General features: G+C 44.7%; 1 long non-coding RNA gene and 1 pseudogene across 1 annotated transcript; both read right to left on the minus strand.

Moving 5' to 3' along the window:
- Positions 1-2,937: 2,937 nt before the first annotated feature.
- Positions 2,938-198,475, minus strand: LOC138294100 (uncharacterized). The gene is made up of 3 exons (XR_011203184.1): positions 198,221-198,475; positions 54,573-54,926; positions 2,938-3,701 (listed from the first exon to the last, which is right to left on the minus strand). It is a non-coding gene; the product is annotated as an uncharacterized lncRNA (long non-coding RNA).
- Positions 31,259-32,340, minus strand: LOC138293790 (hsp90 co-chaperone Cdc37-like; annotated as a pseudogene).
- Positions 198,476-288,358: the final 89,883 nt, after the last annotated feature.

The raw sequence follows: 288,358 nt of genomic DNA on the forward strand, positions 1-288,358 counted from the left end.
TATCAATCTTAACCTAATTAAGGTATTTAAGAGTCACCTTTGATTTCAAGAATGTGATCACCTGATTATACTTCCGCATCACTTTCAGAGGCAGAGCTTTCATCTGTGGATGACTCATAGGTTCTTTTTCAGGCTCTCAACAGCACTTTTGCATTCACCCTTAGTTCACTTGGAATAACAATCTCAATCAAGGTATTCAAATCTACCCATAAGACCTTTGATCTTTTTACAAATTGATCGACCTTCTTGTACCATTCCACTGGGTTTTCCCTCAACTTTGGGAAATCATTAGTGAAGGATGCAAGATCACTCCCACTTCAGGGCATATGAACATAGCCCCTACATTCCCATCTATTTAATTCACTCCACTTTCGAATATAGCCAAGTAATTCTCTGAGCTGTAAAGCCATTCCAGATGGTCTCTTGTTAGAAAGGTCTCGATCATTGAAGCTTAAGTGATAGGTTCTCTGTGACGCCTTGGAATTATTCAAATCAGCTTCATATTTCTGAGCTCATCCAGCCAATCTCTCATGTACTTGTCCTGCATGCCTTGTGATGTATTTACACATGAAAAAGAGCGCATCCTCTTGGTAGGTATCTAATTGAGACATGACAAGAGTTCCAAGTATCATTTTGTCTAGCTCCAGTTTCAATTGAGCCACATCTACTGCCTTTTCTTTCTGTTGGGTTTGATATATCTTTCCACTGACTCCAGAGCCTTTAGTCTCATTTGAAAAATCTATACCCTTGAGCCAATCATCTAATTCCTGGGCATTAAGACCTAGTTGTTCTGCTGGGGTATTAATTATTACCTCTCCTCTAGAGGTAATAGTATTTACATTATCTGGTGTATTCATAATGGACATTGCAGAGTTTGGCAAATTCAAAGGTATTCCTGTCCTAGGAGTATTGTAGTTGGTGTTTGGAACAGTATTTGGTTTGGGCATGACAAAGGGTGAGGGTCCCTGAGGAAACCTTGCATTTGGGGAACATTTCATTTGAAAGTCTTCTCATTGTCAAACTCCCTAAACTGCTGTTACACCCCTTTCTGCAGGAACAGTCGGTGTATGAGTAGCACTCCCTGTCATACCTGGTCCAAACAAAGGAACTACAGGACCAATTGTAACTGGAACAGTCAGTGCGTCTGGGGTAGCTAAGGCATTTGGACTTTGAGGAACTGTCATCCCTAAACTCTCACCTGTCTGATTTGAATTTAGATCTACAGGTGCTATAGGTACATCAAACTTTTCATTCCTAATTGCATGATTTGTTTCTTCTATTTGGGTCATATTAGATGAGGTGGGCAATTCAACGGCTCATTTAAAAAATCCTCATCTGGATCTCTAGCACTATCGCTGGTCTCACCTCTTTTCTCAATGCCTTTTATCCCTCCCTTCCTTTTTTTTCGTTTAGTTTTCCCTTCTTCTTCATTCATCAAGGCAGGGTATAATCTAGCTCCCTCAATCACATCTGTCCTCCAGGTCTTTTGTTGTTCATCCCATCTAGCACATGAACAAGTGTGTATTGCTTTCTTAACCTTTCCCCCATATCTCTCTTTCTGTTTATAATGAGCTATATGTTCCCTCAAGCGTTAAATGCTTCATATTGTGTGGGTCTAGGAGGCAGTTTCATGTCATACAACACCTGTCTCAAATGTTCAATGATTCTCAAATTATATGTTACATTGCGTGGAAATGCAAGTGCACCCTCTTTCTCAGTGGTCTTATGCCATTGTTCGAGCCAAATACACGTATGAAGACCTATATTTATTGCCATATGACCTGGCATACCCTCGGGAGGTGCCTCTTCTCCTCCTCTAACAGGTATAGTCACTTCTCCTTTCATCAAACTTCGCAATGCTTTAACGAATTTCATTTTCAACCAAATATGCAGTTTTCACAATGACTTTTCATTTACAAACCAGGAAATTATTCCTTAGCCACAATCCTCTGTTCAACGTTCACTGCCAATACCAGCGTGTCTCTCTATGACATAGTCCACCAATACCGTGGCTTTACACCAACCGACCAATACCATTGCTGCACTCTCTGATGTCAACCTCAATCCTTGCAGTGGCTCACCCTCCTTCACTATTTTCCTCTCTCTCAACTATTTACGCGCAAAAACAAATGCAAGCAATTTCAACAACTAACTTTGTCTTGTCCTCTAAACGGTTCAGGGTATTCAATAACTCAAGAAATGGTTTCGGAGTAACTCTTTACAACCTACTCTCACATGCATTCGCATGAAGCCTCAACCAGCGGGGTCTCAGTTGGATTGATACAGTTTCCTCCTGTGCACTGAGATTCACTATATCAACCTCTCACAATCACGCAAAAGAAAGTCCCTTTCCAACAGTACTGTCAACAACGTCTCATGACTAGTACCACAACACAGCAGACAAGAATAACACAGTGTATTCTACACTTTTAAATAACATCCTGCGATCTTAGGCTACAACGGACCCGATAACCACTTCAACTTCTTTGCAACAAGTGCCACATTCGCACAACAACTCAAAATATCTCTGTAAAACACTTCACAATAACCACAAAACATCGCAAGCTAAGCATAAGCAATCACAATGCGCAACCCTATTGATACTCACACATCCGCTGCTACAACTTGTTCTGGAACTGCTGGAACTCCATCAATTCACTGAACGAACCATGGGCTTAGAATGTCGGGCTGGGTTTAGGCAATTTCTTAATGGAACACCCTAACTCCCTCACTTCCCTGACGGAACCATCCTCTGCTACTATCCCAATGGATCGTTTTGGCCCGTCTCTAATAAATCCTTAGGTGGTGGGTCTTATTCCATCGAAAGGAAATATGTAAGGAGCTAACTCTCAACCTGATCCACATTAATTTACAGTGTAGCCAATTTGGCCACACAATAAAGACCGCAATTGGAAATAAAGTTAGGGATTTTTATAACAACTTAAAAGGCAGGTTAATAAACAAATCTCAAAAATATGCTGTAGAGATACAGAATAACAACAGGATAACCAAGCCTGCTGAAGAAGTTTAGGCAAAATAATATAAGACAAACCAAGAGTTCAGTTACAACAATGTTAGCATTAAGATTTGGTGTTCAAAGAACAATCGTCGATTCTCTCTCTTAAACATGAGTAATGTCTAAAGTCATTTAGATCAGAACCTAAATTAATCAGGACTTTTAAGTCAAAGGAAAATCTCAAAATTTTGGGAAAGCTATGGCAAATAGATGAAAAATATGTGTAGATATATAGGAAAAATGTGAAGTGTCAGCATTTCAGAAGGTCGGTCAAGAGTCTTCTAGACAGAGTTAAGTGTAAGCCCAAGCCACACTCAGCAAAGCACAGGGACAAGGTCTATACTTCTCAAAGTCTAAAGGGACAGTGTCCAAAATCAATCTGAGAGAACACTAGTTAATATCACACAAATCTATTAGGTAGCACCCATCATCATGCCATTGGGAGCTCCATTGTCTTTTCCAGTCTTGCTTGTAAGTTGCAACATTTACAGTCTTTCCCACATTAGTCCTGAGAACGATATCCACCTTGATCTTCTGGACATCGCTGGTACCAGTTTCTGAATAAGGGACTGCCGGCTCACATTCAGTTTCTCCTTGTTCTTCCATCAAGGTCTCTTTCCCAAGCTCTCCCTTACTAACACAATAGTACATCTGTTACCAAACTAGCATTTTCATGTGAAAGCACCTGCAAAGAAAAGATATGCATCAAGAATGGAAAACAGTTTCTCAAGTTCAAAGAAATACAGGCCTAGTTTGATCAACTTAAAGTGCAATTCACTAATGCACATTTAATTTTGTGTTATTCATGCACATTTTAATTTCAAATAAATGTACACATCAGTTACAAGTAAAGCTTCCTGTTTCAGTTAGAATAAATGCAATACATCTTTTTAAGACACAAACATAAGTGCAACTAGGAACTACATTTTTGCATTGAACTGTAAAACATTAGTGTACACGTCTACAGAGATTCTTCTAGTTTCTAAGGCAAATACATTTCATTAATTTAAGGCTGGGTTCTAATTCATTTCAAGTGATTACATTTCATTTAATAAGGTAAAGGCACATAGTGAATATGATTTCTTAGTTCTACAGTGAATGCACTTTATTACTGAATTAAAGTGCAGCACTTTACATTAATAATGTTAGAACCGACGTTTTGATAGCGCTAAATTTTACACTGCACCACCTCTAAGGCTGACGTCTCTCAAAAATGGTATCACAGTTGTGCAAACATTAAGTCCTGTTGTTGGTGGAAGCTTCCAGGTGAATTACCGAGTTGGGAATTCCACCAAACAACTATCATTTGGAAACCTGCAAAGGCACTGTGTAGTATCACTTTGGGTGACAATTTGTCTTACATCTCTGAAATAATGTTTCATATTCTTCAGTTCAGTTGTTACTTAACCAGAAGCTATGACATAGGAGCTGACATGTTATAGCAGTGGTTCCCAACCTGTGGTCCGCGGACCCCCAGGGGTCCGTGACACATTCCCAGGGGGTCCACAGGCCTGGGCGGCAGGATGGCACTTCTCCTGCTGGGGCCTCTGACAAACACGTGCGTGTGTGTTTTATATTTATAACTTCCTTTGTTGGCAGTTTTAAAAGCACTGCAACATTCCATGTACATCCAGCAGCTTTACAACAAAAATAAAAGCGTGAAGATAACTTAGTGATTAATGTACCTGCTGGAGAGATGGGAGTTTTGTGCCCTGGCAGTTTTGACTCAAAGGTAGCACAGATGGTTAAAATGCCTGCTGCAAAGAATGTGTATTATGCATAGAACAGCATTTTATATGCATAGCACAGTGGGTTTTTGTTTTTGTCACAGATTCTTTTGTTACAGTGCAATGCATAAGTTACAATTGTAATATAGCACAGTGAGCTATGAACTGCCATTAAAAAGCTCCAGGCATACTGCATGGCACAAATTAGAAAGTTTTTTTTCTCAGTCTTTCATTTTCTTTATGCTACTAAAAAAAGTTTCCTTGCATACACATACTTTCTTATTATTAAAGTCAATGCTAACCATTGCGTTGTGTTATGATTCCTGAGTTTGTGCTTCTCCATACCAAGCACTCTTAGAAAACGCCTACCAGTGTGGATGACATGTGAATCCTACACCTTGTAGTACCCTGTAAAGTGCTCAGATGCCCTACACTGGTATGACAGGTGCTATAAAACAAATTAATTATATGTGACAGAGAGGCTAGGGAGAGATGAGAGGCCCTCATGGTTTTACTTCCTTTCCCCACCACATATTTATTTCAAAAAGCTAAAAAAAAAAAAAAGAAATTGCTTTGAAAATATAGAATCTGACCTGAGGATTCAACTTTCTTAAATAAAACCGAACATTGAAAAGTTAGTTCCCAAGATGCAGTGCCAACCTTCCCATTAAAATTTAAAAATGTTTGCATATGTTTTAAATATATAAAGATTATGGCCCTCATTATGAACACGGCGGGGGCTGGCGGTCTAAACACTGACTGCCAGCCCGTCGAGGACCCCGCCGGCCCAATAAAGAACATTCCGCTGGGCCAGCAGGTGGAAACAGTGTTTCTGTCAGCCGGCCCAGCGGAATGCTGGGCCTGGACATTTCCGACGGGTCCACATGGAGCCGGCGGCAATGCAGCAGTGCGGCGGGTGCAGCAGCACCCGTTACCCATGTCACTGCCCGTAAATCGGGCAGTGACATGCGCGAAGGGGCTGTGCAAGGGGGCCCCTGCACTGCCCATGCCAAGTGCATGGGCAGTGAAGGGGCCCTCAGGGGTGTGCCGAGGCGGGGTAAACCGCCAGGGAAAGGCTGGTGGAAGTTGCCTCATTATCCGGCGGCCAGTGCTGCCCTGTCGGATATGTAACTCCACCATCGCCAGGCTGCCTGGCGGTGGAAGCCTGGCAGTGGTGGAGTTACGCCAGTGGCGGTTTTGCCACGAATATTATATGGCGGTCCAGACCGCCATGTTCATAATGACCGCGTATATCTTTACTAATTAGAGTATTTGTTTAGTGTGTACTTGTTTGTGTATTTTTGTGAATTACTGTTTTAATGTTTGAAATTCAAATTGTACAAATTGCTTGGGGGTCCCCAGCTTCCAATAATGATTCAGTGGGGGTCCTCAGGAGTCAAAAGGTTGGGAACCACTGTGTTATAGGATTAAGAGTGGAATGAACTGCTGGTCTTGCCCAACCTTCCTTGGAAAGTGCCTTCTGTGACTCATAGTCGCCGTGCTGCTCTGGGCAGCACCAGCTTCCACCTGGACTAGAAGAGCTTCAGGTTTATTTCCTAGTTACATAAACTAAGTAAACAAGCTTTGGCAAAGCCAATAGGTCTCACTTATGAGAGAGCTTTTTGACATTGTTAATTTCTTTTTGCCACGTTGTACAGCAGTGCAGCTGGCTGAATGTTGGGGGGAAAGCACTATGATGCATCCAGAACTGACTACGAGGGGGAGTGGTACGTTTTCTTAGTATGGGATTATAATCTGTATTCACAAAAAAAGTTTAAATATTTTACATCTGAACATAAATTTTGCACTGCATGAAGACAGCATCAAAAAGGCAATGCATTGCAGGGAGAGCTGAGCCGTCTGCATCTTTGTAGCATCTTGAAATCAACAGGTGTAACTTTTGGGAGCTTTTTTCAGGTGTGACAGGAAGAAACAAGCAACAATGGGGGAGGTGGGGAGTGACAAGGAAGGCAACAATGGGGGAGGTGTAGGAAAGAATCAACAAGCAACATTGCAGGAGGAAGGTGTGGTGTTAAGGCAACCAACAATGTGGGAAGTGGGGAAAGGGGTAAAATAAAAAGCAGAAAAGTACCTCTGAAAGTGGCAAACAGTGTAAGTACACTGGGCAAGGGTAGCAGTTCTTGGGCCATGCTCCAGGGTAGGGGCATACACATGAGGAGGATGTGAAGCTGGCACTCGCTGACCAAAGGGAAACAAGGAAATGAGAGTGACGATGAAGCTAACAAGTGGTAAGCAAGACCTAAAGCGTAGGGTGTGGGGTAGGAAGGGAGGGAGTGGGTTAACTGTCAAAGAGGCAAATGTGCCCACCAAACAAACTAAAGGGGATAAAACAACCGACAGTGCTCCGTAAACTTTTGAGGCCACTTGGGTGAGGTAGGAGAGTGTTTAAGAAAGGGGTGAGGATGTGTACTGCACACAGTACTTTACCACGCTGGTAAGTATTTTTTTTTCTTATTCTTTTTGTTATTTTTTTTTCAAAATGTGATTTCATGGTTTAGAGATGGGTAGAGTAAAGTGAGGTAAGGGTGACTTTATGGTTCAGGGGTAAGTAAAGATAAAAGGAGGTGGGGGTGACTTGAGGGTTTATGAGTGGGTAGAGGTAAAGGGAGGGGAGGGTAAATTGTGGTCTCAGGAGGAATGGGTAGAGGTGAAGGGAAGGGAGGGTGATGTGGGAGTTCAGGGGTGAGTGGAGGTAATGGGAGGTGAGGGCCACTTAAGGGTACAGGGGTGGAGAGAGTTAAAGAGAGGTGAGAATGACTTCAGGGTTCTGGGGTGGGTAAAGGTAGAGGAGGCGAGGACACCTTGAGGGTTTGAGTGTATGTAGAGGTAAGGGGACGCAAGGGTAATTTTAAGATTCGGGTGGGTAGAGGTAAAAGGAGGTAAGGGTGATTTTAAGGTTGGGGGCTAGAGATAAAGGGAGGTAAGGCTGACTTTACAAGTAAAGGGAAGTAAAGGTGAATTTAGGGTTTGGGGTAGGTAGAGGTAAAGAGAAGTAAGGGTACTTTAGGGTTGAGGGGTGAGTAGAGGTAAAGGAAGGTGAGGGTGACTTGAGGGCTCAGGGATGGGTAGATGTAAAGGGAGATTGGGGTGACTTGAGGGCTCAGGGGTGGGTAGAGGTACAGGGAAGAGAGAGTGACTTAAAGGTTCAGGGTGGGTGGAGGTAAAGGGAGGTGAGGGTTACTTGAGGGTTCAGAGGCAGGTAGAGGTAAAGGGAGCTAAGTGTGATTTCAGGCTTAAGCGTGGGTAAGGGGTAAAGGTGAAACATAAACCCTTTGAAAACCCTGCATATTTGATGATGACTAAAACATCCTCTGAATTCTAGAAGTGGTAACCAACAAATAAGTATATGTGACACCACGGCAAACATTCATTCAGAAAAACACATACACTATGGGAACATTCTTGAATGAAGAAAGTATGTTTACAGTTTCATCATCAAAAAAAGTGAATTGCAGCTCAAATGTATGTTCCGGAATCTGGTCACATTCCACAAAGTTCTGTTTTTGGTAGTTTGCGTTGAGCTCTTTAAAATACCAGGAAGCACGATCGTCAACTGTGATGGTTTCAAGTTTCAAGCACAAAAAAAGACAAGCAGCACAACCGAACGCAAACGGAGAGGAAGAACAATAATCAAGAAATCAGGTTTTGCTCAGGCTGTCGAAGTGAGTGAAGTGTAGGCGACATGAGCTGACACGCGCTCACCAATGAGAAGGAAGAAAATCAGATTGACAGTGAAGCCAACTAATGGTGAGTAATAGGAGGGCTAAACACCACTTTTTAGAGTTTTTTTTTTTTTTTAAACAATAGATTGTTAACAGTGACACACGTGAGTCAGCCAGGCGAGACCTAAAATGGATCTCCAATATCTTTTCTGAAAATCAAGGGTCTGACTTCCTGATTGGTTTTCCTGCATCTTTCACAAAGTAGTGCACAGCCAGACTTCAACAAGCATCCTCCATATATGCACTGCAAAATGTTCTGATGACACCAGCTTGTTCATTACACACATGCCTCTCACCTTCACTGTGAACGTGCAGATTTACAGTGGTAGTTGAAATAAGACCTCATTTATGTTGTGGTAGTTACACACACCAACATTTCACAGTGACGTGACTTTCAGGAAAACTGCCCACAAACTCTGTGACGTAAATGCCCAGAAAAATTCAGTTAAGATATAAAACCTGAATTTTGACCATCTTGCTTTTACTTCACATAGGAGATGGGGATTAAATAACAGACATCCGTGATTGTTCCTAGCCCGAAATGCCACCAATTTTTGTGTAATGATCAGAAAATGGCTTGTGCCAACATGGGCAAGAAGCACATCGTCGTTCTGGAACAAAACATTTTCCAAGAAGATGTAACAAAATGTATTTGCAAGACAAACAGCCTTATTTGGAGCTTGCAGAATGAGATACTCTGTCACTAATGTGGCAGATGTCCAGTGTGTCATATTACAAGTGCACTATAGCCTAGGATACTTGTAATAAGAGGATGGGAAATCTGCCATATTTTGGTGGAGTATGCCATCCACCAAACTCCAGATATTGTTGTGCTCATAAGAGAAAGGCAGTCAGAGAGAAAATGTTTATTTTAAAAGGGCAATTAACTAATTTGTATTAAGTTTGTTGTGGTGTTTTAAAGAGTAATATCATTTTAGATAGTATCATGTTGTGTAGCGTGATCTGATATGGTGCCATCCTGAGATATGCCAAGTGGCAGAGCGTGCAGCAAGGATGAGGGGGGCAGGATTAGAGAATGTGGTAGGGCTGCAATGCAGAGGTTGTAGGTTAGGAGAGCAAGTGCCTTTTAAGGCATTTGTAAAGTGTAGTGAGGGGCTTAATGTGTAGGACCAGGGCAGTGACATGTTTCTCCTGACAACAATGACTGAACCACTAAAGAGAAGGGGGGGGGGAAATATTATAGATGGTTTATGATACAGCCTCCCTCTTTCATTGATTAATTTCTTTATTCAAAAACACACCCCTCTTAGACACCATTACACATACACACACCTTCAAAGAAATGTAGTAGTCAATGTATAATAACCATGGGACCCCAGTTATGAGGAAATCCATAAACCCCAGATGGGGCTCTTGGATTAGCTGAAACGTGTCGACCAGAATATGAAAACAGGGGATAATAACCATGGGCGTTGATTGACCAAAATACCAGGGGTAGCGGAAGCAACATCACATACCCTTTGACCCTAATGACATCACAGAAAGTGGCATCATATAATCCTTGACCCTGATTTTTCTAGGAAGGCCTGTCACATGACCCTAACATCACAACAATTTAATTTCCATAATAGCTGCAGTATCAATATAACAGCATAACACAGACAAATGTGTATTCATATACCACCTATTTTATGGTGCCCTCTTGGGCTTTGAAAGCTCTGGGGTCTAAAGTTTGCACTGAATTGTAGTGAGCAAGAAAGTAAATAAGCTAGACCTCTTCCAGTGTGCTTCTCTCCCAGTGGAAAAACAAAAGGAAAATAATGTGGACAAATATTGCATTTGAAAGCACAATATTAAAATAAATTTGCTAAAACGCCATAGGGCTCAGTGGCACTCATGAAATATTCAAATCCCTTCATGGTGTGCCCAGCCAAATGAAACCTGACATTCTCCATGAGTTAAATCTATTTTTTCAAAGTGTGCCCCAAATTCCATGGGTGCCCTCTTATATCAGAAATGGCATACAACATGCAGATGCCAGAATTGTGCAATTTATGCCATCCATATACCACAGGTGACTCTTATGCCAACAATTATGTCAGTATGTTAGAGTCAATACTTTGTCATGGTTGCCACCCTCCCATATGGTGTCCACCTTTATACCAAGAATTACCTTCACTGTGCTGGTACCAGCTTTCTGCCACTGATTTCCACACACCAAGATTTTGTTCAAGTATGCCAGTATTTTTCCCTGGTACCCTATATGCCACGAATTACCTCTAGTATGCCAGTACCAGTATTTTACCATTAGTGCCTTGTATGTCAAGAATGACTTCTAGTCTGCCAGTGAACGAATGAATGAATGAGTTATTAATATAACCCAGGAGCTGTCTAATGCATGTCCCGGCACTACGTAGACGTATAAAAGAATAGCGAAAGAGTGCAGGTTGATGACGATGACTGGAATAAACAGGGTGTCAACTGTTTTTAAAAGTCTGTCCATTGGGGAAAACACGCATTTTGATTACAAGAGTGTTCCACAGTCTAGGGGCGCAGAAGGAAAAGGATTAGCCACCCAAGTGTACTGGTCGCACTGTGGATACTACCAGCAATGGCTGAGAGATCTTGCAGGTGATATGCTCTGATTCTATTCCTCAAATAAATGGAGCTTCTGTTAGGAAATGCCCTGAAAGTTATAGGAAGACATTTAAAATGAATAAGCTGTTGACCTGGAAGCCAAGGTTTCTCAGGTGACCCGAGATGGATTGCTGTCCTAAATAGGAGCTCACTCTGGCTCAACCAGACGTATTCAGCATGAGGAGCAGGCCTTATGATGAAGCCTGCCACCCACGGGATTGAAGTTCAGCATCCTTAAAGAGAAGGACCCTGATTTAATAGTTGGAATAACTGCATACCAGAAGTAAATAAAGCTAACCTGTGAGTATCATACACTTTGGCCCATATTTAAGAAAATGTGGTGCATCAGTGCCCCCCCTCCCACTGGCACCTAATGAAGCCTGGTTATACTATGGCGGTCGTTAGCACAATAGCGTCAACATTTTTTATGCTATTTTGGGACCTTGCTAGACTAGAATAAAAAAAAATTGACGTTAGTGCAGCAAAGTGCAAGGAGGCCCAAATTTTACTATGGGACCGTCATTTTAACGCCTCCTCTGAGCAGGCGTTAAAAATGACGCCAAAAATGGCACAGTGTAATCTTTTAAATTTCAGTGCGCCATTTTTGCGGGCTTTCTAGCACCGGAATGCCCCCTTGCATTCATTATGCCTGGCGCAGGCATAATGTGGTCAAGCGGTTACAAAGTGGCGCAATGCACTCATTGCGCCACTTTATGAATATGGCACAGCAGAAAAGTCACTTTAGCGCCGCCTTAGAGTAAAAAAAATGACACTATGCCAGCACTAAGGTGGCTCTAGGGGCTCTTAAATATGCCCCTTTGTGTTTCCTCAATTTTGAGAACAACTACTCTATAGAAACACCAGACACTATACAACATTGTTTTTAAACAAAGCCTTCTCTGATGTTCTTGAATTCACATTTCAGCCCTGTCAGAAGTTCACACCACATATCTCAATGCTTCTGATTGCACAAACCTCAACATGCCACATCGCAGGGACTCTGCAAACCAGGTTCTCTTATCTAACACTGGCATACTCCTTTTCATAACAGATACCGAAATGCAGGATAAGAATAATTCGGTATTACAAAGGAGGAATTACAAAATGGAGCCAAGACGATTTCATCTTCCATTTAGCACTTTAATGGATGCCTGGTGTTGTCCTATGGACCATAAAGCCTCTAGGCCCTGAAGTTACAGTTCCCTCGAGAAGTCTATCCAGCATGTCCTGGTGCAGCTGCCTGTAAGCAGAGGTATCCTTCCAGTAGCTATATGCGTAGATGTGCAGCCGGGTTACTGGGATGGTATAACAACGAGAAAGTTAATTTTGGCACTTTGTGTGAGTCTTCCTTCCTTAGCCATGGACACCTCAGTAGCGACGGTTGGTTACACTGAACCAAGCTCCAAGTTTAAATTTACATTGTCCCCGTGAGTTGCAGAAATATCGTTGAGCCACCTAAGTCAACTACTTTTCATTTCAGCTTGAGGCCAAGTGTTTCCGGAGAGTGGAGGATCAGTACCTAAAGTGAACTGACTTTTTGCTCAGGTAAAACAAGTGATCAAATCTACAAACCATAACTTTTAAAGGAAACTAGTGTCTTTTAATATGTCATGTCCCTTGAAGAATGGAGAAGGCTAGAGCCCACACAATAGCAGCTCCTGACTTGCCACTCACTGCCCATAACCAGAGTTAAGGCCAAGTCTTTGGCAAATTTTTATTCTATATAATGTCCAGAACCGAGTTTTATGGCTTTCTTCCTTGTGCAAACTCATTAGGCCTTTCAAAATGTGAACACAAAGCTTGTTAATTTGGGAGGTAGGCCAACACTAGCCTAGGAACAGGGAAGGGAAGCAGTTCCCGAATTTGGACCTTGGAAGCCAAGAATTGGCCTGCAGTGAGGGACTATCCTTATTGGTCAGTCTTCAATAGAACTTAGAAAGCCAAGTGGGAAGGAGAAGTAAAGTAATCCCTACAAAGGACCACGCCTAAATGGAAGGGTCAAAAGTGTTGCAAAAGGTCTAGAAGGGACACCCATGGATGACAGGCAACATATGTTCACCACTGGCAACGGAACCACCTGAATCAATTCACGATACATGAGAAATGACACCACTGGTGGTCACCTTCATGACATTGGACGAATTTGTCTAGAGACACAAGACAGGGGACACTCATGTTGGAGGGACTGCAAGTGGGAATGCCCAGAGGATAGATCCCACCAAGTTGGAGTGGATGATGGACTTCAACCTGTGGGGCCAGGACACCCCCATTACCTGAGGAATGTTTGTATATGTAAAACTTGTAACACTTGAGCGACAGACATAGCATGAATTGGGGGTGGCGGTCAGTTCAAAGACCGTGGCACAGTAAGGTAGGGAGGGATGAGAGTTGGGAAGGTGGCTGTAAGTTAGCAATGTTACTAAGACATTCTGACGATAATTAGGAGATCACACAACAATGGAGAGGATAGCAGGGCTGGGGTAGAAAACACCAACAACTGTAGTGCATACACCTAAATTGCTAACATGGAACGTTGATGGACTGGGGAATAAAATTAAGCAGGCCTAGTGACTAAAGCTCTAATGAGGTATTTCTCAGGAGTAGTGCATCTACAGGAAACACACATTAAAGGTATCAACAGAGCTATAATATGTTGAGGAAAATACACCATAGTCAGTCATTTTGGGTACACCATGGGCTGCAAGGGGATACTAATGCTACTTGAGAAGGCAATGGCCTTTCATTTGACCACAATTTGAACAGAGACACCAGGAAGATACACTGCAGTGTTAGGAGATTGGAAAGAGGAGACAACGGGAGTCATCAACGTTTACAAACCACCAAGGTTACAAACTGACACACTACAATATTTGCATCATAACAAAATTGCCACAGGCTACAACTATTTTGGAAGGAGACTCTAATATGGCATTACAAACGCAGTAAGATAGAGACCAGATGAGACAGACACACCAACACCACACAGGGAAGCTAGAATGCTTTATACGCATGGTGGGAATGGGAGTCATCTAGAGAACAACATATGGCATGCGTAAAGATTAATCCTACTAATCTGGGCACACAACATCTACTCCTGCATAGATTCATTTTCACTCCACTCACAACACTTGTTAGATTTACAGAGGCGGAATACAAAGCAAGGGTAATATCAGATCACTCCCCATTAAGCATTACAGTAGAAACTCTGGAACCAAGAGGGAGTGGAGAGTGGCCACATGTTGATTAACAAACCATGTGAAGTAGAACATTTACATAAAACCACAGCAGTCTAATTTAAGGAAAATACAGATTCAGTGTAGAAGGCATCGACCCTATAACAGGCTTATAGAGCTACAATATGAGGGTGATATTATCAGGAGAAGTGGGGGGCAAAGAAAGAGAGACAAAGCCTGATCAGAATTAGAGAGGGAATTACTGGACCTAGAGGTGGAATATGCCCAAATGCCTACAGAGGCTACCAAAACACACATAGTCCTAAAAATGGAAGAATACTACTCGATAGCAATAAACAAAGTCAAACAGGCATACCTAGACCAAGAAGGGTGAATATAGGAAGTTGCAAATAAGGTGGGGAAACTACTGGCATGGCTCAATCATAGGGATCAAGGTAAGAACCATGTCAGAGAGATCATAGGCCCGAATGGATAAAAAATTACAGCAGTGAGGCCACAGCAGCAGTTATGACAGATTACATGCAGGAGTTATATGCATGGAAACTGTACCTTCACAAGCAAGGCCTGCAAGAATTTATCAGGGATTGCGAATGCAGACAGCTAGAGGAACACAGAGCCCTAGAGCAAGAAGAGGACAGAGCAGGAAATACAGCTTGCACTCTTGCAGTTCACATCTTGGAAAACCCAGGGCCCAAACGACCTCCCTGCGGAATTAATGAAGAAAATGTCAGACCAGATCATTAAGCCACTATACAAGCTAAACCTTGAGGCAGCCCAAAGAGGTGAACTACCCAGAGACTTTTCATTGCAACAGTGATAACTATCCGCAAAGCAGGGAAACTCGCAGATAGATGGGATTCCTATCAACCAATATTGCTTCTTATTTCAGACACCAAAATACTGGCCAAGGCCTTGGGGAAGGCTAAGGGGAGTGATCCTAGACCTGGCCCACTCGGATCAAAATGGGTTTATGTCCAACAGATCTACTAAACTGAATGTCTGCTCACTATATAACAACATAGCTGCAGCAAAGGAGGTGACTGTTCCATTAATGGTAGTCTCAGTAGATGCCAACAAAGCCTTTGACTCAGTGTAAGGGCCCATCCTATTCGTAATTCTGGGTAAAATGGGTAGTGGGAGTAAATTCCGGACCTGGTCAAATTGTTCTAAACAAACCCCATGGTATGACTCAAAAGTCAATAGGTAGCAATTCCCTATACAGAGAGGCCTAAGGCAGGGATACCGGCTGTCTTCAATGCTGTTCACTTTGGCAATAGAGGACCTGGTGAAATGGATCAGGGTTGATCCCCAGATATTGGGCTGGCGATGGGAAACCACGTGGGAAGAGCAGATATCTCGGTAAGCAGATGATGTCCTGCTGTATCTGGCAGAGCCAGAGTTATCCCTGACAAGAATTGAGGTATATTGGGAGCACTCAGGACTGAGAATAAACCTGATCTCCCTGATGGACAGTTGGGAAGTAATGAGCTGCTCCCACTATGCCATTAAAAGTTGTAAACTGACACTTTACTGTTACTCCAGGGAACTGAGTACAATGTGAAACACTGGAGAGCACTGTCACTTATGCGATGGGCAGTGATATTCAACATGATTGCATTACCAAGATTCACATATGTATTGCAGATTAGTCTATAAGCTCTCTTAGACACGCTCTTCCAGACAATAAACTGGCTACTGAGAAACCTATTATGGTTAGATCGCTCACCATGCATAGCTGTATCCTCCCTCAAATGCCCCACATGAGAAGGAGGCATAGCATTGACAAACATTTACAAATATTCTGAAGCTATACAGTTTAGCATACTAAATGCCTGGGCATGTGTGCAGCTTGATGACCCAGAATTCAGGCTAGATCAAGTGACACGGGGGAAGAAAGACTACCTTCATGTACTATATGGTGCCAATATACCGAAAACACCCTGCCAGCGACTGAAACTATGATAGCCACCCGGTGTACACAGACTAGAAAAATGGGATGGGGCAAGAAGTGGCTGGTCAAGAAACTGGGCCTGTGACAAGACTATTGGAATTTAAAAATGGGACGATATAGGCTTGTCTAGACTGAATGAGATCTGGGATGTGAACAGCTTTTTGCCCTTCAACTACCTCTGGACGGCATATGACATGTCGCCCTCACATATATTTAAATATCTCCAAATACACCATGCATTACAAGCAACAATCCCACCGGGAGAGGAGATCAAGAAACACTCCTTCCTGGAAAGTAGATTGTTGGACAGGCCCATGACCAAGAAGGCAATCTCCATCACATACAACATACTGATGAGACACACCAAAGGCAAAATAAAACAGTTAGGGTTATGCTGGAAAACAGATATAGAAGAACTAGCTGAGAAAGACTGGAGGAACGCAGTGCAATTCCTGAGAGAGGTGGTACCACCAATTTCAAATATTGCGCAGAGTATATGACACTAGGGTCCTCCTGCATAAAATAGGCAGATCAAATTATGAGATGTGCCTTTGTGCCTGTGGACAGAGGGGTACCTACCTCCACATACTATGGGATTGCTCAACATTTTAGATGTTCTGGGGGGGAGTAACCCAAAGATTAGAAGATACCACAGGAATATTTATATAGAGGCTAAGCACCCCTAGTGCTGCTCAGAGAATCAGACGCAGCCTCATATTAGGAAGCCGCTATTGAATTTTGGATTCATGTAGGCAACAAGAGAAGTCTCACTCAAAAGGGCTAATGGCGCAATCTTGACACTGAGTAATAGCGAGTGGGAGATGAATGTCTGGTATATTAGGGAGAAAATGTCATACAAGGGTAGAGGATGACCCAAGAAATATGAAAAATATGGAATGGAGGGGCCTTTGAGGGCTAGAGGCACAAAGGGCAGGAAAATGAGAGAAAGAGGCCGGAGTCAGGCAAGAGCTTGACCTCCTTTGGGACAAACCCGGAACCATCATCTGGACTCGGAGCCAAAGATGAATGCTCGGAAAACACAAAGACTTTGCCTCACCACACTGTACTACAATTGAATGATCAGACCCTATGTGAAAGGGAAGAGGTAGACGGGAAGGAAGGGCAGATAATGTCGCCATTGTTCCCTTGTTTGACAATTTTATGTTTAATGCAAAACCAGTAAAGCATCATATTGCAAAAAATCCAAGAGAGAGGACAGTGTGTTTTGAGAAGACATCTATTCTGAGAGCTGGATAAGCATCACCCTAACCCACATGAAGCACAGAGCAACAGGATGACCACGGAATAGGGTACACAGTGCACACACATTAGATCAGATTGGAACCTTTTTGCAGAGGCAGAAATGACTTACAATAACACATGCTGCCACTTCTTCGAAGCAATAGCACAGGCCAAGCACGGGGCATAAGCTAGCCACTGTCACCAAATGAAGAAAAAATTAAAGTCCTCTAATGATGTTGGGACAGGTGACATTCTCTCTCTGTTTGTATAAGCATTTATGTAGCACAGATCTAGGTATAAATCAATGGTGCACTGTACAGCAGAAGGAGGTAGCTTGGGCATGTAAGACTTGCACACAAATGGGAGGTTTTGCTTAGTTGTTGTTTTTGTGGTGTAAGCAGTCCAAGCGGTTACTTCTTTATGAGAATATCTCTGCTAATCATCTGTTACTTCCTGATTACTTCCTACTATGAGTGGTGCAGAGCCCATGGGTGCCTGTTTACAGCACTTCCCTTGAAGTCACTCCTTGTTGTATCCTGGTTGATTGCTACTAGTAAATTGTAATGAAGTGGTTTCATGTGGTATTTTCTGTGGGTGGGATTTCCTCTGGGTGGGACTTCCTATTGTTTCTCCACTAGTGCAGGCTTTTGCTCTTTACAATTATCCATCTAGTTTGCCTTCCTATGGGTGGGGCTACCTGTGAAAAGTTACTTCCTGCTTAATGCTTCTAGTAAGTGGTGCTGGATTAGGACTGAATCTTCACAGTTAATCGTGTGGCAAGAACTTCCTGTGAATCGGACCCCCTGTTGTTTCCCAAATGGATGCATCTATTGAGTGGTACTCAACTGGCTGTCACGGGGGCTAGTTGGCTGAGCTCGAGATAACACTGGATAACATGGTGTATGAACGGGTTTGGAATGAGACTGTACAACAAGGGGATGTGGCCTCTCTGCAAAGAAAGAACTTTCTGAAGGAGGGGTAAACCAATACAAGTAACTACCTGAGAACTAGAAAGAAAGGAACAACATAGCTGATGACCGGGACCAGTAAGAAGCAGTTGTGAATGAAACTGAAAAGTCAGCAAAGGGAAAACTTTAAGATAACACTAAAACAACCACAAAGGGATACATGTGAAACAGCAATAGACAAAGTATCATAAATTGTCATTTTTATGCCTCATGCATAGAGATTACTCAGTGAGATGAAAAGAGCTTACAAGAAACCAAGGATCAAACTAATCATACAGAGTTTAGGGAGTTACCAAGCAGCTCCTGTGGCGAAAGAGTACTGCTTGGTTCTCTCTGCCAAAGGCACATGCCTTGTAAGCTAAGTGACACCCTTGGAAGCAATAACAATCCATATCCCAATATAAACACAGGACAACAGCGAACAGAAGAAAGAACACCAAAAACAGCACAGGGAAATGCAGGGCTGGTATCAAGGTCTGGTTCAGGACTCCAATACACAGAACATAAGGTAAAGAGAACACAGAAACAGGAGCTGGGCTCAGAAAAGCAGGAAAGGAATAAAGGTCACGTTCAGAACTGGAAGAAACAGGACATATATTAAGGGGTTACATGTAATTGGACAGATCAGGAAAAGTGCAGACAAGACTAGGAAAAATAACAAACATGAAACATAGAGTCAGGAAATAAAAGAAAGAAATGGAATCATAAAGCAAATCAGGAAACGCAGCTGCAGGGATGCAATAGAGCACAAGGAGACTCAACAACTAAGTCAGTACTGAGCCGCTGCACTCTATGCTCACATGGCTAAAATAGCTGGAGGCTCAGGTGCAACTTTTAGTGATGTGCCCTCTTTGGCTTCCTTGTTGGTTACTTTTAGTGAGTAGTACAAGCTTGGGATTGTCCTTTTATGGTCACTGGGGTTGGACTTGGTTGTTTACTTCAAGTTAGTGCTGCTAAGTATTTGCTCTTTATGTTCCTTCCTGCAGCAAAAACCTTTGAGGGTATGAAGTTTATTGGATTGGACTTCCTGTTGATTGCTTCTGCTTTGTATTGGTGGCTCAGCATTGTACTTTTAGTGCTGTCTCTATGGGTAGGATATCCGGTTTGTTTGCCACTAGTGAATGGGCAGGATATATTATAGATGGGTCACCTCGTTGCTTCCTTTTAGAGATTACTCCTGACTTGTAGTTCTTTCTGAGGATGGGACTTTGTGTTGGTTTCTGTTTAGGCGTTCAACGTAGAGTGTATGTGCTGAAAGGTTGGACTGATGCATGTTGCAAGGGGAGCTCTATGTGCTTATGCCAGGTGCAAGGTGTGTCCTCGAGCAGAGCCTCAGCTGTTTGGGATGTACATGGTAAGGGAGCTAGGTTTAAGGTGTGTACTTGTATTCTGGTTTATCGTACCTGTATCAGAATACCTTACAAATGGGGCATGGCTTGGCGCCAAAAGGAGATGGCCGCCTTTATCGGAGCTCTGTGACGGCGGTGGGAGGCAAACCAACTGGTTCGTTTTTGCTGTATTGTTTCTCAAAATTTGAAATGATAAACGTTAAGGGAACACTTTTAGAATAATATGGTTCACTTTGGAATATTTTTAAAGACTATATTATGTCATAACTTCAAAAAATAAATGGGGGCCGCTTGAGGCTTTGATTGCGGCAGCCATTTTGTTTTTATTTTTATCTCAAATTCTTTTTTCCGTTTCTTATTCTTCTCTTTTTATCAGAGCCTGAGATGTTTTTCCATAGATTAAAATAATGTTTTAGTTCCTTTCTACTGCTTAATTCCTAATTCTAGTGGGAATATTTGCAACATTATATTTGTATTTTGTTACTGGGTTACCTCATATTTTTACAGAACTTCATATATTGCTTATGGGCAGAACTAGAAATCTTCAGTTGAATAACAGTAAAGTACAAAGCACTAAAAATTTCAAAACTATTGCTTTGTCTAATTCATTTTCCATCTTGTCAAGTATGGAGAACACAGGAATTATCAACCATGATGCTACTCCTTCTGTGGTTAATAAAGTTTCTTCCAAACTTCCAGTTACAACATCTACATCTACCAATAAAAGAGCCAAGAAGGACCCTCTGTCTCCTATTAAAGCAGTGGATACAATATCCATGGAATTACTTCTTGAGGAAATAAGAGCTCTTAAACCTTATATGGAGGATACAAATAAACAATTGCAAACTTTGGATGACAAATGAACACATGCGGAGAACAGTGTTTCTCATATTGAATGTCAGATGGGAGTGCTTGAATATTCAGTGGCTCCTTTTCAGTCTTTACAACTTGAAGTTGCTATGTTGAATAAACATGCTGAAGATATAGAAAATCGGACTCGAAGAAATAACCTTCATATTTACGGATTACCTGAAGGAATTGAAGGATCAGATTCACCTTCCTTTTTTCAATCATTTTTACCTAAAATTCTAGATCTGCCTACTTCTCTAGTTTTAAATATACAAAGAGCGCATAGACTTGGACATTCGTCACACATGGCATCGACATCAAAGAAACCAAGAGGAATAATCCTTTATTGTTTGGAGTACTTAGATCTGCTTAGAGTTCTTAGAGCAGCAAAATCTAAAGGTCGGGTTATGTGATCAGGCTACAATCTTTTCTTTGCACAAGATTATGCCAAGTCGACAGCAGACAAGTGAAAGAAATTTCTGGATATGCGTCCAGCACTTACATCTCTTATTGCACGTTATGGTCTTTTTCATCCATGTTTATTCAAGGTCACTTACAATAACAAGACCACGATGTATGAAGAGCCAGCATTGTTACCATTTTGTTATTTACTCATGTAGAGGTGAAAAAACTGATATCTCCAAAGTAACAGAGACTTGACGGATTTAGTTTTCTTAAATATTTAAATGTACTCATTTTGATTTATGTAATGTTACGAACTACCTATTTTCTACGGGAATAGATTTTTCCTATTTTCTTCTGTTTTTAGATTTTAATTCATTAAAGTACCCGTTCTCTGTGGTAACAATTTGTGTGGCCTGGTCTTTCTTCCCTCTCGTGTCTGCAGTTGTGGAGTTAAGGTTACGTTGTCTTCCTTTTGTGGTTTCACCACCCTCATTTTGTTTTGTCTTATACGTATGGTTCCATTACTTGTTATCTTTATTTGTATTTTTATTATTTCTTCTTATAATATACTATGTTATTCTCTCTTCTCCTTCTACTCTATTTCTGTGTTTTCCTCTTATTCCTGTCTCGTTTGTTTTTTCTCTCTTTTCTTATGTCCTTTTTATTCTCAATTTCTTCTGTACATCATTATGTTTCTTTCGGTTCACTTTCTTAAAATATATAGTGGATTTATTTTTAGAATTTTGTGGTTATATTTTAAAGTTTACTTGTTAGATGACTATTAGATTTCTTTCTTGGAATGTTAAAGGTTTAGCTTCTCCAATAAAAAAGCCAAAGAGTTTTAACGCATATTCTAAAATTGAAAGCTGATGTTGCCCTATTACCAGAAACTCATATTTCAGATATTGAAGCAGCTAAACTTAAAAGACAATGGGTAGGTCATGTTTTTTCATCCCCTGAAACAGGGAAAAAATGGAGCAATTATATTGTGTCATAAGGCATTAAATGTTTCTGTCATATCTCATGACTTTGATGTTATGGGTAGATGGGTTATTGTTTGATTGACTATTAACAAATTCCTTTACTATATTTAAAATGTATGCTCCTACACAGCCTGATAAATCTTTTTGGAATGAAATATTGGTAAAGTTAATGAACATTTCTGATGAATATTTATTTTTCGGAGGAGACTGTAATATGATTATGGACCCTTTTATAGATCAGAAGTCTAACTCTAGATTCATACCTTCTGCTATATTCCCACAATTTACATCTACTACTAAACAAAGAGCATTTACAGATGTTTGGAGATTAAGTAATCCCACATTACTGGAATATTCCTTTTACTCCCCTGCATATTCTTCACAATCTAGGACTGACTATTTATTTGTTTCCCAACATCTTGTTCAACATGTTTTAGGTTCGGAAATTGGCTCTATATTAATTTCCGATCATGCACCAGTGAGTATGGATCTTGATCTTATACCACATAATCAACCGAACAAAAGATGGAAATTTAATAATTCCTTACTTCTTGATCCTAATTTTGCTTAATTTTTTGGTAAATTTGCTGCACAATTCTTTTTGGATAATGATACCCCTCAAATATCAGATCAAATTATTTGAGATGCATTCAAGGCTGCTTCTAGGGATTTTATTATTTCCTATGTAGCCAATAAAAAGAAAATTGCTACTAAAAAATTACTTCAATCCATGGACTGTATTAAGCAATTAGAAAATGTACAATACTTGTCTAAGTCTAGAAATTGTCTTAATAATTTACTTCATGCTAAATTTACTTTTAATGAGAATTCAACAGATATTGCTAATTCCTATCTTCTTAAATCTAGCACTAAGTATTATGGTGGACCTGGTGTATGTTACTGATCCAGAGTGCTCAGTCCCTCTCTTATTACAGCTAATCGACGATTTCGGTAGGGTGTTGGAGCTCCATATAAATCAACGGAAGACTGTACTGTTCCCTGTGGCGGGTCTGTCGTCCGTGGCTGTATCTGAGCTGCCACAAATGGATCTAGAGTGGGAGACTGAGTAGTTTCAGTATCTGGGTGTGCAGGTGACACACTACCCTCACCTACAATATGCCTTAAATATGGGTAGGGTGATGGATAGTCTCCGTGCCTCTGTCCACTTTTGGAACTTCCTCCTACTGTCAGTTATGGGCAGAGTTGCGCTCTGCAAGACGATTCTTCTCCTGAGATGCCCATACATGTTACAGAACTCTTTTTGTGAAATGCCAACCCCTCTTTTTCAGCAGCTCGATAAACTACTTCTGTCTCTGGTATGGGCGGGTAAGAGGCCCAGGGTACGCTTGGATGTGCTGAAGCTGGACCAAGTCGACGGTGGTCTGTGCCTCCCCGATTTGTTCCTCTACTATGCGGAATGCTGGCTGCAATATGCGTCTCTGTAGTGCGACAATGGCTCTAATTGGGAGAAAGAGCTGCTGGAGGGCTCAGTTTGCTTGTCGCGTTTACTGAGCTTGTTGATGGGCAGCTCTAGGTTGCCACTGCGGACCCCCTTCCTGGTCGCACAGGTATCGCAAGTCTGGGAGCAGCCCGTTGTGAAGGTGTTAAGCTGGGCGCCGTATGCGCGCTTACTTCCGCTTTGTGTGCTGCGCCCCTTCGCCCATGTTGCAGAAACGCTAGACTTTGGAAAATGGCGAGACGGCGGCTGTAATGCTGCTGGTGATATTTACCAGAACAATACATTTGAAGTGCAGGCCCTCTTTGGCATTGACCGGGATACGTTTTTGCACTATGCAGGCCTTTCGCGGACGGCACGTGAGGTTTGGAGCTCTTTTCCTACAGAGCCGACTGAATCCCACCTTGCAGCTACCCTTATTGACCCTGGTGGTGTCTGAGGTCTCATCTTCCGATTCTATAAGGCCCTAAAACAGGACAGACAGATAAGCATGGCAGGGGTTAGGGATAGTTGAGATGCTGTTCTGGATGGTCCGCTTACGGATGGTGAAGGAAGCGACCAGCAATGCGAGATTTAAATTGATACACTTGTATTATGTCCACCGGGCTTACCTGACACCACACCTCCTACATAGGATATTCCCAGCACGCCCAGATAGATGTGCTCGCTGTGGTGGGGCTTTCGCTAATTTCTACCATATGACATGGGTATGTAGTAAGATTCAACCCTTTTGGACCCAAATAGGGAGAACGTTGAGGGAAGTGTAGGCGATTGACGTGGGGGTGTCCAGGAAGCACTGCCTATTGTGTCTGATCCCCTGCCCTACAAAAGGTCGTAAAATTAATTACAGATTTGCTCATTTGTGACTCATCCTTGCCAAACAACGCATTGCGATACACTGGACAAGCTCGTTCCCCCCGCATGATGATTGGTTAGCTGATCTTGTTGAATGGGCGACTGCTGAGGAGTGTCGGCTTCGTAGAGTGCGTACAGATGAGTTTGCTGAGCGAGACCTGGAGAGATGGAGAAGTATGATTGATTCCCTATTAGGGGACTCTGATGAGTTAGTGGGGGACTCTTCGGAGGAGACTTCTGTTTGTTGAGCCTGGGTGATACCATTTTATGACTGACGTACCTTTGCGTGGATTGTTTGTTCGGAGCTATTTGGGGGCAGGTTTGCCCTCGCCCCCCCACACCACCCTTCCCCCCCTTTTTTTCTCCGCTGATGGGCTGTTGCTGGAGGGTAGATGCCCGTCCCCCGCATGCCTGTATGGTAGCAACTGTATGTGATGCTCGGAGGTGTTGTGGGGCTGGATGGTTTCTCCGTGGTGTGTTTTATAGGTGGGGTGGGTCTAGCCCAGGTTTGTCCATACCCTTCTGACTCGGAAATTCACACTACCTCAGTGACAGTATTGCACACTGGGTTGTCCTTGACGCGACGTCCATGTTGCAGGTCATGTGGTGCTTGGTAAGATAGCATACCGTAGTTCAGTTGATGCTTGTCTGGTTGCAATTGTTTTTTGCAGGCACATCGATTGGTCTAATCTTCTGTCTTCTGTATGGGTATTGCTTCGGGCGTTACCACAGTTCTTGTTGAGGTCATGTTATGGACACTATGATTGTCAATTTGGTCTGGAATGCTGAGATGCTACTATGTATCATATGAACAGTGCAGTTTTTGTGTTGTTATTGTAAAAGCAATAAATAAAGTTTAAAAAAAAAAAAAGTATTATGGTGGGCAAACTTTCTTAAAATTGAAAAGGAGAGAACAAAGATATAATCTATTTATAATACTTCTAATTTCTTGTTACATAAAAATGAGGCAATTTTAGATGAATTTGTTAATTTTTTTAACCAATTATACACTCTTGAATCTTTCCCTTTGCATGAACTTATTAATCAATATTTGTCCTCTATTAGTCCACCTGTACTTCCCCCTGTTGAATTCTCTTCCTGGACAATGACATCTCTTTTGAGGAAATTCTCAAAGCATTAAATCTTATTAAGAAAAATAAAGCTCCAGGACCGGATGGTTTTACTATAGAATTTTATTTGCATTTCTCTCAAATATTAGTGCCAAAATTATTTCAACTATTTACATATTTCATCATAATTAACGCATCTGGAGGTTCTTTTCAAAATCCTTTAATATGTCTCATACCAGAAGACAACAAGGATCCAAAGTTTTGTAAGAATTATAGACCAATTTCTCTAGTCACTTTAGATTACAACATTTTCACAAAACTTTAGCTCTACGACTGGAATCGCTTCTCCCTAGATTATTTGGTAAGGAACAATCTGGATTTATTAAAGGGCGTCTATTGTCTGACAATAGAAGATTATTGTTTAATATTGTAAAAAAATCTGTTGTTTACAAAGATTCTCTCTCAGCAATTGCTTTGGATGCTGAAAAAGCCTTTGACCGAGTTAATTGGCTTTTTATGTTCTCGACGCTTTTGTGGTTTGGTTTTGGCACTAAATTCATAAAATGAATTTCATTATTATATTCCTCTCCTAAAGCAGCCATTTTTCTAAATGGTCTCCTATCTCCCTCCTTTTCTCTTTATAGAGGAGTTTGCCAGGGATGTCCGTTATCACCGCTTTTGTTTGTTCTTGCTTTGAAGCCTTTTTTAATGAAACTTAGAGTTAACCCAAATTAATATTGCTTTCAATATGGGAAAAATCAAGTTACAATTTCTGATGATATTTTACTTTTTATATCAAAACCGCAATCTTCACTTCCTCCTTTTTTATTGGAAGTAGAAAGTTTTGCTTCTATTTCAATATATAAATTGAATAAGGATACATGTGAAATGCTCCCCTTAAATACATTTTGTTTTCCTGAAGATTTTAAATCATCGACTTTTCACAGGAACAAAGATAAAATGAAATACTTAGGCCTTTGGTTTAAACCCTCTTTTAAAGATACAATCTCCTGTAATATTTTGCAATTATTTTCTGCTCTTAATTCTCTTATATCTGAATGGAATCCTTTATATTTATCCTGGTGGGGTAGATTAGATTCTATTAAACTGATGTTACTTCCTATCATTCTCTTTTATTTATCAAACATCTCAATAAATATCCCAGGTCAATATTTTAAGAAGATGAACTCCATTTTACTTTTATTCTTATGGAACAATAAAAAACCCTGAATGTCCCTTTAAAAATTAATGGAACCAAAACTTTTTGGAGGAGTTAATTTTCCAGATTTTTGTTCATACCATCTGGCTTTCTCTCTTAAGCAAGCATCCCTTTTATTGAATGAGGATGACTCTAATACATTGCCATTATGGGTTGCTGTTGAAAAATCTTTTTTTTTTCCCTTTTCATTTCAGGAGGTTTTAACTCCAACATATAGACACGCGCCTATTTCTTTTCCTATTTTGAAAAATTCCTGCAGAATTCTACAGCCATTTTTGCTTCAGATAATGGAAGTAAAATGCAATCTGTGCATTCATCAATTTGGTATAATAAATATATTAAGATAAATAATAGAACTATTTACTGGAAAGTGCGGCAGTTGAAGGGCTTAAGATGGTTACACTAAATATTTGAAAATGAGACACCGCTCTCTTTTGTACAAGCACATCTTTTTTCTTTTCCATCCTCTTTTGTTAGAAAATGTGACGCTTTAATACAAGCTGTTGATAGCTCATATCAATATTTTCCAACTCAGCAATTTTCTACTTTCAACCTTCTTCAATTAAAAATCTTCTATTTCAGTCCTCATCAGCTTCCAGTATTTATCAAGTGATTACTGCGCCTTCTGAAGAAAGATTTAAATCCACAATAGAATTGGAGTGGGAGAAAGATTTGGATACATAATTTTCACCTTTTTTATAATAAGGTGTGGATTAAAATATGAAAATCCTCACGAGCAGCTAATGCAATTTAAACTTTATTCTTTACATATAATAGATTATTAATAACACCAACATCTTTACATAAAATAGACCCTTACAATTCGTCCTCTTGTTGGCACTGTAATAAACCATGCTCAGATCTTAAACATATGTTATTTGAATATCCTTTTATATTTCAGTTTTCGGTTAAAGTATGGAATCAAATAAATATTATATTTGATACACAAAGCTCCTTAAGTTTTACAAACATATTTTTAGGTAGTCTTGCAGAGGAATGGTCTCACTATCAAAAAAGAAATATATTATTTTTAGATTTATTACTAGCTGTTGCTTTTCAACAAATCACTAAATGTCGGAAGGATTCCTCTAAGTTATCCTTTAAAGCTTGGTGGTATGGTGTGTGTTATAACCATAGACTAGATAGAGCCTATGTCTGCCCTCTATCGCTTGCTATTAAACGAGAACTGATATGGATACCTGTTACAAATTATCTCAACTCTTTGGAACATTCTTCATGTAATGATTTTCCCAGAATTGAGGAGGTCTCTAAGCCTCCATGAACTCATTTTTACAATCACATTTTATGTACTTATCCATATTTGTATTATTCTCTATTTATGCATACAGTTTATATATATTTCCTTTACACTATATTTATGTTAGTTGTATTTTTCAAGAAAATATTGTTTCATGTAATTGAATTGTTATTGTATTGATTATTCATATTCTCATTTGTATTTATATAATTTGACTAATGTATTTACTATCAATCAATTTTTCGTTTTAAAACTTAAAAAAGAACCCCTTACAAATATTAGTGAAAGTGCATGCCCTAGAATTGCACATTACTCTAGATCCCTACAACATTTTGTTTTTTTCTGGTTTACATATTGGTTTCACCTCTGACGCTAGATAATTTTTTTATTCCATTCGGATGGGAAGCCTGAAAGTTTACTTTAAACTCTAAGCTGAAGACACACATCAAAATGCATTATGTCTTATAGCTTCAGATGTTGGCAGCTTTATGTGCCTCCATTCATCCAATCACACAGCAGCTAAAAGACACCATAACACCTTTGTTGACCTTTTTCTTGCAGTGGTCGAACAACAAGACTAAGTTCTAAAAGAACTGGTTGCAGTGGGACACTACAGTACACTATTTGGGCATGAAACTTGTCCAAGATTTATTTTTAAAAAGGTATTTAATTGAGTATAAAAAAGAATTGTGCTCTTTTTTAACGTTACATATTGGGAATTCTAACTCGTTGAAAGACACTGTTATGCAATGGATGCAGTAAATCTTGGTTGGTCATTGCCATTATTTGAACCCACTTTGGTAATATAAAGGGCCCTAGTATTTCAGCAGAGATGTTCTGACTAATCCAACATTGGGCCTCTCTACTGCTTCTGTCCTGATGTGTAAGGCAGGATCTGTCTATCAAGGAATCTCCTCTTTTGCACAGTCCTGCTGGCTTGCTTCCTCTGAATGAATGAAAGTGCGTCCAGTGTAGCTGCCTGCATGTCCTGAATCGATCCTAGTTCAGTAAAGGTGCCTCCAGTATATCTCTTGCCCTTCATCCCCACAGGTGTTTCTTGCTGTCCTAATTCCGTCAATGCACTGCCCTTTCCGATAGAATTCCATCCTTGGAAAAAGCATTGACGGCCAGCGAGCCTTCAGGTATGCACTGCCATGTGTAGACAGATACAGCCATCCCACAAGTACCCAGATGTATATACAACAAGCCTATCAAAGCATTGGTTCTGAGCACTGGCTGCATTCCTAGCCTTCAAACACCAACAGTGTTCTGTAGGTATGGATGAGCATTGAGGTTTCACTAAGATGGTCGTTGGGTGCCTGCTGTACTTCTGGACCAACTGATGTGGAAGCCTGGAGACTGTGGTAAGCCGTAGCCTTAGAGACTTATGACAACTGATGAGTTAACCCAATTACAAAATGCCTTATTTAAGCAACTGAGCACTCTGAATAAAAGATATGTCCTTCTGTTGCCAAAAGGCATATATTTGACTAAACAGCATAGACAGTGTTGTTTCCCTTTATCTCATGCTGTCGCTTGTCTCTCTTCAGCTTAAACTATTTGAGTTCAGAACTCAAAGACTGTTAACTCTGCTTTAACCGGTTTTCTCCCTTGTATGTGTTTTACAGCCTTCTGTGTTTATATGTAATTAACGAGCTTTTAAAAGTAAATCTGGGACACGTTTAATGTTCTGAATATTGTACTGCGGTGTCCCGCTGCTATCACTTCCTTCAAAACTTGGCCTTACCGTTCTCCACTTCACTTAACAGGTCAACGAAGGCGTTATGGAGTCCTTCAGCTCCTGTGTGATTGCCTGACAGGAGCCAGGCCGGGTCACGCAGAGACAATTTATTCTCTAAACACGAACATAGGAACATGTACGCACACCTAGGGCCCCGCCAGGGACATGCGTCTCTGGCTCAGCTTGTGAGCAGCTTAAAGCAAATCACAAGGGACACCAGCAGAATTTCTAGAACAGAACCTGTTGACCTCTGAGGCAGTGCAGTCACAAGTCTCACGGGCAGGTTTAGCCAGACAAACTGACCACACAGTGAGGCTCGGGACTCGGGAGCCCTCTTTTGCGGATCACTTATTGGTAGTTGCATGTGTGATTTGCAAAGGAAGTTGCGGAGTTTCAGTTTTGTAACCATCTTGCTCCTCTGCAACATACCAGACCAGTCAAGGCATGACACACGATGTTCCATTACTATAGCGACACCACAAGTTTACTAAGGGTATCATTCGCAGTGCCCACGTAAAAGGGTGTATCAGGTGTATCAGACAAGGAAATGTCAGACAGCTCATGCATGGGTTTATGTCTCTGTATGTCTTATTATGAATATGTCTGTATGTCTTCATTACAAGGTCTGGATTTAGTAATGTGGCACATTTTGTTCCTTACTATGCTGCAGCAAACGTTGTAACGCTGCTACTTTTCATACACAAATTACAACAGTTCTTGCCAAGTCTGTCAGGAAAGGAGCTGTGTGTGTGGGAAGCCTAAACAGGGCTCGCAGTCCCACTTCAGAGGCAGACTCCGATTTGCGTCTGATTCATAATAAGCAGGGCACATGGAATAGGAGCATAGTGTCTGAAATACGGAAAAGGTTACAAAATGGAATAAACAGCGCGGTCAGCACCATTTTGGGCCAAATGTGGAACTGCGGAGAGGAAGCCTAAAGCGTTTGGGATATTACTGCACCACATTTAGATGGAATAGACATTTGCTTCGTTTTCTATTAAAAATCGCTGATTCAGACTCTCTAGACGTATTGCAGAGGTACCTCGCCATTTTTACAAATATAAATTGCCGTGTTGCTGCTTTTACATGTTTATAAATGATGGTGCGGAGGGAGTGTGCGGCTCTCTTGTGAAACCTGCTGACGGCACACAATTAGTGGATGCAATGAACAATATAGAAGATAAAGTATTCCAAAAGGCGCTAATGAGACGAACGATGGGCCGGTTACATGGCGCTTTATATTTATTTCAGACACAAATAAAGTGCCATAAAGCCAGATGGGTTGTCTGAGTCACGTGTCTTGAGCTCTTCACAGGAAAACTACCAGGTACTCAATTTATTACTTAGACTCATGTATCGTGATATCATCGCAAGTCCGTAATAGTAATTTAAACTATTAATAACAATAAATCACCGAAAGGAGAAGTACTTAGTGTAAAAAAAGAAGGGTGGCACTTGCCTCCAAAAATAAAGATGGTCCTCATCTACTTTTGATACAGCAATATGCATATCAGGCTTGATATGCTCTCCATGGGATCCGTCGAGCCCAAACTGTCAGGCCAGGTTATCGCTGGACCAGAAACAAGCATCCTGGTACCGGTTACGGGGAATCATTCCTCATCAGCCAAGCTAGCTTAAAACCGATGGCAGATAGAGCACGGGACCCATGTCTGGGCGTAGCTTTCCCACTTAGGGCAACAAATGCAAAAAGAACAGATGATGGGTGGAATGCTGAACAATGTCAAACATTCATCCCCAGTCACAGATCTGGGCCTAAATCCATCATTTTTTAGCGTGCCAAGTTCCGGAGGAAGTGACTTGTAAACGTCTTCTGGATCCAGACCCCCAGGTCCAAGCCTCTTTTTCCGTTCCTCCTCTTCATACTCCTTGACAGCCTTCTCTATTTGGACCTTGGTGCGGCCTCGCGTCCGCTTTTCGAAGGATTCCAGTTCATCATTAAAGGCTTCCATATACTGCTGATGTGCAGTCTTTATCTTAGTGAAGAACTGGCAGAAGCAGGCCGTAAATTCACTTCCAGGTTCTTAGCCCGTTCCAAGATGACTTGCTTAACGATGGTTTGGTGGGCCACCTCTTCCATTAATGTGTTTTTCTCCTCCACTTTCAGGTCAGTGCACCAGATCACCAGGTAATTGGTGGTCTTTTCACACACCTAGTGGGGGTTATCTGAGAGATACATCTGGCTGTCTTCCCAGCGTCAAAGCATTCCAAAATGTTTTAGCTGCTTCTGATACTTCTCCATAAAGGTCTTATATTTTTGTTCTTTTTCTTCTTAAGTCTCTTCATGGACTTCTGGCTTCTTGTTAATTGCACTTTTGCTGAAGCCATCCTTGCTCAGTGTGTCCACGTTCCAGGGCATGGTCTTTACCTTTTTCTGTAGCTCATTGGCCTTTTTCTCCCAGTTCCATTTGTCCTTCTTCAGCTGTGGTAGCACAGGCTGAAGTTTCAGCAGCTCGTTCTTTGCGCTGTCTATGCCTTGCAGCTCTAGCTCATTGATCTTCTTTTGACAATCTGCAAGTTTCTTCCAACATTCTGCCAAGCCCTTTTCATGTTCTTCCTTTTCCTTCTGGACCTGCTCCATGTGTTCTACGTGGGCTTGGTGTCTCCAGCAAAACAGGCTGGGCCTGTCGATGTTGGGGTGCGTGTCGTCCTCATCATCAGACACCTCAATCTTGTCCCAGACGCTGTAATCCACCATCCTGTAGGCTTTTCCTCCGGCACTCTGCTTGTACTGACTCTGATGTGCCTCGACGATCTAGCTCAATGCAGTGTGTGGAGTCCCGATGCAGCTGGGCCAGATAACTACAGCCCCACAATTACACCCCTCCAGAAAACTCTTCTGGAAACCCCCTTCCAGTTCAACACACAGCAAAACCCAATGGAACCAGTTTCATGGTACCACACCTTATCAGCCAGGCTAGCTTGAATCCAGTGGCATAGCGAGCACAGGACTCATGTCTGGGCATACCCTTTCCACTTAGGGTGACAAATGCAAATAGAACAGATTATTAACGGAATGTTGAACAATGTCAAACATTCACCCTCAGTCACCGATCTGGGCCTGAATCAATCATTTTTTTGCTTGCCACGCTATTCCAGTTTAGACTCGGCAATATGCAAATCAGTCTTGGCCCTGCTTCCCATGGGAACAGACCAGCCCGAACTGCCAGGCCACATCCTCCCTGAACTGAAAACAAGCATCCTGAGACGGTTTCAGGGTATCACCCTATATCAGCCGGGCTAGCTTGAACCCAGTCGCATAACAAGCACAGACCAATGTCAGGGTATATTGAAGTTGTCAGAAAAAATTGTAGTCGTCCAAATGTTTCTAAAGTTATTACATCTGAACTTTGTATGATAAGGCTTTTGTGGACTCACACGCTGGAGATGGCATTGAGTGATGCATGGATGAATTATTGTCACCTGTTGCTCAAGGATACATTGCTGTTGTGCTCCTTTTAGATCTATCAGTGGTCTTTGACTCCTTGGACCACGCTCTCCTCCACAGGAAACTACGCATAAGAAGTACGACCAGGAGAAATTCCATCACTTGGATCAAGGATTTCCCAGCAAGAAGAGCACAACAAGTCAAAGTAAACTTGATAAAGTATCTGTGTGGCTCTCCATAGGTCACTGCTGTTACCAGGTCATTTCTAATGTCCAGGAACCCTCTCCTCTCTTTTGGAAACTATCAGACAGAGGTTACAATCCCATGCGAACAGTACAATTATCTATCGTTCTTTGGTCATTCAAGCCAGTAATATGGATCTAGAGCAGGCTTCGCCAACAAGTATCTCGTGGGCTACCAGTAGCTCTCCAACTACCTATGAGTAGCTCTCCTGTGTACAGCTCACGTCACTAAATTAGAAGCTTTTGCTTAGTGAAATTAATGTATACATCCCAGTATTGAAAAGTGCGCATTTGAGATGAACAAGTGTGTATTTTCAAAACTCAAAAAAGAGAAAAACAGATTTACAAAATATTTTTAAAGCAGATATTTGAATGAAAAATCATGTCACCTTGATGACACAGTCATTTCAGCAAGTGCGGTCATGTACTACCCATGTAGAGACATTCCAAATTGAACAAGCTGTTATACATTACTTCTGGCAACTCTACATGATTCACTGAGGTGATCACTGCTGGTAATCCTGCGTGGGGTGGCCACTAATGTAATCTTGTCCGATACAGTCACTAGTAGAACACTAATATTAGTAGTTCAGGATGCTTTCCACTTATTGGCGACACCCTCCACCGGGTCACCCTCCCGGATCCCACAAACTCAGACCACACCAATTTCTCTTTTATGGAAGAATTGAGGCAGCAGTTTATTAGGCAATTTTTCAACTTACAAGCGATCCTTCAACCACCATTTCCTTCTTTATTTCGACAAGCCTGTGCCCTCCTCACCATTGCCACAAGCACTGTGCCCTACATTCATTTCTGGCTAGTCTGTCCAGGTGAGCTATCCCCTTGGGTGTAACCATTCACACAAATTCTGGGCAAGTGTCTGCTTCCAGCCCAAACGGGTAACCTTTCACTCCCAGTGCAACCACACATTTCCTTCCGGGTAAGCATCTGCTTCCAACCCAGAAGGAGACCTTCACTTCCAGCATAACCAAACCTTTTTCAACCTTTTCTTTTCTGGGCAAGCATCTGCTTTCACTTCCGGTGCAACTATTCATTTCGTTCAGGGTAAGCATCTGTTTCCAACCTATGAATGAACTGATATCCTGGGTGAACGTTTACATCGTTCCTTGCCAGATGACCCAGTCACCTGTACACCAACATTTTCCGGGAAACAGGCTCTGCCCTTGACTGTTTCCTTCTGGTTCAACCCACAAGGCCCTTGAAGGTAGCCTGCCATTATGCTCTGGGTCCTGACTGTCACCATTTTGTGGCCTGTTCCCCTCAGGCAACATGCCATTTTTCCTTAGGATCACATTGTAAGTACTGGCATGCCTTGCTGGGAGCAGAAGCTCCCAGCAAAGCCCCTGCCATTGTGCACCTCAATTCTTTCAATCTACCAACAACCTCTTGGATTCAAAGTCACCCTTATGTTCCTTAGAAATACATCCACCCCAATGTCCGACAGGTGTACTCCATCCGGACCTTAATAGTCTGGTTGCTGCAAATTAATTAAACTATACTTAATCCCACCTATGCCAGCCCCCAACAGGAATTTGGACATGATGCTGTTTAGTCTCCCCCTTAGGAGCCCCTATCCAGGAACTCCTCTGAAAGATCTCTGACCATACCACCCTGTGGCATCCATGGTCCTGGCCAAGCCAGTGAGGGATTCCGTCACAATCTGAAACAAGTCACCCCTACCCATGGCTGGGAGGTAATTCTCACCCAAGTGGATGACAAAAACATCTGGGTTTCTTGCTCAGGTCTGGCATGCCCGAATGACATCTTCCAGTTCCCTTAACTGCAACCCCTGCTTTCCAAACCATTCTACCCTTGTGCACCGAAACAGGTATACTGGATTCCCCCCATTGTTGCCAGCTCTTCTGCTGGCCTGGATATGTAAGAGTGTCCGATGACCCACACAGTTTTGTATTCTGTGGAGGAGAAAACACAAACACAAAAAGGGGGGTGAAGAATGAGCCCACAGTAATTTCCTTATTACATTTATCAAGCATGTCATTTTAGCATACATAATTGTGCCACCATCAACATAAAGTCCCTCCCTGGACCTGCATCCTAGTTGCCCATTCCTATTCCTTTACAGTTGTTTGGGTGCATATATAACAGCAACCTATCAGATCCCTATCTCCTTTTTTTTTCATTTCATTTGCTTACACTACTTCCTGGAAGACCATTGTGGCTGCCACAGTTCGAAATGACTGTATGGTAAAGAGGTGCCCTTGGAGTCCCACTATAGCTACTGCTGACGCCAACACCTTTTTAAACTGATATATTGTCAAAGGTGTCCCATCTGTTTGAGTAAGATTGCCAGACCCGGAAGGCCACGTTGTTCAGGGACAAGTGCATATCCTTAACCAAAAGGGCCCTGCTGCTTTTGTCTCTGTTAGAAATGAGTCTCTAGTTGGCAGTGACTTGCACCCTGTCCAAATAGAGACCCTCACTTCAGTCATGGTAAGGGAGTCACACAGCTAAGATAACCTCTGCTCACCCCCTTAGTAATGTGGCACGAGCAGTCTGGCTTATCCCAGAGGCAAAGTGCAAAGTATCTGTTCACAGAGAGACAGTAACACAATGAAAACACTACATACGGAATCCACACCAGTTTAGAAAAATAGAAAATATTTATATAAGTCAAACAAGACCAAAAGGACAAAAATCCAACATACACAAGTCAAGATATCACTTTAAAAAGGTTTAAGCAAGTCTTAATCCATAGGAATCAATGCACGTATCTCTTTAGCACCAAGTACCTGGGATGCGTCAAAAACAAAGACAATGTGGTCCACAGGGGAGGTGAGGTGCTGAAAAAGCAAAGCGATGCATCGGTTCCTTAATGCGCAGGATAGACGATGCACAGGCTTCCTACTGGCTGGGGAGGCGATGTGTTGATTCTTTCCTCACAGGAAAGGTGGTGCATAGATTTCCAGACATGCAGCCTCGCTTTCTTACTGCTGTACAGGGTCAACGAAAAATTGGCACCCAGGGACGATGTGTGGACATCCAGACATGCTGTGTTGTTGGGATTGCCGGGAAACAGGCTCTACGCTGATTCTGAAGGTACAAGACAGGCGCTACGTTAATTTTCCAGCCACGGGGCAGGTGCTGCGTCGATTCTTCATCCGAAAGACAGGTGCTGCACCGATTCTTCCAGCGCGGTCGTTTATGCCTGGATTTTCTCCTTCAGATCACCTGCCTGCACTTCCAAGGACTCTGGGACTGGAGTTGGCACCACTTGGTGAGTGAGGACTCTCATTATTAGAGCCCTGGTGCTGACAGATTAATTCCTGATGTATCTGAGACTTCTAATAGGAGGCAAGCTCAGTCCAAGCCCTTGGAGAACCTTTGGAAGCAGGATGTAGAAAGCAAAGTCCGGTCCTTTCACTTCCGGGACAGAAGCAGTAAGCAGCAGGCCAGCACAGCAAAGCAACTGGTAGAGTGGCAGTGCCTCCTACAGCATCTAGCTCTTCTTCCTGGCAGAAGGATTCCAAAGTTGTAGTCTCAGAGGTCCAGTACTTAGACTCATTTCTGTCTTTGAAGCAGGCAAACTTCAAAGGAAAGTCTTTGTAGTGCACAAGACCCTGCCTTTCCTGCCCTGGCCCCAGACACACTCCATGGGGTTGGAGACTGCTTTGGGTATGGCAATATCAGCTCCCTTTGTGTGACTTTCCAGAGTGAATTCACAAACAGCGCAACTGTCATCCTGACTCAGATGTGTATTCCAAAGCCAGGCAGAGGCACAGATTGGTTAAGCAAGAAAATGCCCACTTTCTCTAATATGGCAAACGTATAATTTAAAAACCAACCTCACCAAAATATGTATTTTTAAATTGTGAGTTCAGAGACTCCAAACTCCAGATCTCTATCTGCTCCTAATGGAAAATTACAATTATAAGATATTTCAAGGCAATCCCCATGTTAACCTATGGGAGAGATAGGGCTTGCAATAGTGAAAAACGAATGTAGCAGTATTTCACAATGAGGACATGTAAAACATACCAGTCCTACCTTTTACATAAACTGTACCCTGCCCATGGGGCTGCCTTTGCCCTACCTTAGGGGTGACTTACCTGTATTAAAAGGGAAGGTTTGGACCTGGAAAGTGGGTCTACTAGCCAGGGCGAACTAGCAGTTAAAACTGCACAGACATGTTTACTGTTAAACCTGCCATCCTTGGTATGGTCTCCCTTGTCTTTTTTTGCCTCTGCTTCCTATGTTTTGACTGTGTGCTGGAATTTGTTTTTGCTGGTTTTGGTACTCTGAGCACCTTACCACTGTTGACCAATGCTAAAATGCAAGTGCTCCCTGTGTAAATTGTATGTGTAATTGACTTTTCCATTATTGGTATATTTGATTTACTAGTAAGTCCCTAGTAAAGTGCACTAGAGGTGCCCAGGGCCTGTAAATCAAATGCTACTAGTGTGCCTGCAGCACTAGTTGTGCCACCCACATGAGTAGCCCTGTAAACAGGGCTCAGACCTGCCACTGTAGTGTCTGTGTGTGCAGTTTTAAACTGCCAATTCGACCTGGCAAGTGTACCCATTGGCCCCGCCCAAACCTTCCCCTTTGTACATTTAAGGCAACCCTACCATAGGCCCCAGGTAGCCCCATAGGCTGGGTGCAGTGTATGTTAACGGTAGGGCGTGTAGTGATGTGTTTTACATGTCCCGACAGTGAAATACTGCCAAATTAGTTTTTCACTGTTTCAACGCCTATCTCTCACAATATCGTTTAAGTGCAGTTTCCCATTGGGAGCTGATAGAGATATGGATTGTTTTTTAGATTGCCTGTTTGGGAATGCCACTTTTGGAAAGTGGGCATTTTCTTGCTTAAACCATTCTTTAACTCTGCCTGCTTGTGTATTCCCTGTCTGTATCAGACTTGGGCTGTATGTGAATCTCCACCAGAGGGAGCTGAGGTGTAGCCTGCATATCCTGATGGGTCATCTGGGATAGAGTGGAGGGAGGAGCTGACACTTACACCTGAATGGGCTGTGCCTGCCCTCACACAATGCAGTCTCCAACCCCAGGTATGTGTCTGGAACCAGGCCTGGGCAAATCAGGATCTTGTGAACAACAGAAAGTTTCCTTTGAAGTTTGCCTACTTTAAAGGCAGACAGGGGTATAAGTAGTGGACCCAAAACCCCAGACTTTTAGAATACTTTGGCAACCAAGAGGAACCTCTGCCAAGGAGACCAGCTGGAGAAGGAGTACTGCCTCTTTGCTGCGTGTGTGCTTTGCTGGGTTGGCCTGCAGTTGCTGCTTCTGCTTTAGAGAGGACAAAGACTGGACGTTGCTGTTTATCCTGCTTGTGAAGTTTCTCTAAGGACTTGGACTGAGCCTGATCCCTGTTCTGTAGTTTCAGGGTCATCAAAGACTTCCTCTGTCAGCATCTGGACTCGCTGCTGAGACTCCTACCCTGCCAAGTGGTGCCTAATCCAGTCCCTGGACCTTTGGAAGGAGAAGCTGGTAAAAAAAACAAGAAGAACCAAGTACACCGACTTTGGATGACTCTGGACTGACGGTGCTGCCGGATCCCACGACGCCTGCTAGATTGCGACGATCCTGCAGGCCCGATGCTTCCGCAGCCTCGCTGAAGTCCACGACTCCGTGAGTCCTGAAGTGCTGTGTCACCAACGTCCGTGACACCCGACTTCGCTGCACCATGCTGTGACTGCCGGATATCAACCCCAGGGGAAGTGTGCGGATCCCACACTCTGCACCAAGGCTGCCTCACCCCCACAGCTCCGCAACAAGGACCCAATGCCTCGCACCGATGTCTACACTCCGGAGCACCGGAACCGACACCACACCGGATCCAACAACGCCTTGATCCCCGACTCTGTGCACTGGCTTGTTTCCTTATTTTCACATGGTACTGTACCTGCAGTCAGTACGAGTCCATAACCGACGTAATTGGCATCACATTGTTAGGAGAGAATCCGTCACGATGCTGTGATATCACCAATTCAAAGCATTTGTGTTTCTATGCGCTATATTGAAGTTTAATCTTTAAATATTCATAACTTTGCTTGCATATGTTGGATTTTTGTCGTGTTGGTCTTGTTTTACTCAGATAAATATTGGTTATTGTTCTAACCTGGTGTTGAGTCCTTTTGTGGTGTTTTCACTGTGCTACTGTGTGTGATTGTATGAATACTTCACACATTACCTCTGAGATAAGCCTGACTGCTTGTGTCAAGCTACCAAAGGAGTGAGCAGGGGTTATCCTAGATGTGTATCTCCCTTACCCTGAATAGAGTGAGGGTCCCTGCTTGGACAGAGTACATACTGACTGCCAATCAGAGACCCCATTTCTAACATTTACACTGCTGCTCATGTGGGTGCCACAATCAGTGCTGCAGGCCCACTAGTAGCCTTTGATGTACAGGCCCTGGACACACATAATGCATGTTAATAGGGGCTTATTAGTAAATCCAATATGCCAATCATGGATACACCAATCACCAATACCATTTAGACAGGAAGCACTTGCACCTTAGCGCTGGTTAGCAGTGGTAAATTGCCCCGAGTCCTAAAGCCAGCAAAAACTAAATTCAGCACAGGATAAAAAAAAGCAGGAGGTCAGAAGACAAAAAGACTGGGGAAGCCCTGCAGAAAGGGCCATTTCCAACAGACACCTTTAGCATGGCTACCAACTTGCTAACCCTGAAAGCCCCAAAAAAGGCAAGCGAGAAAGCTGTACTAAATAGCTTAATCTTAAAGTTAGAGTGGTACACTAAGAGTACACTAAGGGCAGGTGGTCAATCATTACTTTTAGCATTGAAAATTCTACTGGTGACCTGGTATCTTGTTTATTATTTTCATGTTTGGCCCATCTGTCAAACCTTTCCTGATCACAAATCCTTTTGTGGGGTCCTCTAAACCTTTCAGCTTTGCCTTGTATGCTATTGCTGCCAGGTGCTTGGAGACCAAAGACCTGGATTTCTTTGCATCCTAGCCCAATTAACAAATGCGTTTACCCCCACCACAAGTGCTTCAAAATCCTCTTCTGTACTAGAAACCATAGGGGCAATGTCCGTAAAAGTCTCCATGCAGCGCCGGTACCGTTGCCTTGTTCCAACAGCTAGAGCTTTTTCCGTCATGCTCTGAAGTTGCTGTTCTAGTGCATTAGTTCAGAGAATTCATCCTTGAAGGGAATCATCTCTTCTACCTCCATCCACTATGCCAGAACCTTTCTCACTGCAGGCGAGACAAGAGCATGATCTGCTTGATTCTGAACCCCCGTACATGCTTCGATATTGTACTGGAGACATGTGGGCACCAGATGCCTTAACAACCCCAAAACAGCGGTGCATGATGCTGCTTGCACATTAATGGTGGAAGCAGCTGCCATGTTGTTTGACCACATGGCTGATTTCTTTTTGGTTAGGTGATCATACCAAAGCAGCACTTACACCAAAATAGAATAGAGCTTTAAAGCTGTGATATTCCCTGCCAGGCTGGACTTGCGCCAAGCAGCTGTCCATGCCCTGTTACACCACAGGGTACGCAATATTGCTCCAAAGCCTCCATGCATGGAAGCATCCGTGTACACCTGCAACTGCTCATTCGTTGTCCACTGTGATGGCCACCTTCTAACTCCATTGAAACCTTCTAGAAAAGCCAGCCACATCCGCAGGTCCTCTTTCAGCCCTGTCCCCAACCTTACAAAAAGTAATGCCTGCTGTTGCACATGTCAACCGTCTTGAAAAGATTCTCCCCACCTGAATGACCGTGGATGCAAAATTAAGTTTTCCAATCATCTCTTGTATACCTTTTAGTGTTGTTTTCTCCTTTGCTAGTACCCTCTTAATTGCTACTGCAAAATTATTTATCTTTCTAGCTGGCAGGTGTGACACGCCTTCTTTGTAATCCAGCTTAATCTCCAAAAGTAGATAAGCAAACAAAACAGGTAGTAAATGGTAGGAAATTGCACATCCGAATGGTGTCCGCAGTGGTGATTTATATTTATGAACAAAAACCGGTGCGCATGGACAGCTGCCCTACTACCTAAACACACAGTATAGTGTATAAAATACACCACATAGAATGAGAAGGAAATGACCACAGCACTCAAATAGTGTACAAATAGTGAGGTGTAAATACAATCTAATACGTAACAGAACAGTAGATGAATCATTCAAAGGTTTTCTTGATGTTCCAGTACATAATAAGGGTAAGTAAATAAATCATTCAAAGTCTTTCATGATGTTCCAGTAGGTCTTACACGCTCACCATTTGTACACTATTTGAGTGCTGTGGTCATTTCCTGTTTAATCCCCAAAAGTGTCAGTCTAGTTGTTGGGCCCTCTGTCTTCCCTGCGGCCAAAGGTACTCCAAAGGTACTCCCAATCCTTGAGAAGTTACCTCAAAGGCTGCCAATGCTTGTGCGCAGTCAGATGAGTTTTCTTTCCCCACAAACAAGAAATCATGAAGGTAATAGAGATTGTCCCCTACCAGCTGTAACCTGTTTGTGGCCCACTCCAAGAAAGAACTAAGGGCCAGATTTATCAAACCATTTTGCATTCGCAAACGGTGCGAATCGCAGAACTCGGCCGTTTGCGAATGCAAAAATGTGGTCTGCGATGCATGAAAGGCATTCGCAGGCCAAAAACACGCAAAATTAGTGAATTTTCGCATGTCGCATTTTGCGTCTCGCAATTTGTGACATGAAATACTGAATCGCTATTAGCATTTCGCAAATTGCGAGTTGGAACAGTGACTCGCAAATACAGATTTGGTATTTCACATCGGAAATTGCGAGATGCAAAATGCAACACGCAAAACCATGTCCCAATTCGATGCATCAAAAATTCGCAAATTGAGAATTTTCGCAGAATGGCCTTTTGCACATGCAAATTTCCACGGAGTGAACCCAGGTGGTAACCAGGTGCAACCTATATAAAGAGGCCCAGAATGCCTCAGACTCTTTTCCACAATGGCTGCACTCTACGTCATGGCGAGGAGAATGAGGATCCTGGCAGGTTTGAGGAGAGGGAGGAGGAGACAGGAGCGCATTTTCAGAGTGCGCATTACCCTTTTTGACCAGACTGAGGAGGAGATATATGATAAATACAGGTTGAACTCAGCCATGATACTTGACCTGATAGCTTAGCTACAACCCATACTGAAGCACACAACACATAGGACTAATAGCATACCCACTCATGTGCAGGTATTATGCTTCCTGCACCTTCTTGCCTCAGGGAGCTATCAAGGGGTCATAGCAGCAGCTGGAGGAGTATCATAGAGTGCCCTATTTAGATTTTTCAACGCATTTCTTAACGCCATGCTGAGTAGGATACACCAGTACATCAGATTCCCCCACACCCCACAGGAAATACAGCAGACAAAAATAGATTTCTACCATATAGCACTGTTCCCCCACATCTTAGGTGCCATAGATGGGACACATGTTGCAATCTGTCCACCATCGGCCACAGACTATGTGTACCGCAATCGTAAATACCAACATTCCATGAATATACAGGTGATATGCAACGCCTCCTATATCATATCTGATCTCGTGGCCAGGTACCCACGGAGCACACATGATTCGTACATCTTTCACCACAGCGGGATTCACACAAGACTGCTAGCTGGGGAGTTTGGTGAAGGATATCTACTAGGTATTGTCCCTCTGTACACTGGTGCATTGATGGCAGTGTGACGCCAGATGGCTCACTTACTCAATATACCCTCTGTTCCTTCCAGGAGACAGTGCCTACGCAGTGCGCACCTACATGATGATGCCCTACCTAAATCCTACAACACCAGCAGAACGGAGATCCAATTCAGCACACAGGGCAACCGCCAAAGTGGTGGAGCGCACATTTGGCCTACTGAAGAGTCGCTTCCGGTTGCTTCCAGTGCCCGGAGGGACACTCCAGTACAGCCCGACACGACCTGTAGAATAGTGGCCACATGTGCGATCCTGCACAATATAGCTACCACCAGAGGCATACCTCTGGAAATACCTGATCCAGACTCAGATGAGGATGATGATCCCATACCCCCCTCTACAGCCTACAACCAGCAGACAGGACCAGTGCAGCAGAGGGCAGGCAAAGGCGTGCTGAAATCACGCACAACCATTTCAGATGTAAGTAATAACAACACAACTTCACTGACATGTGTTCTGGTAGTTAGTACCTTTATTACCTTAACTTCAGGTAACATAAGTGTCACTAGCAAAAAAAAATAAACACGTGTCATAAAAGAACCATTAACAGTGTCTCACTATTGTATTCATAGTTCACTGTGAAACAAAATATGCTGTCAGTCCCCTGTGGCCATCACTGTCACTTTTTACGGCCAGGCAATCCACTCGAATGCGCAGTGGCTTCACCGGCACCTCTGGTATCTGCCTCAGTGGCAGTGCTGTGCCTGGCACTGTGACGCCTAGGATCTGTCATGGGCACTGCAAGGCTGCTGAGGCTAGATGAGTCCTCAGTCTCCCCTAGTCCAAATTCACTGGGTGTAGCAGAGCGGTTACCCAGCATAGTATCCAGTACATTTGTTATCTGGACCAGTCCCTGGGCTACATCCTGACTGCTGTGTGTTGCCTCGCCCTGTGCGGCCACAGCACGCCGTGATATGAGGACCGTAGATGTTGCTAGGCGATTGACAGATCTACAGAATCCACTAAACATCCCCATAAATCGCCTCTAATGCCTGCGGTGGCTGACTCTCTCATGCCTTATCTCTGTACAGAGTTCCTTCACTGCATTGGTCAGTTCCCGGGTGTTCCCGGCAGCTGTGATCTGTCACTCATGCAGCTTGCTAATGTTTGAGTTAAGGCACTCCAACTGCCTATGCAGCCCCCCCATGTTGGCATTGTGTGCCTGCATCTGCCTATGCATTGCCCTCATGTTCTTATTTTGCAGGCACTGCACTTTAAGCATAGAGGATTCCAGGCCACCGAAGAATGATGGGCCCTCACCCACTTCCAAGTGCTGTGTGCCTGAATACTGAGGACTCCTGCGGGGTGTTGAGTGACGCTGGGGCTGGGACTCCTGCCTTACGGTGGATATGGCTTCTAGAGGGATGGAGTGTGGCCTTCATCCCACATGTCGTTTGAGTCCTGGCTCAAATCTGGGAGAGGTACAGCCCTTGCCCTGCGTCTCATTGGCGCAATAGTCACTGACTCACTGGTGTTGAGCTTCAGCATACCCCACAACGGCACATGCTGATGCTGCTGGGCCTGTGCCATCTGCAACGACAATGTGCAGCATGTCATTTATGTATGTATCACTAAATGTTGCACAATAGTAATAAATGTACAGTTACATCATATCACTTTGTAGTGGGTGGTGTGTTCTTCTGGATGTCGCTCTACTTAATTACATTCTATGTGCAACTCTCAGCTCTGGGTTGTGGACTACCACTCCCATAAGGCATTGTTGTGCCACTTCTAAGATGTGGAATGGACTAGTTTTCACATTGCTTTGAACTAATTGCTAATTCCTAAGGGGCATTGTACATACACATATGGGGTTACATTTCATTATTGCACTTACCTTTTCTGGTGCTTGGTGTGCCGGACATGTCTATGTCAGTGACCCCACTGACAGCTTCTGGGAGTAGTGTCGACTCCACCAGGTCTTCCATGGGGGTGGAGGGTGTCTGGGTGGATGATCCGCCTCCTTTGCTCCTTGCCTCCTGTAGTCTTCTGGCCATCCTCTCCTTGGCACGGTAACGCAAGTCGTACCACCTCTTTCTAATCTCCTCCACTGGGCGCTGCGCAACCCCCACTGCGCAGATTTTGGTTTGTATGTCCGCCCAGAGTTTGCGCTTCTCACTCTCAGGGACCTGGACTGAGCTCTTCCCAAAAAGCCAGTCATGGCTCCTCACCTCCTCCTCAGTGAGCACCTCCAGTTCCTGCTCACTGAACTTCAGTTTTCTCTTCCTCTCTCCCTTCTCCTTTCCATTAGCAGAATTGGCCATGGTGCTGTGCAGTCTTGGCTTGCTCACAGACTTGCTCCCTGGGGCTGGGCTGTGTCTCTCTCACTGCTCCTTTGGGTGTGGCACCTGCAAACTGCCTAGGATGACTCACTTCCTGCTTGTGATGTCATCAGGCTGTACCAGGTGTGCGTTTTCGCAATTTGCGATTTTCAAATACCGAATCGCAAATTGTTTTGTGATTCGGTATTTGGACCTTGCAAATTGCATTAGCAATTTTTAAGAAATCGCTATTTCCGAATCGCAAATTTGTTACATTGCATTTTGTGACTCAGAAATAGCGATTTCTTAAAAATCGCTATTTGCGATTCGCAATGTTTTTTTTTCATACATCTGGCCCTAAATGCCTCAAAGTAGGTGCATGCACCTTTGGTAGTATAGTTTTCCCTTAAACTGAAACCCCAAAAAGTGGAAGCTTTCTGGATGTACTGACCAAAGCCTGAAAGCAGATTCAACATCAGCTTTAGCCATGAGGGCACTCACTGCTGCCTCATTGACTAATTCGATAGCCTCATAAAATGTAGCATAGTAGACTAAACACATGTTCTGGCTCAGCCAGTCGTTAATTGAATTCCCTTTAGGCTAAGAAAGGTGATGGATCATTCGATAATTGACTGTTTCTTTTTTGGGTCAATCCCTAATTGCGAGATCAAAAATTCTTTAGGAAAGGTTTGTCAAACGAGCCTGCTATCCTACCCAACTGTAGCTCCATTTCTTTTTTTTCTGCCACTGTATCTGGCAACTCCTCTGAGCGAAGGTTCCTAGATGACCTTCCTGACAGTGGGCCAGAGTAAGGAATTCTGAACCCTTCCTTTAAACCCCCAAAAAGTAATTCCCTCGCCTCTTCCTTCGGGTACTTGTTCAAAAGTGTTGCTAGGATGTCAAAGTGGATTGTGGATGGGCCTTTTGTTAAATACCTTCCACTCCCAGACCACATTCCTATAGATACATTTATGACTGGCCTGGAGCCAGTGTCCCCTTCCACCGCCCAGTTACGTCCCAGCCTTCCTTTGTCCCCCTCAGTACCCAGACCAGCCCGGGTTTTGCTCCCAGAGGGTGGCCTCCACTAAGGCCCATGGTCCATCCATAACCCCCGCCCCTTTGAGTGGGGGGGCCAGAACAAAGGGGGCAGAACATAAGTACCTCTTATCACAGAAAAGGTTTGAGACCCTGCTCTAGGAACTGCGCCAACCAAGACCGGATGACTTTGAATCACTTTCAGCTTAATAGGTTAAAAACAGAAGTGATTCTTTTTGGAGTGAAAGGGAAAATCGACCTTGTAAATGTCAAAATGCCAATACATATTGGAACCTTGTTGTGGTTTGCTATGCAACAAAGAAGTCGTTTTTGACTCTCAAATTAAACTTGGAACCTAGTATCCAGTGTATTTAAATCCTGCATTTACCAAGTTATCTTTTGAGTTGTTGTTGAAACTGCTGTTAATTCTTCTGTACACATCTCCCAGTTATGCACAACGGTCAGGTAAAAGTGGTTAGAAATGCTGCAGTATGCATGATCCCTGCTTTCCTAAATGAGATCACATCCAGGGCAAAGAGCGATCTTTTATGGCTTCGGGTGAAAAATAGAAATGGGAGATTATTCTTATCCGTGTTGTGAATCAGCCAAACTCTAGTCAACATCAGGCATTGATAGAGGACATGGAGGTTAAATCACATATAGGGTAATCCGCTCTCTTTTCGTAACACAAATGAATGAAATGCATTGAATAAGCTAATAGGCATATCTTTGTATATAGAGATAACAGCCTTTGTACGTGGACCATAGAGGTGTGTTTATTTGTGCAAGAGCTGGACTGTGTATGGTTATTTCCAAAGAAAAATTAATTTAAGATGTTGTCTCTATTGTAGGAGGAATGGACACACAAGTCTTATTAATTTTTGGCCCAAGGTATGTTATCGCCCTATCAACGAGAGTGACTTTCAACTATAGTCAACGTGAGAGATTAAGGAGAGCTGGAAACTATTTACACATCTTATTGCTGGACTGACCTTAGAAAGGGACACACTAGACGGCTCTGGCCGTTCTTATATGCTATTTATGTCTATACACAACAACTTTTTTGCAGGTTTCCAGGGACTGCATGTTACTGTTGAACAAGCTATATCTTAAGAACCCATTGTGTCCTCTTCCAGTGCCTGCATGCTAAACAATGCATCTGTCAACAGAGGAAGCACAGAACACAAAGAAATGAGTGTCACACCTGATGGGCCAAAAGTATCACTGACAGAAAACCGAAAACACAAATATCATGTGGACAGAATATTGTATCAAAAGTACTGAGGACCAAAATATCAAGAAGGTAAGTGTAAATAGGTAAGTATAGATTTAGTATTGTTTGCTCAATATCTATGTACCTTAAAGATATATATATTGACAAGGATCATATATGTGAAGTTATATATAATTAATTTTACTTACCTATAGAAACGTACCTTCACAATATTTTTGACCTCTATATTTTGGACACAATATTTTGTCCCACGATATTTGCGTTTTCGATATGCTGTGTGAATACTGGGCCGAAATATGCTTTAAGAATCCTGCTATTACAGGCAGGGTACTTCTTTCTATCAGCCTGATGTTCTACAAGGTTTTGCAATCATAATCCCTCCAATTCTCTGTGGATTAGTAGTTTATGGGTCTGTTTTATGGCCAGGTGAGCGGGTTTTTACAGTTGTTTCTCAGATATTAAAACATGCATTGCTTTCAGCAAAAAGAAACGCATTCAGTATCTCGTACCTTGCAAAATACTCACACAGTGTGTCTTTAGAAGTGCTAAACTGGACTGATTTGCAAGCATGGGCCACTTTTATTTACTACGGCCTATATTTTGTCCCAGTCTGACCCTGTCTTCATCAGAGAATGATCTCAACTGGCAAAATACTGAATCGTGCAGAGTAAAGCACACAGACACATCCTCCTACTAAAATGAAGTGGCCTAAACAACCAGTAGAAGACAGTTTGCATTGGATTTGCTACCAATGAATTGGGAAATTCACATGAAGAACCTTTGCCCCACACACAGGTATCAGATTCCAGGTTCTGGAACCAAGTTCCCTTATCCATGCTATTGGTCCTCAGACCTATCCTCTTGATCTTTAATTCAGACCATCATTGGAAGGAAGTAATTTAATGTGAATCAATTCTAGGAGAATGCATGGATATTGAAATTCTCATCTAAGTAGCGAATCGGTTTAGTGGAAGAGTGAGATCCTTTGACCTACTGAAAAATTGTGTGTCACTTATAGCACGAAGCTCTGACAGTCAATTTTAGCAGTAAGGTTTCAAAACAACTTAATTATTTATGAGACAGCATAGGGCTTAGAAATGGACAAGATTGCAGTGTGTCAAACTTTGCTGATTATGCAACCATTGTAAAGCACTTATCCCAGCGGAGTATGGCTTCAAAGCACTTTTTACAATGAAGAGACGGAATGAAGCAGTGTTCTAAACCCACCGTGCAGTGTGTGTTTGTGTGTGTGTAAGCAGCTGCCAAGGATGCCTTTTTTTGACAGAGATACACAGTGCGATAAGGGGGCGTCATTGCTCTGACAGCTTTCTTTCTTTCTAGCGGATCCCAGTAATCAGGCAATCTGGAATAATGAGGACAAGAACAAATTCTAAATCCAATTTTTCTCTTTGACGAAGTTGTGCGATCTGGGCCCATCCATATCTGCCTGTTTCTTTACCGGATCTGCCAAATACATTTGGAGTGCTTAATAGAATGTGTGTTTTGCTGTACTTAAAAATGTTAACTCTATTAGAAAGCTGTGGTTCATCCATATACAGTTTTATTTATCAGGCATCTCTCAATTATCACACAGTCTCATAGTGCACCAGCAATACATGACATCATTTTAGAACAGTGAAGTGGGAGATTCTGGAAATAAAATTGGGGGAATACATTTTCCCAATAGAGTGCTCTTGATAGGGTTGCCACCTTTCCAAGAGAAAAATACCACCTATTTGTTGCCATTTAAAGAGTCTGCAAAAGAGTGATACAAAATAGGACTTTAGACAAAAGTGAATGTACCCATTTGTAACATGACTTTTCTCTCTTTAGCTTAGTTATTAGTCACGGATCACTAACGCAACTCTAGAACACATTTAAAAGTGCTTTCTATTTGTATTTGATGGCTGGAGTATGTACATATAAGGACAAAAAACACTGGCTTTAGGTGATTTTGCTTATTTTTATACCAACCGGGACATCAAAATACCAGTGTTGCAGGTACAAAACTGATGAGGTAGCAGCCTTAGCTATTGAAGCAGACGCAATTTTATGTGGTTGACACCTAAAATAAAGCTATTTTTTGCTTCAAAAATCGGGAGTCTTCCGACTGAATCCAGCCTGTTGGAATGCACACAGCGGGTGTACATATGAACCATGCTCATAGGCAGGAACACCGCACAACGATCAATAAAAATTCCCACCAATCACTTCAACCATTAACAAAGCTATATAACGTTCAGGTAACACTTAAAGTTTACATGTTTACCATTTGACACCCTTTGCTTTACCACTGGGATTTAAGTGCTACATAAAAAATGGACTCGTACAATTAAATTTATACTCTGCTGAGGAAGATGCTAAAAGTGCACCTGTTCCAGCAGTTCTATAGAATGTTGCTCTTTCTCTTTGTGTTTATCAGCCTGTCTTGGCAGTCATCGGCACCTCCCTGCTGGTGTGTGCTTTGATATTATGTAGTCACGTCGCACGCAAAGACCTATAAAGACTTCTGATACATGTAGAAGGAAGTGGGCCAGCCAAGAAATTGATATGGAGAGCCAAGCCAAGGGTCCGGCTCAGATCTTACAGCCCATGCACGAGCCAAGCCCTGAAAATGTTTTTTATATAAAGGGTTGGCTTTAGAGTGGAGCGACCAGTGCGGCTGCACTGCGCGCTGACCTGGAGTGGGGCACTGACCTCAGGGGGGGCACTGTGTTTAAAGATAACTTACAATTTAAAAGTACCTTTTGCAGAGTTCCTTTTGTGTCCAGCTTTCAGGCTGCACTAAAAATGTCAATATAACTCTTGTGATCAATGTTCTGCTATAGAGCTAGTTTAGACTTACCATAAAATAGGGCAGAGGGTTAATATGCCTGCTGCAAATAACAGATCTGTATTTTACATGAATAACTGAGTGGATTAGTAAAGCAAGCCTTTACCAGCACTTTAAAATAAATGAAATGTATGCGAGGGATTTGCTGTGTAGAGATGACAGGCACTTTAGCCGGGTGGTAGGAAGGGATCCAAGTAGGAGATTGTGGGGGATGCCAAAACCATTGTCACACTGGGCACCACCAGCGCTTAAGCCAGCCCTGGTTATGTAAATCAGACATTACCTAAAATATGATATAGGCCCTCATTACGACCTTGGCGGTAAATCCTACTTACCGCTATGCTGACTGCCAACAACATACCGCCGCCGTGGCCGATATCCCCCAACCATATTACGACACACACATACCAATCCGTCACTATACAGCCACACACAAAAGTCAGCCAGCCCAAAGGTCAGTGATAAGCTGGCAGTATCCAAACCCACACTGTTACGCCAACAGAACAATGCTCACAACATTATGACCCACGAAGTGCTCAAAATACACTCAACCTAACAAAACAACACTACATTGGTCAAGTCAAACAACACACACCTGACACCTATACACACACCACACCCACACCACTATAAAACAAATACCCACATTACCCACAACCCTTTACAACTACTAACCATTGCCAACAGAGAGACAGCAAGAGCACCCACACAACCAGAGCCACATACCACCATCACCTATACACCACCAACGCACCTCACAACACACACCCCAACACATTACCCTTCACACCCTCACCCACACCACTCACACCACACTCATGGCACCACAAAGACACCCCAGGTTCTCTGAGGAGGAGCTAAGGGTCATGGTGGAGGAAATCATCTGGGTAGAGCTACAGCTATTTGGATCACAGGTGCAGCAGATACCCATTGCTAGGAAGACGGAGCTATGGCGGAGGATCGTGGACGGGGCCAATGCCGTGGGACAGCACTGCAGAACAAGGGATGACATCAGGAAGAGGTGGAACGACCTACGGGGGAAGGTATGTTCCATTGCAGCAAGACACCAACTAGCTGTACAGAGGACTGGCGGTGGACCCCTACCTTCTCCCCCACAACTAACAACATGGGAGAAGCAAGTCTTGTCAATCATGCATCCTGAGGGCCTGGCAGGAGTAGCAGGAGGAATGGACTCTGGTAAGTCAACTCTCTATTACTATCACCCCCCTACGTGCATACCATCACATAACCCACCCTCACCCTCACTCCCATCATTCCACCACCTCCCACACACCCCACCATCACAACCCACTCATCCCAATGCCAAGCCCTGCATGCAACACCAATGCATGGACACCCCTCACAGACCTGCATTTACACCTATCACCACAACATGCACACTAGAGAGAATCATCTAGCTCACCAAATAACAACTCACACAAGGAAAAGCTGCCAGGGCAAATCCAACCAAAGAGGGAAACACACCCATGCACAATATGCCACACACAGAAACAATAACACTGCATTTACCTCCCCACGGGTAACCCAGCCAATATCACAGGCGAAGAGGTGCCAGCAACATCCATATCCCCCACAGAAGAGGCCCACAGTGATGACAGCAGCTCTGGTCACCTGGATCTGGATGACCAACCAGGCCCATCTGGGACCTCCGGACAGTAGGTTACCAAGGCACACTCTTACACCACCACAGAGCCTCCCCCCACAGGAAACACCACCACAGCACCCACCGAGCGGGCCCATACCTCTGTCCCAAGGACACGCCAATCAGCAGTGTGTCCACCACTACAGGGACCCCAGGCCACCCCACTAACACAGGACAATCAGGGACCTGGGGTCAGTAGCAGTGGGCACACGGTTCAGGGGACAGAGGCACAGCACAACACGGAAGCTGCGAGGACTGCTGTGTGCCAGGGGGAGGACAGGCCCAGGGAACCGACCCTCCAGGAGGCACTCACTGCGATCCTGGGAGCATACCAACATTCCCAGGATACGCTGGGCCAATTCTGGACAAGTTGCAGGAGAACATGTGGCTGCAGGAGGGACATTACCTGGGGATCAGGGAGGACTTGAAGGACATCAGCACCACCCTGGCCTCCACTACCGGGACGCTGACACTAGCCAAACCACTGAACAGCCCTCCACCTTCGCTGCCGCTAGTGTACAGGAGGCCCCGCCACAGGACCAACAGGCCATCAGCACCCCTCCCATTGCAGAAGGAGAACCACCACGCAATGCATGCAGAAGCTGGAGACTATTGCCAAGACCCCTGCCAGGAAATAAGACTCTCCTGATTGTCACCCTTGTGTCCCACTCTGTCACCCTGTCCATCTTGACCTGCCATTGCTCCCCTTCCTATGCCCCCTTGGACACTGCATCTGTGCTACAAATACACTGGACTCTACCCTGAACTTTCCTCCATCATCAACCCAGCCCATTGCACTACCCCCTCTTCTTCAGAGCACTGCAATAAACACACGTTGATAAAATACAATTATGATGTATGTCAAATGTTCTCAAAATATATTCGTTTAACCAGGTTCAAACATTGCAATTCAACTGTACAGTAATGTTTACATTGGAAAGACCTGTAGTTGGCTGCACTGATCACACCAGGAGCAATAGTGGGGCACCAACATCTACAAAAAGAGATGCCAAAGGGTACAGTGAGTGGGCATAGAAGTAGGAATACACAGCCTGCCAGTGACAATGTCACACATCAAACAGTCAATTTTATGTGCATTAACACTGTCTTACCTGTGTCTCATATGAAAGGAAAAACATTTGGAGCCCACCCCATCCCAACAATTTACTTGTATGTTTTCAGATGTGTAATCTTCCTAGGCGCATATGTGTCTCTTATTTTTTCACAAGTGTTGTTTAAGGCCAGGTTTCATGAAGTTAGCTGAATTATGCAACATTTTACCAATGATAGGATATCTGTTGTGCAGGGCCCCTGGAATTATGCGATATCAGATGACAAAATTAGGCTGACTGGCTGACTAAATTATGATTATGCGTGCTAATGCAGTACATTTGAACCAGTGTTATTTCCCTGTTTTGTCACTGAACACCTTAACACTGTAGGGACAATGGTTCTACCTCATAAATATCAGTTTTACACCTGAATATAGCAAGCAGCAAAGGAGGCCTGCATCTGTGTGAAAAAAGGCCTGCCATTGATGGAAAACACATGTTGTAGTATTTTTTGTAACTTTTGATCCCTGTAAACTAGACACAACATTCTTGATAAAATCTGCAAATTATGCAAACGATGACGGATTATATGATGTCACAAATCCAGAACTGTGCAGAAAATGCCACAACTGCAGAATCACATAATTCTATCCACTGGCTCTGCTGTTGGATGACTATGCCTTTGTGTGCCAGTTGGTAACCTTCTATTGGATCAGCAGGGCCATTGAGGGGCGACGGGATCAATTACATCTCTCTTTGTCACAGTATGGGGGCAGGAACACATGAAACCTGCTGGGAAGACCTCAGTTTAACTATATGGTTAGCTTGTGTTTTTGTGGTAACTCTCAGTGAGGCGATAAGGTGTAAGTATATGAATGTGAGTGCATGTTTGTGCACCACTAGTTGAGGGCGATGAATATTAGCGATTGAGGTTGGCTAGGCAGTGCATCTGAGGACAGTCAACTGGAGGTACTTTGAGGGGAGAATGGATGGTTCTGTACAGCTCAGGAGAGCATCTCTCCTGCGGATAAGGAGGCCACAGAGCTCGACACGGAATTGGGGATTTCTTGCTCCTTCTGTGGTCTCTGGCAGCTTGGAGGCTTCTATCTTAAAACTGGCTTAAACCCAGTGGTGAGTGAAACTGCCACTCTACCTGATCCTGAGCGTGTGTTACCCCAGCTTTCACACACCTCTAGTGCTGCGGTGTGGACAATCAGGCCCCTTCTCTAAGAAAAAGCTTTAATTTTTACCATAACAGAAAAGGGGACCTCAGCAAGTATCAAATCTGCACTGCAGTGTTAATGGGAAGGATGTGATATTCCAGGGGATTAGGCCCTAAAGATCCCCCGATTGGATCCTGTGGTTACACAAAGGTCATGTCTCTTCCAACAACACATCCTAAATGTAACATTGAAAAACACCTACAACTATAAAAGTTATGCAATGACCACTAAAATCACACATTACAATACAGATTCAATCAATCAAGCAATCAGTGCTTTTAAATCAAAACTACTCACCCGTTAGGGTCTCAAGGCGCTGGGGGGGAGAGACAGAGTAGTGTATCCCGGTGAGGTGGTTATTGAAAAAGCCATGTCTTCAGTTCCCGCATGAAGCTGAGGAGGGAGGTGGTTTGACAGATGTGGAGAGCAAGGGCGTTCCAGGTGGTGACTGCGAGGTAGGAAAAGGAGCGTCCTCCTGTTCTGGTTTTCCTAATGTGGTGTACTTATGCGAGAGAGAGCTGGGCTGAGCGTAGGGCCCTGTGGGGTACGTGTAGGTTGAGTCGCTGGTTCAGATAGGCTGGTCCGTTGTTGTGGAGGGCTTTGTGGCGTATGTGGGCACCATTCATAGCTCAGTTATCTATCAATGACAATCTGTCAAAAAAAAATCAATATATACATTACTTGCACTCATTCATTCTCTAGTGAAGTACACAACACTCATGTCTAGCATTCCCTTCATTCTATTGGGACCACACAAATGAAACCACTGACATCTCTGTGGGACGGTCCCAAATCTCTGGACCAGTGTTCATTTGCCATGGTTCTCCCACCGCAATACCAGGCCGCCAAGGGGGCAGAGCAATGTTGTGAGACCAGGGATGTAGCCCCATACCTTAGACTGCTAGGCAAACTATGTGCCTATGCCCCCAGTTCTGTGTGAATGTTGTTGCAGAATAAAGATTGCTGCCTGCAATAACTACAAAAGCACCAATGGCTCGGCCGTATTCAGTAGAACCAGCCAGCACCATGATGAGGAGGTCATCAAGGTAATGAATGACATCCTAGAATCCCATTTCTTTGGTGAATATCCATTCCAGTGCTAAATTGGATTGCTTGAAATAAAAGCAGGGTACGGCACATCTCATTGTGTATGCACATGTCCTAATTATACATGATCTTGCACTGAAAGCCTAGAAAGTGATAATCATTCTGGTGGATGGGGAGCAGCTGGAAGAATGGCCAACTCAATGTTGGCCTTAGCAAGCAGAGCCCCAGGGATAAATTTCCTTATTTCATTAAAGAATGATCAATAGATGTATACCTAACTGAACAAACCTCTGGGTAAATAGCATTATTGACTGACATGTCTTTTAGAGCTGAGAAGTTATGAATCAATCTTAATTGTCCAGGCTCTTTTACGGCAACAATGCCCAACAGAGAACAAGCAACCCCCTCCAAAGCCAACACCACAACGGGGCCCACAATCCTCTCCATTGAGCATTCCTTGGAGTGACGGATGGGGGAAACACCAGAGACCGGAAACGTGAAATATTGAGAAAAACCTAAATAGAAAACCTGAGCTGCCTTTTCATTAGGTTATAAGTTAAGCTAATGCAGTAGCTTAATAACCTTCACTATTGTGGTAAGCAAAAGACTAGATCCATGATTTTCCAGACTCCCTCTTCGATCTTTTTAATACATTTGAACCCTGGGCGTGAGGCCAAACCACAGAAGGAAAAATGGTGTATGAACATACACGATATTCTAGTTAATTATTGCAACTGACCAACTCCAAACATCCATTCATCTCTGTCATTTGATGTCAGGATCTTCAACCTTTGCCCACCTATAAATATAGTCACGTCAACAACAGAAACCCTTGTAATCATGGTGAGCATTAAAGATGTTATTGGCATAAAACATCAGTGAACCTGGCAAGCCTCCAACATTACAGTGAAGTTAAACGTTAAAATCAAACAACCAGTTATTAACATTCTCTTCACCTTTAGGTGTTTTGTCCTCTGTTGAATCCTTCCAATCTTTCAGTTTTGCCTCCAGCTCCCTCCTCTTTGCCAGAGTCAAAAAGAAATACTTCAACAAATTCCCCTTTCTATTTTTCCCTTGACATCAGCTGGTACATCAGCAGCAAGCTTACCTAGTTTGAACAGGATGGTCTCCTAGTCCCCTATTTCCTTTACTACAGCAGCATCATTTATCCCCGAAGTATCCTCAACTTTCATAACTCTTAAGCCAGAGGCAAGTCTTTGCTCAAAAATGATGCCCCTCTCTCCCTTGCCAAGGTTTTTGGGTTTCATCCCCTTTACTTGTTCAGTGGCTGGCAGACACTTGTTTTTTTTAGATCGGCGATGTCAAAAGCCAAACCACTGGATATTGACCATGCAGATATCAATGTTACTCTGGTGGAAGACTTGTCCACACCTCAGGTAACTGAGTAAGTATTTATGTAACAGAACATAGCACCTCTAAAATGGTATCAGGGGCCTCTTTGCTACTCACCCCCGCTGCGTGACCTGTGGAGTTGGCAGTAGGTTAAGCAGAGCCTGCTTCTCACACCTATGTGAAGGCTTAATCACTCTGTTGGAGTTGGGACTTGCATTTGGTGTTGAACCCCTCACAACTCCTGGCTGACACGGGTGATACCATGGGAGACTGACCAATCGCCCCCAAAACATGTAAAAGCTCACTAGACTTAATCACCTTATTGTTTGATGGCCTACTAACAGAGGATGTTGACCCTAGAGCTACCCTGAGAAATGGGACCATCATTTGGGTTCTCTACCTTGCCCCTGTATAAGACCACACCAAAGTACTTAGCAACCTCTCCTGACCCACGGCCATCCACCCCAACTACAGGTATAGGTGAAGATACCACACTTGAGGGTCGCACTATGACATGGAGGCTCGTTTCTATACCTTTTCTACACTGGAAGTTATTCCGAATCTCCTAGGGAGCTCTGCTACCTTTGGGCTCTGATTCAGACTCGGATAACAGCTCATGCCATGCCTCCATGTCCCATAGTTCGGACAGAACTGGTTTAAGGTGTTTGGTTGGCTCAAGGTCTCAACCCTTCCTCTCCTTGACCACCAACTACCTGCAGCATCCCGCACTGTACTTAGGACCAACTGAAAAAAGTTGGGGGTAAACTAGCTGGACACAATCTAAACAAGCAGCCACCTGAAAAGGTTCCACATAACTGTACATCTGAACAAAATGATTCACAGAAGCCTGCAAGGAAATGAATGCTAAACTGCAACTCCAGGGACACACAAAAACAATTAGCATGGGGGAGAAGATCAGATCACCACCCTCTCATTAGCGTCCCCAAGCCCAAGCACCACCTGCTCACCTCATGTTCGAAATCTGTTCCTGGACCAGGACAGCTTCCTCCTCTACTCACCACCAAATCCAGGGGCGCATCCCAACAGTCACCATTTGGCTGAAGGCACAATGGAGATTATCTCAATTACAGGGGCCGAGGACCAGTAAAATAGGCCACCCGGCCCAAGAAGCGACAATTCAAACTCTGCACCACTTGGAGGAAGGTCAATGTAAGCTGTATGGGCCACACCCCACCGCAGGAGAAGCATAAGCGATACTCTTTCACACCGAGGTACCGCTGTGTCTGTTCCTGTTTGTTGTGTTCGTCAAAGAAAGGATAACCACAAGTTGCTTCAGGCCCTAAATAGCCCCCAGCCCTAACGACGACAAAAGTGGAAGAGGCGCACAAGTCGAGTCCCACACTCTCTGGTCCCATCTCGTGACATGTCTCTTGCGGTGGGAACCTGGAAAACCTGCCCATGCCCATGTTATCCTCGCAGTTCCCCTGCCTTGGGCCAAAGTTTCGAGCCAGCAGGGAAGGGGTAGGGATTCAAATAGGACACCAGGTCTACCGCCCAGCATCCCTTACTGTGGTGCTCTCTGATCATGTACTGCAAAAAGAAGGAAGCCCTGTCCTTTTGTGTTTACAGGAAGTAAAACATTTCTGTCAGAAACTCCAAGTAGAGAGTTGTCATCAGGCTATGCTACCAGACCACTCAGTAGATGGAAAAGAGTAGTTTGGAGAGAGACTAGATGAAAATTCAAAACAACATCAAAGAAGGATGTAATGTTCTTAAGCTGAAAGCTGCATGCTAATGATGGAGTCCACACATACAGCAGGGTATCTTCAGTACAGACTTTACTCCAGTTATTCATGACATCTGATTGGATACATGGACATAGATTTCATATAGGAGTCAGAACCAGGAGCCCCATTGACCGACCATACCAATTGCCACTCAAGAATACCTTCAATGAATGCATCGAAAATCCCAGGAGCCAGAGCAGGAACACAGTGTGCTAGGTTAAAATATCAAGAACAACATTTTCACAAACTGCATGACACAACTTGCACAACCAAGATAAGAGGATTAAGCAGACCATACTCTAAAGTACAACCTCACCACCCACCCCTTCAAGCACCGGAAAATAAATTCTGAACTCTGGCTCATGGCCCACAAAAGGAAATCACCATAAAGAACATAAAAAGCAGATAGAAATCAGCCAAACACTGTCGAGTACCCTCACCAGCATCCATACACAAGCTACCAACTAAACCCCGGCCACAGTCCACAAATGTGTACATGTTGCATATCAAGGCACCGTGTGAAACAAACAAAATATGTTTACATTAGCACAGGACACAAGCACATCTTTGTATGCAAACCACCTTGAGTGTGTGTGTCTTAAGCACATCAGTACAACATAAAAATACATTCTCAGGGTTGCCTACACCAAGGAAACAACTAGCATACCTCCCAGACCCATAGATTCATCGTGTATGCTTGCACCTGTGGCAATGTACACTCATAGTCAAAGTGTTTGCCTCTTGGATGGACACTCCCCGGACAGCAAGGCCCTGATATAAGAACCTTGCACCCTGACACACCTGACCTAGATATGACACCTTGCACCTATGCAACGTGCATAGTATAAATAGAACCGCTGTGCATCACATACGCTCGCACCAGCACATGCTGGAAATCTGAACTGTTAAATACTACATAAGTTGTTATAGCATCACTTCAATAGAAACTTTAAGAAGTCACAATATTTCTAACTAACACTGCACATAAACAAACATTACAAGCAAAGAAAATAATAAACACCAGTCAGCACCTGACCTGATACCTGACTTGATCGGAATCCATGTTCTGCGGAATGAATGCGCGGTTGCTATGCGGAACAGCTTTACCTCTATGACCCTCGTCCCAGTCATCACTTGTAAGCACACTTGGGTGGCCAGTCCTTATTTTTTTCTCTTCCTTCAGTTGTGTCTCCAGTCCCGCTGCTCACACAGAGGCACTGCAAAACGCCCACTGCCCTGCATTTTGGTTCCCTGACACCTTAACCCTCTCAAAGGATAGCAAGTTTCAATCTTTCAGCCCTTCATGAACTGTAAAAGGTGACTATATTTGAGAGGGGGCGGTAGTACGGGGGGAGGGGGGGTGACACAATACAGCTTAGGCAGCAAGTTCATCCCTTCAGAAGCAAATCCAGACACTCCCTTAAACAGCCCTGAATATGTGATAGAGACTCATGAGGACGAGCACTCCTTGCGGTATGCCCTTACTGTTCATTTCTTCCATTAAGCAGTGACATATTGTCAGGTCAGTGGCCAGAGGCACAGGGATAGCCCAGGATCAAACAGTTTCTGAAAACATATACACGTGGCTCTGCAGCACACTGCTAGTCGCAGCAAAGGCTATACATTTTGCACAACATATTGCATTTTCGTGAATATTCGCACATCTCTCCTCCCCCAGGTAATACCCATCCCATGTTTAACCACACGCTTGCTAGGCGCTTTTTTCTTGATACTAAACTGTTTCAGTCCTCTCGCCTTTCCCAGAGCGAAGCTGAAACTCGAATCAAGTATTTCGAACGAATACGAGCGCAAAAAATCTCCTAACGTCTGCAACAACATGGCGAGGCTTACAAACGGTTGTGTAGCTTGCCAGTCGCCACCCACAATATTTAATGCTAAACACGTTCCTTGCACACTTAAATGATGGACTTGGAATGGTAAGCTCTTTGCGACATGTGCCAGTCCTGTCCCGTGCCCTCCTTCGCACAGGCATGAACGGAACATGTGCACTTTTTCGTGGTTGTCAATTGGCTATGGACCAAACAAGCCTTCGATTGCGAGTCTTTGGTTCAAAAATAACAGAGGCGTGTTCACTAGTGCAATGTTACGACAATCAGGAAGCACATGCGGTGGGATAAATATGTATAGCATTTCCTCCTCTGCCCCCTCCTCATTTATGTCCAGTTTTAAGAACCACCAGCTGGCCAGCCAGTGCCACCTACTGGTACAAATGAAGAACCAAACGCGGGCTCAATCAAGCACATTTCCCCAGCCAAAGGGAGAGATACATCACTTCTGCGCAATGAAGGAAATGTATATAAATGCACTTCTGAAACCCATTAATTGAACATCAGGAGTGGCAGCGGAAAGAGAGTGGAGTCAGGAGGTGCGAAGTTCTGAAAAGCAATTCTGAAGGTCAAAGTATACTTTTTTTTAAAACTCTGCACTAAAGAAATTGTCAACAAGAACACGTGACAATAAATCTGTTCTGGGTTACGCAGTTAGTCACGAAGAGGATGCATTTAGGAATATTTTACAGGGTTAAGGCACCTGCTGCAGATATACTTGTGTCCCTAGCAATGTTCAGGGAATAATAATAACAGCAAGATAACTCTGGCGGTGTATGCATTGCTGAAGAGGTCCTTGTTTTGTCTAGTTTCTGTGTTTACACAATAAGTAACACAAATGGTTAAAATGCCTGCTGCAAAGCACATTATATAACATGCATCGCACAGATTTATAGTTTATGTGGATAACTCAGTAGGCTACTGCCTCTGACACAAAGATTTTTTCTTATAGCTCATAAGTTACAATTAAGGAGCTGCATGCAAACTGAAAGACATAGGTTTGAAACCATATTTTTACAATCTTTTGTTATTCAGAGTCTCTTGTGGGCAGTAATAAAGTAATATTGGTACAGCCAACCACACTCCCAGCTTTACGTGTTAAATCCTGACTTTGTGTTTCTCCATAAATGCATCCTTAACATATAATGCCTACCAGTCTGAACTATATGTGACTTCTACACTTTGTAACCTTATTTTCTTATGTAACATTTCCTTTTCATTGGTTTACACAACTGTATGATTCCTCATCTCTGTATAATGTGTGTGTGATGTAAAGTGCTGTGACACCTTAGACAGGAATGAATCGCACTACAAAAGAAATTAAATGAAAAAAAGACTAAGTGCTATTTAAGTCGTTAGTATATTTGCCTATTTAGACTTATACATCTGACATTCTTAGAGAGAATGAATATCTCTTGCCTATAGAAGTTGAAAAAAGTAAAAAAAACTGTCTCCAAATCACAGTTTCTCTTAAATACTTGTGAAGTAATAACAAGCTGTGCGCCTTTTTCCCCCCATTGTATAGCAGCTAGATGTTAGACTCCAGATAGCTAATAGCCAGGCTGATAAACAAACAAAAGAAGGGCTGATGATCTTTTAAATAAGGCCTTTTTTCAACCTAGCTGGCTGCAGCTGCAAAAGGCTGCAGCTCCAAAAGGAAAGAAGTCAACAGCAATGCTGAATTTGTCCTAGTGGTTGCAAATTACACCTGGACAAATTCAACATTTTTCACTTGCATCGGCTCAAACTCTGCTCAATAATAACTGCTGCATCTGGCTAGATCCTGTCATCTCCTGCACTCAAGGCCGGCTTTTAGCAAGGGTGAGCTAGACCTTGGCCCAGGGGGTCAATATTTTGAGGCGGTACATGGAGCTGTGGGCATTTGGTTATGCCAACAGCAGCACAATTCTCATCGTGCTCTAGCCTAGTTCTTGTCCCGCCTGTTCATTTTTGTCTGATTTGCTAGTTTCAAGTAGTTTTATTCTTTTATTTTCATACAGTGGGTGATGTTTTTAACCCCTTCCCCCCTTTAGCCCTCTTCCTTGCCCTACCTTCACCCTCTGACCCTTGCTGATACAACATCAATAAAACCATCATCTATATGGGGCAGCTTCAATCTACCTAGTATTGACTTCGATACATTTTTTCAACTCAAAAATATTTTAAGCAAACTTAAACCCCCTCATGAACTAGACCTCCCTGCCCTGTTAGGCAACCCTAAAAGAAGAGGTCATAGTGATTCCCACCTGTATAAACTTCTTGACACACACAATGGACAGGCTCTGAGATTATTCAACAGAAAATGGGAACTATCAATGGATGCTTCAAACCTTAGCGAAACAACATGGCAAAAGATCTGAAAACTCCCCTCTGAGGCCAAAATCACCCTGCTCTTGCACAATCCAGATTCTCGTCTATTCACAAAACGCACTCGACCCCAGCTAGACTACATAAACTCGGACTGAGGGACTTGATCACATTCTAGTGAGGTAGGGAGGGCCAAAGGGACCTTCAGCATATGTTTTTTAAATGCAATATGAAACTTTCACTATGGACAAAAATCCAAGATCTGACGTAGAAAATCACAAAAATTCCAATAGAGATAGACTTCTTAACAACGGCCTTAGGACTGTATGACATGCCCCTCGCGGTGGAACTTGATCCTCACACCTCCTCACTAGAAGACATCCTCCTCCCCTTATGCACCAAAATAGTTCTCTCGGACTGGAGATCCACATCCTCCAGCACCTTTGACAAATGGTGGAACTTACTATGCTCAGTTAGAGGCACTGATAATACTTTATACTTTTTAAACTCTGTGGCCCCTTAAGCCCTCAATGTCTTTGGGACACTTTTGACAAATACCTACAGAAGATCAAACTACCATAAAGTCAATGCCTGGAGTCTATCATACACCCAGCTTACTCCTGCCCAGAGTAGCGGTACCCACACTTTCTCTTTCCCCCTCCCCCCCTCTTCTTCCTCCCCGCTCCTCTTATGAGCCAATAGACGTGGCTTGCAATACACTCTGTTCAGATAGTTTGAATTGTGATTAACTAGACCCACCAATCGCTATATACAACTACCTACATATCTGTTTCTAATAAGAGAAGTTTTGCAACCATTTGTTACTACGTGCATACTGTCACCAGCGATATCATACAATGGGGGTCATTGTATCTCTCTATCCCCTAGGACACTTGGAGTGTACTGCTTTCTCTGTTTTGTTGCTTATTGGCTTTCTTTTTATTATGTATTAAATAAAAAATATCTGAAAAAAGAGACATCCACCACTGCAGCACCCTTCTTTGAATATGAGTGGTGAAAGGAAATCATATACAAATTCTATGATTTGGTGCACATCAGAAGATGTCAGGCAAAACCCTGGCCTAGGGCACAAAAAACAGGAATTCTGTCATCTTCCCTGTATACTGAACTAGACCCTCACTGAATGAGATTTCTGGTGTACTAGCTTTTTCAGTTGCTCCTGTAACCTGAATGATCTGAACGTACCCGCAGACCCAGAGCCATTTTAGGATTTAATATAGTGCCTGACAAGTTCCGTACTGGTCTTACACCTCCCATTTCCTGATTTATGTAAAGTGGTAGAGTACAGGCATGTCCCCTGTTTACTAGATGTGACTTTAATGCTGGCCTACTTTAGGAGTAGTGGGCATAACCCAACTCTTGCCTTTGGTAGAAAAGATACGAGTAGGAATGCATCCTGATCTGGAGGAACCAAGTATAATTTGTTGGTGTAACCATTCCTCACAACTGTGTTGATCCACTTGTGTGAGATACTTTCTTCCCAGATCTGTCTTGGGTGCATTATCTAAGCAACTCATTCTTAACTTCTCTACCACAATCATAAGAAAGCCCACTATAGTATTGTAGGCGAGTAGAGCTGCTTTCTTGGTCTCCAGTGATATGGGCTGAAAAAAATCACTTCCATAAGATCTGGAAAAGTGATAAAAGTATAATTATGCTCGAACCTGCCAGTAGAAGTTGTTGGTTTATCACTCAGTACCAAAGCGAGTTGAGTGCCTTGAACAACCTGTTGAATATAGTCCACATAGCTGAAGAGCATTTTGATTAAGAATTGAGATTTTGAGCATCTATCCCTTTTCATCCCCTATGCCTTCCAGTTTTCCATACATAGATTTTGGTGTACCACTCATGAAAGGCCTCCTGCCATTGGTAAGTCACAAAGCCCATGGCATGAAACATCATAGAGGAAAAATGCTTGCGGGTCCATCTACTCTAATGGTTCTGGACAATTTACTACTCCTGTAACTTTAAAGATGAGGCCTCAAACAGTGGTATAAGACTCATAGCGTTTACCCTCTTTCCAAAATAATTTGGTCATAGTATTTCTCTACAGCACTTTGGTATCGAGCTTCCGTCATAGACACCTCCTTCTGAATTCTCTGTAGTCCACCTGGCAAAGCTGATATGATTGAATCAATCCGATGATCACGTTAGGGTGACAGATTTGACATCCTCTATAATGTGCAAATGGTGTATAAAACTAGGTACTGAAATACAAGTCTTTCTACTCCAACAAGATAACTACCATGCCATGCAGCAACAGTGTGGAGCCTTATTTAATAGCTACACTGACAGCAGAATGCACATCTTGTTGCCATACACTTAGAAACCCAACATTCTAGAGGTGTCCAATGTGGTGTCTTGTGTTTTGTTGTCAGTTGACTATCCTGCATGTGAGGATGTTGTGCACCAGGTCTTGCTAGGCTCTTTAGCTCGCCCGTTCATGCACAAAGTTGAAACTATTTGCTTAACTTGGGCACTACTAGGTTTAACCCCAGAGCCACAAAGTTTTCTCTTTGCTGCGTGTGAAGGCCACCGGGTCTCCTTTATTTATCTATTACTTATTCATCTAACTGTTTTACTGATCCTTAGCCTTACAAACCCATGGATTAGGTGCTCTACTGACAAGTGTACTCACTCGTTTGTAGGCCAGATTACGCTCTCACTTATGGAAGGTTAAATATCACGCCTTTGAGAAGGTGTACCTTGTGTCTTCTTCAGTGCCTGTTTTTTTTTGTTTAGTGAACTTAACCAGAAGATACTGGAGCACTTTAATTGGGGAAGAGAGGTGCACAAATGACCACTGCGATTGTGTGTAAAAGGCTGCTTTATTGACACAGGTGCACATAAGAATAACATAACCTTGGCCTTTGTCTTACAAAACTACCACCTCACTAAACATGGAGAGAAATGTATCGCCCCTGCCCCTCTCCCCTAAACACCCTCTCTCTCCCATAAATCTTGTGATGCTATCTTCCTCGCTGTTGTTACGTCTGTACTCTTTAGAACCTCTTTCAGTTTGTAAACCTGTTAACCTCTCAATGCATAACTTTGAAACCATTGTTTAAAGCCTGTCCCATTTGGGTTTGCTCCTGTCTACCCCGCCCTTCCCAGCCTGCACTGCCCCAGTGCACAACCATGAACTTGTGAAAAACGAGGATAACGTGCCCTTCAATCGTCTGCACTTGCCTCAAGTGACGCTCTGACTACAAAAACAGTCTCCTGCATCTGTTGCCAACAGAAATGCCCACGAGACCATTCATTAACCGAGAACAAGGCCCCCACAGAAGATATAACTAGTGGGAGTGTGAGAGGGTGAAACCCGCTTATTCCTAATGACCAGACCAGCCGCCGTGTCACCAAATGCAAAATGGTGACCGGCACTTAAAATGGCTGGTTATTTATAGTGGCCCTCAAAAGTAGCCCAAATAGCACAAACATAGTCCACACAGTTCATAGACCGCACCTTTCCACAATCTCCCTGGGGTAGAGACATCCCGTGGTCGGCTCCCCTCCGTGTTGCCAAATTGGGCTATTTCCATAGAAAAGGACTACATTTTTCCCATTTGTGTGAGAAAAAACTAAATTGGTGGTTGCCTATTTTTTGACCTTTATTTATCCAGTTGTGTGCATTTTTTAAAGCTGGGGTGGCGCCTCAGTGTCAGGGCTGCAGTTGATCATCCTTGAGCTGCCTGGTTTGTTTTTGGGCAAAGTTTGTTACTGGGTATTGGGGTTACCTCCAGTGGGTATCAGATCAGGAGAGAGACACCAAGGAGGCATTGCGGGCCTATGATGAAATGATGATTGTTTTCTGTCAAAGCGTCCTGTCAGGTTGAGACAGAGGTGCATGGTGCGCATCTTGCAGCACTTCAGCGCCAGATCCAAAACGCCATGGCAGGACTTTGAACCACCATGAATGTGGATGAAATATGCATTTGTTCTGAAAAGGGAGCTGTTGTGTTCCAATGAACACCGTAGCCAATGTCGCCTTAATGTGCTAATAATTTCAACAGATAAGCATGCCAAAGCAACAGGGACATAAAGCGCTTTGTCAGGGATCACACCACATCAGTAAAGCGGGGTGAGTCAGGATTAAAAGTCACATTTTCGAACTCTACAACCTGCAATGTCTCCTCTGCATAACACATAGAATGCGATTTCTTGTGTAGCTGCCAATTCATTAGGAGAAAGATCCGGAACAACTCATCCAGAACCACCCCTGCATTGTTCACGCATGCGGAACGACGCTTGCCTGAACAACGCATGCCTTTTTCTCTGCCTTATACACGCATGTGACAAGCAATGCACATGCGTGGTTAAGGCAGAGAAAAAGGAAGAGCCTTCGGGACAGGACACTGTCAGGTAAGTGGGGCTGGGGCAGTGTTAGGGGTAGTTTTTAGGGGTGGGGGGGTGAAGGGGTTGGGGTGGTTAGGTTATTATTTTTTAAGGGGCAGAGTTTGGTACTATGATTTTTAGGGCGGGGGTGCGTAGTCGAGGTAATTTTGTATTGGGGGGGTCGGGTTTTTAGGGGTGGGGGCCAGGGTAATTTTGTATTTAGGGCGGGTGAGAGGGGTCCAGTTTTTAGAGGGGTGGGGGTCAGGGTAATTTTGTATTTGGGGGTTAGGGTAATTATGTTTTTAGGGTGGGTTTTTAGGGGTGGGAGTTGGGGTAATTTTGTATTTAGGGCAGGTGGGGGGGTTGGGGTTTTAGAGGCAGGTGGGAGTTGGGGTAATTTTGTATTTAGGGTGGGTGGGGTGGGTTGTTAGGGGTGGGGCTTGGGGATCAGGGTAATTTTGTATTGAGGGCGGGGCAGGTTTTTAGGGTTGGGGTTGGGGTAATTTTGTATTTAGGGTGGGTGGGGTCGGTTTTTAGGGGCAGGGTGAGGGTTGGGGTAATTTTGTATTCAGGGCAAGTGGGGGGATCGGGTTTATAGGGTTGGGGTTGGGGTAATTTTGTATTCAGGGCAGGTGGGGGGTCGGGTTTTTAGGGGTGGGGTGGGGGGTTGGGGTAATTTTGTGTTTAGGGCAGGTGGTGGGTGGAATATTAGGGGTGGGGGGTCAGGGTAATTTTGTATTTAGGATGGGTAGGGGGTCGGGTTTTTAGGGGCGGGGTAGGGTGTTGGTGTAATTTTTTATTCATGGCAGGTGGGGGGTTGGGTTTTTAGGGGCAGCGGTGGGGGTCAGTGTAATTTTGTTTTTAGGGGTTGGGTAGGTTTATTTTTAGGGGGTGGGGGTTAGTTTTAGGGCTCCGGGAGGGTGGAAGTATCGGGGTAGTTTTTAAAGGTGGGTGGTCGGGGTACTTCTGTTTTTAGGGGCGGGGTAATTTTGTTTTTAAGGGTTTGGGTTGTTTTACATTTGGGGTGGGGGTCGGTTTTAGGGCTCATAGTGGGTGGGGGGTATCAGGGTAGTTTTTAAGGGTGGAGGGTCGGGGTACTTCAGTTTTAGGGGTTGGATTGTTTTATTTTTGGGGGTGGGGGTCGGTTTTAGGGCTCAGGGTGGGTGAGGTGTATCAGAGTCGTTTTTAAGGGTGGTGGGGTTGGGGTAGTTCTGTTTTTAGGATGGGGGTGGCATGCAACAACCACGCATGCCGTTTCCACACATGCCTTTACAACGAAAAATCGTTGTAAAGGCATGCATGGTAAAGGCATGCGTGGAAATAACGTGGTCGTTGTTCCGACCGCGTTGTTCACGCAAGCGTGGTTGCCGCATGCGTGGTTCCATCATACAACCATTTATTAGTGCTGCTGTAGAAAAATCATTCTTTTATTGAAATGTGCTTAATGTCTTACTTAAGCGAATTCATCCAATTTTATAATCAAAACTGATCTTAGCAAGGTAGGAAAAGCGTGTCCTGCATCTTTCATTTAAGCCCCAAAAGCCACTTTAAAGTGCATGCGCTACCTGCAGCACGAGTGGCTGTGGGGCACAAGCCATTTACTTGGAGCACCCTTAGTGTCGCTTGTCTTTGTTTTTTTGTGGATGCCCCATGTGAGGTGGACACTTTCCTTGAGATGGAGCACATTCTTTCTCTCTCCTCTCCTGTGCTCCAAGGTGAGACACCCACAGATAGGGTCCGGTGAGGGACATTTCTGCATGACTCACCACTCCCAGGATATCTCCACAATATTTGCACTCAGACACACAAAAGGCACAGCTGGACCTGGAGAGAAAAGGCAGGGCAATGGCTCCTTTTTCCATTTCAAAAGGTTGAAGGCTGTTTTTCCTTGCCTTCTTGTCTGCATCTGATGTTTGTGAAATGGAGTGTTGTCCTTGATTATTTGAAAATCTTTTCCATAGCCCAGCAGTCCTCGGAACAGGTGAGTGCACTGTAATAGTCAAGTTTGCACCAGCCCAGTACTCTTCTAGAATGGAGAGGCATTGGTGACAGTTCAGTATTCTTTGACACAGACAGGGAGTCTTTCCAGGAGGAGCATTTTTGTGAATTGTCAAGTTCAGTCAGGAGTAGTCCCTTGTTTTTTCAGTAGTCACGCTATCTTCTTTGTGTTATTCAAGTTAAGTAATGTTTGCATTAAGCGTATAATTGTGATAGTCATGCATTCTTTGCAACGGAAAAGGAATGCTTACCATAGTGTAATATTGTTTGTTAGGGTCATGTTGTCTGAGTTAGTCCAGAATTAATTGCAGTTGTTGAGTACTCGTAGTGATAGCCATGTACTGTTTGTAATAGTTCAATATTCTTGGAGTAGGCCTGTACTAGTCAGGAGTCGAGCATCAATTGGAACCATGACATATTCTCCTGGCATTCAATTATTGTTTGCATTAGAGAAGTATTTAATGTGCAAAAGCTGGTTATTACTTAATCATAGTCCAAAATGATTTGTGTGGCTTGTTTGCGACAGATGTGCATTATTTGTGTCATGGTCTGGGATAATCTTTTTTTTTAAACAGCCAATCACTGGTTGCAATAGTTGTGTATTAGTCAAGACAATAGTGCCACCACTCCAGCAACTGCAGCACAGAGTTGTGATTTGGCAAGTAAGTCAAGTAACACTAGTGATTATAATCTTCCTGCGTTTTGTTTATTGTCAATTTTGACTCAGCATATACTAACACGGAGGGCTAATATCCTACTGCAAACAATATGTACAATGCATATCACAGAACTGTATTTTTTGTGAGGATAGCAGCAAGTTACTGGTTTTGTCACAGATCCTTTTGTTACTTGTGGAAGTCTGCCAACAGCACCTAGCACTGAGCTGTGGGAATGGACAGTCAGGTGCTGTGTATTTAGAAATAACACAGGTTTAAAACCACCCTCTGCCCAATCCCTTGTGTGTCCAGCAGTTTTCAAGGTCCTGATGGATTGTTATTAGTGTTTTGTCTAGTGGCAGTTTTTACTCATAAAATAGTGCAGAGGGTCATCATGCCTGCTGCATAGAACACCATGTAGGTCACAGAACTGCATTTTATGTGGATAGCTCTGGGTTACTGCTTTTGCCACAGAGGTTCTGTTGTTACTTGCAGTTTTTAAATTAAAGTCCTAATTTAGGACAGTGAGCTATGAACTGTCATCAAAGAGCTACATGCAAACTGCGTTGTATAGGTTAGAACGCAATTTTCCCCCCAGTTTTAATTATCCTAATATTGCTAAAAGGAGTTCATTTGGGCATAAATACATTCTTTTTAGTAAAGCCAACCACTGTGGTATGTTTTAAATCCTGTGTTTGTGCTTCTCCGGACCAAGCGCGCTATATACCCTGTACTAGTATGGATGACATGTGACTCCTACATCTTGTAATCCTCATTATCTCATGTAACATTCCTAGACTGATTATTCACCTATGATTAATTGTGTCTGTATAATGTGTCTGTGATGTAAAGTGCTCAAATACCCTGCAGTAGTATGAGAGTGCTATCAAACAAATGAAATGCATGTGAGAGCGGAGCTATGGAGAGGTAAGGAGCAATGTTGGAGAGCAGTAGTGAAGGAGTCTGAGGAGAAGGCAGTAATTGGGGGTCAGGGCACCAAAAAGATTATTGCACTGGGCAACCCCAGTGTTAATGCCAGCCCTGACAGAGTGAGTCAGTGATGTTTTTCACTGTGCTGACTGAGATTGATATCATATTAATGTGCTAACACGGTATAAAAAGAGGAAAGTAATTGGATTTCTAACTTCTACGTTGTGAAAAAACCTGTTTATGTTGCTAACTTACAATGCCCCGGCAATTTTACATGTTCATGTTCGGAGGCAGAAATTAATGTCTTAATTTGTTGATGGTACTGCAAGCTGCTCAGCTGCAGTGGTCAGAAGAGGTGTAAAATCATGCAGAATGTGAGGAGGTCTGCAAGTTAGCAGGAACGTTTTCATTTTTAGAGAAGGGTGTTGGAGTAATATGTCCATTGCAGAAAGCTGAAAAGCAGAGTATTGGTGCTGGCTCCCACCGAGGAGGATTCCAATGAGGTTCAGAGTGTATCACAAACACTACAGATCATGTCTGTGACTTTGTAACCAGCAAGAAAAGAAACTGAATCCTGGTTGGCTCAAGGGGAATAATGACGTCTGTGTGCGTGTGCATGTGCACATGTATGTATATATATTCATGAACTTCATTCTCTGATTTTGTGGTTTTGCTTCCGAGAAAGTGTCGCCCGAACTTTCACTCATTTTGTCAGTGAATGCCACTCATAAGTGATTGTCACTCATAAGTACACTGAAACCATGAAAATCTCACACATAAGCAACATGACAACTTGGGAGCTATGAATTGGGATTAGAGTAAAATGCAAAAGGAAAAACATTGAGCCCTACAAATTTGTCTAAAATAGAAATTACAGTAGATGTATGCTTCAAAATGCTTGTTACAGCCTATGATTGCATTATTTGAGTGTTACAACTTTGGGCTTAATGTGGGCTAGAACTGGTTCATTTTGGGCTTACTTTAGGCTGGTAGTTGAACAGTTTTTGGCTTTAGAAGGCTTAGAAAATCTGGCAACACTAGCCCCCCCTCCAAACCCCAATGAGCATCAGTTATAGTGTACAAGGACAGGTTCATTTAAAAAAAATGTTTTAGGTTAGCTGCATTGAACACCGCAGAGTGTAAGATGAGAGTATACTTTAGTAATATTTTGCTGTTATTTTACTTTACATTTATTTCGACTGTGTTATCAGTTCATTGATTTAGTTTTCATGTTCGCTAATTTGAACAGTTGTGTGACCCTGTAATGTCTTAGAATAAGTTATTTACTTCTCACTCCTAAAATATGTTCACCCCTCTAGAGCAGTGTATATGTTGAGCTGAAAAATGAATCATTCGTGGACGGGCAGCAACTAACTTGGATAAAAGGACGAAACCAGTATTGGACGGCAGGCGGCTCTGAGCCAAGCCAGCTCGGCATTGGGAGGCCAGGCAGGAAATGGTGGGCGGTGGATCTGTCATCGCCACCTCTTTCCAAGTGCCTACCCCAAAGTACCCCCACCGGCGCGGACAGACTTCGGGACGACCGCCAATGCCGCGGATCAGGTTCCCCTTACTCTCTGCCGCAGTCCGTGAAACCCGCAGTGCAGGCCTGTGGTAAGAAGCTCGTAAAACGCGGCCGAAAAACACTGTCCGCCACTGTTCTCGCCACAGGAAATGCTTCTCTTGGGCCTAACGTGACATTTTCATGACTAACTGCACTCTGGGAGCTCCGGAAGGAGAGAAAGAGGAAGTACCAAGGAGGAAGGCAATGTCAAAGCGACCTGGAGAGATGCTATATTTTACTCTCTAGTGAAATATATAAATACGGTCGAGCTGAAGAGGAAGGTCTCCGGTGTCTTTCTGACTAACAGTGAAACATCCAACTTAGTTGAGGGTGAGGGGTGTAAACACAATCCCCTGCATTGCACGGGGCCAAACTTCAGGGGCAACCGATCCTTCAGGGGACCCTTGTCTCCCTTAAGCCAATGAGTATCTATGATGTATGGGGGTCTCGGGGACCCCTCTTTACATTCTGTGGTGTGAAGGGGGCATCATTTTACGTTATGCCACTTGTTGCGGGGGTTAACCAGCAAACTCAAAAGGGGACCTAAAACGCTTTAGCCGGGGTGCTAATAGCACTGGAACAGTAAAGTGAGCATTACATGATTACATCCAGCCTCTATCAGCTATATGTCGCAATAAACCCCAAAAGTCAGATTGTTCTGTTAGTGGCATTTATACAGCCGCACTCTGCCTTTAGTACGACCTTCTCGAACTGTCTGTCCAGTGAGATGGTTTCCATTCCATGTTGTGGTTCTCCCCCAAGTCCTGGCCACCAGGCCTGCTCTTAATGTTACCAGCAAGAAGGTGGCCAACCACTAGGGTCACCACTAGTTAACAACATGTCTCAAAAGAGGTCTCAGTGATAAAACTTGCTCTGCCCCTGTCCTGGCAAGAGATGATGTAAACTGGTAGCCATTGTGATCCACCTGAGCTAGAAGTGTAGCAGTGGCTCCGATCTCCAGTAGGGTTGTTCCCCCATAATACGTGAACTGTAAGTGCCTTGTTTCCCATTTTGCAGTTAATACTGCCATATTTACAGGATTTGTAAGTGCTATTAAATTTGGTACAATGATCCAAGTGTAGTGAAGGAATATAATACTATTTGTTCAGGCTCCTTCAGTTTGGTCGCATGGTGAAGATGCAATTATAAATCAGACCTCCGTGTTTCATGACGAAGGAACAAGCAGTGCTATGGATCCTTTCAGTTATATACCACTTTGTTTCTTTCACTTGCTCAGCCCTTTATCACATGAAGAGAAAAATGTGTAAGTAGGTAGAGCAAGGGATAGAAACCCTGTAGACAACGACAGAGGATGGACAGACATATGAAGTGAGAGACCTAAAGAGACATACACATGAATGTAAAGATAGTTTATGCTGAAGTGAATGTTCATATGCAAGTGGAATTTGTTACATGTGTTCGCGCTTTACAATGATTTGGACAATGTTACTGATGTAGGGCATTCTGCTGTTGCTTTTGTTAATGTACAGCATAGGGAGGCCCCTCTGGTTGTTCGGACTGTAATTTCTTCACAGTTACATAAATGTTGTTAATTTGAGTTCAGGATTACGACAAATGCCAATAAAAATGTATGCAACAAAAGTTGTAGGATTTTTTACATGCTATGAGTCCATTTAGAGTCTGAGAAAGGGTGACCGGTGAATGCTGAAGTGTGGAGTACTGTTTAGCTTGTTAGTAAGGAATTAACTTAGTTTCCTGAAGACAGCTTCTTGTGAAGAAGGAACAAAGCACCTAGGGTAAGGAGGGTGGGGAAAGCTTCTAGAAGGTGTTACTTGCTCTGCACTTCAGGTGGGCTTGTTAGGTGCTGGGCTGGAGCACCACCACGGCAGGGGAACTTCTTGATGCTATTGTCACTTTCAGATGCAGCAGGGAGCTAGCAGATCAAGAATAGTATGGCCTGTAGCTTGACAAACTGTGGAGTACTGAAGTCAGTTCAGCTGCATGTCCAGGAAAGGATGTGTGCCTCTGAGCAACATGCAGTCATCAGCGGTCTGCTCCACAAGGCTTCTTGAGCTCTCCCTTCTCACCATCAAACACCACTTGTAGGGGTGGCTGTCATCTTGCAAGGTATGATGTGAAAGCTCACCACAAGTTCAAAGTTGCTCTTAAACGTTTGGGGAAAATCCAGTCAGTAACAAGTGCCTTCCACTGCAATAGTGTTTAGCTCAGTAGGAACCGGATTTCCAAAAGCTGTGCATTCACTCTGGTTTCCTTGGTGTTGTGAGGCACCCGATAATCTGCACTGGATTTGTGCATCAAACTTGGATTTGGGCATCAGACTTAGATAGCCTCCAAACAATTGGGGTTGTTTCTGCGATCAGCTTTTCTTGCCAGAGCTGTACACAGTATGCAGGAGATGAGCAAGCATCCCATCTCTTTGGCAAAAGTATTTCACCACGATTTTTCCCTTGACCATAGTCCTTTGTCCGTTGGGCCTCTGCTCCAGGACACAGGCTGGCCTGCTGTAACTGTTTTGATCCAGGAAACGTGGAAACAGTAAATGTTACTGTTCCATTGAGGTGGACGTGTTTCCAAAACAGACAACTCCTAGTTGACAGTAGCTAATTCAGAAAAGGTAGAAGTTGAGAGATAGCAGCCCAAAGGGAGCTACATGAAGAAAGCACTTTGTGGTTACATCTATCATTATGATGTACCCTACAGTCCTGAAGCTACATGCATTCAGCGCCCCCCAAAATGGGGTACCCTACTACGTATGCTGCTGACACAGATCTATCTCTCGCATGGGAAATGAAAGAAAGTCATAGAATAGTCTCCCTGCTTTTGGCTGCAGGTAGAAAACCAGTACCCATGATACTCCTGATTACAGATCAGCAGCTATGCATGGTTAGTCAAGCCTGACCTGCTCACAGGGACAGCAGTCACCCACGTTGAAAGGACTTCTACTGTGGGTGGACCCCAGTGTCTCTGTACTACCTACAACTCTGCTGGAGAGAAACACATACATCATGTAGATCACCTGTGAGGGAACTAATTACATGGATCACGTACACAGGAAATCATACTGGGTCTGCAGGAATGACAAAATGAGAATTATGGTGCATGAAAACTGCTAAGGACTAGCTACACTATGGTATGGAGCCAGTTGACACAGTGCATTCCAGGACTTTCCAGGCCTACGTTTGTTCCAATGATCCACCAAAATGAGCCAGGCAAGTACAAAAACATCTCTGGGCAAAACAACCTTAAGGACAAGGAACCTCCAGGGCAACTATGTTGAAGCGTAGACTTTGGCAGTGATTAATTTACTCTGTGTTTGGATTCAGGTAAAAATGTATCATTGATATCAGCATTTCCCGGTGGTGTTAAATGGCGTTTGTAGTTGTTGAGTAAATGTATGGGAGGGCTTGTAATTAGTCTTGGAGAGGAATGTTCTTGCTCCAAGGCTCTAGTTCACTCAGTGCGAGAAGTATATCCCCCAAATATAAGTGCTAGGATAGGGAATCCTCATAAATGCCTTCCACACGTCAAATGATGGACCATATAGAAATATATATATATATACAGGAAGAAAGGTTGTCTACATCATTTTACTGGTGATCCTTCAACTTACAATGAAAAATGAGAATCAGCTATTTTTTGAGCAGGGAAGTCTGAGATGAGGAGTAAAGGGCGAGGAAAGAGGGGTGAATAGGTGGATGAGGAACGTTGCTGAAGGAATACCAAAGGGAAAGAGGTTAGCAGGGATTGGAGGGAAAAATGATGAGGAAAGACGGATAAGTCAATGGAGAAGGTTAGAAATGAAGGCGATAAGTGGATAGATGAGAGGTAAATGAACGATGAGGAGCACGGATGTCAAGAGGGAGGTGAGGCTGAGAAGGCATAGGGAGGGAGAATATGATAGTTGTAGAGAGTTGGCTGCGGAGAAGAAGACTCAGAAACAAGTCCAGATATACAGTGCAGCAGACAATAAATCATAAACATGATATGGAAAGGCATCCTGCCTGTACCTTCCCCCTTCTCTCGGCCGACCTCTCCAGATGTTCAGAGCAAGCAGTTCCAGCTGTTTTTTATTCTCCTCCCCGCCGTGATGGAGAAGGAGCGATGGATATACTGTCTAAATAGAGGGAGCAGGTGTTCCATGCGCAGAGATGGATGCACAGCGTACGTGCCATGAGAGGCACTAGCACCCCACTTTTTCAGGTCCCATTTCTGAATTCCCCTGAGACTGAGGAGGAAGGCAGGTGTAAATCAGGACTGCTGAAGCCACCAGCCGCCCACCAACCTATGTTAGGCCCATCTCACATAAGCGATTGGCGAGCAGCCGAGCTGTGAGGTCTTGGGCTGTGGAGAGCCTCATCAAATTAACTGTCCACAAACCTTGATCAGCTCCCACCCCTGCCACTAAAGATGAAGCAATACTAAGTACATGCCTAAGTCTGCAATTTGTGATTCTGTAATTCGGAGGATTTTTGAATGCTACAACCCTTTTTGAAATGTAGCAAGCTCATTTCAAGATTCAGAAAAGGTTTTCCAAATCGTTAGTGGGTTTAGGAAACCATAAGGTATCGGTATTTGGAAAATGCATGTTTAGGGTATCCTATGTTATTTATTAATCTTGTGAGACTGAAATCAGGTTGCAAAACATTAAGGGGCATATTTTCAAGCCTCTATTGTCACCTTGTGTCACCCTAGCGTCATTTTTTTCTACGCTAAGGGGGCGTTATGGAGGCCCTTCTCCTGCGGCGTACTTACAAAGTGGCGCAATGCTTACATTGCACCACTTTGTAAAACTTTGCACCACAATATGCCTGTGCCAGTCATAATCTATGCAAGGGGGGCATTCCAACATAGGGAGGCCTGAAAAAGTGGAGTAGTGAAATTTACATTTCACTGCACAATTTTATCACGTAATTTTTAACGCCAGCTCAGAGCAGGCACAAAAATGATCCACTCATTTTAATCCATGGGCCTGCCTGTGCTTTGGTGCACTAGCGTGAAATCTTTGATGCTAGTGCAGCAAAGCGCCACAATAGCGTCAACAATTGTTGACGCTATTGTCTAACGAACGCCATTGCGCGTTATTGTAAATACGGCACAACAATGGTGTTGTTACATGGGGCTTGCTCAGCAGAAACTGTTTAATTTGTTACTAGGGATAGGCATTCTGTTCCTATTAGCCCAGTTAGACACATGCTCTTTTTCTTTGTGCAGAACCTTACCATATGACAAATATTAGAAACTTATGTCAGTGTCGTATAAATTTGGGTCTTGCCTATATTTGATGAGCTTTTCTCTGTTGATCATTACAGGGGCAACCCCTGACCAACCTATTCTGTGATTTAGAGACTATTATTTTTTTATGGTCAACAAACTCTTTCAGACTTTGAGCAAGGCATCTAAGGTGAATTTTTGAGATGCACATTGTTGCATTTTTAAGGTGAATTTCACTTATAACCTGAAACAGGAGTGTTTTTCTGATCACAGAAGCATGATAAGCAGCTAGTAGAAGGAAGAGCAGGTGAAAAATGTGCAATCCCTGAAAAAGGCTATTGAAACCAACAACCAGATTTTTCCTGAAAGGGGATGCAGGGTTGTGAGCTTGGTACTGTAGGTTCATATTAAAAAACTTTATTCTCTCCCTACATAGTAAACCTCTCTCCTAGAGATGATGGAACAGTGAGCACAGTGTTAACCAGCCCATCCAGTGTAATGGAAATAATTTATTTACATCGATCCTGCAACATGCGTCCCTTAACTCAAGAAAGCGTTCAATTGCATATTGGAGGAGGTGCAATTCCACCGACATGTCAATGGGCTGAAATCAACCTAACATTTAACATGCAATGACAAAGCCAATAGGTCTTGACTATGCAACTGTGTTTTAGCCATGTTGTACACTAGTGTGGCTGCTGTTCAGCATGGCTAAAAATTAGTGGCATGGATTGGGGTGAGGTAGATTGAGCGGGGTAGACTGGGGTAGAGTTGAATACGGTAGCTTGGGGTAGAGTGCAGTGGGGTAGATTGGAGTAGAGTGGAGTTGGGTTACACTTGAGGGGGTGGATTGGGGTAGCAGGTGGGGGAGACTGGACTGGGGGAGTTGAGTAGATTAGCGGGGTAGAATGGAGTGGGGTAGATGCAACTGCGGTACAGTGGGTGGAGTAAGGTAGATTGGGGTGGAGTGGGGTAGACAGGAGTTGAGTAGAGTGGGATAGATTGGAGTGGAGTGGTATAGACTGGGGTAGGATATATTGGAGTAAATAGAAATGGAGTGGGGTAGATTGGTGAAGAGTACAGCACAGTGGATTGGGGTAGACTGGAATGGGGCAGATTAGAGTGGAGTGGGCTAGTTTAGGGTACAGTGGAGTGAGATAGATAAGAGTGGGGTAGATTGCAGTATATTGAAGTGGATTGAGGTAGACTGGAGTGGAGTAGGTTGGAGTGAAGTTGGATAGAGTGGCATGCGATAGATTTTGAATGTGTGGGGTAGATTGGAGTGAGAGTGGTATGGGATAGATTGTGAAAGTGTGTGGTAGATTTGAGTGGGGTACATTGGGTTAGGGTGGGGTTGATTGGAGTAGAGTGAAGTAGATTGGATTGGACTAGATTGGGGTAGTTTGGAGTATGGCGGATTGGATAGGGTAGATTGGAGCAGGGTAGTTTGGGGTGGAGTTGGGTAGGGTAGAATGGAGTGGGGTGGAATAGGTTGGTTTTCAGGGAAGTGGAATAGATTGGGTTGTAGTAGGGATGATTGAGTGACATGTAGCAGTCTGGAGTGAAGTGAAGTGGAGTAGATTTGGTAGAGTACAGTGGGATGTGGTAGATTGGGGTAGAGTGGAGTAGGGTGAACCGGAATGAAATGGGTAGATTGGAGTGGGGTAGAGTTGAGTCGGGTAGAGAGGAGCGGAGTGGGTTGAGTGGTGTTGGATAGGTCGGAGGGGAGTCGAGATTGGTGTGAAAGGAGATGTGGAGGAGTGGAGTGAAGTGGAGGGGTGTTGATTTGGGGAGAGCAGAGTGTGGTAGAGTAGAGCAGAATAGATCAAGGGTGTTGGGTAGATTAGAGTTGATTAGAGTGGAGTGGAGTAGATTAGAGTGGAGCTAAGTGAAGTAAACTGAAGAAGAGTGAAGTGCAGTGGATTGGGATAGGTTGGAGTGGAGTACATTAGCCTGGAGTGGAGTACAATAGATTGGAGTGGAATGGGGTCGATTGGAGTGGAAAGGAATAGACTGAAGTGAAATGGAGTAGAGTGTACTGGAGAGGTGTAGATTGGAGCAGTGTCGGGTAGATTAGGGTGGCATGGGGTAGAGCCAAGTGGGGTAGATTGGATGGATTATGGTGGGGTAGATTGGAGTGAAGTGGGGTAAATTGAAGTGGAGGTAGATTGGAATGGAATATATTAGGGTAGATTGTAGCAAAGTGGAGAGGGTGGGATTGATTGGGGTACATTGGAGTGAAGTGTGATAGGTTGGAGTGGAGGGGGTAGACTGGGGTGTGGTAGATTGGAGTGGGGTAGAGTGGTGTGGAGTAAGTATTGTGGAGTTGAGAAGCATAGATAGGATTGCTGTGTTATGTCATGGAGTGAGTGGCATACATTGGAGTGGTGCGGAGTTGAGTGGCGTAGCATGTCAGAGAGTGTCTGTGAGTGAAGGTGTGTAGAGTGGAGTGGCATGTCGTAGAGTGGTATGGCATAGAGTGGAAAGGAGTGGTGTAGTGTGGAGTATGCCTGGTGTAGTAGTGCACTGCCATTACAGAAACACATTTCAATTTAAATTACCATTACATTTGCACTGACATACGGTTTTACTGCACACAAACAATAATTTGTGAAAATGTTATCACCTAGTGTGTTACTCTGTTTTGATTGTATTCAAATATTTGTTTCCATCACACTTCTGAATTACAAAAAAAGTGTGCTTCATTTGTACGAAATCTGTCATATTCTGAAACATCAGCACAGTTCATTTTTCTGTTGTGTGCTAGTAAAAAATAACATCTCTTTTAGTATTACATGGGTACTTAGCAGGATTGTCACATAAAATCTCCCACTTTGATGTCAGTGAAAGAACAAAAAGAGAGAGCCTGACATTTGACCTCTGTCTTTGGATGCACACCAAATGTGACAAGATAAGAACAAGATTTAAAGGTCTATTTACAGATAGTAAGTTAGTGGAAGAATACAATAAACAAGGTTTGGGCAATGGGAGGGACAAACTCAAGATGGACAGCCTAAAGCAACTAAAACCAGAAGATATGTGTTACAGACCACAAAGCCAATGGTAAGCAATGAGTGGAATGCATTCCTAGGTCTGTTTTATGAATGTCCCCAAGATGTATTTAGCAACCCATACAGCTGCACTGTCTGGTAGGATACAACCTGATTAGCAAACCAGACATCTGTGCTGTCTGGTAGGATATGACCTAAAACTGGAGCTAGGGATGCATCCACCAATTAGTACTGCAAAGTCTATGGAAAGCATATATATAGATGATTAATCAAGGACTACAGCTTAGTCCATTTACAAATTGTTTTTTGTAGAGGGCGGGTACAATACGGGAGATATTTTTTAAATAGTTAATCTTTATGGAGTATGTGAGATTTCAGAAAGGGTTACTGTGTCTGATTTTCGTGGGCCATGAAAACCACATTATTTTAACTGTGAAAAATAACCAAAAAATAGTACAAAATACTACTAGTACTACAAGTTGATAAACACATCGAACATGGACCTAAGAGAGAATGATCCGAATCCTTCACTACTAAATAAGTCATTCGCTAGTGTCATTTGTTGGCCTCCATCTTATTTTCTGTTGTCTGTTCTTGATTACCTGTATTGAATATGACCTCTCAATAGTGATGTCCGACATCCAAAATTAGGTGACATAGGTAAGGCAATTCTAGTAATTTAAGATGCTGCTTTCTTGATGGCATGAACATGAAGAAGTACCTTATCCCTTCTCGCAAGTGTGTTTATCCCCTTTTGCCAAGCATTTGCTTTGAAAGGTCTAACTGCAAACTATCTGAAATAAGTGTTCAAGGAAGCTAGTGTAAAAAAAGAGGATACTAAAAACGTTTCTACTTTATTGGATTAGTGTGTAAAAATCTGTCAATTTGACTATCTTGGGTATTACGAATAATATTCTCCTAAAATGAAATGGACCAAGTTGGTTGTATAAACTGAGTTAACAATGGCTCGTAGAGGAATAGTCAAGACCCGGACCAGTAAAAAAATATAGAGGATGGGCAGTATATGTTTGTGAACGAGAGTATGTAGTGTAGGCTGGTCTGTGGGGTTTGAGGACAACAGAGTGCCCAACATATATGAGAATACTGTTATTTGGCATGCGCCAACACCAACGTTGCATTATATACCATGAGTCTCAGTACAACACAACTGCCTGCCACAACAGTAACCAAGCGGCAGCAGAATCCTTTAAAAAAATACAGATTACTTAACTGCCCACGTTCCAAGAATGCAGAGACAAGCCAACTGCAACAAATCCATTGTAATTAAAGATGATGCGCCACCCTATGGGAATCCCATCATCCCATTTCTAACGGAATTAGGGTTACTGGTAAAGATACACTAAAGCCGCTGGCCTTGTGCTGTAGAATTTGGTATAATGAGGAATTAATACAAATGCTATGAACATAAGATGCCTGGGTTAAATATGTTTTTGTTATGTCAGAGACTACTAGTGCAAGAAATGCCTTTAAATTTGGTTTTATTTAGTAACATTCTCTGTTCTTTAAAGATAGAGGTCAAGTGTTTGGCAATATCTTCTGACAAATGTCTGTTTATTCTTTGAACGTGGAGACTGTTGTTTATTTTATTTTTTTACTGCAAAGTGAGATAAAAAAAAATTCTAACATATTATAACATTTAAATACCTGTAAGTGTGCTGTATAGTGTAAAAGTTTTAAATATATATCAGCAATTCAGAAAGCACAAACAAAGTACTTTTTTTTTTAATTCTGAAGGGTGATAAAACAAAAGTTTATGATAGGATCAAAATAAATCTAGGCTCTATTTCCACACATTGTTGTTTGTGCACCTTTTTATCAGTAAAACTGTGTGTTTGAGCAAATGTAGTGGCATTTCAATTAAAAATGTGCTGTCTGTAGATGACAGTGCGCTACTACACCATGCTTTGATCATATATTTGAGCCAGTGTCTCAAAAAAGATCACCAGTAACATACTACCCACTTACCATTCTCATGCTGAATGGGTATTGAGCATTTGCTATGCTTGTTCTTTGTGTGACACTTGGATTTTTCACAATCTCTATAACTTCATTGATGTGACACTGATGGCTCCCACTCAGAAAAGTGTTCCAGCACCACTGCTACTACTGCAGGAAATGTGGCTTAACCCACACAGCAAAGACTATGGCCCTTATTACGTGTGTGGCGGTCCTAAGCGATCCTGGTGGTTAAGACTGCCATATTACGAGTTTGGCCGAAGTCAAACTGCCACAGCGCCGCCATTCCCGCCGGTGCTGTCAGACCTCCGCGGCCGGCGGCGAGCACCTCCAGGCCGGCAGCATACTGAAGACCGCCAGCCATATTACGAGGCAGCAAACCGCCAAGCCTTTTGCCGTGGTCGCCCCACCAGGAAAACCCTGGCGGAAACGCACCCGGCGACAGGAATCCCCATTCCTGTCGCCGGCACACACACCCCCACACGTCCACACACTAGCAGACTCACACCCCCACTCGCCCATGCACTTCCTGACACACACCCCCACCGACCACAAGCATACATACAAACACCCCCACCCGACCGCACGCATACATACAAACTCCCCCCCTCAATTCATGCATAGACACATGCACGCACACCCATTCCGTCACACACACACACATGCTCGCACACATACATGCACACACCAAACACATGAACCTACCATCCTCCCCTCCCTTTTCGGTCAGTCCACCAACCTGTCTAGGCTGCAGAGCAGTCCACGTCGAGGTGGTCTTTCGGGGGGGGTGGATATTGGCAGTCCCACCGCAAATGCTGCGCGGCCGTGCAAGGACCGCCGTGCCAAATTACTTCTCGTAATATGGCGGGCGTGGCCATGCTGGCAGTGGAACCACCTCTCACCCACCGGTGGTCAGGCCATCGGTGTCGGATTTCTGCCTGTTTATGGGAGGAAATCCATTGGTGAGTCGTAATATGGCGGTCTTTTGGCTATCTTGGCAAAGGACCGCCAAAGTCAAAATGAACACCTATATCTTGCCTAGACAAAAAAATAGTCAAGGACAGACCGACACCAAAAGCAGCTGATAACTGATAATGTTTCATAACAGTCTTCATCTGGATAAAATCTACACTGGGAATCTGATTAATACCTCAGCACGAATGGATCTATTTGGATTCCTGATTTTATATATTAAACTTATTACCAATGCCCTTTTTAGCCAGTGTGTTGGTAAGATGGTGCTACCACCAGAAACTGATCAATCATAGGTGATACCTATAAATAACAGAGCATTGCTTCCTCTTTTCGCACCTTTCTTATGGACAACTTAAGAACTACTGATGAAACCTATAATGGAAAATTAGGTAGTTAAAGGGTTTTTACTGATAACTTTGTATGTGAATCTTTACATTATAATTCACGTCCGCTGGAAGTGTCTAATATATTGGGAAACATTGAAAGAGTCAATATTATGATTTCAGCAGCCCTAGAAACAAGTGAATTATCCAGCTTCAGTTGTTCATAGAAAAGTGTATTTGTGGCAATTGGTTCAGGTGGTCCCAGGGATTTAGGGGTCCACTTTTGTTAATGGGAATTCTGGTGCTTGGGGTCCTCAGTACTGATGAGCCCCAAACTAAGCAATACATACACTTCTTTGGCACTTGATTTTTAGGGTAGCGAACAGAGCAGTCCATGGACTGGTGTGGACTTCAAAATTCAGTGGGCACATAATAACATGTAATACATCAATATCCAGCCAGTGTTTTTGTATTAAACGGATAATACCTTTATCTCAACACACAACTTAGTGCTACACAAGGGAAACAGTACAAATGATAAAGCGGTTATGTACAAGATCTGCAATCTAGCCACAGTCCAAAGGGGAATCTATGGTGCATGTTCCCTTATCCTGGTGAACCACACACCCTGAGTCCATCAGTACTAATAGATTCTGGATCTGGATTAGAGTGAACAATAGCGAGAAAATATTACCATGCAATAGTATTTTTTTTTAAACAGCATTCTGTTGGTACATATAACAGACACATCCACTTAGAAACAACCCTTATTTCAGAAATGTTCTGTAAAAAAAACCTTTTTAAAAAAACTTTTTCTTTAAAAGTGTGTCTGAAGCTAATCAGTATTGTGAATATCAGTGTTAATAACATTCAATTGGTGCAACTTTGGTGATCGGAAAAAGATTTTTAGCTTAACCATTCTGAAATGAATATGCTGTGTACATATAAAGGTTTGTGAAAATGTGAAAAAGTAACGTTAAAATTATTAAGAAATTACGTAACCATTTTGAAATTAATATTCTGTGGACAAAGAAAGATGGTTTGCGAAACTGTGCATAGGTAACTCCAAAATCACAAAAAAAGTAATAATTAAAAAAGTATTTAAAAACACTGCTGCCAGAGGTAAGTCAGTGTTTCTACATGAGTATACATCCTCTTCCTACATTGCAGATAGTCTTAGGGCTTTAAATTGAAATATAGAAGTGAAGAAACTCACTTAGAGTGCCTCTTTGCTCCTGAAAAGTGCTGGTAGTCCCCCATTAAATGTATTGTAGCAGTGCTGAGAAGTGCAGGCACCATCCCCTTCAAACTACAGAAGTGCAGGTACTCAGTACCGAACAGCACCTGCCCATTTAAAGCACTGGGTGGGATCTGGTGTGCAGTTGGTGACGGTTCTCTGCTCATGCAGTTTTGTATCATAGGTAAGAGAACTATGGTCAGCCACGGAAGTGCATAAAAGAGTATGAGATCTATGACAGGGGCAGGGATGTGACTTAAAAGATAAAAGCATTCTGTAACTCTGTTGTAGGCAATTCACCAACGGGCAACTGAATATAAAATATAAAACACACATCATAAATGAAAAATATAAATGTAGAAAAGTTAAACTAGGCTGTGTGATACGCATTGTTCTGGTAGGAAAGCTACGTTAATCATTGTGATCACTTAAGTTGTTTGTGGCTGTAAATAGAGGATTACTTAAAAGGCTGGTTTGTGCACTTATTGCACTGAAGAATAGAGACCGGGATTTACAGTGCTATGAGGTCCCTAATTTTGACAGAAAGCGCGGTCATTATATAAATCATTGTTTTTAAAATGTATTGCACACAGTGGAAGATAGTCTGTCACAGTTTAAAATATATATTACACACAATTTGGAACAGGAAACACACATTGCGTGCGGTGTCAGGGCCGCCTGGCCGCCTCCAGGGTGGCTGCCGCCTTTAACAAGTTATCAGACCCCAAGTACCAGATGGGGGCAGTGCACCAGGGCTTCTACCATGCAGATTTACCCTCTAATCGGACAGGACTAACACCGCCTGCGAACTCAGCCACTGCCCCGGGGATTTACGGCGCTCCTGATAAGGCAACAGCTCAAATCCATGATAAATAAGGGTTTCTTCTCTCCTGGCTCATAATATAGTGATTTCTTTTTTATCAGTAAGCACAGAAACTGGCTCTCATCACCTTCAGTTAGAAATATAACTGCTCCGAACATGCTGCCCGAGGGCTGCCCAAGGAGACTTCACCGCCACTAAATCAGGGCGGAATTAACATAGCAATAAACAGCTAACTTGCATTAAAATTTAAACGCCTGCATATTGTTTTCTAAAGCTCTGGCGGAGCACGTGCTCTGCCTCACAACCGGGCACTCCTCTCCCAGGGCTTCCATCAAGCTCCTTGTGCCAACACATCTAAAGGCTGCCTCGCTCTGGCGCATAGGATGCGCGAGGTAAGACGTAGGCACTGCAACTGCAGCCACCAGTGACCCTTAATTGAAGTTTGCCACCATCGATGAGTCTTGAGCACCCACACCATGCAGCCAGTGACAGATGGGCTGAGTCGTCAAGTGAGCAGCCCAGTAGGCACAAGTTTCCCCTAATAAAGACACAGGCGGTCATTTCCTTTTGGAGGAAGTACCTGCCAAGACTCCGACCTAACCAAGACAGGCAGACACAACAAGCATTTGCAAATCAATGGGTCTCACATTTACTTGAGTTACAGCTATTGGTGTTGTAAATTCATGACTGGTCTTTTCTTGCCATATAAATTGGTCAACCCTGCATCATAATTTGGTCTTTTCGTGGCACATGATTCCACTGACCCTGCATATAATTAAAGCACTTCCATTTACCTTCTTCCTCTATCTGCAGCCAAAAATGAAAATGTTTCCCCAGGAGGTGGGGGCATCCCCCTGCTGTGCTACTCAGAATAACTGAAGCAAATCATGTTGCAGTTCCGATAAGAAGACTTTATACAATTCCAATGGTATAGTATCAGGACCGGCAACTTTCCATACCCCAAGTGAATCTAGGGCCGCCACAATCTAATCTAAAGTAATGGATGAGTCTAGTCAAGCTCATTCAACCTGCTCTTGCCTGTCTCCTGAAGATATTCCCCATGCCGAACAGTCGGCAGATCCGCCTCCTCTGAATAAAGATCTTGATAATAATCTTGGAAGGTCCTAACAATTCCTGGTGGATCTACTATTATATTACCCCTAGGGTCCTTAAGTGCTCTTATCAAACCCTTCACCTCCTTTTGTCTAATCCCCATTGCAAGTAATCTGCCAGTAGATTCCCCATACTTATAGGTTTGTGCCTTGTAAACTTGGAATTTCTATGCCATCTACACCCTAAAACCTTGATTAATTGTGGCCTTTTATTTATCTATCTGTGACTGAGTTTTAAGGGTGGCACAACCTTTTATTAGCTCCATGGTTAGCTCTTCCTCAGCCAGTACCAGTGCCCTATACATTTTCTGCATATCCCTTCTCTTCCTCTTTTGAAGATACAGAACAAAGCTCCGAGTCTCTCCCCTGATCCCCCGCCTTCAGAGCATCCCACATAACCAAGAGAGAAGTAGTGCCGCTGTTGATTGCTAAAAACTCCCTCAGCCAGCGATTTGTATGTTCAATCTAAGAATCTTCCAACAATAGTTTCCTGTCAGAAGTAAACATCCTCTACAGGGGCCTACAAAACCCTAGAAATGGAGTCTCAAGAACTAGGGGATTATGATCTGATAGCAATCAAGGAGAACTTTCTATGTCGGTTCCCACTGCCCCGGAGATAGACACAAATAAATAATCCAGCCGAACTAGCTAATTATATGGTATAGAATGGAATGTAAATCCCAGGGTCTCTTGCTCAGCCCATATATCTGTCAACCCATGATCAGCCACCAGCTGCTCCAGAGCTTGACATGTTCTTGGCTTTCGCCTTACATGCCCTTGGCCACCCAGAGTCCAACCCCTAAGTGAATATTAAGATCCCCACACATAATCAACGGTGAAGGCCATTGGGCCAGCTCACAGTTTAATGTATCAAATACCCCGGGTTCATCAGCATTAGACCTATACACTGTACCTAGAGTAAATCTAGGGGAGCCCGCTTTTCACTCTGCAATAGATCAACAACCCAACTTATCTGCTGCTAAGCGCCTGAAAATACATAGAGAGTTTTTGGCAAGGATTGCCACCCTTTGGGATAAAAACCCCTGTTCGGAGTACACTATTAACAAAAAGCCTAGATCCTTAAACATCTACCGCTTCCCCCAGGGGATATGTGTCTCCTGGATACAGACGATGTCTGGACATATAGCCTTAAGATCTAATCCAGTTCTCTGCCTTTTCTCTTTATCGTTCGACACGCAGATATTGATAGAACAACTGCAGAGCTGGCCCCCCTAAATTACATTACTTCTTACAGTCATTTTCTGTCACATACTTATCAAAATGCAGCATCCAACTCTGACTCAAAAATGCATGACCTGTTTAAGAGAAATTCTAAACTGACAGTTTTGCTCCCCATCATTTCCCACCCCTAGCCCACTGGCACTCCTCCACCCAGGTGCCCTCTTTCCATCCCTGACCGCCCACTTCCCTTCCCCCATATTGCCACACTCCTCCCCTAGCCAATCCCTGAGGGCATATGTATCATAGGGATTCATTTGTGATGGAGAGCAGACTCCCTGTCCCGAAGCCCCGTATTACACTCATTAACTTCTTTTGATTCTTCATATTGTTCTTCCACCCTCATCGCCACATTAAGAGGATCCCCCTCCTCATCCCTCTTAACAGTTTTCAGACATAGATTTTATCAGAGTTTCAACACCATACTTTTCAGCCCAAGCCACAAAGTCTCCAAGAATTCCTTGGCCTTATTTTGGAAGTAAAGAAGTAAGAGCTATCTTTAACCATGATTTTAAGTTTAGCTGGGTTCGGCAGAAATGCTTGAGCACCCTTGTCCTGAAATGCAGAAATCAGTTGACGCAAACGCCACCTCTTCTCAACCGTGATTTGGCAGTAATCCAACCTGACAAAAAACTCATATCCCTTGGCCAATTTCTTTCGATCTGGTGGAGGTAAATCATAGAGGGATTGACTTAGCCAAAAATCCCCTAGCTAGATAGGTTTAGCTCTGGGTCTGTTTCTGTCAGGTCCTGGTCTGGTCTTTTGCACAAATGGAAATCTGGGACCTCAGCCTCCCAGCTCCACTGCGGAAGCTCTTGAAAGCCTTCCTTAAACAACTCTACCACAAAGCACTGAGTATCAGAGTCCTCGACCCCTTCCAGGATACTTAGCACTCTAAGATTATTACACCTCAAACGGTTCTCAAAATCTTCAAGCTTCCATTGTGTGTGTTCGACCAGTGCTTTTAATGGACTAGGTGCTTCTTCTAAGCTAGCAGATCATCTTCCACAGAGGAGATATGATTTTCCACCTCCCCCATCCTCTCAGCAAATTCGGAACAGGATTTAGCCACTCTTTGGATATCCAGCTGCATTTTTTGACAAGCCTCTCCGATCTGGTTTCATCTCTATACACCATAATACTTTGATATATGGTTCTGAGTGAGACCTCCTCCACGATGCCCCGTTCATCTCAATCGACAGCTTGCTGCTTAATTCAATGCCACCAAGGGCCGACCCTGTTGAATAGTCACAAAGTAGATCCTTGTCCCCTCAAACTCCTCTGACTGCTTTGTCGTCTTCCCTCTTTTTCTTCCTCATTACTATACCTATGCTGGCAGACTTTGGGGATAGGTCGTCAGACCTTGGTGTTTGCTGCTCCACCCACCCCACTGCTAGACTCTTCTGAGTCTGACACTTCCTTCTCTTCATCCCCTGACCAACTTGAGATGTCTGATAAGGAAAATAACGTTTCCCCAATCTCTGTTTCCGTCCTCCTACCTGCTCCTAGAGCAGGCTGTAATGACATAGAGAGTTGCTTATTGTTATTGAGTGCTTTGCTCTTGTTGTCTTCAGGGGTGGATAGGGTAGCTCCTTCATCCACTGACACCTCCATGCTGCCACTTCCCCCTACAAGATCATTTTGTTGAGGCTCAGTGTATGTCTGAACTGCACATAATGAAATCCAGTCTCCACTTTCCCCTGAGGCTCCCCAGCTGCACAGCCCTCCCCGCATTCTCCACACTCACCTTGCTGTCCCGTGCAGTTTTACCAGCCGCTGCAGGCTGTGGGGTTTCAACGGATATGAGTACCCGGGTGAGCCTTGTGAGGAATTTAGATAGGGTGGATTTTCTTGTGTCTCAGGTGCTGGGCGGACGCTAAGAAGGAATTCCAGACTCTTTTTTTTCTCCCCGAAACACAGGCAGGCTGCCGATGCCTCCAATAGCGCAGGCCCATCAACCTTTACTCCTTTCATGGGTTTGGCAGGCATTGTGTTAGGCCAATGAGTAGAGCATCAACCGTCCTTCCGAGTAATCGATCCAATGGTCTTCAAGCAGAGCGCAGAGAAGGAAGCACCGGATATTGCCGAGCATGTCGGTAAGACTCCTCCTTGAAATCGATGACTTGATGGAAAATGAAGAATCACTGATATCTCTATGCTAGGGCGTCAAACTACAGAAAGCATCTCCGAATCTATATCTCTTTGTAGGATGGAGCTGAAGACTCCGCACCGAAACTCAACCTCAAGCCAGGGAGACTGAGAACGGCTACCATCTTCCTCCTCCTACTAACCGCAAAATAGAAGATAAATTGCCTTTGTTGCTGGGTCCCATAGGCCTGTATCTCTATTTAACGTTGATGGGAAAATGTATGCAAAAATGCTTGCATCTCGATTGGCCAGAGTTATATCCCCATCAGTCTCAGTTAGGCAACATGGATTTATTCCTGGTAGAGGGTCGGTCGATCATATCAGGAGGGTGATTACATTATTTGATATTGCTGCTGTTCATGACACACCCTTGGGCTTCATCTTATTGGTCGCAGAGAAGGCATTCAATAATGTCTCATGGAAGTTTCTTTGGTCGGTGTTGGAATATAAAGGCTTTGTGGAAGGGTATATTGGGGCCATTAGAACATTATATAAGAATCGGAGGCTAGACTGCATATAGCAGTGGTGGAATCAGATAGGATTTGTATTACAAGGGGAACAGGGCAGGGATGCCCTTGTTTACCTCTGTTATTTGCCCTTTGTATAGACCGCTTTATTGCCAAATTAGAACAGAACGCCTGTATTAAACCCATAATTCAACACTCTATAGGGTATAAAGTACTTGCATATGTTGATAGTATAGCAATAGTCTCCACTGATTGGGTGAGGCTGAGTAGAAATTGAGAGCCTCACTAAACAGTTTAGGGTGTATTCAGGGTATAAACTGAATGCTGCCAAAACACAGGTTATTTGTACAGATTCAGAGAGTCTCATAGATGAGCGGGTCCTCCCGGATGTAGTCTACCTGAGGATAAGAATAACAACTACAATTGCCCGCTTAGTAGAGACTAATATGGATCCTATATTTGATAAAGTTAGACAGGATCTTAAAAGAATTGACCATCTGCATCTTTCTATCGTAGGCAGGAGCAATGAGATTAAGATGCTCATATTGCCAAAGGTACTTTACCCTGTTCTGGGCTATCCCCTTACAGATTTGTAAGATTTGGCTTAAGAATTTAGAGTCGCTGTGCCTCAGCTTTTTATGGGGTTATAAAATACAGAGGAGAGCTGGCAAATTTTTGACTATACCAAGGGAGCAAAGGGGATGGGCAGTTCCGAATTTCCCTCTATACTATTGGTATTAGTATTGGAACAAATGGCCATATTGGTAACTGGAGTACTACCGAGCTAAGCAACACAGAGGCTACAACTATATATGAAATTCTTTTTTTTCTAAGTTTATTACTGCACGATTACAAATATTGGGGGCAGAATCCGAGGCCATTTCCATTTCAAGGGGAACGAGGCAAGGGCGCCCTTGTTCACCTCTGCTTTTCGCACTTTACATTGACCCACTCATAAGAATGCTGCTAGACAATAAATTAATTGTTCCAAAAGAATTGACGGGGGAAGTGTTAAAATGCTGGCATACGTAGGTGATATTGCTATAGTTTCACCAGACTCAAGGACAACGCTATAAGAAATAGTGAAAGAAACGTCCAAATTTGGTGAGGTGTTGGGTTATCTGTTAAATAATGCTAAGTGTCAGATAATGATTAATGATTGGGTAAGTCTGGAGGATGAGCGGAAGGCCATGCAAGTGAAATATTTAGGGGTCAAACTGACAACTAACCTTGACACCATTGTTGACAATAATCTTGCCCCAGTGTTAGCTAAGACTGAAAGAGAACTACACTCCATGAACAACCTGCATCTCTCGAAAGTAGGTGGGTGTAATGTCATTAACATGCTGTTCCTTCCCAGGGTTTTGTATTTTTTCAGGACCATCCCGTTGAAATTGGGGAAGAACTGGTTTAAACAAATGTATGTATGTATGTATGTATGGGGGTATTTGTAGAGCGCATTCCGGCCCGGGGGGGGGATCGAAGCGCTAACTAAGGAGAGGCAACGATGTCAGTGAAGAGAAAGGTGCAGGCTATCGAGGAAACAGCCAGGTCTTAACCCGTTTCCTAAAGATAAGATAATTGTGCTCTTTTCTGAGATCCAACGGGAGAGAATTCCAAGTCCTAGCGGCCGCTATAGTGAAGGCTTTATCCCCCCACTTCACCTTCTTAGTGCGGGGAACCTGGATTAGAAAGGTATCGGCAGATCGCAGCTGCCGTGTAGAACGGTACCACTGAATTTTAGTAGTCAGATACTTGGGCCCAATCCCGTGCGTGGCTTTATGAGAGATACAGAGCGCCTTAAAGGAAATCTGTTGGGCTATAGGGAGCCAATGAAGATTTCTAAGGCTTTCCTTAGCGGAGGCAGATCGTGGCAAATTCAGTATTAATCTAGCAGCTGTGTTCTGCATCAGCTGCAGTTTTTTAAGAGATTTTTTATCCAAGTTAAGCAAGAGGGCGTTACCATAGTCCAATCTGGACATGACCAGAGCCAGAGTGGCAGTAACTCTCCATTCTTTTGATAGATAGGGAAACATTTTCTTCAGTTTCCTCAGAGTCCACATGCAGGTTTTTATGGTCAGATTGACCTGAGGTTGAAAAGATAAGTGGTCATCGAAAAGAAATCCTAGATTCCTAGAAGTGGAACCCGGTAGGGGCAAAGTACCACATTCTTTGGGCCACCAATTAGGGGACCACTGTGCCCTACCTATCCCAAAACAGAGAACTTCAGTCTTATCACAGTTCAGTTTTAGCCAATTGGCCTTCATCCAACTGCTTACCGCCGACATGCAGGCGTTGAACCGAGCCGCGACTATCTCCACATCTTTATTGATAGGAATAATAATCTGAGTATCATCTGCGTATGAGGTTGGGGTGAAGCCAAAAGAACGTATTAGTTCTGCCAGAGGGGCCACATAGACATTAAATAAAGTGGGGCTAAGTGATGAACCCTGAGGAACCCCACAGGGCAGAAGGTAAGCGGGGGACCTAAAGTCTCCGCTGCTTACCGTAGACCACCTGTCAGTAAGAAAGGACTCAAGAAGCTTCAGGGCCTGGTCCGTAATACCCACATGATGTGGACGTTCTAATAGAATGTGGGGGGCAATGGTGTCGAACGCAGCAGATAGGTCCGGTAGGACCAAAACACCACTCTGTCCCTCATCAACCAACCTCCGAATAGTATCTGATGAGGAGATGAGGGCAGATTCCGTACTATGGGACTTCCGAAATCCATGTTGAGAAATATCAAAACCCTCTGAAGCTGACAAAAAATTTACCAGTTCTCTGTTGATAAATTTTTCAAACATTTTAGCCAGCAGAGGAAGCAGAGCTATGGGACGGAGATTGGTTAAATCATCATGTTTCCCCGTTTCCTTCTTTTTTAGAGGAATAATAGTAGTTACCTTCCAAGCAGAGGGATAGATGCTGGAAGTAAGAACTTCTTGGAATACGGGGAGCAGCGCAGATGCCACCAACTCCGGGACCAGTTGCAGAATAGCCGGAGGACAGGGGTCTAACGGCGACCCAGATTTGCATTTGTGAAGCAACTTACAAATCATATCTTGCGATGGCATATTGAACTTGGGAAAGAATAGGACTTGGAAGAAATAGCAAGTAGCTTCATATGGTCCTTTTCTAGACCCCGTCGAGCTTTTAAGTATTTAGCACTATCAAGGACAAGGGGAGCATGGGCAGTCCCTAACTTCAGTTTATATTACTGGGTAGCTGCTTAGCAATTTATTCAACCATTAATTATACTTGATGACTTTAGCGCACGACCACAGGAAATGTGTTTGTCTATATATATAGTATGATTTGGGGTAGTGTAGCCGATGACGCTTTTCTGAGAATAGTGGAACCACACTACTTTTAAAAAGTTTAATTTAAAACAGTATGGGCTGCTTTTAAAGTATGGTGCCAGGTTAAGCGTACAACAGGAATTGATAGACTTAGCCCGTATACTACGTATCAGAGCGCGCCAATCCTCCCCGGGGAATTTCATAGATAAATGGTGTGATAAATGGGTACAGGGAGGTGTTTGAAAATTAGGCGATTTTTACTGTGGTAGACAGATAAGATCTTTGAGTGAGCTAATGGAGGAATTTTCTCTTGAGAGCAAAGACTTCTTTAAGTTTTTACAGATTAGAGACTTTTCGCTGACTTCGTCTAGGGAAGGCTCATTCGGGGAGAAGACCGCAGTGATGGAGGTACTTGAGAATGCAGCATACTGTAGTATAAGAAATCTCTACCTGCTCCTAGTGGACTCTATGCAAGACGATTTGGGGAAACATATAGAGAGTTGGAGAAGATGCATAGGGTCCTCTGAAACATCGTTTTTTGCTTCCCTGGAATTGGCCCAACTTATATTACTTTCAGCTGGACCACAAGCTCAACACTACAAGACATTATTTAATTTATATTACACCCCCGTTACAATATCTAAATGGGGAAAGCTAACTGGGGTCTCTTGTCCACAGTGTAACAGGAGAGGAGCAGACTTTTGCCATATGTTTTTTAGCTGTGACAGGCTTGAAACGCTTTTAACCAATATAACAACGTTTTTGAGAGTGGTAATACACCAGGACATTTGTCTAATGCCTCAACTTGTATTACTAGGGATTGATGAAGAGGCATGTACAGATCAGCCTCAATGCTTTGTGTTTCTGGCCATGGCTGTGATGCAGAGCTGAATCACATCAGACTGGTTAAAGTCCTAATCTCCAACTTATAATAAGTGGCTGGCTCTAATACTCTCTATGTATCACGAGGAGATTAGCTTTTATGCACTTAAGGGCCAAGCCCAGACAAAGAGGGGTGTGAAAATTTGGGCCCCATTGTCCCAATGGCTAATGCGAATGTTGATGGTAATCCGTCACATGCAATGAATGTGAAAACCCCCATAATATAATGATTGTGCTGTATGTTTCACCGTCATGAATTTTTTCAATGTTTACAAAGAGTTGGCTCTTATGTATCTTACTGTGCGCATTTTAAAATTAAATGAAATTAGTATATATGAAGTGATGTTGTGGAAGAAAGAAAGGGAAAGGTTTTTGATGACCCTGGAACCTAGCTACTATAAAAACATGCATTAAGGTTTTGAAGGCAGCCCTTACGGTGTGGATTTACCTAAAGCGGCAGTTAGTGCTTAGAAAAGGTTAACTACTATACACCTACCTCCACATCAAACGTATTTTCCTGTATCTTTCAAGGCTTAGTAATGGAAAGGTGGAGGCTAAAGGGGCTATCAAAGGTAGGGGATTTTTTTTTAACAATTCCCGGGTTCGCTCCTTTTTAGGTCTACAAAAACTCTATGAACTGTCAAAAAGCGATTTTTAAAAATATTTACAAATTCGAGATTTTCTTTGTAAGTAAAATGTTAAAGGATGTTACTAAGAGTCCACTTATTGAGGCTGTTAGGCAGAGGCATAATATTGGCCATATTTACAATATTTGGGTACAGACACAGTGTGATGATCTAGAGGCACAGAACACTAACTGGTGCATTAGACTTTGTAGGGATAAAGTGGTAATTCAGAACCCGTTGGCTCTTTGTGACAGGGTCTGACACACTGCTGGCCTGAGGGGTCAGCCTTTTAAGACAACTTTATATTACACCTCCGCTAGGACTGACAAATGGGGAGGAGATGTAGAGGGCAGATGTAAGTGTTGTGGTGCAGAAATGTCAGAGATTGTCAACATGTTTTTTGCCTGTCCAAAGTTGGACCCTCTTTTGCAGTCTATCGCAGAGTTCTTGAGCTAAATTCACCAGCCACAAGTGCGGGTGGACTCTCAGATGTTGCTTCTAGGCTTGGTAGACAAATTTGGTGGTCATACAGCACCCTATGAAGATGCGCAGCTGATATTTATTGCTATATTGGCAGCACGCCTCTGCATTGCTGTGGCTTGGCTAAAACCTGAGATCCCAAATTTTCCACGTGTAGGTCGAGATATCTGGTGATGTACAACATGGAATCTAGTGTATATAAATTTAAGGGGCTCAGAAGTTGCCGTCGTGGTGAAAGGATCTGGGCTCCGGTGGCTAGATGGTTAGCTGAAGCATAAATCGATTGACGTAGTGCCCCCGTCAGTTTTTTTTATGTAGGGGTTTTCTTTTTTTTCCTCTTTTTAGGGAATGTGTTATACGATTGAATGAACTTCTTTCTTAATATTCTGTAATTTAATGTATGCATATTTGCTTTCACCCTCATTCATTTCATTCTATTTTAGTCCTAGGTCGACTCTGGCCTCTTTTCGATTTAATGAACTTGGATGTAAGAACTGATCAAAAAAATGAAGATTTTGCCATTTAGCATCCTAACTGAAATTTGATGTGCTAACTCCAATAGACTACCACTTTCACCACCCCACCATCAGAGTTGCTGGCTGGCTAACACAACAAGACAGCCACGGAGAAGAAACAAGAGAAATAAACTAGAAGGGTCACCCAAACATATCAAGAGCGTTCAAACAATCATAGTGTAATAAGGATGTTAAGTTGTCCTGAATCATGGTCATAATTGCAATAAGGAGAAATTAATAAAAACATATACAATTATCATATAAACCCAATAAAAACCTACGTCAGAAATAAACGTTTGGCATTAGACTGTAATGCCCAGAACAGCCACTAGAGAACACCACAATGAAAATAGTATTAGTAAGAAACATGGTCATGTTCCCATATAGTTAGCCCCTAGAGAGCATAACCACATCAAAAGAACATGCCTGATTGTATTGCAGTGTAACCATATATTTAGCCCCAAGAGGGTGTAGTGCATTGCACACTTTTAGGGCTAGCAGGCCTACTGCAATGATATTACAAACAAGACCCTTAAAACACAAACTACTCTCAGCTATAAAACAAAAGTTCCAGTCATGAGAGAGGAGGAGTTATTATTTTGGGGTCCCCACTAACATAGTGTGGAGTGTCAGAGATGATCTGGACAGAAATAACAGGTTGTGGTGAACGTTTTGAAGGTGGTCCCATTGTCCTAAGACCACCACAGGCTGAATTATGAGCAAAAATGTTTTGTAAAACAATGCCCTGCAAAGCATTATGGAAGACCAAGTGCAGCAACTATTGTAGTATGTTGACTGTAATACTCAGAACAGCCCTAGAGAATACCACAATACAATATCATTTGTAAGAAACATGGTCATGTAACTGTATAATTAACCCCTAGAAGGCATACACACATGAAACTAGAATGGCACAAAGTAATGAAGTGCAACCATATCATATATATGTAGCCCCTAGAGGGCGTAGTACCTCCCACGTTTTAAGGCCTAGCAGGCCTATTGCAATACTAAAGTCCTTAGAACACAAACTTTTCCAAGTTGTAAAACACACCAAAAGTTCACGCCATTAGAGAGCTTGAAAAGGGACTGAATGGTGGGAGGGGTTATTGTTTTGGGGTCCCCACTAATCTAGTGTACTAAACAGAAACAGTGGTGAACGTTTGGTGGTGGTCCTATTGTCCTAGGACCACCACAGGCTGGGTTATGAGAAAAATGTTTTGAAAAAGAATGCCTGCAAAGCATTATGGGGCAACTTTTCCAGAGTGCAATGAATATTGTAGTACTGGCTTTCCCTTGTTGCTGCTTTTCTGTTTTTTTTTTAATAAAGCATTTATCAATTATAAGTGTTTTTCAGAAAACCTTTGGAGTGTGAAGGGGAGACCTAAGGAAATTACTCTGATTCTAAAATAGTGTGAACAATGTGACCAGCCCTCCAAAACCTCCGATGGAGTTTGCGCTGTTGGCGCTGTTTGTGCTGTGAGGGTCATGGCTGCCATGGAGCACAAAGGGGAGAGACAAATGAAAAAATAGTTAACCCACGCTGCGGTATATTGGCAAACATGCAATTATCCATGTAACAGGGTAAGCCTACAAGGCGATGGCAAAACCGCCTCAAGGCAGGACAAACGTAAAGCAATTAGCAGTGACTTCAGGGGATTTTTGAAAGGCAAGCCCACAAACGAGTAAAGGGGATGGGCGTGAGCTAGTCATGGTTAAAAGTTCACAATACTTAAAACAGGTCAAAGCGCTTACGCGCTCAACTTAAAAAGCAAAACAAATTCAAGGCACTGTTGTTACTCTAAAACAAAAAACATTACAAGAAGTTGAACACATAGTGGAACATAGCAATTGGGAGGAAGGGAGTTTGGCGAAAACATTAAACGGCTGAAGGCTTTTTGACAAAAGTATCCTTGTTTGCTTAATTGGTAACTTCTGCTGCAGTTTATTTAAGAATGATATGGAACAATGGTTCAGAGAACACGAATACCTTGTCCTCGAGCAGTGCTGCTTTCACCGGCAATATAAGCAATTCCTCGAGGACTGACATATATATTAAACACTGGATCAAGCCACTGAAGTTCCCCTCTCATCTTGAAGCCCTATTTCAGAGGTTATGTTTTTGTATAATAGCAGATGGCTGCTACCCCTAGGCTAGGACTCCCTTCACGGCCTCAAGCTTGATAGCGAAAAACATCTAGCCTTTGAATGTAAATTGGGCCTCTTCAAATAGAGTTCGGTTAGTGCGAACTCAATACAAAGGTATTACAGCACTTTACATGAGCACTGGTTACATTACACAAAAACAAACTCTTTTTTGGTAGCATGGGGATATTAAGGCCCATATTTATTCTTTTTTAGCGCTGCATTTGCGCCGCTTTTTGGCGCAAAAGCGGCGCAAACTTACAAAATACAATTGGATTTTGTAAGTTTGAGCCGCTTTTGCGTCAAAAAATGGCGCATACGCGGCACTAAAAAAGTATAAATATGGGCCTTAGTGATTTCCCCAGAACCACAGGATGTTGAGCCGGCACCAAGGCTCAAACCGTGTTACCCAGCTCCAACGCCAGCAGCTCTGACCTTTATGCCACATCCTCTCCCCTAGGGTTCTTTGTCTGGTGCGTGTTGGGGCAGCTGGGAATAACTCGTTTTTTTATACTGCGCTTGGTAACACAGGTTCAGCCATTTCATAGCGCTGCAAAGAAGGTGCCATTCTTAACAATTCACTTTAATTAATTTGCAGTTAAGCTGCCTCTGCTGTTATTCTCTTTGTATATAGACAACGTTTTTAAAAGTTAGGCTGGTATTGCAGAGGAATAATTCCTTTAAAAGTTTAAGACACAGAAATATATGGCTGCTCCCTTTCTTTTGCTCCTAAATCCTTTGACCCCCCTCATTCTCCAGGTTAAATGCTAGAAGGTGCCTCTTTGTGGCCTGTTTGGTGCTATAAATGTTTAGGTAAACATATTAGAGAGGGTTGCATTTCTAGGGTATCCCAGCCAGTCTGTACGAATGAGGCAGAAACACTCCGAAGATGGTGGCCTTGTTGTGTTCTCTCTCCTGCAGTGACAGGCCTCGGAGAGGTGCTTGGCACCTGGCATACATAAACCACACTCCAAACCAAAACACATAGGTAAAAGACATTGCCATTTACAACGCCAATAGCTCTAACTCTCACCAATGTGAGACCTATTGCATTGCAAATGCTTGTTTTGTTATGGTACTGTCTGGGATTGTTTTGAAAGCTTAATGATGGGCCCTCCAGAAAAGTGGAGCCCTAGCTCAGAGTCCACTTTGCCCATGCCTAAAAACATCTCAACTAATTCTCATCCTTGCAACTGAGCAAAGGGTAAAATAAGCTAAGCTAATGTCACAATTAGCACTATTGGGCCTTAGAATGACAGAGAGGCACCTGCCCTATTACCTGGGCATTGGGGAAGTGTTGGCTAAGGTGTGGGGCAGTGGTTTGGGGCACACCTGCTAAGCGGAGCTAGCTCACTGAGTTTCACTTTTCAACCAGCCTGCTATATCATCTGGCTACATGGCCAGAATGAGAGGTGGAGGCGAGGAGACACTCCACGAGAGGATCTGATCTCTTACTATCGCATCAGATAGCATGATTTACATTCCATAACCCCCCACACATTTGATGCAACTCTAGATCACACATCATGCTGCCAACCACCACACCTCGCCATGCCACATTTCACCAGAACTATCACAAATATCAACCCACCCTGAAAAAGCCATCTCCCAGCCCAGCACTTCATCAAATTGTAATCACATGTACGTCACCCCACCACATCACACCATATTACACCGGTTCACACAGTCCTCCCTGTATATCACAGCAAAATACCTAACATTACTTTCATGCCATCCCACGCCATACATCACCACACCCTGCTTTGCAACACTACACACCACTCCAGATCACAACTGTCCTCTTAACTTCACATCACACCATCCATCACTGTCTCAAACTTCAAAACAATATATTTCACAGTATATAACCAACATCGCACACTGGGCCTGGGATCAAGATAACTAGATACTATGGGAGCCCCGGGAAATTGCGATGAGTGCGCTTCTGACTGGTGCAACTTTGAAAACTCCATAGATCATACTATGCTCGGACCCTTCTACACAAAAAGGGGAGTTTGGAATCGTCACTGTGCCTGAGGAGCTGCTCTGAAGAGGGCACATTTTTTTCTATAGTACAGGATGCTCCCTAATACAGGAGTACTGATCCAAACTAATTCAGGCGATGTCCCGGATCGTGGTGTTGGAGATCCCCATGGAGGCTAAGGTATTCTGGCTAGGGGTTCAGGGGGATGTCCTGTGGCCAATGCATCAGAGAATTTGGTTGAAACTGGCCATGGAATCGCAAAGCGTAATATAGCGAGAGCCTGGGTTAAGAGGGAGGTTCCTGATGTGATGGAAAGGGAATGGGATTTAGATTGGTGCCAGAGAGCCGAGTGTGTGATTCATAAGGGGAGAGGCTGCCCTAAAATGAGGGAGAAGGTGTGGGGGTTGTGGATGGCTTACAGAGGCTCTGACTTGTTGGACACATAATGGATGCTTGGGAGGGGAGGGGAAAAGGATAGGCTTTCCTGGGTTTTACATGTATAATGTTCGGCCGTACAAGCGCCACAGTGACCGGTTGACAGGTGGATATATCTCCTATCCATGCTACTAAGAGGTGAAAACGTAATGTATGCCACAAATTGTATCTCCATGATTTTGTACCCTCTTTATTCAATAAAAAGATTCATAAAAGAAAACGATAACTAGAAACTTGTGATCAGCAGATTGCACCCCATTCTCAAGATGGCTCAGTGAGTTATGTGCTGGCTGCTGGCCTTCCTTTGGGCCACAGGTCACAAAATCAAATCCCGACATGGCCAATTCAGCCTTTCATCCTTCATAGGTCAATTAAATGATCACCACTTAACTAGTTAATAGTAACCCTTGCTTTCAGGTGCCTAGAAAAGGCAAATGTGATTTATTATTTCTATCAAAAGGTGATATAACATTGTGTACAACTCTTTTCATGTCATCCATAACTGTATCACACAGTACAACTTCATGCCAGGGTGTAGCGATCATAAGCTTTTCTTACTGCAGCAGGTGCAGTAGCATCAGGGATGAGTGATTAGGACTCAGTGGTGTGACAGGCCCACTGCACCTCCAACTATGGGTATTTTTTACTATCTGCTGGCGACCACAGGGCCAAGTTTTCCTTGCTTGTAAAAGGGACCAAGTCACATTTGCTGCATCACAAACTCCATATCATTCTGCATTACACTATTTCGCATCTTACACCGCAACTCACTACACTTCATAATGCACCACGTTACCCCCAAGAATACACGTGTACACACACTCTGAACATTTCATAAATCAGAATTTATAATTTGGCCTCTGGTTGCTTCAACAGAAAGTAGAATATTGGAAAAAGGCAAGTAAGTTACAAGTTTTCCAACCACCGGCTCAGTTAAGTTCCTACCCACCGCAAGTACAGCCAGGCCTCTGCAGCAGCACAAGGGTGGGCATACCCTTCTGCAGGAGTGGGCCTACCCTCCTAGTTTTGTACTTAGTGGACTAATGCATCCAACTCCAGGAATCTGTGTTTGACCATGTTGTCATAGGTTCAGATCTCGTGAAGATCCATTCAGCACTTCATCCTTCTTGGTCCCTTGATCACTGTATAATTGGAAACAAGCTAGACATGACCAGGAGTGGCTTGCTGTGCTCTGTAAGAGTGGAAGGGGCGATTCATTAAAAAAAAAACACTTTCCTTTATTGCCGGCGCCAACACCGCATCACTCCTCTGTTGCAGGAGCAGGCGCAGGCTTCCAGCCTGCTCTGCAGCCAATCCGAGCTGCTGTCATGCTGCTGGCATGCATGACAGTAGCATTTGGATTGGATGCTGTCATGCTGCTGGCAGCATGACAGCAGCGTTCGGATTGTCTGGAGCGCCCAACCAGGGAGCTCCCAGGCAGACTGAGAGCCCGTGCCTGCTCTCTCAAGCCTAGCAACACAGTGCCGGACTGGAGAGAACACAGTGCGCATGTGTGTTTGGCCTGCCTGAGTCAGCCGGCCAAACATACATGCGCACTGAGGGGGAGTGCTTAGTACTACCCCTCCATCCCTGTCATAGCTCGGGGCCCCGCCGCTTTTACTACAAAAAAGATAATAAACATAAATTATTGTTTTATAGTAAAAGGTTTGCAGCTGCTGCTGCTGGCATGGGGGGGCAACACTCCTTCCCCATAGCGGAGGAGCTGTGCCTGCACATGACTGAAGAGACCAATTAGGACAAAATGAGTCTTGGGTTGCCTGTCTTCCAATCTTTTGAGTAACAGTACACATCTTTTGTTCAACACTCAGATGCCTCAAGGGGTGAACTTTGGTTTTGCAAGTACATGTTAAGATCTCTACAGGAAAAGTTCCCATAGAAACTTTTCCCAGCTCAGATGTCGATGCCAGACAAGCAAGTTCAACAAAAGGAAAGATGAAGACTTGATGAGCAAGACAGGTAGAAGTGAAGATAGGACAGTTTGGTACAGGAACTCCTGATGACCGGAGTCATAAGGACTGGGAGCCACAAGGTGAAGTTTTCCCTTGAATGAGAAGCTTCAGGAATAAGATATCACCGAGACAGGATAGGTAGGAGCTGGACATCTTGGGTACATGGTTATTTGGAGACTAGAAACCATAGGTGCAATGACATGTAAGCAGAGATTAAGTAGAAAAATTCTATCACAAAATGACACAAAGCAGGGAGAAACACAAAACAAGGACTCTAGGATTACAATTTCGAAACATTTAGATATAGGAGATATAAGGAGAGATGATGGCAGGTCAGTCCTAAAACGCTAAGACGGGAAATCATAAAAGTAGGACTGGAAACAAAAATTACCAAACATGAACGTGGTACCAGACTAACAAATGATGACTGTCATACACACCACTAAGACCAGAGGATGGGGTAAAAATCTGTTGTGCAGGGGAAGACCCATGTGGACTATGTTGGTGGCAGATGACGCTAACAAAGTGATTTAGATTGACGGTTGTAAGAACCAAGTCCTCGCTTATAACTCGTTCAGGGTGTCAGTGAGGTGTGAGTACAAATAAAAAACTTCACCTGGCCCATCAGGAATAAACTAAATTGCCTAGTAGCTCCTGTCTTTAAACAGGAAAGTTTCCATGAACTCAAATACATTTCGTTCATTGTTTTGGAAGGCCACACAATCAACACGATTGCCGACTCATTTTGTTTAATCCTCTGTCATGTGTCCTTAATATCTGGATACTGGGCTCTCTTTTTATATTCTCCTTCGCCCCATCCCAATTAAGCGACGTAAAGCGCTGTACAAATGTGTAAAAATGCATTTTGACAACAGAGCTCACTTACATTTTAAATAAACATGTTTATATCAAATATGCCCACCTTAAAAGCTGAGGTGTCAGATTCGCCTAGAACTCGTCAAATGTAGCCCCATTACAGGGGGCAAAGCATTCACCTCGTAATAAAAGCCAAAGCTCCCTTCATGTGCCCTTCCTAAAATCAGTATTCCATGATGCCATTCCTAGACTGCCTGAGGGGAGGGCGGATTAGGGACATGGGAACCAAGATACACAGACCCTGTGCCACAGTGTTGTGACTTTGAAGTGACGCTATCGCGACAGGAGGTTACCTCCTGGCGAGGCTTCGATAGTTCGGAGACCGCGGGCTGCTGTTCTGTAAGGTCACAGCGAAGGGGACCGTTTGTGCGGCGCGCACCGAGGGCTCCAGAGACGAGCCTCTTGAAAACATAGCTGAGGCCCGCCCAAAATCCGCGTGTACGACGACGACCAAAAACCAATCAATTTGCAGCGAGTTCAGCGGCGGATCCTGGCAGGGTGTTCATTGCCAGCTCCGGAGTGATGGATGGGCCGGCGCCGCGGACACGCGGGAGCATGATGGAGGCCATTAAAATGCAAGGAGATTGTTTTTTATGATTGAAGTCTGTATTACACCCGCCATAAAGAAAGGCAGCACGGAGTCATTAGCATTTCCATGATGTGATAGCGCTGCCTGTCCCTCTGCCCATAACTTATCTTTACTGTCGGTCCGCACGGTTGCTGCCACCGCGTCGTCGCCCTACAATAAGGCCAGTGGGCGGCATGGCGGCGCCTTGAGGCCTGGCGGAAAGGCCCGCGAGTGCACAGGGGCCCATACATGCCAACATTTTAGAAGAGGAAAGTGGGATATCCCACAAAATAATTAGGGGAATGTATCTCCCCTTTGACTTCTATGAAAGCAGAGGCAAATTTAGGTGAAAGAAGGCCCAAATACAGGCATTTTTTGCTTACAAAATCAGGAGTCTCCAGCCCGAATTAGATCTATTGGCATGTATTGGCACCCCGGAGCATGCAGGGGCCTGTCTGCCAATCTACAGGGGCGTGCTTGTGAGCACACGGAACGCTGGATCATACTTGGCCAAGGAAGCACTTGGGGCCCTGGGAGACAACAGAAGCCAAGGAGCATATAGGGGCCTAGGAGCATACAGGCCTGGTGCACTTTACGGACCCAGCAGTATACATGGGCCCAGAAAGATGTCTGAGTGCATGTGGACGCTTGGCGCACTCAAGGGCACAAAGCACACAGGATCCGGCATTGCACCAGCAGTGTCAGAGCACAGGCCGGACAGCACACTTAGATCAGGTAGTACACCACGGGCCTCACACCATGTGAGGATCGAAGAACACAGGGGCCAGGACAGGTAACAAACAGAAGCCTATGCATAAGCAGGGGCCTAGAAGCATAGTGGTGCCTGCGACCAGACAGACACCCCTAGAACACACAGGGAGGGGCCCAAGATGACATAGAGGTCAGAGATCAACAGAGGAATGGAAGCACACAGAGAAGAGACCACAGACGTCCAGGTAGTCTGTATGCCATTAGTTAGTGCAATAGTGCTGATATGTGTCAGCGTGACATTTTTAGTAAGATACTGCCAGTAAAGGGGTAGGCAGAAAATAAAAATCCCACCTCTTCAAACAAAAGCTCTTATGGCACCAAGCAAATGAAGCAAGTCATCACGATCCTCCCCAGAAGAGCTCTCTTGCCTCTTCCATCCAAACATCTATCTATTCATCTTTTCACCTACCTGCTTACATCCACAGGTTTACCTTTACATTTTGTCAGCCATTCATTCTATCATCTATCATCTATGTCTTTCATCATTCCATCCCTCCGCCCATCTATATACAAACTTATGCATCCATTTCCAAACCTATCCATCCATCATCTATCATCCACCCGTTCACTCATCCATCTCTCCATCCACCCTTTCACCCATCCATCTATCCTTTGTCATTCATCCATCAATCCATTCTTTCACTTCATCCATCCTTGCACCCCATCTATTTATCTCCCCTTTATTCATCCATCCTTTCACTCAGCCATCCAATCATCCATACTTTCATGCATCCTTCCACTCAACCACTCATCATCCATCTACCCTTTCACTTATCAATCCATCAACTCACTCATCTATCCTCCCTTTCACTCATCCCGCCCATCAATCCATCCACCCTCCCTTTCACTCAACTATTCATCCTTTAAATCACCCACTCTATCCATCCAGCATCCATCCTTTCTCTCATCATCCACCCACCCTTTTACCCATCCATCTATCCATCCTACCTTGAACTCATGCATCCATTCTCTCACTAATCCGTCCATCCACCTTTTCACTCACACATTCATGCATCCATCCTTTCACTCACTCACTTCCCTTTATCTGCTAAATTGAAGACAGAAGAGACCCATCAAGATTTCCATCCCTCTGTAGTTTCTAAAGTTGGGAGTTCACGACGTCCCAGGCTCTATCCTTTCACTCATCCCTCCATTCATCCTTTTATAGGTTTCACTTGCACGCACACTTGCGCGCTGTTTGCAAAATCTATTGTTAATTTTAAAAAACGTAAAAACTTAAAAGGGGCTTAGAACCAGCCCCTTACTTACCTGAACTTACCATTGGCTCACTCTAAATTTGCTCTGTTTTATGTGCTTCTAATTGGCCAACACGTCGTTTGCAAGTCACTTTCTGTTGCCTTCTTCGCTGATCTTGCCGTCGAGTTGCTGCTGGACCAAGTACTCCTTCCTGTCACTTCCCTTTGGACACTGGCCAGTGTCCTTCCTCTGGCTACAATGCTGAAGTTACTTCTTTTTTCTTTCTGCATGCTGTCTTCTTACTTCGCTGATGTCTTCTTTCTTCGCTGCCGTCTTCTCTGTCTTTTTCTTTATTGCTGTCTTCTTTTTCTTTTTTCGCTGCGTCTTCTTTTTTCTTTCTGCGTGCCATCTTCTTTTATCTTTCTGCATGCCGTCTCCACTTGTCTTCTTTCTTCGCTGCCTTCTTTTTTCTTCTTCACCTCATGCCATCTTCTGTCTTCTTTCTTTGCTGTCTTCTTTGCCGCATGCCGCCTTCTGTCTTCTTTCTTTACTGTCTTCTTTCCTTACTGCATGCCGTCTTCTGTCTTCGCTGTCTTCTTTCCTGCATTCTGTCTACTGTCTTCTTTCTTCTTTACCAAATGCTGTCTTCTTTCTTCTTTACTGCATGCTGTCTTCTTTCTTCACTGTCTTCTTTCCCTCATGCCAGCTTCTATCTTCTTTCTTCGTTGTCTTCTTTCTTCTTTACCACATGCTGTTTTATGTCTTCTTTCTTCTTTATTGCATGCCGCCTTCTGCCTTCTTTCTTAGCTATCTTCTTTCCCGCATGCCGTCTTCTTTCTTCTTTACTCTATGCCATCTTCTGTCTTCTTTCTTTACCACATGCCGCCTTCTGTCTTTTTTCTTTGCTGGCTTCTTTCTTCTTGACCACATGCCCTCTTCTATCTTCATTGTCTTCTTTCTTCTTCGCCCCATGCCCTCATGCCAATAGGTTGCACCTTTGTTTATTCTTTTTATCTAACTGGATTACAAATATAAGAAAAATGTTATAATATTGTTTGTTTTAAATTTGATAATCCATTAATGGTTGATCAAATTTAAAACAAACATCATTATAACATTTTCTAATATTTTAGAATCCAGTTAGAGGTAAAAAAACAAAGGCAATACCTATTGGATTTGCCAGTGCTTGTTTTACTCATCCATCTAGTCACCCTTTCATTCCATCCATCTATCCACCCTTTCATTCCACCCACTCATCCACCCTTTCACTAATCATCCACCCTTTCTCAACACCCACTCTCCCTTTCATTCATCATCCATTCTTTCACTTATCCATCCACACTGATATCCACCCATCCACATTCCCTTTCCCTTATCCATTCATTCTTTCACTAATCTATCCTTACATCCATCTTTTCACTCATTCATCCATCCTTCCACATTTTCACTCACCCACCTACCCTTTCACTCACACACCGATCCATCAGTCTTTTCACTCACTCAATCAAGCAACCATCCACCCTTTCACGTTATTTATGAGCCTTTCTGTGCAGAGGTGCAGATAGAAGAGGCCCATCAAGAACTCCACCCCCAATTTTAGCTGATAAAGCGGAGTGGGGGGGACAAGGAGTTCACAATGCCCCTGCTGCCAGTGTGTGTAGTGCAAGGCCACATGTGTGTTTATGCGTGCTGTGAGTGTGGAGGCAACCAAGTGTAAGGACGGGGTAAGAGAAAGGCTAGTGTTTTTAGGTCGACCGTGCAAGCGCTCTTATGTGTTGTAATCTATCTGTGGGAGTTTAACCACACCCATCACACACCGATCACTATTAATCCTTCATGGGCTTGCCTTTCAAAATCATTTGTTATCCTTGGTAAATGCTTTATGTTTGTTCCTCCTTGGGACAGGTTTGTTACCACCCTGGCCATCAACCCTGTTAAATAGATAATTGCACGTTTGCCGATACGTTTGACTGCAAGAGAGCTTCTTTTTCCTTTTGTGTCTCTCATTCGTGCTCATGGCGGTCATGGTGCTTTGACTCAGCTTGCTGATGTCAACTCTTTTACTTTTCATTGCCAATTTATGTGGCAAGAAAAGTCCAGTTTGGAATTTACAACGCTAATAGCTCTAACTCGAGCAAACGCGAGACCAATTGTATTGCAAATTCTTGTTTTTTTACTGTAATCCTACTGCTCCTACAAACAGGTTCAAATCAGAACCTTCTCGAAGTGCTCCTCTGTTCACAAATAGTATAGCCAGAGGCTAAAGGCCTAGCTGCACCAAAGATGTTCTGATGCTGTTCAATATAAATAAACACTATTGTGGTTTAGTTAAAGTACATATCTACTGATGGGTGTAACTTATGTAATTCTGTGTAGGTAATCACACAGAATTAGCTAAAAATGTCCCAAGATTAAGCAAAATTACTTGAAAAGAGTAATTCTACATTTACCACTATTTTCGTAGTGCAAAAGTGCCCCCTCATGTCCAATATGGACGTGAGGCAGCATTTTGCAATAAGAGATAGTGCTAAATGCAACAGAACACGAATAGCAGCGCAAGCAGCTGCTTGCACTTGCTAAATGTGCTCTTGGGGTAGGATTTCCCCCCAAATTTACTCCTGGCACTTAGCACTAGTTTCTATGCACATAATGCACCCCTGTGTCTAAAATGGACGCAAGGATGCAATTTTTGCTAAGAAAATAGCATGAAATAGAAAACAACACAAACAGCAGCACAAGAAGCCACTTGTGCCAGCTAAATTTGTTGCTTCTGTGCTAATTTCCCCCCAAATTACTTTTAATTAAGCAAATGGGCGTAATCGGTTCGTTACTGGTAATTTTACATCAAAGAGTAACTCTGAACTACCAAAATGACTCCGATAGCTCCGACCTAATCACTCCCAGGTCTAATAATATTGAAGCTGTGTTTTATAAATAAAAATAGGTTAAATGACTATGACATCCTAAAACGTTACAAAAGTAAAAGTGCAACACGATGTTAAGAATAGTTCATGAACATTTTCTATTAATACCCTAATAAAGTCCATGGTGCTCATTAAAGTGTATATAATGAACCTAAAGAGGACCTGTGGGTCTAGTTGCAGACATGGATTTTTTTTATGGGTTAAAAGGGGTGCAACCCCTGGCTTGCCCATTGCGACCCCTGGGACTGCCTTTGCCACCCTTGGCCTCAGATGTGGCAAAATCAGTGCCTGGATCACACCGAGGGGCAACTCGTGTTCGTGGTTTTCTGTGAATTTTTTTATTACACTAATAGTGAATAATATTATTCGCTGTTAGTGTAATAAAAATGTTGTTTAATTAGGTGAAATATGACCCTAGCTGGCAGGCTAAACTAACTAAAACATGCTTTAAATGTATGATGTATGCGGGCTCGCGGGTGGATGTGTTCATTTGAGAGGGTGTTCAAATGTGTTTGTATTTATTTGTAAGCATATGTGTGTGAGTCAAAGTAAAGGTGAAATGGTGTGTGATGTCACTTCCACTATCCCTGGTCTTTTGATGAATAGACGCTCATGTAGCCAGACTGCCTATTTGGAACTCCGAGACCAGATTTGAATCCCTTTGGTACCCGAACGAAAAATCATAGAATTCTGAAAAAAAATCATGTTATCTCACTATGGCTTCATATAGTAGTATAATTTAGTGTTAAAATGCGTAATGTGAATTTATATGTAAAAAAAACAACTGCGCAGTTCTTCACAATTATACATTCCTGCTCAATGTCCATCAATCCCGTTTTACGGATTCTAGTTACCGCGGACCCCACACCCACAGCACCACGTACAATTGTTGGTGTTTGAGATGCTCTCGCTTCAGTATAAAGTGTTCACTGTAAAACGCTCTGCTCTTTGACTCCAGGTTTATGCTATATCAGCTGCCTAAAAATGTCCAGCATAAGACCTCCGACCCGTCTGGGGCCAACCAAGAATAGACAGAGTCGATCTAACGGAGAGGTTAGGCCAGGTAAAAAATATATTTTTACTCTTAGTTCGCTGTTTGGAGCAGGAATCCTTTCACTGGGAACATGCAGCCAGCCTGCTATTTCGTGTTTAAGTTTGAAAAAATTCGCTTAAATGCTTCGGCAAGGAAAGTGGAGGCTAATGAACAATGAGAGGTTGTTGGGTTTTGGTGCGACCATGTCTGGTTTGATACCTAACTTGTCAGGATGGGGCTGAGGCAGACTGGATCACTCGAGTGGTAGGACACTGTCCCAGAATCTGCTGCCCGTCAGCTGACAGTGGTGCTGGGCTGTCTTGGCCGCCACTCGTTGGATCTTTAACCCATTTTGACAGATTGCCATCGGATGACAAGGTCTGCCCAGCACATCACTGGGTTTGCCACAGTTTATGTCAGTGCCATTTAGCCTACCTGTAGTGCCTGGGTATTGGGCAACTAATGACAGAAGAACTGTTATGTCCTCCTTATCTGTGCAGATCTCAGGCTTTTAGCTGCTAACCAAGTCTGGGTCAGTTGATCGGCATCAGGCTCAAAAACTAGCCTCGGTGACAGTAGAATGCAGTTCTCTTGAAGAAAATTAAGCTTCCCATTAACCACAGGGACCAGGTCCGAGGATGTCTCAGCCTTGATACGCCACCATCTTGCCATAAATACTGCAGGGCCACGGGCGTAGCTTAGTCAGAGAGATTTGGGGTGTAGAATCTCACATTTCCCAACTAAAAAGCAGTGCACCAGAGGGTAAGTTGGTGAGATGGCCAAGATTTGGCATGGACTGTTCCCATGAGGAGTAGGATCAGTACTGATTGGCATTAGGTGTGCCTCTAGTGTTGATCTAGAGTTTTACGGACAATGTCAACACAGTAACATGTCCCCCAAACGCAAGGTCCACCATCCTGAATTTGAGTTGGGGAGACCGCAAGTTTTATGTCGCCAGAGTAAACTATACTCTGTCAGTTTAAAACTTCCTGCAACAGCCCAATGGAGAAGGGGTTGTTGGAGGTAAGTCATCTGACTGTCCACCATATTTCCAGTGAATGATCAAATCGCTTTTTTTATAACTGTCCCTCACCTCCAGGTATACTGTGGCAGTGAGGGACAATAAAAAAAAAAGGAAAATTACCTTAACACCATTGGAGATAACTCCTATGATAATGGAGTCATTAGGAGTTTGTTTTTGAAAAATAAAAAACTTTGAAAAGGTTTGATGGCCATCCATCATGTCTGACAGAGCTGTCCATCAAACGTTTCTGACATTGACAGGAGCCATCATGACAGTGGTTTCTACCAATGTATAGAGATGTCCATGGGGCCATCTCTAAATTTTGTAGTCGGAATAAAGGCAGGGGCTGATGTAAAGTCCTCCACCACTATGTCTGCCTTTACTTGCCCACAAAATCCTTAATGAAGCCCTCTGTCTAGAGTGGCACAGTGGATAACAAACGATGATCATTTGGAATGCTACCAAGAGTGATTGCCAGTAGTTAAACTATTTTCAAGCATTTGTTCCATCACTCTTGGAGTGTTTGATTGACAGTATTAGTCTTAGAAGCTTCAGACTGACTCAGCTTTCCAAGCCTGATACTGTCAAATTTGGTAAATTCCAAAAAGTAGAAAATATGCATATGCATCCATTCAAGGAATCCTTCTGTGGGTACGGATTAAGTATTTCTTTTGGTAAACTGGTAACTTTATATATTCAAACTCCAACACAGACATAGCAGACCCTACTCAGGTCCCCCAGACCTAACCGCTAAGCCAAGAATGCACACACCCCTGTGCGGGTCAGCTTTTCATGGCAAGGAACCACTGCCTCAAGAAGGTAGAAGACGCAGCCTGACACATTTATAGGTAAATCCAACCTTGTAATAGGTGCAAAACTGAATCAGTGAAGTGACTAATATTAAATTACCAAGACATCTCGTTTTGCTACTCTTGAGAAATTTGTCATGGTGAAGGAGTTCCCACTAACTAGAGATTGTCAAGCATGATGACTACTAGAAGTCTTCCAAACAAACACTCTCTTTTTCACACTTCTATGTTGACAGAATTGAAGGGTCTTTTTGGAGGCAGGATGAACAATTCCTTGTTTTAACCTGACTTTGTCTTTCTAGAGTTAATTCAGGAACTCCACCTTTTCGTTGTGCCCACTTTCGGGATAGATTTGCGTTATGTTAACACTTTGCCATGATCTCCTCACCCAACACATGATGTACCTGTTGTTGATAAGTAAAAAAGATGTCCAACAGTTCTCAGGAAAGGCAAACCGAGTTTCACTGGCTTTCTCTAAAAAGAAGCCAAAAAGTACTGGTTTCAGAAAAGTATATTGTTTTTATTCCTGAACAGATTAACTAATAGTATAATTAATCTACCACAAATAGTAGCAAAGAGAGGCCAGTGGGTCAGTCTAAAGCTACTTAGGGGAAGAGAGACTAAGCTTTGGCAAAGCTAATAGGTCTTGCCTACACAAGGGTTATTGGCTTTGGCAATGAGTTTTGCCATGTTGTCCACCAGTTTGGTTACTGTTTAGCATGGCTAAAAATAGTAGCATGAGTGTCCTAGAGTGGAGTGGGGGGAGTAGAGTGTTGTAGAATGGATTTGTTGGAGCAGAGTGTAGTAGAGTAGGGGGAGGAGAGTGTCATAGAGTATTGTAGAGGGGAGTGGACTACAGTGGTTCAGTGGCAGAGTCTTGCAGAGTGCAGTGTCATAGAGTGGAGTGGCATAGAGTGCAGTGGTGTAGAGTGGAGTGACGTGGAGTGGGGTGAAATAGGGTGGAGTGGATTGGTGTGGGTGGACTGGATAAGGTGGATTGGATTGGAGTTGGGTGGACTGAAATGGGGTGAGATGGATTGGATTGGGGTGGATTAGATTGGTTTGGGGTGGGTGGATTGGATTGGAGTGACAGGACAGGGATGGGATGGATTGTGGTGTGGTGGAGTGGATTACAGTAGGGTGGTTTGGAGTGAGGTGAATAAAAGTAGAGTGGGGTGGATTGGACTGGACTGGACTGGAGGGGGTGGATTGGAATGGACTTGAGGGGGGGAATGGTTTGGAGTGGGGTGGATTTGATTGGATGTGAGTGTGGTGGATTAGTTTAGAGTGGGGTGGATTGGATTAGAGTGGGGTGGATTGGATTGGAGTGGGTTGGGGTGGATTGGAATAGTATGGGGTGGACTGGAGTGGGTTGGACTGAAGTGGGTTGGAGTGGGTTGGATTGGAGTGTGGTGGGGTGGATTGAATTAGGGTAGAGTGGGGTAGATAGGAGTAGAATGGGGTGGATTGAAATGCAGTGGAGTGGGGTGGATTGGAGTGTGGTAGACTGGATGAGGTGGATTAGGTGGAGTGGAGTAGATTGAAATGGGATGGGGTGGATTGAATTGGAGTGGGGTGGATCGGATTGGGGTGGGTTGGATTGGAGTGTAGTGGGGTGGAGTGCAGTGGAGTGGATTTGAGTGGAGTGGATTGCACTGAGGTGGGGTGGATTGGAGTGGGGTGAAATGTATTGAGTGGGGTGGGGTGGACTGTAGTGGGGTGGAATGGAATGGGTGGTCTGGATTGGAGTGGAAAGTAGTGGAGTAGATTGGATTGCAGTGAGCTGGGGTGAGTGGGGTGGACTGAATTGAGTGGGGTAGGTTGGATTGGAGTGGGGTGGTGTGGATTGGGGTGGGGTGAACTGGACTGGTGTGGGGTGGATTGGATTTAGGCAGATTGGAGTGGGATAGATTGAATTTGACTGGATTGGGGTGGACTGGATTGGTGTGAAGTGCATTAGATTGGAGTGGGGTGGACTGGGTTGGAGCATGGTGAACGGGATTGGAGTGGGGTGGGGTGGGGTGGACTGGATTGAGGTGAAGTGGATTGGATTGGAGTGGGGAAGACTGGAGTGGGCAGATTGTTTCGGATTGGAGTGGAACAGATCATTTTGGACTGGAGTGGGGCAGATTGATTTGGATTAGGGTAGATTGGAATGGGGCATATTGTTTTGCATTGGAGTGGGGCAGATTGTTTTGAATTGAATTGGGGCGATTGGTGTGGGGCAGATTGGAGTGGGACAGATTGCTTTGGATTGGAGTGGGGTGAATTATGGTGGACTGGAGTGAGGTGGATTTGATTGGTTTTAGGTGGATTGGATTGGAGTGAGGTAGATTGGATTGGTTGGATTGGATTGGTTGGATTGGATTGGTGTGGATTGGATTGGAGTGGGGTGGATTGGAATGGGGTGGATTGGGATGGAGTGAGTGGATTGGTGGAGTGGGACAGATTGTAGGGGGCAGATTATAGTGGAGCAGATTGTAGTGGGATGGATTGAATGGGTATGGTTTGAAGTGGTATGGATTGAAGTGGGGATGATTGTTTTGGACTGGATTGGAGCAGATTGGAGTGAAGTGGGTAGATTGTTTTGGACTGGAGTGGGGTAGATTGAAGTGGGGTGGATAGGAATGTGGCAGATTGTATTGGATTGGAGTGGGGTAGATTGGAGTGAGGTAGATCAGAGTGTGGCAGATTATTTTGGATTGGAATGGGGCAGATTGGGGAGGGCGGATTGTTTTGGATTGCAGTGGGATGGATTGGAGTGGGGTAGTTTGTTTTGGATTGGAGTGGGGCAGATTAGAGCAGCAAGATTGTTTTGGCTAGGCACATTGGAGTGGGGCATATTAGAATGGGGCGGATTGAGTGTGGTGGACTAGAGTGGTGGACTAGAGTGGTGGTGATTGAAGTGGAGGCGATTGCTTTGGATTGGACTGGAGCAGATTAGAAGGGGGCAGATATGAGTGAGGCAGATTGTTTTGGACTGGAGTGGACAGATTGGAGTGGGGCAGATTGAAATGGGGGAGGTTGTTTTGGAATGGAGAAGGGCTGACTGGAGTGTGACAGATTGTTTTAGATTGGAGTGGGGCTGACTGGAATGGGACAGATTGTTTTAGATTGGAGTGGGGCTGACTGGAGTGGGCACATTGTTTAGTATTGGAGTGGGATAGACTGGAGTGAGGCAGATTGTTTTGGAATGAAGTGGGGCAGATTGGTGTGGGGCAGATTGGAGTGGGACAGATTGTTTTGGATTGGAGTGGGCCAGATTGGTGTGGGGCAGATTGGAGTGGGAAAAATTGTTTTGGATTGGAGTGGGGTGGATTGTGGTGGATTGGGCAGGGATTGTGGTGGATTGGATTGGGGTGAGGTGGATTGGAGAGGGGTAGACTGGATTGGGGCATATTGGATTGGTGTGGGGTGGATTGGATTTGAGTGGGGTGGATTGTGGTAGTTAGGAATGGGGCAATTTGGGATGAAGTGGGTGGATTAGGGTGAGGTGTCTTGTATTGGGGTAGGGCAGATTGGAGTGGGTTAGACTGTTTTGGATTGAAGTTGGGTAGACTGGAGTGGGATGGATTGAAGTGGGGCCAATTGTTTTGGATTGGAATGGAGCAGATTGGAGTTGGGTGGATTGGAGTGCAGATTGTTTTGGACTGGAGTGGGGTAGATTGGGTGGGTGGATTAGAGTGTAGCACATTGTTCTGGATTGAAGTGGGGCAGATTGGAGTGGGATGGATTTGAGTGGGGCAGAGTGGAAGGGGCGATTAGACCAGGCAGATTGGATTGTGGCAGATTGTTTTGGATTGTAGTGGGGCAGATTGGAGTGAGCAAATTGGAGTGGGCCAGATTGTAGTGGGGCAGGTTGTGGTGTGGCAGATTGTTTTGGATTGGAGTTGGGTAGATTGTTTTGGATTGAGTGAGGCAGATTGTTTTGGATTAGAGTGGGGCAAATTGGAATGTGGCTGATTGTGCTAGAGTGGGGCAGATTGTTTTGGATTGGAGAGGGGCAGATTGTTTTGGATTAGAGTGGGGCAAATTGGAATGTAGCAGATTGTGCTGGAGTGAGTCAGATTGTTTGGGATTGGAGTGGGTCAGATTGGAGTATGGAAGATTAGAGTGGGGCAGATTGTATTGGATGGGAGTGGGGTGAATTGGAGTGGGGTGGGTTAGGAGGACTGGAGTTTGGTGCTATGGGTTGGGGTGAGTGGGCTAGATTGGATTGGTCTGGGCTGGATTAGATTGAGTGGGGTGGATTGGTATGGGATGGGATGGGGTAGATTGGCGTGGATAGGAGTAGGGTGGATTGGACTGGGGTGGATTGGGGTTTACTACACGATTATGGGTAAAAGTATAATTTCAGAAATTACACATAAGAAAGGAACAATGTTGCTTTGCAATATTTAAAACAAGAAACTACTCATCTTTTGAGACAGCACCCACAAGCAGAAACAAAAGAAAACATGAGTGTAACGTGAGCAAAGAAGACTTGGCAGAATCACGGAGAAAGCAGCGGACAACACTGAAAAAGTTTAATCAATCAGTAAGTGCTTGGGCCATGCTCCAGAGAGAGGAACTGAAATGATGCTTGGCCTGCAGTGATGAATTACGAGGCTGAGGCTGTATAGAACAGTGCCAGGCAAGCCAACAAAAAGTAAACAACAGGCAGGCTCCAACCCCTTATTGATCACAATGGTGTCTCGCTAGTGACCGCATGAGCTAGCATATTCTCTTACAGGCTTGACCCTAAAAACAGAAGAGAATTTAGTCCTCCATACCTATAGTATGCTGCATTGCCTCTTCAACATTAAAACTGCGCAAGGCTTACCCAGCTCCTGTTCTCTTCACAGGTACAGGACATTTCTTGAAGTCTGGATCACTTCTAAATAGTTTTCCTTCGGACAGTGGTTCACGCCCTTGTTGTGCGTGAAGGGGTGAGGGCAGGGAGCCAGCTGCTCCAACAGCACTCACCTGCCTATTCATGGCAAAATGCTGGAACATTTGGGTGGACTTCCAACTTTGCCACTGGCATAAAAGTGCCACTCTATCCCAAATTGACAGACGTGATAATATGAAGAGATATGCCAGAAGAGATAATATGCATAAGTGTGCATCTATGCAGGTTATCTCTTCCAGGACACACCAACATTCAGCGCCTAAAATATCTTCCTTTTTTTACTAACAGCAGCAAAGGTGGGCATAGAAGACACAATAACCCTATTCTACATAATACTGTACTTTATGTACCTGATGTTTCTGTAAGATTCAGGACAAATTTGCCCCCTGAATGTATAGGCATAAATCCTTAGGGATGGAGAAAAGAACTTGGAACTGCACATTACGAACGTTTGCTTATTGTTTGAGCACCTCAACACCCCCTTCCTCCTCAAACTATACATCGCCACTAAAGTACCCAAAGATGAAATGTTACTGAAACAACGTGATGAGGGGATGGGTTCAGAAAAAAACCAACTTGATAGTGAGACTTACTTCCTCAAGAGCAGACAGCAAGATTGTGCTAAGTACCAAAAAAGTATGCCTAGATATCTTAGAACAGCTTTGAAAATAATGTTATTGTAGTTCCCTGCAAGTGTACATTTGTAGCACATAGTAAAACCCATAGAAGAGAAGGAGTTAGAAGGCAGCAAAACGAGGCAGCCGAAAAAGCTCACAGGAGATCCTTCAGCAACTGACTCAAAATAAACTAATTCGATACTGCACACAGTTCGTCCTTGACATTCTTCTGTGATTGTCTGTGGGACAAGTAAGGTAGCAACTGCACTATAACACGCCCGACTGCAGTATGCTCTTCAACATAACCCAAAATATATGTACAAGAAGAAGACTACCAAATCGGGGTGCACACTTAGCACAAATTTACTTTACAAAATGTATCCTGCCGAATTTCCTTTTTATAATCATAATTTTAAGGGTTAAATATTGGAAATCATTACATGAAACAACTCTACTGTGGAAGCACATCACGGCGATAGCAGGAAAAATAAGAAGTGGCAAAGCAAACAGGTGTCGCCTTTTGGCTTTGCCAATGCAGCCCTATTAGCTTTGCCAATGCTTTTAGAGGACGCTTTTCAGCATCAGCAAAAACATATAAGATGGATAGTAATTTACTGATATACAAGTAAAAAGTGAATATTGTTTTAAAGTAACAGGCCAAATGCGATTTTACAAGCAACATAAAATGTCAATACAGGGGTAGGAATGAATGGAGAACGTGTATACAGACAACAAACACATACACGGAACTACTAAGCAAAGTGAAGAAAATTATAGGGGACTTTCAGCTAGTATAAAAATGTGCTCTCAAACGACAAACTAACCTTTAACATTAATACATGGCTATCACTTGTTTTTGGATTTAAACATTCATAGACATAAAACAGGAGCATGTAATACTTCACAATGGAGCGTGTTAGAAGCACAATCTGAACCTTTCCACAGGAAACACACTAAATACCTGAATCTGGTCTACTTTTGAAGAACGAAGCAAAACATTATCAAATCAACCGAGTATTGGGGAGCGGACGGAGATTAACAACACATAGCCAAGGCTGTGTGAGTGACAGTTATTGAGGAAAGGAAGAGAAGGGAGTCGTGGCAATGGGATATAAAAGCTTCGGGGGTTTGAGGGCAGATGAAAGACGGAAGGAAAGGGCAGGGGGCTGTGGGGTGGAACAAGTATTTACAAAAAAATGTGAAAGCGAAACCGCTCACAAGCAGCTTCAGAGGCGGTACACATGAAAACTAAAGAGAGCCATAAAAACACACGTGTTCACATGCAACAGTACCAAGTTAAAAAATAAAAATGAATGTGAAGTTGTGGAAGTGTAACTGGTGCTCAAGTAAAGCGCCACATTATCAGGTCGAGTTTGGGCTATTTAAAAATGCAAAAAAAGGAACAAGAGCTTCAATCGCAGCGAGAGGGATGGAGGGAAACGAATTAAGTTAAATTGATCTGTGCTTGGGCTATGCTCCATGCTGCAACAAGAAAATTATGATATCCCACAGGCTGCTGAACTAGAAGGCAGCAATCAAGAGTGATAATGGTGGTAGCAAATGGTACGTGATGGGCGGACTAAAAGCACCTTTTTGCAGAATTTTTGTTCCAGATACAATAGATTGTCGCCATAGGGACAGCACATACACACAGCCTGCAGGCTCAACCTAATAAAAACGTTCAAAGTAAAAGTAACAGTAAGTGTGCAATGGCCTATCTTAGTTTAGGGAACAGCAGCTCACCCTTTCAGCATTTGCAGAGGAGATTGAAATGTTATCATACTTGGATGAATTCTTCCAGGAGACTGTGTCAAGAGGAGGGGAGTAAAACAGTGGATTTCCAGCCCGTTTTTGGAGGCTTTGAACTGTTGATGCCATTAAAGGGTGTGAAAACACCCCAGGACATGGGCACCAGCTTCAACATTTTTAGGGTCAAGCGCAAAGCACTCTGTCCCTGGTGTAATCTCTTTATGGGCTTTTAACCACGCCCATGAGTTTGGTTGGTTCGTGGGCTTGCCTTTTACAATTCGCTTCATTTCATTAGTGGAAGGCATGCATATGTCATGCCTTTTCCGGTGTTTAGCCCTCCTCGAGCGCAGCAGGCAACTACTGAAAACATATGAGGCTCCATGTTTTCCGTATGATTCCTGAACTACTTTTTCTCTTTATTTCGCAAGCACTGCGATCTCGCTGGGCAGTAGTCGAGCGCTTTGCAAGACATCGACCTTGTTACATGGCTAATTGCACTATTTCCGGTTACATGAATAATTGCACTTATGCGGATATGTTTCACTGCAAGCAAACTTCTATCTCTTTTTGTGTGTCGCGGTCATGCTTCATGGTGGCCGTGGGCTTGCTTATGTGAAACTGTTTTACTTTTCAGTTTATGTGGCAAGAAAGGTCCAGTTAGGAGTTTACAACGCAAATAGCCCTAAATCAAGCAAACACGAGACCCGTTGCATTGCAAATGCTTGTTTTTTTCTTCCTGTGGAGGAGGGTGTTTGGGGATGGGGCATGGGCATCCCCATCTTAAGTGATTCTTGGCACAGGCCATGCCATCTCCGAACCCCCACCCCATACCCACACTGCAGAATCTTTGTTTTAGTTGGCAGGTCTGTATATATATGACCTTCATGGCATCCTCAACAAATCCTAACTGCAGAAAAAGCTAATATAAGTTGACAAATAACACATCGATTTCACTTTGTCATCATTTATTAAACAAAATATCAGCCAACCTTCCTGCTGAAGTCCAGGTGAAAAAATGAGGGCCTGCATGTGTGTTGGTCTCACTGTGCGGTGCTGCATTGGTGTGGAAACAACCTTGAATGTATTAGTCTACACTTCTGGACAGGTGTATAGTTTTGTTGCATGTAGTGCATTGTGCATTGACCTGTATGGTAGTTTGGATATTTTTAAGAATATATGTTTGTGTAGCTCTCTCACTGTGAATCTGTGGGCGTCTTGCGTAACAGCCTCAATGTATTTTGAAGTACCTTGTTCATCGAGGCGATTGTGTATAGTGAGGTATGATGGAAGGCATGAGCATGTGTGAGAGTTGCCTTTTGGCATGACTAGCATGCTAACTGGGGCTAAATTAAAAAACATGCAAGAGGGTGTCCCGTGTGTGAAACTGAGTGTGTAATCATGTGAATTTGGACTTTCTGAGGTTGTTTGTGGAATCTGCCAGTGCGAGAAAACCTGAGTCTAAATCATGACAGAGAAGGCCATTATAGAGAAACCATTACCAAGAATGTCTACAACAAACCCTCACGGTTATTTTTTTTTACCATTACTTTGTCTGCCACAATGAACCTTCTACTATATGGGCCAGATGTATCAAAGTGTTTTGTGATCGCAAAAACTGCATTTTGGTATGTAAGAAATCCAATTTGCGATTCGGTAATTTGTTACCGAATCGCAATTTGGATTTGCAACTACATACAGATTCGGTATTAGGAAGGGGCGTGTCAAGGGCGTCCCTTCCTAATACCAAATCGCAGAGGTATGTACGGTTGTTTTGTGACCGTGAATGCGGTCGCAAAACAATCGCAGTTACTACCATTCGCAAAGGGGTCCCCAAGGGACCCTTTCGCCCTTGTGAATGCATGCAAAAAAATTTTTTAAGACCCGGCAGTGGTCTCACGGACCACTGCCTACTCTTAGAAAATGAAAAGAAAACTTTTAATTTTTCATTTTTAAATGTATCCCGTTTTCCTTTAAGGAAAACAGGCTGCATTTGAAAAAAAAAAAAGATTGCTTTATTGAAAAGCAATCACAGACATGGTGGTCTGCTGAGCCCAGCAGGCCACCATTCTTGTGACTGTAGCCATTCGCAATGGCTCGCAAATTGCGACCTACCTCATGAATATTAATGAGGTAGGTTGATTTGCGAGCCGTTGCGAATTGCAGTATGAAACTCCTGGAGTTTCATACATTCCAATAGCGATTGCTTAATTGCGATTCACAAAAAATCGCAATTAGGTAATCGCTATTGGATAAAATGATTCATCTGGCATTGAATTCCTCTGGAACAAATTTTTTTTTTGCTTAGCCTTATCCACACTTGTTCTAATCCGAATCCACCTTGTCTCTAATGTTTACTCTAACCCTTGACTATACTCTTACTGTTGAAAAAAAGTGAACTTTAAAAAAAAAAAAAACTGTTAATATCTCGCAAAAACTTTCCAATCAAATGGTCTCACATTTTACAAATAATACCATACGTATGCCACATTTCTCCTTTGTGATTCCCAATGTGTAGGACATTTCCATGTATCTATTAGTCAAGGTAGTAGCGGTCAGAAGTCAGATAATGCAGGTGAACTGAAACAATGTATAAGGATCATTTGTGGACATCTATAATGACATCACCTTATATTTCCCAGTGTGGGAAGTTTCTTGCATTATTTTATAAAACTCTGAAACAGAGGCTGCTATTCAATGCTTTCCGTAACAAGCTATAGATTACTCCATCTTTTCTGAAATCTGTCCCTTTAGTTCTAATTTTTGTGCTTCTTCTCGTCCATCCAGACTTTCAAAGAAAGCCAACACCTCATCTCACAAGTGGGCTATTGGTGTACACCTCAGGCCTATATTTTCCCCTCCTTGTAGGGCTACGTGTTCTCCCAGCCATAACTCCAGAGCCCTCTTCCATTTGTTGCAAATGGGAGGCATAGCTAATATTCAGTGCATTGGTATATGCCTATTAGCTAGTGCCGGGCCAAGCCCAGGAGTGTATAACTTACTCCAAAAAATTAACCTGAAGTACAACCTTTATGCTATTCTACTAGACATCTCTCTTTAACATATCTTTATCCTAAGAAGGGCTCCAGGTTTCATGGCACTTATGTTTCTGAGTACAAACATGTGTACTTGTGCAGCTGCTTCCTCTGCATTAGGACACGTGGTCCCTATTTTTAACCCGCTTACCTGTAAAGCTGCACAGGTTTTGTTCTGGTAGTCACTACTGATAGCTTAAGAATCTCACAAAAAAATACTAGTTTCAGGTAATTTTCACATTTAAAATAAACACAGACAGTAAGACTGTTTTCTGTCTGCGTCTCTGTGTAAGAATCATTAAAATCAGAAAACTGAGACTTTACAAATTACATTTGCGTGATAGTGATGTCTGTTGGAATTGTAATCTGAAGACTAGTTGTCACGAACATATATTCTTTGAATGCATGCTTTTAGAGTCATATTGGAGATTGATACAAGATAAGGTCTCTGACGTTTTCAATACACATATAGGGCCAGATGTAGCAAAGGGTTTTACCCATTCTGTGTCTATGGGAAAATTCGTTGGTACATATGGCCCATAATCCTCACTTTTGCGATAGTGACTGTAGGACCATGGGCTGCTGGAAACACATTCAATCTCAGTTCTAATTATATGGCATTACTGGTCCTTTAACTTTCTATAGCAATTAAGGTCATACTTTCTGAATGGAAATCATTTAAGTCCCTCTCTTATCATGCCTGGTGGGCATGGGTCTCATACCTCAGAGGAGCCCATTCTCTTCAATCTATATTTCCATCCTCGCCTCATATATCACATACAATTTGGCATTCCCTAGATAAACACATGGAAGGCTCTGATACACATGAGATACAATCCTCTTCTTCATTGTTCTCCACATCACTTATAGGTACATAAGCTATGCTACTTCCATTTGGTTGTTTAGATTTCTCACTCAAGATCTCCTTCCTTTGCCCTTTCTTTCCCTGTTACTTAGGTTTTTTAGATGTGCAGTAGCAACGTGAATTATATATAGACTCAGAATTTTATCAGTTTACTTAGATTTCGCAATACCTTTGATATAAGCATATTTATCAATTCTATTATTATGTACATTGTCAGCTTTGTATGTACCTCTTAATCTTGATTTATAATGCTTTATTTTTAAAAAATGCAAATACTCTTTGTACACAAAAAACTGAAAACTGAGGGGCATATTTATACTTGTTTTGCGCCGAATTTGCCTCATTGTTTTGATGCAAATTTGTTGCAAAACTAACTCCATATTTATACTTTGGCGCTAGAATAATGGAGTTAAAGTCATTTTTTGGACTTGGAAACCTACTTTGCATCAATGAGATGCAAAGTAGGCGTTCCTGTGCAGAAAATGACTCTATGGTCTTAGCGCCATATTTATCCCCGTGCTAAAATCACACACGTGGGAGGAGGGGTCAAATAATGGTGCAAAGCTTGCTTTGCACCAATAATTATTGCCTGGGTCAGGGCAGGCGTAAGGGGACCTGTGGGCCTATTTCCATGGTGGAACAGCATGGAATAGGCCCACAGGAGCCCTTCTTAGGCCCCGGGACACCCACACCAGAGGGACAGCGGAGGATGGGGGACCCCATCTCAGGTAAGTATAGGTAAGTACAGGTAACTGAAATGGGCCCCACATGGCACTGGGTGCAATGGCCATGCCCAGGGGACCCTGGTCCTCTGTGCTGGCCATTGGGGTGGTGGGCATGACTCCTGTCTTTTTTAAGACAGGAGTCATGTGGTATGGATGGTTTTGCATCAGAAAATGACGCTAGGCTAGTTAGAGTCATTTACTCGAACCTGCCTAACGTCATTTTTTGGTGGAAAACCCCCTTCTTCCATACTGCTAGCCCCACCTGGCTAATGTAATCTTTTTTTACACTAGCCTACTCTTTGCACCGGCTTGCACCATTACATAAATATGGCACCTGGCTGGTGCCTGGAAATGGTACAAGCCGGTGATAAACTTTTTGGTGCAAAACTGCATTAGTGCAGTTTTGCACCAAAAAGTATAAATCAGGGCCTGAGAGCCTTAATTATAACGCTCAGTGTAACCTAAATACAATTCTTAACTTCATGCTAGACCTAAACTTATCTGTCCCACTGATTGAACATTAACCCTAACCCTGACTGCAATCCCCCTCAAGCACCCCCTTAACTAAAACACATGTAACCGATTTAGTATGGTGTGATACTAAAAAAATAAAGAATACTGCTATTACGACTTACTTGAAGTTTTCTTTGTAATGACTTTTCATTGTGGTGGATTCTCTGTGATAGTTTTTGGTGCTCCAGATTTGTTATACCATCATCCATGCAACCCAGCATGTGTAAGAATGAGCTGTTTACATGGGTCATGTCTGTCATACAGGGGCAGCAAAGATCCCAAGTAAGTCTTTATGCTCTCCTTAATTGCCCTTATACTTGCTCGTGCAATACTTACTCTTCCAGTCATCAAATGAAGCTCTTTCGACTTTTTATTCCCAAAGGCAGCAGAAGCAAGGGCACTCTGGTGTGCCGTCACACTTCCAGCAGAAATCAGACAGTAACCTTTTCTCAGACAAATCCCATTTCTTTTACGGCACGAATATTTTCCTGCTCTGCAGCTAGTGTTTCAGTTGGACACGAGGTTTTTTGACGGACACATAGACGCATTTACTGCTGCAGGGACAGAATGATCCTGGGTACCGCAGAAGGCCCTCCTATAATCTTCACAAGCTCCCTTTCACAATACCAAGTCTATTATGACTAGATGCTATGAACGCAAAACCTTTGCCCAATGATAAGGTGACTTTGGAAACCTTGCTTAGGGGCTGTCTTGAAGTTGTAAAAAAATGAAGACATGCGGAGGCAGGATACTGTGATTCCGCAATAGTCTTGCACAATCAAAAAAATATATATTGGCCAGGCCACATTTAATTGGCTAATGCTCCAAGGAGGCTGATCCCAGGATGATTTCATATAGGGGAGCAGAGGTGTAACCAAGTACCCCCACAGCCCCCCTGGTGCGGGGGCTGGAGCACCAGGGCACCCCCCCCCTCAGCTCAGTATTTTGGCCTTAGAGCTCCTGAATGAGACCGGAGGGAGGGGGGCCTCCATATACTTTGTAGTTTTGTTACACCATTTTAGGGGAGGGGTGGTGCGTGGCTCCCCTCTCCAAGCCTTAAAATGCCCGGGGAGCCCACTCCCTGGGTTGAAAGCTGATTTTATGGGGAGGGGGACATGCAGCCCCCCTCCCCGAGCCACCAAGTGGCCCACCCACGGGGGCCAACATTACTTATTATGGGCAGGGGGCTGTGTAGCCCCTCTTACCATGCCTGAAGAGGCCTCAGGAAGCCCATCACCAAGGCCGACATTACTATTTATTATGAAGGGGGCATGCAGCTCCCCCTCTCTAAGCCTTGAGCTGCCCCAGGGAGCCCACAGCCCCAGGATGAAATTTTGTCAAATGCGGAAGGGGACCCTCTACCCCCCTCCACAAGCCTCTAAAAGCCCCAAGGCCAAAAATTACAAAATGGGGAGCGGGCCGCGTTATCCCCCCTCCCGGGGCCATTAATGGCCCTGGGGGACCTATCCCTGGGGCCAACTCAGCAGCTATGGCCCATTAACATTTTGAACTAAAAAAACTACAAAAATTAATCAGTGATAGTTAGCAGAGTGGTGTCATATGTGAGGTCATAAGCAGTGCACGGAAGAGCACAAGTTATAGTAAGCGCTGCTAACTATAAATGGTAATTTCTGTTTATTTTAGTTCAAAACGTTAATGTTGTCACTGACAAATTCACCTAGCTATAACATTACTTTAACCTCTTGACGAATCTTCACAAAATGTTCAGCACTAGTTTGCCACTCACTTCAGCTGCTGTCTTGAAAGTTTCGGGGTAATTCGTGGAGTGGGAGTCGAGAAAAAGGAAGGGTCCCAAAATGCGTTCTCCCCATGCAATTTCCCATACAGATTTTTGATATGACTACAGCTGGAACTAGTGAATGGAATTTCCACAAATTTGGCAGAAAGCTAGATCTTGGTCCAGAAAGATCTTTTTTTGTGATTTGGTGTAAATCTATTCAGTAGTTTTGAAGTTATTAAACAAAAGATATTTATGTATATTTAGGGACGCAAATCCTCTGTGGATCTGACTGACCTCATGGTGGGGTTTGATTGGGTGCCACCACTTCAATCAGGAAGTGGTGGCAGCCATCTTGGGACTTGGACTCAGCCGAGTCCCAAGAAAAAACATTTAAAAAAAGACAAAGGGGCAGGGTAGGAATACCCTGACTTCATCGGCATGGTGGTGAGGTCTCGCAGGGACCCCGCTGGCTGCAAAAACATTGTTCTTTCTTTAAACAAATGTTCTTGCGAATCTGAGGAGGATCTGCTGGAACTTTTTTTTAAAAAACAAGTGTGGTTTCCCACACTTGTTGATAAATACCCCCCAGGTGGGTCAGGTCCAAGGGAGGTGGATTGGTATACATATAATTGGGAGAGGAGCATGGGCATGGCCTCCCCTCCAGGCCGAAATCGGCCCGACAGCTGCCACCCCCCTGGAGCCTGGCTGAGAAAAGAAGGGTTAGGGGGCTTTGTTGCCCCCTACCTGGGCCGTTTTAGGCCCGGGGACCACAAGCTCTATGGGCCGATCCTTCAGACAAATGGGAGGGGGGGTGTAGCCCCACTCCCGGATCCATTAATGGCGCTGGGGACCCTATCTCCGAGAGCTGACTCAAGCTATGTTCCCACCCCAGAGACACAGTGGTTTCACTGCTGCTCTATATGTATGTATGTGTGAGTGTGTGTGTGTGTGTATGTGTGTGTGTGTGTATATATATATAGTGACGTTTTTAGGAAAAAAATGTGATGTTGCTGGACTGCTTTGTAACTTTGCATACCCCCTACTTTTAAATAACTTGTTTGGGGAAGCGTGCTGTAAGACGCCTTGGGTACTTTTAAATAAATAACATGAAGGGCACCTAACTCACTTTTGGGAAGCCTTTCTCGCTCGCTCTGTGATTAGGGGACTTTTCCAGCAGCCTTTATGAGTTTGGTGTGGAGATCCAGAGGGCCTACAGCTGTATCAGTGCTAGGCTGCACGATGGAGCGTAAATCTTGACATCTCTGCGCCCGGCCTCATGCCTATACTTCTCCTTGAGCCTCCCTGGAGAATGAATGACAGCTCAATTTATAAATTCAACACGCAGAGCACTTACTGCACAAGTGCCCCCATCCTGCCTCCATCCCAAGTTGACAGCAGCACCTGGAGCGCAGTGACACTACTGATCAAAGTGTCACTGAACGTCAAGCCTCACAACCTGCTTCTGTGCTGTGGAGGCCAAGCGTGGACAAGAGGTGGACCAGAGCTCAGGAATGAGCGCAGTGCTTTATTTATTACGTTGTTAAAAAAAAATTGGCAAAGCTATAACTCTGGTGCCAGACATTTGGGTTTGCCAATGTTTATTTGTCAGGAATTTTGCAAACCCAAATAGTTGGGGAAGCTGCCTGGCTCTCTTCAGTCTAGAAAATATTTCTCCCTATTTTCGGTCACATAAAAAGCGTTTGTTAGGAGAACTGGATGTACTCCTTGCGAAAGGGAAGGATGACAGCCCCCAGGGTGAAGTTAGCCAATGACTGAGGTGAGCTGACCTACTACCCCATGCTGTAGTGGGAGGAAGAAAAATGTGAGTAGCTCAATAACAGACCAATGGCTGAAAGCGCGTAGAAGTACATTATGCAAACAATTTTAGTACATTCAAAGGGTCTTGGCTAACGCCAGGCCTATAAAGTGGAGGGGCTCAAAGTTGCTCCTAGCGACCCAATGCCTGTTTTGTCAAATGCAAGGGTTATCAAATAACAAATAACAAAGCTTCCTTCTTTGGATTTCATCTCTTGCCTTCTTTTGTATTTCCAGACACTTCCACTCTATTTGTCTCACAATTGCCGATTCTGTTTTATTCCTGCTTTCTGTCTTTGCCACTCTTTCCCTATCCTTCTCTTCCTCCATCTCTCTCAGTCTTTTGCATTTCGCTCTCTCGCTCTTTTACAAAGTCTGATGGTGAAATAATAAATATTGATCACCAAAAGTGAGTGCTCGTTCCCAAGCCCCTACACAACTTGAGAATGGGAAAGGCAGTCAGCAGCTCAGCAGTAGGCAGTCAGGAGTTAAGGGGAAGACAGACAGGAAATCGGGGGTAAAGGGCAGGAAGGGCAGGATCTCACTGGGAATGAAATAAGAGCAGAGAGGAAACGTGAAAGAAGCGTCGGGTAAGGGCGGATAGGAGCAGAAGGGAAGACACGCAGAGGGAGCAAGCAGGCGGGGTAGATGGGAAAGGCTCCAGGAGCACAAGAAAAGTTGGACAGACCTGCAAGGTAAGGCGAACAGGAGTGAAGGGACAGTCAGGCAGAAACGCAGGGAAAGACAGTCCGGACCCGAGGGGAAAGTGGGTAGGAGCCCAAGCAGCAGAGCACCGGAACCCAGGAGACCCTGAACAGGAACCCAGGATTGGACGGACAGAGGCAAAGGCATTCGGGGCACGGGATGCCGGGTCAATTAAATACTGATGGGAGCTTGGGAAGGTCACATGACCCACATTTTAAGATAATTTGAGTAGACGTGCAGGTGGTTTTGGGATACACCAGACACATCCACTGTGAAATGTTTGCAATTTTAGCCATTTTAAGATTGGAAAAACCTCATTACTTCTATTGCCAAACTGGGACTCTGTCTCAGTCTTAGTCCGTTTTTGACTTCTCTGCTCTCTGCCCTTTTTGTCTCGTCTGCTGACACACTCAGCCTCTGCTCCCTGCCCCCTTTGCAAACACACTGACTAGCTGCTCCCTGACCCCTTTGCAAACACACTAACCCGCTGGCCCCTGACCCCTTTCAAACACACTAACCCTCTGCTCCCTTGCAAACACACTGACCCTCTGCTCCCTTGAAAACACACTAACCCTCTGCTCCCTGCCCCCTTGCAAACACACTGACACTCTGCTGCCCGCCCCCTTTGCAAACACACTGACCCTCTGCTCCCTTGCAAACATACTGACCACCTGCTGCCCGCCCCCTTTGCAAACGCACTGACCCTCTGCTCCCCTGTAAACATACTGACCCTCTGCTCTACGCACCCTTGCAAACACACTGACCCTCTGCTCCATTGCAAACATACTGACCCTCTGCTCTACGCACCCTTGCAAACACACTGACCCTCTGCTCCATTGCAAACATACTGACCCTCTGCTGGCCGCCCCCTTTGCAAACACACTGACCCTCTGCTCCCTGAGCCCTTGCAAACATACTGATCCTCTGCTCCCTGAGCCCTTGCAAACACACTGACCATCGGCTCCTTTGCAAACATACTGACCCTCTGCTCCACGCACCCTTGCAAACATACTGATCCGATGCTCCCTGCCCCTTGCAAACAAACTGACCCTCTGCTCCTCACCCCCTTGCAAACACATTGACCCTCTGCTCCCTTGCAAACATACGACCCTCTAATCCACGCCCCATTGCAAACATACTGACACTCTACTCCCCAAACCCTTGCAAACACACTGACCCTCTGCTCCCACACAGGTTTGAATTTATAATCTAATTTCAGCTCTTAAATGCTCTCGTTGAGCAGGTCACTGACAGCGCACTGGTGCAAATTGTAAATGTGGTTACTTCTAATAGTCAGGGATAGTGATGTGCGTTTTCAATATTATAATACAGCAGCAGTTCACTAATGTTATTGGAAAGAATCTTTGTGACACCCTCCCATTTCTCATATGTGAGGTCCTGTTTTGATTTAAAAGAAAATGTGACTTTTGCATGGAGTGGGAAAAAATATTTCTCTGCAAACTGTAATAGACTCCCATCATCACCTACATTAAAATAAATTTGACGAGAACGTATTTAAAATAATCTGTTTAAGAATTATTCAGACTCATCAGGGCAAGACTCTACGGAACAGAGCTGGCTCTATGGAGAGGCCCGTTCAAAGGTTCGAGGCCCACTTTGCCCATGGCTTAAATGTCACTGACTGCCGTCTGCTAATACACTGCCCTCTCTGCTCACTGTCCTCTCATTACTGTCTGTGCTTCCCGCCCGTTACCCCTGTGCTCCTGTCCCCCCTGAATACTCACTGTCCGCTCTGCTTCCTTCGTACTTGTAGAATTTGCTGATGGAAAACTGTAGTTAAGAGTGTGGACATTCGATCAGGATGATAGTTTTTCAACGTTGTGAATATAGGCTGTGGGCAGTATTTGGGAAGTTTCAGTGAGGGATACCCAAAAATAGGTATAACCCCCCGAACATGTACTCTTGTGGGAATCCACATATCTCATGCAGGTAGTTTTCCACCAGGGAAATGCACACAGCTTTACTCCAGTGTTAGGCTGGGGTAAATGCCTCTCAAATATGAGAATGACATACCGCCATATTTAATGGTGATCTATGTCAAAGGCTTTGTAGGGGGAAAATATTTGGAGAAATAAAAATTATTTGCCAATTTGACAATTTTACATGATTTTGTGGTATATTGTACAGTTTAAGGAGTATACATGGGCTTCTTTTTGAGCTGATTGGAGCACATTCAGCAAATTGTGAAATGGGTGAAAGCAGCCCATTTTGCCAAACTACTTGCAGAGTGAAATTGAACCATTGCTGTTTAAAGCAAAACGAGGATTCCACTAAAACGTTCCACAGATTTCTCTCATCAGAAGCTGAATTTCTCTCATCTAACAATAATTATAATAAAGTATTTTATAAAAAAATATAGTTACAATGTGACTTGCACAGTCTGTATCTACAGACTCCCTCCTCACAAGGAGTAGATTACATTTTTGCACTAGAGTTGTCATTATATCGACACACATTAGATCAACAAGTATTGGCAATGCCAATAGGTCTGAGTTAAAATTTACTTAGCAGCTTCTTCCAGGCTGACATTATGTATGCATCTATCACATCTCTTCATTGCATATGACTTGTGTGAGTTCCATATTTTGAACAATGCAGTTCAGTTGCTAGCTGTGCCTGGCTTGGCTGCGAGTTTTTTTTTTTTTATCTCTGTTGAAATAAACTACTCACAAGGATCTCCAGTGTCGGAATCATCATTATTTATTAAAATTTTGGCGACGATTGTGCCAGGCACGTGAGGAATTTTGAGGAGAGCCCTGAGATTGGTTGAAGATTTAGTGAAGTGATCGAGGAATCCCAGTTATCTCCTGCAACTACTTCAATGCACTGAAAAGACACTCACGCTTTCAGTATACGCCTGCAGTAACTTTCAGGCGACGGACGTTCTGAAAGTGATGGGTGCTAGGCTGAAGCTGTGCATGCCCCTATGACATCTCTTTATTGCATATGACATGTGTGAGTTCCATGTTTTGAACAATGCAGTACAGTTGCTAGCTGTGCCTGGCTTGGCTGCATGTTGTTTTTTTTATCTCTGTTGAAATAAACTACTCACAAGGATCTCCAGTGTCTGAGTCATCATTTTTACTACAGTCTGGCTTATGAATGAAAATGTATTTTGTTTCATTGATGGATGCAAGACATTATGAAAGGAGAGGCGCACAATGCTTTGTAGGGGCAGGGCGGGTGCGGGGGGGAATTAATAAAAAAAACACTTATCTGCATCGTTGCTGCCGCTGCCACCACCACCGTGCTGTTCCTCTGCTGCAGGCTGCAGTCACAGGCTCCCAGCCCGCCCTGTGGCCAACCCGGACGCCGAACAGAGCAGGGTCAGGATTGGCTAGGAGCACCCAGCCAGGGCGCTCTCAGGCAAACCAGGAGCCTGTGCAGGCTCTCTCCAGCCCAGTAACACAGTGCCAGGCTGGATAGGGCACAGTGCGCATGTATGTTTGGCTGGCCCGTGATGGCCGGCCAAACATACATGCGTAATGAGGGGAGGTGCTGTGCACTCCCCTCAGTGCTCATCACAGCCCGTGGCACCACCCCTTTTACTACAAAACTATAATAAATGTAGTTTATTATCATTTGTAGTAAAAGGTTTGCAGCGGTTGCTACTGGTGTGGGGGCAACGCTCCTCTTCCCTACAGTACGGCCCATATTTATGTTAAAATAGCAGTGCCGCATTGCGCCACTTTAGAAATGCAGAGGTGCACCGAATTTAGAGAAATACGTTGCACCCCTGCGTTTCCTCCTGTGCTGGCGCTGGATGAAGCTGCTTAGTGCCAACGTAGGCATCCTTGCACCATAGTGCAAGAGTGTCTGCGATGAGGGGATTCATTGTTTATGAGCAGGAAGGTGTCCCTTCCTGTACATAAACAATTATAATGTCGATTTGGCAATTCTATGTGTGCTGCAAAATGCAGCACACATAGAAGTACCAAACTGTCATTTTGAATGATTGTTTATGTGCAAGAAGGTGTCCCTTTCTGCACGTAAACAATCGCCCATGGCATTTTGCTTCTTTTATATGTGCTGCAGAAAGCAGAACACCTAAAAAACTAAAAAACAAGGAGGAATAAAAACATTCCTCCTCGTTTTGCCATTCTAATGCCACCCCGGGGGTGGCATTAGATTTTGGCGCTGCCCCAGGCTTACGACAACTCATAAAGCAATGTGTGGTGCGGTGGAATGCCCACGCAACACCAATTGCATGCCCCTGTGCTGCAGAAAACTGCGTCAGAGGGGCCCATATTCACAAGGAGACATAGGCGGTCATTCTGACTTTGGCGGGCGGCGGAGGCCGCCCGCCAAAGTCCCGCCGTCAGAATACCGCTGCGCGGTCAAAAGACCGCCGCGGTAATTCTGAGTTTCCCACTGGGCTGGCGGGCGACCGCCAGAAGGCCGCCCGCCAGCCTAGCGGGAAACCCCCTTCCATGAGGATGCCGGCTCGAATGGAGCCGGCGGAGTGGAAGGGGTGCGACGGGTGCAGTTGCACCCGTCGCGATTTTCAGTGTCTGCTTGGCAGACACTGAAAATCTTGGTGGGGCCCTATTAGGGGGCCCCTGCAGTGCCCATGCCATTGGCATGGGCACTGCAGGGGCCCCCAGGGGCCCTACGACATCCGTTACCGCCAGCCAGGTTCTGGCGGTCAAAACCGCCAGAACCAGGCTGGCGGTAAGGGGGTCGGAATCCCCATGGCGGCGCTGCTTGCAGCACCGCCATGGAGGATTCCCTTGGGCAGCGGGAAACCGGCGGGACATCGGCGGTTTCCCGTTTCTGACCGCGGCTGTACCGCCGCGGTCAGAATGCCCATGGGAGCACAGCCAGCCTGTTGGCGGTGCTCCCGCGGTCGCTGGCCCTGGCGGTCCATGACCGCCAGGGTCAGAATGACCCCCATAATGCCACAAAAAAGTGGCGTTACACTTCCTTGTAAATATGGAGAAGTGCTTGGCGTCACAGGAGCGCCTCAAAAAGTGATGCTTCGGTGGTGCTAGGAGCTTTAAAAAAAGGCCCCTATATACGCACTCTGTCACCCATCTTTGTTCTTATTCTGGCATTCACCCTCTGACACAATCACAATCAAACACACACAAAACCAACAACATATACCAACTAATTAAAAGAATAAAAGAAGTATAAAGAGTAGGCTTGCAATACCTAAACTAAACATAGCAGGGGTGTCCATCTTGTACAGGTATTGTAAATAGTATATTGTTGTTCCAGCTTGGCTGCCACATTTTGACCTGATGTGTTGGCTGTCTTGGAATGGCAAAACAATGATACACTATGAACAACAGCATTCCATTGTGGTATTTATGTTTAGGAGAAATGGCCACATAGGATATGGAACACTACAACTGAAATGAGCAGCAAGCAAGTGGCTCCTCAGCACTACCTGGAGAGCAGTACTATCCTCATATGATACATTAAAATAAAAAGAGGAGAATCAAAGAAATGAAAGAAAGGGGGAACTATAAAAGGAGAAAACTGAAAACAAAAGAACCAGCCAACCAGCCCTGACAAGGAAGAGTACTCATTTGTAGGTGGATGTACATGTGATCAGAAACTACCAACATTCAGAGGGCAAAGGGGCCAATGACTGATGTAGACTGAAAAACTGCCCTACGCAGTATGTCGTCATTGATGTAAGAACAGTTTAACGGACACACAGGCAGACCAAAGGCAGAACAGAGCTGACCCAAATGCCTTCTATATTTCTATATGGATATATAGTTACAGATATACGGATGCATGTAATATGCAATGTATTTTTATTCCAATATCCTGGCAGACAGCTACGATGGGGTTCATGAAGTAAGCCAAAACTGATGCTAACAGGCACCAGGTGGTTTCCAGAGGACTGGCAGTGTGGGGCAGGTTTCACTACCAATGGGGACTGCTTTTGTTTCTGGGGATGTGATTTTGCAACACATTTTAGATTTGTATACTAAAGCATACCACTGCAATGAGTGGCAATTGTTAGAAGTCACAGATTGTAATTATGAACTTAGAAACATTCATGGCCCTGCCACCACTGCCAGGACACATTTGCTACTGGTGAACAAAAAGGAAAGCTGCCTTTTTCTCCTATACATGGCTTAGAAGTTGCTATAGATGGAGTAACATTATACGAGTTTGCTTTGTGCAGCACACCCCAAACTGATATACTGAAAGGTGCTCTGACATGATGATGCAGGAAAAGGGGGCACTGTGAAAAAAGTAATTGCTTGGGACAGAACACTGTGGTCAAGTGAAAGCTTGAATTGATGCACTTTGTTATGCAATTAAGCCAATACATAGTTATTTCATTCTCTCGCCCATTTTAGATCAAAGCTTAATGCTTTGGGTTTAATTTTTTGAGGCACTAAACTAGAGCACTGTATTAAATACTTCAAGGCTATACATGTTTCATAAGGATTTGTAGTAGTAGTGTTTTGGGAGGGTGATGATTTAATGTGGAAGTTACACCCACCATGGGTCACCGCACCTGGACCATTTACTCCTTGTAGTTTACAGTCTTTATTCATTATAATCTATGCTTGAATTAATTCACCCATCCCTCCACCCGTCAACTATTCATCATTGAGCCACGCAGCCGTTTTCACTGTCATCAAGCCTTTAACTATCATTGCCTTGCTATCATACCCAACTAAGGCCTTCTGAAATGAATTTAAGCTTTTCCACAGTCAACCATCACACATACAGTCATAAAGATACATAGTAAACAAAATACAGCTAGCAAGGTAAAATACTATCTCTCTTAAGGGGGCTTAACAGGTATTCTGGCAGTTTAAATCTACTATATCCATTGTTTGTCAGAGAGGGTAACTAGCACCAAAACCATTGCCCACCATGGTAATTTGTGGGATTTGATGTAGCAAAATACCTATCTGTAGGCTTTAACGCAGAGCAGTAACAGTCTTCACATAAATGCATATTGGCTTCAACATATGCTTTTCACAATCAATATGCCAGGCCTACTGCCCTTATTGTAACCTTTCATTATCAACATTAGGGCCTATAACCTTTAACACTGGCCTGTCACCATAACCAATTCAGGCCTACTGGGTTGGTCATAATCCTTCCCACAAGGCAACCATCGGGTATGCCATAATAAAATTACAAATATGTGAAAAATACAGTTGTTAAAATAAAATAAACCCCCTACTAATATAGCCTAATAATGATTACCACAGTGTAAATCGCCTAACCCCAAGGTTTGTTCTGGTGGGTGACAAACATAAAAATCCTTGCCTACTATGATAACCAGTGAGGTTTTATGTATGAAATACCTACCTACAAGAAATTGTGATACAATCCACCCTGACAAGCCTATTGCCTTTAACACATGCTTCTCCCAGTAAGTAAGACCTACTTGCCTTGGCATGACTTTTCAAAATAAACAGATCTTATCTAAGGAATCTGACATACAATTTCAATATAAACAGATTACCTCTAAGGAATCCGACATAACTTTTCCCAGTGAACCAATAAGGCCTCTGGTGTTTACTAATGGCTTGACTATAGCTAAAGCTTAAGGCTACTGAAGTGCACATAAGCTGGAAACAGTCAGGCAGAAATATATACATTTAGAAATATGTTCACAATTACAGTTGGCAAAACAATGTAACTCCCTCTAAATAGGGAGTAACAAGAACCATCACAGTGCAAGTCTACTCCTAATGTTTGTAGGTTTGTCAGATTGGGTGACCAACTCCAAGCCCTTGGCTACTATGGTAATCTGTGAGATGAGATAAGATGTAACAAATGAATGAATGAATGTCAGGATTTTCCAACTAGTGCCGGGACACTCCTGGCTACCTGCCAGGAGTGTCCCGGCGCTAGTTGGGAAATAAGAGTAAGAGAGAATGAGGGGATTCATTAAAGAGTGAAAAGCCAGGTCTTAAGCTGTTTTTAAAAAGATCATTCATTATTCACTTGCCATAATTCAACAGGAAAGCTATTCCAAGTCTGAGGGCCCAAGAAGGAAAAGGATCTGCCTCTGTTTTTTGCTTGCTTTACCCATGGGTCTTTGGCATAATGGCCAGAGGATGAGCTCAGATATCTAAGGAGAGAGTAGAACTGAATCCTGGAGGACAAATATTCTGGAGAAGACTGGTAGAGAGCTCTGTGCATAAGGGTCGAGGTTTTAAATATGATTCTTTTTTGACAGGAAGCCAATGTCGGTTCTTCAAATGAGACAAGATCGCTACTCACCTAGGTAGCTGGAGAGCCAAGCGGGCTGCTGCATTCTGGACAGTTTGTAGTTTCTGCAGCAGGTATTGTGGAAGTCCTGCATAATAGACATTGGCATAGTCCAAGTTGGACATTACCAGGGCAAGGAGAACGGTAATCTTGACAGGCAGGAAGAGGATTTGTAGAAATATTTTGGCTGTGCACATCAGATTAAAACATGTGCTGACAACCGTGTTAATTTGACTCTGAACAATCATCTCTTTGTCAAGCTCAACACCTAAGTTCTTCACTACTTCGACATGGGCATTAGGTGGAGGAGCCTCATCCGGCCAATGAGCTTGTAGGTTCAGGGTAAAATTATGTCCAAAGATGAGAATCTCAGTCTTATCTGGGTTGCATTTGAGTTGAATGAAACTCATCCACTGAATGACCACAGATAGACAGGGTCTGATGGCCTCTTGATCAATTGGCTCACCTTTCTTAAAAGGGAAGAGTAACAATGTTGTCGGCATAGGAAACTATCTTGGCCCCAAAAGACTCAACCAGTGTTGCCAAAGGAGTCATTTAGATGTTAAACATCGTAGGACTATGGGCTCAGCCTTGGGGCACTCCCACGGGACACTGCTGTTATTAGAAGAAAAAGGAGGCCTCCAGGTCTCGGACATTTTAGCGCCTTGTGCCTGATGTCAACATCATAGAAGTGGACAAGCTTGTGAGCTGATGATTCACAAGCTTCTCTGCGATTTTTGAGGAGGAAAGTATCAGGGAAATAGGTCTGTAGTAGTTATTTGGAGTATAGGGATCAGTGTTGTTTTTTTTTTAGGAGCGGCAGAATCTTGCCTGCTTCCAGGTGAAGCGACCAATCCCAGACACAAGAGATCTGTTACAAAGCGAGTTCAACACTGGACCGATGACATCCACTCCTTTTGCAAAAACAGACGGAGGGGGGGGTCAGCGGGAGAGCCAATCTAAGATTAAGGATGGCAAGTCTCGACTCCTCTAATTAAATTGGGTGAAAGAGGAGAGAACATAACTGATGTCAATGAGAGGTGCAGGGCAGATATCTAGAAATGTCACTGCAGTGAGGCTATTTTGAATATCTATGATTGTATACTTATAGAAGAAAATCAACAGCTCGCACCGTTTGGCTCATGGATCAACACTAAGGTGGCATACTGTTGGATCAAGAAACTTTTTTTAAATCTTCAAGATTTCAGTTAGCCTATTATCCACCTTTTCAAACCTGTCCTCATAGACGTTCTTTTTAGTAAGATGATTAGATTTGTGTACCTTATGAGTGCTAACTTGTATTTCGTTTTATCCTCCAGTCTGTAATGACTTTGCCAGGCTCTTTCTTTTTTGGCCTACCTGAGAGGTTCATTGAACCACGGGCAGGAGGGCTCAGTCTTGTCTATCGTATGATTGGAGGGGGGAGGGAGCAGCTGTTTCACAGTGGAAACAACCCAGCTGTCAAAAACCTGAATGTCTGAATCAAGTGGGCATGAAAAGGAAGGCGACGTATTTTACAGGTGATTAACAAGCTGTCCTGGGAGATCCTGGAGAAAAGTTGAGGTTTAACAGTGTGTAGGGGGAGTTTTCTGACTTCTATGTAGGGTTGCCTCTCAACCTAATTGAATGAACTGGTGATTAGTCCATAGAAGAGGTGGGGGGGGGGTCAAACATGCCTAACCGAAATACCTTTCCACGGCCTGTAACAAAATGCGATAACATTCCACAGTTAGAGGCCTCTAACCACATTCCTTTTAGAATAAATAAGCCAGGCCTTCTGCCTTTGTAATAACTTTTCATAATAAACATATTGGATAGCATTTCCATGCACACCAGTCACGCCTATAGCTGTTATCATTGGCATAGCACCATAATAAATTCAGGTGCACTGTACTGGGCTTATGCTTTCCACAGGGTAACCACCCATCATACTGTGATAAAAGTACAAATGCATACAAAACCACAGTTGGCAATGCAATTCCTCCTCGCTTAAGAGAGCCTAACAAGAATTATTGTAGTGTATATCTTTTATCCCAACAGTTTGTTCAGGTAGATCACCAACACCAAAATCATTGCCTACCATAGTAATGTGTAAAATTTCATGTAACAAAATACCTGCTTACATGCTTTAGCACATTGTAATAATAACCCACCCTTTAAAATCCTACTGTCTTTAACACGTGCTTTTCACAATAAGTAGGTCCAGCCAACTAGCTATGTGATAGCCTTTTATAATAAACAGATCAAACCTTTGAAATCCAGCATTACTTTTGCCAAAGAACGGATGTAGCATTTCCCCTTTACCATTGGGGTACCACCTTACCCAACACGTATCTATTCAAGTGCACATAAACTTGCAACCATCAAGCATACCGTTAGAACATTTCAAATATGTTGAAAAATACAGCTTGCTAAACAATATACAATCCCTCTCAACAGGCTAAACAAGACTCATCACAGAGATTTTCAGACCGGTGGCCAACACCACAGCTCTTGACTGCTGTGGTAATCTGTGAGAATACATGTAACAAAACACCTGTATATAGCTTGGAACATTATATGATAAGAAGTCAACTGTTGAAGGCCTACTGCCTTTAATAATTGTTTTTTTAATAGGCTACACCAATTGCCTTTGTCATAACCTTTCATAATAAGCAAACCTGACATACAGCATCAGGCATGTTTCCAAGCACACCAATCAGGCCTATACTTGTCACCATAAACATCTATAGTTTGAATGTAGGTGTGTTCATCAGGCATCCATCAGACATACAGTCATGAAATTAGAAAAGTATACAAAAGTACAGTTGTCAAAGCAAACAACTATCTCTCCAAAGAGGGAACAGGGTCTCTTACAGAGCAAACCTTCTATATCAATGGTTGTCACATGTGATAAACAACTCCAAAACCAATGCTTACTATAGTAATATGTAGGATTCCATGTAAAAAAATACCTATTTGTTTGCTTTGATATATAATAACAAAAAATCATGTTTATTTAAATGCCCATTAACTTTAACATATGCTTTTCACAAAAAATACTACAGGCCTTTATCAAAACATTTCATAATAAACAGATCAGACCTACATCCATGATCAGATCCTTGCCACCATGGCCAACTCAGCTGTGCTGCATCAAGTATAAGCTTTGCTTCAAGCCAAAGGCAGTCTTTTTAGTTGAAGCACGCAAACATTTCTCAAACAAATCCTGTATTTAGGGGAACCAACATGTGGAAAGAATCTAAGCCCATCTTACAACAGTACTCTGATAGCTCTGTCTTGTCGATCACAGAAGGTCAGAGGACATTTGCATTGTCATGCCAGACCTAAATGCCAGTGCAGATTAGTGTAACTCTGACCATCCCATACTGCTCTCAAACACAAAATTGAACTCTGAAGTTTAAAGATAATGATGGAAGGTGAGAGTGCTGGGACTGCAATACATTTCTCAGGACTGCCAAGGAAAAAACCCTTATAAAATATCAAGTTATCTAAGAAACTGTAACAGCGTTACGATGACATATGTGTGCCCCTAAAAGTTTAAGTTCTAGCAGCAGTACTGCTGCTGGCTCATCCAGCTTAATAAATTAACATAGGCTGTGTAGAGGAGAAGTACTTTTTTGTTGAAATACAAAACTTCTGCCAAATAAAAAGGTGTACTCCTGCCCTATGAACATGTGGGCAGAGCCAAAGCCGTCTCTGTCATAGTCCTGAGAGCACTTTTTAAAGTAAATCATATTATATAAAGCCAGAGGTGCGCTGTTAAGCCAGACCTGCAAATGGTTCACAAGGAGCAAAAATAATAATTGTGCTCACTGCTTTAAATTACAGAATGGGGAATTTGGCTTTGTGGAATATAGGTGGGATAGCCACCAAGCTGGATAACCCTGATTGGCTTAATTTTGCTAAGAATTTTGCTTTTATTTGCCTGAAGGAGACATGAGTTACATATAGTTTTTGATGTCAACAGGTATTTCACCTTTTCCTCACCTGCTTTATCATCCCCCGCAGGCCAAGGGGGAGTTTGGCTATTTTGGTATCAGTTCTGTTCCCCGGCAAAGTCTGCAAATTCTGGTAAAATTCTCTGTTGTTCCTGATGTTGTGGCTAGCTGTATTAGAGGACATTGAAGTGTTTGTGATTAATATGCATAACAACCTGTTCAGTTCAAGTGCTGATTTTATCTGTACTTTGTATGAAGATTTGGTTAACTTCTTAGCAAGTAAAAACAAAGATATTTCAATATTGTGGGTGGGGGATTTTTATGCTTGTGTATGCAAACTCCCAGCCAAACAGGTGTGTGTAATCATCAACCTTGAGTCAGATAATTTGCATTTTTCATGATCATTTTGGTGAAGCACTGTGAAGGGCTTTGTTATAGAATCTTAGGGCCTAATTAAGAGTTTGGCAGAGGGGTTACTCTGTCACCAACGTGACGGATATTCCATGTGCCGTATTACGATTCCCATAGCACATAATGTGATCGTAATATGGCAGACAGGATATCAGTCATGGAGTAACCCCTCGAAATCAGGCCCTTAATCTTGTCTTTACTCATGAACTAAAGCTTGGACAAAATAAATCACTCTGTGTGCCTATGGTTTGTGGCCGGGGGAAATTCAGCATCATAGACTTTATTTTATTTTCTGTAAACTCTTGTTGGGGGTTTTCTGATTTTGAAGTAATTCCAAATTGTCTCAATGATCACAACCCACTTTCTATAAAGATACGACTAGTTGCCTATGAGCCCAAATATTCAGCAGTTATAGGTGACATTATGGTGTCTAGATATAGTGGCTCAGTTATCAAATAGGGAAATATTAATACTGATGAGATGCTCTCTGATATTTTTAAACAGCACTTGAAGTTATTATATGTTTACAGCCAGATGAATACTATGAGTATGGAAGCATTTAAGTCCATTGGGAGACCACTGGAGTCACTGCCGTCATTTAAGAGTTGCAAACACCTGCTTGCCCGTTCTGAATCCTTGCGCTGTCTTTGCGACCTTTGACCTCAGAGGTCTCAAAATCAATGCTAATCAATGAAAATGTTTCGCAATCCCTATTTTTTGCCTGTTTTTCATTATACTAATAGTGAATAATATTCCATTATTTACTAGTAGTGTAATAAAAAATATGGCACACTTAGGATCTATAGGGCAGCTGTGGTAAGGAAAAATTGTTTCAGATATATATTGTATGTATGCTTGGGGATGAGTATGTGTTTAAATGAGAGAGTGTGCGTAGCGTTTCTGTATGTGTAAACGTTTGTGTGTGTGAGTAAAAGTGAGTGACAGTTAAGTGACAGGTAGTGAGTGAGATTAAGGCCCAGATTTACTATTCCTTGATGCAAGGCAATGCTGCACCAATGTTGATGAGCTGCCTTGCGTCAAAGGGGGAGGCAAAAACATGTGCCACATCTAATAAGAAATGGTGCATTTTTTTCTCTCCCGGTGTGCTCTCACAGTTTTGGCAGCTATGTGCCAATGCACAGTCCCTTGTGCCAGGGTGCAAAGTGTGTGATTTTTCTGAAGCATAGGTTTCGACCTGGAAGTGGTCCTTTCTATATAGTTCAAAAACTATGCTTTAAGTTATTTCCTACTTTGTATGTGTGCTGTACAATGCAGCACACATGTAAAGTTGGAAAAATAGGAAGTAATGAGAACATTTCTCTTTGTTACGCTGGCCTCGAGGAGGCATACTATTTTGGCACAAATGTCTGTTTACCGCTGTTTGAGGATAGGGATTTGCATGTAAACGCCTATTCACCACCTAGGGAACATCATCACCTTGATACAAAATAAGGCAAAACAATGCAAAACACAGCCTTGCTTTACTTTCCAATGCGAATCCCCAATTCTTGTATTGTTAGAGACATATGACCTGCCATCCTGGAAACAATCATGGTCAGAGTTTATATGCTGTCACTTCCTGTGATCTCATTATGGTCAATGAGTATGCAATGTCAGTTCCGCTACCCCTGGCGTTTTGGTGAATGGACGCCCATGACTGGAAGGTTTGTTAAAGGGCAGCTAACTGGCAACCAAAACTATAAAGCGGTTAAACATGAAGGCAAATTTGATGGCACATGCACAAGAGAGCACGGAAGACGTAAGGTCGCATTTAATAAGGTCCCAAGAGATAGGACTGAAGTGCAAATCTGGAGGCATAATTATAAAAGTGATCTGCAATTTATCCCAAAGATCAGGTCTCTTGTTACATGGCGCCCCCGAAAGCCTGCTTACCGCCTGCAGAGTTAAATAACATCACAGTGCAATGATGCACAGCTGTATCCGAAAGTCTTATAAGTCAGAGAGATCTCTGCCTTAAAGAGTGAGTCGAGCCTATCCAAACACAGATGTTATATCCTATATCCAGTTGGCCTGTGAAAGAGACAACTTATTGTTAACAGCAAAAAACAAAACCAAAGGGTACAAATACTTTTTTGCATGTCAATTTTTGATTTGGACTCTGCAACCAATCCAATGATACACATTTGTATAGTTGCATATACCAGTGCATCGTCTGCAACTTTTGAGGAAAGAAAACAGCAAACGTCATCTCGTTTTCAGAATCTTTTTCCTGCCACCCCACCATACAGTAAGTGGACGGACTAAACAACATCAACCTAGGTGACTCATAGCGTTCGATATTGACACCAAGCTTACCCTCAATACTCGTGTCACCAAGAAGACCCAGGTAGTTTCATTCATACAGCTCACCATCAATCCATAGCTGTCTCAAGGGTTCTGGCCTGAAGGAATCACAGGAGACAGGTTTGAGCTTCTGCTTGTAGATAAGAAATTTAGCTTCCAAATGCAGTAAATGGGAGAGTGCTTCAGAGTCCGGTTCAGTAGAAACGCCTCCCAGAGTAGAGTTTGAATGAGGCTGGTGTCAACAGATTCTAGGTGCTAAACATAGATGTCTGCCAGAAGGATGAGTAATGATTTTGTCTTGGAGAAATTTAGCAGCCATTTTGTGCTGGCTTTTATATATAATTAACAGGTACTTAAAGTGAAATCTTGTATCCAGCTGAAGCAGCAATTAGCCATGGAAATTGTGCCATTCTCATAATCTGTCACTCAAATGTGCCCCTGCATTCTGTGCGCTGCAAATCTGTGCTAGTCATCCCTAATTAAATCATCACATCATCTAGATGAAAATAAGGGTGGTCAAAAAATTCTGCTCCGCTGGCAGGTTGTGCAGAGTTTTGCCCACTCCCTTTGGAGCGCGGCATTCCAGCAAAACTCCTCCAACCGCCGCGTGGCAGAGTTTGTTCTTACATGCGGGGTGCCAAGTTGGCGAGCACGAGTTAGAATTTGCACCCCTAGTCTGATTGTTGGGTGCTAGAACGTCTCCTGGCGAGATTTCTCAACTCGGCAGTCACAGCAGATCACAACCACTCATGCTGAGAAAGCTGCTGCTTGAGTAGAAAATCTACTCGAGCCCCAGAAAGAAGCGGCACCATCTATCACGCCATGTGGTGCCGTTCATGCTGGCTTCACAGCACAGAATAAGCTCCTGCCACTAAAAATCAGAGCACGCAGCGCAACATGACCAAATTCTGCCCGCTTTCAGAACTCTGCATAATCTTGCTATTTTTTTATGTAACTCTGTGGAATTCCATAGAGTGAAACTCTGCAAGTTCCTCTCAGACGTAGATGAAACTTGGTTGATTACTGTTTTTCACGAATGTTCTGTGAAACATGATGTTTTACATAACCTGTGGGCCCGTGTAGAGGGTCCTATTGAGAACCCGAATGCTTTTCTTTTTTTTGGAAATGTTGCTGTATAGTCAAAATGGCCTGGGGTGGAGGGCAGAGAGTACAATTTTATTCAGTCTATTAAAAACAATAATTCACTGGTGGCCCTTTTGAGTTGGGGTCATTTTCATGACATCTTGGATTCGAGCTGCTTGAAGGTCGATAGGGTGTTATGATCCAATTGCTCCATTTGATTTGATTTTTAACCATAGGTTGGTGCCATCCCCGGCATATGACCCATAACTATGGCACATGAATACATCAAATGCATGTAATGTGATTAATGGATTTAGTATAAAACTGCCCCTCATCACTTTTTTCTTCCACTAAGAAAGCAGTGAACTTTAGCCCCCGAAGTTCCCTCAACTTTTACCACCAGTCCAAGGTGGTTCACCAGTGCAATAGGTGTGTCGAAAGAAACGGACAGTGGCAGAAGACCAAAAACTTTGTGGTATCAGTGGTAACTACAGAGCCACATTTTAAGACCTATTTCTTTTCAGGCTGGATGGGACAAGCCCTATTTGGCTCCCTGCCTGGTCCAGTGCTCGCACTCCCATGAACAACAACATCCTACATGGCGCAGCTCAATCAATCCTGGGCTAAATAAATGTGACCACATCTCCTCCACTTTAGTACAGTGTCTAACAATGGCTACACTGCAGGATCACATCATCTGCAAGACCGGCTACATGACTTACAACACTTCAATGACCAACACACTTTGCTGAAAGAACAGATGATGGACGGAATGCTGAACAAATCAAACATTCACCCCTAGTCACAGATCTGGGTTAAATTCATTGTTTTTTTGTTTGCTATGCCATTCCACTTTGGATCCATCCATATGCAAATCAGTCTTGACCCTGCTCCCCATGGGAACAGTCAAGCCCGAACTGCCAAGCCAGGCCCTCCCCGGACCGGAAACAAGCATCCTGGGACTGGTTTTAGGGTATCACCCCTTATCAGCCAGGCTAGCTTGAATCTGGTGGCATAGCAGGCACAGGACCAATGTCTGGGCAAATCCTTCCCACTTAGGGTGATAAATGGAGTGGGATGGATTGGGGGTGGTGTTGGTGGATTGGATTGGAGTGAGGTTGATTGGGTAGAAGTGGACTTGATTGGAGTGGGGTGGACTGAAGTCGTGGATTGGATTGGAGTGGTGTAGGTTGTATTGGAGCGGTTTGGGTTGTATTGGAGTAGGGTGGGTTGGATTGGAGTGGGGTTAGATGGACTGAATTAGGGTGGGTTGGATTGGAGTGGGGTGGATCGGACTGGAGTGGGTGAATTGGACTGGAGTGGATTGGGGTGGGTGGATTGGATTGGGGTGAGGTGTATTGGATTTTAGTGGGGTAGATTGAACTGGGCTGGATTGGGGTGTATTGGATTAGATTGGTGTGGGGTGGACTGGATTGTAGTGGGGTGGGTTGTGGTGGATTGGAGTGGGGTGAATTGGGATGGAGTGGGTGGATTGGGTTGAAGTGAGGTGAATTGAAGTGGGGCAGATTGTTTTAGATTGGAGTGGGTTGTTTGGGATTGTAGTGGTGCAGGGTGGAGTGGGGCACGTTGGAGTGGGGCAGATTGTTTTGGATTAAAGTGGGGCAGATTGGAGTGGGGCAGATTGAAATGAATTGGAGCGGGCAGATTGGAGTTGGGCGGTTTGGAGTGGGACATATTGTTTTGGATAAGAGTGGGGCAGGCTAGAGTGGGGCAGATTGTTTTGGATTGGAGTGGGGCAGATTGTATTAGGGTGGATTGGACAGGGTGGATTGGCTTGAAGTGGGGTGGATTGGATTGGGTTGGTGTGGGGTGGGGTGATTGGTTGGGAGTGTGGTGGATTAGAGTGGGGTGAATTGGGATAGAGTGGGGTGGAATGGATTGGTGTGAGATGGACTGGATTGGAGTATGGCGTATTGTTTTGGATTGGAGTGCAGCTGATTGTAGTGGGAAAGATTACAGTGGGACATATTGTTTTGGATTGGAGTGGGGCAGACTGGAGTGGGGCGGATTGTTTTGGATTGGAGTAGGGCGGATTGGAGTGGGGGGATTCAAGTGGGTTTTGATTTGAGCAGGGGAGATTGGACAGGGTGGATTGAAGTGGGGACGATTGTTTGGATTGGAGTGCAGCAGATTGTGCTGGGGCAGATTGATTTGGATTGAGCACATTTCAGTGGGGCACATTGTTTTTGGTTGGGGTGGGACAGATTGTTTTGGATTGGAGTGGGGCAGTTTGGAGTGTGGTAGATGGTATTGGGACATATCGTTTTGGATTGGAGTGGGACATATCGTTTTGGATTGGAGTGGGGCATATTGTTTTAGATTGGAGTGGGGCAGATTGTTTTGGATTGAGTCGGCAGGTGGTTTTGGAGTGGTGTAGATTGTTTTGGATTGGAGTGGGGCGAACTAGAGTGGACAGATTAAATTGGGGTGAATTTGGAGGATTGGAGTGGTGACAGGTAGAGAGATTGAGGTGGATTGGAGTGGGGCGGAATGGAGTGGGGTGGATTGGGGTGTACTGCACGATTATGTGTCAAATCAGCAATTCAGAAATTATGTATGATAAAGAAACAATGCAGTGCATAGCAAAACTTGATGGGACTTGATGGGGCCCCCATGCAAAGTACCTGGAGGGGACCTACTCCCCCCTGGACCCAGTCAGGGGCCTGTCACTCGTGCACTGTGATAAGGGGTGCCCCCTGGAGCTCAGGGGCCCCACACACCACGTGGGCTGCGGGGGCCTTTGTTACGCCACGGAAACAATATCGCTTTGCAATACTCAGAACAAGATAATCGTCATCTTTTGAGAACAGCGCCCACGAGCATAAACAAAGGAAATCTTTTGAGAACAGCGCCCATGAGCATAAACAAAGGAAAACATGAGTGCAAAGTGAGAAAAGACGACTTGGCAAAATAAAAGAAAGTTAGCTATAAAAAAAGAAAACTGTACAATTTTGTTTGTCCTGCTGTGCACGTTTTTGACAGTCACACGCCTTCTGTTTGCAGGACACTAGGCCCTGATTTCGAATGTTGGTGCAACCAAAATGTTTAGCACCGGCTTGCACCATTTCTGTGCACCAGCCGGGCACCATATTTATGGAATGGTGCAAGCCGGTACAAAGGGTAGGCTAGCGTCAATAAAAATGACGTTAGTCGGGTGGAGCTGGCGGTATGGAAGAAGGGGATTTTGCACCAAAAAATGATGTTAGGCAGGTTAGAGTAAAAAAAATGACTCTAACCAGATTAGCATAATTTTATGGCACTAAATTTACCATGCCACATGACTCCTACCTTAGAAAAGGCAGGAGTCATGCCCACCACCCCAGTGGCCAGCACAGGGGACCAGGGTCCCCTGGGCATGGCCACTGCACCCTGAGCCATGTATGGGGGCCCATTTCAGAGCCCCCTATGGCACTTTAAAAATAAAATAAAATACTTACCTGTACTTACCTGTACTTACCTGTACTTACCTGTACTTACCTGGGATGGGGTCCCCCCCCCATTCTCCGCTATCCCTCTGGTGTGGGTGGGGGTGTCCCTGGGGCCTGGGGAGGGCACATGTGGGCTTATTCCAGGGTGTTCCACCATGGAAATAGGCCCACAGGTCCCCTAATGCCTGACCTGACCCAGGCGTTAAACAATTGGGCAAAGCAAGCTTTGCACCATTTTTTGACACCTCCTCCCTCCCGTGCACCATTTTTGCACGGGAGTATAAATATGGCGCCAAGGCATAGAATCATTTTTTGCACTGGAACGCCTACCTTGCATCTCATTAAGGCAGGGTAGGTTTTCACGTCCAAAAAATGACTTTAACTCCATAAATTTTAGCTAGACGGGTCTAGCGCCAAAGTATAAATATGGAGTTAGTTTTGCGCCGAATTAGAGTAAAAAAAAATGACGCTGATTTGGTGCAAACAGAGTATAAATATGCCCCTTAAAGTTAAAAAGGACAAAACAGTACCTTAATCCTGTAGGGAGCAGCGGATGGGCACTGATTATGTTGTATCAATCAGTGATTGGTCCCTGCTCCACACAAAGCAAAGGAACGGAAATTATGCCAGGCCTGCGGTAATAAATTATGAGGATGTAAAGCAGAGTACCATGCAAACCAACAAAAGGTAAGCGACAGGCAGGCTGCAAACCCTTTACTGTATGCAACTGTCTCCCCTTGCAGTCTTGACCCTAACAAGGTATATTAGTAAGAATATAATGGACCCTGTGACGAACCTTAATTAATCCTGAGACTTTCCGGGGCCAAAACTTTGCACTTCTGGTGGCAACATTTCTAAAGACGCTGGTACAAACTCATTCACAGGCGCGTGACACATGGTAGCACAGCCTGTAAAGTTCTCGTCATGACCGGTAAAGAGCCCCAGTGTCGGGCAGCGTGAGTACCAACCACATTGTTCACCACAAATGGAGGCCGGGGTGACGGCACCTGTTCTCCCCGGAACTGAAGGTAGGGCCTGGGATCTTACTCAGTGAATGGTTCCTTGTTTGACTCGGCTGCTCCCTCGGAGGGATGGCTTTACCAGACTGACTGAGGCCCTCTCGTTTCCTCCCGGTTTGTTGCTGCACGATCAGTAATGTTTTTTCCGACTGTTTTCTTTTCCACAGCGGAGTGTTTTTTTTTAGTTCCTTCAAGTAGGTTTCAAATCCGAGCAAGAACAACTGTGAAATGCAAAGGGAGAAGCAATGGGATGAAGCTAGAGGAGGGAGGGCCACCCAAAGGATGGAACACAACCCGTGGAGAAGGGTCAGCCTGATGAGAGGAGGGGGCAGTCAGACGAGAAGGGGCAGCTAACGGCGGAGAGGGAGAGCCAGGGGATGAGAGGGAGAACCCAACGGAGAGGGCTCATCTAGAGAAAGGAGCGAGGGCCTGCGCAGCAGACGAGGGAGCAGTCAGCAGAGGAGGGGGGCCATCAGAGCAAAAGAAGATAAAAATACACGGGGAAGATGCGCAGCAAGAGGCAGAGGGGAACACCAAGTAGAAAAAATGACAAGAGGGAGCAGCGAGAGAAGCAGAAGTAGCTTCTGAATTACGAGGAGTAGGGACGACAGAGGCAGAGGGGGCTGAGGCAGCAAACAGTGGCGCAGAGAGGCAAGGGCAGCAGGGTGGCACCGGAAGGCCGGGGGTGGTTGAAGAAGGGAGGTAGGGGTGGGCCAAGCAGAAGATGACTGGGGTATTTAGAAGGATAAGGAGAGAAGGAAATCCGAGGAGGAGTAGGGGCATGTAGGGGAGGTGGGGCATTTACGGCCATGGGGACCACCAAATGAGGAAAGCGGCAACCTGGAGATGTGTTGGAGAGGAGGGTTAACCCATGGAGAAAGGACTGCGTGGCCAGGAAGGAGGTACCCAGCAGAGTTACTGCGATGGGAACCAGAGGGCAGAGTCAGGGTAGTTACAGATACAACAAGCATTGGCAAAGCCAATAGGTCTCGCCTATGCAAGAGCTATTGGCTTTACCAATATGTTTTAACCGTGTTATACAAACCGTGGCTGAGGTTCACCATGGCTAAAAGTTAGTGGGGTAAGGGAGAGTGGAGTGTTGTTAAGTGGAGTACACTGAACTGTTATGGAGTGATGTAGTAGCGTAGAGTGGCAGAGAATAGTGTAGAGTAGAGTTGAGCGGCATGGAGTGGAGTGTCATAGAGTGACATAGAGTGGAGTGTTGTGGAGGGAGAAGAGTGTTAAAGAATAGAGTGCAGTGGAGTGGCATAGAGCAGAGTGGAGTGGCGTAGAGGGTGTTGCATAGAGTAGAGTGTTGTAGAGTGACATAGAACGGAGTAGATTGTTGTAGGGTGAAGTGGCATAGAGTGGAGTAGTGTAGAAGAGTGGCATTGCATAGGGTGGAGTAGAGTGTTGTAAAGTTGAGTGGCGTAGAGTAGAGTGGAGTGACAGTGTGTCAGAGCGGAGTGGCATAGAATGGGGTGGTGGTGAGGGGAGCATTGAAGTGAGTAGAGTGGAGAAGTGTGTCACAGAATAGAGAGTAGTATAGTGGCATGGAGTGGTGTAGAGGGAGATGCGTAGAGCGCTGTAGAGTGGAGTTGTGTCACAGACGGGAATAGAGTAGAATACAGTGTTGTATAGTGGAGTGTTATAGAGTGTAGTAGAGTTTAATGGAGTAGAGTGTCATAGAATGGAGAATCATGGAGTGTAGTTTCACAGAATGGACTAGAGTGAAGAGGCACAAAATACGGTGGTGCAGAGTAGATTGCGTAGAGTGCATTGGTTTTGAGGTGTAGAGCTCAGTGACATACAGTACAATGTTGCAGAATAGATTACAGTTGCATAGATTGCAGTGGCATAGAGTGGAGTGGCGCAGAGTGGAGTAGAGTGGCATAGAGTACAGTGTCAGAGAATGCAGTGACACAGAGTAGATTGTACAGCGTACAGTGCAGTGGCATAGAGTAGTGCAGAGTGCAGTGGCATGGAGTGCAGTGGTGCAGAATACATTAGAGTGGCGTAGAGTGGAGTGATGCAGAGTAGAGTGGTGTAGAGTTTAGTGGCGTAGAGTAGCTTAGAGCTGAGTGGTGCTGAGTAGAGTGCAGTGGAAAAGAGTAGAGTGACGAGTTCAGTGGCGGAGAGTGCAGTATTGCAGAGTAGAGTTTCACAGAGTGCAGTAGTGTAGAGTGGATTGGCAAAGAGTTGAGTGGTGCAGAGTGCAGTTGTGCAGTGGCAAAGAGTGCAGTGGTGCATAGTAAAGTGTGATGGATGGCACTGGCAAAGAGTAGAGTGGTATGGAATGGAGTAGCGAGGCGTAGAGTGAAGTGGCATAGAATGGAGTAGTACACAGTAGATTAGAGTACCATAGAGTGGATTGGTGTAGATTATAGTGATGTAGAGTATTGTGGTATCATCTTCAATTGAAATGACCGTTTCATTTGCACAGACATACAGTTTTACTAATACAAGTATACAGTGAACACAATGTGTTGAAATGTCATCACCCAGAATATTGATTTATTTTGGTTATATTAAAATACTTGTTTCCACCACACTTCAGATTTACCAAAAATTGCTCCATTTGTGCTCCATATTCTGAAATATCTGCACAGTTCATTTACATTTTTCTTTTCTTTTGTGTTAGCACTAGAAAAAAAGATAACGTCGTACTGCACACCCAGAGCAGCCAGCTAGAAAAAATAGCATCCTACAGCCTTTCTTTCTCAAAAGGGTAGCCACATAAATTCTCTTTCTTTGAATTCAGAGAGAAACATTAACACCAAAGTCCCTGGAAGACAGAGCCTGATATCTGACCTCTGTTTCTGAATGCACAGCAAATGTGATGAGATAGAAACAAGATTTATAGGCCTGTTTACAGAAATTCTGCACTAGTGGAAGTTTACAGACAGTGTTTGGGCAAGAGAAGGAACTGACCCAAGCTGGACAGCTTAAAACAAATAAAGCCAGCAAATAGAAAGTGAACAAATGTGAGTTACAAACCACAAAGTTTGGTCAGAATGCATTCCTGGGGAAACTCACTGAATGTCCCACAGATGATGTTAGTAAGCCAGAGGTTTCGACCTAAAAAGCAATGTGTGGGGAACAAGCAGGCCTGGATGAGAAGGCGTAACAGAGAGAGCCATTGTTACGAATGTTCTGCTGTGTAACAGTGAAAGACTATCTCGGAATGCTTGCAGGCCAAGAGCTATGCTCTGCCCCCTGCCAGTGGCGAAAAATAGGCCCTTCAGCCTCCTTGGCTCTTCATTGCTAGCACGAAAATGCGAACTCCAGTGTGCTAATGCGGGGCATAGTATAATGAGTTGCCTAGGGTGGTGTGAGATCCAGGATAACACAATGCGTAACAGTCCCAGCTTGGGGTGATTTGCAGAAAAGCGTTGACAAAACTCACAGTTGTGGGTTTGGTGCTGTGAAAAAAGGTGCATCATGGACTACGGCGGTGCAAGATTTCTTCACAAGAAGCATTGGTGCAACACTCCTCGTATAGTAAGCAGTTACTGCATGCTAGCAGAGAATGCATTGCTCACACACAGAAGAGACAAAAAAGAATTGGTGCTTCAGGCTTCTCAGTGAAAATCCTGCTACTTTGTAAATAAAACAGGTATATATTGTATTGGCGTACCTTTTCAGAAAGTCTGTTTCTTTCTATAAAACTCTGCTGAATAGGTACATTTACCCACTGAGCGAGCTCACTGGGTTCTACATCCGTAGTCCTAGATCATTTTGAAATGAAGTGCTAAATAGATACATGCACCAAAAGATCCATTTAGTGTGGCTACCTACACTGTTTTTCCAGCCAAGACTGGAATTCCTTATTTCCAAAATACAACACAAGTTTTCAAAAATGCGTGCCACAACTGTTCCTTCCTACAAGTGAATTCTCAAACTTTGTGTACATACAATAACAAAATCAAGTAGTAGGTTTTTTGTTTCGAAATGTTTAGCATTTCGACCTCCCATCAAAATCAGCCCAACTGTTCATAGCAGGGTACTGAACCTCCACAGAGACCGCACGCTTGAACGAACACCACAAGCAGTCAGAGGAAATAAAATGAGGCTCAGGAAAGTGGAGCGAGCTTGGAAATAGTCCAAACAGGAAATTAATTCAGCAGTATGTAAACCGATGGACAAATTCTACTAATGCTCAGAAAGAGAAATAGGATAGGTTGCTTTTGGTCAGAGAGGATATGCCAAAATAGCAAAATAAATACATTTGAGATAGAATCTGTAGTGAAACTTTCAGACCACACTAGGTAATTACAAAATGGTTCGAGTAAAAGGCACATAAAATAGCCATTCATTAAAATTGCACAAACATATGGCTCTTATGTTTAGCCATTGCCTGTCTCTGCTCAGGAACACCATTTTGTGGGCTCAGAGAAGATTTTACAGTGGGCTTAGAGCCTGACTGCTGCTTCCACTGGTTGGCTTTGATGTCACTGTCATTCCCTTGCTTCTTATTTAATAGATTTTCCCACTCTTCCTGCGTTTATCCAGCTATAGAGCATAACCTCTTTTCCAGCCTTTTGATAGACTGACATGCATTCTTCCACTGTTCACTTTTAGAGGACAACTTTTTTTCTTTTTTGTTACGCACTTTATGAAAGTGGATGTGTTTTCCAACTCTCTCCCACATATTTGTCTCCTCTGCAGAACAGCGAATCTCCATGTTCTACATTGCTCTCTTGCTCATAAGCTTCTGTTTCTCTCTGTCTTGCGTGCTCTCTCATGTGCTTCTCTCCCAGCATGCTGTGTTTCTCTCTTCCTCATGTGCGCTTTTCCTTTTCTCCCCCCGTGGTTTTATTTTTAGTTTAAACCACCCCTTTTTCTTAATTGATTCCTCCCACATGATCCTCCATTGCTCTCCCACACTTTGTAGATTTTTTTTTTTTAAATGGAACATAAAAAACGTTAAAGTTGCATTTTTTGCAGGGACCGTCAGCTGCATTTTGCCTCCGGCCACTCTGCTACAACAAAAACTCTTTTACTAACTCAATTTTTGTTTTATATTACCTACCTATGTGGCAACTGTCATCTTAAGTTGGTCAATCAAAAGAAAATGTCACCCGCCGCATTTTGTAGGCATTTGCATGCGTGGTGACGCATGAATGTGCTTAAGTCATAACATGGAGGCATCTACAGAATGGCGTGACCACAAACATCCCTTGCGTCATTGCTCTTTAGTTTTTTTTAATGTCCCTTTTACCCCACTCCACTACAATCTACCCCACTCCAATCGACCCCACTCCACTCTACCCCACTGTACCCTACTCCACTCTACACTTGTCTACCCTACACTGCCTCAATGTGCCCAACCCCAAGCTGTCCTAATATACCAAACTCTATCCCACTCTAGTCCACCCCACACTCTCACCTCCAGTACAGTCTACCCCAATCTACCCCCACTCCACTCTACCTCAATCTACCCCACTCCACTCTAATCCAACCTACCCAGCTCCACTCTACCACAATCTATCCCTGGCCAATCTACCCCACTCTAGCCCACTCCACCCTAACCCAATTAACCCCACTCCACTGTAACCCAATCTACTCATCTCCAGTCTCACCAGTCTACCTCACTCAATCTCTCCATCTCTACCCCACGCCATTCTACCCAATCAACATCACCCCACTCTACCCCTCTCATTGCCACTCTACTGTACCCCACCCTGTCCCACTGTACCACAATCCAGTCTACCTCAATATACCCCACTCCGATATACCTCACTTCGCTCTACCCCAGTCTACCCCCACTCCACTCCAATCCACCCCACTCAACTCTACCCCAATCTACCCCTCTCCAATCTATTCCATTCTACCCCTTCCAATCTACCCCACTCCACCCCATTTTACCCAACTGTATCCCACTCCAAACTACTGCACTATACCTCACTCTGCTCTACCCCAGTCAGCCCTGCTCCAATCTACCCTAATGCACCCCACTCCAGTCTACCACAATCTACCCCACTCAAGTCAACCAAAATCTACTCCACTCCAATCCACCCCAGACTACCCCACCCAAATCTACCCACTAAAATGTAGCCCATTTTAATTTACATCTCTGCAATCCACCCTACTCCAGTCTACCCTACTCCAATCTTCCCCACTCTACCCCACTCCAAGCTAACCTAATCTACCTCACTCCACCCTGTCGAGAAGGCTCTCATTATCTTAATGAGACTACTGGATTTTTGGGAGGCAGGATCGTTCGCAGTGTGGGGGACTAAGTCTGACCCACGGTGAAGGACCCTTGTCACCCCAAATCCGGGTTATGCTCTGGCTAACTAGCAGTGCCTCATCTCTCCCAAAGGGAAGAGACAATTGGGCAGCCGAGCGCATGACATCTTAGTGCTTCCCAGGGAAGTCGTGGTCACTGAGGTCACAACCAGTTCTCTCGTACAAAGTGCGGTCTCACATATAAATGACAAAGGCAGTTTGAGTTTTAAAGACTGGTTTAATAAAACAACTGCATTTTAGATAACAAGGCGTGAGCCGCAATAACCAGAACCATACAACACAGTAGGATTGAAATAGTAACGAGGAGAGTGAAACATAAGAATAAGGCTATCATATTGGAACTAAATTATGTTCTCTCTAAGTTATATTCTGAGCACAGCATGTGAAGCTCTAAGCCTGCCTTTCTGGTTCCCCCGGGAGGACATCAACCCTCATACCGGAGCAAAGGCCTGTGATCTGGATCAGCATCTGCAACAGGGCAGTCAGCATCTAGTTGTGGGTTCCTGGTCGGAATCTGCCTCTTACGTGAATCAGGACTAGAAAGTGTTTTTATAACTAACACGCCGGTGTTCTAAAAAACGTCCCTACGTAAGGATGTGTACTGTCTACGAACCACAAAGACTAAACTTCTACCACGTCTATCGGAAATGTACCAGACTGTATCCTTGACTGAAGCACAGAGCGAGCAAGAATGTATTGTTTGGGAACACAGTGCTGAAGTAAGCTAAACAGTGTGATAGAAGGAAATAAAACAGGACTGTGAAACTGGTTATTGTAAAATAGTGCGAAGCTAAATAAAATGCATCTAGGACAAAGTGCACAGAGGCCTAATACATTAAGATGTATCTAGGACAAAGTGCACAGAGGCCTAATACATTAAGCAAACGCGCAAAAACCTACACTAAAAATGGCTACACTACACCCTCCCCTTGTCGGTAGAAAGTGGTTCAAGTCAAAGCTAAAAATGCCCTAAACTAAAAAATGATTAAAACCCTACCAAATTTCAACAAGTTAAGAGGACACCAAACCACATCAATCCTCAATTTAAATTTAAGCGCATGTGGCAAAATGCCGAATTCATATGACAATGTCAATTTAGAACAAATTCAATTCAACCAGTGGTCATGGAAAGTATGAGATTCTCCACTTCGGCAGATGACAAATCCGGAAAATCCACGACAAAGACCGTTAGGGAGCAGGTGTGTTCTAAAGCTCCAGTGTCAACCAAGGCGGCATCCTGTGCAGAGCCTGTAAATGAGTTAATAACAACTTCCCCCAGCAAGGGTATCTCGTAATCAGCTTTTTGAAGAAAACGCAGCCGCAGCGCGCATGTCTGATAATGAGCCCTCATCAGGAACATCAACAGATCAGAATCAACCACTGGGGGGCGCTGCTGTGAGCGACAGACGTCTAGTGCATGTTCAAAAGAGCACCAATGGCATCGAAACACGGGCTGCACACAATCCAAAACCGGTCTGAATGACAGAGACCAGTCACACCCCAAATGTTCCAGGAGTGTTGCTCCAAAGTGCTGCATCATGCATTCACAACACAGCTGCGCTGATGGGAGCGCCCACATTCGTCCTTGTTGTGGTGGGACAGCCATTGCGGAAAAACAACAGCAACAGCAAAAAGCCAGCTAATAAAGCCAAAGTTATCGGAAATCTCCCAAAAATGCTTCCGAAAATTGAATGAGTAGCCGAAGGTATTAAGCCAAATATGGAAGAGAAGGTGTGAACGAAACCAACACCAACCGGCTTTGAAAAAATGTGCTAGTCCAGCCGTGCTGGACGCATGAAATATACGTCCCACGGGTTCACCAAAGTGGCTCGGAAAGTTGGTATTTAACAGGGACTGTATTTCCGCCGATGACCTTGCCACCTGAAGTGCGTAGGTCTTGCGTGCAGATGTAAGGGCCACATGCTTCTGAAACAATAAAGCCTTCAGTCTTCTTGTCGAAATTCACCTTGGAAGTAGCAATGTGAGGCCAAACATCCGCTACCTCCCTAATTTTAGTGGGGGGAAACAACACACTCCTGCAGCACGTAACGACCTTAGTGACCGAAACAACGTAAACTATTCCGGCCGCATGCCACAATAGTCTTCACTATTGAGGAGGACGTAGCTGCCGTTTGAAAGCACCTGGAATGTGCGTTTAATCAAGGGAACCGGAACTCCCTTCAGATAGCAAGCCAAGTTCGCCACCGAGGCATTACATGCCCCATGCAAGGACTGCTGCTTACAAATCATCGCATGGCTGACCGAAGTCTCGCATTCACTACCGCTAAGAAAGACTTCTTTCAAACCATTGAGACATTTGTATAAGAACGGAAGCTCCCACACCTCATGGATGTAACTATCTCCCAACTTCTCATATCTGCCCACCGGAACATGTTTCAGACAAGAAGTGAATTGTAATGTAGAAATAGGCAGATTAATAACCCTGTGTATTAACCATTCCGCAGAGATAATCTCGGCCACGGTAAAAGGCAATCTTTCTAACTTTTCAATGTTAAGCATGACATAAGTCGCCTCTTTCTTAGCCATTAGTTGTTGTTGTCACGTTAAATCAAAGGAAAAAAATATATCCCTGGCACTGATGTGCTGCCACGGAACGCAACCCGCCTTCAAAGTCTGAAGTGTCCAACCCAACTGCATAATGGACCTGGCCTGACTCTGTCCATGATATAAAGAAGACATATCAGATCGTATAATGACTATAGCAGAAGAAACAATGTTGTTAATTGGATATATTCGGTCGGACAAGGTGTGAATTCCATTATCCACAACAGCTAATGCTTTTTTCAGATTTTCCTGATCTATCTGCCTTAACCGAGCTGCAGACTCCTGCTGGGAAAGTTTCCATATTTCATTGTATACTTCATACAAGAAACGCTTCCTACGTGGTGTCGTCCGGCCTGACAAAAAATCTTGTAAGTCAGTGTAATTAGACAGGAGAGTGAGATGTGTCTTAACTGCATCTAGCGAGGATGATTTTAAACATTGCTGGCACATTTTCCCACACTATATGTAGTAATGATTTCAGCATGTTCTGGTGATACATAGCGAGGGTCTGACCTACTCGTTCGTAAACCCCCCCAGGAGGTGACAAAACGTTGATGACACCCGTTGGTGTCAATGGGCCACAATAACCACCCGCCTGGACGTGTCAATGAAGTGTTAAATGTACCATTCTGGACCCATTCTGTAAGTTCACTAAAAGTGGCATTTATGTATTTCTGCCAGTTAATAATTTTGGCAGGGACAGGTATACTAGGCATGTTCAATACTCTGATTGTTGCTAAGCCTAAACAGCTAGTCTGTCGTACTGTTTCATTCAAAAAAATCATTTGGACGGGAATGAGACATGCTCTAAACAATGTTTCTCTACCCTTTGTTTGCCAATGTTTTGTTCCCCAAACACTTTTCAAATCAATATTGTTTGACCAATATTCATAACCTTCAATTGACAATCGGGAAAGAAAGGAATCTGAATATATGAATTTCGTGTTAGTCAACAACATTTGTTTATCTTTAGACGGAGTTAACCTAAAATAACATGACTTAGCATTTGTTTGATGATGCCCAGAAAAATACGTAAATTTATCAAAGTAAGTTTTGGAACTCCCTTGCGGGAGAGTTGGGCAATGTTCCCATTGCATATAGTCAAATATTGTTTATGGACTACTTGCTTTGTGTATGAAATGGTGCCCATAATAATTATAGCAAAACATGTCACCATAATTGTCTTTAAACTGGTAAACATCTTCATTTTCATATACAGTATAATATTGTAATTCTTTCATCATTGAATCAACTGTCTTCACATCCCAATCATCAGATACAATGCCAGGTATTACTATATCATTCATAGATAACTTTAGAACATACGGTATTTGAATTATCTCAGTGGGACCATATATATCAAACATTGCTTTATCCCACACAATCCCATCCAGAATTGGTACTGCAGAAATGTTCACAAATGACAAGTCTCTCTGGACCCTATGTGATGAAAAATGTGGTTTCAACACCTCCCCCACCTGTTTAACCGCTGATCTCTCAGGAAGAAAATGACCATGTATCAACAGAAAAAAGGTAATGACAAACCCAATCCAAAGAAAAAACGCCAGCATAGTCAATAAGAGCCACAGATAATTCCATGGAAAAACAAAATACGTATCTTTAAGCCAATACATCAGCTTACGTGGACAGGTGAGTAGTTGAAGAGGCAAACGAGTCCGATAGACCATCGTTGTTGTTGGCAAAGCACCCAGAGGCAGTTCGTGCAACAGGTGTCGCCGTCTTCAATGGAGGAGGTGGTGTTTCTTGCGGTGGCACACTGTAGAGAGCACCATCCGTCACGTCAGTTGTCATGGTGACTCAATCAAATGTTACTAAGTTATTTGTTGCCAGTGGAACTAATGCGAGATCATCATCCACCCTCCCCAAGCTCGGAGAGGCAACAGTGCTGGTATAGATAACTTGAAGCGGAACATCTTCCCCAGTAGTGATAGGGATTCGGGAACTACTGGACGTTCCTCCTGGTCTGCTGTGTAGAATCGGCCACATGTTGTAACTTGACATTGTCAATAGAAACAAAGCAATTTTCTTTGGCACCTGGCAACGGTGATAAAATAACAGTTCTCGTTACGTGTATCCCCAACACAGGGACTGGTGCTCGATAAGAAGGGCCAAATTCTTTTTTCACTGCGACCTTTTCACGCACAAGATCCCCAACCCTGGGAATCCAGTCGGTAGGTGTTAATGGCACATCCTTAATTCCTGTGGAGGCAGCACTGTTAGAAGAATTATCTTCACGGAAGTGCTGTAATTCCTGTAAAACAGTGACACGATCATGTATGTCAAAAGGCATTTCTGCTGCCTCCACACCAGGACCATCAAGATCCAGAACAAACATTTGTGTTCCGAACAGGCACTCAAATGAAGTACGACCCCCCAGGGACCTTCTAGGCAGGTTATTAAGTGCTCTCTGAACTCCATACAGGTGGATTATCCAACTACGACCCGTACCTAAGACTCTGGCTGTTAAGGATTGCTTTAAATCGCGGTTTAATCGCTCCACTATAGAATTTCCCTCGGGATGAAATGGAGACGAGTACTGGAGTTGGACCCCCAATGAAGCCATGGTGTCCCTGAATGCCCTTGAGGCAAAAGCAGGGCCCTGGTCCGAATGGAATGCCGCAACTGCATATGTACCGACAAAGACTCGCAAATCTTTAATAACAGTCTGAGCGTCAGCCGAGCGCTGTGGCCACACCCACACAAATCTGGAGCAAGAATCAACAGCGACTAGTATATATTTGTATGCACTATCAGGTGTTAGTGGACCGCAATGGTCCAAGTACACACATTGTAATGGTCTGTTGGATATCAAGAGGGGTGTCTGTGGCGGGCGCTTAGCTGTTGAAACTTTAATTTGTTGACAGATGTCACAACAAAGGACATACTGCTTAGTCTCTTTATAGAGACTAGGCCACCAGTAACGGGCCTGCAATAGCAAAATTTTAGCAGCCACGCCAGCATGTGCAGATGCCACTCCCTCATGCGCTGCTTTAATCAATTGTAGTCTAACAGCTTTATTGAGGATGTCGCATACGCCTACGCTAGGAATTTTAACTTCAGCGTTCAGCATACTTCCCATGAAGTATTGGTATTTATTAGGAAATCCTTTAGGATAAGGCGTGCCATCAACCGTAGCCCTTATGGCAGCCATAATCTCTGTGTCTGGTTTGGAACTCAAACGAGTTACTGCAGCTACAGTGGCAACTGCCACTGCCGACTTTGCGGCTTCATCAACCAAAGTATTTCCAGCAACGTGTATTCCAACGCGCTGGTGTCCAAGTGTATGTACAACATGGACTTTGGGTAGCGTCTATTTCAAGTCTGCTACCTTCCCCCACAGTAGTCTGTGTTTTATGGTGTTGCCTTTTGAATCTCTGAACCCATTCAAGCGCCAGTAATGTAGATATTCATTAAAAGACTGGACGCAATAATACGAATCACAAACAATCAGTGTGAACTGCATTGGATCTGTATGTTCTAGTGCCATTAGTAGAGCTTTTAGCTCAGCTAATTGTGCTGTACAACCCCCTAAGGTCTGTGTATAAGTATGTTGGGGGCAGAATTTCTCCCCCTCCACAGAACCGCTCACTACCGAGCATGCATCCAAATATTGGTGGTTTGTCCCAATCGCCGGTTGCGCAAAGCCATCGGTGTACATGACTACTTGATATTGATCAATAGGCAATGTGTCAGCGGGAACTGGATACTCAACTTCATACTGCAGGAATTCCTGAGTTTGTAACTTTGGGACAAAAATGTAATCTACATCAGTGGCTGTTAAAGATGTAGCCCATTGTATCCATCGTGGGTGAAGTGCTTTTGCGTTCGGAACGCTTGCTTTTGTAACAGCCTCTAGGGCCGGAATAGGAGAAACGACAATAATGCGTCAGTACAGTAGTAAGAATTTTCTCTGTGGGTGCAAATTGTTGTTCAGCAGCCGAATACAAGTGTGACTTGTATCCAATCGGGACTGTCTCACCTTCATTGACATAAGTAAACCCAATGGCCCCAGCTATCAACCTGATGTCCAAATGCGCCTTATTGTCCCGTGTGTGTAAATGTTTTGCGGCTAGTAGATCTGCTTGTAAGTCCCGAAGAGTATGTGTATGTTCAATTGTCCAGAATTTGCTTGAAAATCCAGGACGTATCAATTCATATAACGGTTTCATGCGTGTAGCATACTCAGGAATGTATGTTCTGCCAAAATTCTGAAAGCCCAACAATGATTGGAGTTTCTTAATCGTATTTGGTGGTTGCAATTGTAGGCACTTTTCTACAAATTGTGGCGCTAGGCTCTTACCTTCATTCAACAGCTCATATCCCAGGAATATGACGCTGAGGAAGGCAATTTTTGATTTTTTGAAGTTAAATTTATAGCCAATATTGGAAAACCCTACAACAATGCGGGCTACCCGTCTTAAATGTTGTAGCAACTCGTCATTCGTGAGATATATATCATCCACATATGACAATGCTTCAGGGTCTAACTTGTGTAAAATTTCAGTCACACGAGCTGCAAACAGTCCTGGGCTGTTCCTATACCCTTGAGGCAAGCAACAGAATTGTTTCTGGGAGCCTAGCGCGCTAAAGCTTGTTAAATCTCTGCTTTCCGGTGCGATATTCTGGCAGAAGAATCCATTCGAGATATCTAATGTCGTTTTATATTTTTTCCGCACTATGTTGCTCATTAGTGCAGCACTATGCGAATTTTGTATAGCATATGTGCATGTATGTCCGTTCAAATGTCTGTAGTCTAAGACTATTCTATATGAATGGTCCGGTTTAGCTACAGGGAATAGGGGATTATTCATTGGTGAGACACAGGGTTCAATTACTCCCTGATATTCTAATTGTGTAAGTATTTCTCTCACCGGTGCCCTTGCTTCATGTTTTATGGGATACTGCGGTTGTGGCTGAGGTTCACCCTTAATCGGAATTTCATGATATGGAGAATCCCTGTCCCACCCTACGTGATTTCTATATAAGGCAGGTGCTTGTGCTAGAGCCCATTTGATGCAATGTGACTCTGCGAGTTCCCCTGGAACAAGGGGGGAGAAGGAAGGTTTAATAACCTCCTCCCCAACTGGGCAAGTGCGGACAAAATCAGGCGGACAATCTTGTTCAGCCAGTAAGATGTCATATATCTTAACTACACGATCCCAAAAGATTGCATGTATAGTGCGCTCGATGTCTCCTTCCAATTGTAAAGTCACTGTATACACCCTATCGGGTTCGGAGACACGCATATCTGCTGTTTCAACTTGTATGAAGTCATCAGTTGCTTTCACCTCCAGATACTCTAGAAGATTCCGGCGAACTATTGTGACCTCTGCCACGCTGCCTAGCAGTGCTAGTGCCCATGTCTTGTTCTTCAAGAGAACTCTCTTCGTGAGTGGCATGTCTAACTGAGACTGCCGCCACCTTTTTCTTTTTAAACTGTTGTTTTTGTTGTATCGGTTTCTCTTCCTTCTTGACAGAAACCTCCGAAGAGCGTTGTGATTCCTGTCTTGGTTTCACGTACTCTGTCCTCCGCTCTGACCGCCCACCTCTCTCATTTCTCTTCTCCGATGAGTCCTGAAAGGAACGAGATTGGCGTCTATCAGTATATTGATATCTATCAGGCGTTTTTATATTATCCCTATTTCTGAGATTATACCTATTCTGCGGGGTCTCCGTAGGTGGAGATTCTCCCCTTTCTTTTTTAGGTGTTTGTTGTTTTTTCTCCCAGCGCTTCTTATTACCCTCAGGTTGCTGTTTTTCATTTTCTTTACTAATTTTTCCCTGAAATTGAGGTTTTTGTGGTCTAGCCCCTAGGCTATCTCGACCGATACTGGAATATGTTTCCGCTATTATTTTAGGCAGTTCCCGCTCCTGATCTTGTCTCGGGACATCACGAAGACGCATGCGCACTACAAGTGCAACTGCTTCCCCTTTAAGATTGCTTAGGATTATTGAAGAAACCGTGGCAAAATTGCCCATCAGTTGCATTCCTAAATCTAAGGCCGGGGCTGCCCCGTATTCATCCTGAATTTGTTTAAGCACTTCCGGTAGGTTGGCCAATGTCGGTGTACCGTGTGCCGTTGTATAGAGCGTGGCAAATACGGTGCCCCATGTGTTACAGTGTTCCACTGTGGGAACCATCCCAAAGGGTAAACACATAGTCAGTATTCTATGTTTGTCCTGAGGTCCGGTATGGGGAAATACCGCCTCCAGCGTATTAATTTTCTGTGCCAGCCTACCCATAATAGAGTGTACAGTCACCGGGTTTATACCTGGTGCTACTGCATGTGGTTGTGCTGGAGCAGCACTCGCTGGGTTTGTATTTAGCGTCTGCATCACAAATTGTACTAAGGCCCATATTTATACTTTTTAAGCGCTTCATTTGCGTCATTTTTTTATGCAAAAGCGATGCAAACTTACAAAATACAATTGTATTTTGTAAGTTTGCGCCGCTTTTGCGTCAAAAAGCGTCACAAATGAGGTGCTAAAAAAGTATAAATACGGGCCTAAGTGTCTATATGTAGCCGTTAAGTCTGTATACAAACGTCAAACTTCCGCCACCGCTGTATTTGCAACCGCAGGATGTGGTGTATATGTGGCCAATAAAGGCCAGGTAGGACCATCATTACTTAGCGGACCTAACCTTACTGGTAATAATGTATGGGGTAGGGCGCCATCAAGCCAATTATTATGTTCTTGATAAGATAGAGGTATCTCTAGGTATGCGTACGCCCTGTACTGTCCAGGCGTGTTCGCAGCTGTATATGTGTGAAATGTACGTGTTCCCATCAACTGTGGGAAATGTGACCCAAGAGTAAAAAAGTTCTGTTCTATAGGCTGCGTGGGTAGCCACCACAAACGTGACTGGACCACCCTGGATCGTAAGACCATTTGCTAAGAAATGTGCTGTGAGCGGTTGTCTCATGTTAAGAGCTATTTGTATTACTTGGGGATTCGCCATTTCGAAAAACAGTGAAAATTCAGAGAAGGCACACCAAGACTGGGATTTTCCTTTTAAGGTTCAAGCTTGAACAACCATCCGCTTTAAATAGGATTACCTATACCGCGGTGGTGGAAATCCTCAGTGCCACGGACGTCTCTGTTAAAGGAACTGAGGGATCATTATAGTATATGAGACCGAGATAAACTGGTGGACCCGAAAATTAGAGCCAGACCAAACGTTGGCAGCGCCATGTCGCGTAGGCTCTCATTATCTTAATGAGACTACTGGATTTTTGGGCGGCAGGATCGTTCGCAGTGTGGGGGACTAAGTCTGACCCATGGTGAAGGACCCTTGACACCCCAAATCCGGGTTATGCTCTGGCTAACTAGCAGTGCCTCATCTCTCCCAAAGGGAAGAGACAATTGGGCAGCCGAGCGCATGACATCTTAGTGCTTCCCAGGGAAGTCGTGGTCACTCAGGTCACAACCAGTTCTCTCATACAAAGTGCGGTCTCATATATAAATGACAAAGGCAGTTTGAGTTTTAAAGATTGGTTTAATAAAACAACTGCATTTTAGATAACAAGGCGTGAGCCGCAATAACCAGAACCATACAACACAGTAGGATTGAAATAGTAACGAGGAGAGGGAAACATAAGAATAAGGCTATCATATTGCAACTAAATTATGTTCTCTCTAAGTTATATTCTGAGCACAGCATGTGAAGCTCTAAGCCTGCCTTTCTAGTTCCCTCGGGAGGACATCAACCCTCATACCTGAGCAAAGGCCTGTGATCTGGATCAGCATCTGAAATAGGGCAGTCAGCATCTAGTTGTGGGTTCCTGGTCAGAATCTCTCTCTTACGTGCATCAGGACTAGAAAGTGTTTTTATAACTAACATGCCGGTGTTCTAAAAAACATCCCTACGTAAGGATGTGTACTGTCTACGAACCACAAAGACTAAACTTCTACCACGTCTATCGGCAATGTACGAGACTGTATCCTTGACTGAAGCACAGAGCGAGCAAGAATGTATTGTTTGAGAACACAGTGCTGAAGTAAGCTAAACAGTGTGATAGAAGGAAATAAAACAAGACCATGAAACTGGTTATTGTAAAATAACAGTGCGAGGCTAAATAAAATGCATCTAGGACAAAGTGCACAGAGGCCTAATACATTAAGATGTATCTAGGACAAAGTGCACAGAGGCCTAATACATTAAGCATTCGCGCAAAAAGCTACATTACAAATGGCTACACTACAACCCCATTTAACTCACTCCAATTTACCCCTCAACTGTACTCAAATCTACCCTACTTTTCCCCAATCTACCACACTCCAATCAACCAAACGTCAACATACCCCACTCTAACCCCAATCTACCCACTCCAGCCTATTGCCACCCCAATCCAATCTACCTGTCCCACTCCAGTCTCCCCATCTACCTTACTCCACTCCAATCTGCCCTACTCTACCCCAATCTACCCCACTTCAATCTACCCTAATCTACCTCACTCTGCTCTATCACTCTATATTGCTTTACTTCAATCTACCCCACTCCAGTCTACCCCACTCTACTAAAATGTACCCCATTCCAGTCTATCCTAACCTACCCCACCCCAATCTACCCTACACTACTCCACTACGGTCTATCCTAATCTACCCCACCCCTCTCTAACTCAACCTACTTCACTTCAATCTACTCCAATCTACCCCACTCCACTCCACCCTGCTCTACCCCACTTCTTTCTATGCCATCCCACCCCATTCCACCGTAGCCCAATCTATCCCACCCCAAACTACCCCAATCTACCACACTCCACCCTACACAGTCAACCCTTCCACTCTACCCCAATCCACCCACTCCACTCAACCCCATTCCAAACAATCCTACTCCATTCCAATATCTACCCCTTTCTAACCTTTCCCTACCCCACTCCACTCTACCCCTATCTATCCCACTCTACTCTAATCATAAGTACCCTTCTCCACTCTACCCCAATCTATCCCATGACAGTCTAGCCCAATCTACCCCACTCCACTACAATCTACCATATTCTACCCAATCCAATCTACCACACCCTACCTCAATCTCCCCACTACAATCTAACCTGCTCTACCCAATATACCCCACCCTGCTCTACCTCACTTGATTCCTCTCTACCCCAGTCCATTCTACCCCTATTCACACCATTCCATTTATCCTAATATATTTCACTCCACTCTACCCCAATTAACCACACTCCAATTTACCCATCTCCAATCAGTCCCACTCTACTCCAATCTTGCCCAATCTACTCCACCCTAATCCATCCCACTCTGCCCAGTCTTCCCCACTCAACTCTAACCCAGCCTAACACACTCCAATCTACCCCATTCAGCCCCAATCTACCATGCTCTACCCCAACCTACCGCACTCCAATGTAATCCATATCAATCTACGCCACTCCAATTTACCCCACTCTAATCTACCACTCTCCAGTCTACCCCAGTCTACCCCACTTCAGTCTACCACACTTCACTCGAACTTACCCCATTTTACCTCACTTCACTGTGTCCTAATCTACCCCAAACTATCTCACAAACTCTACCCCACTCTGTCTCAATCTTCCTGTTGGAAAATGGCCCTCTTTGAAGGGGTACCCCAAACCTTTTGCCTTCCTCGTCCTCTTTTTCTGACCTCATTTTTGTTGGCTTCAGGACTCTGAGCACTTTTTAAGTGCTAACCTATGCCAAAGTGCATGCGTTGTCTCCTCTAAAAATGGTAACATTGACTTATAACCAGTTGGCCTACTTAATTTACTTATAAGTCCCTAGGAAAGTGCCTTACATGTGCCCAGGGCCTGTACATTAAAAGTTACTTGTGGGCCTGTTGCACACATTGTGTCACCCACTTAAGTAGCCCCTTAACCATGTCATAGACCTGCCATTGCAGAGCCTGTGTTTGCAGTTTAAAACTGCTGTTTCGACTTGACAAGTTAAACCACTTTCCAGGCCTAAACCTTTCTTTTTAAAACATATTAGCCACCACTAAGGTACGTCCTGAACAGCCCATGGGCAGGGTACAGTGCATTTAAAAAGTGTGACTTGTACTTTAAGTTTTACCTATCCTGGTAGTGAAAAATTCATACATTCGGTTTCCACTCCTGCAAGGCCTACCTCTCCCATAGGATAGCATTGAGGTTACCCTATTATATTTTATAAGTGCAATTTCCAAATGGGAAGAGATGGGACCCCCACGTTTGGTGTCTCTGGAATCATAATTTAAAATCACAACTTATGGTGAAATCGGATGTTAAATTGTAATTCTGAAAATGCCACTTTTACAAAGTTGATTTTTTTTTACTTTAACTATGTGAAGCCTTCTGGCTGTCTCTAACACATGTCTGGGGTGGGGGTGACAGCTGGACTTTTTTGCATCCCCTCTAGACAGCCACACACAAAGGGAGCTTAGATGTGACTGATGGGCCATCCTGGGCAGGATGGGAGGGAGGAGCTGACACATCTGAATAGGCAGAGTCCTGTCTCCACCCACAGGGCTCCATATCCCCCTGTAATGAGTCTGGCACCAGGGAAGGAAGGACCTCTGTCACTTCAAAGACCTTTCTTTGAACTCTCCATCACTTCAAAGGCACAACTGGGTATAAGTACTGGATCCTATCAAGGCAGTACTCCTCTGGTCTTGTGGATACTCTGCCAGGAAGAAGGACTGCTTTGCTGACCTGCTGGTCTCTTGCTTGGGGAAGAAGAACTGGACGTTCAGCTCATCTTGAACCCAGGACCCCAGAGTGGTTCCAAGGACTAGTCTATTGGCCTCCTGATCTTATCCCCAGGGACATAACAAGCTACCCACAACTTTATGACCTGTCTTCCACATGCTTCTGACTCCCAAGAGGCGCCTCTCAGGTCCTTGGCCTTTGGAAATGTTTTTTGGATCTTGAAAGCAAACTTTTAGGTTCTTCACAAACGCAAATGGGCGTGTTCGTTATGGAACTGCAAAGCTCACCCAAAGAATCAGTGTTAGCAACCACAAGTTTGTTTCTTTGCACAGCAAGCATCGCTGGTTGCGACCGTAAAGGCTTCCGGCTGTCGGTCCGTGACACCCCGTTGACTCTTTGTGGCCACGGACCAGCGACTCTCTTCTTGCTCCCAGCGAACTTCTTCCTTGCAAATGGACTCTTGGCCCAATTCTTGAAAAGGCAAAACTTCGTCAGGACATATCTGGGACTGTATTCGACCCACGCTCTATCGCGGTCAGCCTGAACTTTTGGATTTAACCCGGTCTAGTGCGACCAGAAATCCTCTATTGGCTCTTTATGCATTTAAGCATTATGCTGCATTTTATTCTTTACAAATTAATAACTCAAGGTCTACTCATTGGATTTTTGTTGTTTGGTTCTTGTTTTGTTAAATTAAGCGCTATTTTTCTAACCTGGTGGGGATTATTTTTGTGCAGTGTTTTCACTCTTTTACTGCTTGAAGTGTTGCACAAATACTTTGCGACATTGCCTCTTAAATTAAGCCTGACTGCTCTATGCCAAGCTACTAGAGGGTGAGCACAGGCTAACCTAGGGTGTGCTTGTGACGTACCCGGACTAGGATTGTGATTCCTGCTTGGACTGGGTGCATACGTCTGCTAACCATAGACTCAATTTCTAACTACCCCATCTACCCCACTGTACTGTACCCCAGTCTACTCGACTCTACCCCAGTCTACCCCACTCCAGTCTACCCCACCATATCACAAATTACCCCACTCCAGTCTAACCTAATTTACCCCAGTCCATTTTACCCCAATGCATCTCACTCCACTCTACCCCATCTACCCTACCGCAATCTACCCCAATCTACTCCACTTTACCACAATCTATGCCACTCCAGTCTATCCTAATCTACTTCACCTCAATCTACTCCAGTCTACCCTACTCCTAGCCCACTCTAATCTCCCCACTCATCTACCTCAATCTACCTCTCTCTGCCCCACTCCACCCTGCCCTCAATCTACTCCCTCCATTCTACCCCACTCTAATCCATGCTACTCCACGAGATTCTACCCCAATTCACTCCACTCTACCCCTACTCTACCTCATTCCACTCTATCCAGTGCTTTAAATGGGCCGGTACTCTCCGGTACTGAGTACCAGCACTTTTTTATTTTGAGAGGGAGAGTACCCGGTATATCTCAAGAAAAACGTAATACTTTTAATAGGAGAGTACCGGCACTTCTCAGAAACAAGCAGGTACTCTGGTACAGAGTATCTGCACTTCTATTTTTCCATTTAAAGCACTGACTCTATCCCAATCTACCCCATCATTATCTACTGCACTGTACCCTTCTCTCCCCGACCCCCCAATCTACCCCACTCCACAGTACCCCAATCTGTCCCACGACTATCTACCCCAGTCCCCTCCAACTACAGTATACAACAATCAACCCCATTGCAATCTACCACACTACAATCTATCCCACTCCAGTTTACTGCAATCTACTCCATCCTACTCTACCATACTCCACTCTACCCCAATCTACCGCACTCCAATCTACCCCAATCTATCCCACTCCACAATTTACCCTAATCTATCCCACTCTACCCCAATCTCCTACAGCCTATCTCACCCCACTCTACCCTACTCTACCCCAATCTATTCCACCCCATTCTACCCAAATCTACACCACTCAAGTCAACCTTAATCTTCTGCACTCCAATCTAACACTACTTCACTACAATTTACTCCAGTCTACCCCACTCAATCACAATCCACCTGACTCCAATTTAACCCACTCTGCCCCAATCTACCCCCTCCAATATGCTCCACTTCAGTGTACCCCGATCTATCTCCCTCCACCCCACCCCAACTCCACTCCACCCCACTCCATTCACTTTTAGCCATGCTGAACAGCAGCCACAATGGCGTACAGCATTGTTAAAGCACACTGCCAAAGCAATAGCTTTTGCATAGATTAAAGCTATTGGCTATGCCAGTGCTTCTTTTTTTGCAGATGCTCTGCAGCATCAAAAAGCACTTCCAAAGCCAATATGTCCTAAAGGCGAGTCATACTAGCCAACGCTTATTTTATTTGCTGGGGCATGGCAATCACCCTGAGAACCGCATCTCACCCTTTTTCTTTCCCACCCCAAAAGGGGTGGCTTTTTCACATTGGCTCATTTATAAACATCTGTGTTGTTGGAGACTAGATAAATCCCAAACTCATCTGAACTGGAATTAGGCCTGGGTGGAGTTCATGGAGTTCTGCTATTTGGAACTCTGCGAAGTGACAAAAAAACTCTGCCGTGCTACACGGAGTTCTGCAAGCAGCAGAGTGTGTTAGGTTACGGCATTCACACTGATTTTTAGCACCAGAGTGTTTGTCCCCCACTGAAAAATCTGCATGAACGGCCACATGCAGCGCAAGAGGGCACTGCTTCTTTTGTGCTGCTTGAGTACATTTTCCACTCGAGCTGCAATTTCCTCAGCGCGAACTGAAGATTTCTCAATGTGGGCTGTAGCGACCATAAGTGACCGCCCACACTGAGAAATCTTGCTGGGAGGTGGTGATTTTCATCGCTTGCGCTCGCCAACATTAACAAAGAAAAAATACACTCAGTGGAGTTTTTCGGAACTCTGTGCTCTAAGGAGAGCTCGGAGTGGGAACAACTCTGCAAACGTGGAGTTTACCGCTCACCCCTAACTGGAATATGGACTAGACTGTTATCAGTCGGTGGGATAATTTCAAACATTCCACAAAGCATTTTGTTGTTTCTATCAGTAAATGTTTGAAGTGTGATGGGTATACCCAGACTTGGGTTCATAGCTCACCGTGCCTTAGGACTCAAACTACCAAAACTCCAAAAACGACTGAAGACTTGCATTTTCATCAAAATCATGAACTGGATTTAGTGAAACTTTCTGATCCTTTTTCCTGCACGACTTTGCCTTCTAAGTCACTTTGGCCCATATTTATACTTTTTTACCGCCGCATTTGCGTCGTTTTTTGACGCAAAAGTGGCGCAAACTTACAAAATACAATTGGCCCATACTTATACTTTTTGACGCACAACTGCGCCAACGCAGTTGTGCGTCAAAAATTTTAACGCTGGCTAACGCCATTCCAAAGCGCCATGCGGGCGCCTTATTTATTGAATGACGTTAGCCGGCGCAGCTGACTGGTGTGCGTCAAAAAAAATTACTCACACCAGGCAGCACCGGCGTAGGGGAAAATGGAGCTTGGGCGTCAAAAAATGGGGCAAGTCAGGTCTGAGGCAAAATTTTGGCCTCAACCCGATTTGCGCCATTTTGTTTGACGCCCAACCCCCATTGAAATGACTCCTGTCTTAGCAAAGACAGGAGTCATGCCCCCTTGCCCAATGCCCATGCCCAGGGGACTTATGTCCCCTGGGCATGGCCATTGGGCATAGTGGCATGTAGGGGGGCACAAATCAGGCCCCCCTATGCCACAAAAAAATTACGAAAAAAATACTAACCTGAACTTACCTTTCCTTCCCTGGGATGGGTCCCTCCATCCTTGGGTGTCCTCCTGGGGTGGGCAAGGGTGGCAGGGGGTGTCCCTGGGGGCATGGAAGGGCACCTCTGGGCTCCTTCTGAGCCCACAGGTCCCTTAACGCCTGCCCTGACCCAGGCGTTAAAAAACGGCGCCCATCAGGCTGTGCGCCGTTTTTTAAGGCCTGCCCCCTCCTGTGCGTCAAAATGACGTCACAGTATAAATAAGGCGCACAGGCCTTAAAGTCATTTTTTGGAAGGGAACGCCTACCTTGCATATAATTAACACAAGGCTGGTTCCCCCTTCTAAAAAATGACGCACATGGTGGATCTTTGACGCCCGTGGGGTCGGACGTCAAAGTATAAATATGGGGCAGTGTTTGCGCCGATTGTGCTTCAAAAATTTTGACGTACATTCGGCGCAAAGAGAGTATAAATATGCCCCAATTGTATTTTGTAAGTTTGCGCCGATTTTGCAGCAAGTAATGACGCAAATGCGGCGTTAAAAAAAAGCATAAATATGGGCCTTTTTGTGCATTAGAAACGTTCTGCTGTCGCACCAGCACTAGAAACAACTAATTGTCTATGAAAAGAGTTGATGGAATATAGGGCAAACCTCAGTGCTGAAATTGACTATTATTATTCGGAAAAAAGGAAAGCTAAAGCCAAGTGAAACAGAAACAGGTGTACAGGAAATTAGCCGTTCTGGATATTTCAAGCAAAAGAAGGCAGGTGTCCAGTCTAAAGAATGCCAAACTATTCCTAGAATTTTTCAGTGTAAAAGTCTGCTCTTACGGTAATGGCCGAAGGCCAGTCGTTGGAAATCAAACAAGTCTCTACTGCGGCTCGGTTACAAAGGATAGTGTCGGCTAGTGCCGGTGGGTGTGCACCTGATGGAAGCCGCACCTGTCTGTTCACAGCCATTTAGGGCTGTGCTAGGATTCATACCTCTTCCCGCTACTTGACTTCAGCACAAAGATATCCAGCTTTTTATCGGCTATCCCTGAAAAGGGCAGAGAAAGGAGGTCGGTAGGAGCCCTGGACAAGGGACCTGGGTAGCGGCTGGAAAGGGAAGAGAGACGTAGATAGGCGGGGGTAATGCTGGAGGGACAGAGTGAGAGGACAAAGGTGAGATCAAGAGGGAGGCCAGGCAATGACTGGGAGAGAGGACAACTTGACAAGTAAACAATGCTAAAGAAGATAGAGGGAAGGGAGGGACTGCTCTGAAGAGTGTGTGTGCACACAAATGAGAGAGGTGGTGATAGTGCTTAGTAGTATAGCATGTTAGCACGGTTAGCTTTGGCCGCGTTTCAACTATTGATCCTGGTAATTCCGTCACAGCCTGGAGTCTGTTTTCTGTCTGAGTAGGATGATCAGTATGGTAGGCGCAGTTCGTGTTTTGTGTGTGTTTCTAGTGTTTGCTTCAGGTGGCTGGACCTCTTTACTAATTCAGGAATGTGCAATCCGAAGGAATGGTAATTGCATCGCTCGGCGTGAGATAGCTCATAGGATGCTGACTTGAAGGATTCACGTTACCACTTTGAATCAGTCCTGCTTACCTTCTGTAGTGTGGGTCTCGGTGTGTTATGTGCTGTCTTGAGGCGGTACATTGATTTATGAGGGTGGAGCATTGCCCTGTGCTTGATAAAGTCCATATATATGGCGCATCTGACCTGACTTTGATGTAAGTACATTGTGTTCTGAAGAAGGTTGTGATTGTTAAATAGTTGGCACTGTTCACAGCAGAGTGCGAGGTGACTACGTCTCTCTGCATTCTTAGGTGCAGCTCGAGGAAGTGTGCACAGTTGTGTGTGTTTTTACCATTGTGCGTGCTGTTGTATGTCTCTGATCCCCAGCGCTATGTAATGTCGGAGCTGTGGTGCATGGGTTGCCTCGGGTGCCATTTAGAGTGTTTGATGGTCCTAGAGAAGGTGTGCTCCCATGAGCACCATGATACCCTCCTCTGCGGTGTATCTGCACTGTGTTGGGCGCATGCTGGATGTACAGTCTAATGCTTAGAGCTGGATGTAGGATATAAGTGTATGGGTGTTTGTCACCTTCTTCTCCTTGCCTGGGCTAAACTCAGAGCTAGACTCGCCATTCGCCGACCTCCTGGCTGTTTCTCTTCATAGTTACAGTAGCACCCTTTCCCCTCCACTCATGTCACTAGTCTGATTGTATCTATTGTCTTACTTCTTCAGAATTCCTTCCTCCTGCAGATTTGGTCCATCCAAAGTGTCTGGAGACTCCCGTTACCATTTGTCTGCTTTATTCTGCAGCGCTGGGCCAAAGAATGGTGCCAGGGGATGATGGCTAGCCTCGGACAGGTCTAAGTGCCAAAAATGCAAATTAGGGATTTCTGTGGTGTCTTTCTAAAAGAAATACCTTCTGACTTTGGGCCTCTGGTCTTTTTCTAATGTGGTGTGTCCAAAGTAAGGAAAATATGGAACTATACATATAGATCTGAAATGATAGGTAAAGCTGTAGATCTTCAGAGGCTTATAAAACCATCTACATTTGTGAGTCTTATTAGATCCACTGCATGGGTTCTGGGGACTGCAAAGTCTGGCCATCGGAGAAAGTGTGTGCTGGACAAATATGAAGCGCTGATACCAGAGGAGTTGTTGAATAGGACTGCAGGGGAACGGGCCAGTCTTCAAGGATAAGGGAAGAAGCCCTTTGGCTATTGGCAGGAGCAAAATGGCTGACACGCAGGGTGGGCTTTGTAGGCAGGAGAAACAGTTGCTGTGGAAAGGATGCGCGCCGCTCATCGATGCTTGGGTGATGGTGGCATTGTGGTCCTGTGCAAGTAACAGGGAAATGGGCTCACATTTTCACTTCCAGAAACTTCTAAAACCTGATTTTCTGCTCCCATTTCAGTGCTTACGCTAGCCCCTCAGCTGTATGTACTTTTCCACTATCGCTTATGATTAGCACTAAAACATTGACTTGGATGTACGCATGTACATCCAAAAAAAGCAATAGAAAGACTGACCTATGAGGTGTGGATTCTTGAGTAGAAAGTCGCTCATATGAAAAACGTATGGGTCTGGGATCTGAGAGTTCATAGGACACAGAGGAAAGAAGTGTGGATTCAGGAGACTGTAGGATGTAGATTATTGACCTATGGATTAAGGGCATCTACAGGAACTGAGCACAGAAGTCTCGATCTGGAAGTCCCTGAAAGTTAAGAGGAGGTTGTTAAAAACCTAGAGAAAGGAGGCATGGATTTGGAATTCAGTAGGGTTCAGAGAAAGTAAGTATGGCATTGGGAGATCATAGTGACTCGGCGGAATGGAAGCGTTGATGTGGAATCAGACGATGGACGGCTGGATTCTGGAGCGCTCAGAGGGATGAAGCGTGGCTCTGAAAGTCCATAATGACAAAACGAAAACAATGTGGATTTGTGGTTTTTAGGGTCCCAAAATGAGAACACACTAGAACAAAACTTTAGAACTGGAGGCTGGTTGCGTGTGGCACCTGGGCGAAAAAGTAAAAACTTTCCGAGACTGCACGATTACCTCATTTCACGCCTCAGTTCTGGATTTACGGCAATTTGAATTCACAGTCTCATAAAGGGAAATTATTCTTTGAGTTGCTAATTTGTGTGTAATTAGATGCTTCCTCGCTTGGAAAACAGGTATCAGCATCACATCAACCGAGGCCGGGAGCTAATGCCGCTGTAACTCTGCAAATTACTGCCCAAGTATGTTGTAATTCGCCCCGCCGGAGACGCCGAAGAAGGGGAAGCGCTCGGTTACACACTGCAGCCATGATGCACGGAGTCAAAATATGGGGCGCTCATTGCGTAATGTGCTGTAGAGAAGATGCATTCTCCGGAAATGGATTCTCCGTAATGACTTGTACTGGACGCAGCCATGACACCTTTAACGGGGATTTCACCGCAGAACCGAGAGACAGGCAGGCAGACCAGGAACTGAAAGCTTCCCCTACAACCTCCCAACCACAACCACCATAGGCCTACACGGGACCAAAGGGATAGGAGCGTAAGGCTGAACATGGGTACGAAAGGAGTGAGAGGGAACTGTAGACAATAAGTGACCTAGGAGCGGTAAGGCGGGGAAGAGAGATGTGACAAGCAAAGGAAGGCTCAAGAGGCACTAAAAGGAGAGCCAGACACGGAATAAGAGGCACACTAGAAAGGGAAGAAGAAGACCAAGAAGCAGACCAAGAAGCAGGCCAGAATGGAAACAAGGCGGAGGCCAGAAAGCAGGCCAGAAAGGAGAGACATGCCAAAAACAGAATAAGAGGCTGGTCCGATAGGGAACTTGAAGGTGAAGAGGCGGGCTAGAAGGGGAACGGGGGTAGACAGAAGGAGAAGAGGCAAGCCAGAAGGAGAACAAGAGGTGGGACAGACAACAAGAGGCAAGCCATAAAGGTAACAAGAAGCAGGATAGAAAAGAAAAGATGCAAAAGACAGACATAGAACAAAAGATAGGCAATACGGGCTATGAGGTGGGCCAAAAGGGGAACAAGAGGTTAGTCAGACTAGTGTTTAATTTGAGCCGGCTGTTTCGGATACTTGACACCAGCACTCAATTGTCAACACCGGCACTTGCGCTAGTCTGCCATATGGTAGCGCTGTTCGTCTGCTCTTGCTATTAATACAACAATAGTTGTTTATTCATCCTATATACATTAAAAGTGACTAACACCTGCTACCCAAGCTATTTTTGGGGGCATAGAATAGTCTGAACTGTCACACTTGTAGGATTGTGATGGTTAGTAGTTGTGTTGGTACCGTCTTTTATAGCGCTGGCAGGAGCAATGGTTTGTATAAACAGCAGTAGCATCCTGATGAGGGTCTTGGCACGTATTTTTTTTGTGTGCAAATTAAGCACTGAGGGCCTTATTACAACCCTGGCGGGCTGAAGAACGCCAGGGCTACTGTGACGGTCGGACTGCCGCCTATGTGGCGGTGTGACAGCCACATTACGACCATGGTGGTAGCGCCACAGTCGGACCACCAGCTCCACTAGTTTTCCTCCACAGGAGGGGCTGTTGGTGCTGGTGGTGGTCCTAATCCACCAGAGGAGCGCTGCCAGGGGGTTACGAGTACCTTCTCTGCTGGGGATTACATAGCGGCAACCCTGCCATGTTAAGGCTGGCAGAGACGGAGTGCAGAGGGCCCCAGGCAGGCCACTTCACTGCCCATGTACTTGGCATGACAGAGAACATTGCAACGGGTGTTGGTGCACCATACGCACTACAGGATTGCCGCCAGCTATATTATGAGCCGGAGACAATGTTGTAGGGTGTTTCCCACTGGACCGTTGGAAGGAAACATCCTTTCCGCCTGCTGACCCAACGGGAAACTCTTAGGACCCAGATACCCCCAATAGGCCCCCGCCCCAACACCCGCCAAACGTAAACAGACAAAGTCTGATTGTCTTTGGCATTGAAAGAATGTATTAAAAGATTACACTCATTTAATACACACTGTGCAAGATTAATTAAATCATATCATAAATAATAAAAAACACAATGCATAACCTGTAAATCAAAATCATTAATCAATTTTTGACACCCAACCAATGATCCAGCTGTGTCCCGAACCACAGTTGGACCACACAGGTAAACCGTACCTCACCTGTATCCCTGGGGAGGGACATTTCCAACACCTCATTGTACCTTGCTCCAGGTTCTGTTCCCTCCCAAACGCTAATCCACCATGGAGGTGAAATAGGGTGGCCAGGAGCGGGAGCCCCATGCCTACCGCAGCAATCTGGGCACCCTAGCCTCCAAGCTGGTGTGTACATCCGTCGGTTGGTTCAGGACCGCAGGATCCTACCTTCATTGTTATTCAGAGTACCCCGCTTTGGGTACCCCTCAGTTGTTTAGAGTGCATTTAGTATCTCCTGTCACCCCATGTTACACCAAATTTTTAAAGCTTATGTCTAAGGGATGGGAGGGTGGGAGAACGCAAATGTCCGCGCCCCAGCCGCCTGCGCCGCATCCACCAGAAAGGATGAAGCCTACTCGGGGGGTATTTAAATATCCCCACCACCAGGGATGCAGCACCTGCCAGAAGTGACGCGCCTCCTGTGCGACCCCAGAATTCGTTTATTACTTTATCGGGGGCGAAAGTCTCCTGGACAGCAGCGCTGGGTCGGCATACGGGGCCAGGGCCGCAGTGGCCCCAGGTCCTAAACGCCGCACCTCCCTAATTGGGGAGGCACTCTATCATAGGACCTGGATGCCCCTAGCAGGCCCCCGCCCCAACACCCAACGAAAATAAACCGACGAAGTCTGATTGTCTTTAGCATTGGGAGAATTTAATAAAAGATTACACTCATTTAATCTATACTGTGCAAGATTAATTAAATCATATCATAACTCATAATAAACACAACACACAACCTGTAAATCAAATTCATTAATCAATTTTTGACACCCAACCAAGGATCCGGCTGCGTCCCGAGCCACCGTTGGACCACACAGGTGAACTGTACCTTACCTGTATCCCTGAGGGGGGCAGTTCCAACTCCTCACCGTGCCTTGTCCTCGTGCTCCAGGTTCCGCCCTCTCCCCCCAAACACCAATCCTCCGTGGGGGTGCAATAGGGTGGCCAGGAGCGGGAGCCCCATGCCCACCCCAGCAATCTGGGCACCATAGCCCCCCAAGCTGGTGTGTACAGCTGTTAGTTGGTTCACAACTGCCGGATTCTACCTTTGTTGCTTTGGGTACCCCTCAGTTGTTTAGGGCAGAATTAAAATTATGACCATAATAAAGGTTAGCCCTTTAAAAAATTGCCCTATCCCCTAAATTTCCCTACATCCTGGGCCCGGGCCGGGGTCAGCAGTGAGTGAATGACCTGTGCTGCCCTGTCAGGTCAAAGAAGGCAGGATAGCGGCAAGTGTGGGGATAATTAAGTTAACACTCACACCAGTAGGCCTGTGAGGGGTGGGAGCAAATAGATGGGAGGTTTGGGGCTGTTTAAAAAATCAGCGTGGCTCGCGGCCCTGCTGCAGGCGGCAAGCACGTGTAGTGAAACAGGCACCCGGATGGGGGAAGGCGGGCCAGCAGCTGCTCACGGGTCCTGCACACGCTGCAAGCATGAAAATGCAGCAATCCCAGGACCTAATCCACAAATCCTCCGGTAGAACAAAGGCAACTCCATCGAGAAGAGGATACAGAGAATGCAACGGTCTGGGCCCCAGCCCCCTGCGCCACATCTACCAGAAACGCTGAAGCCTACTCAGGGGGATACTTAAATACCCGGCCGGATGTGACACGCCTCCTGTGTGCCCCCAGAATTTTTTTATTACTTTATCTGCTTCTGCCCCCCATCTCACGAGCCGGGGGGGGGGCGGAAGTCTCCTGGCCAGCAACACTGGGTCAGGTATGGGGCCAGGGCCACGGTGGCACCAGGTCCTGAACGCTGCGCCTCCCATTGTGCAAGAGTTTTCAACCTCTAAGTGACGATGTTGAATTTAAAAAATAGCGAAATGTCCAAGATGAACTGTCTGTCACTAAGGAAGGTATTGTGCACAGAGGATCCCAGATTGTCATACATGAGAGACTGAGACAGCAGGTCATTGAACTCGCTCATGAAGGACATTGCGGCATTGTAGCCACCAAGAGGGCATGGAGAGATCGAGTATGGTTCCCTAGCTTGGACAAAAAGGTTGAGAGGGAACTAAAGGAGTGTCATTTATGCAATTGCCTGTCTCTTAAGTTGACCCAACATCCAATGACCATGTCTGATCTTCCTGCACATGCATGGGAAAGAATAGCTGTAGACTTCTTTGGACCCTTGACAAATGGTAACCATCCTTTTGTGCTTATCGACGTGCATTCCTGTTTTCCTCTGGTGGAGGACATGTCATGAAAAACTCACAACATAGTCACTTACCTGCTAGACTACATATTTGCAGTGTGGGGCATAACAAACACTCACACGTCCGACAATGGTCCACCGTTCAACAGCAATGAGTTTCTAACTAGAATCAATATCAAACATCTGAAAAGCGTATCCTTGTGGCCTCAAGATAACGGTGTCGCGAAATGGTTTATGGGGACCCTAAAATGAGTGATCCAACATGCATCGATGAAGAGAATTGAGCTGAGTCAGGCGTTATGTCAAGCCCTCCATGCTTACCAGTTGACTCATCACTCTACCACTGGTGAATGTCCTGCCACCCTGATGCCCAGGAGAGCTATAAGAACCAAATTACTACAGTGGATGCCTGAGCGAACCCTGAATGGTGACGAGGTTGTGCTACTGAGACTGCTTGGAAACGTTGGATGAAGGCATTTGTTCTTCAATGTCATCGAACTCTGGAGATCGTGCTAGATGAGGGTGACTGGGTTCTTGTTAAACAAAAATGGAAGCAAAAGACAGATCCTCCATTTGATGCTGAAGCTTTGAAAGTTGTGAAGTGCAAGGTTCACATGACAACAGTACATCATCATGGCAAATCCCTCGCAAGGGATAGGATTGCGCCACTTTGTAAACCCTTGCGCCACGTTATACCTGAGCCAGATATAACGTATGCAAGGCTGGTGTTCCCCTGCAGGGAGCCCCAAAAAATGGTGCAGGGAAATTTGCAAGATTTCACTGCGCCATCCTAGAGTATTTTTTTAATGCCTGCCTAGGGCAGGCATTAAAGTGGTGCTAGGCTATTTCCTAAGGGCCACCCCGAGCTTTGCTGGACAAGCGTCAATATTTTTAGTGATAGTCCAACAAAGCACCACAATACTGTCAAAAATGTTGACTCTATTGTGCTAACGTGCACCTGAGCTGTATTGTAAATACAATGCTAACATGGTGTCCTTAGGGTGGCGTAGAGTGACGCAAGGAAACGGGCTCATCAGAGCCGATGCACCTGTTCCTAGAAATTATGCCCCTTAGTGGCTACCTGTTACTCAGTGTACTAGTAGATTTTGAGCGTCAGGGAATTATCGACTATTTCAGGTTTCCCTATTCTCTGAATCAGCAGAAATATTATTCTCTAACTAAATATAATCCAAGAAAAATAAGAATTATTTGAGAGCAGTAGAACTCACACTTGAGCTTTCCCTGTGCCTCATGATCCAAAAACTCTGACAATGCAAGTTTTCTTGAGTTCTACCTCAAGGAAAACATCTGCACCCACAGGTATTTCTATGAGTTTTTTTTGTCTTTCCATCAATATTTGAAGATTAGCTGGAAGCCATGAAACACAGTGAGGAAATGATAAAAACTGGAAATAATTCAAACTATAAAATATGAAACCAGTCCTTTCTTGAAGGCAGACAAGTCTAAGCGCCGCTAACAATCACTTTCATGAATCGAAATAACTCAGGGTGTACACAGACCCCACAAATGTGGTCCCTGGCTTCCCTCTAATGATGGTGGCCCGCTATCGCCTCACGACAGCCTATTGCCTCACTAACACTGTTTTACATTTGTTATCAATGCCCTTGTTCAGGCCCGGGCTGCATTCTTTTTCCACCGTGCGTTCCCCGGGGGACTTGAGCAGTTGGAGGCCTACTTTTAGGGCAGCAGGACCCTGCGGGCACCTCTGCCACCTTCTCCAGCAGCTGCCTTGGGTAATTACAGCAGGCACGGTTGGGGTAGGGGAGGCGGCGCGGCTTCACTAGAGAGAACGAGAGACAGGAGAGAAAGAAGAGAGACGGGCGAGCGAGAGGAGAAAGGGAGAGCTAGGGTGACCACCCGTCTGTAAATTTCACGGACTGTCCGTAATTTCGCCCTGCCGTCCGTTGTCCGTGATGAAAGGCTTAACGGACGGCATTTGTCCGTAATTTTAGCCTTTCACCAAATGGACAAGGGAAGGTAGTGCGAAATTACAGGTGATTGGTTTCCCCAGCAGCTTTCAAAGGCAGGGAGTCTCCTGTGCTCTGAGGGAGGGAGGGGCAGACAGATAAGAATCAGACCCTCTTGCCAGGGTGTCTCCTTACCTAAAGACATGTAAATGTGTGCAACTGGTAAATCTGCAAATGCAAAGGGGCTTGAAAACCTGCATTGACATTGCTAAAAGGAGTCACTTGAAGTTTTCTGGTGGCAAAGATATTTCTTTTAGAGAGGTACTGTAATGGTGTTCCAAGGTGAGCTGTGGAGTGTGTGGTTTTAATGAAGTGTTATAACATTTTTTAGTACTAGGTATAAACTGTATATTATTCAAATCTGTATTTGAGAAGCGCTTTTTTTTATTTAACCGAAATGTATTTGCGCATTTTGTAGCACCTTTTATTATGATGTAATTGTATTTTTCACAGTTCTTTTAGCGACCTTGGTACCTCATAGTACTAACAAACATTGGCAAAGCCAACAGGTCTCGCCTACGAAAGAGTTATTGTCTTTGCTAATGTGTTTTAGCCATTAGCCATGTTATACACCAGAGTACCTGCTGTTCAGCATGGCTTAAGGTTAGTGGCATAATTGTGTGGAGTGGAGTAGAGTGGCTTAGGAGCAGTGGCGTAGAGCCCAGTGGTGCAAAGTACAGTGCAGTGGGGTACAGTGCAGTTGTTTAGAGTGCGTTAGCGTAGAGTGCAGTGGTTTAGAGTGCAGTGGCATGGAGTGGCGTGGGACAGAGTAGAGTGGCATAGAGTGCAGTGGAGTAGAGTGGCATACAATAGAGTGGCAGAAAGAGCAGTAGTGTAGAGTGGTACAGTGGCATAGATTGCAGAGCAGACTTGCGTTGCCGGGAGTGCAGTGGCGTAGTGTAGAGTGGTGCAGAGTAGAGTATAGTGCTGTAGAGTGGAGTGATGCAGAGTAGAGTGGCATAGAATGCAGTGGCATAGAATGCAGTAGTACATAGCAGATTGGTGTATAGTACAGTGGTGGACAGTGCAACGCTGTGGAGTAGAGTGTCAGTGCAGTGATGTAGAGTGGCACAGAGAGCAGTGGCGTAGAGTACAGTGGTACAGAGTAGAGGGCAGTGGAGTACAGTGTAGTTGTTTAGAGTGCATTGGCGCAGAGTGCAGTGGCATAGAGTGGCATGGGGTAGAGTTACATAGAGTGCAGTGGAGTAGCAGAGACTGCAGCAATGCAGAGTGGTGCAGTGTCAGAGTGCAGAGTAGACTCATGTGGCATAGAGTGCAGTGGTGTGGAGTGGTGCACAGAGGAGTATTGTAGAGTGGTGTAGAGTAGAGTATAGTGCCTAGAGTTCAGTGGCACAGAGTAGAGTGGTGTAGAGTGCAGAGCTGCAGAGTAGAGTAGAGTGTCAGTGCAGTGGTGTAGCGTGGTACAGAGAACAGTGGCATAGAGTACAGTGGTTCAGAGTAAAGGGCAGTGGCACACAGTGCAGTTGTTTAGAGTGCACTGGTGTAGAGTGCAGTTGCATAGAGTGGCATTGGGAAGGGTAGAGTGGCATAGAGTGCAGTAGAATAGAGTGTATTGGTGCAGAATGCACTAGTACAGAGCAGAGTGGTGTAGAGTATAGTGGCGACCAGTGCAGTGTGCGGGGGGGAAGGCTTAGCAAAGGCAGTGCAGGAGCATGGGGTTTCTTCGGGTCAGTGAGTTTACAGGTTCTGGCAGGGCAAGAGAAAGCTGTGCATGATAACCCCAGATGGTGATCCATGGAATGGTCAGTAGGAAACAATGAGCAGTGTATTAAGCCTTCCTTAAAAGTATTTACTGGTAAACCCCATCTAATGCAGGGAGGTGGGCAGCGAGCCACCCATTGGACCTGTGCAGCTGAATAATAGCATTCTAAGCCCAGAAGACCTAATCCACCCGCAGTAACAGGTAACTTTAGAGTGGAAAGAGCTACCCGATGGCACTGCAACAACCAAATCAGATGTGTGGCCTGTCTGAAGAAGGAATGAAGGACGAGCAGGGGAACGTTTGCAAAATAATACTATCATTGGGGTAGCACACCATCTTCGCTAGTGCCACACGGCCCACTAAAGAAAGCAGAAGAGAAGACCAAAAAGCAAACTGGGCTTGGAGGGACCATTCGCTCTGCCGAGATTTTCATCCTGGAAATTAGTGTAAGAATGGTAACTCTTAATCACTAGATATCAAAAGGTAACTGGTTCCTAGTTCAATCTGAGATCTAATTGTATATAAAGGGGAAAACAGTGCCATATGTTTAAGAAACACTAATTACATTTTAAAATGTGTACATTTTGTTTGTAAAATTTACATCCCAAATATTTAGAAGATTCAATGTGTACTTGACACTTAAGGATAACCCAGATCTCTAGTTTGGCTTTTGCTCAATTTCAAAACCATTTAAAGACATGGCCAAAGCAGGCAATTGCCTTGCACAACCTTGCAAGGGGTCTGCCCCCTGCTCACCCTTCACAAGCACTAACAGCTAACCATTGAACCAGAAGAGTTTGCCAAGGTGGATGGGTGTTGCTTGTTCGACCAATTGACAGTGCCTCTTCTGTTTCGCTCCTGTGTGCAGAGACAACTCCCCAGGTACCCAATACCTTCGAATAGTCTTGGTGGACCCACCTTGTCTGATTTTAGGAATTGTCCCACCTTGTTCTTCTCTTCTTTATTTATCCAATTTTTATCAACAACGCTTTGAATTACTTGCTGAGGATCTCCCATTTGATCTCAATTTCATCCTCCTCTTTTATTATCTTTGATTGGTAGTCCAGGCTCCCATTTCTGAGATAAATGTAGAGTCCCAGACATACACTCTAGTGCAGTGAGACTACAGACAAATTATGGGTGCCTCACATCCTGACATTAGGTGTGAGACTGTCGTCCACACCATCTGCCCAGCCTCTTTAAAAAAAAATGGAGGTTTAAAGTCCATGGGCGGTTGGGGTAAGCCAGATGTTTTTGTTCAATTTGTTTAAATTAGCATAAGGTTATTTACCTTAATGTTTCCCATACTGTTTGCCAGGGGTTTTAAAATGTACAGAAACATAATCAAAATGTTGCTTTTACTTTCTCTTCAAGAAAGATCGGATAGATTTGGGTAGGGGCGGATGGTCTTTCCATAGTACTGAAGGGCATTAATTTACTACTGAACAAGGACGTAATGTGACACCTGAATGTAGCATACCAGGAGGCAATCACAAAAAGACCACAGTGAATAAAAAGTGCTATGTTAAAAAAAGAGTAATAAAATGCACTGACAAAACAGTGAGGCATGGCCTCTCTTGTGTGTGTCTGTAAAACTGACGTTAGTTCTTGAATTTTGGTCCTGAATTTTGACCCTTTGTCCTGAATTTTTGTCCTGAATTTTGACCCTTTGTCCTGAATTTTTTACAGTCCTGTCCAGAATTTGCCTCAATCCCAGGTGGTCACCCTAGGGAGAGCAGTGTTGTTTTTTAGCATTTTAGGGAAAACTGGTGTGAACGTTTTTGCCAGGGGTGCTTACGGTTCCCAGTCTGGTCCTGCCGTTGTTTCTGCTGTGTCATTTGGCAGGTTCCATTCCATTTGTTTTATCCCAGCTGGGGTACAACAATATTTGGCTGTGCAAGATTTTGCTCCAGGTCATCCACTTTGGCTGTCTCATTTCTAAATTATGTTTGGCGCCAGCTTCTGTGAGTGCTTTTGCTGGCTTCACGGGGCTGCATTTTTCGATTATTTATTTTGTATTTGTAAGCACGCCACGAAACAGGGGGCTGCCTCTTGGCTTTTAAATTATATTATGCGTTCAGCATTGGAGCTGTTACCGCGTATTCTTTATCCTACCACCTTCTTCTAGGCTGCTTGCTGCAGCAGGTCTAGCTTATAATTTTAAACCTACCTCGAGCGTAGTTTTTGTCTCGCTGCTTTAAAAAGCGTGTATATGTTGTGTCTCCATATTTTGTCACACAGCAGACTGATAGTGGGATCCCACTAAACCGGTAAAAGATACTACCTCTCCGAAATAAAATAGGACAGATAATTAAATATACATATCTATCTATATATGCATATTCAAATTCAAATTGCGTTTATTTGGCCAGACGAGGCCATAAAAGTGCCTATGAACCTCATTAAAAATCAATAAAAAATCAGTGACATACGTACAAAATCCATTCAAGGTACTTTGTGTGAAACAGAGCCACAAAGGTAAACAACTCAATATGTACAGAGGTTGATAGACCATAGCCTCTAATAATATCGATGGAGCGTAGCTCTTATAACCAAAATTAACATGAAATGTTTATGAACTAATGCATATTAAAATAGAAAATGTATTAATGTGTTTTACTAAACGTGAGACTGAAATGTGCCCACGGGGAGTGGCCATCAATATATACGGGGACTAATAAATTGACCATAAATGAGTTATTAATGCATTAATGTATGATTTTGTATTAGTATTAAGAGCTATATATTAAGGTTTTGCAAATTAATTCACTAGGCCTTAGTTAGCATGAGTCGAGGTCTAGCTACCCGATTTCATATTAAATGTGTTTTTCTAACGTGCAGTGTGCTGACTTACTGAAGGACATGTAATCGTATTTTTCCAGAAGCTAGAAGATGAGTGTAACTGTAGTAGATCCGTTCTCATGAAACTCGACTTGCTCAAGGAAACATTTTTTGCTGAATGCAACAGTGTAGACTCGTTACAGGTACAAGGTCGCCTAAACCGGTATAGACAATGGAGCTACTGACTGGGGATGCGAGAGGACCACGAGAAGATGAAATCATACCGGACATTCTACCAGTTGAAGGCGTCAATCACCAGAACCAATAAACAACGTGAGAACTGTTATGAGGTGACAATTTTGATGCTACCTCTGTAGACTCATTGGATGGAGATAGTGGGGTGCTAACCCTACCCAATTAGAAATTAGGGGACTGTACAACAGAAAAGGGATAAAAACCTTTGACACGAGGTGCCATTAGGAGATGCCATTGTAAACTTTTGCTATGACCCCGACACTTTGTCACTCTGTCTAGAGACTTTGCTGTTTGGTTCTTCAAACCATCCTCACCCTTATCTTTCCGTTTATACTTCTACTCCTTATGAGGGAAGTGTCCCTACTTACCCCGTCTTGCTGAACTTTGTTGTTTCCTGGCTGATGGCGAATTAACTGATGTCCTGAGGACAAAGACTGACTCTGTATGCTGACCCATTACGAGGGTAACTATATGATGATGAAACTGTAACTGTCTGTTTGCCTTTCCTTTCTAGGTACCAACTGCTTCTTTTGACAGAGACCATAGATAGATGTTTTCTAAAGTTGTGTTGCTAAATTGTTTTGCATGAAGCCCAACATGCCAATGCTAATTCGAGGTTAGTTAAGGGGTTCACTAAACGGACGCAAATAGACAAATGACTGAATCAATGTTTTGTTGAATAATGCGCTAATGATACTCTGCTAAGGTTGACCTATGTTGACGTCGTGTTATGTTCTAATGTTCGTGATCTTTGCTTTGAAGAAATCTTATTCGAGTTGCCATATTATGACAATGCTGTTGTGTTTCACGGTTTTGAGACTAATAAACTTACTAGTAGAATTGTAATCAATAGGGAATAAACATCGTAAAATTGCACTAAACTGGTGTGGTTATTCATGACTGAAAGGTCATGGTGGTTTCTGAGTCTTATTAATGTTATTGATTAATGTAATTGGTTTGTTATGGTGACTATTGATGACGTTATTGACTTATTGATTGACATGTTGATTAATTATCTCGTCTTAAGGTGTCTTCAATCAGGGTCAAAAGATTAATCGGCCTAAAACGAGTCCCAAAGTGAGAAAATTATCTAGTAAGGGACGTGTTATCAATATGCATCAGGTAGCTGAGTAGCCCCTTCCTCCAAACTCTAAATAGGCCCTTAGGGCCTGATTTAGATCTCAGCGATGAGGAATACTCCCTCAGGAACGTGACGGATATCCTGTCCACTGTCTCACAATGCCATTATAGCTAAGGCTCCCAGTTTTCATTTTTTACTGATTTTTACAGATAAATCCGGATAGAAAACAATTAGTTTTCTGTCTGTATTTATTTTTAAAAGCGGAAAAATAAAGAAAATTGTGATTCTTGTGAGTAACTCTCCATACTGTCGTTCATGAATTCCAGGCCAACACCTGAGCAGATGCAAGCATGAGGAGTTAAAAAACAGGACGTTATTTCCTTAAATACATGCATATGTTTATATATATTTGTATATAATGTTCATATTTATCTGTGGGTGTAGTGTCTTGTTATATTTGGCTGCTTAATTTAATAAAAACGTGATAAGCATCAAAGCAAGAGTGCATGCTTGTCAGTTAAATAAATGTAGAAATATACCATTTTATGACTCATTGTATTCTCAAAACACAAAATAAATATGGATAAATACAAATAAGTTGGGCAAAAAATAAATATTGATAAATGCAGACGCAAATGCTTAAAAAATACGTTTCATAAAACCGGGAGCCATAATTATAGCTCACGGAGATCGCAATAGGCAGACGGGATATCTATCACGTTTGTGACGGAGTATTCCCCTCCAACAAGATCCAAATCAGGGCCTAAGTCAAAACAGCATCTTTATCCCATATGTATTTTAAAATTAAATGCCATAAAATCAGTTAAGAACATCAGCATAATGTAAAGAGAAAATACCCAATACAAGTGAAAAAATGAAAACAAAAAATGGTCATGAAAACATCATAGAGTTACACAGAGAGAATGCATTTTTCAAGATCGAGCCAACTGTGGGACAAACGTCTAAGGATCATATATATATATGTATGTATATATATATATATATATAAAAAACACTGTGTAGTTATAGTTAGGACCAGGTTATCATAGTGTTGGATTGTAAATTTTAGTAATGCTTTTAGTGCATCAGACATCAGCAGTTGGTATAATTTTTATACACGCTTAAAGGCCTAATGTAGAAAATCTGCACTGACACTTATTTTAAATGTGTACACGTTTATAATTGTGGTGGACATTAAGCCTGCCATGGCAGATGTTGTGTCTACCAAAACTGATGATTTGCTTCATGATTTAAACCATTTTGAAATATATTTTAATCATTAAAATGAATTATTAATAGTAGAAATGAATATGATTTATTATAATTTATGATTAATTAGTTCACGTTACATGTGCGCAGAAAAATAAATGCACGTCTTTGTCATACTTAATGTGATGTTTTAACAAAGTCTGCATTTATTCATGAAATGCTTTTACTTATTTTGATGAGATGTTATTAATGCTGAATTCATAAGTTTGCATATTATGTGTGTTTTATTAATGGCGATATTAATGCATTGTATTTCTTGTGTTAGCATATCTAGGCCTGAAGTCTTCCCATTTGCAGCTGCATAAAATGCCAAGTAATTTATTTTCCACTAGGTTGTTTCACACGATTCGTAAAGAGTTCTATTCTATTATGTTTAAGTTTATTCTGCAGTGACCTTGGATATTGCAACATTAGAACATGAGGACTGGAAAGTAAACCAGTACCATTGTTTAACTTCTTGTTCCCATGTGAAAGGAGAAATTTGTTATGTACCATAGGAAAGAACGTGGATTGTAACAAGTGATGTACAAATTGTTAAACTATTGGAGTAACACAGAAAGGAGAGATGACTTCAAACCTACTCTGAGAGAATACACTGAACTTTCACTTTTAACTTGCATTGCAATTTCTAATGGATATTGGCCCTTTTGCGTAATGTGGATTCATTGAATTGACCAATCGAACTGTTTTGAGTATTTCAGAATAGGAAAGGAAATTCTAAGTTTGAGCTAGTCTTCTCTTGGTTCTTGTCCGGACTCAATCCCCTCTCGACTTTTGCTCTGTTAAACAGTTCCCTCTTGATTCTTGTTCTGTTAACTTGTCCCGTAGGACGTTTCCTGATTTCCACTTGCAGCCCATGTTCTGCACTTTCCCTGATGGTGCTTCCAACAGACTTTGCTGATAATCTACATGCTTGGATCACAAAACTGAATTAAATGCTGAACCCAGCAGAGGTATATTTTAATGCAAATGTTATTTTCCCCTGACCTTCTGTCTTGAGTAGAAGTTAGCATGCTTACACCTGCCTCTTTTGTTTTAGTTAGCCTAACTGAGCCCGTGATAGATGCTTTTCAAATTATTTCTTTTTTACTTTTGCCTTTGCGTGTTGTCCCTCTCCCACACATGCTTTCTCTATTTTGGTTAGAAGGAGGGAGAACTATGTCCCAATACTTGTAATCTGAATTGGTGCACTTGAGTTAACTAATGTCTTTAAATACTGAATTGAAACATGTTTCTGTTTCACAAGTGTTTATAATTATGTAATCTTCTTCTTGAATGCTTGATGCTGTTGATGTTAAATAGATTACATTTATTTTGTAGATTTGGTCAGCCTATGGTGTTCATTTATCTCTATAACTTGATTCTGGGCATGATTTATGTGACTGGCTTTGTGGTTACAAAACAAAAGCTTTGAATTTTTCAACGATTTGAGTTTTCTTCCATGGCCACATGGGTCATTGTGTTACAATTGTTGTTTGGGTGTAAATTGATTATGGATGCTTACCACACTCTTCACTGAGCAAAAAGGTCAATTAACCTGAAGGGAAAGGAAGTTTTTCAAACCCTGCAAATGGTGAAGGGGAAATGCATTAGCAATGCAAAGAGCATTTTTCAGTTTGCTAATACCTTTGGTGCCATTTGACAAATCTTCAAAAACTTTCTAATAAAAAAATCATCCCATTTAGCTGATTCCTGGAAAGTTTTGGGGTTATTCGTCAAACAAGGGCTAAGAAAAATGCACTTTCACCATGCGATTTCTGTAGAGATATTTTAACAGAGGTACCGCCCAATAAGCCGAACGGAATTGCACCAAATATAGCAGAAAGCTAGAACTCTACCCAGAAAGTGTGTTTTTTTAAATAATTTGGTGTTAATCCATTCAGTAGTTTTGGAGAAATTAAGATTCATAATAATTGTATATCTGGACCTTTGGGCTGATATTAAACAATTTAAGCATTCTGATTGACTGAAGAGGCTTTATCAGAGTGAGGGCTGGCTGCAACATGAAAAGAAATGTTGCACTGGCCATTACAGGACTCAGAGATTTGGTCATTGGTCCTGAAAATGTTTACAAAAAAGATGTAAGGAACATAAAGGGCAGGGTATGTACATGCTACATCCCTAGCACTTGTGGGGCAGCCTAAAGGACCCCTTTTCTGGAACTAAAAGCTATTATTTTTTTGCCACAATCCTACGGTGCTCCTGCAGAACCACAACAAGAAAAATCAAAATGGCATATTCATAAAAATTAAGAAATACATTTAATAAAAAATGAACCTCCACATGGGCTAGGGCCTGGGGACGTGTTAAACCACATTTAATATTTATTTATTTATTATTATGGGGAGTGGGAAGTGCATGTAGCCCCCCCTTTACTGAGCTTTGATTTTGTGCCTTGTGACCCCATCTCCCGGGGCCTGGTGCCAATTTTGCCCCAGCCGAAACCAGCTTGCGCCCTAAGGTAACTATAACTCGTGCCTTCGCCATGCACGGCTAATTAAAACACATATTATGTAATTGATGAGATCTTGTTTGGCATCTTTGATATCACTGCAACATTTGCAATAACATTATTGATAAGAAAACTGTGCATGGCAAGGGTGCGAGTTATAGTTACCTTAGGATGTGAGCTATAGTTACTTGAAATAATTCTAACTATAGCTGCTAAATTTCTATGGTTTTGTATGAGTAAATTCAGAACCTAACTATAACGTCCCTGCAACCTTTGTTTTTTTTAGTGAACAAAAAAGAAAAATATATATATATATTAACATAAATTTAAAAAAATCATCAGGGACTGCAGTGGAGGCCCTGAGGCACCCGCGGTCCCAGATGGCCCATAAAGGGCTAAAAACTATATTAAAAAATGTATAACTCAAATGTGAAGGTCACATACCTTCACATTGAGCATTGAGGGTTTGAGTCCAGGTGTATCCCTGGTCATTTCTCTCCTTTTTTTAAGTGCACAAATGTAAACATACTCTTTTTAAATGACAAATACATGTTTTTTCTCAAATTGTGCAGAAATATCCCATTCTAAGTATATCATAACTTAAAACCCAAAAAACTCTCTATCTCTCTCCCTCTCCTTCTCTCTCTCTCTCTGTCTCCTACTTCCACTCACAGACCCACTCAGACACTTATGAACCCACTCAGACACTCAGGCACCCACTCACAGGCCCACTCAGACCTTTGTGCACCCACTCAGAACCTCAGTGAGACTCTTATGCACCCACTCACAGACCTATACACACACTGATGCACCCTCTAAAACACTGATGTATGCACTCTCACACCCAGACAGACACTCTCACCCCAGATACACCCTCTCTCACCTATTCTCACACCCAGAGAGGCAGTGGCCAACTCCTGCCACACACGGCCAAAGGGTTGTGCGCAGCATGAGGTTTGGTGATTGGGGGGGTTGGCTGCAGGGTCTGGCTGAAGGCCAGGCCTAGTGGGCAACCTCCACTCCACTCCGCACAGGCAAAGGCCGGACACTGTGCTAGGTTGGGTTCTTAACTGCCGCCGCACAGCACCAAAGGCCATGAGCTACGTTGGTTGGATTAACGTAGAGTAATGAATATTACTATACGTTAAACAAAATGGACATTCACTGAAAAAAACAAAGTTTACAGGGACTTTATAATTAGGAAATAGATTGAAAAAAACATAGCAATTCACTGAAAAAAATTACCTCACAAATTACGGCACTCATGACCTCCTTAATAACATAATTGATAATATCGATGTAATATTTGCATGAAGTTTTTCATGAAAAAACTGTGCATGGTGGGGGTACGAGGTACAGTTACTTGAGATAAATCTAATTATAATTAGTGAATTTTTATGGTTTTGTATGTTTAAAATGTGAGCCGAACTATATGGTGGAAGAACTTACCTTATGTTCATTGAATGGTGGGGTAGGCAGCATATCTGGACCTCCTTGAATCTCACCTACAAGAGCCTTTTCCTATAAAGAACCCATGAGTTATTCATAAATTAAAACCTTTAGTGATGTGGAAAGTACGATTCCTTTTCATGACTCAAGTTCTCAAGTTACAGTTGTGCTGGTAAACTTCTGAATAATAATGTTTTCTTATGAACAGCAGAAGCAAAAAAAACTACAATTACTTGCTTGTGTGCTTCCTGCGCTTAGGGTTGTTCATTTGTTGGTTCAAAAGAAAGCCCACTCAATGCCTTGGCAGAGGAGGAGCCAGGGCCACCAGCGGAACCTCTGTGAAGATGGAAGGACAGTATTTGTCTCTGCCCCTAAGAAGGCAGGACAGTTGCCCTATACCGTCTTAGGACAGATACACAGGCATTTAAATGTAACACATTTTTCTTAATGGACAGCCAGTGATGTTGCTTAAGATAGCCTGGCATTGACATCCATGGATTGAGTTTATGCAGAGTTTCTCTACCAAACTCTGAATAATTTGCAATTTACACTGCTGACATTCAGGTAGCGGCAGGTACACAGTATTACCATAATGGAGGTGCAAGCCTATAAAGGCCCTCAAAACTAGAAAGCGTCCTTTTGAAGGAAGTAGAGGAAGGATCTTCCTGAGAACTTTCAAATGAAGGCAACAGGTGAAGGATAGTTTGATAATTTGAGTGGAACGGACCAATTTTTGTCAAAAATGAAGCCAAGGTTGTGTACCTTTTCAAGCAGGAGCAGGGCAGTTGTCCAGCTCTGGGTGTGCTACCAATCATTTGACCAACAGTAGACCACAGAGTAGGAACCTTTCATGATTAAGACCTCTAGCTTATTAGAGTTCAGCTTTAAGAAATGTTTACACATCCAGCCAGTGACCACAGTCATGAAAGATCTGAACCTGATTGTCCAGTCTTAATTTAATTTGGGTGTCATTGACATAGGACTTCACCTTTAGACGTAATGAGCGAATCAGTTAGATAAGGGGGAGCGGCACAGACATTAAGTAAAATAAGGCTCAAAGATGAGCCGTGAGGAACTCCACTAATGATGCTCTAAAATTGTGTAGTAAAATGCAGCTAGGTATCTGCCAGACAGTGTCGCTAAATAAATGACATAAGCCTTGACGGATATGCTGGGGCGCACATGGAAGTCTTCCTCCCATCTCGGATTCAGAAACCCCAGGCGCTCTTTTGAGATGCCACAACTCGTCCCACCTACACTAGAGGTCAACTAGATCTTAGACTCAGTGAGCAGTGTGGTAATCAGATTCATTCAACATAAATCAATAATATGAGAAACATAAACAATTTTAAACACCATGACCATAGACACAAGATTTCAAACTGAAACAGGTTTTAAAGCTTTATGGCAACCCCAAAGCCAATGTAATGTAAATGGTGCACAAGACTAAATTATAAACATACATGAAAACCATGGGTTGACCAAAATGTCTAAAGAGATTAAGCCTACTAAACATCAATGCTATTAAACACTCCAAAAGAATAACACAGATTAACAGAACTATAATATGCACATCAAAAACAGATGTCAAAGCAGATGATGGTGACATCAGTAAATCATCAAATTCAATTAATAAGAATCAGTTTACAGAAGGGCCATCCTTATCTCTAACGTAAATTTAGACTTGCAGGTGTGGGGACGGGCTAGCACATGCGGACAAAAGAAGAGACAAAAATTATTTGGAAAATTATCTAACTAGGGTAACTCTTTGTAAAAAGACACTGGTGTAGTCTTCTACGCTGAAAAGGAAACAAGAAAAACCACATTGCAGATTATATACCTCTCCTCATGAGACAACAGGCAGAAAAGATTTGTCGATCCAAAGGGCTCACAGTTTCTCAACATAAGTAGACAGCAGCATCTGGTGCAGTGCAAAACAAAAGCTGCACATAGGGCAGGACGGCAGTTCAGAATTTATTGGGCATATTAATATTGAACAGCATACATAAATGGAACAAATATTAAGGATGACTTGGATTCTTTAGAAGACATCTAAGGCTCATAGGATTCTGGAGAGAGAGAGAGAGAGAGAGAGAGCATTACAGCCAGACTTAACTAAAAATGTTAAGTCTCTCCCTAACTAGAAATGCCCATAGAGTTCTGCTTGGTCCTCAGAGTGGACTCATCTTGCGCAAATGGATCAATATATGAAGAAAAATATTGATGCCCATCAGGTTTGCAACTATTCCGGATTTTCTCAGGGAAGGTGCGAAGTCATCTCGATGAGTTCATACAGTTCCTCCCAAATATGACATTCACAGAAAGTTTGAAACATCAGGTTACTTTCCCAGGCTTTTACAAGATGATCTTAACAGTACTCATGTCAATTCAATAATGCTTCCTGTCTTGTTCGACAGCTAGAACACATACTGGTACAATTGTTACTAGTTAAAGCATGGTTTCTGTCTTCAATACAATAAGACATTCTCTAACACATCAGCAACCCAGGAAATAATTCAGGTCAAATGGAACATGATGAATTAGCATTTCTTCCACTACTGCTGCAAAAATGAATCTTCAGGCCTAGTCTAGCTAAGAAAGCATAAATACATATTTTAATGAAATTACTACTTATAAATTCTATTGCACACATGTAACTGACAATAAATTCATTTAAATCAATATAAGTATGATTAATTCATGTTCATTTAATACTCATAATATATTATTCGTCTTTGCTGTTTCTCTAAAAAGAATTACTTTTAACATTAATTCATGTCAGTAGTTCACTAAATATCAATGCACAACATGTCTTATGGCAAAACACGATGCTGAAAATAAATAGAGGTCACAATGTCCGCCATAATTCAGACATGCACATGTTTATATTTCATGTTAATTTCTCTGTTAGGCTTTCAAATGAAACTTGTAAGTTTCCATATGCTAACTTCTATGCCACTAATGTACTAGTAAAATGTGATCTCTACCAGATATGCCTATCTCCTGAAGGAGGGTGCATGGACAATACAAAAAGATATACTGTTTCTAAGGCTGCAGTTAGGTCTAATACTTTAAGGGTATTGACCACTCCTATCTCTTGTGGCCTCCAGGTTGATCCATAACATAGGTCAAAGCTGTCTCAGTAGTGTGAGCCTGCCGAATCAAGTTCCAGAATAATATTCAAATCAATGAGACTTGCTTATTAATAATATTCTCTTCAGGCTTTGCCACAAGTGGAAGAAAGGAAATAGGTCTGTAGTTCTTCAGGCTTGTCTGATCTAAGGCGGCCTCCGTCAATAATGCAATAACTGTTTCCCCATACTAGGACTGTAGCTGTGTCAAAGATAGAATTATTGAAAGAGTTCAAGACAGAGGTGATATCTATCATTAGATGGAAGATCCTGCAAGGTTTGAGAGGAGAACTCAATTTAAACATTTTATGACATTTTTTAAATGCATGTTTGTGCTTCAAACGGCTTGTAAATTACTAAAGCAACCATCTACGAAGCCAAGAGTTCTGTCTTTTTAATGGCTTTACTTGATTTTGTGCCTTGCCAATGTTTTTTGGTAATGCTGTTCTGCATTGGCTAAAGGGAAAAAATGGAAACAAGCATTGACAAAGCCAATAGTTTTCACCTTTGTTTTATCTTTATATCTAACTGGATTCTAAAATATTACAAAATGTCACAATAATGTCTGTTTTAAATTTGATAAACCGTCAATGGTCAGTGGCATTCCCAATGTTGTTAAGGCTGCATATCCCTTTCCTTTGGCGCAGCAAATTTTAGAACAGTAAACTGTATGACAAACGGTCTGAAAATGTATTTAAGTGTAAGATGAATGCTTTGCAGGGTTTCATTTGTTTAGTTTAGCAAATGGACTTAAACACATAGAGAATGATATTTATCCCATCCATATGACTTTGCTTCCTACAAATGCTACAAAATATATTTTTCCAAATATTTTATAATTTTTTCAAAAACTTGTGTGAATTGTTTTAACTGTAAATCTCAGATGTGCCTGGCATTTCCAAATGTACGTCAGTGTAATTTTTGATGTACACGGTCCAAGACGACAAGCATGAATGTATTTCACATATTGACAGCCCAATACACATTTTAGTAGACGTGCCCCCTTATGAATAAATGTTCGTAAGTGTAGTCTCGCTCAATAAAAAAATACTAAAACTGTTGCATAATTCAAAAAGTTACTATTGTCTTGAATTCGCTAATGAGACGCAGATTTTTCTGTCTCAATAATTGAAAATATTGATCATTTAGCAGGACAGTTCTTGGTGCTTGATTTATTGCAAAAACATCCAGAAAAAAAGCATTTGGGGACAAAATCTTCCTTGATTTCACACATTTGCTGTAGCTAAAAGTCTTGCTGAGTCTGATCTATGGTAGAGTGTGTAAAAAAACAAGACCTTTTAAGATTTGTGGCAGCCAATATAACAGGTGTGCTTCTAGAAGTGCCCATACAAATGTCTGGCGTGGGTCTCTGAGAAGAAACTGCTGCCAAGCCTAAAAGCAAGTGAACAGCGCACGCCCGTGTCAGCTGATAGATGCGATTGCTTAGTAAAAGTAAAAATATTTTTCAAAACTTCTCTGATTTTTATACACAATTGTAAAGTAGACTCACACACAAAAAAACGGAAAAGAGGCCACGTTACACCACAACAGGGGATTGCTGATATAGTCACGCTCTGTTGACCTAAAAACTGATTCCAGGGCAAGGCGCTTTCACTGCCCACCTCCAGGTTAAGGCCTTTGACACACATTTCCTGACCCTGCATGTAGCACACACAACAAACGGAAAAGCACCTTGCACAAGAATTAAAGGTGCAAGTCTAACCTCGGATGGACGCTTCCTATGTTATCGAACTCAGACGGATTAAACGCGGATTGGTCTATTGCAGCATTTTAACGTGTATGTACCGGTTCCATGCAGGTGTCCAGCCGATATAAAGCGCTTCCTTTCTGGTAATAGCAGAGTTAAAGAAACAAGACAGTAGTGAAGAAAGAAGACAGAAGATGGCATGCGTTGAAGGAAGAACACAGCAGCGAAGAAAGAAGACAGAGAAGACAGCAGTGAAGAAAGAGGATGACAGAGAAGAAATAAGACGGCATGCAGAGAGTACCTTCAATCGTAGCCAGAGGAAGGACACTGGCTAGTGTCCAATGGGAAGTGACCGGAAGGGGTGTTTGGTCCAGAGGCAACCCGACAGCAAGATCGTCGAAGAAGCCAACAGGAAGTAAAGCAGGATGATGTGCAGACAACGTGCTGGCCAATCAGAAGCACGTAAATCAGAGCGATGTTGGACTAAGCCAAGGGGCTGGTTCCAAACCTCATTTTAAGTTTTTTTTATTAATGATAGATTTGGCAAGCAGCATGAAAGCGCGTTGAGGCAAAACTTAGAAATGACACTGCAGTGTAATAACATATTTGTCTGCATATGCACATGAGTCATGTTGAGGATGACATGTTTTTTAAACGTTTAATGTACCGTTCTCGAAGTAGCACCTTAAACTAATTCACATAAAAGTCCTTCAAAGAGAAAGGAGCTACCAGGGAGCAAATTGCAGCTCTCGCGCCTTCAAAAAAGACGACGAAATATAGATTTTACAAAACTTGTCATGGAGGGCCGGGAGAGGCAAAGACATGCTGGGAGGAAGGAAGGAAGCAACACCGAGAGCATTGGATTTGAGTGCAGAAGCTGGAACTAGCAAGAAAACATGCATTCCAATGAGGGCTTAAAGAAAAAGAAACAAGCATTGGTTAAGCAAATAGATCTCACCTAGAAGGAAGGTAATGGCTTTGTCAATCTCTTTTAGCCATGTTGTACAGCAGTGCAGCTGATGTGCAGCATGGCTTAAAGTAAAAAAAAAAAAAAAAGAAAAGATCAATGACGTGGTAAGTACTCGGTGCGTCACAGTGCTTTTTTTGATTGCTGATGGGACATGTGGCAACACCAAGGAGGGAGGGAGTTTTGGGAGCAACACGGCCAATGGAGGGTGTTGGAAAAATCATTATGATGCTGCTAGCAGTGGCTGTTTCATAGCACAGTTTTTTTAATTATGACGAGGTGGGTGGAGAGATGCACCACTGAGGAGGGAGAGCTAGGATCAACACGAACGAGTGAAGGGCGGGTCGAGGTAAGCAACACAGATGAGGGTGGGTGGTATGGTGGTTGTGGGAAAACATGAAAGCCAAAGGAAGGCAGAGGAGGCAAGCATCACAGGTGAGGGCAGGGGGTGAAGGCAAGCAACACAGGTGTGGGTCATCACAGGAGAGGGCAAGCATCAGGGGTTTGCAAGCATCACAGGTGAAGGAGGGCAAGTGGGGGTAAGCATCAGAGGTGAGAGTGGGGCAATCATCATGGGTGAGGGTGGGTGGGACAAGTATTACGGGCAAGGGCGGGAGGGTTGGGGCAATCATCATGGGTGAGGGTGGGTGGGACAAGTATCATCGGTGAGGTTGGGTGGGTAAGCATCACGGGTGAGGGTGCATTCATCACAGACAGCGGGGGTATGCATCAGGAGCAAGGGCAGGAGAGTGGGTAAAGGCATGCCTCACGGGCGAGGGCGTGCGGGTAAGTGGGGGCATGCCTAAAGGGTGAGGGTTTGCATGCATCACCGGCAAGGGTGGGTGGATGGGTGGGGACTTGCATCATGGACAAGGGTGGGTGGGTGGAGGCATGCATCACGGGCAAGGGCATGTGGATGGGGGCATGCATAATGGGTGATTGGGGGCATACTTCACTGTTGAGAGTGGATGGGGGCATGCTTCACAGGCAGGATAGGTGTTAGGGTGGGGTCTTGCATCACCGGTGAGGGTGGGTGGGTGGATGCATGCATCACAGGTGAGGGTAGGTGGATGGGGGCATGCATCATGGGTGATTGGGTATACTTCACTGGAGAGGGTGGGTGGGGGCATGCTTCACTGGTGAGGGCAGTGGGTGGGTGGGGGCATGCTTTACCGGCGAGGGCGGGTTCATTTATCACAGCCAATGAGGGCATGCATCATGGGCAATCAGGACATGCATCACAGGTGAGTGTGGGTGGGTGGTCCTACATCATGGGTGAGGGTGGACGGATGGGTGGGGGGATGCATAGCGGGTGAGGACGGGTGGGTGGGGGCTCATATCACAGTCAATTGGGTGAGGGCATGCATCATGAATGAGGGAGGGATCGGTGGGGCATGCATCAAGGGGCAGGTGGGTGGTGGCATGCATGACAGGTGATTGGGTGGGGGCAAGCATCACAAGTGATGGTGGGTGGGTGGAGGCATATGTGAAAGGAGAGGGTGGGTGGGTTTTATTGGGGCATGCATCAGGGATGAGAGCAGGTGGGTGTGTGGGACATTCATCACAGAAGAGGGCGGACGGGTAGGACATGAATCACAGTTGACTGGGGCATGCTTAACTGGTGAGAGTTGGTGAAGGCATGCTTGACTGGTGAAGGCAGGTGGATGGGTGGGGTTCATTCATCATGGGTTGAGGCCGGTGGTTGGATGGGGGCATGCATCACAGGGAATGGGCGCATGCAATACTGGCAATGGCAGAATGCATCATGGGTAAGAGTGGCATGCATGATAGGCGAGGGTGGTGTGGGTGATGGCATGCAGCACGTGTGAGGGCTGGAGGGTGGAGGGGCATACATGATGGGCGGTAAGGTGGAGCAATGCTTCACGGGTGATGGGGGCATGCATTAAGGACAGGTGGGTGTGGGGCATGCGTCATAAGTGATTGGGTTGCTGAATCCACCATGGGTGAGGGTGGGTAGGGGCATGCACCTCTCTTGACAGTGGGTGGGTGGGGGCATGTAGCACGGGCGAGGAAGGATGGGTGTGTGGGGGGTCATGCATCACAGGCAAGGACAGGTGGGTGATTGGGGCCATGCATCAAGGGCACGGGCCGGTGGGTGAGTGGGGGCCCTGCATCATGAGTGTTGGCAGCATGCATCACAAGTGAGGGCACGTGGGTGGGGGGCCATGTGACACAGCTAAGGATAGGTGGTTGGGGGCTCATGCATCACAGGCATTGGGGGCACGCATCACAGGTAAGGGTGTGTGGGTGGTGGGGGCACACATCACAGGTGAGGGAAGGTGGGTGAGGTAAGAAACACAGATGAGGGAGGGCAGGTGGGGCAAGTAACATGGATGAGGGAGGGCAGGCGAGGCAAGCTACATGGGTGAGGGAGGGTGGGCGGGTCGAGCATGCATCACTTGTTATTGGGGGCATGCTTCACGGGTGAGGGTGGGTGAAGACATGCTTTAATGGTGAAGGCAGGCGGATGGGTGGGGTTCATTCATCATGTGTGAGGGCCGGTGGTTCGATGGGCCATGCATCACAGGGAATGGGGGCATGCATTACAGGCAATGGGAGTATGCATTATGGGTAAGGGTGGCATGCATGATGGGTGAGGGTGGGTGGGTGAGAGCATGCATCATGTGTGAGGGCAGGTGGGTGGGGGCATGCATCATGGGCGATAAGGTGGGGACATGCTTCACGGGTGATTGGGCCATGCATCAAGGATAGGTGGGTGTGGGGCATGCATCATGGGTGATTGGGTGGCATCATGCATCATGGCTGAGGGCAGGTGAGTGGGGGCATGCATCTCAGGTGACAGTGGGTGGGGGGCATGCAGCACAGGTGAGGAAAGGTGGGTGTGTGGGGGTCATGCATCAAGGGAGAAGGCAGGTGGGTGAATGGGGCCATGCATCATGAGCAAGGACCGGTAGGTGATTGGGGGCCATACATCATGAGTTTTGGGGGCATGCATCACAAGTCAGGGCAGGTGGCTGGGGAGCCATGCACCGCAGCCAAGGATGGGTGGTTGGGGGCTCATGCATCACAGGCATTGGGGCACACATCACCGGCGAGGGTGTGTGGGTGGTGGGGGAACACATCACAGATGAGGGAAGGTGGGTGAGTCAAGCAACACAGATGAGGGAGGGTGGGTGAGGCAAGTAACATGGATGAGGGAGAGCAGGCGAGGCAAGCAACATGGCTGAGGGAGGGTGGGCAGGGGCAAGCAACACGTGTAAGGGAGGGAGAGGGGCAGGAAACACTAGTGAGAGAGAAGGCGGGTGGGGCAGGCAACACAGGCGAGGGAGGGTGGGTGTAGACAGGCAACATGGGTGAGGAAGGGCGGGTAGGTGTAGACAGGCAACATGGGTGAGGGAGGGCAGACAGGGGCAGGCAACATGGGTGGGGGAGAGCAGGCGGGGGCAGGCAAACCGGGTAAGAAAGGGCGGGTGGGATCAAGCAACACAGATGAGGGAGAGCAGGGTCAAATAACATGGATGAGTGGGTGTGGTTCAAGCAACACAGATGAAGGAGGGTGGGGTCAAGCAACACGGATGAGGGAGGGTGGCAGGGCAAGCAACACGGATGAGGGCTGGCAGGTGGAGGCAAGCAACACAGATAAGGGAGGGCAGTGACACAACACAGATGAGGGCGGCGGGGGTAAGCATCATGGATGAGGGCAGGTGGGATTGGGCAAGCACAATGAACAGGGGTGGGCAGGGAAAGAGTCACGGATGAGGGCGTGCATCATGGACGAAGGCAGGCTGGCAGAGGCAAGTGTCACAGACGAGGACAGGAATGTGGAGGTAAGCTCCACAGTCGAGGGCGGGCAGGGGCAAGTATCACGGATGACAGTGGTCGGGCAGGGGCAAGCATCATGGATGAGGGCAGCAGGCCGGGGCAAGCATTACGGATGATGCAAGCATCTCGGACCAGGGCAGGCGGTGACAAGCATCACAGATGAGGGTGGGCAGGGGCAAGCATCACGGATGATTTGCAAACATCACGGATGAAGTTAGGTAGGGGGCAAGGATCAGGATACGGGTGGGTGGGCCACGCATAACAAATGAGGGTTGGCAGGCAGGGCAAGAATCACAGTTTAGGGTGGGCAGGCAGGGGAAAGAATCATGGTTGACGGTGGGCAGGTGCAAGAATCACTGAGAAGGGGGGGTGGGCAAGAATCACAGGTGAGGGTGGGTGGCTGGGGGCAGGAATGACAGAGGAGGGTGGGTGGTGGCAAGAAACACATACAATGTAACAAACATGGATGAGAGTGGGGGCAAGCATCTCAGATGAGTGCAAGAATCACAGACGAGGATGGGTGGGTAGGACAAGAATCGGATGAGGATGGGTGGGTCAAGAGTCACAGAAGGAAAGGTGGGCGGTGTAAGAATCACAAACAGTTCAAGTATCACAGACGAGGGTGGGTGGGCTAGGTGAACATCACAGATAGGGAGGGCAGATGGGGCAGAAATCGCAGACAAGGGTAGGTGGGCAGGAACAAACATCAAGACAAGGGCAGGCAGGCAGGCAGGAGCAAACATCATGGATGAGGGAAGGCAGCCAGGAGCAAGCATCAAGGACGAGGGAGGGTGGATCACGGATGACAGCAGGCAGGCAGGTGGGGACAAGCAAAATGGATGAGGGCAGGTGGGACAAGCATCACGGACGAAGGTGGGGAGGTGGGGGCAAGCATCATGGATGAGGGTGGGCGTGTGGGCAAGAATCACTAACAAGGGTGAACAAGCGTCATGGACCTGGGCAGGCAGGGGCAATCATCATGGAGAAGGGCAGGCAAGCAGTGGCAAGCATCATGGATGAGGGAGAGTGGCCAGGGGCAAGCTTCATTGACCCAGCAGGCAAGGGCAAGCATCACAGACGGGGGCGGGACGGCAGGAGCAAGCATCACAGACAAAGGCAGTGGGCATGGGATGCATCACGGACAAGAGCGGGCGGGCGGGGGCAAGCATCCTGATGGGAAAGCAGGGGCAAGCATCACAGATGAGAGTGGGCAGGAAGGGACAAGCATCAATGATGAGGACAGGCAGCAAAAGCATCATGGACAAAGGCGGGCACAAGTGCCACAAACGAGGTATGGCGGGTGAGGACAAGCACTACAGACAATGGAGAGTTGGAGGTGGCAGGCATCAAGGACAAGGGTAGAAGACGGGGGCAAGCATCACAGACAAGGGGGGACAGGGGCAAGCATGATGGACAAGGGTGGGCGGGCAGGGGCAAGCCTCACAGATGAGGGTTGGGGTAAGCATCACTGATAGGGGTGGGTGGGGCAAGCATGACGGACGAAGGTGGGTGGAAGGGGCACAAGCATCACGGATGACAGAAGGCAGGTGGGTAGCATAATGGATGAGGGCAGGTGGGGCAAGCATCATGGTTGAGGGTGGGGAAGTGAGGGCAAGCATCATGGATGAGGGGGGGTGTGCGGGGCAAGAATCACCAACAAGGGTGGGTGGGCAGGTCTAAGAATTACAGACGAGGCTAGGTGGGAGGGGCAGTAATCACAGACATGGTTGGGTGGGTGGTACAATAATTATGGATGAGGGAACACGGGCAGGAGCAAGGGTCATAGACAAGGGAGCTCTGTCATGCGAAAACATTACGGACCTGCCCGGGCAGGGGCAAGCATCATGGATGAAGGTAGGCGGGCAGTGGTAAGCATCATGTTTGAGGCCGGGTGGCCAAGGGTAAGCTTTACAGACCTGGCAGGCATGGGCAAGCCTCACGGATAAGGGCAGGCGGACTGCAAGGGCAAGCATCATGGATGAGGGTGGGTGGGGATGGGCTGCATCACGGACAAGAGTGAGCGGGTGGAAGCAAGCATCATAGATGAGAGTGGGAAGGCAGGCACAAGCATCACGGGTGAGGGAAGGAAGCAAAAGCATCACGGACAAAGGTGGGCACAAGTGCCACAAATGAGGTATGGTGGGTGGAGGCAAGCACTACGGGCAATGGAGGGTGGGAGGAGTCATGCATCATGGATGAGGGTGGGCAGACGGGGCTAGCACCACAGACAAGGGGGGACAGGGGAAAGCATGGTGGACAAGGTTGGGCAGACAGGCAGGGGCAAACCTCAAGATGAGGGCAGGGGCAAGCATCACTGACTAGAGCAGGTGGGGCAAGCATGACAGACGAGGGCGGGCAGGTAGGGGCAAGCATCACAGAGGAGGGTAGGTGAGCAAGCATCACAAATTATTGTTGTTGGCAGTGGGTAAGCCTCACAACGAGGGCAGGAGGAAGCAAGCATCAAGGATGAGTGCGAGCGGGGTCAAGCAAGCATAACAGATGAGGGCAGGTGGAGAAATCATCACAGGCAATGACACCTACTTGCTGTGTCTCTGATTTGAAGACTGGTTATGTGGGCATTCCTTTCTCTTCTTGTGTCTGTCCCTCCCCTGGCGCATGGCCTCATAACTTGTGTCCTTCCACTGCTTACTTTTCAGACACTCCTATTTAGGTTTCACCGGCACAGCGCTTGCACTGTGCTTGCGAAATCGCTTGCAAACTCAAATAAAGTTTAACAACACTCTGGTGCCCACTCATTTCTCACCTTTACTTACAATTAGTTGTTTCCTATGTCACTCTTGTTTCCTTGTTTCCTATTGGTCAGCTGCTTCTCCTGGCCTCTGCTTCCTCATGGGCCGCTGATTCCTTGTCCATGCGATGAGCTTGGACCAAGTTCTGCTCGGACACTGACCACAGGCTCCTGCAGGTACTCTTTTTTAATTTACTTTTGCAAGTGGATGTGTCGGTAGTCCCTCTTCTGTTGTGTTTTGACCAATCCCCTCACTACACACCGATGTGTTTTCAATTTCCCACCCCTTCCCGCTTTCTTTTATGATTTCAAACTGTCCCCAGCTCTCCGTAGTGTTTTCAGATCCTCATCCTATTCCAGCTCTCCGCAGTGTTTTCAAATCCCCCGACAAACCACCCCCCCAACTTTCGGTAGTGTTTTCAAACACCACCTTCCCCCTCCCACTCTAATTTTTGCTTTCAAACTGGATGGAATGATGGAATGTACATTAGAGCTGCCTTGATCCTAGTTGGTCCCGCATTAACGCACGAGAACATTATGAAGTGTCTGTAAGAAATGCATTTTTACCAATGCTTACATGCGGTGTTTGTATCTGCAGCTCTGATGAAACTCAAGCACTCACCCAGTGCCAGTGCAGGCAAACTATCCAAGAATTCTTACATTCTGAAACAGCACTTCTGACCTTGCTGGGCTTGTGAGAACATTGTGTTTGCTGCATTAGTTTATTTCCAGTTTCCACTCGCTGTGTGTAATATGATTTCTTACTTGTTGGCTTTCTTTCACTTTAGTTTTAATTTGGACTTTTTTCCTTAAGTCTTTTCACCAGTTTTGCCTAGACTTTGAACCATATGCAGTTATTTGAAAGAGCCCTATTTGTCAAAGGACCTTGTTGAACCTCTTCCCCTTGTGCTTTGTATTTGTACCTACAGTTTTAAGCGCTCAAGATTTTAATAGCAGACTTTGGGCCTCATTCTGAGGCTGGCGGGCGGCGGTAGCCGCCCGCCTGGCGGGAACCGCCAAATGGCCGCTCCGCGGTCGAAAGACCGCGGAGGCCATTCTAGTTTTCCCGCTGGGCTGGCGGGCGACCGCCAGAAGGCTGCCCGCCAGCCCAGCGGGAAACCCCTTCCCACGAGGAAGCCGGCTCCGAATGGAGCCGGCGGAGTGGGAAGGTGCGACGGGTGCAGTTGCACCCGTCGCGGATTTCAGTGTCTGCACAGCAGACACTGAAATCCTTTGTGGGGCCCTCTTACGGGGGCCCCTGCAGTGCCCATGCCATTGGCATGGGCACTGCAGGGGCCCCCAGGGGCCCCACGACACCCCATACCGCCATCCTGTTCCTGGCGGGCGAACCGCCAGGAACAGGATGGCGGTATGGGGTGTCGGAATCCCCATGGCGGCGCAGCAAGCTGCGCCGCCATGGAGAATTCCGTCGGGCAGCGGAAAACCGGCGGGAGACCGCTGGTTTTCCTCTTCTGACCGCGGCCAAACCGCTGCGGTCAGAATGCCCTGCGGGGCACCGCCAGCCTGTTGGCGGTGCTCCCGCCGACCCCGGCTCCGGCGGTCCTTGACCGCCGGGGTCGGAATGACCCCCTTTGTGTTTGATCATTATTGTGTGTTTGAATTTGTGCTTATTCGGCCTTTGCGTGATGCAGTATATCCTTTATTGACTTTGGCCCCATCGTATGCTTTCTGCACCCTTCTTGGGTAATAGTGCGCTCTACAAATCTGCATAACATAACATAACGTCTGCCAAAATATTGACAAAGCCAATAGGTCTTGCATAGGCAAAGCATATTAACTTTGCCATTGCTTGTTTTCTTTTTGGTTAAGCACTCCATGAGAATGCATGTGTATCCAGCTGCTTCCTTTCTACACTTCTCTTCTCCCTCTCACCATGCTCCATGTTACTCTTGCCCGTGTCTATCTCCTCCCCCACCTCTCCATATGGTGCTTTCCCTTTTGTGCTCCTCACATGGCATTCCTTTCTCGCCCTTATGCTTCTCCTCATTCCACATCACACTGCCTCTCGACCATGTACTTTTGTTCCCTAGCACTCGGCATTAATCTCTCTTTCGGGCATATTTAGTAAAACTGCAACAGCCCTCATTGTTGCTTAAGACCCTGTGCTCCGCAATCCTTCCCTCCACCACTGCCCTCCGTGTTGCTTCCACCTCTGCTCTCCTTGTTGCTTCCCACCAACCACTTTTTAAAAAAAACAAAAGTCATAAAACTCTTTTTCACTACCTTTTTTATTTCATCAACCAGTCCAACTTGGATAAGTAAATAAAAAGTAAATATATTGCATATTTTGTAGGCATGTGCATGCGTGATGCTCGTGCCTATAAAATGACACAGCCATTGAGGCTGTGTCATAGCACCTTTTTTGTTTCTTCTTTAGCCAGGCTGCACAGCACAGCTAAAAGCCATTGGCAAAGCCAATAGTTCTTAAAGACAAGACCTATTGGGTTTGCCAATGCTTGTCACGGTTTTGGGCATGGGCTGGCAACCAGAAGTCCCTGGCTAAGGGAGTCTGAGCGCAATTCACATTCTTTGGTGCTGGCATTTTAGTTTGTTCTGCCAAAGCCTGTAAAGATACAACACTTCCAGATTAGGGGAGTGCTTATATATAGAAGAGATCATGGGCTCTGGATAGCCATAGTTTACTGCAAGGCCTGCAATGAACGCCGTCTTTCCTTCCATCCGAGATGCGTTTGCTCGAAACAAGCGTCTGCTTGTTTATATTTCCTTCAAGGCCAGAATCAAGCCTACAACTCTGGTGAAGCTGTTGCAACTTAGTTCTTAGCTATGAAGAAGAGAAAGCTGTCCTGCCTGGTGAGTGGAGAGGAGCAGCCCACTGACCTGAGGCTGAAGAGCAAGTACCAGCTGATTGAAGCCTGTATGAAATCACCCAGCAGGCTCAAGGGCCTTGCAGCTCTGCTGCTGATATTGGACTGATGGCTGTCTCAAGGAACCAGAGGATCAAGGCCCGCAGGAAATTTAGAAGCTGCAGGTTGTTGAATCTGCATTGTTCGCCACCTTCCCTGTGCTATTCCTGGCTTTCTGTAAGCCCAAGGCATCCAGTTTAGGGTCAGAAGAGCATGTGTTTCTCTTCTTCACCCCAGGTTTAAGACTATTGTCCCATTGGCTTCAGCCAGTTGTCCTTATTCAAGGACCATTTAAAAGGTTTCTCTAGGCCGTACAGTGCCGCAGGTATCATTTTTAAATTGCTATTGGATACAAACTCACTCTACCAGTTCTCCAGTTCCAACTAGTGAGCCTGTTGAAATGATGGTTCTCACAGGAAATTATTGCATTGGCACAAACGCCCGAAAAAGGGTGGATGTCCATTCAGAGAAACCCCATTTCTTGACTACGTGGTTAGCAATGTTATTAGGCAAAGGCTGGCAACTAATCTACCACTTCTACTGAAGGATACAACTGGGACTGTTTCAAGTGGGAAAGACAATCTGTGAGATAGCAACTCTCTGAGCGCTAGAAGTAGGCTTCCGTCAGTCATTGCAGGCAGCCTGCCACAGGCTACAGACTGGAGCATAGGTAGACAGCAGTCATCATAGTTCATACATGACACAGTCCTCTGAATCTGTTGTTGTCTTTGGTAACAAGACTGTGCCACGAGGAGAGGTCTAACGTCTAGGGCGGGGTGCATGAAGACAGCAACCTTCCCTCTGTTCATCCCACCTCAGTTTGGCCATGAGCTCCTGGCATTAAGCTTTCAATCATCAAAAAACATGTGTCCAGTAAACTTGTGTGTGATAAAAGAGCCCTGACAAATGATCCTGGTCCCACCCGCTTCACTCAGATGTCAGGATGAGGCAGCAGGATGTGAAAGGACTGCAGCAATGGAGCCCAGTGCCCTGTCTTCCTTCTCTTGCCCGGACATGTTCCTCTTGACTCTTATTAGGTCCACATCTCATTGGCTGAGAGTGGCCTGGGAAGCTATGCAAGGGCCCAACCTTGCAGGACTGCAAAACTTTCAGGTGCCTGGGGAAACGAGAACTCCCCTTGAGAAAAATCTGCGCTCCCCAACTTCCTGACGTGGAAAGGCACGAGTACATCTAAAATAGACTAAGCCCTGATGGGCAGCTCAGTGGGCACCAGCTGCCCCGTCCTCTCTGACGTGTAGTGAGCAGTGCCCTAAGCCAGCAGTGCACCCATAGGCTGCAGGATCATCGAAGGAAGCACAGAAAGCATTCTCCTCTCAGTCACATTCTGGGCTGCTGCACTAGTGCAGGGCACCCCTTTTTATTGTCTCCCTTCGGCCATGCCTGGCCTCTAGGTGCGTGTGGCCACGTAACTTCAAGGCGTTTTGCGGGTTAGCACACTACATCCCTCCTCGACCCAAAAAAAACAAAATCAACTGTGACTGTTCTCAGAAACAATTTCAAAACAAGTAGCCTCTTAGTCTGAGAGAGGTTTGCCAATTCTGCCTCTGACTGTAGTGTTGTTGGCCTCGAGTGGCTTTCGAAGTCCCTGAGTGCATCTGGTGCTGCTCTTGTGGTCAACTCCCACTCCAGATGCTCGTAGTTCTGTGAGGATGAGTTGCTGTGACAGACAGCGGCTTGGAACGGAGTCTTGAGCTCTCCTAGGCATCCCTCTCGAGGCTTTCATCTTAGGTTGCCCTTCCATGGTATGGAATGCAGCTAGAATGCATAGGGCCATATGTACGAACACTTTTTCCCATAGACACAGAATGGGTAAAAACCTTTGCTACATCTGGCCCATAATCCTTTCAAACATTGAGATATTCCCGGATACCAATTCATCCCCTCGGTGGGCTGTGGTCATGGCACCTTCACTGGCCTTAACAACCACAAATGAAATTCATGTGGTGTCTTGAATTTGCGTCCTGGACAACTTCCTTGGACTAGTCCCTGATTGACTGTTACTTGCCTTTATGGCGAGTGCCTTATCCGGTTGGCACAGGCGATGTTTTGAATTACTCACTCTTCGTTTCTTAGAAGTCCGTGCGCCACGGGGATTACATCTCTGATCGCTTGGCTGAACAGAAGCTTTGACAGAGTGCACTTTGGGCCAGAATTAAGAAGCCCATAGTGCCATCTTGCGCCACATTTTTTTCATTTTTTTTTTAACGCAATTGTGGTGTTAAGGTGTCATCTTCCCCCGCCATATTTACAAAGTGGTGCGATGCATTCATTGCACCACTTTGTAAATCCATGCGCCACATTATGCCTGCGCCAGGTATAATGTATGCAAGGGGGGCATTCCGGCGCTTGGAGGCCCGGAAAAATGGTGAAGTGAAACTTAACAAATTTCACTGCTCCATTTTGTCTCTCATTTTTAACACCTGCTCGTAGCAGGCGTAAAAATGATGCACACATTTAAATCAATGGGCCTCCTTGCACTTTGCTGCAATAGCGTCCAAATTTGGACGCTAGTGGAGCAAAGCACCACAATAGCTTTAAAAATGTTGATGCTATTGTTCTAACTACCGCCCTGGTGTGACGTATGCTAAATACTGAGCAACTATGGTGTTGTTAGGGTTTGTAGGGGTGCGCAGACAAAGTGGCGCTTCAGAGCTGACGTGCCGCTTTTTCACAGATCTGGACCTTTGTGAATCAATGGGGAGTTAGTTTAGAGGTCCACAGAAAATGATGCATGGCCTATTCAGTGTTGGTGTTTATTATATAAATAACTTTATTTCGGCAACACATGCCATCAAAGTTCCGCACATACAATACAGCAAAATAACCTTTTACATGTGTAAATAAACAACTCATAAACCCAGTAAAAAGCAAATAAAAGAATATATCATCATTAAAAGATTTCGCTTGCTGTAGACACATTTTAAAACTCCCAGAATGTTATACATGGTATCAAGTTTGATTGCAGGCTTAATTTGACCTCCAGTCTAATATCATGCCAAGGAGACAAATATAGCAGTACAGCTTGGTGGACATTCAAGGGAAAACTCAAAGTTCAATGTCTGTGATTCATGACACTCCAGCCTTGTAGATGTTACAAAGTGCTATGTGCTGGCCCTTGAAGAAGAGAGTGAAAAGTACAAAGATGGAAGTTCACTGAATAATAACATAGACTAAAAGTCACACATATGAACTAAGAAGATTCTTTATGAGCAGTGCCACTAGGCCACGCTTCAATAAATGTCAAAGTACAACATTCTAGGCAGGCACATAGTGCATTGTCTAATGACCATAATAGTGCATCCTTGGCAATGTTTTTAAGTACTATGTACAGGCTCCATATTAAAAGGTAAAATCCAATCAATAAAACCCTTACACTGGAACATTACATGTCTGGGAACATAAAAACAAATGTAATTAAAAATTACATTGACTGTAAGTTAAAAACAAGAGCAAGAATACACTTAAGAAAATAGATAAAAGACATGCAGACCTAGGGCTAAAAGTCTCTACGTTTGAGTTAGTATGGCTTTCCTTCTTAGAATCCACATCTTTCTGAGACATTTTGCAATAGAGCAAGCATACAAAGGCCTGCAACCTTATCTTAAAATTCTCAGGGCGGCTACTGTCTACAGAGCAGCTTGATCCAAATAGCTCGTGGACAGGAGTAAGCTGCGCAAGCAAATAGAACATGGGCTACAGTTTCATTACAGGCTTTACAAGCTCGGCATAACGAAGATGTAATGGATGTTGTTGACCATTTTGCTGTAAATATTTTGAGAGCCAATGTACAAATGCTAATGGCCTGATTTAGATCTTGGCGGAGGGGAATACTTTTAAACAAACGTGACGAATATCCTGTTCGCTGTATTACAATCCCATTTTATCCTATGGAGATTATGAAGCAGCAGACGGGATATCCGTCATGTTTGTGGTAGAGTATTCCATGCACTGAGATCTAAATCACGCCCTACATTGTATATAAATTTCTTTTCAACAGGATCTGTTATAATGTCCAAGTACTGTTCTATGGCACTAATGAACTTGAAATGATAAAAAAAATACCTTGTATGTGTACCTCTACATGCATTTTGGACGTCATGCTGCGTCATCCAAAGCTAGTAGCATTCCTTAATTTGCTCTTTGGAGGGAATAGACTCCAAAGAGGAAGAATCCCAAGCCTCATGGGGGCCCAGGGAATGTAGTAACTTTTTGCTGTTATTGAGAAAGGCTATCTTGTGGGATCTGCACTGTTTAATTACTTTTTGCAGGGATTCGACAAAGGGTCAGTTTTAGTATTTAGCTGCCTTGTTACTATTACCCGTGCACTTAACTTGTCTCATGAAGGTCTGCAGGTGAACTCTAATGGAGCTGAACAGGCGGATGAGGGCAAGAAACTCATCTTGCAGAGTTGCTCCAATAATGAATCGCCTGCTGCGTGGTGTGGAAGATTTTGTAAAGGGCTGCCCAGCTGATCTCCTGCCCAGTGGTATTTGAATTGAATAATGGAGTCTTACGGGGGACTTGTTCTTCCATTGATGCCACCAGTTTAGGTATGTTAACTATATAAATCTGAGGGACAGGTGGTGGACCCCTATAGTCAGCAAATTGCACTGTCTTGAAGATAGTATTGCAGTGGTTATTCCCTGGAAGCACAATCATCATCAAGTCAGGGAGGGTTTGTGTAGCGTGCTATCACTGCTTGCCTTATGTAGTAGATAATCACCCTACTTCCTCACAGTACCAGATTCATGCACGGGGTCACGTCTCATCGGGATGAAACCAGTTCATAGTAGTGTTCAAAGAAAACCCGTTCTCTGGTTTCTTTATGTCTCCCCATAATGCCACATAGCATGGGCAGTCTAATAGGGTTTTCTGATGCCATCTTGTCATGGCTTCTTGTGTCATTTGAGCTTCCAAAAGTGGTTTCACAGCAGCTGTTCATAGTTGCTTCTCCATTCAAGTTAATTGAGATATCATGATCTTGAGTCCCCCTACCTCTGCCCTCAACTTCATGATTAATGCCATGGAATTATCCGCAATGAGGGAGAGCATTTCTAATGGGCTTATTGGACCTATCACCTCAGCCTGAGCCTCCAAGGCAGCTGAGGTTCCTGGTGCGCCTTGAAGGGGCAGGAGCGATTGCTGCAGGAAACAGCTGGCTCTAGGAGTGGATCCCAGGAAGGACTAGGACTCTCTGGGACGTCAGTGTGAGTTGACTGATCGGAGCCTGGCTTGGGAGGAGCCCTTCTAGATGGTTTCCTAACAACTTTCTTTTTGAAAAATTCAGGGAGGGTGTGTGTAGCATGTTTTGATTTCTCTTTGCGGCAACCTGAGCCTCATTATGTAGTTTTTAATACCCATAATAGATATGACTTCCTCAATCAAATAAATCTATCTCATTAAGGGTACAGTTGTTGGATTTTTTGTTGCCTTGCTATACTTCTCAGCTTGCAATGGCTCAGTTGCTTTGTGCTTTTCCATGATGGTCAGGGAGGGGATACATAACTGGCCAAGAAGATCCAAAATCCAAAACAGATAATAGTAGAACAATTCACTCCTAGCTTACATGAGTACAGTATCTCTTGCACTGTGACAAAGACAAGTAAGGTGTTCAATCACATATATCAATCAAGATAGAGTTCATTCGAAACCAAGTGAAACAAAAAAGGAAAAGACAGTCCATAGGAGCTTCACCAGTAGGGCTGGGCAAGACCTCAAGGCTAATGATGATCCAAAGCACTCAGTCCTGGGAGAGGGCAAATTTAGTTCAATACATAGTAGGTCCTGTCTTCCAGAACAAGAGAAAAAAGAGTAACAGTACCTTTAACGTATGTCTAAGAGGGGTGGCCCAGCCAGCCTCCTCTGGGGTCTGACAGGTGCAGAAGGACCATTATTGGCCCGGTCTTTGCCCGGGCACATCCAGTGCTGTGGGAAAAGGCTGATTTAAAGTGACCACCTGGCACTGATATGATACTTCGCGGCTGTCCCTCCTGCTGCTTTACTTCTTCAGTGAGTCCCCCGCGGCCCACTGGCTCCACAAGCACCAATGAGCACTCCTGCGCTGCTGGAAATGGCGTGGCAGATTTAAAGCCCACACCTGGCAGTGATGCAACACTTCACTGCTGCCCCTCCGGCTGCTTCAGTGAGTCCCATAGGGCCAACTGGCTCTAGAAGCACCGGTGAACACTCCTGTGTTGATGTTTTGTCAATTCTCAGTAATTATTATTCATTGTTTGCATAATTCTTTCAACTTCTCGAGTGGCTTGAGGCCTACGGGGATGATATTCCAGTGTGGAATCCCTAGTACAGCTTGAAGTCTGTGCTTTGAAAACTGGGCCCATTATCACCTTCACCATCACCGGAGTGCCTTATGCTGTGAAGACTTCCTGTTGCTTTGTTTGTATGTACTTAAAGGCTGTGGTGAGCACTAACTCAGCTACTTTGTGTATGCATCTGTGACTACGAGCCTCCGTCCCCAATTTGACAAGTACAAAAATCAGCACTGAGTGTTGTCCATGGCAATATGCCAGGCTCTTCCATGATTACAGGCACTGGACACTCTCGGTTGCCCATCACTCAGCAAAGAAGAACAATAGTGATCACAGCTTCTCCCTTAGTTGGGCTTTAATTTTGATGCCCCCTTGATGGCCTTTGTGTGCCAACTGAGGTTGTGTCATGTCAGAGCAACTGGTACTATTTTTTGTTTTCTCTTACCACAAGGCCTTCTATTGTTGTGTTTAGGTCTACGGGTCCTCCACAGGGCTCTGAGAGTCTGTGGCTTTTCAAATCGATATTCCTCACGGAGAACAGGAACAGTTCCAGTTGTTCGTAATAGCTGCTGTTATAGCCAGCAGGTTTCTCTTGATGTCCTGCTCACCAGCTTCTTATTGGATAACGCCTTTTGGCATGAGGTCTGGACTACTGGATTGATGTATTCTTCTGCACTGTCCTGTAACAAGTGGTAAGCGGTTCTCATCGTGGCATGAGAGAAACCAGCCAGGTCGGTACAGATTACTAAATTGATATGTTTGTAGTTGAAGAATCTATTTTTTGATTCTAGGCAGGGTGTTTGGGAACTTACCTGTGAAGAGGTGATCATGTGGCTTGTGGTCTGTAATGACATTAAACTCATGCACATATTGATAGAACTTGGAAGGACTGCAGCCACATCTAATCGCCAACACATCTCTCTTGATCGGGGAGTAGTGGCTTTCTGTTTCAGAGAGGTCATGGCACTGCCCTAAGACCCACATGGATTGCATTCACTGACAGCACCGTCTTTAAATTTGGGTTGAGATATTTCATGCCAGTATCACTGAGTAGCGTTGCAATGTTTTTTTAACAATGCTTTGTGGTGTCCAGACATCCATTCTCACAGGCTTTTGCCTTTCGTCAACTGCCTCAGTGGTTCTGTGAGCGTGGCAAGGTTGTGGATGAATTGCTCACAGTAGGTGGCTAACACAAGGAAGCTCATAACTTCTGATGCATTTTGTACAACTTTAGTATCCATGATGTCACCGACCCTGTGGGGGTTGATATGCACTCCTTTCTTCTAGAACACAGATCCATAGAAGCTGATTTCTTCCATGAGGATTGCACATTTTGTGCAACACAGCATGAGATGGCTATCAAAAATCCTTTGCTGAGTGCCCCTGAGTTTCCGGTGGTGCTCAATAATGGACTTAGTGCATATTGGAATGTGATCACTGACATTTAGGATGCCTTCCAGTGCAGATACCGCCTCCCTGATTGCATTCTGGAAGACTCCTGCAGTTGAAGATATTACAAAATTCAAGACGCTTATACCAGTATAGGCACACATGGCCGAAGAATGTAGCAATATAGCGACCAGCTTCGTCAAGATGCAGTTGGTGATACCCTCTTTAAATCACTGAAAATCTCATCAATTGTTGGGGAAATTTGAAGTTCCCTTTTGATGGCGTTGTTGGGCAGGTGCATTTCAGTACATATTTCACTTTGATATCATGGTCACCAGCATTGGGAATACCCAGAGAAACAGGCCAGTCACCTTTGAGATTACATGAAGTTCTTCCAGTTTATTCATCTCTTGCTTTCTCACTGCTCATAAATAGAACAGCACTCTCTGGTGCTCTACAGCAGTGCATTTGATTGTCCGGTTGATATACAGCTCAATGTGTTTCGCTCTGAGGTATCCAAATCATTAGAAGTCACACTGAAAATCTTCCACTTAATGCTCTATGCATGTGTAGTTGCAAACATTTTCTTAGGGGCAAAAAACCTTGGTTTGTGATGTGACCGGGGGCTGCATTAATGCCAGCAGGGTGGCAGTTGAGGTGGCGTTGGTGTGGGTGTAGGGGAAACGAAGAACATAGAGCTAGTGGCTGAATTGCACAATGTGAATGTAGAAAACCTGGAGAAGCCCCAGCTTCCCCACATGACTAAATTGTGTGATCCTAGGCAATTGTTTTAATTCACTTTCCCTTGTTTTTCTTCATTATCACATATAAGAGAACCTTGTGCACCATAGAAAACCTTCTCCTGTGTTTGAGTTAAACTATATTGTTGTTAATGTATATTACCATCCCAGGCCACCCTAAGTGTGCATTTAACAACTGGCTTGCCTCTTTGTTCACTATTGGCATCGCTGTCAAGATGGGGGGAAGAATCAATATTTCTACATTCATATTTGAAAGCTATCACTTTAAAAAAGTATGTTTGCTGAAAGATATTGTTAAAAATGAAGATGTTTCTAAAGTTAAGCGTGAAGGACACCCTAGTTACTTCCTTTCTTCACCTTCAATTAACATTTAAATAGCTGATTGCCCCTTTATTTAACATATTTTTAATGTTAGTGCTGAGACAAGTAAACAGTGGCCCAGTGCTGCTTGCTGCTGGTGACCAAGGGGCCGCATGTAAAGGTCAGTAGGGTTGCATATGCCCCCGGGCCGTACTTTCGGTATCACTGCTCTACATTGTCAGTCCTTACGTGATGACCAAAGGAAAATAGTCTGAGGGTTTTGGTTCTTGTGCACCTGGTTACTGAGCAGATGCAAGTGCTGGAGATGAAATGCATGGTGTTTGTTGTCGCTGATCTTTAAGATGTGATAGCCATGAGTGTATCTGCTTATGGAATGGATTTGGTGCTTCTCAATGCGTTTATGGTGTCTTGACTGCAGTTACTGTCAAGCAGGGCATTGACTACGCCTTCAGTGTCTATAAAAGTGTGTAATTTGCACTGTTGTGTTTTGTACCTTACAGGTGGTCAATGATAACCTCCACTCTGAAGGTGGACCTCAAAGGAGATTAGAAACACTTCTCAGTCTTCATCGTCATCTCCATATTCAGGAGTTGTGCGTCAGGTGTGATGCTTGACTTCATATGTCTCTCCTTTCCTGTGCCTCTGCACTTTCTTGTATCTGGATTTTGTTTTACACAATCTGAGCATGCTTTACCTGGCTAGGCATTTGACAGACGGGTGTGGCTATGCCCCATAGTAACCAAAGGAATGGCTTTCTCTGTAGTGTTGCGTATGCGCGACCACCTCTCTGACTGCACACTCCCTTCATGGTTTCTGTTGTTTTGACTTTGATATATGGTGCAGGGTCTGGGTCGCCGCTATAAGATGCTTGGACAGGGCTGATTCTAAGCATCACCCCACAGGTTATCCTGAGAAGCTCATGTTTGACCTTCTTAAAACTGGGATTTTGCCAGCTGACATCCCTGGTTTTCACAGGAGAAGTCTTCCCAGAAAAGAGAACCTGTCTCTATGGATCAGTTATACGCTCACTTCTTTGGATGAGGTGTCGTCTGTGCATGAGAAGACCAGGTCTTTCAGTTGGACGGAGAATCCATATATTGATTGTTTGCATGTTGTTTTGCTTGCTTCAACTAGGACTACTCGGAATCATGGTTTAACTCCTGGTTCAGATGCACTTCCAGGGCTGTCACGGCAAACTCAAAGTGATCTTCACCTCCGTGTTGGGCAGGTTTCCAAAGAGTATGAATATTTCCTCTCCTGCATAGTGTAACAGAGACATTTTAATACCACTGGCCTTCTCGTTTGTCAGTTTTAAGAAATTCATCAGCTTGCCCATCTATACATTCCATGTAAGTGTTGCAGTCACTATGTTTGCCAGTTCACTGGATGGCATGCAGGAGTTCCCAGCAATATTTCTCACCTTCTGTATTGATGTTGGTGACTGAGCACCTCCCACTGCATTCTATGTCTGGCGGCCGGCCTTTTGGTTTTTCCGCCATCTTGCCCAGGGTTTCCTTCGAGGTCCATTTCTATGGCTTGGTCATTTTTACTCAGAGTGGTGATGTACAGGCAGTCAGTCAGTCTTACTGTGGTATGAATCTGAATATTTGTGGCTTTTGCAGGGCCTCCTTGGGTTGGCTGCAGGCTTGTGCTGGTTGATTTAGTTGCCACACCTTAATGCTTCGATGAGACGTTAGGAGCAGATGTAGTGTTTGTGGTCCTGGTAGCACGCCTCTACCCCAGTCTGAAGTTTGTGGAGTATGAGCATGCATTGGGTGCCACCAGGTGCCATTGCTTTTTTCATGCTAGCTAAGCATTGTAGTCGAGTGTCTTTGCTGGCTCCTTTTACCTCGTTGTTACTTCAAGCAGTGTGGCTTTCTGAGCCAATAACTGATCAGAGTGACCGACTCCAAAGTCTCTCTACTCAGGCACCGTTGCATCATGAATGAGAGTTGACTTCCACTCTTGGTGAGTGGTGGGCTGATGTTGTCTGTACTGCAGGTAGTGTTAGCAGTGTCTGGCAAAAATAGCGTGCACTCCTGGGGCTCCGGTTACTACATACACTTCCAAAGACAGCCATTTCTACATGCGGACAGCAGTCTGTGTTACATGTGCATCAGGAGTGACTGCCATACCGCAGAGGCATAGAGGGTTGTTGGCGCTCCTGCCCTTGGGCCAGGAGGCCTCATTGATAGCCTTGGGGCTCTAGTCTTCGCTGGGGTTCTACTCCTGGAACATACATATGAATAGGGTGGGAGGGGCACTGCTTGCGGATGGTTGCCCACCTCACATCTAATGTAATAAACTGTTGTCTATGCTGGCAGGGCTTGCATAGGCTGCTGGTTCAGCACAGACAGAATATACTCTCCTCTCAGTCACTTTCCAGACTTCTGCATGAATGCAGCACACCAATTATGTTGTTCCCCCTGAACTATGCCTGGTCTCAGGGGTGTGGGGTCATGCGACATGATGGCAATGTGCCACGTGGCACACTACATGTTCCAAAGGCAGGAGACTGGAGGCTGAGTGAATAACTAGCCCTGCCCCTAATATTACTGGTGTGGCTTGATGTAAGCCTGTCCTGTTTGTGAATCCCTAGCTTTGGGACACAGCACGCCTGATGGTGTACTGTCGTGCATGCACTGTACAGCCTGACAGCTCCCACATCAGCGGAGGAGTAGTCTTTTGTGTTGGCTGGTGCCTTGGGCTTCTGCAATCGCTGAAGAAGGAAGGGTTAAACTAACATACCAACAACAAGCATTGGCAAAGTCAAAAGGTCTCACCTATGCAAGAGCTATTGGATGTGCCAATGTGTTTTAGCCATGCTGTACACCAAGGTGGCTGCTGTCAGAATGGCTAAAAGTTAGTGGGATAGAGGAGAATGGTATGGAGTGTCATAGCATGATATGGTGAAAAGTGGAGAGGAGTCGTGTAGAGTGCAGTAGCAGAGAATTCAGCAGCATTCAATGCAGTGTTATATAATGCAGTGGTGTAGATACGAGTGCTACCTAGTAGAGTGGAGTGGCATAGAGTGCAGTGGTGGAAAGTGGAGTACTGCAGAGTGTAGTGGCATAGCGTACAGTGGCGTAGATGCAGCAATGTAGAGCAGAGTGGCATAGAGTGCAGTGTCATACTGAAAGTCTGAACCTGAAAAGGTTCACATATGCCAATAATTTGGGAGCACTTGTCTCAGAATTGCTTTGTTATCGTGGATGGCTCAAATATTTTTTTCCTGGCAGATATCATTTACATTTGTTGTCGTTTTCGAGAGATATACGCTTCAAAAAAAGCACAGGGAGTATGTTATCCAACAAACAGTCCTACGGCGCGAAGGCAGCTGAATTGTAGAGGAACGAGATAAATGAGAAGAGGCTCTGGACAGGCATGAGATATGCGCAGGGAACCACTGTAGAAGATACAAGGAATGACCAGCAGGGGTCTCTAGAACTCCAGGAATCGCCTTTTGGAGGCTTCGACGAGAATACTACGATGCTCACCTCAGCCTGTCCTGGAATGATTTCTCTCCCTGTCCCCACCCCCTCACTCAGTCCCAGGCCTCTTAACATTCCTGCTGCATTGTAAACGAGCAAGACAAAAATAAATAAAACGAGCAGGCGTGCAGGTGGGATGGGAGACAAAGGTACCAGGCTGGAGTCTGACCTTCAGACTACCTTAGCAATCACCTTGGGAGCTCTGAGCCGGTGCACACCTGTGATTTATGTCCAGCAAAGTCTCAACTCCTTGGCATTCATTCCTGGGCGCAGCCTACATTTTCGCCTCGTTCTAAAAGCCCACGTTCCCAATGCCCCCTCTTCCACTTTTCAGCAATGACTGTCCCCCACTGGAAATTTCTGCATGCCCGGAAGGAGGTACTAGGCCAGCAGTATGCTGACAATACATCTGGAATCCCATGGGTTGGGAGGGTGTGAGAAGGTAAAGCGGTCAGTTTCAGTTCTTCCGCATAGTTAGTGGGTGTCATTAATCCTAGCGCCCATGTGAGGTTTTACCACTGTACAGGGAATGGAGGCGAGTCATTGATAGGATTAAAAGGTTCTCCCACATCCTTCGTTTCTTCCTGCTGGCTGTAGGAGTCTCAAGACCCCCGCAGAGGACCGAGGTGGCCCCGTGCGTACTCGAAGACGATGCTGTAGTAAGAGACACCACCCGGTGAGATAATGTTATGTCTTGTTAGGTGTTCTAAATAGTGCGAGTGCAATCGTGACTTCCGGAGCACTCGTGTATACTTGTATATTACAGTTTTCAAATTCGCATCTTCTGTCAGAGCGCTGCGGAGGTATACCTCCTAATCCTGGGGAGCTATACCCCTAATCCTGGTACAATTGATATTAAACCACGCTCCCACTGGTGGGAACTCTTACTTCACGGCTATTCAGGTACCATCGGTCTACTTACTCGCCATCGTAAACATAATTCCGCCTTGGGATAAATCTTAACTATTCAGATTAGATAGTTCTTTAATAATTTAAAGGGATTTCGACTACGGATCATTTATAGTGATAAATGCAAATGTATCCCCTAATGCATTCCGGGCTAAGCCGTCTTTTTTATCAGGGGATGGCCCCCACTTCCGTGTTCAAATAGTGCCCCTAGGATCGTATGTGTCCATGGGCACAACATAGGCACAACAGAAATGCGTCCATGATCCAGGGAAGAGACCAATACAAGAAGAAGAAGGAAAGCCCACACAGCCGATGGTTAGGAAGGAAGCATATGAGAGTGACAATGAAAACAGCCCATGGTAAGCAATTGGAGGTAGGCTCTAAGCCCACTATAAGCTAAAAGTATGTCTCACAACAGGCAGCACATATACAGTCTACTAGGTGAGACCTAAAAGTAGGCCATAAGTTATGCTGTAAATTTTAACTGCAAAAAGAACAGAAAGGAATGGACGCTGAACAATGCAAACATTCACCCCCAGTCACAAAGATCTGTGTTTAATCCATTGTTTTTTTGGATTTTTCAATTTTAGTGGGAAGAATAGGCCCATAATTAGGTTAGGTGCTGGCTATGCCACCAGATTCAAGCTAGCCTGGATGATGAAGGGTGATACCCTGAAACCGGTCCCAGGATTCTTGCTTCTGGTTCAAGGAGGATCTGGCATGGCAGTTGGGCTGGACTGTTCCCATGGGGGACAGAGTCAAGACTGATTTGCATATGGCTTGGTCTAAACTGGATTGGCATGGCAAGCAAAAAAAGTGATGGATTAAACCCAGATCTGTGACTGGTGGTGAATGTTTGATTTGCTCTGCATTCCGTCTATCATCGTTGTTTTTGCATGTGTCACCCCAAGTGTAAAGGGTATGCCCAGACTGGGTCCCATGCTTGCTATGCCACCTGGCTGATGAAGGGTGATACCCTGAAACTGGTCCCAGGATGCTTGTTTCTGGTCCATGGAGGACCTGGCCTGGCAGTTCGGGCTTAACTGTTCCCATGGGGGAGGAGGGTAAAGACTAATTTGCTGGGTCCAACTGGAATGCATGGCAAGGTAAAGAACTGATGGATTAAACCCAGATCTGTGACTGGGGGTGAATGTTTGATTTGCTCTGCATTCCATCCATCATCTGTTGTTTTTGCATTTGCCAATTTTAACTGAACAACTTAACATAGTGGGACTTCAAAACATCTCACCAAACTACAGCAAGGGGAAACAATGGTACCTGCTGTAAGCAAAAGGTGGCTAACACCAGCTTTGGCCTAGAGGCTGCTACTTCGTCTCGACTGTGGAGAACCCCAAACCATTGAGTAACGCACGCTGTGGTGTTGGTTCCATCATTAACCAAGTTGCTAGTCCTGCAGCAGCATCTACAGGAAAGAATCCAAAGTTTCAAACGTCGCTGGTCCAGAAGCTGCACAGGCTGATAACGGGAAGTTAATATGAACTGCTGTTCTACTCATAGCACGGACCACTATCGTAGCAAGCCACGCCATTCAAGGAGAAGAGATTGTTTATAACGCCTAAATGTTTACAAAAGGATTTAGATGCTGAGGATAACCACAAGTTAAACACATTTTCAGTCAATTACATCATTCACTCATAAACATCAGAGTAATTGCATCTTTCACGTACAGGTTGATAAAAAACAAGTTCTAGCAATATTTCAGCAGGGATCTAGAAAGACAAAACTCATGATTCCACTGGTTTTGCTCCAAGGCTGCCTTGAAGCAGCATTTTGGTACCTAATGAATGTTTACCATCATCTTAAGTGACGAGCCCTGATGAGCACAGACGTGTACATGGCATCATTAAACAGGAGGACTGTCAATGACGCTATGCTCTACTGTCAGACTGAAAAACCTTGGCGATAGAGCAGGGCAGTGCGCTCACATGCTCACAGTAAAACATCGGGTTTCACACAAAACCTCCCGAAAAGTGACTTTCAATGTTTTAGCCACACAAGGCACTATTACGGTCTTTTGTAGGTAGCTGTTTGAGGGAGATTTCAACTGGCCAGGTTCTACTAGACCTATCTGAACTGACGGGCTCTTGCTACGTACCCAGCAAAAACATGAGTGGAGTCCTATTAGTTATAAAAAAAAAAACAACTTGAAACCGATATAAACAATTTGATATCAATAGCTCGTTTCAGAATGATACTGGAATCAGCGTAAATGTTCTTGATAGTCCATAAAATGGCCAAAAACCCATCCACACTGCACCGTCTTGGAAAATGGAGACCTAATGGCGGTGGTGTCTCTCAGAAATGGCGAGGCATTCATAGGATACATTTTTCTTGTTGCAGGCATTATAAGCTTCGTGCAGCTGCTACAAATGTTTATTGTATTTACATAGCGCCAACTCGATCTGACAGTATGGCCGCGCTTTACATGAGCACCAGTTACATTTATATTATACAGGACTGAAATAATAAAAAATAATTAACGCACCTTATCTTCTTTCCACATCGGGCTGACTCTATGTTTTGTAACCAGAGCATATATTTTTTTGCATTTTTCCTCTCCCTGTTTTAGCACGTCGACCTTTGATTTTCTCAGGTTTCCATTAACATTTTCTCCAACTATCAAGTGTACATTTACTAGGGGCATTCAATTCTGGCAGCCCGAGTTAGAGATAATAGCCACAGTCCTTCTTGAGGAGGCTAACTATTTGCTTTAGGGAATGTTGGCATTAGAGTGAAGATTTCGTTTTCTTAGTCGAAATCTTCAAGATACACAACATTTTTTATCTAATTTGGGCCTGGGGTGAATCATGTCTGAAGGCAGATGGAGTCTAATAGACTCTTAGTTAAGGATAGCAAACTTCACTATGGGAATAAAAAAGCAGTGCTGGCAAATTGATGGTGGAAATTCAAAATTAAGGAGCAATTGCAGGTATACCTTCTGTAGTGGTGGCCCATCCTGGACGTCTTGTTGTCTGGTTGCATGGTGACAGGAAGCCAGAGATGGGAAACAACAATGTCTTGCATCAAATGAAAAAGGGGCAAGGAGCTGGACATGCCCTGTATTACATCTCCCACTAAATCCAGAGCTAATTGGGTAATGTTTCTATCCACAAAGCAAACAAAGCAAGCTCATGGCTCCTCAGCCTCTCATTATTTAGGATTTGTCTGATGCATTGAAGGTCCTCATGGGAGGACACATTTTGGTGTTGGATTCCACAGAGGGCTGCAAGATTCAACACACAGCAGAAGGCAAAAATCTGAAGTCTGCTAAGGATTTTCGCACAGCTAGTGGGTAAACTACAGAAGAAAAGGGGGTTGTAAATGGTTGAAGGGTGAGCAGCATCTCGACTTCGTCTCCATTGGATAATTTAAAAATGCTGCTGTTTCTATTGGTGCCCATCAGACAGCCACACATATTTCACATGATTTGGCTGCTATTCCCGGAGCAAGAATTATGTGAACCAGTTTTTGGACCGTGAATGTCACTTATCTGGACAGTGAGGTGGCGCAGATCTGCAACATCAGCAGCCAGCTCGAACTGGGTGATGAATAAAATCATCATTCAGCCTGCTGCCCTTGCAGCCAAAGAAACACCCATGGCCAAGTGTCACTGGAGAGCTTTTTTACTGGATGTGTATCGCCTCACTTCACTTGCTCATTTTTGCTCATGTTTAAGTGGTGGGATGCTTACACAACGGGCTACTGGGGGTCATATACAGACTACAATGCTTTTTTATCGGTAGGAAGTGCAACTTAAGGCAAAATATTTTTTTCCAAAATGGCAGATAGAGTTGGATCTACTATAGGCCAAATGTAAGGGTGAAGTACCAAAAACCTGCCTGTTTTGCTTGGACATCGGGTTGCACGTGGTAAAAGGGCAATAAAAGCTACCTACCATAAGCTAAACTAGAATAGAAAGGGGCAATATGATGCAATCACTATTGAGACAATGTAGCTTTGAGACAAGGTTGATCCCACTGGGACATCCGTTCTTCACGAGGCTGGTGCACGTGAATGGGGTCTTAAGCAAAAACAGGCACTGATGGGATGAAGTGGTTGGATGAGAGCAGCACAGTGCTGGAATTCTACACTGATTCTAGACATAATCCTGTGCAAGCAGCGATGCACCACAAATGGACTATACAGGTGGCAGAGGGATGGAGTGTTTTCCATTTTAGAAGCAATGAAATAATGTGGTGCACTACATGGCAGACGAGAGACTTGTATTCTGGTTGGACAACATGTATATGTTTCGTTATAGAATGCCTATATAGTGAACGTACATCTTCAAGTGTATCAAGGCACCTAGGGGCATATATACAAGCCCCTTCACTGCCATAGCGTCATATTTTTTACGCTAAGGTGACTTTTCCCCCTGTTTTGTATTTACAAAGTGGCGCAATACTTGCATTGCGCCACTTTGCAACCTCTTGAGCCACATTATTCCCGCATCAGGCAAAATGTATACAAGGGCAAGGGGGGCGTTCTGACACAGGGAGGCCTGAAAAAATGGCGCCATGAAATTTACAACATTTCACAGCACCATTTTTTCCATCATTTTTAATGCCTGCTCAGAGCAGGCAGTAAAATAACGCACTCATTTTAATCAATGGGCCTCCATGTATTTTGCTTCACTAGCGTCAACATTTTTGCTGCTAGTGCAGCAAAGCGCCACAATAGCATCACAAACGTTGCCGCTATTGTCCTAACGACCGTCATGGTGAGACGTAATCTGATTAATGTCCAGAGGTGCACGAAAAAAGCGTCCTGGCCTCGAATCAATTATCATCAATAATTCATTTATGTATCACTTTAAGCCTTAGGCAATCACATATTGTTTGAAAGAGAGAAACGCCTGAAGGGAACTACCGAAGTAGCTGTTGTTTATTTTCAAATAAATGCATAAAGCCACAAACTTATTTATCTATACGTGGTGGCCACTTTGGCATCTCATTCCATAGGCACCGATATTTGGTCCAGAATGCTCTGTCTTCTGTCATAATACAGCAAACGTTCTGGGGAAGGGTTATTGGTTTTCATCTGCTGGAAGATTTGCAGATTTTATCAAAAAAATATTATGACCTCAAATAGGATCAAAAGTTACTAAACATGCAGCAACATTTTGCATGGGAAAGCCTTACACAGAGATTGGCTGCTCACCATTCAGTTGCCTATTGCTGTATTTGGTTTTTAAACTGGTACTAATGGGGTGAAATCTTTGCCCAGACAATGTAAACATGTGTGCAAATTACAAAATATTGAAGTAATACTATTACAAAGTGTGCTGCAATACGCAACATTTGCCTTTGCTTCTCACATAATTAGGTCAACCATGTTACATAACTTAGGGCCATATCTATGAAACCATTTTCCCATAGACACAGAATGGGCAAAACTGTTTGGTACATCTGGCCCTTAGTCCTCTGTTGTCACATAATTCCAGTAGCTCTGGTCTAAAACCCTAAAACATAGGGACATATTTACAAGAAAGTGGTGCATCGGTCCGATGGGCCACTTGTCAAGCATTGCCCCTACCCCACCTAACGACACCATGGGTGTGCCGTATTTACAATATGGCACACCATGGTGGTCTTTAGGACAATAGTATCAAACTTTTTGACGCTATTGTGATGCTTTGCTGCACTAGCATCAACATTTTGACCAAAGTGCAGCAAAGCACAGGGAGGCCCATTGATTAAAATGAGTGAGTCATTTTAATGCCTGCTTTAAGCAGGCGTTAAAAATGACGGAAAAAATGGTACACTGAAATGTGAATTTCACAGTGCCATTTTTTGGACCGCCATTCATCAGAACGCCCTCTTGCATACATTATGTCTGACACAGGCATAATGTGGCGCTTCAGTTTACAAAGTGGCACAATGCAAGCATAGTGCCACTTTGTAAATACAGCGCAGGAGAAATGCCACCTTAACTACGCCTTAGCATAAAAAAATAAATTACACTAAGGTGGTGCACAGGACTTGTAAATATCCTCCATAGTTTCTACCAACAGTAGATTCTGTCCACTATGTTATAGGTTGCACTGTGGTCCACAAAGCCTACAACACTTATCCAGAAATTAGGTGGCCTGGATGATTTAGCTTGTTCTATTAGAATGATATCACCTCCTGTGTCTTGGATTAATGCCAACTTATTTCCAATTTAGCACGCCTCATAGTGATGCCTAGCAGAACCCATGCCTTCTGCTACCCATGCCCAGAATCTCCTATCGTCTTTTTGATGGACTGCTTCGCATAGTAGTGACTATTTTTCATCACATACGTTTATCGGGCCAAATATCCAATTTGCGTTCATATTGTTTAAATGTTTCTGTGAGATTTTTGCAGACTACCCCGAAGGACATTGAGGGTGGCTTTTTGACCCCCACCTGCCACAGGCCTCGAATTCAGGGGGGACGGGAGATTTTTCCAACCCGCAAATTTGAGGGGTGGGGAGGGATGCAGGGGGCAGCGGACTGGACTGCCTACCCGGCATTACCTGACACCTACCTACTAAAAGAAAGGCAATCCAGACTCCTGCCTGACGGGTCCTGCGCTATTAAGAAGAGCAGAGGGGCCGTGGCCTTATATGTGTGTGTGCCCGGTTATTATCAGCCGATCAATTAGGGTATAGATTATACTATTTTACATACAAAACATTTGTCCAATCAGAAATGCCTTACAGAGTTACAGTGGCGGCCGTCAGCTTTACGAGGGAGGGGGGCAGGCGGGAAGAACACACACATTCATTGTTTCACACACACACGCACGCATGCATGCACATTCATTAACAACACTCATAACATTCAAACATGCACGCACGCACCAAACATTCATTTTAAAAGATCACACACACACACCTTCTTTCATACACACACGCACATCCATTAACAACACTCATAACATTCAAACATGCACGCACGCACCAAACATTCATTTTAAAAGATCACACACGCACTCATTCTTTCACACAAACACACACACATCCATTAACAACACTCATAACATTCAAACGTGCACGCACGCACCAAACATTCTTTTTAAAAGATCACACACACACACTTACCTTCAGCCTCGGAGGTCCCAGGAGGGTTGGGACTGCTGCCTTCCCTCATTGGCTGACCGTAGGTCAGCCAATGAGGGAAGGCAGCAGTCCCAGCCTCGTCACAGAGTGGGATGGGGTCAGTGAGACTGCTGACCCCACTCTGTGACGAAGTGTCACTGATTGACACTTGCCCTGGGCTGATTGACACTTGCCCTGGGCGCTTCAAGGCTTAAACCTTAAGCACCCAGATCGAAGTCAATGGGTGATGCTTTCACCCAGGGGAGGGCCTCGAGGCACCTTTGCTGAGCCGATGAGGTCACGCCCATATGAGCTGTAACCTCCTCCGCCCAGCAAAGTTCAGCTCAGGCAGCCAGGAGTCTGCGTAAAGCGCGCATGTCTGCTGCTGGCTGCCTGACCTGAACATGAAGAGTGTCTGTCAGGCTGACCTTTGTTCAGCCTGACAGACACTCTTCATGAGGGGCAAAAGGTGGGGGGGGGGGCGTGGCCCCTCCGCCTTAAAGGACGGGCTGCACCTGCAGAGTTATTCTTTGCATTTCTCCTACAGTTCCCTTAACATGAAAGATGTTGAATATACTGGAGACCACACCCACCAAGCAAAGTGTATGCATGAGCTACTGCTTAAAAACAAACATTGGCAAAACAAATAGGTTTCGCCTACGGGAATGCTATGGCTTTGCCAATGTCTTTAAGCTTTGTTGTACAGCAGGGTGGAGTGGCATGGGGTATAGTGATGTGGATTGGCATAAAATGGAATGGAATAGAGTGGAGTGGCATAGAGTGGTGTAGAGTGAAGCGTAAGGTGACGTACAGTGGAATGTGTGGAGTGGTGTGGAGTGTCATCAAGTAGAGTCGAGTGGTGCAGAATGGAATAGACTAGCATAAAACAGAGTGGTGCAGAGTGCAGTTGCATTGAGTTGAGTGGCACAGAGTAAAGTTGAGTAAAGTAGAGTTGAGTGGAATGAAATGGGATAGTCTAGAGTAGGGTGGAATTGCATTCAGTAGAGTAGCATGACCTAAAGTGTTAGGAAAACTATTTTTCAACCCTCCTCAGAGTGACGCAAAGAAAACACAAACACAAGGCAAGGCTCAGGAACAGATGAAATGTTTCTTGAGGTACCAAGGTTTATTGGCATGCCAAGGCAAAAGACAGACGCACATCCCAGTTTTACGTCTTACAAGCTGGCATCTTATGCCCTGAAGCATATAAGTCAGGCACTTATATATGTTAATAAGTGCTGTCACAGCAAAACCCCAAAAGGGGACATAGTCCAAACATGGGCACGCACATACAAAAGAAATGCTACATATACAAAACTTAAAGTCCATAGAGTAAACATATACATAATGCAGTGTGAGCATGAACAAGTGAACAGACAACAGGTGGTCCCTAAATAAAAGGGAGCTGGGTTGCTGACTGACTGAACTTAAAGTGTGAGACCGAGCTAAATTTAACAACGTGGTTTGGAGAGGTTTGTTTGTAGAGCTGGCATAGGTGTTAGAGATGTCAGCAGGGAAGTCTTACTAGGATTTAGATAATGGAGGAGAGAATTGGAATTAAAGTATCACATCTATAGGTACATACAGTACATGTGAATATATATTTTTCTCAACCTAAAGTGGTGTGGAGTAGCATGCAGTGGAGTGGAGTCAAGTAGTGTAGACAGGAGTAGAGTGGTGCAGAGCAAAGTGGCTTAGAGGTGAGTGGAATAGAGTGGCTTAGAGATAGAGTGGCTTGGTGTGGAGGGTGATATAGAGCATAGTGGTACTGTGTGGAGTTTTGTGGCATAGAGTGAGTTACAATGGAGTGGAGTGGCGTGGAGTGGTGTAGAATGACATCGTTTAGGGTGGACTGAGGAAGAGTAGAGTGGAATAGCATAGGGTAGAGTAGTGCAGAGTAGAGTAGAGTGGCGTATGGTGTACTGGCATAAAGTACAGTGGCACAGAGTTGGGTGGTGCACAGTATAGTGGAGTGGAGTAGAGTGCAGTACAGTAGAGTGGTGTAGAGAGTATAGGATGCAGCAGTGTGGAGTTGAGTAAAGTGCAGTGGTATAAAGTGCAGTGGTTTAGAGTGCAATGGCATAGAGTAGAGTGGTGCAGAGTAGAGCGCAATAGCGCAGAATGTAGTGATGGTGAGTAAAGTGGTTCAGAGTAGAGTGGAATCGAGTGCAGTGGCACAGAGTGGCATAGAGTAGAGTGGTGTAGAATGCAGTCGTATAAAGTGTAGTGGCATTGAGTGGTGCAGGGTAGAGTATAGTGGCATAAAGTGCAGTGGTGCAAAACAAATTGGAGAAGAGTAAAGTGGCACAGATTGCAGTGCCCTAGAGTAGAGTAGAGTGGAGTAGAGTACAGGACTATACTGGAGTGGAGTGCAGTGGCAGAGTGCATTACTGCAGAGTAGACTATAGTAGCACAGAGTATAGTGGTGTAGAGTGCAGTGGTGTAGAATCGAGTGGTGCAGAGTGGAGTGTGAAGAGTGCTGTGGTGTAGAGTGCAGTGGCACAGAGTAGAGTGGTGCAGTGTAGTGTGGCGAAGAGTACAGTTGAATAGGGTACAGTGGCATAGAGTGCAGAGTAGAGGGAAAAGAAGCTACATTAAGGGGGGTGGTTGGGAGGTAACAGAAGCGACATAGATGGGAGACAGACTGAAAACACAATCACTCATACGGAAAGGTTGAACACAAAACAAAAGGTAACTCCAAAAACAGTAGTACTGGATAGACATAAGTACATGGTCCATGCTCCAGGTGAGGGCCAAACACAAGAAGAGGACATGATGCTGCATGCCATGACAAACTGGAGAAAAGCAAGTGAAAGCCACTCTGAAGCAAAAAAGTGGTAAGCTAAGCTCACTCTATGTGAACAAGAGTCTTGCAGAGACAGCACGAGCTATCTAAGTGAATCTTAATCATGTGCACTTTGACATTTCAGTGTTTCACTTAATAAACCACAAAGAAACACTTACTAACCAACTACACAACAGAACAGAAGCTTAGCAAAGTAAAAGAAAACATGTTAAAATATTTTTGTTGCTGGAATATACAAACAATTTGGAGAAATGTATTTAAAAGGGATATTACATAATGATAGAAGCACACAAATAAAGTATGTTTAACTTCTAGTAGCTATCGCTGTGCTATTTTTCAGAACGTTTCCAACTTGAACACGGAAGACAATAGGTTACCGCTAACACTTCCTTGGCATGGTTGCTCGGAAAGACAATTGGCTGGCATTTAGCCCGAAAACTTGGTTCCCTATTTCATGAATTGTGATAGTCTTGGACAAGTCTCAGACTTCGTACAGGTAATTTAGTTTTCAGTGTGTAGTCGTAGCCAAGAAAATCAATTAACTATACACTGAGGAAATGCAGCTTTTTCCCAGAGAGCTCTGGGCTCTGCTTGTCCCATTTCAGGCCTGAGTCGTTCCTAAGCTCCTCTAAGTACGTGATTTGCAGTCTGTTACTTGTGGTTTGGGTTTTCTTCATTCTTAAGTGCAGGGCTATAGGCACCAATATGTAAGGATATAAACCCAGGCTGAAGAAGCTACTGATACCTGGCATGGGACATTTCAGAGCAGTAGGGTGCTTGTCTGGCTTCCTCTTACTAGCTGGTATTGCTCTCACATAGTCCGAAATAGCCCGTGATGACAATTTACTTTGTGAAAAGGAGGCTGTACCAGACCTGTCATTAAAATATACAAAGGTACAGGATGACTCCATATCATCAGGGGCGACACGGTACAGTCTTGTGCCTTCATCAGTTTATTCTTTGTGGCGTAATTTTAGTTCACTCTAAATAAATTGGACTAAAGTTTTAGAGGGTTATAAAATTAAAATGTAGATATGAATATGCTATCCACAAAAATATGTAGTTGTCTGACAACCTTACACATACTACATAAGAGTGAAGGGATAAGCATAATGGGTTAACCATTCAGGAATGGCATCTGTATAGTCTATAAGTGGCAAGTTCAGATTCCAGGATTGTCAACGCATCATTTTACTCTTGAAGGGCAGTTTATCGAGTGCATTTGAAATGGGCAACCGTTTTGAACGCCAAAAAGTGCAGTACTAAGCACCACACGGAGAGTATTATGCCAGTGGTATTTTGTCAAGTTACCAGTTCCTCCTGTGTGTCTCTGTTTTATTGGCACTGAGTTTCTAGCAAGCTGTTCTGTACGGGTTCCAAAGTTATAATGACACAACTTCTGGCGCACTAAATTGAGGACCCATTCATTTTCGGTACATTGGGCCTCTAGCCTGCCACCTAAGTAGAATGACCATTATGCACCGAGTTGTGTCTCACCAATAGCTGGAATCAGCCTGCACTACAGGGGCGTAAATGGGTATCTTGTAACCTTACCTCTAAATAACATGAGGTGTGAGTGCAAGGAAACAGCAGTCCTCCAACACGTGGTGCAATAAACTCTAAGAAAGACTAGAAGGGAGGAATGCCTCAACGGATGTCAGCAAACGGCCCCAGTTATGAAACAAACGACATACACTGTGGCTACGGACTGTATGGAATAAATGATAGAACACTTATATCTTAACATAACACTTAATACTAAAGCAGTCTCTCAGCAGTCTGTTTCCTGGCCGGGACAAGAGAAGCATTTGTTGGCACAGGTGGGTGCTTGTATAGTGTTGGGTGGGTGTGGTGATTCAGGGGAAGACGCACGGGATGAGAGCCCTCTGTAATTGTCGTCTTGGATAGCCAAGAAACCTGTGACCACCAGGGTCCCACCTTTCCAGTTGTTTGTTAGCAGTATTAGATGTGGAGTCACTCTCAAACGACACTGCCTGCCTTGAAGAACTGGGCAACACAACCTACAGCATACACATCACACTTGAACTCGTGGTCCACTCAGCCAAGGATCTAATGTCTCATGAGCTACACCACACCCAAATTATAGATGATAACCAGCTACAAAAATAAGGCAAGAATTGGACAGTTAACTGCACACACATTATGGCCACAGCTTCAGAGGTATTCTTACTGATAGTGCCACACAAAGTGGTAGTTAGACTGGCTGAGCTAGTGCTCCCATTCCCTAAGACCAATGTTAGGTGATGAGCTCAACACAGCTGGATTAGAGCAGAAGCAGCAGCCAGGCTAACCCAGGGCAAGGGAGTTGTTCAGGATCCCATGAGTTTGTCACTGACTTGGCATCGGCATGCAAATGTCCAGCACCATAACAGTAGCCCATGACAGCAGCAACCCAGAAAAAACAACAGCATGAGGCCCAGCTGGACCACAATGCCACTGTCTTCCACAGCATCCTGGGTGAGTAAGGCCTAACAGCCTAAAAGGCCCAGCATGGCCTGCAAGCACTAGCCAAGAATCCTACAGAGCAAGCAATTTTCACAAAGTTCCTAGAGAACCTGGGAAGGACAGGATGTTATTTACCTGTTTTTATCACAAGGGATGATATTTTTAATCATGCCTTCAGTATATCTCTGACCCATTTATGGTCATGGCGATCTTCTGATGCTCTTGACTGCACCCACAGAATGAATTTGCTGGACTTCATCTCAGCATGCATGCACTGCAATTTTTATTTCAAGCCAGACCTCGCTAGGAATTACAGCCCTGCTACCCAATACAAAGACGATTTCCACCTGTTAAGAATTAGCTCACGCTCCCTAGACAGCCATGAATTAAGTTTCTCAAATTTTACCCTGGATCATAGCTCTGATGCTTTTTTTCTGATAAAAACATGTCTGAACAACAGTTCTATCCCAGACTCAGGCCCTCCCCGATGAGTATTTTATTGTCAGGCTTGATCGCTTTGACAGAAGGGGAGGTGCCACTGCAATTATTTTTAAATCAGGTTTTATCTGTGCAATGGAAGTCCTACTGGTCCTAGTCAGCCAAGGTCTTATATTCTCCTTCTTGGGCTCTTTCATTCATAGCCCACCTGGGTAAAGACCAGATTTCTTCATGCTTTATCTGAAGTTATTGCTCCCTTCACTCTAAATGTTCTTATTTTAATTTTCTGGAAGATCTCAGTGTTCATTTCGAGGATGAAAACTGCACCTCTACCCGCAATTTAATCAGAGACCAAGAAGCCCTGTAACTTGTTCAGTTGGATAAAGGACCAACGCACCTTGCAGGACGAACTTTATATCCTGCTTTCTCCAACTTATTCTTGCTCGTTGTGGACTTTAATCTGGATGGATCACTTTGCGATTCCCCATGTTCATACAAACTGTTCTTTCACCTCCTAATCCTGCTCTACTTTGCGCTACTAGAAGTTGGTCGAAAGTTGACCCAGCTACTTTTTTTTATTGATTTAAGTGCCTCCAGACCCACTTTAGACACATATCGAGGAGTCTGACAAAGAAGTTAACTCATGGATTCCTTCAGTCTTAGATAAATTGATCGTGGTTACCACTGTCACTAAGCCCAAGGTCCAATCATGTGCACCTTGGTTCAATAATCAACTCATTGCCCAAAACAAAGCTTCAAAGTGCTGAAACGAACATTGTTTATGTATTGTGAATCTACTGTTACAGCTAAGTATGTGGACGCTATTAAAAGCTGCTATCAGGATATTAGGAAAACTTGTCTTGCTTTTTATGTGGATAAAATTGACGGCACCCATAACTTAGATGTGGAAATATTTCCTATTGTCAAATTTCTGACTAATCCTACACTGAAGGTACCCACTCCCCCTTTCTCACAGGTGAGATGCAATGAATTGGCAGATTTCTTTTGTGATAAATTGCAGACAACTAAACTACTTTCCCAGTTGAGGTCCTGAATGTTATTCCCCCTCACACTAGCTGGCAAAGAAACACCAGTGGGCCCTGTCGTCCCATTTCAATCCAATTCTCTTGGAAGACATTGATGGCCTCATACATACGATCAAATCAAGCTCCCCTCTAGACCTACCACTGCTCTAAAAATAAATAAAGAGGCCATATAATTTTGTCTACTTTGGTTAATCTTCTCAATCTTTCATTGTCCTCCGCAAATGATCTTCAGGCCTGAAACATGCAGTGCTGATACCTTTCTTAAAAAGCCATCTCTAGATTCCACCAATTGGAGAAGTATTGTCTCATCTCGCTCCTCCCATTATTGGCAAAAACGATGGAAAAACACATTAACCGACAGCTGTCTGAGTGTAACATAACCTTCTACATTACTCGCAGTTGGGCCTTAACCCCCTTCATACCAACAAGTCCCGATCTTAGTGGTCATGGGAGAACTCTGATGAGCCCTAGATCAAGATGGTTCAGCTGCACTCATTTTGTTAGACTTGAGAGTCTCTTTCAACATGGTTTGCCACAAGGTGCTACTTGGGAGGCTCGGGAGTCCTGGATTTGCAATAAGGCTTCAGAGTGGTTTAGATATTCTCTGGCGCTACACTCCTTTCCAATGGCCACATAGCCTGTCTCCTCTATACAATGGCCAATAGTTTCTAGCATCCCTCAGGGATCTTCGTTGAGTCCAACACCCTTAAACATATATGTCCACCCTTTTGCAGACATTGTGGAGGCAGTCAGCCATACACAGGTTTCAGATGCGGATACACTGGCTGTCATTTGCCTTACACCCAACTCAATTAGTAATCCTTTGCAATTCAGGAACCGCCTGATGGTAGTAGCAAAGTGGATGGGCCTCAACTGCCTAAAGCTTTACAGCAGTAAAACTGACATTTTAGTGGTCGGAAACCAGTCCAATCCTCCAAACCTACAGTGAAAAATCTGGAATCTGGCTGGCAAGTAATTTAATAGATGACCACCAGATAAGAGCTGTGGCTACAAGCTTTTTTGGTATCTTACAATGCCTGAGGAAAATAGTATGAGACCTCCAACCTTCAACCCAAAAAAACAATAGACCAGGCTTTGACAACATTTCCCGTAGACTATAGCAATGCCTTGTATTTGGGAAACACTTGTGCATCTTTAAAGAGATTTCAAATAATTCAGAATATAGAAATACAACTTCTTGGCCACACCACCAAATATTAATCCATTTAATCTAAGCTATAAGAACAGCACTGGCAGCCAATGAATAAACATATAAAATTCAAAACCCTTTGCTTCACCTACAAGGACTTTAGGAAAGTTGAACCTTGATCCCCCAGGCATCTTATTTTGTCATACTGCCCACCAAGGACTTTAAGATCTTTAATCGGAGGCTGGCTCTAGTCCCTCTGATTACTGGTCCCAAAATTATTGACTACGCTACCACTGAGCCTAAATCCTAGTAAAGAAATATTTTTGTAACCCCTTAAGATCTGACTTTCCTAATTCTGTAGGCTTCGCCTGCTTAGCCTGGAGTAGCTGTATTCTCTAGTGATCAGAAGCCGTGTTAGGGGCAGCCAAGCATTTTACAAATCATATTCAAATAGCACCTACTTTGTAAACTTCACCAGCCTGAACTAGTTAGACACTAGTCACGTAGGTAAGGTAAAAAAACGCTCACAGATTGTCACATGATTCCCTAGTATGGTCTTTAAAAACTTGTGTTGCACTGGTAGGAACTTCCCTGGGATATCCCTGACCCCTTAAAGGTTTAGTATTCACTACCCCACTGCCTCCTGCAGTTTTCAATGAACTGTAGGATTTTATTCTGAACTTAGAAAAAAGCAGGCACATGCACTATTTGGAATGTTTCTTCTCTAGCATGGGTGGCAATACATTTATGGCCTCTCTACTAGTCGCTGACCTGTTGTTACCTATCAATTCCGAGTCTGGCAAGACTGCAATGCTATTCAAACTTGATGGTTAATTTTTGTGCCCGTCCAGAGGTATAACACAAAGGTTTATGGTTAATTCCTTTTATTCTGTAGTGAGCATTGATGAACACTAATTCTCCATTTTGTGGCCTTTGTCATTAAAGCATTTTTGGGATTCAAAAAATCACATATTACGGGAAGATGATGACTTTTTTATATCTTTTAACTAACGAGAAGCAAGGTCCTGGTACAAGTAAACATCAACAGTGAGTGGTGAACACGCTGAGTCATCTTGCCAGCTGATGTAGCTAAAGGGGGCATCAGCCTTCCTGTCCTCCAGCTCTAGGCCTCTGAGAGAGTAGTTTGCTTACAAAAAATAAACCATAGTTTTTTTTTAGGTCTCGCACTCAAGGCATGTGCTTGAGTGCTAGACACGCAAAGTTTTTTGTGCTAAAAAAAGAATTCTAAAAAGAGCTTAGGACCCACCCAATTCTTACATGAACTTACCATTTGTTCATTTGATTGTCTCTTACTTGCTTCTCATTGGCCAGCACATCATCAGCATTCACTTCCTGCTTGTCTGGCTCGGCTTTTGCCACCGCATGGAGCTTGGACCAAGTACTCATTCTAGTCACTGACACTGGCGAGATTGGAGTAGTGCAGTCAATAGAAATGTGTTGCGGTACTGCAGTGACAACCACTTCCCCCCCCATCCCTTTCCATCACCAGATTCAGAACTATTTTAACATAGTAATTATTATTATATTTAATTTACATGTGATATTTTAGGTAATACATTAATTTATTTATTTACTATAGTTTAATTTTAAATTACCCCTTTCTGCATCTTAAAAAACCCTTACTGCCCCTTGACGTTACCTTTCTTGAATATTAAAAACCTTTCCTAACACTTAACGCTACCCTTCCCTCAAACTTAAAACCCTTTACCACCTCTTAACACTATGCCCACAAGAAGTCTAAAACCCCCTTCACACCCCTTGACATTACCCTTCCCGGAACCCTAAAAATTATTTACTATCCATTAGCTCTCTTCTTCTGTGAACCCTAAAAAACCTTACTACTACTTAGTGCCACCCCTCCCTGAACCGCAAAAACTCCTTTCTATTCCTAGGTGCTACCCAACCCTGAACTCTAAAAACCCTTACTCACCCTTACAGCTACCCTTCCTTGAATCCCAAAAACCAATACAACTCCCTACAGCAACCCTTTCTGGAAAATCTACAAACCCTTACTATCCCTTGATGATACTCATCCCTGATCCATTAGGAACCTTACTTCCCCCAATGCTAACTATCCCTGAGTCCTTAGAACCCTTACTCTCCATAATGCTGCTCTTCCCTGAACCCTACAAATCTAACTACCCCAAACACTACCCCATCCATGAACCCTAAAAAACTCTTACCGACCCTTAATTCTACCCTTGTGTTAACCCTAAACCCTTACTACCACTAAAAACTACCCTTCCATGCCCTAGGAATACCATACTAAAGTGTAACAATATCTTCTTTGAAACATAAACTCCTTACTATGCCTTAATATCACCCTTATCTGAACCATAAAAACTCATTAAAACCCCTTAACACTACCCTTCCCTCAAACCTACAAACTTAAAGCTATCCTACAACCAGTTTACTATCCCTTAACATTACCCACCCCTGAGCCCTAAAAAACCCTAAACCTTTCTTGAACTCTAAAAAACCCTTACTACCATTTAATGCTACCCTTTTCTGAACCATAAAGATTACCTTACTACCCCTTAAATCTATCTGCCCTGAACTCAAAAAAACTATTACTACTGCTGCTTAATGCTACATTTCTTGAACCCTACAAACTCCTTGCTACCCTTTAATGATACTTTGCCATGAACTCTAAAAAATCCCTTCCTACTCCTCAGTGCTACCCTTCCCTGAACACTAAAAACCCATTATTACCACTTAAAAGCTACCCTTCCCTGAACCACAAAAAAATACTATTCCTTAATGCTACCCTTCCATGAAATCTGGAAACTCCTTGTTACCACTTAACACTACCCTTCTCTGAATTTTAAAACCCTTAACGATCACTTAACATTATCCTTCACTGAACCCTAAAAAACACTATTACCTCCAACCATAGCCTTCCTTCAACGCTACAAATCTCTTACTGCTACCATTCCCAGAACCCTGCAGACCCCTTGCTATCTTTTTCTGCTACCCATCCATGACTACCTCTTAACACTCCCCTTCCTTGAACTCTAAAAATCCATTCCCACCAATTAACAGTACTGTCCCTGAACCCTAAACCCTACTTAACCCTAAACCCTACTTAACCCTTATAGATACTCTTACCTTAACCCAAAAAAGCTCTCAATGCTTCTCTTTCTTGACCCATAAAAGCTCTTTACTTTCCCTTAATGCTCACTAGAGAACTAAGGGTGAAATGTATGATCTATCTAGGTAAGTTAAACATCCCTTTTTAAGTCTAGCTTTACATATGTCTCCTTGATATAATTTTAGCAATTCTTTAATATCTGCATAAAGGGGGCTTTGTTTTGGCTTCACTCAGAGGAGTATTACTCTCTCACCTCATGCTGTCAGATGGCTGTGTATAATTCCTCCTTCAAGGAAGTGCTTCCATTAGAATTAGGGGTGGGCATAACTTGTGGAAATCCGTGTAGTGTAATCATTCAGAACTACCTAAAAATTCAGAGAGATTACACTTGAATTATGAGAAAAAATATTATGCATTTAGCACTATGTCCCCTACAAAAATGGTTGTAATAATGCATTTTGTGCTAAGAAATAGACCTAAATGGAACAGAACACGAATAGCGTGTGGGAGCACCCAATATGTGCTCTTGGGATAGGATTTTTCCCCTGCTTAATACTGGCATTTACTGCAATTTTCTTAGCCAAAATTCCCCCGCGTTTAAATTAGATGCGAGGATGCATTCAAAGCTTAGAAACAGTGCTAAATGCAGCCACTCACACCCACTAAATATGCTCTTACAGTATGATTTTTCCCCCAAAATACTCTTAATTGTGCGAGGAGGAGTAATTACAGAATTACCTATTATTCCTTGGCTGTCAACACTTCAAAAGGGAAGTGTTGTCAGCCATGTTGGGGCTCGGCTTCAGCCGATTGCCCAACCAAAATGTAAAAAAAAAGAAAAGGGGCCTAGGTACAGACACTCTGAATGCTTAGCTCTGGTGGTGGGAACCCAGAAATATATATTTTTTAATTTACTGCAGAAGTTGCGGCAGATCCGTGGATCTGCAGAAATAAAAAAGAAAAAAAGAAAAAGGAAGCAGGGGCTCCTGCACATCATCTTTTTTATGCCCCGGGTGAGCCAATTCCTGGGGGCATTGTTTATTTGTAATGGGAGGCGCCTGGACCCTCTCGTACCCCCGGGGACTGCCACCTCCCTGGGGCAATGCAGAAAATATGTGCAAGGGGGACCCTCCCGTAGCCCCAGGGACCACCACCTCCCCGAGGCAATGCAGAAAATATGTGCAAGGGGGGCCACCACCTCCCCGGAGCTAAATGTTTTATTTGTGTTGGGGAGGCCTGTCAGCCTCCCCTGCAGCCCCGGGGACCACCACCTCCCTGGGGCTATATTTAAATTGTGTGCAGTGGGCCATGCGGTGCCCCGCAGCCCCAGGGACCACTACCTCCCTGGAGTTAAGATAAAAATAATGAATGGGAGTCTGTTTGGGACCCTAGGGACCACCACCTTCCCGGGGTATTATTCTAAGGAGGGGAGTGCGCAGCCCCCCTCGAGGAGCCACTGATGGCCCTGGGGACAGCTCCCACACAGGGCCAGCACCTGCTATGTCCTGTGGTGCCCACCCCCGGGACATAGCTGTTTTCTTTTGCTTAGTGGGAGCTGACAGCTGCAGATATGCATGCAGGAAAGACAGATGGAAAGAATTCCTCCCGCAAGCAGGGAACTGATGTTAAAAGTAGCTCCCTGCGCAATGAATCAGGAGCCAGCTGGGAGTGCGGGGGAGGCCTAGAGGCTCCCCCCACAGTCCCAAATAGCCTGTAAAGGGCAAGAAAAAATGGAAAGAAAAAAAATACATAGCGTAATTGAGAAGGTCACAGACCTTCACCATGAGAGTTGAGGGTTTGACTTCAGGTGTATCTGTAGGCATTTTCCTTCGTTAATTTATTTTCAACTGGAAATGTTTAAGACACATACTGAAGGATGATCTTACTCTTTTTAATTGGCAGATACATTTTTCTTTTCAATTTGTGCAGAAATATCTCATTCTGAGTATATCATACGTCGAAGCCTAAAAAAACTCTCTATCTTTCTCCTTCTCACTCTCTTTCTCTCTCTCTCTTTCAATCTCTTTCTCCCACTCAAAGATCCACTCAGACCCTTACGTAGCCACTCACAGACCCACTCTGACACTCACACACCCACTCACAGACCCACTCAGACCCTTGTGCACCCACTCACATCCCCGCTCAGACCCTCATGCACCCACTCACAGACCTACTCATGCACCCACACACCCACTCATAGACCCACTGACACCCACTCACAGTAGCCAACCATCGTCGGTTGGATTAATGTATAGTAATGAAAATTACTATATGTTAAAAAAAACATAGAAATTAACTGAAAAAAACAAAGATTACAGGGACATTATAGTTAGGAAATAGAATTTAAAAAAACATAGAAATTCACTTAAAAAAACAAAGGTTACAGGAACATTATAGTTAGCCTCATATTTTAAATGTACGAAACCATAGAAATTCACCAGTTATAATTTAGAATAAATGAGGAGGGGGTATATGGCCATCTATCTCGGTGAGTATCTTAAGGCCTCGGATACTTCATCCCTGGGGCCTGTTCAGTTACTGTGGGGAGGGGAGCCACGTGTCCCCTCCACCATATTTAGTGTGTGGCCATAGGAATCAGGCCCCAGGGGCCAATAGTTGCTTGGAAATAAGGGGCTGTGTGGCACCCTCCCCTGGCAGGGAGCTGACTGCCTGCAGGGTTTTGGCCAACCTCACGCCACACAGCTGAAAGCCGTGCTGGGGTTGGCTGCCCATGGAGGGTCATTTAGAGGGCCTGACCATGGAACAGGGTTTGTGGCCAATCACTTGACATGTCTTGCCCTCTCTTGTCCCTGGCCTACCCCAGGGAGGTTTAATAAAACAAGTGCAGAGCCCACAATTGTTTTTTTTTAATTGCCTCAGATTTCTGATTCTCTGATGAATTTGTGACAAAATTAAAAAAAAACATTTTTGGCCCAAGGAGGGGGACCACCCAACCAGGCCTAGGTGGTTAGGTGGTCATGGTATCCCTACCCTGCTCTCTAATCCTTTTTTGGCGTTTTTTTGGGGATTTGGTAATGAGTCTTGAGTTCCAAGATCACTGCCACCATTCCCTGTTTGATATGTTGTAAGCCAATCGTATCTCAGCAGGAGATCTGTCTGGTCCACCGATCCTCCATGGCCTGATATATACAAAGTTTTTTTTGCCTTATTTTCTCAAAAACTACTGAATGGATTTACACCGAAACACAAAAAGCACTATTTCTGGACCACGATTTAGCTTTCTGCCCAATTTGGTGTAAATCTGTCAGCGGTTTGGGCTGTAGCTATGTCTAAAGTTGTTATGGAAAAGTTAATGTGGAAAATGCATTTTGGGATCTCCCTCTTTCTCAGCCCCCACCTGATGAATCACCCTGAAACTTTCCATACGCAGACTGGTCAAAAAGTGCAAATTTTTGAAAAGTTTTTTGGCGATTCATCAAACAGCACCAAAGTTATCAGCAACACTAAAACAAATTTCCAATGGAAAAACAATACTAACTACAGTATACCCATTAATGACCGCCACTGGGTAACTGTTTTTTGACTTGCCTATATCTTTGGCACCATGTGGCGAATCTTCACGAAATGTCCCCAAAAAAGTGCCCTGTAGGGTCATATTGTGCATGGAAAGTTTCGGGATGATCCGTCAAGTGGGGGCCGAGGAAATGGGGGTCAAAAATGTATGTTTCTTATGTTAATTCCCATAGACTCTTTATATGCACCTGCAGCCTGAACCGTGGGTGGAATTACACCAAAACTGGCAGAAAGAAAGCTTTCGGTCGGCAGATGAACCTTTTTTTGGTGTAAATCAGTTCAATAGATTAGGAGAAATTAAAGGAAATTCAAATTTGTATATATAGGGGCACAACGACATCGCACATACTGCTGACTTAATTCAGAGATCTGATGGCTGCCAACACTTCAACCAGGAATTGTTTGCAGCCATTTTGAGACTCAGCTTTAGCCAAGTCTAAAAAAAAACTTTAAAAAAGAAAGAAAATGAGGCAGGGTCCAGGAATCCCCCAAGAACCCCTCCCGCCCGGGCTAAAAAGCATTTTTTTATATTCACAGCAAAAATCATGAATATTCGCAAATTTTGCCTTGGATTCAAAAAAGCAAGCGTGGTCTTCCCTGCCTGCTTTTCATTTTGCCCCTGGGCGGGCCAGGTCCATGGGCATTTACAAAACATGGGACGGGGTCGCAGGGGACCTCCTCCTAGGGCTTAGCCTGGAGTAGCTGTATTCTCTAGTGATCAGAAGCCGTGTTAGGGGCAGCCAAGCATTTTACAAATCATATTCAAATAGCACCTACTTTGTAAACTTCACCAGCCTGAACTAGTTAGACACTAGTCACGTAGGTAAGGTAAAAAAACGCTCACAGATTGTCACATGATTCCCTAGTATGGTCTTTAAAAACTTGTGTTGCACTGGTAGGAACTTCCCTGGGATATCCCTGACCCCTTAAAGGTTTAGTATTCACTACCCCACTGCCTCCTGCAGTTTTCAATGAACTGTAGGATTTTATTCTGAACTTAGAAAAAAGCAGGCACATGCACTATTTGGAATGTTTCTTCTCTAGCATGGGTGGCAATACATTTATGGCCTCTCTACTAGTCGCTGACCTGTTGTTACCTATCAATTCCGAGTCTGGCAAGACTGCAATGCTATTCAAACTTGATGGTTAATTTTTGTGCCCGTCCAGAGGTATAACACAAAGGTTTATGGTTAATTCCTTTTATTCTGTAGTGAGCATTGATGAACACTAATTCTCCATTTTGTGGCCTTTGTCATTAAAGCATTTTTGGGATTCAAAAAATCACATATTACGGGAAGATGATGACTTTTTTATATCTTTTAACTAACGAGAAGCAAGGTCCTGGTACAAGTAAACATCAACAGTGAGTGGTGAACACGCTGAGTCATCTTGCCAGCTGATGTAGCTAAAGGGGGCATCAGCCTTCCTGTCCTCCAGCTCTAGGCCTCTGAGAGAGTAGTTTGCTTACAAAAAATAAACCATAGTTTTTTTTTAGGTCTCGCACTCAAGGCATGTGCTTGAGTGCTAGACACGCAAAGTTTTTTGTGCTAAAAAAAGAATTCTAAAAAGAGCTTAGGACCCACCCAATTCTTACATGAACTTACCATTTGTTCATTTGATTGTCTCTTACTTGCTTCTCATTGGCCAGCACATCATCAGCATTCACTTCCTGCTTGTCTGGCTCGGCTTTTGCCACCGCATGGAGCTTGGACCAAGTACTCATTCTAGTCACTGACACTGGCGAGATTGGAGTAGTGCAGTCAATAGAAATGTGTTGCGGTACTGCAGTGACAACCACTTCCCCCCCCATCCCTTTCCATCACCAGATTCAGAACTATTTTAACATAGTAATTATTATTATATTTAATTTACATGTGATATTTTAGGTAATACATTAATTTATTTATTTACTATAATTTAATTTTAAATTACCCCTTTCTGCATCTTAAAAAACCCTTACTGCCCCTTGACGTTACCTTTCTTGAATATTAAAAACCTTTCCTAACACTTAACGCTACCCTTCCCTCAAACTTAAAACCCTTTACCACCTCTTAACACTATGCCCACAAGAAGTCTAAAACCCCCTTCACACCCCTTGACATTACCCTTCCCGGAACCCTAAAAATTATTTACTATCCATTAGCTCTCTTCTTCTGTGAACCCTAAAAAACCTTACTACTACTTAGTGCCACCCCTCCCTGAACCGCAAAAACTCCTTTCTATTCCTAGGTGCTACCCAACCCTGAACTCTAAAAACCCTTACTCACCCTTACAGCTACCCTTCCTTGAATCCCAAAAACCAATACAACTCCCTACAGCAACCCTTTCTGGAAAATCTACAAACCCTTACTATCCCTTGATGATACTCATCCCTGATCCATTAGGAACCTTACTTCCCCCAATGCTAACTATCCCTGAGTCCTTAGAACCCTTACTCTCCATAATGCTGCTCTTCCCTGAACCCTACAAATCTAACTACCCCAAACACTACCCCATCCATGAACCCTAAAAAACTCTTACCGACCCTTAATTCTACCCTTGTGTTAACCCTAAACCCTTACTACCACTAAAAACTACCCTTCCATGCCCTAGGAATACCATACTAAAGTGTAACAATATCTTCTTTGAAACATAAACTCCTTACTATGCCTTAATATCACCCTTATCTGAACCATAAAAACTCATTAAAACCCCTTAACACTACCCTTCCCTCAAACCTACAAACTTAAAGCTATCCTACAACCAGTTTACTATCCCTTAACATTACCCACCCCTGAGCCCTAAAAAACCCTAAACCTTTCTTGAACTCTAAAAAACCCTTACTACCATTTAATGCTACCCTTTTCTGAACCATAAAGATTACCTTACTACCCCTTAAATCTATCTGCCCTGAACTCAAAAAAACTATTACTACTGCTGCTTAATGCTACATTTCTTGAACCCTACAAACTCCTTGCTACCCTTTAATGATACTTTGCCATGAACTCTAAAAAATCCCTTCCTACTCCTCAGTGCTACCCTTCCCTGAACACTAAAAACCCATTATTACCACTTAAAAGCTACCCTTCCCTGAACCACAAAAAAATACTATTCCTTAATGCTACCCTTCCATGAAATCTGGAAACTCCTTGTTACCACTTAACACTACCCTTCTCTGAATTTTAAAACCCTTAACGATCACTTAACATTATCCTTCACTGAACCCTAAAAAACACTATTACCTCCAACCATAGCCTTCCTTCAACGCTACAAATCTCTTACTGCTACCATTCCCAGAACCCTGCAGACCCCTTGCTATCTTTTTCTGCTACCCATCCATGACTACCTCTTAACACTCCCCTTCCTTGAACTCTAAAAATCCATTCCCACCAATTAACAGTACTGTCCCTGAACCCTAAACCCTACTTAACCCTAAACCCTACTTAACCCTTATAGATACTCTTACCTTAACCCAAAAAAGCTCTCAATGCTTCTCTTTCTTGACCCATAAAAGCTCTTTACTTTCCCTTAATGCTCACTAGAGAACTAAGGGTGAAATGTATGATCTATCTAGGTAAGTTAAACATCCCTTTTTAAGTCTAGCTTTACATATGTCTCCTTGATATAATTTTAGCAATTCTTTAATATCTGCATAAAGGGGGCTTTGTTTTGGCTTCACTCAGAGGAGTATTACTCTCTCACCTCATGCTGTCAGATGGCTGTGTATAATTCCTCCTTCAAGGAAGTGCTTCCATTAGAATTAGGGGTGGGCATAACTTGTGGAAATCCGTGTAGTGTAATCATTCAGAACTACCTAAAAATTCAGAGAGATTACACTTGAATTATGAGAAAAAATATTATGCATTTAGCACTATGTCCCCTACAAAAATGGTTGTAATAATGCATTTTGTGCTAAGAAATAGACCTAAATGGAACAGAACACGAATAGCGTGTGGGAGCACCCAATATGTGCTCTTGGGATAGGATTTTTCCCCTGCTTAATACTGGCATTTACTGCAATTTTCTTAGCCAAAATTCCCCCGCGTTTAAATTAGATGCGAGGATGCATTCAAAGCTTAGAAACAGTGCTAAATGCAGCCACTCACACCCACTAAATATGCTCTTACAGTATGATTTTTCCCCCAAAATACTCTTAATTGTGCGAGGAGGAGTAATTACAGAATTACCTATTATTCCTTGGCTGTCAACACTTCAAAAGGGAAGTGTTGTCAGCCATGTTGGGGCTCGGCTTCAGCCGATTGCCCAACCAAAATGTAAAAAAAAAGAAAAGGGGCCTAGGTACAGACACTCTGAATGCTTAGCTCTGGTGGTGGGAACCCAGAAATATATATTTTTTAATTTACTGCAGAAGTTGCGGCAGATCCGTGGATCTGCAGAAATAAAAAAGAAAAAAAGAAAAAGGAAGCAGGGGCTCCTGCACATCATCTTTTTTATGCCCCGGGTGAGCCAATTCCTGGGGGCATTGTTTATTTGTAATGGGAGGCGCCTGGACCCTCTCGTACCCCCGGGGACTGCCACCTCCCTGGGGCAATGCAGAAAATATGTGCAAGGGGGACCCTCCCGTAGCCCCAGGGACCACCACCTCCCCGAGGCAATGCAGAAAATATGTGCAAGGGGGGCCACCACCTCCCCGGAGCTAAATGTTTTATTTGTGTTGGGGAGGCCTGTCAGCCTCCCCTGCAGCCCCGGGGACCACCACCTCCCTGGGGCTATATTTAAATTGTGTGCAGTGGGCCATGCGGTGCCCCGCAGCCCCAGGGACCACTACCTCCCTGGAGTTAAGATAAAAATAATGAATGGGAGTCTGTTTGGGACCCTAGGGACCACCACCTTCCCGGGGTATTATTCTAAGGAGGGGAGTGCGCAGCCCCCCTCGAGGAGCCACTGATGGCCCTGGGGACAGCTCCCACACAGGGCCAGCACCTGCTATGTCCTGTGGTGCCCACCCCCGGGACATAGCTGTTTTCTTTTGCTTAGTGGGAGCTGACAGCTGCAGATATGCATGCAGGAAAGACAGATGGAAAGAATTCCTCCCGCAAGCAGGGAACTGATGTTAAAAGTAGCTCCCTGCGCAATGAATCAGGAGCCAGCTGGGAGTGCGGGGGAGGCCTAGAGGCTCCCCCCACAGTCCCAAATAGCCTGTAAAGGGCAAGAAAAAATGGAAAGAAAAAAAATACATAGCGTAATTGAGAAGGTCACAGACCTTCACCATGAGAGTTGAGGGTTTGACTTCAGGTGTATCTGTAGGCATTTTCCTTCGTTAATTTATTTTCAACTGGAAATGTTTAAGACACATACTGAAGGATGATCTTACTCTTTTTAATTGGCAGATACATTTTTCTTTTCAATTTGTGCAGAAATATCTCATTCTGAGTATATCATACGTCGAAGCCTAAAAAAACTCTCTATCTTTCTCCTTCTCACTCTCTTTCTCTCTCTCTCTTTCAATCTCTTTCTCCCACTCAAAGATCCACTCAGACCCTTACGTAGCCACTCACAGACCCACTCTGACACTCACACACCCACTCACAGACCCACTCAGACCCTTGTGCACCCACTCACATCCCCGCTCAGACCCTCATGCACCCACTCACAGACCTACTCATGCACCCACACACCCACTCATAGACCCACTGACACCCACTCACAGTAGCCAACCATCGTCGGTTGGATTAATGTATAGTAATGAAAATTACTATATGTTAAAAAAAACATAGAAATTAACTGAAAAAAACAAAGATTACAGGGACATTATAGTTAGGAAATAGAATTTAAAAAAACATAGAAATTCACTTAAAAAAACAAAGGTTACAGGAACATTATAGTTAGCCTCATATTTTAAATGTACGAAACCATAGAAATTCACCAGTTATAATTTAGAATAAATGAGGAGGGGGTATATGGCCATCTATCTCGGTGAGTATCTTAAGGCCTCGGATACTTCATCCCTGGGGCCTGTTCAGTTACTGTGGGGAGGGGAGCCACGTGTCCCCTCCACCATATTTAGTGTGTGGCCATAGGAATCAGGCCCCAGGGGCCAATAGTTGCTTGGAAATAAGGGGCTGTGTGGCACCCTCCCCTGGCAGGGAGCTGACTGCCTGCAGGGTTTTGGCCAACCTCACGCCACACAGCTGAAAGCCGTGCTGGGGTTGGCTGCCCATGGAGGGTCATTTAGAGGGCCTGACCATGGAACAGGGTTTGTGGCCAATCACTTGACATGTCTTGCCCTCTCTTGTCCCTGGCCTACCCCAGGGAGGTTTAATAAAACAAGTGCAGAGCCCACAATTGTTTTTTTTTAATTGCCTCAGATTTCTGATTCTCTGATGAATTTGTGACAAAATTTAAAAAAAACATTTTTGGCCCAAGGAGGGGGACCACCCAACCAGGCCTAGGTGGTTAGGTGGTCATGGTATCCCTACCCTGCTCTCTAATCCTTTTTTGGCGTTTTTTTGGGGATTTGGTAATGAGTCTTGAGTTCCAAGATCACTGCCACCATTCCCTGTTTGATATGTTGTAAGCCAATCGTATCTCAGCAGGAGATCTGTCTGGTCCACCGATCCTCCATGGCCTGATATATACAAAGTTTTTTTTGCCTTATTTTCTCAAAAACTACTGAATGGATTTACACCGAAACACAAAAAGCACTATTTCTGGACCACGATTTAGCTTTCTGCCCAATTTGGTGTAAATCTGTCAGCGGTTTGGGCTGTAGCTATGTCTAAAGTTGTTATGGAAAAGTTAATGTGGAAAATGCATTTTGGGATCTCCCTCTTTCTCAGCCCCCACCTGATGAATCACCCTGAAACTTTCCATACGCAGACTGGTCAAAAAGTGCAAATTTTTTAAAAGTTTTTTGGCGATTCATCAAACAGCACCAAAGTTATCAGCAACACTAAAACAAATTTCCAATGGAAAAACAATACTAACTATACCCATTAATGACCGCCACTGGGTAACTGTTTTTTGACTTGCCTATATCTTTGGCACCATGTGGCGAATCTTCACGAAATGTCCCCAAAAAAGTGCCCTGTAGGGTCATATTGTGCATGGAAAGTTTCGGGATGATCCGTCAAGTGGGGGCCGAGGAAATGGGGGTCAAAAATGTATGTTTCTTATGTTAATTCCCATAGACTCTTTATATGCACCTGCAGCCTGAACCGTGGGTGGAATTACACCAAAACTGGCAGAAAGAAAGCTTTCGGTCGGCAGATGAACCTTTTTTTGGTGTAAATCAGTTCAATAGATTAGGAGAAATTAAAGGAAATTCAAATTTGTATATATAGGGGCACAACGACATCGCACATACTGCTGACTTAATTCAGAGATCTGATGGCTGCCAACACTTCAACCAGGAATTGTTTGCAGCCATATTGAGACTCAGCTTTAGCCAAGTCTAAAAAAAAACTTTAAAAAAGAAAGAAAATGAGGCAGGGTCCAGGAATCCCCCAAGAACCCCTCACGCCCGGGCTAAAAAGCATTTTTTTATATTCACAGCAAAAATCATGAATATTCGCAAATTTTGCCTTGGATTCAAAAAAGCAAGCGTGGTCTTCCCTGCCTGCTTTTCATTTTGCCCCTGGGCGGGCCAGGTCCATGGGCATTTACAAAACATGGGACGGGGTCGCAGGGGACCTCCTCCTAGGGCTTATCAAAGCCCCGGGGAGCACCACCTCCACAGGGTTACAATACTATAATATGTAGGGGCACGCGGACCCCACTGTGACTCAGGGACCACCACCTCCCTGGTACATATAATAGAAAATGAAGGGGGGCTCAGACCCCCACAGGTCCCAGGGACCACTACCTCCCCACGGCTACAATTATTTAATGTGCAGGAGGCCACGCAGACCTCTCCTGACCCTGGGGACAACCTTCTCCCTGGGGCAAGCAATAGAAAATGAATGGGGGGTCCCTGAGTCACCCCCGGACCCTCTCCACATGCACTGGGGACCACCACCTCCCCACGGAAACAATTATTTTATGTGGGGGGGCATTTTCAGGCAGGGAAAGAGATGAAAACATTGCACCCGCAAGCAGGGGGCTGCTATTTAAAGCAGCTTCACATGTGTGGTAGCAATGCCGGCTGCGAGGGGAAGAGGTTATTATTAAAGATGACCTAGACAGAAAGTGCACGCCATGGTGAATGCTTTGATGGTGGTCCCATTGTCCTAGGACCAACATAGGCTGAGTTATGGGCAAAAAGGTTTTGTAAAGGAAATGCCCCGCAAAGCATTATGGGACGAGTTTACAGAGTACAGTGAATATTATAGTATCAGCTTTCCAACTGTGCTTGGAGAGCTGCATTGAGGATTTTTTCTGTTTAAAATGCACCTGTTTGTATATTTTTCAACTGCTAAACTTGTACGTAAGTGGTACTCATGTAAAGTGCTCCTCCAATTGAGTTCCCGCAGATGGGGCCATCACATGCTGTAACAGGAGGTAGCATGAACGTGATGGCCAACAAAAATGTTCTCTTAGTGAAATTGCCTGGGAGGGAACTAAGCATACAAAGGAGGATACATTTAGAAAAACTCACTAATAAAAAGAAAGCATTTAAGAAAAGCACAACAAAGATCAACTGGCGGTAGTGTGTGGTTAAAGTGCATAGACTGCATACAGCATGCCTTGCAGACAGCGCATGCGCGTAGCCTAGGCTTGAACTAAAAAGAGCTCAGCCACAAGTCCCACCTAAAGTAACATCATCCGTCAGGAGAACCACCTGTAGTGTTGGACTGAATCTGAACATGCAAAGCTGTTTGCATTTCCCTTTCTGAAATATCCAGTTGAGGTCAATTCCTGGTGTAAGTAGACAATGAGAATTACTCTTTAAGTAGACAGCGAGTGCCGTTTAAATTGAGCAGTATTAGCAACTGTTTCTTACACCACTGAGGGTAAACCTGTGTCACTTTGATAAAGCGCTCTATATAAATAAGTTAGTACGATTACTGTAGTGAAATGAGCGAATCAAACACCCATGAGTCAACATAGGCCCAAACATGGCCTCACATAGTGTTGGTATTCTGAAGTGATCTGGCCGATATTTGAGGTCTAATGAAACTCCTAATAAATATAAATAAATAATTGATCAGCTGCTTCATACTAATACCTTGAACAAAAACAGTGTGTTTCCACATGAGTTGATGTGTAACAATCAAATATAAGTTAAAAGATTTAAACTGGTAAAATAGATATTGAGGAAGGAAGGAAGTCAGTCAGATGTAGGAGAGCCCTTCAGTTTCCCGCCCCTGTTGGCAGGCCGAACTCCTGAGGTGAGCGGCCGCCATGTTCCCCTCTGCTGACCGTAGCCAATTCTGCTGTTCAACGGCCCCAGCAGGGTCAGCAGGGGATGCATCTCATCAGTAAGTGCCGTTAAGGCCTCCTAGGTGGGGCGTTAACGGCTGGGGCATGACGAGATATCTTGCTAACATCAGCTTCCCCTCTTTCCCGCCTTCCCTTAGAAGCCATCAGACATAACTGTGCTGCCAACCAGATCCAGCTTCTTAGGAATGCATCCCTTCATCACTCTGCCCCTACTTTTATGTGTCCCGCGCCCCTTATAAACCGGATGTGAGCTTTGAGCGAGCAGGGGGACACCAGCTGGGGCGGACCATCCTCCACCTTATTGCCATCAGGGCGGGATCGAATCCGATGCTGGATTCATTAATGGCGCTAATGCGGGAAGCAATAAAGGAAGACGAGACATACGATTAATTAAATCATGCTGATAATTAACTTTCATTAAAGGGGAATCAATAAAGCAGCTGAGTCAGATAGCTGGCACGTGGCATTGCTGTTGGCAGCCCTGGAAGTCAGCGAGAGTCCCCTCACTCATTGTGTGTGAGGGAAGAAGGTGTCCATGGCAGAACTCCGCTCACACATTGTTAGAGAGAGGAAGGAGACTGGCTCAGCCCGCACTTCCGACATACTTTCCATAAGAGAGCAGACAACGCTGTTCAATAAAGGTGGGCGAGCCAACAGATTTGCAGGGAGAGCCGAGCCGAGCTCTGATATTAGAGCCCTTGCAGCAGTAGAGCCCTGGAAATATCTGCTATGCAATCACACACAAAAACATCACGTAACATTTTATAAAGCCGCGTCAAGTTCAAGAAATGCATATCCCTAGCACATGAAGCTTTGTCATTAACAAATCACATTATAGCACTGCATCGAAAATCACGCAATAGGTCTTTGTACAACCGGCATTTCACATATTTGAAAGTGCTTCCATAGACGATAATGATGAACAAAGAGATTTAGAGAAATAAAATAGTTGCCAAAGGACACACAATTTAAGCGGGGCAGCCTTGATTTATTCAGTTTTCATAGTTTCATTTGTCTAGGTTTTCAGTGGTTTGACTAATCAGTCAGTAAATGGGTTATTATTTGTCTTTCCTTACGTGAAGGTTTTGTTTTTACCTCTGTGTGCATTTTTCTGCAGTTTACTTTACAGTGTGAAATCGATCGGAAGGTATTAGAGCGCTTTACATGAACATTAGTTACATTAGACAAGGTCACGTTCTTTGATTATAGCTAGGGGAGATTAAGGGCCATATTGCAGTTTTGCGTCAAAAAAATTAGCGCCGGCTAACGCCATTCTGAAGCACCATGCGGGTGCCGTATTTAATCAATGACGTTAGCCGGCGTTAGCCGCCGCCGCTGCCTGATGTGCGTGGAAAAAAACGACGTACACCAGGCAGCGCCGGCGTAGGGGGATATGGAGCTTGGGCGCCAAAAAATGGGGCAAGTCAGGCTGAGGCAAATTTTTCGCCTCAACCCGATTTGCGCCATTTTTTTCGACTCCCAACCCCCATAGAAATGACTCCTGTCTCAGCAAAGACAGGAATCATGCCCCCTTGCCCAATGGCCATGCCCAGGGGACTTCTGTCCCCTGGGCATGGTCATTGGGCATAGTGGCATGTAGGGGGGCACAAATCAGGCCCCCCTATGCCACAACAAAAAAAAATATATACTTACCGGAACTTACCTTAATGTCCCTGGGATGGGTCCCTCCAGCCTTGAGTGTCCTCCTGGGGTGGGCAAGGGTGACAGGGGGTGTCCCTGGGGGCATGGGAGGGCACCTCTGGGCTCCTTCCGAGCCAACAGGTCCCTTAACGCCTGCCTTGTCCAGGCGCTAAAAAACGGCGCAAAAGCGTCCGTACGTCATTTTTTTTGACCCGCCCACTCCCGGGCGTGAATTTTGCCCGGGAGTGTAAATACGGCGCACATGCCTCGGAGTCAATTTTTTAGACGGGAACGCCTACCTTGCATATCATTAACGCAAAGTAGGTGTCCACGCTAAAAAATGACGCAAACTCCATGGACTTTGGCGCTAGACGCGTCTAACGCCAAAGTATAAATATGGAGTTAGTTTTGCGTCGGAATTGCGTCAAAAAAACGACGCAATTCCGGCGCAAACAGAGTATAAATATGCCCCTAAGTGATTTGCCGAGAAACACAGGATGTTGAGTAGATGCGGAGACACAAACCTGGTTAGTAGTTTTGTTCGTAACGCTACATCCTACCCTAGGCAGAGGGATGCTGGTAGACATACGTCACATGATACCTCGACTCATTGTGGGCTCGGGATTCCCACAGGCCCTCGAGGTGAGCCAGATCCAGGGTTCAGCCACAAGCTTTCAGTGGCTCACCCACTTCTAGTATTCAAAGGCAAGCTATTATAGAAGGTAAGATAATGTTCAGGCAGAGCTCCTCTCACCTATGGTATGTGTGAGGGGAAACAGTGTTCAGGCAGAGCTCAGCTCACCTATGGTGTGTGTGAGGGGAAACAGTGTTCAGGCAGAGCTCCGCTCACCTATGGTGTGTGTGAGGGGAAACAGTGTTCAGGCAGAGCTCCGCTCACCTATGGTATGTGTGAGCGGAAACAGTGAAACAGTGTTCAGGCAGAGCTCCGCTCACCTATGGTGTGTGTGAGAGGAAACAGTGTTCAGGCAGAGCTCCGCTCACCTATGGTGTGTGTGAGGGGAAACAGTGTTCAGGCAGAGCTCCGCTCACCTATGGTGTGTGTGAGGGGAAACAGTGTTCAGGCAGAGCTCCACTCTCCTATGGTGTGTGTGAGAGGAAACAGTGTTCAGGCAGAGCTCCGCTCACCTATGGTGTGTGTGAGAGGAAACAGTGTTCAGGCAGAGCTCCGCTCACCTATGGTGTGTGTGAGGGGAAACAGTGTTCAGGCAGAGCTCCGCTCACCTATGGTGTGTGTGAGAGGAAACAGTGTCCAGGCAGAGCTCCGCTCACCTATGGTGTGTGTGAGGGGAAACAGTGTTCAGGCAGAGCTCCGCTCACCTATGGTGTGTGTGAGGGGAAACAGTGTTCAGGCAGAGCTCCGCTCACCTATGGTGTGTGTGAGGGGAAACAGTGTTCAGGCAGAGCTCCGCTCACCTATGGTGTGTGTGAGGGGAAACAGTGTTCAGGCAGAGCTCCGCTCTCCTATGGTGTGTGTGAGAGGAAACAGTGTTCAGGCAGAGCTCCGCTCACCTATGGTGTGTGTGAGGGGAAACAGTGTTCAGGCAGAGCTCCGCTCACCTACTATAGACTTGAGGGAGTGTTCACAACATCGCTTTGTAGAGGAAAGAGACTGGGCTCATGCCAGAGCTTCTGCCGTACACTGTACGAGCGAGGAAATGGAGGCCCCTGCAATACTAAAGACAAGCAGGAAACGGTTTTCATAGCTAAGTTAGCCTCACACAATAGGGCAGTGAGAGCAGATAATGTGGGCTGTATACCTGATCTCACACTTTGTAGGCGAGAGGAAGACGATGTGGGACATGCCAGAGAGACCCTAAAGCTTGCTGAACTAATGGCCGGTAACTTTGATGGCAGGGCTGCACTTGTTTTCAAGAAGACATGCCTAATTGTTATTAGGCTGGTCTCCCTGATGCGGGTAAATGCAGGTTCACGCTGCTAGCTAAATAAGAGAGTCCTCGTGGTGCCTAGAAATCAGCCGTCAAGGTGATCAGTCTTAAGAGAAAGTGATCATCCCCGAGCGAGTAGTCCATTGCTTAACTCAAGAGTTTAGGACTCTTAGTAGAATGCAACAAAGGTATAATGAAGTATTCCTGTGCAGCTAAAGTGTGTGCGAACATATTTTCACATATTTACAGTATATACCGAATCAAATAGCTGGAAAACGCAAAAAACACAACACAACACAACACAATATCAGAGTGTAGAAAGAGCAGGCAATCTCACTCCACAAATTGAAATGTGAAGTGGACTCTGGGCATGATCATATCAGATGTAAACAAAATGCAGTATTGAAACCAGAGCCTCTAGCTAAGCATTATAGGATGCTTGCAAACGGGTCTAATATTCACAAAGCTGGAGGTTCCAGGCGCTGCGGTTGAGGCCGGGTGGCCCAGCGTCCTGATCTGCCTGCCAGCAAAGAGTCATAGGAGGGCGTGGCCAGAGCCCAGGTGAGCTCAGCACAGTGATGTGCCTCCTACTGATTTGGACAATAGCCAATTAATTGAAAGTGAAGCCCACATTCTTTAAACACGTACCTCCTCCCATACCTGGGCTGGAGACAAGGATGGGCTGGAGGTTCCCAACGAGTCCTGTGCACAGAAGACCGATATCGCTGAGGCGCCGTGGGTCAAAGCCCAGAGAGAATCCAGTGTAGGTGAGGGGGTGCAGTGGGTCCACTGTTGGGGGAGCAGAGAGGGCCAGATGTACACAACTGCCTCTGTGGGGAGCTCTTGAAGAGCCACCACCTCCAACATTGTCCCGGGACTGAGTAGCGAGATGGGGCAGAATGGAGACTGTGCTTTCAGACCCCGGTTTTCTCCCTTTTCTCTGTCTGCCATCCTCCCCATGCCCCCCCCTTTTTTGCAGGGTCATCGATCACTGTGGATACAGGGGTGAGGCCAGTGCAGTGGGGTGGCCACCATGGAGCCACATGGTGTATGACACTCAGGAGTAAGCAGTACAGCAGTGCTTCTGCTGGGCCCAGTGGACCTGAGCGGGGCAACTACCCAGTAAATTTGGGGGAGAACTGGGACCCCCTGCTGCTAGGTTGCCACAGCTTGACAGTTTTTGGCTGATCCTGGGGTTGACACGGCTTAGTGGTGGACAGCGATGCAATGGTGATGCACTAGGGGTGGTCGCCCCTCTCGTAATACTGAACAGACACTGCACTATCACAGGGGGTCGTCCTTCTGCTCCTGTTCTGCTTTTCTTATCTGTCTAGGAACGTTGAGAGACCCCCTGCCATTCTTCCTCACAGTGCTGGGGGGAAGAACTTGGTCCTGGATGATAGTTAAAGATAAGTATCCAAAACTACGCAACCAGGGAAAATGGACCGCTACACTAAGGTGGTTGCTCCACCGACAGAGGAGGTGTTGCAACCCACGCCGGATAATGCCACCTTGCTCCTTGTGATTCGGTCCTCCTGGGAGGACCTGGAGGACAGAGTGAGGGAAGTTCACTTTGAGGTCTCTCTCCTGCATCAATACCTCCGTAATGCAGCTGAAAAAGTGACAGCGGCTGATAAAGTGACAGCAATTGAAACCAGAATTTCTGATCTGGAGGACATGGTCCAGGGGATCTAAAAGGAGGTGACTGAGTCCATGACCACCACCAAGGATGTGGTCTGGAAGCTTGAGAATGCACAAAACCATGCTAGGCTAAACAATTTGAGGTTTGTGGGGTTCCCCAAAGGGGTCGAGGGACCTAAAATGGACCATTGGCTTAAAAAGACCCTCCCCCATGACAGGTTTCCCTCCTGCTTTGTAATAGAGTGGGCACACTGAGCTCTGTCATAGCAAGATTGTTTAGCTTCCAAAATCACAATCTGATCCTTAACAAGGTCCGGCGCCTGGGGAAATATGCCATGAGACCTCATAAATACTTGTCTTACCAGACTATACACACGAGGTCCAGGGGCAACACTGCACCTTTGACTCAGTGACGACCAAGCTGCAGACACTCCAATTGAAGTTTTGTATATGTAGCATTTCTTTTCGTATATGCTTGCCCATGTTTGGACTGTGTCCCCTTTTGGGATTTTGCTGTGTCAGCACTTTCAAGCAATCTGCCTGACTTAATTGTCTCAGGGCAGAAGATAATAGCTTGTAAGACATAACACTGGGATGTGCGTCTGCCTACTGCCTTGGCCTGCCAATAAACCTTGGTACCTCAACAAACATTTCAACTGTTCCGGAGTCTTGCTTGGTGTTCGTGTTTTCTTTGCATCACTCTGAGGAGGGTTGGAAAAGTAGTTTCCCTAACACTCCTATTCTTGGTGAAGCTTAAAGTCATATTTCAAGGGAAGTGGATCTTCTTCCAGAAGCTAGAGTAGGCTTGGGCACGGATCAAGGAGCGCCCGACTGACTGGGCAGGGGGATGGAGGGACTGGCTTCAGATACCACAGCAGCAAGGGAGCACGGTTGAAGGAGAAGCAACACATCTGGAGGAGACGCCGCCAGGCAACACAGAGAGGCAGTGGAACTTCATGGCACGGTGAGCTGGCTGGGAGACTGCAGGTGGCATCCTTGGACACGGACGGAGACCAGATGGTGGTGACCAAAAAGACCAGGAGGTGTGGACAAGGGGAGGGGACCCTCAACGGTTTCTCTGGGAATGACCAGAAGACTAGTCAGACAACCTGAACCCTCTTGCTGCAGCTATTGCTCACTTGGAATGTGAGCCTGAGAGTCATCAATTGGACTCAATTGTTTAATGCCTGGATGCAGAGGGTGCCATGACTGGGATGGCTTTCCTGGATGGGGCAGGAGAGGAGGTGGGAAGGTCACTTCATGGCCCTTCAACATTTAGTTCGGGGAAACTGAGCATGACCTTCTACACAGGACTATGGATCACAACTCACAGAGGCAGTAGGCTCAGGTTGCATTTGAATATTTTTGGGGATTCATTGTTTGGGAAAGGGAGGTGGGACCTCTCATTCTGGGGGTGCTGTGGGGTGGGTTGAGGGTTTGGGGACTGAGTTTGAGGTTCATGGTTCTATTTGTTTACAGAGGGTGGTACAAATGTTTCAGCAGGTGCTGGTCCTGTCATGGGTACTTTCGGTCCTGTCATGGAATGTCAATGGGTTGGGTTGCAAAGTGAAAAGAGGCTTGGTAGCTCAATATATCAAACAGCTGCAGCCAGATGTATTCCTTTTACAGGAAACACACCTCCAGGGGACACACTGTATATTCCTAGGGAGAGTTGCAGAGGGGCATACGCCACGTAGGCTATGCCACAGACTCCAGGGCCGTTGCCATATTGATTAAAAGGACCTGCCCTTTAGGGTGACTATGCAAGGACTGACCCCTATGGCAGATTTGTGGGGCTGCAAGGGATTTGGGGCAGGGCCGATGTCACCCTGCTATCTGTGTACGCATCCCAAGGCTGCAGTCCTCCACAATGGCCAAGCTTACCGAGATTCTGTTTGAAGTGACTTCCTCACTGCATGTAGTGGAGGGTGATTTCAATGACGTCATGGCAATAGACTTGATCAGAGATGTCAGGGTCAGCTTGACATGATACCCCTCTCTCATGCTTTGCAGCTACGATGGCCCTTTTGGACCTATGGCATAAACTCCTCTTCAGCAGCTCACACTTATATTTCTCCGGGGCCCATAGTGTCTTTTCGAGGTTTGACTATACATTCGCCCTGGCAGGAGAGGATGGCACTATTCAACAGGAAGAATACCTAGCTAAGGGCTCTCAGATCACTCCCCTCTATTGGTTAAGCTGGGACGGCGGGGAGAAGTAGTGGGGTAGGGTAGAAACTTAGGCCCGTATTTATACTTTTTTCGCGCCGCATTTGCGCCGCTTTTTAACGCAAAAGCGGCGCAAACTTACAAAATACAATTGTGTTTTGTAAGTTTGCGCCGCTTTTGCATAAAAAAATTATGCAAATGTGGCGCTAAAAAAGTATAAATATGGGCCTTAGTGCCTGGAGCTTGCAAGACCCTGAGGTCGTCATAGGGCTTCATGTCAACACCAAACTTTATTTCAAGTTAAACCACAGCTCAATTACCTTCAGGGTGGTGTTGTGGGAAGCATACAAGATGGCTGTCTGAGGCAGAGCCCAGAATTTAGTAGTTCAAAAGAAGAGGAGTACAGGAGTGGCCCTGGAAGGCCTTGAACACCAGCTCCTTGAGTTAGAGAGTGACCCCTGATCAGCAATAGACTCCACGTCCATGCTCAGGAAGTGAGAAATTCTGGTAACTGAATATCAGGACATAGCACAGGAGTGGACAGAGAAGCAGATGTTGCCACACTGCATTGTATGTATGAAACAGGTGATAAGGCAGGAAAACTCCTGCCATGGCTGGATAGGAAAGAAATAGGGGTCAGGTGGGTGCAAAAGATTTTGGGTCAGAAAGGGGAGACATACAACGGTAACATTGCTGAGGAATTTTTCCAATATTACTGGTCATTTTACAGGGCACAACCGTTGCATGATACATCTTCTATAGCACAATATCTGGCAACAGTGGTCACCCCAGTGTTAGATGTGGAGGTGCAAGACGTCCTGGAGGCTGACATCACATTGCCTGAGGTCCAGTCCGCTATAGCAAAACTGAGTACCGGTAAATCCCTGGGACCCAGCGAGATTCCAACAGCATTCTATAATCATTATGTGGGTTGCTATGGCCTCATCTGTTGAACTTGTTTAAGGAGGCTGGGATGCAGGGAATGATCTCCGATGTGCCACCATTGTGGTGATTCCCAAGGAAGGCAAGGAAGGCAAGCCGAAGGAGCTTTGCGAGTCATACTGTCCAATTTCTTTACTTAATTTAGAAGTTAAAATTCTGGCTACGATCCTGGTTTCATGACTTCTGCAGGTAATCACGCTCCTGATGCACAAGGATCATGCCTAGCAGGTCAACATGGTACAACCTGAAGTGGATGCACAACTAGCTGAATGAGGAGAGGGGCCTATTGGCTGTATTTGCTGTTCTGGCGCTTGGACACGGAGAAGGCGTTCAACGCAGTGCATTGGCCCTTCTTGGAACAAAAGGTGTTAAGGTTTGAGTTTGGCTCCAAATACCGGAGGTGGGTAATGATTCTATACCAGGCCTCGGTTGCTGCAGTGAAAGTAAATGGGGTGCTGTCTTTGGACTTCCCCATTGGCAGGGGAACAAGGCATGGGCGCCCCATGTCTCCTCACTTGTTTGCTCTAACCATAGAGTCTTTGACATGTATAATATGGGACCACCCAGTGGTTTGAGTATTCAAAATATCGGAGGCAGAAGAAGATGAAGAAAAAATGTTGCGTTGTGTGGAGATGACATCCTTCTTTACAATTTGGACCTAACCACAACTCTTCCAATGATTTTTCAAAGATTTGAGGAGTATGGGGCTCACTGCGGTTACATGATTAATTGGGATGAATTGGTGGTCTATCTTACCCGGGGGCAGATGGACATGTCCCTGCTTCCATGAAGTCTAGCAGTAACGAAGGAAAGGCTTTAGGTACCTGCCGATCTTTATGACGCCAGAGAGAAAGCTTTGCCTCCGCAGAAGATTGATGAGGGTGGCCAAACAATTTCAGGACGATGCAGAAAGGTGGAGAGGGCTGACCCTCCGCCTGATGGGGCAAGCAGCCATCTTTAAAATGATCATGCTCTGTAAGCTGTCATACGTTTTGCAGAACACCTACTATTGGGTGCCTCCGGGGGTGTTTACGAGGCTGGAGGGGGACATGAGACCCCTGTCATGGAATGGGGGCCACCCCAGGATTGCCCTAAAAATTGTGCAACATAATCCATACAATGGGGGGAGCTCTCCCGAATTCAGAAGCCTATTAGAGGGTGGCTCATCTATTCAATGTCAATAATTGGTAATTTGCCCCCCACAACCACTCTACCTTCAGACTCGAACGGACAAAGGGGGAGAAAGGATCATACATGCACTACCTCTAGAAGGGGGAAGGGATCGCAATAATTGTTCCCGGCCCCACCAATGCCATGGCAACATTGGGCAATGCCACAAGATGTCTGGACTGGGCACACAAAATCACACAAGAAATGCCCTTATGGGAGGGTACCTGGCTCACCGAGATGGGGGAGTTGCAGGAGTTTGGGTCTTGGGACTTTATTGATCTCTCCAAACTGGTGGACTTGTTGAACAATGGGGGTCTTATGCCATTTTCCTCACTGCAACACAAATATAGTATGCATAACGAACAATTCCTGAAATAACCACAAATATGACGTGCCTGGCAGGTGGAGTGGCTACAAGGGTAGGACATTCCAGAATATGCATCACTAGAAGGGCATCTGCTAACAGAGGAACTGGGAAAAGGAGCGGTGTCCCTCACCTACAAGACATTGAATAACAATATGCCAGATACACTGGACAGACTGCGAGAGAAGTGGAAGCGTGATATAGGAGGCATGGAGTATATAGATTGGGTGGCAGCCTTGAGGCACCCACGTGAGGTGGCAATAAAATGAAGTCTACAATTGATTCAATTTGGATTCTGCACAGGGTCTATTATGACAGACGGAGATTACATGGTATGAGGAGAGCGATGTCCCCGACCTGCTTGCAGTGCGAGGATGGGGTTGGGAATTTCTTTCACACACTTTGGGACTGCCCACTAATTCATGAGTATTGGTTGGCCATTATCGAAGAACTTAGGGCCTGATTTATACTTTTTTAGCACTGCATTTTTGTCATTTTCAATATATAATTGAATTTTGTAAGTTTGCCCTGCTTTTGCGTCAAAAAATTACACAAATGCGGCACTAAAAAAGTATAAATCAGGCCCTTAATAGTATACTGGAAGAGACCATTCCACATGAGCCAAAGTTAATTATACTGGGGATTCATAGAGATGTGGATATTCTTCGAGCCAAACCACTGTTCTGCGACCTAGGTCAAGTGGTTGCTAAGAGGGACATAGCTCAGTATTGGGGATCAAGAGAAACCCTGGCAGTGCACAAATGGAGTCTATATGGCGACAGAAAAAGTTACCTATGCTAGTACGGTTTGCCCCTGGAAATCCTTCAAGGTCTGGGGTGGCTGGCTCAAGTACTATTCACTGGGGTCCCCAGGAAGAGAAGTTGGAACAGATTCCTAGTGCATCTGCTACCCAATGCCCGATGACTCAGGGGGTGTAATATTGATAATTGTTTGCAGGATTCAGTTATTGTCTCTTTTTTTTCTTTGTTTTTTTATGTATATCAGCTGCTTGACGTCTGGGGAATTGGGAAGTCGTTTAATACTGAGTTTGTTCTTCGGTGGGTGACCTTTTGGTGCCCTACACTATGTGTCTTTTTGTATAAAATGCTAAATAAAAAATATTTGAAAAAGTATTCAGAAATCATAATAGCAACAACAGTATCACTAGTAATTGTAAGGCAAGGGGACAATGTCTTGGAGTCTCTGTATGTCCTTAGGGGTAAGGCAGGGGTGTGTTGACTACAGGGTACTGTGAGACAAAGAGGAGCAATATCCCAGGAGCACAAGGGGCTCAAGGTGAACCACACAGATGTCTGGATTCAGCTTGCTACCTAGCCAACTGGATTCTGGGCCGATGTTTGAAGCAAGGTAATGGGAGTCACCACTTTCTCAAGTGGGCTTGCAGGCTTTGATCCCTCGGCTATCTCAACTCTCTCACTGGTAAAGGGTGTGAGGGGGCTTAGCTTGTGTTTGAGAACTAGTATGTCAGTGAGTTTGAATCTTCAGCAATCTGCTTCCCTCTCAAAGTGAGGGGAACATCATGCTCAGAGTCTTTCAATGCTCTCAGGGATGTGGTAGATGAACTGTCTGGCGGCCTCCTCACAGGGTAAGGTAAGCAACAGCTGGGCGGTCAAGCAGAGCTTCTGCACTCATTATAGCTAGGAGGAACTCCAGAACTAATTGGATTTACGCTCCAGATACAGTTCAGCATCATGGCACACACAAGTCCAAGGCCAGAATATGATTGTGAGCTATTGGGGAACTACAGATTCCATAAGCAAAGTTGGGCTGCTGGCTGAAGCCACACTGCTTCACAACTGCAAAGGGCCAAACTATCAGGTTGATGTCAACTTTCTATCCTCAGGTGGGCCTTCAACTTTCCATCCTCAGAGACCAGGAGCTGCTGTTTGTGCAGGGTCTTGGGCCCTCCCTGGACCCCTCAAATGATAGACATAATGAAGAAGTGAGACATGAGTTTGTCCTCTGTGAGCGGCACTCATCCCCCATCTCGAAAATCACAATCAGATTTTCTGATAAAGTTCCACGAGCAGTTACAGGTAACCCTACAAGTAAATGCATTGTCAATGTTTGCAAATCTTTGTATCATAACAAAGGACTGTGCTGGTGGTGATCATAAGTAATGTATCTTAAACACTATACTATAACACATTAGGGCACCCCATCAGCCTGAGCATCTGTACTTCATTAATCTGAGGGAAGCTGATGGGCATCTTCCTGGGTGCACCTTAGCACTCCAAAACTATCAATTACCAGATACACTGAGATGAGTCTTTGTGACCCTATGAGTGGGAAGATCAATGGGGTCTCCATTTTCAAGGTTCACCTAAGGAGGGATCATGAGGCACCAATTTGTAGTTTGGAGGTTGTGTATAAGCTGGGGTGCCTAAACCATCAGTACAAATCAAAAAAGAAGAGACACAAGCAGTAGTGGCTATTGTGTGCTTTTGTCATTACAGTGGTGTTTACACTAAACATCCTCTCATATTCTAAGAAATGGGATATGATATTCCTGAGCTACCCTCTGTAAGAAATTGGGTTACAGGTTGTAGGAGGGGACCCTACTCAAGCAGCAGCCACAATCCTTGTCAGGTTGAAGTCACTGGCAAACCCCAAATTAACCTGTGCTCAACCCTCTGGTAGCTTTGCACAGAGCAGTCAGTCTTAACATAGAAACAATGAGTAAAGTATTTATGTGGCATTTCAAACAGTAATTCAGTTACAACACAACATAAGAAAACCCCCATACAAATTTAGAAAACTAGAGTAGAATTCAATAAATAATTTGACACTAAAATTACAAATATCCCATTAGTAAAATCGGAGACATTCACTTTTAAAGTTTTAAGTGAACAGTAGTGCTAAAAAGCACAAAGCGCCACTCACTGCTATCTGGTTGCGTGAGACCGGGTGAAAGTTCCAAGTTCAGGTTGACCATGATGGAGCATGTTAAGTACACGGACCATGTGAGTCCCACTAAAAGCGTTATCTTCGAACACCAGCGCAACGAGTTCCGTCCGCGGTGGACGGGGCTGCAAGGAGCAGGTAAAGCAGTGTGGATTGTCGTCGATATAGCATGAAGAGCAGGGTGGGTGTTGTGGATATCATCACTGTAGCAGGGCGATCCCATTGGCGTCACGGACGGTTCTTGCTGGAGCTTTGTGTCGTCAGTCACTATGAGCTGTGGATGCTGTGGCACAAGGTGCATATCTCACACTGCTGGGATTCTTTGGTGGTCTCTGGAGGGCAGAGTCGAGTTTTCCGGAACTTCGCATTGGCGGGTGGCACAGGTGGCATTTGGCATGAAGGAGCCTGTTTACATTCTAGAAGAGACCAAAAAGTTTTGAGGAGCTCAGCTTAGGCCACACCAATGACCCAGGACCTGATGGGCACCACTTTGGGGGTGGGTGGGAACTCACTCCATCAGAGGCCAGCAGGGCTCAGGTAGTTCCAATTGGAGGTCCAGGTAGCAGGTCTGCTGGGCAGCTGCAGGGAGTCTCTTGATCTTGTTATGTCCTTGTAGCTCAGAACAGAAGGTCAGCTGGTTGACAATTGGACTATGTAGAAGACAAATGGCCCTGAAGGGAGAAGTACAACCCTAAACTTCCACTGTAATGATTATACATAAACCCACATTAGGGAAGTCACATTTTGAATACATTTATTAGCATAAGACATCTTCCTCACAACAAAACACTCAATTTGGTTTGGAAATGAAATAGTAAGCAATAGGTGCTCTAAATGATGTAACAACACAGTGAAAGTGATCAAGTGAAATAGTGTGCAGATGCTATACAGAATATATACACGACTTGTAACAGCATATACATAGATCCACCAAATCCTAAGAAATATGTATTTGAATCCTTAATTGAATCTTTGGAGTAAAAAAAAAACAGTCCTGATCTTCTGCTGTTTTTTTGTCCTTTGCAGTTAACAGGGCAGTGCTTTTGTCTCAAAGTGGGTGGTCTGAAGCTCTGCTGTAGTCTGATCATTACACGGCCTTGATCACTTTCACTGCACCGTTTACAACATTTGGAGCACCTATTTTTTACTATATAATTTTCAAACCAAATTGAGTGTTTTGTTTTGAGGAAGATGTCTTATGCTAATAAATGTGTTCAAAATGTGACCCCATTTGGAAGTTACAGCTTGTTAAATGTAATAAGGTAACTCCAATGTTATCCTATGGGAGGAGCAGGCCTTGACATAGTGAAAAATTAATTTAAGGGTATTTCACTACCAGGACATGTAAAACTTAAAAGTACATGTCCTACGTATCATGTACATGTCCTATGTGTCAATGTGCTTGTCTACATACCTTTCCAGGCATGCAGACATGCACATTGTTCCCTGCCCTTGGGCTGTTTGGGACCTACCCTAGAAGTGAGTTATATGTATTAAAAGCCAATGCTACCGTGTTAAAAGGAGAGAGCACATGCATCTTAGCACTTGTTAGTGGTGGTAAAGTGAGCAGAGTCCCAAAGACCAACAAAAAGGGGTTAAGAAAACAGAAGGGTAAAGGCAAAAAGTTTGAGGATGACCTTGCAGAAAGGGTTATGTCCAATATCCTTATTTACTATAAAGGAGAGTTGGAGCTGATGCTCACACTGAGATCCTCAGCTGCATTACCAGAGAGAAAGGCATGTTGTTTACTCCCAGACTCTTACATTACATGAGACAGGGGAGATGGTGTCCATCCACAGTGAGATTTCACCACATTCCAGAAAACAGGGCAAAGTGGCAGAGCAAGGTGGGGGAGTTGGCATCTATACTCTCCTCGTTACAGGAGAGAGACACCACTGCCCACCGAAGTTACAGCATTACAGAAAAAAAGAGAGATGCTTTTGCTCAAACTATCCTCAGGCATTATACATATATTTCCTGGTAAAGTCAGGAAATGTTGTGCAGTTCAAAGCCTCATTCAAACATTACATGAGACACTAGGTAGATAGCTCTTCTCCCGAGCGGCTCTCATGCATCAGAGGAGAGAGAAGGTTGGCGATTTTCACATAATCTCGGCATCCCATTTACTTAAGAGAGCGAAGATCAAATCCATAGCTATCTGCCCACAAAACTCACAGAACTCAGGGCATCCACAATGAGCTATGTTCAAACCCGGTTAAAAAGAGGAGAAATGGAAACTGCATCAATCTGCCCTCGTACACACAGACCAGCAAGTGGGGAGAATCCCGCCAGGCATCCCTGGAAAGAGGAAGGTGTAGTCCACTTCGAGCTCCACTCACACATTAAACAAGAGCGGGGAAATGGAATGCCCATGCAGATACCCTCTTGGGGTTTAGATGGCAGAGAGATGGTTGGTTTTCCACCACCATGTGCCGGCACACACAGGCAGAATGAAGATGTTTTTGTGAAACAAAAGGCCAACTTCCGGTTTTGGACGAGTCTGAAAATGAATTAAAAAGGAATAAAGGATCTGTGTGTCATACATGGAAAAGGAGAAATTGAAACTCCAAGCATCTGTAGTGGAATTAATCTCCTGGGTGAGGCAAGACCACACGTTTACACCCTAATGTAGAAACCTCTCCAATCAGTCACATGCCTACCGAGTTTAACTACAGTACAAACAGGTGCAGGTGTGAATTTATTGGAGCAGATGAGCTTTCAGAAGGTACCAATATATAAAGTTTTGGCTAAACCAGTGCAAATGTAAAATCCTTGCCTTGGAGACAAGTGGCAATTCACGTCTCGGAGAAGAGCGTTTCCTCCTCCACAAGTAGCATGAGCAAGAAAACGAGGCATAGTTAAGCAGTCACACAGGATAGTCTTAATTTCACAGTTTTCACAGCAGACCTGTATTGTATATTAGAGCTCATTAGAGCAGGTGCTGTTGTACATTACAAGCTAGAGATGAGGTCATTTGCACTCATGCTTCCCTGCGTATAGCCATACCTTGGAAGCATGCTTGAGGGCCTAGAGGTTTTGCTGCCATAAAAGCAGATGCCAAATACACCCCACCAAACTCTATTCCATGCATGTAAACACGCACCCTAGCACACAACAAACACAAGCAAATCCAATGTCATTTTCACCTGCTGTAAGTCAAAGGCATCTCTTTATTTTCTTTTTTAAAATTTGTTTGATACAAATTATTTTTTTTGCCATTTTAGATACAAATACAAAAAGGGAGAAGCATATGCATTGCAGTAGATGCTGATTACATTCGTCAGCTAGATTCATATACTGTATGACAATACATCGTGTCGCCATTTGCCGCATCATGTTAAATTTCACTCCCAACGAGAACAGGGGAGTCGCATTTGAAGAAGGGAGGTGGTAGGGAGGGTAAGCAGGGAAGAAGGCCACTCAGCAAGCTAAGAGGACCTGGATCCTACAACTGTGATACCATCCTCGCCACTAGAAGCACCCCAGCAATGCGCAACACAGTAGCCCTGAGCAACAGCCACTCAAGGGAATGCAGATTTCAAACACAACCTCTCCTAATCTGTTGCCTGTGTCGCAGAAGCAAGGTCATCTCAGTCATCTCCAGCCCGTGCACCCAAGTATTTCTCCAGGGGCTCCAAATGTTCCTAAGACGTGATCTCACTGGCATCAACTCCCAGAAAGCAGTTAAATTGTCTTGACAGGGCGCCGATTCTTTGAGTCAAGTTTCCTTTTGCGAAACAGGGCGGCACCCCGAATGCATCGCCACTAACCTCTTAGCTAGCAATAGCAGGAGCGGGCAGCTTCCACTGCTCTTGGGGTATCTCTTTTACATAGTATAGCAGTGCAACTCAGGGCGTCGCTCTGGCTGCAGGTCAGTAACCCCTCAATAGTTTCAAACGGTGTGCAGAACCTCCCCACACATGGGCAGTCCCAGGTCGAACGCAGAAAATCGGCGCATGGTGCTGAGCATCTAATGCAACATGGTCACCCTGAAAACCCATCTTGTGTAGTCGTTCTGCGGTGCGATACAGCATGTGTAAATATTTAAAGTGGACTAAACGCAGTCGGTAGCTGGGCGAAAGAGCTCTAGCTTGCGCTTAGCAGAAGCGCCACTGTTCATCTGAAATATGGTGGCAAGGGCAGTGGACCACGCCTGTCGAGCTCTAGGTGTACACACTGGAGCCGGTTCCTGGATATCAGCGTATGATCTAGTGATCAGCCTGCGCCGGGCAGATTCACCAGGAAGGCCTCAAGGGCTCGGAAAGAAGGGTGGGCCACAGGGAATGATTGGTGCAGCCAGGGGTGTAGGAGACACTAAATTTCTGGGGGGGACAGGGACAACCTTGAGGTGGGCCCCTTGCACAAAGTTTGCACCCAGAAGGGTTGCCGTGGTGGGGGGAGATGGGGAAGACGGTCGCTTCCAGTCGAGTCCTGTGTGGCCTGCAATTCCCTGTCTGCTGGGCCCTTGGCTGCCTGTTAGGCAGCAACAGACTCTGTGATGCTGTTCGCCTGTGTGAAGTCCTAAGAGGCCTGTACTGCCTGCTGGGCGCAGTGCTTCCTGTCGATTCCTGTGCTGCCTGCCATGCACTGTGCTGCCAGTTGGGAGCTTTCTTTCTAGTCAGGCTGTGTCAGTCTCTGCCCCCCGCCTGCCTGTGAAGGCCAGTAAGGCCTATGATTGCTGCTAGGTCCTTGTCTGACTGTCAAGTGGCAGTCTCTGTGCTGCCGGGTTCCTGTGAACTGCTGTGCTGTCTGATAGGGCCGGCCTTAGTGCTGGTGGCGCCCTGTGCGACATTGTTTGTTGGTGCCCCCCAGTGACCACCTCTGCCACGGATTCTTTCACTACTATCCATCACCACTCTCTCTCAGATGCATTTCATTAGTTTTATAGCACCACTCATACCGGGAAATATCCCTTACAACGCAATCAATGCAATGCAATGCATTGACCATGCTGCCATTACCACAAATATGGGTCTAGCACACATGCTTTTACCACACATATCTTTACCACACATGCGTGGTTACAGCATAGATAGCAGTCTAGCTGTCCGGGTGGAACAGGAAGAAGCAGAGGAGAGAGAGGTAAGTAGGGCTGTGGCTGGGTTTAGAGTGGGAGGTTGGGGTCATTTTTAGGGCAGGGTAGGGTCGGGGTAGTTTTTAGGACAGGGTGGGGTAGGTTTTAGGGGTCAGGAGGAGTGCATAGAGTTCAAGTAGTTTTAGGACAGTGTGGGGTAGGTTTTAGGGTACAGGGTGGGGGTCATGTAGTATTTAGGACAGAGCGGGGTAGATTTTAGGGTTCGGGGGCAGGGGCGTCAAGGTCGTTTTTAGGGCAGTTCAGGGTAGGTTTTAGGGTTCAGAGTGGGGGTCGGGGTAGTTTTTAGGACAGGGCAGTGTTACTTTTAGGGCTCAGGGCAGGGGGGTTTAGGGCTCAGGGCAGGGGCAGTTTTAAGTGCTTGGATGGGTGGAGTATGGTATCAGGTGTAAGGGGGAAGGGTAGGGAGAATTTACCATGCATGTTCCTTTACCAAACATGCTTTTACAATGAAATTCGTTGTAAAGGCATGAGTAGTAAAGACACGGTCGTTGTTGAGACCGCGATGTTAAGGCATGCATGATATACGCATGTGTTGTTCCATCATTCATCCCTCACACCAGTCTAGGGTGTCAAAGCACTTTACATCACACAGACATTACGCAGAGACAATCATCATATATGTGTAAATCAGTGTATATGAAATGTTACATAAGACAGAGGACGACAAGGTGTAGGTGTCACAGGTCATCCATACTGGTAGCAGGTATAGATTAAGAGTGCTTTATCTGGAGAAGCGCAAACTCAGAATTTAAAACATAACACCATGGTTGGGGGCTCTCTTTAATAATAAGAACTGCGCTCAAATCAACTTGTTTTGCAACATTAAGTTAATCAAAAAGTGGGGGGAAATCATGACGCTCTAATCTATACCTTGATGTTTGCATGCAGCTCTTTGATGAGTTCATTGCTCACTGTTCTATATTCAGTTTTCATTTAATAAATTGCAGGGGACAAAAAAGGAGCTCTCTGATGTAGGAAGCTGGCCTGGTATGTGGTGAGTACCTATGGTATTATCACCTTATACCAGGTCCAGGTATCCCCTTATTAGTGAAGTGTAGGCAGTGTCTAGAAGCCAGGGCTCTCTAGAGGTAGCTGCGGATGAGCAGCCAAGACTTACCTAGGAGACATGCAAAGCTCATGCAATACCACTGTAGTCACACAGCACTTACACACATGAAAGAAACACGTGTTATGAAAATAAAGGTTCCTTATCACAGTAACACAAACACTAAAACACTAGATAGGCAATACTCCCAATAGGATGTAAGTAGCACACTATCATATGTACAGCAGCAATCAGAAGTTGGCATAAAAAGCAATAGAAAACAGTGAAAAGCAATAGGCAATACTGAAGGCCTAGAGGGGACCAGACCATATACTAAGAAAGTGAAATGCGAAAGCCGGGTCCCCACCCAAGGAAGTGGAATTGGTAGAGGGGAGCTGGAGGAACTAGGAAACCCCAAAGGTAAGTACCAGAGTGCCCCCCAGCGACCAGGAGAAAAGAGGTAAGTTACAGTTTTTTCCCTGACCCACCAAAAGGACTTCAGAGAAGGATATTGCAAAACGCAGACAAGACTGCAAGAAACTAGAAGTGGATCCTGGAAGAGTAAGGCCTGGAAAAGAAGGGCACCAAGTCCAGTTTACGTAGGATGGTCCGGTCGTGGCAGGAGCCACTACCCACCCATCTGTGGATGCAGGAGTTGGTCGACGGGGAGACGAAGATGGTCAGCAATGCAGCACTGGAGCAGATGAAGAGTTCCTAGGTGATGCAGTCGACGTCCCACGCCAGATGAAGAATTGCAGTCAGTCTGTGGTGTGGAAAACCCACCAACAAGCCTTGGCAAAAGCAAATGTCGCAGTAGGAGAAAAGTGGAGCTACCGGGGACCAGCAAGGTCCAGGGGGACTCAACCCATGGAGGGGAGTCTCAGGTGACCATCAGCAAGGCAGAGAGTCTGGAGGAGGAGAGGCAGCCCCCACAGAAGACCTACAGGCAAGGAGCCCAGGAGCTGTAGAGAGGCCCACAGCACACCTGAAGAGAGGTCCCACTTCACAGGCGAAGCACATTGAGGGCTGTGCTTCACAGAGAAGAGTGCCGGGGGTAGCTGCAAGAGATGCGGTGCATGGGTGTACTGTCCTGCATGGGAAGGCAAGGACCTACTTACTCCAAAGTTGGGCAGCTGGTAGAGAGGACCAAGGAGACCACTCCAGACTACCACCCCTGATGCAGGATCCACGCAGCTCAGGAGGAGAGGAGAGGAGATCCACGCAGCCGGTTGTTGTTGCAGTTGGTGCCTGCGGATGCAGATAAGTGACTCCTTCACTTCAAGGAATTTTCCTTCTTTCTTCTCATGCAGACTGAAGACTTGCTGCCCTCAGAGGAAGCACAGCTGGGCAAATGTTGCAGTTGCTGGAAGGAGTCGGAGAAACAATGTTGCATGGCAAAGTCGTCGCTGGAGCTGCAGATTGTAGGTTCCTGTGAAGTCCAGTTGCGGTTCCAGTGGCCAGAAGTCAAAGTAAACGTTGCAGAGGAGTCCTGCTGGAATCTTGCACGTCAAATCTGAGGACCCACCCAAGAGGGAAACCCAAAATAACCCAGAAAGGGGGATTGGTCACCTAGCCGGGTGACCACCCAGGAGGGGGCTGTGATGTCACCTCCCTGACCTGGCCACTCAGATTCTCACAGAGGCCTCTGCCAACCTTAGATTCAAGATAGAAGAATCAAGTGGCCACCTGGAGGAGCTCTGGGCACCACCCCTGGGGTGGTGATGGACAGGGGAGTGGTTACGCCATTTCCATTGTCCAGTTTCACGCCAGAGTAGGGGCTGTGGTCCCTGAACTGGTACAGACTGGTTTATGCAAGGAGGGCACCAAATGTGCCATTCAGAGCATACTAGTAGCTTGGCGAGGCTACCCCTCCCAAGCCTTGTAACGGAGAGGGTGTTGCCTCCCTCTTCCAAAGGAAATCCTTTGTTCTGCTTTCCTGGGCATGAGCTGCTGAAGCAGCAGAAGGAGGGCAGAAATCTGTCTGAGGGGTGGCAGCAGCGTGAGCTGTTCGGAAGACCCCATAAAGCTGGTAGGAGCAATGCTGGGGATCCTCTAAGGAGCCCCCAAAGTGCATGGAATCATACAATCAATACTGACAATAGTATTGGGGTATGATTCTGATATGTTTGTTACCAAACATGCCAGGTTCGGAGTTACCAGTATGTAGCTGGACATAGGTAGTGACCTATGTCCAGTACAAGCGTAAAATGGCGTCCCCGCACTCACGAGGTCCAGTAAAATGGAGCTGGAGTTCGTGGGGGCACCTCTGCTCCTGCAGAGGTGCCCTCACACACAGGTACTTGCACCCTACCCTCTGGGCTAGGAGGGCCTACCATAGGGGTGACTTACAGTGACCTGGTGCAGTGGCCTGAAGTGAAAGGGTGCATGCACCTTTTCACGCAGGCTGCAATGGCAGGCCTGCAGACACAGTTTACATGGGCTCCTATGGGTGGCATAATACATAATAAATGCTGCAGCCCATGGGAACCCCTGATCCCCCAATGCCCTGGGTACCTGGGTACCATATACTAGGGACTTATAAGGGGCACCAGTATGCCAAGTGTGGGGTGTGTGTGGTCCAAGCAACAACATTTAATGGGAGAGAGCACTGGGGTCCTGGTTAGCAGGATCCCAGTGAACACAGTCAAAACATACTGACAACAGGCAAAAAGTGGGGTAACCATGCCAAAAAGAGGGTACTTTCCTGCATCTGACAAAAGCAGAAACCCACTGACCTATTCACATTATATACACTTTGTGATCTGCATGTAGACGGCCTTTGTAGCAGGCATAGTAACCCTGTACGTTATGATGAGTCAAAACTTCCACTAGACAAAACTTCAGTCTCTCTCCAGAATTGCATCGCCCTAGCTGCCTTGCCCAGCCCTGTCCATCTGGTTCTTCCTGGGACCCATGCTGTGTGCTGGTCTCTCCGCTGTCTATCCAGCAGTGTCAGGCTCTGTTCCACCACAGCCTGTGAAGTCCTGTGAAGCCTGTGAGTTGCCACAATGCTGGCTTCGCATCCACAGGCCATTGGCTGGAAATGAGATTTACAGACAGCCCTTGCCCTTCAGGGCGGGCTTTCACAAATACCAGGAAGGCTGAGGGAGAGACAGGGGACCAAAATGTTGGGGAGGCAGGATGTCAACTTAGGGGACAATAATTAGCTCTGGGGCAGGCAAGCTGGAGACAGAGGAGGGAAGAGAGTGAGAGAGAGGTGACAGAAACAGGGGCCCTAACAAACACTGGCGCACAGGGTGCCACTAGCACGCTAAAGCCTGCCCGGCTCATATCTAACAGTAACTCAACAACACTGTTTTTAGAAAGGGAGATACTCTGCAACACAGCACTGTATTTAAAAAGAAAGGGAGTTACTTAGAAATAGTTTATTTCATTACCCAAACCTCCTTATCTTCTTCAAATCTTGCTGCTGTCTTCAGGGTTGGATCTTCAAGGGACACGAAGGGTCGGGCTCAGGAGGGACGGGATGCAGACAGCAATCAACAAAGGGCCTCTCGTCTCCCTTTGTTCTCAGAAGTGCAGACTGCATGCAGCTGATGGCAAGGTGAGAAGGAATCCCTTGTGTGCTGCAGCACAACAAAAGGGCAGAGGGCGAGTGTCCTGGAGCCAGGTCACAGGTCAAGTGCAGGGCCAGTATAGGTAGCGATTTCATGCGCTAATGGCCCTGCGAATTACAGGAGAAGGGAAAATTATTCTGTCCCCTCGTCCCCCCCACCCTTGTCCCCCGTGTCCCCCCACTCCAAAATCTGGGGGGGACATATCCCCCGCGTCCCCCACACTTCCTACGCCCATGGGTGCAGCCCACGAATCGACACTCACAGCTTGACCCCATAGCACCTGCTGCGGTGTAATAAAGGAGCCCTTTACATAAATGTCGTAAATGGTTATGAGGTTCAGCTTGCGCAGTCTATTGCCTGTGCCAGCACTGTGTGTCATGGGTAATGTGGGGTGACCTATCAGCGGAATGGAAGGGCAAAAAAGGGCATTTATTCGGGCTCGCTTTCTCAACTCGTCCCACGTTTATACTGTGCATCTCACAGTGCCAAGCTTGGCCCTGGGGTATCTTGGGGTCTGGTATAGTGCCATGCGAGGGGGACATAGAGCAGGATGGTCATGTGTGGGCGCTGTATGGCCAAACAACTGGATAGGGTACGGCCAATAGTGCTTGAATTGTGCTTTTGCACACTGTAGTAGAACAGGTCTATATCACGCGCTGCCAGCCCACACTGCTCAAATGGAAGTGTAAGGATCTCCCGCAAAGGCATCTCTTCAAGACTTAAATGAACAACTGAGTTTAGAAACCTTTAAAAAATGGCATGTTACAATCCTAGCATATTTAAAAAAGCACTTATCACTTACGCTATATCGATAAATGTATCTTTTTGTTAAGAGTCATCGAGGGTACAAACTAATCAAAAAAAAATTAGAAGCAGCTTATTTTATTTACTCAGTGACAGAATTCTAAAGACTACTTTTTAGGCACATATATGTAGTTCCTTGGCCAGCTTCAGCATGCTGCTCATTTTTACATCTTCTTTAAGAGACAGACACTCTAGCAGTAGAACAAACAAGATGTGACGAATGGTTGTTTTCGAAGTTCGATTTTGCCGGTTGGGTGCATTGGATGAAGTGGATTGAACTGGGATTGGGTGGATTGGTTTGCTGTGGAGTGGAGTGGATTTAGTGAAGTGGACTGGAGTGAGGTGGGTTGGAGAGTGGTGGATTGGAGTGGTGGAGACAGGAGTGGTGTGGACCGGAGTGGGGTGGGGTGGAATAGGATGGGGTTGATTGGAGTGAAGTGAGATGGATGGATTGGTGTAGGGTAGATTGGAGTATGGGTGGATTGAATGGCAGTGGGGTGGATTGGACTGAGTGAGGGGGATTGGATTGTGTGGGCTGGATTGGATTGGAGTGGGGTGGATTGGGTGGGGTGGTGGGAGTGGGGTGGATTGGGTAGGGTGGATTAATGTGGGGCGAACTGAAGTGGGGTGGATTGACTGGAGTGGGGTGGACTGGATTGGACTGGAGTAAGTGGATTGGAGTAGGATGGATTGGATTCAGTGGATTGGAGTTGAGTGGATTGGACTAGAGTGTGGTGGATGGGATTGGATTGGACTGGACTGCAGTGGAGTGGGCTGGGCTGGATAGATTGGACTGGAGTGGGGTGGGTTGGACTGAATTGAGGTGGGGTGAATTGATTTGGGGTAGTGTGGTGTGGGCTGGAGTAGATGGGAGAGGAGTGGGGCGGATTGAAGTGGGTGCATTGGAGTGAAGTGGGTAGATTGGAGTGGGGTAGACTGTATGGGGTGGATTGGATTGGAGTGGGGTGGACTGCAATGGGTAGTGTGGATTGGATCAAGGTGGGTTGTCTTGGAGTGGACTGAATTGGATTGGAGTGTGGTGGACTGGATTAGAATGAGGTGGATTGGGGTGGGTTAGATTGGGGAGGATTGGGATGGGGTGGACTGCAGTGGGGGACTGGAGTGGGGTGGATTGGATTCAGTGGATTGGAGTTGAGTGGATTGGACTAGAGTGCGTGGATGGGATGGGATTGGACTGGACTAGAGTGGAGTGGGGAGGGCTGGGCTGGATAGATTGTATTGGAGTGGGGTGGGGTGGACTAAACTAGGGTGGGGTGAACTGTATTGGGGTAGAGTGGTGTGGGCTGGAGTAGATGGGAGAGGAGTGGGGTGGATTGAAGTGTGTACATTAGAGTGGAGTGGATAGATTGGAGTGGGGTGGACTGTAAGGGGTGGATTGGATTGGAGTGGGGTGGACTGAAATAGGTAGTGTGGATTAGATCAAGGTGGGTTGTCCTGGACTGGACTGAATTGGATTGGAGTGTGGTGGACTGGATTAGAATGAGGTGGATTGGGGTGGGTTAGATTGGGGAGGATTGGGGTGGGGTGGACTGGAGTGGGGGACTGGAGTCGGATGGAGTGCAGTGGAGTGGATTGCAGTGGGGTGGACAGGATAGGAGAGAGGTGGATTGGAGTGGGGTGGAGTGGAGTGAATTCAAGTGGGGTGGACTGGATTGGGGTGGAGTCGGGTGGAATAGAGTGCAGTGGATTAGAATGAGGTGGATTGGATTGAAGTGGGGTGGTCTGGATAGGAGTGAGGTGGATTGAAGTAGGATGGAGTGAATTAAGGTGGGGTGGACTGGAATGGGATGGAGTGGGCTTGATGTGAGTGGGCGGATTGTGGTGTATTGGACTGGAGTGAAGTGAATTGGATTGATGTGGAGTAGATTGGATTGTGTATGGTGGATTGGATTGGAATGGGTGGACCTTTTGGAATTGGATGGATTTTTGGTGTGGGATGGACTGGAGTGCAGAAGATTGGAGAGGGGTGAATGGGATTGGTGTGGGGTAGATTGGAGTGGGGTGAATTGGACTGATTGGGGTGGATTAAGGTGGTTTGGAGTGGGGTGGATTGGATGTGGGTGGATTACGGTGTATTTGACTGGAGTGGGCTGCAATAAGGTGAAATGGATTAGAGTGGGATGGATTTGGTTGAGGTTGATTGCATTGGAGTGGGGTGGATTGGATTGGAGTGAGTTGGAATCGATTTGAATAAGTGGAGTGGGTTGGACTAGATTGGAGTGGGTGGGATTGAAATGTGGTGGATGGGACAGGAGTGGGGTGGATTAGACGAATTGGGTGGATAGGAGTGGAGTGGATTATGGTGGACTGGATTGGAGCAGGGTGGATTGCAGAGGAGTGGGGTGGAGTGGATTGGTTTGTGGTGAATTGGATGGGATTGGACTGTATAGGATTGTTGAGGGGTGGATTGGAGTGGGGTGAAATGGGATAGAGTGGGTGGATTGGATTGGTATATGGTAGATTGGAGTGGGGTGGGGTGGGGAGGACAGGAATGGGGTGGAATGGAGTGGAGTGAGGTGGATTGGATTGCAGTTTGGGATTGGAATGGAGTGAGGAGGATTGGATTGAGTGGGTAGATAAAAAGGTAAGAACTGGATTAGAGTGGTATGGATTGGGTGGAGTGGGGTGGATTGTATTGGGGTGAGTTGGAGTAGGGTGGGTTGGACTGGACTAGATTGGGGTGGAGTTTTTAGAGTGGGTGGGTTAGACAGGGAGAATTGGATTGGAGTGGGGATGGATTGGGTGGAGTGGGGTGGATTTGGGTCAAGTGGCTTGGATTGGAGTGAAGTGTATTGCATTGAGATGGATTGAATTGGGGTGAATTGGACTGGAGTGTTGTGGACTGGATGGGAGTGGTGTGGATTAGAGTGGGTGGACTGGAGTGTATGGATGGGGTGGATTGGAGTGGGGTTGATTGGAGTGGCATGGCGTGGATTGGAGTGGGGTGGGGTGGACAGGAATGGAATGGGTGGAATGGAGTGGGGTGGATTGGAGTGGAGTGAGGTGGATTGGACTGCAGTGAGGTGGATTGGATTGGAGTGAGGAGGATTGGATTGAGTGGGTGGAGTAGATGGGGAGAATTGGATTTGAGTGGGGATGGATTGGGTGGAGTGAGTTGGATTGGGGTGGTTTGGATTAGAGTAAAGTGTAATGCACTGGGATGGAGTGGATTGGATTGGATTTGGAGTGGGGTGGACTGAAATAGGTAGTGTGGATTAGATCGAGGTGGGTTGTCCTGGACTGGACTGAATTGGATTGGAGTGTGGTGGACTGGATTAGAATGAGGTGGATTGGGGTGGGTTAGATTGGGGAGGATTGGGGTGGGGTGGACAGGAGTGGGGGACTGGAGTCGGATGGAATGGAGTGCAGTGGAGTGGATTGCAGTGGGGTGGACAGGATAGGAGAGAGGTGGATTGGAGTGGGGTGGAGTGAATTGAAATGGGGTGGACTGGATTGGGGTGGAGTCAGGTGGAATGGAGTGCAGTGGATTAGACTGAGGTGGATTGGATTGAAGTGGGGTGGTCTGGATAGGAGTGAGGTGGATTGAAGTAGGATGGAGTGAATTAAGGTGGGGTGGACTGGAATGGGATGGAGTGGGCTTGATGTGAGTGGGCGGATTGTGGTGGATTGGACTGGAGTGAAGTGAATTGGATTGATGTGGAGTAGATTTGGATTGTGTATGGTGGATTGGATTGGAGTGGGGTGGACCTTTTGGAATTGGATGTATTTTTGGTGTGGGATGGACTGGAGTGCAGAAGATTGGAAAGGGGTGAATGGGATTGGTGTGGGGTAGATTGGAGTGGGGTGAATTGGACTGATTGAGGTGGATTAAGGTGGTTTGGAGTGGGGTGGATTGGAGGTGGGTGGATTACGGTGTATTTGACTGGAGTGGGCTGCAATAAGGTGAAATGGATTAGAGTGGGATGGATTTGGTTGAGGTTGATTGCATTGGAGTGGGGTGGATTGGATTGGAGTGAGTTGGAATCGATTTGATTGAGTGGAGTGGTTTGGACTAGATTGGAGTGGGTGGGATTGAAATGTGGTGGATGGGACAGGAGTGGGGTGGATTAGACGAATTGGGTGGATAGGAGTGGAGTGGATTATGGTGGACTGGATTGGAGCAGGGTGGATTGCAGTGGAGTGGGGTGGAGTGGATTGGTTTGTGGTGGATTGGATGGGATTGGACTGTATAGGATTGTTGTCGGGTGGATTGGAGTAGGGTGAAATGGGATGGAGTGGGTGGATTGGATTGGTATATGGTAGATTGGAGTGGGGAGGGGAGTACAGGAATGGGGTGGAAGGGAGTAGAGTGAGGTGGATTGGATTGCAGAGGGGGATTGGAATGGAGTGAGGTGGATTGGATTGAGTGGGTAGATTAGATGGGAAGAATTGGATTGGAGTGGTATGGATTGGGTGGAGTGGGGTGGATTGTATTGGGGTAGGGTGGATTGGATTGGGGTGAGTTGGATGGGGTGGGTTGAATTGGAGTGGGGTGTATGCATTGGGGTGAGTTGGAGTAGGGTGGGTTGGACTGGAGTTTTTAGAGTGGGTGGGTTAGACAGGGAGAATTGGATTGGAGTGGGGATGGAATGGGTGGAGTGGGGTGGATTTGGGTCAGGTGGGTTGGATTGGAGTGAAGTGTATTGTATTGAGATGGATTTAATTGGATTGAAGTGGGGTGAATTGGATTGGAGTGTTGTGGACTGGATGGGAGTGATGTGGATTAGAGTGGGTGGACTGGAGTGTATGGATGGGGTGGATTGGATTGGAGTGGGGTTGATTGGAGTGGCATGGCGTGGATTGGAGTGGGGTGGACAGGAATGGAATGGGGTGGAATGGAGTGGGGTTGGATTGGAGTGGAGTGAGGTGGATTGGACTGCAGTGAGGTGGATTGGATTGGAATGAGGAGGATTGGATTGAGTGGGTGGAGTAGATGGGGAGAATTGGATTTGAGTGGGGATGGATTGGGTGGAGTGAGTTGGATTGGGGTGGGTTGGATTAGAGTGAAGTGTATTGCATTGGGATGGAGTGGATTGGACTTGAGTGGGGTGGACTGGGTGTAAGTGGTGTGGATTAGAGTGGTTGGACTGGAGTGGGTAGATATGGTGGATTGGATTGGAGTGGCGTGTATTGGACTGGGGTGGGGTGGACAGAAAAACAGGAATGGAATGGGGTGGAGTGGAGTGGAGTGAGGTGGATTGGATTGCAGTGAGGTGGATTGGATTGGAGTGAGGTGGATTGGATTGAATGGGGTGGATTAGATGGAGAGAATTGGATTGGAGTGGGGATATATTGGGTGGTGTGGATTGAGGTGGGGTGGGTTGGATTAGAGTAAAGTGTATTGAATTTTGATGGATTGTGGTGGATTGGAGTGGGGAGGATTGGAGTGGCGTAGTGTTGAGTGGGGTGGGATGGACAGGAATGGAATGGGGTGGAAATGAGTGGGGTGGATTGGAGTGGAGTGGGGATGGATTGGGTGGAGTGGGTTGAATTGGATTGGGGTAGGGTGGATTGGATTGGGGTGAGTTGGATGGGCTGGGGTGGACTGGAGTGGGGTGTAGGCATTGGGGTGGGTCGAATGTGGTGGATTGGATTGGCCTGGACTAGATTGGGGTGGATTTTTATGAGTGGGTGGATTTGAGTTGGTTGGATTTGATTGGGGTGGATTGGATTGGGATGGACTGGATAAGAGTGGGGTGGATTCTGGTGAAATGGATTGGTTTGAATTGGAGAGGGATGGGTTGGCTGGAGTGGGCTGGATTAGACTGGAGTGAGGTGGATTGGACTGGTGTAGGGTGGATTGGATTTGAGTGGGGTAGATTGTGGTGTATTTGATTGGGATGAAGTTGTGTAGATTGGTGAGGTAGAGTGGATTGAGCTAGATTGGATAGGGCTGGATTTCTAGTAGGGCGACTGGGGTGGATTTGAATGGAGTAGGGTGGATTGCATTGGTGGCGGTGGATTGGATTTGAGTGGATTGGATTGTGGTGGATTGGAATTGGGTGGATTGGGATGAATTGGAGTTGGGTGGATTGGATTGGGGTGAGGTGAACTAGATTAAAGTGGGGTTGATTGGAGTGGGATGGATTTATTGTAGTGGGTTGGATTGGATTGGTGTGGGGAGAATTGGATTGGGTTAGATTGGATTGAATTGAAGTAGGGTGGATTGTACTGGAGTAGGGTGGTTTGGACTGGATTGGGGTGGACTGGTGTGAAGTGAGGTGGATTGGACTGGATTGGATTGGAGAATATAGTAGTGGGGCAGATTGGATTGGGATACATTGTATTGAGGCAGATTGGAGTGGGGCAGATTGGACTGTGGTGGATTGGTGTGGGCGATTGGATTGAGGGGTGTTGGGAGGAATGGAGTGTGGCTGATTGGAGTGGATGGGTTAGGGTGAGTGGTTTGGACTGGAGCGAGGTGGAGAGGATTGGAGGGGGGTAGATTGTGGGATGGATTTGGAGTGGGAAGATTGGAGTGGGGTGCATTGGATTTGATTGTTCTGGGACAGATTTGATTGGTGTGGGGTAAATTGGATTGCGTGGGGTGGATTTGATTGGTGTGGGGTCAGGTGGGGTGATGTGAGGTGGATTGGTGTGGATTGGAATGGGGCAGATTGGATTGAAGTGGAGTGGATTGGAGTGTACTGCACAATTTTTTGAAATTACACATAAGAAGGAAACAATGTTGCTTTGCAATATTTAGATGAAGATAATAATCGTCTCTTGAGGATGGCGCCCAGAAACAAAAACAAAACAAAACATGAGTGCAAACTGAGAGAAGAAGACTTGGGAAAATAAAATAATTTTGTTTGTCCTGCTAGGCATGATTTTGCCAGACACACGCCTTCTGTTTGGAGAGCACTAGAAGTTATAAAGACAAAATAGTATCTCAATCACTTCGGGAGCAGCAGGCAGGCACTGGTTAAGTAGAATCAATCAGTGCTTGGTCCCTGCTCCACAAAAGGGAACGGAAATGATGCTAGACCTGCAGTGACCAATTATTAGGCCGTAAAGAAGAGTGCCATGCAAGCCAACAAATGGTAAGCAACAGGCAGGCTCTAAGTCCTTTTTGTTAACAACAGTGTCTTGCAAGTGAGATGCATGCGCTACTGCATGTTATGGCAGGCTTGATCCTACAAACTGAGACACAGTGATGGTTGTTGGTTATAATAAACAGAGTTTAAGGGCCTTCATTGCGTGAGATGTCATAGCAGACTTAGAATGACACCCAATGGTAATGCCTAATTACTGTAAAACATCTGAAATGGCATTTTCGGAGGTTACGGTGTGCTTAAGCAGTCAAAATACCGTTTTTCTTAATGTGCTGAACATCCTTGCACTGTTCCTGAAAAGGAGCTTTCGCTTTGGTGCTTCCCATTCTCCCAGTAGAGATGAGAAGGTTCAGAGAAGGTTTGCAGGCTTGCTGCATGTATTTTTAGGTCTGACTTGACAGAATCGGTTTTGCTGTGATCAAGCGAAAAGAGCTTTAAGAAGCTGTATTGAGAGAGACTCTTTCCTCCTGCTGATCTTTACAGAACGTGTGCTTTTGCTGAACAAGCATTAGCAAAGACAATATTTTGCACCTATGCGACAGTTATTGGCTTTGGCAATGCGTTTAAGCCATCTTGTACACTAGTGTAGTTGCTATTCAGCATGGTTAAAACTTAGTGGAGTGGGTGGGGTGGGGTGGAATAGATTGGAGTGGGGGTGACTGGGGTAGAGTGCAATCGGATGGATTGGGGTTGAGTGGAGCAGAGTAGATTGGCTTAGAGCGCAGTAGGGGTAGAGTAGGATAAAATGGGGTGGGGAGGATGGTGGTAGATTGGAGTGAGGTTGTTGGGTAGATTAATGTGGTGGATTGGAGTGGGTTAGATTGATTTGGGTCGATTGGAGTGTACTGTGGTAGATTTGGGTGGAGTAGATTGGGCTAGATTAGAGTAGGGCAGACTGGAGTGTGGTAGATATAAGTAGGGTAGATCAGGGTAGATTCAGGTAGAGTGGAGTGGGATATATTGGGGTAGTCTTGAGGGGAGTGGGGTAAGTGGGGTATATTGGGGAAGAGTGGACCGGGGTGGATTGGGGTAGACTGGAGTGGAGTGATGTAGACTGGAGTGGAGTTGAGTGGATTGGAGCTGAGTGGGGTAGCTTGAGGTAGTCCGGAGTGGGGTAGATTGGGGTAGAGTGGAGTGGTGTAGCTTGTGGGAGTTGGCTAGACTGGAACGGTGTGGGATAGATTGGGATGGGGTAGGGTAGTCTGCAGTGGGGTGCAGTGGAGTAGATTGGGTTAAAGTGGGAAAGATTGGGGTAGAGTGGGTAGATTGGAGTGGAGTAGATTGGCCTACATTGGAGTGGGGTGGACTGGAGTCAGGGAGTGGGGTAGACAGAATTGTGGTAGATTGGAGTAGGGTGGAATGGAGTAGATTGTGGTGGAGTGAGATTGGAGAGGAGTGGGGTAGATTAAACATTTATAGAATAGAGTATGATAGAGAGGGGTAGAGTGGAGTGGGATATGTTGAGGTAGATTGGAGTGGGGTAGATTGGGGAAGCATGGAGTGCAGTGGATTGAGGTAGATTGGAGTGGAGTGGGATGGAGTGGATTGGAGAGCAGTGGATTGGAGTATAGTGGGGTAGAGCGGTGTAGATTAGGGTGGAGTTGGATCGATTGGAGTGAGATAGACAGGGTTGGGGTAATTTGGAGTGGGGTAGATTGTATTGGGGAAGATTGGAGTGGAGTTATTCAGAGTGGTGTGGGGTACATCGTGATGGGGTGGGGTAGATTGGGTTAGGGTGGGGCTAGATTAGAGTGAAGTGGCATAGATTGGAGTGAAGTATACTGGGGTACATTGGAGTGGGCTAGGAGTTCGGGTGGATTGGATGGGGTAGATTTGAGTTGGGTAGTTTGGGTTGGAGTTGGTTAGGGTATATTGGAGTGTGGTGGAGTGGGTTGGACTAGGGTCAAGTGGGTTACATAGGACTGGAGTGGGGTAGATTTGAGTGGCAAGTGGTAGATTGGAGTGACATGGTTTGGAGGGGGCAGGGTGGGGAGGAGTGGGGTGGATTGGAGTGGGGTGGGGTGGAGTGAGGTGGATTGAGTGGGATAGATTAGGGTAGAGTGGAGTGGGGAGAACTGGAGAGAGGTGGGGTGAAGTGGAGCTGGATAGACTGGAGTGTAAACAGATTGGAGAGCAGTGAGATAGACTGGGGAAGAGAAGAGTGGAGTAGATTAGGATGTGGGTTGGATTGCGTGGATTATAGCAGGGTAGATTGGGATGGAGTGTGGTAGACTGAGGTGGGGTAGATAGGAGTGGGGTAGATTGAGAAGGGATGAACTGAGTGGGGTACACTGAAGTGGGATAGTTTGGAGTGGTGTGGGGTGGATTGGAGTGGGGTAGAGAGGAGGTTAGATTGCAGTTGGGGTGGGGTAGATTGGGATACAGTAGGGTAGAGTGGGGTAGATGGAAGTGGCGTAAATTGGAGTGGAGTAGATAGGAGTAGACTGGAGTGGGATGGAATGAGGCAGAGTAGATTGGAGTAGAGTGAGGTGGGGTATATTGGAGTAGGGTGTATTGTGGTGGATGGGGTAGGTTGGAGTGGAGTGGGATGGATTGGAGTGGGGTAGACTAGGGTACAGTAGGGTAGCGTGGGGTTGATTGGAGTGGAATAGATTGGAGTGGGGTATATGGGGTGTTGTAGATTGGAGCAGGGTAGATTGGGGTAGAGTGGAGTGAAGTAGATTGAAGTGGGGTGGGTTGGGGTGGACTGGGTTAGATTGGGTAGAGTTTGAGAGCTTGGAGTGGGGATAGAGAGTGGTACATTGGAGTGGGGTAGATTGTGGTAAATTGGTGTGGGGTAGAATGTTGTAAACTAGAGTTGGCTAGATTGGGGTCCAGTGGGTAGATTGGAGTGGAGTGGGCTAGATTAGAGTGGAGAGGCGTTAGATTTTAGTGGTGTGAAGATTGGAGTGGAGGGAGATAGATTGGGGAAGAGTGGAGTGGGGTAGACTAGGGTGGAGTGGAGTAGGGTTGATTGGGTGGATTGGAGTAGAGTAGATTGAAATGGAGTGGGGTAGATTGAAGTGGATGGGGTAGACTGGAGAGGAACGGGGTGGATTGGAGTGGGGTAGAGTCCGTCAGCATGTTATTGTGATCAATAACAACAGGTAATAGTGCTTTTACAAATGGGACATCTTCAAGTATCTCAAAATAAAGTGCAAGTGTGTTAGTGCTTCCCTCGATACTGTTGTCTCATACAAACATCACAAGAGTACTACATTTGACAGCAGGGAAGAACTTGCCATGGATCTGATCTGTTTATTATAAAACGTTATGACAAAGGCAGCATGGCTGGTATTTTTACTGTTAACTGTATATGTTTAAGCCAATAGACCTTTCAGGTGGATTGTTATTACACTGTGCTAAAGTTATAGATTAGTATTTAGTTACATAGATGCTCAAAGATTACTGTAGTAGGCAATGGTTTTGGTGTTATTTAATCCCCTCTGACTCACCCTGGGGGCTGATAATCTGCATTTTGAGAATCCTTGTTAGGCCATTCTTAGGAGGGGGTACATATTGGTTTCCAATAGCAATTTTCTGCATATTTGTAATATTATGAGATTTTTCCTGAAAATTGCTTGTGGGAAAGCTTAGGCTCAATACAATTGGCCTGAACTGGTTAAGGTAACAAGCCAATGATAAAGGATATACGCTTGTTTGGTTAGTTGGGAAAAGTTATGTCAGATGCCATAGGTCATATCTGTTTGTTATGAAAGAATACAACAAAAACAGTAGAACTGCCTATGCAGTGTGAAAAGCAAACGTTCATTCAAAAGCCCTTCATGGACTGTTATTGCAATGTGTCAAAGCATGTAGATGGGTTTATTGTTACATGAAACTCATGGATTAAATTAGAGGCAAGGGTCTGTTGCTCGTTACACCCCTCTGATAAACATTGGGTATAGAAGATTGTGAATGAGGCAATGGGTCAGCCCACTTCAAGAATTGACTTGACTGTCCTGTGACTGACACCCTTTTGTACGATTAAATGTGCAAATCAACATAACAATAGTGCTCTTCATTAACAGGTCTATTGGGTCATTCCTTTAGTTGTCCATTTTCTCATTTTATAGTCTATAATTTACTTTTCTTGTCTTTACTTCTATATTTTTAGAGCCCAGCTGATTCCTAGACAGCTACCTGGCTGCTTGTTTGCTGCTCATTTCATCTGCAGTGTGCCAGATCCTGTTCTGTCACTGTTTTTAAACCAGAATTGCAATTGCATTCAGGCACAGTGTGTCATTGATTTACTGTTTTAGCATGGCAGTCATTTGGAAGCAACATTGGCCATTTTGGATTGGTATAACGAAGATACACCATGCACAATGTTGTTCCAAGAGGGCCTTGCAGAGAGATATTTACTAAGCTGCCATCTAGGAAGAGTGCTGTGCAAAGTGTTACATTGTATTTCCCATTCCAAGTTTATTGTCTATTGCGTTGTTTATTTGTTTTTTTTACCTATTTTGTATTGCAAACATATACCCAGCATGTTTAGGCTGTGCTATTTTTCGACTTCTATTAATTTAATTTATCTTGCATATGCTTGTTGGGTTCTGTGTGTGTTTTATTGTGGATATGTAAGTGTGTTAATCTAAGAATGAGTCTGTGGGAGAATTAATGGATGTATTAGTGCAAGAATAAATGAAAAATGCATGTGTAATGCTTTATTGAGTGCCCACACACTGCACTGATTTGAGACACACTTTTAATTATAAGTCTGGCCTATTTGTATTAGTATAGCTAATGCTAGTTTGACTCCTTAGTTCCAAAATTGCATGATACTCAAGTATAGACTAACTTGCCATTGAGGTACCACCTCAGCGTGCATAAAGAGAGTCTGGAAAAAGCATCTGTGCCAGGAAGCACCAGGGGCGTGTGTAAGACACAGAAGGAAGCGTGCACATGGACCGCTGCTCATGTTTGAACAGTAGCGAGCGAACGGTGCAGATGATGGAAATCAAATTAAGAAGGCAGATGGTAAAACATTAGCGTCGAATAAAGGAAGCCTTTATTTGAGCAAATCCAACGAGCAGAGCCTGCAGAGCAAGACTGTTCGAACCAAGGGGAGAAGGGAAGGAGGCGGGGGTGCACCTCACTCCCCCCACCTTCCCCAAGGTGGTTGGTACCACAGTCGTCTGCACACTGAAGTGGCCTGGATTCCGCCGTTGTATTGAAATAGCATTTCTGGCAACTCACACAATCAACAGTAGCTTCTGCCCTCAAAGCCAAGCTGTTCAGGATGTGCAAACCCTGTCCTCCCCACCCTACAGCAGCACACTTCGTTAGCTTTATTGATGCTGGTGGAGAGGACCCCTGGTGGAGAGTATTCAAGTCTTTCTCTGTGCAGACAGGCT

Source organism: Pleurodeles waltl, chromosome 4_2, assembly GCF_031143425.1.
Source record: "Pleurodeles waltl isolate 20211129_DDA chromosome 4_2, aPleWal1.hap1.20221129, whole genome shotgun sequence".
Taxonomy (NCBI): Eukaryota; Metazoa; Chordata; class Amphibia; order Caudata; family Salamandridae; genus Pleurodeles; species Pleurodeles waltl.